We start from the raw sequence: 288,358 nt of genomic DNA, 5'->3' as shown, positions 1-288,358 counted from the left end.
TATACTGCAGGAAAAACGAAAATAAATATTATAGTGCAAATTTGCAAAAAAACAGCATATGCATCAAAATAAACTATTTCCAGCAGTGCAATATGAGTCCTAAGCATCCCAGAAACGACACAGAAAGTCATAGAGTCAAACATAACTTTTAAAAACACCAGTGTAGGCTCATGAGGCCCTGATGGTAAAAAACTACATTTCCGGAAAATGACATCACTTCCGGTTTTGGGCAGGACATGGCGGACATGCGATAGTTCACGCTGATGGACGTAGGAAGTGTTACAAACAGCTGATCGAATCAGCAAAGCGTGTTTCTGGAATATTATGTTTTTGTTGCTGCAAGTGCTTTTTATGCAGTTTTTGCAAAGCTATATGTGGAAGGAAACTGTGACTTAGGACAAGCTGGTGGCATAAGATGTAAGTACAACTCCTCCGGTTTCATATGCAAAAAAAATTATTGTGCTAGCTTATGTGGTTGCAATGCTACCAGGATTTAAAGATAGTTATGCAACACAGAGCGTGCCCGCTCCGACCGGCTTTAAAGGGTTAAGTAATGAATGCATGAACTGATTTTTTGGCGTCACTCTCAAATAGGATTTTTCTAATTAAAATGCAAGAAAGCCATTCTAATTATTTGTTTAATATGAGCACTGAAGGACACAACCTGGTCAAAAACAATGCAAACATTTCTCTTAGTGTTACTGGAGGCCACGGTAATCCCAGTCCGAGTGTGCATCTGGTTAGACATCATGTTTGTAAGAGTTTTATAGCTGAGTACAATAATCTTATCTTTATCTGAATTTGAAGCAGAAAATTAAAGATCATCCATGTCTTTATGTCTTTAAGACATTCCTACAGTTTAGTCTCATGGTTTCATTGACAGAGCTGGAGATCATCTGCATAGCAGGGAAAATGTACACGATACCTTTGAAAGATACTGTGCAGGTGGTAGCATTGTAACAGCCCAGCTGGCCGTCTCTGATGGAGCACTGCTGTTCAGGAGTGCAAGACGAGGCAGAACATCGCAGGTCATTTGGAGCGTGACATTCACATCTCTGGGAGCAACCATCTGTCCAGAAGGACTCGCCAGCCTGTGAACCACACCACACCAAATCATAGCCAAATTGATACAACAAATACAGTTCTTAAAATACCATTTTGAAGGATTTTGTTTTCATTAATTGTAGGTGATTTAGTGCAGTAATTGCTAGATCACTGCAAACTGCAACTATTAATGTACTAAATATTGTGACAGAGCAACTAGTCGTATCTGTTGATCTTTCTCCCACAGAAAGGACAGATGCTAAATGCCACAATTTCAAGAAATTGTTCTGTTCTGATGTAGCTGTATAATCTTCAACTGATTGTTTTAATGCATTCATTTATTTAGGAACAGTTCCCCCCCCCAAAAAAAAAATTCTGCAGTTTAAAGAGTTAGAGCATCATTCTGCTTGTATAGCTACATATTAATTATTTTCTTTTTAGTGGTGTAATATAAAACAGTCATAATAGCTATGCTGAATATATGATAGCAAATGAAGACCTTTTTTGTGATCCTAAGATTTCAGTTATATGAAACTATAAACTGTAGTTTTGCATTTTGCAACCCCTATTATTTGCAATTTCATAGAAACTACCACATTTCCAGGTATTCTTCATGCTTCCTGAAATTTTTCATTTGGTAACATTTTTTCCATGTTGCAGCCCTGATTCCTGGTTATTAGACCTAAACTACCACATGTTTCCAGGTAACGTCAATTTGCATTTTGTAGCCTTGTTTCTTGGTTATTGAACAGAAACCAACATTGATTCCAGGTAAGATATCAGATTTAAACATAATATTTACGGTGATACTGTTGTCAAACAAAAAAGAATGTTGGTGAATGAGGCAGGATTCATTCCAGCATTATGGCAATATGGTAATGGTATCCCAAAACATTAAAACTTAAAATCATATTAGTATCTTGTTACCCTATTATTATGAGGTTAGTATATATAAAAATGTGTTTAATTGTTAGTAAATGTGACTATACTATTACTAATTGGGGTTTTTTAAGCTCATGTACATACATTTGTATCCATATCATCACTTATAATTTATGGTCTGTTATTACATAGATTTAAATGTAATAGTACTCACTAGATCACTTGGTTATTACTCTGGAAATGAAGTGGCAATTATTTGCTATATATCTTGTTTTTATCTTCCTGTTTCTACCTTGTTACCTCAATATTACCACATTATTACTGAGCTGTAATAGACTCTGTTGTTTCTTTAATATATATTTCTGAATTTTAAGCTTTGTCACAGTCCAAAACACTTCACGAAGCTTTCTACATGTAAGAAGGGCAAGTCTGCTGATTCTGCTGATTTGAAGGGAATTACTTCAAAGAGTATTTACTATTGACTTTAATATGTCTTACATCATAGTAGAATCCGTCATACTGGCAGCCACAGCTTTCCACTGGGACACACCTGGTCCCACTCTTGATGAAGCCTTCATCACAGAAACATCCCTCAGAGCAGAACTGCTCACAGGTTTCATCAATGCTACTGGCACAGGTGTGGCCACAGTCAGTACCGCACAGCTCATAATGGCTGTTGGCTGGACAGTCCAGTGCTTAATAAGTGAGAAACGTGACAAATGGCACTAGTCAGACATACCACTTTTAATGTAATACAGTGTGGATACAGTGAGTATTGTAAAATTGTTGGACTTTTTATTTCTGAAGTGGTTAGCAAATTTCTTGTACATTTAGATATAAATAAAATATAATGACATGTTGACTCACTGCAGGTGGTGTTCTCTCTCCAGGGATAGATTCGAACATTAGCAGACTGACAGGCACTGACATATGATTCAATGGCACTGCACAAGAGATCGTGGCCTTGATTTCCTGACAAACATACATCAAACACGCAGTCGTTGAAATATGGCGCCGGGTCCACCTCCTCGTGGCAGAAACTGAAGGGCCCATCAGCTGCCTGTATCACCTCACACTGATCTCTAGCAGGCTGTTCATTGGCACACTGTGGACAGGAGGAGCCACAGCCATCATTGCACGTGTAGTTGCCTGGCACCTTCCAGGCTCTCCCAAACTCATCTGGAGATGTGACTATCGTTCCAGATGGTGTGTGAAAGTCATCATTTGAATTTCCATTGAAATTTCCACAAAGTCCACATATTTTTTCTCTGTTGATGACAACAGTTAGCAATAGTCCTTGTGTTAGTTTCATAAGGATAAATTATTAGTAAATAAATTATTTATATAGCTGGGATTATCCTGTTTTTTAAAGCATGTCAAACAATAATTACTGCAGCTTTGATGGGTGGGAATTGTACCTGTAATTTGGTGGTACGGAGATAAACACTGCACTATATCCATTATAGGTAACACTCAAGCCAAAATTAGTGCTGACAAGTATACGAGATCCTGTTGCATAGATAGACACATTACCTTCATTCAAGATAATAGGTAAATTTCTAGTTACTCCATTCACCTAGAAGAGATATGCAAAGAAAATCAGTGGGTAGTTTTTCTACTTTTTAACTGTTATTTTTTTCATTCACAGCAGTAAAAATATCCCTAAAATATATGTAGCTGCCATTTACTTCATACACCTGAAATTGTTCATAACAATCATCGAATGAGAACTATCACTAACTACTTACTTGTACCAAACCTCTTCTGTCCCTTGACATATGCACGTCGTAGCCCCAGACATTCACAAAAACTTCAGCTACTATTGAAAGTGGAAGCCCATTCAATGCCTCATTCTTAGCTTCCACGGAGAACTGATTGAGCTCATCAGTGGCATTACAGAGGGTCACCAGAACATAGCGGCAGGTTCCTTGGAAGTCATAGGCCTTACGATCAAAGGTGATGTAGTGAGGGTCTCCAGTAGCAGAGCAGGTGCCATGAGGGTTGGGATGGCAGCCAAACTCGCCCTCCACAACACGGCAGGACTCCTGGGGCCCACAGGAGTTGGGAGTACAGTGGACGTTCCCTGTAGTGCCGTTACAGGTACACAAGCTCTGACATTCTTCACCATCCCAGAACTGCTCACCACCTTGGTGATAGCGTCCTTGATGATAGCATCCACAAGATGTTGGTGGAACGCACTGGTCACCATTGAGGATAAAACCACTGTTACACTGACAGCCCTCCTGGCACACAGTATCACAGGTGAAGGGGAAAGAGAGGCTGGGGCAAGCAGAAGGACAAGAGGTTCCACAGAGTTCATAATGGCTGTTTGATGGGCAGGTTAGTGCTGGAGAAAAACAAACAGGTTAACATAAAAAAGCATTTTTAAACATTTGGAGATCATGGCTAGAATTACCGTATTTCCCGGACTACAAAGCGCACCTGAATATTAGCCGCACAAGCTAAAATCAGGGGAAAATCCTGTTTTGTACATACATTAGCTGCACCTGACTAAAAGCCGCAGGTGTTTCAATATTGACTTATCATATGTAAGAGAATATGCACAAAGCGAATTGTCAGGAAAGAGATGGCTGTTTGGAGACACACCCCTTTTATTAATATTTTGAAAAACAAGTTATGGGTACATATTTGCACATGTGCTGTGCTTCATAAATGAGTAACAAATGTAGTACATAACAGTAACCTACAGCACACCAGAAAAATAGATTCGGACTACCTTTTAGGCTCAGGTGCAGTGACACGGCTTTAACAAGAAGAAAAGTCAGTCATTCACCACCATCTTCCTGCGCACTAAAACCACCAAAGTCCTCTTCTCCAGTTTCGGAAACGAACAGGCTCAGGATGGCTTCGTCATCCACTCTCAGCTTCTTTCCTTCGTTGTCACTTTCAAAACCAAAGATAATCCTCATTGTCATTGTCAGTGTCGGAGTCGAACACCCTCTGAAGGGCCGTGGCGGTGTCCTCCTCTTCTTCATGCAGCAGTCCAGCCCTTCGAAATCCGTTGGTGATCGTGGATGTTTGCACACTTTTCCACGCTGTCAGAATCCACCGGTAGAGTTGAGCACAACTTGCTTTTCGCAAGTTTATCGCCGCTCATCATCCACGACTCCCGCTGAACGCGTAGCGCTACTTTGAAGTTTGTTTTTCGCGCTACTTGTACGGCACTATGTTGCCTGGCGGATGGACATGTGACCAACATACCACTCTTGAACCCCGATCCTTCCGCCAGGCAACGTAGTGCCGTACAACAGCGGAACAAACAAAACAAATCGTCTTACGATATCACAAAAATCATGGACAATCCATAGAAAAGCCGCACCTGACTAAAAGCCGCAGGGTTCAAAGCTTGTGCAAAAAGTAGCGGCTTATAGCCCGACAATTACGGTAATTCAAAAACAGTTGAATGCTTACCACAGCCAGTTGCATTTCTCCATTGTCCTAAGGCAACACCCTTCTGTTGACACATTAGTGCATAATCTCGTAGGACGCCACACAGGGTTGATGCTGGATTGTTAGAGCCCCCCATGATCTCCACACATACATCCACCTGCTGGCTCGGGTCAACCACAGACCAACAGGGTACAAATGGCCCATCTGGTGAGCTGAGAATGCCACAGTACTCAGTAGAATTGTAATTAGTTGTAGAATTTTGGTTCATGCTTTCCACGCAGTGAGCAGCCAGAGAGCCATCTCGCCAACTGTCTCCAAAGTCCTGAGAACTGTTGACCAGAACACCGTTGGGTGTATTGAAGTCATCATGTGGATGACCATTGTAATTACCACAGAGTCCACCCAGTGAACCATTGTAGACACCAGGAGCAGTGACACGGACAAAGTGAGGCCAGACTGTCTGCACAGTTACACCAAAGGAGGTGCGAATGATGACACTGTAAATGCTGCTGTGGAAGATCTGGATTCGGTTGGATGTAGTGCTGAAAGGTAGCCTGATCAGCTGACCGTTAACCTGCAGGATCATCCAGTTTTTTGCAGTTAACAAGACTTAAACAGTATTGTGTCCGTGTACACATAAATAAATATTAAAGGAAGAACATAATTTTAAGTAAGTGTTCCATTCACTTACCTTCACTTTACTGTTCCTTGCCATCTCAATAGATACGTGTATCCCCTCTGCTTCAAAATGCAGAATTCGTGCAAAACCTTGCTGGCCTCTTGGCACTTTTTCTGCTGTCACCATGAAGTGTGGGTGACTGGACAGTCCCATAACTTTGGCAAGTGTCAATCGACACGCCCCAGGATATTGGTATGTCAGTCCATCAAATGTCTGATATGACCCTGGGCCTCTGATCCAGCATGTTTCATAGCTATTTGGTCTGCATCCTCTTTCTCCATCCTCCACCCTGCATGATTCAAGTGGGCCACAACCATGAGAGTGGCAAGTCATGGAGCCATAACTGCAGCTACAACGTCTCCCACAGTCTCCGTCTAGTATTACAGTTTGTCCAGAGCGGTAGTAACGGCCCTCAAAGCTGCAGCCACACTCAGCATGAGGGACGCAGACCCCACCACTGAGGATGTAGCCTGAATCACAGATGCAGCTTTCCTGGGGAGGTAGAGGGCAGTTATGGGTAGAGTTGGGATTAACACAGGTAGGTGGACATCCTGTGCCTTCAGACTCAAAGTGGCTGTTGGCTGGACATGGGATTTCTAGGCATAAGAGAACAACATCGATATTTACATCGGTGGAATTTTAATACAATAATATTTTGAAATAATGCAAAAAAAAAAAAGTGATTAACATACCACAAAAGCCAGGTGTCCTCCAACTTGGTAGCCGAATACCACTTTGTTGACACTGACTTGCATACACACTTAGGGCTTGACAGAGAATAGGTCGGTACCCTCCTCCTACACACAGATCATACACACAACTGTCCACAAAGGACTGTGGAGGAAGTTGCTGATGGCAAGCCGTGAAAGGTCCAGAACTACTGCTGAGGATACCACAGTGGTCAGTGTTGCTGTACAATGCTGTCTCTTCTACAGTGCAAACAGCACAGTCCAGACCTCCGCACTGTGGCCCACAGCCAGGCTCATCATCCCCAGATGCTTGCCAGCTGTTAGCAAAAACCACATCAGAGCTCACAACCTCACCGTCACGAGTTTGAAAGTCATCTCTACGAATGCCATTGAAGTTTCCACAAAGACCGCATGTACCATTCTGGTAAGTGTAGGGCAAGCTGATCTGAACATGATGATTTGTGTCATAAGACACCGCTAAACCAAAGTCAGTGCTGACAAGCACAGAAAAACCTGACTCATAAACCTGCACGGTGCCATTGCTAAGGGAGAATGGAGTGAATGCAAAGTTCCCGTTAACCTGTAAAAAAACCAGCAAATATATCAAGTGAGAAAAGTATATCTGGTCATAAAGTGTAGAATTTATCCAGAATCAAAATGACCAACCTTAGCCTGACCACGACGTCCTTTGACAAGCTCAATTGTGTCATTGTAGACATGCACTTTCACCAGTCGTGTCCAAGAGACTCGAGTACTGCCTCTGTGCTCATTTTTGCCTTCTACTCTGTAGTAGGGCCGTCCACTATTACATTGCTCAGAGAGAACATACGTGCAAGTGCCTTGAAAGTGAAACACTGTGTTATCAAAGGTGTAGTAATGGGGATCACCGCTTATGGTGCAGGTTCCTCTTGGCACTGTCTGACAGGAGAACTGGAAGGAAGCTGGCTTGCAGATCTGTGAAAAGGAGCACGGCTCATTGCGGCACTGCAGGCCTGTTGAGGTACATGTGCACTTCTGTGCACAGGTCCTGTCACTCCAGAATGAAGCACCCAGCTGCACTAATTCACCTTAAAAAGAATAAAAGGAAATGTCCCTTATGCCTTGTGTTAAATGTCCAGACATTTACATTCATAAAGCTTTAGGAAAAAACTTTCAAACCTTACATTTTTTTCATGTACTGTCAAATAACAGCAGGAATTGCCTCAAGGCACTTTATATTGTAAACTAAAGACCCTCAAATAACAGAGAGACCACTGCAACAATCCAACAATGCCTAACAGCAGTCTGAGATGTGCTCTGTTGGGAGGATACGGCACTATGATTTCATTAAGATAAGATGAGGCCTGATTGTTCAAGACCTATATGAGGAAAATAATTTTACATTTGAATCTGGCTTTAACAGGGAGCAAAAGAAGGGAAGCTAGGATAGGAGAAATATGTTCTTTCTTTTTAGTCCCTGTCCGTACTGCAGCATTTTGGATCAACTCAATGCTTTTCAGTGAGTTTTTGGGAAAATCTGATAATACAGACCGTTCTCACTCCCGAGGCGTAACATCCCGACGTTTTGTCATGTCCCATGGCGTTCCTGAGGAACGCGAAAGGTGACCTTCCGCGTTCTTATGGTACGCGCCGGGTTATGGATGAAATCAAGTGGAATGACGGTCCTGCGGTAATAGAGGTTCCAGCCCTGTATTCCAGCCCTAAACCTAACCTTATTCCTAACCCTAACCATAACGTTATTCCTAATCTTAACCAGTACTTTAATGGCATGAAATAGTGTTTTCCCAAGCGATGTTGAGAAAAAGAGCAAACATTTGTAGATTGAGACCAAACGGTTCTCATATTCCCTCATTTTTCTGATCTCGTCATTTAGGAACGTGTTGGGTGTCCAAAAACATAATATGTTGACAATTTGTCACCTAGCATAAAATGTTACGCTTTGAGAGTGAGAACGTGTTGGATAATAACGAATCACAGTAGGCCAGACTTTAACCCTTTAAGACCTACCATAGAACCAAGTCCGCCAGAGCTTACTTTATATTTTTACATGCTGTAGTGCCATTTTTGGGAGCATTTCAAGTTGATATACATCAATACAACCATTATAGCCCAAATTTTAATAATATGTCTGCATTAAGTGCATAGTAATTACATAAATTGCAAAAAAGTGCAATAAACTACAAAAAATAAATCGTTTTTGTTTTTTTAACATATATTTCTAGTTAGAGAAATTTAAGAGGCTTATCCCTCAAAACTTTAAATACAAAAAAGTTGCACAAAATAGTTTCCCACCACAGGAAATTTATTTTGAGTGTCTTTATAGTTTTATTTTTGAAATACACCAATTTTTATATACTGCAGGAAAAACGAAAATAAATATTATAGTGCAAATTTGCAAAAAAACAGCATATGCATCAAAATAAACTATTTCCAGCAGTGCAATATGAGTCCTAAGCATCCCAGAAACGACACAGAAAGTCATAGAGTCAAACATAACTTTTAAAAACACCAGTGTAGGCTCATGAGGCCCTGATGGTAAAAAACTACATTTCCGGAAAATGACATCACTTCCGGTTTTGGGCAGGACATGGCGGACATGCGATAGTTCACGCTGATGGATGTAGGAAGTGTTACAAACAGCTGATCGAATCAGCAAAGCGTGTTTCTGGAATATTATGTTTTTGTTGCTGCAAGTGCTTTTTATGCAGTTTTTGCAAAGCTATATGTGGAAGGAAACTGTGACTTAGGACAAGCTGGTGGCATAAGATGTAAGTACAACTCCTCCGGTTTCATATGCAAAAAAAATTATTGTGCTAGCTTATGTGGTTGCAATGCTACCAGGATTTAAAGATAGTTATGCAACACAGAGCGTGCCCGCTCCGACCGGCTTTAAAGGGTTAAGTAATGAATGCATGAACTGATTTTTTGGCATCACTCTCAAATAGGATTTTTCTAATTAAAATGCAAGAAAGCCATTCTAATTATTTGTTTAATATGAGCACTGAAGGACACAACCTGGTCAAAAACAATGCAAACATTTCTCTTAGTGTTACTGGAGGCCACGGTAATCCCAGTCCGAGTGTGCATCTGGTTAGACATCATGTTTGTAAGAGTTTTATAGCTGAGTACAATAATCTTATCTTTATCTGAATTTGAAGCAGAAAATTAAAGATCATCCATGTCTTTATGTCTTTAAGACATTCCTACAGTTTAGTCTCATGGTTTCATTGACAGAGCTGGAGATCATCTGCATAGCAGGGAAAATGTACACGATACCTTTGAAAGATACTGTGCAGGTGGTAGCATTGTAACAGCCCAGCTGGCCGTCTCTGATGGAGCACTGCTGTTCAGGAGTGCAAGACGAGGCAGAACATCGCAGGTCATTTGGAGCGTGACATTCACATCTCTGGGAGCAACCGTCTGTCCAGAAGGACTCGCCAGCCTGTGAACCACACCACACCAAATCATAGCCAAATTGATACAACAAATACAGTTCTTAAAATACCATTTTGAAGGATTTTGTTTTCATTAATTGTAGGTGATTTAGTGCAGTAATTGCTAGATCACTGCAAACTGCAACTATTAATGTACTAAATATTGTGACAGAGCAACTACTCATATCTGTTGATCTTTCTCCCACAGAAAGGACAGATGCTAAATGCCACAATTTCAAGAAATTGTTCTGTTCTGATGTAGCTGTATAATCTTCAACTGATTGTTTTAATGCATTCATTTATTTAGGGACAGATTTTTCCCCCCCCAAAATTCTGCAGTTTAAAGAGTTAGAGCATCATTCTGCTTGTATAGCTACATATTAATTATTTTCTTTTTAGTGGTGTAATATAAAACAGTCATAATAGCTATGCTGAATATATGATAGCAAATGAAGACCTTTTTTTGTGATCCTAAGATTTCAGTTATATGAAACTATAAACTGTAGTTTTGCATTTTGCAACCCCTATTATTTGCTATTTCATAGAAACTACCACATTTCCAGGTATTCATCATGCTTCCTGAAATTTTTCATTTAGTTTGGATTTTATTCGGTTATTAACATGGAACTAACATTTTTTCCATGTTGCAGCCCTGATTCCTGGTTATTAGACCTAAACTACCACATGTTTCCAGGTAATGTCAGTTTGCATTTTGTAGCCTTGTTTCTTGATTATTGAACAGAAACCAACATTGATTCCAGGTAAGATATCAGATTTAAACATAATATTTACGGTGATACTGTTGTCAAACAAAAAAGAATGTTGGTGAATGAGGCAGGATTCATTCCAGCATTATGGCAATATGGTAATGGTATCCCAAAACATTAAAACTTAAAATCATATTAGTATCTTGTTACCCTATTATTATGAGGTTAGTATATATAAAAATGTGTTTAATTGTTAGTAAATGTGACTATACTATTACTAATTGGGTTTTTTAAGCTCATGTACATACATTTGTATCCATATTATCACTTATAATTTATGGTCTGTTATTACATAGATTTAAATGTAATAGTACTCACTAGATCACTTGGTTATTACTCTGGAAATGAAGTGGCAATTATTTGCTATATATCTTCTTTTTATCTTCCTGTTTCTACCTTGTTACCTCAATATTACGACATTATTACTGAGCTATAATAGACTCTGTTGTTTGTTTAATATATATTTCTGAATTTTAAGCTTTGTCACAGTCCAAAACACTTCACGAAGCTTTCTAAATGTAAGAAGGGCAAGTCTGCTGATTCTGCTGATTTGAAGGGAATTACTTCAAAGAGTATTTACTATTGACTTTAATATGTCTTACATCATAGTAGAATCCGTCATACTGGCAGCCACAGCTTTCCACTGGGACACACCTGGTCCCACTCTTGATGAAGCCTTCATCACAGAAACATCCCTCAGAGCAGAACTGCTCACAGGTTTCATCAATGTGACTGGAACAGGTGTGGCCACAGTCAGTACCGCACAGCTCATAATGGCTGTTGGCTGGACAGTCCAGTGCTTAATAAGTGAGAAACGTGACAAATGGCACTAGTCAGACATACCACTTTTAATGTAATACAGTGTGGATACAGTGAGTATTGTAAAATTGTTGGACTTTTTATTTCTGAAGTGGTTAGCAAATTTCTTGTACATTTAGATATAAATAAAATATAATGACATGTTGACTCACTGCAGGTGGTGTTCTCTCTCCAAGGATAGATTCGAACATTAGCAGACTGACAGGCACTGACATATGATTCAATGGCACTGCACAAGAGATCGTGGCCTTGATTTCCTGACAAACATACATCAAACACGCAGTCGTTGAAATATGGCGCCGGGTCCACCTCTTCGTGGCAGAAACTGAAGGGCCCATCAGCTGCCTGTATCACCTCACACTGATCTCTAGTAGGCTGTTCATTGGCACACTGTGGACAGGAGGAGCCACAGCCATCATTGCACGTGTAGTTGCCTGGCACCTTCCAGGCTCTCCCAAACTCATCTGGAGATGTGACTATCGTTCCAGATGGTGTGTGAAAGTCATCATTTGGATTTCCATTGAAATTTCCACAAAGTCCACATATTTTTTCTCTGTTGATGACAACAGTTAGCAATAGTCCTTGTGTTAGTTTCATAAGGATAAATTATTAGTAAATAAATTATTTATATAGCTGGGATTATCCTGTTTTTTAAAGCATGTCAAACAATAATTACTGCAGCGTTGATGGGTGGGAATTGTACCTGTAATTTGGTGGTACGGAGATAAACACTGCACTATATCCATTATAGGTAACACTCAAGCCAAAATTAGTGCTGACAAGTATACGAGATCCTGTTGCATAGATAGACACATTACCTTCATTCAAGACAATAGGTAAATTTCTAGTTACTCCATTCACCTAGAAGAGATATGCAAAGAAAATCAGTGGGTAGTTTTTCTACTTTTTAATTGTTATTGTTTTTCTTTCACAGCAGTAAAAATATCCCTAAAATATATGTAGCTGCCATTTACTTCATACACCTGAAATTGTTCATAACAATCATCGAATGAGAACTATCACTAACTACTTACTTGTACCAAACCTCTTCTGTCCCTTGACATATGCACGTCGTAGCCCCAGACATTCACAAAAACTTCAGCTAGTATTGAAAGTGGACGCCCATTCAATGCCTCATTCTTAGTTTCCACGGAAAACTGATTGAGCTCATCAGTGGCATTACAGAGGGTCACCAGAACATAGCGGCAGGTTCCTTGGAAGTCATAGGCCTTACGATCAAAGGTGATGTAGTGAGGGCCTCCAGTAGCAGAGCAGGTGCCATGAGGGTTGGGATGGCAGCCAAACTCGCCCTCCACCACACGGCAGGACTCCTGGGGCCCACAGGAGTTGGGAGTACAGTGGACGCTCCCTGTAGTGCCGTTACAGGTACACAAGCTCTGACATTCTTCACCATCCCAGAACTGCTCACCACCTTGGTGATAGCGTCCTTGATGATAGCATCCACAAGATGTTGGTGGAACGCACTGGTCACCATTGAGGATAAAACCATTGTTACACTGACAGCCCTCCTGGCACACAGTATCACAGGTGAAGGGGAAAGAGAGGCTGGGGCAAGCAGAAGGACAAGAGGTTCCACAGAGTTCATAATGGCTGTTTGATGGGCAGGTTAGTGCTGGAGAAAAACAAACAGGTTAACATAAAAAAGCATTTTTAAACATTTGGAGATCATGGCTAGAATTAATTCAAAAACAGTTGAATGCTTACCACAGCCAGTTGCATTTCTCCATTGTCCTAAGGCAACACCCTTCTGTTGACACATTAGTGCATAATCTCGTAGGACGCCACACAGAGTTGATGCTGGATTGTTACAGGCCCCCATGATCTCCACACATACATCCACCTGCTGGCTCGGGTCAACCACAGACCAACAGGGTACAAATGGCCCATCTGGTGAGCTGAGAATGCCACAGTACTCAGTAGAATTGTAATTAGTTGTAGAATTTTGGTTCATGCTTTGAACGCAGTCAGCAGCCAGAGAGCCATCTCGCCAACTGTCTCCAAAGTCCTGAGAACTGTTGACCAGGACACCGTTGGGTGTATTGAAGTCATCATGTGGATGACCATTGTAATTACCACAGAGTCCACCCAGTGAACCATTGTAGACACCAGGAGCAGTGACACGGACAAAGTGAGGCCAGACTGTCTGCACAGTTACACCAAAGGAGGTGCGAATGATGACACTGTAAATGCTGCTGTGGAAGATCTGGATTCGGTTGGATGTAGTGCTGAAAGGTAGCCTGATCAGCTGACCGTTAACCTGCAGGATCATCCAGTTTTTTGCAGTTAACAAGACTTAAACAGTATTGAGTCTGTGTACACATAAATAAATATTAAAGGAAGAACATAATTTTAAGTAAGTGTTCCATTCACTTACCTTCACTTTACTGTTCCTTGCCATCTCAATAGATACGTGTATCCCCTCTGCTTCAAAATGCAGAATTCGTGCAAAACCTTGCTGGCCTCTTGGCACTTTTTCTGCTGTCACCATGAAGTGTGGGTGACTGGACAGTCCCATAACTTTGGCAAGTGTCAATCGACACGCCCCAGGATATTGGTATGTCAGTCCATCAAATGTCTGATATGACCCTGGGCCTCTGATCCAGCATGTTTCATAGCTATTTGGTCTGCATCTTCCTTCTCCATTCTCCAGCCTGCATGATTCAAATGGGCCACAACCTTGAGAGTGGAAAGTTATGGAGCCATAACTGCAGCTACAACGTCTCCCACAGTTTTTGTCTAATATTACAGTTTGTCCAGAGCGGTAGTAACGGCCCTCTAAGCTGCAGCCACACTCAGCGTGAGGAACACAGACCCTTGGAAATCAAAACAACATGAGGTATCAGTGTGGGTGTACAAAAAATGAACGCATTAGAACAATGTTGGTATTAAACAAAACAGAATAAAACGATGGTCATTCACATGGTCAGATTGTTATGAAGACAATCGAACAGTGATATAAAGTTCTATAAAGCTCACACAGCTATGTTTATTTGGAAGAGCAACAACCACAATGTCATATGACGAAAAAGTAAAAAACAAAACAATGTAAGCCAGATGGTGTTTTGGTTATCACCTTTCTACAGGGTTGATGCCAACTTCCATAGACAGGTTCTGGGTCAGAGGATAGTCACAGGAGAAGTACAGGTGGATGCTCTTCTCACGACTTATAAGGCCATCATGAGGGTCCACATCCCCGCTGATAGTGTTCTCATAACTGAAATGGGTCCCGTTGCTCTTAAGAGTAAGAAGACAAAAGAGTTTAAGCATAGTTTAGGTTGCCATCAAAAATGCTCTACAATGAATGAAATGCTAGTACAGTGAAAGAATCAAAAAGATTCCTTCAATGTACTAATTGTACCCTCAGCATTGTCCCACAAAGCTGGTCATCACTGTTGAAGTGGAAAACCAGTCGACCATCCTCAAGAGTCCCGTTGCAGGTTTCATCTCGAAGATGGAGGGCATCAGAGTGGAAGCCGGCCTCAAACAGCTGACAGCGGGACAGAGATATGGTGCCAGAACTACTGACACAAGTGATGGACGAGTCTAAGAAGGAGAGAGAAACACAATCTGACCCATTATGGCATGATATTTTTTAAAGCTGAGTCATCAATACTGATTTGAAAGACATTTGTTGACTTGACTGCTTAATATAAAGGCTGACTAATGCAATAAATACACTACAGATACTGCTGAAGGTTTTAGTTAGCCCGCACCGAAGCTCTCATTGTTTGGCCGATGGTGGTGCTCATTACAGAAGCAGCCATAGACACCGTCCTTCTCACCACACCACTCGTGCTCTGTGCAGTCCAGCTTTTCACAGGGGTCTGACTCCTCTGCAGACACAGAGAAAGGATCATCAGTGATGAATGGCAATGATTTAAATTTTTATTAAATGTCTAATTTGAGCAGTGCAAACATACCACAATGCAAAGCAGAGCGCCAGTCAGGGATGTCTAGCCCTAGAACAGAGCAGGTTTTCTCATAGGCGGAGACAGCGGAACACAGCATGCCATTGGCTGGAGTGTAGAGGCAGAGGTCGTAGACACAGGAAGAGAAAAATGGCTGGGGGTCAGAGTGCAGGTGGCAGGTGCTGAATGGGCCGGTGGTGTTGGTGATGACACTGCAGAGTTGGGAATATTCTTCTCTAAAGGTACAGTCATTCAGTCCATCATCATCTTCATCAGTGGAGCCACATCTGGAAAAGACAAATCATACTGCCATCAGCTACTGCCTTGTTGAAGCATCAATAGTGATTTCCATTGCAACTCACCCTGGTTGGCTGGTGGGTGACTTCCAGCTGTGCCCAAAATAATTATCATTTTGTGCCAGTGTGCCATTGGGTAAGACTTTGTCATCTGAAGGATTATTGTTAGAGTTTCCACACATCCCTGTGACTCTGTCATGACGGTTTTGGCCCAGTCTGACCAGCAAAGTGCTCTGACCATCAAACTGGACTAGCAAGTCAGAGGCATCAACCACTATGTAGCTTCCCTGCCTTACCACCTGAGCTAAGATTCCCACTGTGGTGGGAAGAGAAGCATAATTTCCATTTACCTGAGAGGACAAGAGATGCAATAAGTGTGTGTTGTTACTTTTGTGCAGATTAGACAAAGTAGAATGCTGTTCATCTTAAAAGTGATAGATAGTTTACCGTTACTCTTTTATTGGGTCCGATCCTGATGTACACACTTTCTGGATGATTTGAGAGATATATGTCCACTGCAGACACAAATGACACACGGTTGTTTCCACGGTGATTGTTGGTGGCTATCACCTGAAACTGTGTTTCGTTAGTGCCATGGTTTGTGCTCTCAGTGATGATGTAGGAGCAAGTTCCCTGGAAATGAGCCAAAGCTCCATCAAAGGTGATGTAGTGTGGATCCCCCCACACAGTGCAGGTGGACATGGCATCATAACAGCCCAGCTGGCCGTCTCTGATGGAGCACTGCTGTTCAGGAGTGCAAGACGAGGCAGAACATCGTAGGTCATTTGGAGCGTGACATTCACATCTCTGTGAGCAACCGTCTGTCCAGAAGGACTCGCCAGCCTGTGAACCACACCACACCAAATCATAGCCAAATTGATACAACAAATACAGTTCTTAAAATACCATTTTGAAGGGTTTTGTTTTCATTAATTGTAGGTGATTTAGTGCAATAATTGCTAGATCACTGCAAACTGCAACTAATAATATAATAAATATTTTGACAACTAGTTTGACAACTTTTGAACTTTCTCCCACAGAGAGGACAGATGCTAAATGCCACAATTTCAAGAAATATGTGGAACAGAGCTGCATGAAAAAGGTTTTTAATCGTTCTGATGTAGCTGTATAATCTTCAACTGATTGTTTAATGCATTTATTTATTTAGCGACAGATTTTTATTTATTTATTTAAACTGCAGTTTAAAGAGTTAGAGCATCGTTCTGCTTGTATAGCTACATATTAATTATTTTCTTTTTAGTGGTGTAATATAAAACAGTCATAATAGCTATGCTGAATATATGATAGCAAATGAAGACCTTTTTTGTGATCCTAAGATTTCAGTTATATGAAACTATAAACTGTAGTTTTGCATTTTGCAACCCCTATTATTTGCTATTTCATAGAAACTACCACGTTTCCAGGTATTCATCATGCTTCCTGAAATTTTTCATTTGGTTTGGATTTTATTTGGTTATTAACATGGAACTAACATTTTTTCCATGTTGCAGCCCTGATTCCTGGTTATTAGACCTAAACTACCACATGTTTCCAGGAAACGTCAATTTGCATTTTGTAGCCTTGTTTCTTGGTTATTGAACAGAAACCAACATTGATTCCAGGTAAGATATCAGATTTTTTTTTTTCTTTTTCTTTTTTGTGTCCCGTTTGGATCTTTAGCCATCAGAATTGTTGTCTTAAGGCCAAGAAAGATGCCAAGCGGATTTATTTTACCAAGTGGATCATCATGGCCTTGCCATATTGGTCCATTTGATTGACCTTTATTATAATTATGAATTTATTTTATTTTCAGTTGCTACAAACGGGACAGACATGACTGGGGGATAGGACAGGGAGAAAGAATGAAAGAAAGAGAGGGAGAGAAAGAAAACCAAAGGGGAGAAGAGACGGTGAGAAGGGGGGGGAAGAAAGAAAAAACAAACAAACAAAAAAACAAAACACCTGGGTCACCTGTAGAGAGAAAAAAAACAGAAGAGAAAGCAAACAACAAAGAGCAACATAATAAAAAAATAGCACCATCACAATAAACTAGCTAGCAGTAGATATCAGTAGATACTAAATAATAAACGATATTGTGCAGCACGCAAGATAGACAGCGCACAATGTGCTTTGAGGCAGCAGCCAAGAAAGCTGTAGTCCGCGTCTGTGAATACCCGTGTGTACACCTGTGTGCATACCTGTGTGGATCAGCATGCTTGCATTCCAAAGGTTTCTCCATGTAGCGATCTGCTAGGGAGTGTGGGGAGCCACAGCCCCGTCCTCCAGGGTATGAAGCAGGTATGGAGGAGATCAAAACTCCAGACATCCAGAGGCCCCCAGAACACAAGAGACCAAGGAAGACCAACAGAGGGGCAGCCGCGCCACTGTCCCAGTAAGAGCTGAGGAGAGTCCCAGATGAGGGCTCACTCAGCAGCCGCAGAGCAGAAGCCAGGGGGAGTTGCAGTGACGCGCCCGTGAGCTCCGCCGGCAGCTAGCTGTGCCTGAGTGACCAAGCCCCAGGCCGAGAGGCCGGGGGCACCCCACCTCCGAAGTGGCCCGAGCGAGCCCCAGGCTCCAGGCCCCGATAAGCGGCCGCCAAGGAGTGAGCCAGTGTGTACCCAGACGCCCACCCCGAGACACAAAGAACCACCAACGCACCGACACCTGAGGGAGTCCGTCACTGGCAGGGGAAGTGGTGGTGGGTGGAGATAGGCCTCCAAACCTTGGAGGGCCTGAGATGTCCCCAGAGAGGTGGCGTCTGATACCCAACCTGACATATAGACACAGACATACAGGCACACACAGACACAAACATCCATTCCCACCCTCATGCTCTCATATACACTTACTCCACACTCAACCAACGTGGAGACAGACATAAAGAGACACTGTACACACGATCACACTCCCCAAGCGTACTCTACGAACCGGGTCTAGGTACCCTTGCCCCTGGAGGGGGGAACTGCACCCAGACCCAGGTGGTGTTACCCTTTTCCCTGCGGTGGGGAGAGGCAGATCGCCCCGACTCCGCAGCAGCAGGGAGGCCCCACACTCCAGACCGCAGTCGGACGGCCAACTCCTCCTAGCCCCCCCGCTCCAGCAGGCCGCAGAGAATGGGGGTGAGAGAAGACTCCAAACCTCCCTCCACCCGCTCATTGTAGTGTTGATGCATGTGTGTTCTAAGGTGCATTTAAAACCCAGGAGGGCATGGAGCTATCTGCCAGAGAGCAGCAGGTAAGCGCATAGTCCCTCCTGCTAGCCCTCAATGTCTACGTGTATTTAAAATTGAGAGGTGGGCAACGACGCCAGGGGTGAGGTGTACACCCTGATGGTCTTTTGGACTCCGTGTATCGTGCCCACCCCCAAGATCCTATATGTATGTGTAATGAGAGTGTGAGTAACGTGAATGTCTAAGTTGTGGGATAAAATTGAGGCAGAGGCAGCCAGAAGGGGACAGGGGGGGGGGGGGGGGGGGGTAGCCTCCTCTGCACCCTGGTGACATACCCCTACTCCAAGGCCCTGCATGTGTGGGTGGTTGTGGTGGAGCGGGAAGAGGGAGGCAGCTGGAGATGGGGAGGGAAGGAAGGGAGGGGCAGGTGACCCCTTCCTGGGGCCAGCTCCCCCGCTGAACCCAGTAGGCACTCCCATACTCCGCAACCCGCCATTGAAAGGGGGCCCAGGCCCATCCAGACCGGGGGCCAGCGCAGCAGCGCCACCCGGCCCCACAGAGCCCGGGACAGTCCACCCAACCCCACCACAGAGAAAACTGCACCCACCCCACCATCCACTCATCTTCCAGACTACATGAGACAATAGACGCCCAGGCTGAGATCTTCCTCCACCTCTCCTGTATCTCCCCCTCCTGCAGAGAGTTCGTGAGGAGAGGAAAGCTCCTGCAAGGTGTGACAATCTCCCCCACCAGTTGAAGAGCCCCCCAGGTGGCTCGACGCACCGGCGACACCCTGCGCCAGGGATGGGCCCCCATGCACCCACCCGCCCACAACCCCGGCAACACACAAACCTGGACCCAAGGCCCCGAGGCCCGGCCAGGGCCCCAGCCCAGGGACGGAGCGCCCCCAGAACCTCACGCCCATCCCGGACCCACCCAGGGGCAGACAGGCTACCAGGTCAGTAACCCACGTCCGTCAGCACAGACCCTCCCCTAGCCCCGCTGCACGCAGCCACGAGGAAACAGTCACACGAGAGCCAAAAGAGCCCCCAACCGGACATGACCGCTACCCCGGGTTGAGCCCCCCAAGGAAGATGCCTCCGGGGAACCCCCCGACGCCCTAAGCCTGTCCCTACCCCCACACCAATCACAACAGTGAAGGCGGGACCAAACTATGACCCCCGACCCCCACTAGGTGATGGAGCTGATCAAAGGAGCCCAGAGCAATTGATCTGATGTGGTGGCAGAGGCTGTGTCAAGACTAATGTAATCTAATAGATAATTTCTATATTGGTTAGAATTAAGATTGTTTTTATTTTTCCAGTTCATGAGGACTGTTTTCTTGGCTATGCATACGGCAGTGAAAACCAGATATCAGATTTAAACATAATATTTACGGTGATACTGTTGTCAAACAAAAAAGAATGTTGGTGGATGAGGCAGGATTCATTCCAGCATTATGGCAATATGGTAATGGTATCCCAAAACATTAAAACTTAAAATCATATTAGTATCTTGTTACCCTATTATTATGAGGTTAGTATATATAAAAATGTGTTTTATTGCTAGTGATTGTGACTATACTATTACTAATTGTTTTTTTAAGCTCATGTACATACATTTGTATCCATATTATCACTTATAATTTATGGTCTGTTATTACATAGATTTAAATGCAATAGTACTCACTAGATCACTTGGTTATTACTCTGGAAATGAAGTGGCAATTATTTGCTATATATCTAGTTTTTATCTTCCTGTTTCCACCTTGTTACCTCAATATTACCACATTATTACTGAGCTATAATAGACTCTGTTGTTTGTTTAATATATATTTCTGAATTTTAAGCTTTGTCACAGTCCAAAACACTTCACGAAGCTTTCTAAATGTAAGAAGGGAGAGTCTGCTGATTCTGCTGATTTGAAGGGAATTACTTCAAAGAATATTTACTATTGACTTTAATATGTCTTACATCATAGTAGAATCCATCATACTGGCAGCCACAGCTTTCCACTGGGACACACCTGGTCCCACTCTTGATGAAGCCTTCATCACAGAAACATCCCTCAGAGCAGAACTGCTCACAGGTTTCATCAATGCTACTGGCACAGGTGTGGCCACAGTCAGTACCGCACAGCTCATAATGGCTGTTGGCTGGACAGTCCAGTGCTTAATAAGTGAGAAATGTGACAAATGGCACTAGTCAGACATACCACTTTTAATGTAATACAGTGTGGATACAGTGAGTATTGTAAAATTATTGGACATTTTATTTCTGAAGTGGTTAGCAAATTTCTTGTACATTTAGATATAAATAAAATATAATGACATGTTGACTCACTGCAGGTGGTGTTCTCTCTCCAGGGATAGATTCGAACATTAGCAGACTGACAGGCACTGACATATGATTCAATGGCACTGCACAAGAGATCGTGGCCTTGATTTCCTGACAAACATACATCAAACACGCAGTCGTTGAAATATGGCGCCGGGTCCACCTCTTCGTGGCAGAAACTGAAGGGCCCATCAGCTGCCTGTATCACCTCACACTGATCTCTAGCAGGCTGTTCATTGGCACACTGTGGACAGGAGGAGCCACAGCCATCATTGCACGTGTAGTTGCCTGGCACCTTCCAGGCTCTCCCAAACTCATCTGGAGATGTGACTATCGTTCCAGATGGTGTGTGAAAGTCATCATTTGGATTTCTATTGAAATTTCCACAAAGTCCACATATTTTTTCTCTGTTGATGACAACAGTTAGCAATAGTCCTTGTGTTAGTTTCATAAGGATAAATTATTAGTAAATAAATTATTTATATAGCTGGGATTATCCTGTTTTTTAAAGCATGTCAAACAATAATTACTGCAGCTTTGATGGGTGGGAATTGTACCTGTAATTTGGTGGTACGGAGATAAACACTGCACGATATCTATTATAGGTAACACTCAAGCCAAAATTAGTGCTGACAAGTATACGAGATCCTGTTGCATAGATAGAAACGTTACCTTCATTCAAGACAATAGGTAAATTTCTAGTTACTCCATTCACCTAGAAGAGATATGCAAAGAAAATCAGTGGGTAGTTTTTCTACTTTTTAATTGTTATTGTTTTTCTTTCACAGCAGTAAAAATATCCCTAAAATATATGTAGCTGCCATTTACTTCATACACCTGAAATTGTTCATAACAATCATCGAATGAGAACTATCACTAACTACTTACTTGTACCAAACCTCTTCTGTCCCTTGACATATGCACGTCGTAGCCCCACACGTTCACAAAAACTTCAGCTACTATTGAAAGTGGACGCTCATTCAATGCCTCATTCTTAGCTTCCACGGAGAACTGATTGAGCTCATCAGTGGCATTACAGAGGGTCACCAGAACATAGCGGCAGGTTCCATGGAAGTCATAGGCCTTGCGATCAAAGGTGATATAGTGAGGGTCTCCAGAGGCAGAGCAGGTGCCATGAAGGTTGGGATGGCAGCCAAACTCGCCCTCCACCACACGGCAGGACTCCTGGGGCCCACAGGAGTTGGGAGTACAGTGGACGTTCCCTGTATTTCCGTTACAGGTACACAAGCTCTGACATTCTTCACCATCCCAGAACTGCTCACCACCTTGGTGATAGCGTCCTTGATGATAGCATCCACAAGATGTTGGTGGAACACACTGGTCACCATTGAGGATAAAACCACTGTTACACTGACAGCCCTCCTGGCACACAGTATCACAGGTGAAGGGGAAAGAGAGGCTGGGGCAAGCAGAAGGACAAGAGGTTCCACAGAGTTCATAATGGCTGTTTGATGAGCAGGTTAGTGCTGGAGAAAAACAAACAGGTTAACATAAAAAAGCATTTTTAAACATTTGGAGATCATGGCTAGAATTAATTCAAAAACAGTTGAATGCTTACCACAGCCAGTTGCATTTCTCCATTGTCCTAAGGCAACACCCTTCTGTTGACACATTAGTGCATAATCTCGTAGGACACCACACAGAGTTGATGCTGGATTGTTAGAGCCCCCCATGATCTCCACACATACATCCACCTGCTGGCTCGGGTCAACCACAGACCAACAGGGTACAAATGGCCCATCTGGTGAGCTGAGAATGCCACAGTACTCAGTAGAATTGTAATTAGTTGTAGAATTTTGGTTCATGCTTTCCACGCAGTGAGCAGCCAGAGAGCCATCTCGCCAACTGTCTCCAAAATCCTGAGAACTGTTGACCAGGACACTGTTGGGTGTATTGAAGTCATCATGTGGATGACCATTGTAATTACCACAGAGTCCACCCAGTGAACCATTGTAGACACCAGGAGCAGTGACACGGACAAAGTGAGGCCAGACTGTCTGCACAGTTACACCAAAGGAGGTGCGAATGATGACACTGTAAATGCTGCTGTGGAAGATCTGGATTCGGTTGGATGTAGTGCTGAAAGGTAGCCTGATCAGCTGACCGTTAACCTGCAGGATCATCCAGTTTTTTGCAGTTAACAAGACTTAAACAGTATTGAGTCCGTGTACACATAAATAAATATTAAAGGAAGAACATAATTTTAAGTAAGTGTTCCATTCACTTACCTTCACTTTACTGTTCCTTGCCATCTCAATAGATACGTGTATCCCCTCTGCTTCAAAATGCAGAATTCGTGCAAAACCTTGCTGGCCTCTTGGCACTTTTTCTGCTGTCACCATGAAGTGTGGGTGACTGGACAGTCCCATAACTTTGGCAAGTGTCAATCGACACGCCCCAGGATATTGGTATGTCAGTCCATCAAATGTCTGATATGACCCTGGGCCTCTGATCCAGCATGTTTCATAGCTATTTGGTCTGCATCCTCTTTCTCCATCCTGCACCCTGCATGATTCAAGTGGGCCACAACCATGAGAGTGGCAAGTCATGGAGCCATAACTGCAGCTACAACGTCTCCCACAGTTTTTGTCTAATATTACAGTTTGTCCAGAGCGGTAGTAACGGCCCTCAAAGCTGCAGCCACACTCAGCATGAGGGACGCAGACCCCACCACTGAGGATGTAGCCTGAATCACAGATGCAGCTTTCCTGGGGAGGTAGAGGGCAGTTATGGGTAGAGTTGGGATTAACACAGGTAGGTGGACATCCTGTGCCTTCAGACTCAAAGTGACTGTTGGCTGGACATGGGATTTCTAGGAATAAGACAACAACATCGATATTTACATCGGTGGAATTTTAATACAATGATATTTTGAAATAATGCAAAAAAAAAAAAAAAAGTGATTAACATACCACAAAAGCCAGGTGTCCTCCAACTTGGTAGCCGAATACCACTTTGTTGACACTGACTTGCATACACACTTAGGGCTTGACAGAGAATAGGTCGGTACCCTCCTCCTACACACAGATCATACACACAACTGTCCACAAAGGACTGTGGAGGAAGTTGCTGATGGCAAACCGTGAAAGGTCCAGAACTACTGCTGAGGATACCACAGTGGTCAGTGTTGCTGTACAATGCTGTCTCTTCTACAGTGCAAACAGCACAGTCCAGACCTCCGCACTGTGGCCCACAGCCAGGCTTATCATCTCCAAATGCTTGCCAGCTGTTAGCAAAAACCACATCAGAGCTCACAACCTCACCGTCACGAGTTTGAAAGTCATCTCTACGAATGCCATTGAAGTTTCCACAAAGACCGCATGTACCATTCTGGTAAGTGTAGGTCAAGCTGATCTGGACATAATGATTTGTGTCATAAGACACCACTAAACCAAAGTCAGTGCTGACAAACACAGAAAAACCTGACTCATAAACCTGCACGGTGCCATTGCTAAGGGAGAATGGAGTGGATGCAAAGTTCCCGTTAACCTGTAAAAAAACCAGCAAATATATCAAGTGAGAAAAGTATATCTGGTCATAAAGTGTAGAATTTATCCAGAATCAAAATGACCAACCTTAGCCTGACCACGGCGTCCTTTGACAAGCTCAATTGTGTCATTGTAGACATGCACTTTCACCAGTCGTGTCCAAGAGACTCGAGTACTGCCTCTGTGCTCATTTTTGCCTTCTACTCTGTAGTAGGGCCGTCCACTATTACATTGCTCAGAGAGAACATACGTGCAAGTGCCTTGAAAGTGAAACACTGTGTTATCAAAGGTGTAGTAATGGGGATCACCACTTATGGTGCAGGTTCCTCTTGGCACTGTCTGACAGGAGAACTGGAAGGAAGCTGGCTTGCAGATCTGTGAAAAGGAGCACGGCTCATTGTGGCACTGCAGGCCTGTTGAGGTACATGTGCACTTCTGTGCACAGGTCCTGTCACTCCAGAATGAAGCACCCAGCTGCACTAATTCACCTTAAAAAGAATAAAATGAAATGTCCCTTATGCCTTGTGTTAAATGTCCAGACATTTACATTCATAAAGCTTTAGGAAAAAACTTTCAAACCTTACATTTTTTTCATGTACTGTCAAATAACAGCAGGAATTGCCTCAAGGCACTTTATATTGTAAACTAAAGACCCTCAAATAACAGAGAGACCACTGCAACAATCCAACAATGCCTAACAGCAGTCTGAGATGTGCTCTGTTGGGAGGATACGGCACTATGATTTCATTAAGATAAGATGTGGCCTGATTGTTCAAGACCTATATGAGGAAAATAATTTTACATTTGAATCTGGCTTTAACAGGGAGCAAAAGAAGGGAAGCTAGTATAGGAGAAATATGTTCTTTCTTTTTAGTCCCTGTCCGTACTGCAGCATTTTGGATCAACTCAATGCTTTTCAGTGAGTTTTTGGGAAAATCTGATAATACAGACCCTTCTTACTCCCGAGGCGTAACATCCCAATGTTTTGTCACGTCCCACGGCGTTCCTGAGGAGCGCGAAAGGTTACCTTCCGTGTTCTTATGGTACGCGCCGGGTTATGGATGAAATCAAGTGGAATAACGGTCCTGCGGTAATAGACATTCCAGCCCTGTATTCCAGCCCTAAACCTAACCTTATCCCTAACCCTAACCATAACGTTATTCCTAATCTTAACCAGTACTTTAATGGCATGAAATAGTGTTTTCCCAAGCAAACATTTGTAGATTGAGACCAAACGGTTCTCATATTCCCTCATTTTTCCGATCTCGTCATTTAGGAACGTGTTGGGTGTCCGAAAACGTAATATGTTGACGATTTGTCACCTAGCATAAAATGTTACGCTTTAGGAGTGAGAACATGTTGGATAATAACGAATCACAGTGGGCCAGACTTTAAGTAATAAATGCATGAACAAATTTTTTAGCGTCACTCTGAAATAGGATTTTTCCCATTTTAGAAATACTGCATAAATGCAAGAAAGCCATTCTAATTATTTGTTTAATATGAGCACCGAAGGACATAACCTGGTCAAAAACAACTCAAACATTTCTCTTAGTGTTACTGGAGGCCACTGTAATCCCAGTCCGAGTGTGCATCTAGTTAGACATCATGTTTGTAAGAGTTTTATAGCTGAGTACAATAATCTTATCTTTATCTGAATTTGAAGCAGAAAATTGAAGATCATCCATGTCTTTATGTCTTTAAGACATTCCTACAGTTTAGTCTTATGGTTTCATTGACAGAGCTGGAGATCATCTGCATTAGTGATGCGCGAATCATGAACGAATCGTTCAATACTGGAGAATCACTTTACTGACTCATGAATCATAAGCCCAAATGACTCACTGACTCATCCCTGTTGCTGTCAGCAGCAATATATCTAGCTTATAATTAAAATTGTGGAGAAAAACACAACATCCAGTATCTTAACAAAAAAATTTCTGTTCTGAAGTGGAAGAAAAAACCCTGAGTAGAAGCTCACATCAAGACAATAGCTCCTCGGTTCACAGTAGTATCGCTCTGCTAACATGCTAACAGCACATTTGAGCTACTCACCCCCTTCCTTCCTGTGCTGAATCGTAGAGCGAACGAATCACTCAGGACTCACTAATCCCCTCCCTCCTGTGCTGAATCATAGGCTGTATCCCAATTCAGGGTCTGCAGCCTTAAAGTACGCATTTCAAGGCCGATTACGTCACAGCGGCGCACCAAAGGCTGTCCCAATTCAAAGGCTGCTCGAAATGCGGCCATGAAATGCATCCTTCATTTCCCTGAATTTTAAGGCTGTGGCAGTGTAGACTTTGTGGCCCAACATATCCCAGAATGCATAGCGCGGCGATGGGTATGGATAAATTTGCAGAAAAAAACGGCGAATGAGGGGCGGCCGAAGAGTACACTTTAAGTACTGAATATTATGTCACTTATTTATGTGCAACTGTTTAATAACGAAGAACATTAAACATTACTGTTGGCCACATGTCGGCAAAGTTATGTGACATTAGTGACATTTGTACTAACTTGGTTTTAAAGCCTTTACTTTAAAATATACGCCGTTCAATAGCTGAGCTTAATCTTACAGAGAATGATCAAAGCTCATGTAGAAACAAACAAATGAACAAAAGATTTTCTCCTTCATTTCTGTCAAACAAAGCTATGACACGTTTCCAGTGGTTAGTATCATGGTTGCTAGGCAACCTGGGCAGCGCAACGGAGGCTAGACCGTCCCATTACACAAGCCTCGCACTTCCGGCCTTAGCGGTCTTTGAGTACGCGGCCCTTGAGGATCGTTGAGGCTGCGTACTTTAAGGCTGCAGACCCTGAATTGGGATACAGCCATAGAGCGAGCTGTATGGCTCGCCCCCTCCCTCCTGTGCTGAATCGTAAGCGTAAGCGAATCACTCAGGACTCGCTCACCCCCTCCCTCCTGTGCTGAATCATAGAGGAACGAATCACTCACTGGCTGTATCCCAATTCAGGGTCTGCAGCCTTAAAGGCTGCATTTTAAGGCCGATTACGTCACAGTGGCTCACCGAAGGCTGTCCCAATTCAAAGGCTGCTTGAAATGCGGCCCTGAAATGCGTCCTTCATTTCCCTGAATTTTAAGGCAGTGGCAGTGTAGACTTTGTGGCCCAACAGACATGGTGTGATTTTCTCACCCAATAAAGGAATATTTAATATTTCAGTCTACTCTTCATTTTTATCAGAAACAGTTATCACAGCTTGTACATTTGCTTTTTACACATATATGTAAGCAATGAGCCAAATTTAGTAATGCCAACATACTGAAGGAACAACATTTGTCTCTTATATATAATACATCTATATATACACTGTCAAAGATACTTGAGTGTCTTTGAGTGAAGGTTTAAGATGATAGGACATATGAATAGCTGCAACTTGAATCTTTACTGAAGCTCAGTATTAGACACAGAGTTCACTCACATGTGCTGTACCAGTGTACCTGCAAATGTGATGTGACAATAGAAGTGATTTGATTTGAGAGTTCAAACTCACTGCTGTAATAACTAATAATGATTAATATAATAACTATAATATTGGCCATCTCATATTTACACTGACTTTAGCCTCATGAACAACATTAACTATTTGTTATTTACTAGCTAATCTTATATGACTGTTCAGTACAGATATGAAGCCCAACAATCATGTTTTACAGTCCTGTGGTCTCAGCCTCAGATACTTATTAAATCACACAAAGCTTGTGTAGAAACAAACAAACAAATAAACAAAATATGTTCTCCTTCATTTCTGTCAACCACACGTTTCACGCTATCATGGTTGCTAGGCAACCTGGGCAGCGCGACGGAGGCTAGACCGTCCCATTTCACAAGCCTCACACTTCCGGCCTTAGCGGTCTTTGAGTACACGGTCTTTGAGTACACGGCCCTTGAGGACCGTTGAGGCTGCGTACTTTAAGGCTGCAGACCCTGAATTGGGATACACCCACTCACTCACTCACCCTCTCCCTCATGGCTCACAGCTTCTTCTTCTTCTTGGTTGGCAACCAATGTTAAGGTGCATTACTGCCCCCAGGCTCACAGCTCAGTGGACATTTACATGAGAAAATATATATTTGACACATTTAAGGAAAATACTAATAAAATTTAAAAAAATAAAAAACCCACCCTTTCCTATTGGTCGAAAAATGTACCATGTCAACCAATCAAAAGATGATATGGCAACATGGCATTTAGTTGTTTAGGAAGGGGGGAAGTTTTAGGAGTGATGGCGGTGTTTTGAGATGTGAGAGATTTGCAAAGTTTAGCGCAAATCTTGTGTAGTGTAGTCAATAGTTTTCTTGTGTGTGTCAGAACAATGAAGCGACTGCTAAATGTTACAGCTGTTACAGGAGTGATACATCTCCTGTTGTCAGGCCTGCAGGTATCAGGCTTGTGATGTTCTCCTTTATCTCATAGTGGAGAGAAATTATTTTTTGGAGTGGCACAAATAATTTGTGTGGCATCAAATTTGATGCAGAACACCTGATAGTTCTGTAAATAATTTGAAATGTTTATTTTAAAAGAATGTCTTGTTTGCATAACTCAGTTACTTTTTTGAAGAAGCAACTATATAATTAATTGCCCAACATTGGTCATTATATCCTGTATTTTGCAGACAGAGTTACAGGACTCTCTCCCAGACCACAGACTCATACTCATAATATAAGTCAGAGCTTTATATTTAAAAAAAAGAAAAGAAAGAAAGAAAAAAAAAAGGAAAGTTGTGTTTTCAAAATTGGAGTTCAAGTTATTTTTTACTTCCAATAGTGTTAACATACTACACAGGTCATGAACAAGATTTTATTTTAATTTTCATTGTAAGTGGGCTAAAGCAGTCAATTAAAAGTAGTCTAACATAAATGTAAAAGCTGTAATTTGATTCTTTTAATTAACCATGTAACTTGGATAGATTAGATGCTGGTGTGACCACAGTGCACACATCTGCTGTTGCTCACAGTGGTCCAAGGGACTGCTCAGGGAGTTTGTGTGTTCACTCAGACACATGAAAAATTAGAGGGAACATTGGTGGTCACTACAGTGGACAGCTATTCAAAGGTTTTTTTCTTGTATTTGTGTCAGTGTTGATGGTATACTTGCACATAAACCACTACATTGGACACTGATGTGTCAGTCCATACCCTGCCATGTTTAAAAAACATGAAAAACGTATGTTTAAAAAAATGAAGTTCAAAATGCACATGCTAGTTCAAAAATCTTTTTTTTCATGCCTAAATATGAATAAAAATACTTAAGAAAAGTAAAAATCCCGATTGAGGTTGTCATAATTCATGCATGAAAGGGTCCAACTCTAATGTACTGAGAAACCGCATCCACTTCAGTTTTTGTCATCTGCTTTGCATGCAGTGCTTGTGTTGAAATATGAAACTTTTCAAACACCAGCGCAGGCGCCACCGAATCAGATCACATTATCAGTGGAAATCCTGAGTGAGAGAGATAGTTCCTTATGCAGTTTGGCACCAAAATGAAGAAGTTAACAACTGTGATAGGTAATCTGTGTTAAGCAATGTGTCCGTGTGAATCTTGCCTTAGGACAGTGGTTCCCAAACCTTTTTTGCTAGGCCCCCCTGTGTTTTACAAGAAAAATGTCTGCCCCCCCCCCCCCCCGCCATATTTTGCTCCATTGTTGTTTATTTCACACCTCAAACATTTAGTAAACAATTAAGCAAATACAAGTAAGCTGCAATAAATTACAGGTAGTAATAAAAAAAAAACCTACTAACTCTTTTACGCTACGTCCACACCTACACGGGTATTTTTGAAAACGCAGCTCTTTCTGTGCGTTTGGGCCTTTCGTTCACACGTAAACGGCGTTTCGAATCACCAAAAACTGAGATTTTTAAAACTCCTTTTTTGCATTTAAGTGTGGACGATGAATACAGAGTTTGTCACGCAACGTCAAAGGTATGTGCCTTTTTTCACGTCACGCTGTACTACTACTGTACTAATACTGTTACTGTTAATCTGACTATCTTCAGGTTTTACACGCTTACATATACACATGCAGTTACTGTCCCTCCATTTAGAAAGGCAGAGGCGTCATGGTGTAATTATTTTACGTGTAGCTGTTTTTTTCCTGTGTAATAATATTCAACATTGCTATCAATACATTTTTCAAAAAATGCCTCTCTGTGAAAAATGGGTTCAAAAACATAAACAACTGTGGAATACTGTTTGTTCGTAATTTGAACCGGGGGACAAATTGTGGCAGGATCAGCCTGATATTATTTTTATCCCGCTGTAACTTTACTGTATAAAGAGCTAACATCTCCAAAATGTCAGGAATAGTTAGTCATTACAACAAGTGTTTGTGAAATAAAAATCAAGAATGTGGGATACTGTTTGTCCGTGATTTGGAGAGCCCAGCGCGTGCTCCCGACGAAGGGAAAACCAGTTATGCAGGGGAGACCTACCTTGGCACTTGTGCAGGTGAAGCCAAAGGGAAGATATGCTTCACCATATTTTCTAGTCTTTGGCTTAGAATGAAGTTGGTTTGGAAACATATTCAGCGATGCTTCATCTCCTGCTTTGCGTTTGTGTTGGCGCCCCGTGCTAGCAGTGTCCAAGCGTTTTGGGTGTTTTTCCCCCTTTTCATACCGTGCCCCCCCCCCCAGTGTTGCCAACTCCTTAGTAAGGAAAATCGCTATTGGCTGTCCTAAAAGTCGCTAGAAGTCGCTAAATGACGTCATCGCCTAATCTGCATAATTGGTCATGCTAATCTAATTGTAACCTATGTTGTTGGAGAGAGAAATAACATCGTGGAAGAGACATAAAGTGAGTAAAAAAACGTCCTAAATGGATTTAGAGTTTATTTAGAACTACAAATGAAATTTCTTTTAGCAATTATTGTTTTTTTTAATGTCACAATTCCAACCCTGCTCCTTTACCCGGGCTTGGACCGGCAAAAGTGACACGAAATAGGCACTCTGGTGGAGTTACTTTGTGTGTGTGTTTATAAGTAGTTTTAAACCTTGTGATCCACAAAACAGCATAAGAGTAAAAGAGTAAAAGAAGAACTGACTGCGTTACAGCACCCGCTGCTTTTTGAGAGTAAAAGCGATAAGCGTTTTCACGTCTTTTTTTAGCAACTTTTTTTAGAAAAAAAGTCGCTAAGGGGTCTGAAAACTATATATATAAATATAGCGACAAAGTCGCTAAGTTGGCAACACTGCCCCCCCCCCCTGCAATGGCTCTACGCCCCCCCTAGGGGGCGGGTCCCACACTTTGGGTAGGTCTGCCTTAGGATAAGTCACTTTGTTGGGAATGGCTTCTCTCTCTAGCATTCTTTATTCTTTGCTTGCCATATGTTGCCATTGAAAATCTTTCAAAACCTCGGAATTCATGGGCTAAACATCCTTTAAGCAGGTAAAAAGAATGTTTTTTAGCCTCCAACTAATAATTTCAAAGCTGATTTCTCTTTGAAATTCCTTCATGAATTATTGATTGCAACAACATTAGGGAAAAACAGTCAGAGACTTTGATGTTAATAACCTCAACCTCATTGCACCTGAATGCATTGTGGTTAGAATTGTTGCCTTGCCTTTTACAGTTGCACATGACTGTAATGATATCTAACATAAAGGCTGCAGAAGCAGTTGCCTTCTGTATCCTGCGGTCTTACCATTAAAAGTGCAGCCTGTTGATCCATGGTCTGTCCGGAAGGCCCAGCGACCTGGTTCATTGACGTTGCTGCTAAGGCGAAAATTTGAGTTACTCCCTGATGCAGCACTGGTGAATGATCCAGGGAGGACATAATAGTGAGTGGAGCCAATTGTATCATAACCAGCCTACAAATGTGAGTCACAAGAATATGATTAATGCATTTAGAAATAATGAATGTTTTTTCATTAGTGACTATGCAGAGCATTGACTATAGTAGGTCTGACCTGAATTCTCAGTGTTGTTGAGGCTATTATACCGTAGTTCATCAGCACAAATGAATAGTGGCCTCCAGAGATCAGCACAGCTTGGACAGTAGTGCGCTGGAAAATATGAATTCAGTTTACTATATGTTCTGTTTGATCAGTGTTCTGCTGGATTTACACCTAATTTTGTTATGATACACTTTTCATGTATCACCGTATCAAATGTATTAATTCATAATTTGTGCTTCAATTTCAATGGTCTAGATTTCAGATAATTACTATTAACCACCTTAGTTTCTTAATATGAAATGCTTTAGGTAATCTTCAGGTATCACTTTTTTTATAAAAAAGCACAATATTGAAAAATAATCTTTGTATGAAATCTGTCACAGGAATTCATGTCTTTATGTCTGGAAGATGACACTAGATTACACTAACCTACTGTTCCTGAGTTAGTAGGCAACAGACTTTCACGTACACATCACACATAAGCACATAATTTAATTCCAAATTTTGGAAGCTGACTTACTGTTCCGCTTGTGGGATAATAGGCCACCTCAAACCAAGTTGCAACAAAGACCCAGTTGGCATTAAAGTTCAGTCCTGGAAAGTATTGATTGATGTCCCGTGTAGCTTGCTGGAGAACACTGCCACTGGTGTATTGTTTGTAGTAGATCTGACCATTTCCTCTGTTGTCTAAATCTGTCCAGAATGGAGCGATGATGTCTCTTAATCCATGCATTGGAATCAGTTGGGGTACATAGCTATACCATGGTGCGTCAAAGGTCAGGTGTCCATTGTGATTGACCTGAAAAAAAAGGGAAAATAAAAACATTCTTGCAAATACGTTGTGGGAACCTCTGACTTATAAATTCACTTAGTGGACCAGTAAATGTTAGGTGTCCATTATGATTGACCTAAAAAAAAATTGGAAAGAAAAGAATATTTCCTGTCACAACATCTAGATAAACAGATTCAGATTTTGTTTTGCAAACCAGGCTTTATATTGTAATTAGTGGCAGGAAGTTTAATTAGACAGCTAAATATTTTTATGGTACAAATGTAGTAAATGAATTGTTCCTGTTAATTTTACATACATAAATGCTGTTATATGTCCTCCCAAAATAGAAAAAAGGTCTTAGCAGGGTAATCTTTGGAGAACTTCCATCATCTATCGCAGAGCTTGCAGTTCCAGATGTTGGGTAAAGAGGTCCTAATAAGCAATTAGGTAGACCATGAAAAAGACAGAAAAGGCCTATATGGTTAATATTCTGAAAACATAAATATAAAACATTCATCGCTGGCTTTCAGTCTTTACTCCTATGTATGTGTAAATGTGATATAAATTGAGGATAAACTGATGAAAGTCAAATCTTTAGAGAAGGTTTTGAGAAGACACAAACTTACTGACAACCTGAGCAGTCACACCTATACATGAAAAAAACACAAATAAATAAAATGCAAAGCAGAAAATTATGTTTTCCAAGATTGCAAGATTTTATTTCTGATCCAAAAACTTTGAGTGATCACTTAGGCAAAAATAAACACACCATAAAATGGATTAAAGGAACATAAATACAATTACTAACCTGTCATTCCAAAAAGCAGCACAAAAAACATGATTGGACCTGCCATTCAGTCAAATCAGATCTCTTCATTTAAAAGGGAAAATTTATTTTTTGTTTAATTTATAACCTAAGTGCAGAGCTAAATTCAGATGAATCTGTTGAATCTTGATGTAATATTAGCTCATTTGAGACTGCAGGGGACACACAAGGCTTTATATAGTTGGGGATATTTACCTAAGAAATGTAATCTAATACTCTATCAAAGGATATTCAAGAAGAATGATATCAGATACCGTTACCATGGTTAATAGTCAAGCAGTAACTTTAGCAACCATAGAACAGATCCCGGACAAAGGGTTTACTGCTGACACAGTAAACCATTCTCAAAATACAAGTGATGGTAAATACTGTACTTACAGTCAGGAGGAAGGAGTGGAGGAAGACAAAATGTTTTTGCCTCATCAGTTTTGCTGCATTAAGTAAATTGAGAAGCTCTGGCTTTTTCTTGTCCATGCTGACTCTACATGACAGAAAAAAAAATGTATGGGTGTCTTCTGCACACTGAAACACTGAAATTCATCAAGTCAAGTAGTGGACTCCAGCTGTAGCTCAAATCAATTCAGTTAAATTAAATTATATTTATACAGTGCCAAATCAAAAGCACCAGCTGCCTCAAGGTGCTTTATATTGTAAGGTAGACCCTACAATAATACATACAGAAAAAAAACAAACAATCAAATGACCCCCCTATGAGCAAGCACTTTGGCGACAGCGGGAAGGAAAAACTCCCTTTTAACAAGAAGAAACGTCCAGCAGAACCAGGCTTAGAGAGGGACGGCCATCTGCTGCAACGGGTTAGGGAGAGAGAAGGAAGACAGGACAAAGGACATGCTGTGGAAGAGAGCCAAAGTTTAACAGCAAGTATGATTCAACACAGAGAGGTCTATTAATACATAGTGAGTAAGAAAGGTGACTGAAGAAGAATTACAGGCAGAATAACTAAGGGAGGATTCAGGGTCACCTGATCCAGCCCTAACTATATGATTTAGCAAAAGGAAAGTTTTAAGCCTAATCTTAAAAGTAGAGATAATGTCTGTCTCCTGAATCCAAATTGGAAGCTGGTTCCATAGAAGAGGGGCCTGAAAACTGAAGGCTCTGCCTCCGATTCTACTTTTAAATACTCTAGCAACAACAGGTAAGCCTGCAGTGCGAGAGCGAAGTGCACTAATGTGGTGATATGGCACTACATATGGAACGCCAGGACTGCCATAATGAATTAATTAAATACACCATTAAATAATTAATTAAATGTGGCAATAATTAATTAAAATTGGAATTAATTAATTAAATAAATAGTTATGACACATGTAATTAATTAATTATTGACACATTTAATTAATTATTTATGTATTTCACATTTTAATTAATTATTGACACATTTAATTAATTAATTATTGACACATTTAATTAATTAATGATTGACACATTTAATTAATTATTTATGTATTTCACATTTTAATTAATTATTGACACATTTAATTAATTATTGACACATTTAATTAATTATTTAATGATATATTTATTTATTTCATTTTGGCAGTCCTGGCGCCTGGCTCTCATCATGAAATAATTTTATCTGTCAGCCTCACCCATCAAACTCAGGGGGCGGGGTTAACGCTGATCGAGTCAAAACCATTGCTTTGGCCTGGTGGCCATTGTTTCTAGCACACAACAACCGGCATGTGGAAGCTAACAGAACTGAGCTTTGAAAAACCCTGTTTGTGTGTCACCAAATACCGTTTTAATATTTTTTTAGCCGAGAATGTAGTGGTTTAATCTTCATGTGCCTGGTCGGTTTGTCAAGATACAGCCTCTTTGCAAAAGTGTTTCGATGATTTCGGAGATGTCTGCCCAGTCTCACGGCAAAGTGTGGGATAGACCCGCTCGCCTCGCAAGCAATCCCACCGACAAAGCGCAGGCCCCGGTACACAGCTGTAGTAACCCCCGCTGACTTCTTTTACTGAGGTTATATTTATCGGTGTTTTATTTCCTGATGTTCTTATGTGTCCTACGTGTTTCAGTCGCCAATTCTGAATTATAACTAACATTAAAAACATGTTTAAGGAGGAGAGAGAGCAAATAAATCTGTTTAACATCTGATCTTTGGGTTTTTGTTCAGTAATCAGCGTGACCTGTGTATAAACGCATAAAAGAGATAACGTTGGTGTTTCTGTCATGTAGTAACTGCTGGCTTTAACTGTACAAAGGTTGTTCGACACTATGAAACACATACAGACTTCATGATGTTCGGCTAATATTTTTATTGTGAATATTAATCATGCTGACCTCGCTCTGTACACCACGCAGCGAGGTCAGCATGTCCACGATATCCACGATATCCTCAGCTCCATGAGTTAACACAAAGTTTCCCACCTGACTATCTAACTGCCAACTATTCCAGAGATGTGAAAATATACAGCATAAAGAAAAGTGTAAGAGACTCAGCAGCAGATTAGAATAACAGTTATAGATTTAATAAATCACCAAATGAATCCAAGAAACGAGCAAACCTGTTCCGACAATTTGAGTTTGTATTCCCTCAGCTGCAGACTCGCTGCTGTTTAAATGTTTGAAAAGGAAGATTAGATATAAAAAACATAGACTCAGTCTGCCTTCACATTTGATATGAGGCCAGCACGTATAGTGGCCTCAGCTATTACTGAAATACACGTGCTATATCATAAACTATGATATAAATAGGGAGGTCCTATTAACATGTTTAGTTTTAAAGGACACCTTCCTGCCTTTAGTCTCATTCATGAGCAGTATTAGTTTTCTTCTAACATCCAGAAGTCTGCACGATGTGTTTCATAGTTTGTAACAAGCCTTTGACAGGTAAACATAACATGACCGAAAAAGCAAAAAAAAAAAAAAAAAAAAAGAGAGAGAGAGAGTTGACATAAGAAGAGAAAATGCTCTCAATTATGGAGACAGGCAAATGGTTCATTTATGTTTGATGTGTGTTTATTCCTCCCTAAATATCGTCGGTGAAGTTCGCCATGCACGTCAGATTTTCCTGCGCATTTTTATACCTCTGCCAACAGAGAGAGAAAAAAAATCACATTCTAACAGACAGCTGGTGCTTAGAATACAGTTGAATAACTATTAAAAAACAGATGATATTTAGATGATAGTTCAGTCTAACACATGTGCCAGTGAACCATTAAACGTCTGTGAAACTATGCAGTTATGAAACGTAACTTTAACCTCAGCCAAACCGATTTGCTCAGTTGTAAATAAAACAGCGAAGTAAACGTGACCCGACAGACAGAACCTGAGTGAATGAAGTCCAGCGTTTAACCACTGAGAGCTAAAACTCAGCTGAGGTTTCAAAGCTGTGTGCCGGTGATTGGACATCAGCCGCTGATGAAGCTGTTCGCCTATAAAGTGCTCTGTAAGGAAACAAGCTCCAGCAGCTCTGCGCTCGGGGAAAACACTATATTTACTTATCTTGTGCAGAAAAATGCGCTGACATTGCTTTATATCGAGCACCGGCTGCCCAGTTAAACTGTGACTATCACCAGGTAACGTAGGCGTGTTTCTTGAATTAGCAGCAGGTGTTAAACAGCTGACAGATGAGGAGGAGAATGCATGCAGGTAAACTGAGGGTCTGTTGAGCTGATCGCTGGTTTCGTGAGAAAAATGTCAGCTCGTTATTTATGTTACAGAAGCACAGAGACACAAGACCAGGCGGAAAGAGACGATCGTTCGGTGAAAATGAGAATCTGCGAATGCAACATGTGGAACACGGAGAGTGGAATATGTAAACAAACCGGTTAACGTAACCCCCTCGGTGCACTCTGCATGCTAACTGTTAGCAGAGCTAGTGAAATCTCTGAAAACATCTGAGCACTTTTGCAAACATATTCTATGTTGACAACCTGACCAGACATACGGCGCGACATTCGCGGCTAAAACACTGTTAAAAGTGTAGCTGGTGACAGAAAAACGGGGTATTTTAAAACTACACCACCACCATTGCTGCCTGTGATTTGATCTGCATTCTGGGATACCTGGCTGCCCCAAGTCTACACAAGCAATCGATTATCTAGGATCGACCTGTTTTGACTTACTTTGCACAGCAACCAATCAAATGTTAGAGAAGCTGCATGGGCAGCGTTAACCCCGCCTCCTGAGTTTGATGGGTGAGGCTGACAGATAAAATTATTTCATGATGAGAGCCAGGCGCCAGGACTGCCAAAATGAAATAAATAAATATATCATTAAATAATTAATTAAATGTGTCAATAATTAATTAAAATGTGAAATACATAAATAATTAATTAAATGTGTCAATAATTAATTAATTACATGTGTCATAACTATTTATTTAATTAATTAATTCCAATTTTAATTAATTATTGCCACATTTAATTAATTATTTAATGGTGTATTTAATTAATTCATTATGGCAGTCCTGGCGTTCCATAACTACAAGCAGTGTTGGGTAAGTTACCTTAAATCCCCCCTAATATTGGTATGATCCGAGCTCAGGCACTAAGCGGGGCGGGGCAGCTGCTGCCTATGAGTGCGCTGTTGGAGAAATGGAGCTAGGCAGACAGAGGAGAACTGAAGTTCGACCAGGTACCAAAGCAAATCATTCGTACTGTACAAATAATGTAAATATGACGGTGTATCACGAAAGATTGATATCAAACTGATCACTTGACCCATATTACGTTACTTGCTCTTCAAGTGAATCAACAAATGGCGAAATGAAAAGCCGAACAACAACAATGCTGTTTCTTTAGAGAGTCTTAGCTTACATGTGTGTTTATTTCATATTTTCAGTTGTTGTTCAGTATATTTCTATGCAAAACAAGAGGAACTTCAATACATAGCAGTATATCCACAGTTGAAACCAGATATTTACATACACTTTATGGAAAACACAAGAACATCTTTTTACTGTACAACATCAATTTAGAGTAAACTTGTTTTGTTTTGGATAAATAAATATTGAAATATCTTTTGAATTAGTTAAATGTCAGAATAAAGAGAGAGCTGTCTGTTTTTTTATCACTTTCATCAAATTTAGGAGTACATATACACTAAGTTTATTGTTAATTAATAAGAAAACTCCAGACGATTCCATTCTGAGCTGAAGAAGCTTCTGATAGGTTAGTAGAGTCCATGTGAGCAAATTGGTGGCACAGCTGTGGATGCATATAAGGCAAAACACAGAGCCTGTTTCTTTGAAATGGGAAAATCAAGAGATGTCAACCAAAACACCAGAAAAAGAATTGTGGAGCTCCATAAGTGTGGCTCAATTTTGAATACAATTTGGTGCCATTTACAATTAAGAAATACAGATAGTTTATCTCTTTACTCTTAAAGTTAACAAATATGTTTTTTATATTTATCAATCTAAAAAAATAAACATTTAGTCTGATTTGATGTTACAATTAAAAAAGTGTTTGTGTTTTGATCTGAAGAGTTTGTAAATATCTGGTTTCAACTGTATATTTGATGATTGTCAGCACAAAGAGGGAGAGAGAGGAACAGAGAGGGAACAAGAGCAGGTGAGACACACATGTTAGTCAAATGGTTGTTTACCAAAAGTATCACCGTATCATAGGTTCTCATGTATCTCGTACCTAGTGTTTCTTTTTAGGTTTGCTATTTTTCAAATTCTACATTTATTAAGTTATGCAGGCTTGTTTGCACAACAAGGCTAAATAATTATATAAACTTTTTTCAATCTAAATAGTGGACTTTGGTAGAATTAAAAAAATAAGTGTAGTGCAGGTCTATGATGATTTTTAGTGCTACTATCATCTAGTTCTGATTCTGGTTCTGTCTTGGTTAAGTCCTCAGTAGTCCTGATTTTGAACTGTTGTAGTCCTGTTTTAATTCCGGATCGGTTCTGGGTCTGGTTGAATTGGGGTTTAGTACTCGTGTCTTGATACAGCCCTGACTTTGTTCTGCCTTGCTGCTTAATTAAAAAAGTAGTTTAAGGTGTCCTGCATATGTGATATATATTTTTCCCTATTTGAAGTCATTGTTTTTTGAACAAAACTCAAAACAGAGCCTATTAATCTTTCAGTCATTTGTAGCCAGGTGGACGATAGATGATAACAAATAAGACTGGTTTTTGAGTTTTACAGCTGGGGTGGACAATGCTAAGCATCAGGCTTTCAAATGAATTAAACGTCTGTCTTGGTCTTTGGTTGATTAATAGGCTGGTGTGAAAAATTGCTGCCACACCACCCCCTCGGCCTGTGCTTCGAGGTTTCTGATAGTTAGACTGACTCGGGGGTGTTGATTCATTTAAACTAAAATAATCATCCTGCAGCAACCAGTTTCTGTAAGGCAGAGTAAATCGATTTGTTGATCAATTATTAAGTCATGTACTAACAGAGACTTGGAGGAGAGAGACCTAGATGTGGATACTGTATTGTTCTTTCTTTGTGATTTTTTTGTCTTTTAAGTCTTTTTTTTTTGCTGGTTTTTAGTTTGTTTGTTTTTTGTCTGTTTGGGAGCTGACACAGTCTCTAAGGGGATGGGGTTTTGGGGGATAACAGGAGGAGAGAAGCTACAGTGAGACGTGTAAGACTGCAACTCCGCTTCCTGGTCCCAACTCTGGATAGTCATTTGGGGGGTTTAATACATTTGGCCAGATTTCTAGAAATGAGAGCTGCTCCATCCAAAGTGAGATGGATGCCATCTCTCCTAACAAGACCAGGTTTCCTCCAGAAAGTTTCCCAATTATATATAAAGCCCACATCGTTTTTGGACACCACTCAGACAGCCAACAATTTAAGGAGAACGTGCGGCTAAACATGTCACTCCTGGCCCGATTGGGGTAGTGCTTATAACTGCAGCTATTCTTTAATGTCAGATATTTGTCATTTTCCTTGAGAAAAGTTTTGTCTAAATAGCTGCAGAGGCAATTCTGTCGCACCCAGGATGTCAACACTTTTATTGCGGGTTATCGCTTGGGATAGCGTCAGAGAAAAGTTATGCTTGGACATGTCTTAAACTAGGCCGAATTTTTTTTTTTTTTTTTTTTTTTTACAGTGCGCTGAAAGGAAAACCTGTCAGGTGTCATCCCTCCAGGGGATGATATTTTGTGTTGAGAATTTTATTATCAGCTCTCTTTTAAGCAAGCCTGCAAGGCTGAAACTAAAAGCGCTATAAAATATCTTACTGAGAGCAAATGTAATGTGAGCTTCTCCAGATTACAATGGGCTTCGGGGAAATTCACCTATCTGGGCCACAGATAACATAGAATGGTGAGTCCCTTTGTCTAAAAGGATTGCAGCGGGTCAATCCATTCCAAAGTCATAAAGATTTGTGTTTTTTGTTTTTTGATATGACGTCATATTGGTCTCAGTGGATACTTAAATATGCTGCGTGAGAGGCTCCACTATCAGCAATGATACACGTGAGGGGACTGTGAAGGGCTGATGACATGTATGAGCTCAAATTGTGGTCATAAATATTTTGTACTTGTAAATCAGAATGCGTAGTTGTGAACAGAGTTTTGTAAACTTGTAAACCAAAATATCTGAAAATGTTATGTTTGTGCATCTATAGATAGGTGCATCTATACACAAACTTGGAACATGCCCTGTCCAGATGGCAAACATCCATGGGTTGATGGATCTAATGATAAAGAGGAGAAACATGTCTCACACTGAATTGCTTCAGATTCTCATGAGTGAACAACTTGATGTAAGGTAACTTGAAGCTTTGTTTTAGCAGATGAACAACTAATGCTGTTTCATATTTTTTTGTGAAGTTTTTTTTTTGTATTATTACTGTTATCTTTTGCATATGAAGGTTAGACTATGAAGATGATTGGAAATGACCAAAGGGTGGAGATTCAGACTCAGAGGAGAGGATAGTGAGGGCGAGGATAAAAATTAAAGAGTGAAATTGTTTTTTTTCCTTCTGACTGTAGTGAGAATGCACATTGTGAAAATTCCTTGAGCGTGTAATGATGTAGGGGAGCTAGAAAATAAATTCCCATATTTTTATGTTATTTTTGGGTAATCACAAAGGGTGGAACTGTAGTGGAAAATTTCTTTATTCTATGCATTGATCACATATTATAACACTATCACTTTAGCAATAATAATAGTAATATCACTTTGTCACTTGGGATACCGTCACATCTATGTCTTAAGTTTCCATACACAACAGTGGGGCCATTGTGAGCAGGCCAGAGACATCCAGGTGCCGTATGTGCAGGGGTGTTGGACTGATAGGTAGTGGGGTCCTGGTGTTTGTCTCTGGGAGGTAGGGAGGTGACGGCATGGCCGTAATTCTTTGAAGAGAAGGTTTTAAGGATGAGCTAAACTGAAGGTATAGACTCACGTGATGTGTTGTGGAATGTTTTTGTCTGTGTGTTAATATAAGAGATCAGGGCGGTGGCCATTGTTAGAGACCAATTTGGCGTTTCATCAGAATGTTTCTTTCCATATTGCAGTATGTAATTAAACCTACTTCAAAAAGACGCTCACCAGGTGTTTGCAGTTTATTTAAAAATTCCACAACAATAGCGATGACCCTTTTGCTGGCAACACTCCCATCACCATGACCTGCCCTGTCAAGGGTCTGGTTCAACAACTTCCATTTTCCATGTCTTAGTCATGTCCAAATTCAAAGCTGTCCAAATTCGAAGTTTCCTCCAAATGCAGCAACAAATGCATCCTAGTTTTCCCCAGATTTGAAGGACGGGTCAGGCACATCTTTTGTGGCCCAACATATCCCAGGATTTAGTGCGGGCCATACAGGAGAATTTTATTCTAATAACAATCGTGGTTTATGCAGGAGAGAAAAACACTTTTAAATTAAAGTATATGAAAATCTGGTGGTACAAAAGTTACATTTTTATAGCGGTTGTGTTGTTAGGCTTTGGGCATTTGTATAGACATGTTTTTTGTTTATTAAAAAAATCTTCGTAAAAATTGCCTGTTAATGAGCTTGTATGGTGGGTCCCGTTTTGTCATGTATTGCTGCTTACATACAGCTAATTTAGATGTTTTCGAATTAACCTTTTTGTGATATGCTTTAGGGAACAAAGGCCAAATGGCTCAATTTACTAAAACGAGAGGAGAAACATAGTTGTCATGTTTTTCTCTCATCTCTTATTTTTCGTGTGTGATAAGGACAATACTGGAGAAGATGGGCCTGCAGGGGAAAGTCACCCCTTTGCAGGCCAGAAAGAAATGGGATTACTTTAAAAAAAGTATGTACGTGTGTTATCAAGAAGATAATTCTTAAGAACACAAGTTAATAAATGTGCAATTTCTAAGAGTTGTTGCGTTGTTTATATTCACCTCATTTGTTCCAAAATGAGAAATGCATTAAGAAATTTATGTATTTGAATATATTTATGTTATAATATGTATTGCATTAGTTTAAAAGTTTTATGGTGGGGTGGGGTGGTCATTCAGGCACAGCTGGCTGCCGGCGGAGCTCACGGGCGCGTCACTGCAACTCCCCCTGGCTTCTGCTCCGCGGCTGCTGAGTGAGCCCTCATCTGGGACTCTCCTCAGCTCTTACTGGGACAGTGGCGCGGCTGCCCCTCTGTTAGTCTTCCTTGGTCTCTTGTGTTCTGGGGGCCTCTGGATGTCTGGAGTTTTGATCTCCTCCATACCTGCTTCATACCCTGGAGGACGGGGCTGTGGCTCCCCACACTCCCTAGCAGATCGTTACATGGAGAAACCTTTGGAATGCAAGCATGCTGATCCACACAGGTATGCACACAGGTGTACACACGGGTATTCACAGACGCGGACTACAGCTTTCTTGGCTGCTGCCTCAAAGCACATTGTGCGCTGTCTATCTTGCGTGCTGCACAATATCGTTTATTATTTAGTATCTACTGATATCTACTGCTAGCTAGTTTATTGTGATGGTGCCATTTTTTTTTTTATTATGTTGCTCTTTGTTGTTTGCTTTCTCTTCTGTTTTTTTTCTCCATACAGGTGACCCAGGTGTTTTTTTTTTTTTTTGTTGTTTGTTTTTTTTTCTTTCTTCCCCCCCTTCTCACCGTCTCTTCTCCCCTTTGGTTTTCTTTCTCTCCCTCTCTTTCTTTCATTCTTTCTCCCTGTCCTATCCCCCAGTCATGTCTGTCCCGTTTGTAGCAACTGAAAATAAAATAAATTCATAATTATAATAAAGGTCAATCAAATGGACCAATATGGCAAGGCCATGATGATCCACTTGGTAAAATAAATCCGCTTGGCATCTTTCTTGGCCTTAAGACAACAATTCTGATGGCTAAAGGTCCAAACGGGACACAAAAAAAATAAAAAATAAAAGTTTTATGGTATGAATAAATTGATTAAAACAAACAGTAATTGTCACTGAACAAAAATATTTACAAGTATTTTTAACATGTATGAACATAACGCTAACTTTGAACAATTTTAAATGGATGTTTATTTAATGAGAATAAAGAAACAATAACAATGAAACAAGAAAATATTTATAATACATCAACAAAAATCAGGCTTGGGATCCTCCTGATTTAAAAAAAAAAACGGTCCAGGACTTGGACACTCAGGTCAATCCTGCAGTACAATGGTCTGGTTTGGTTAAAGAAAAGGTGGAGAACAACAAACAGTTTTAGTAGAAAGGTATGATTTAATTTATTTTATGACATCAAAGCATTATTCTGACTATGAAGCTTAAGTAAACTATACTAATACACTGTGAAAGGACTTAATTTTTATACACTTCATCTGTGTAACTAAGCTTTTTTGTTAACTCAAAAATAACCCTGTTTTCAGCTTTGTGATATTTTTACATCTATGCAGAAATATCATCCATCTATGCACACGGAGAATGAAACACATGTATATGCAGACGGACTGACAACGAACACAGGAGAACACATTAAATATACAAAGAGGGAAATGGGGAAACTGCACACAGGAGGGAGACAAACCTAATTAACGTGACGAGACGGAGCACGCAAACAGAACACACTGATATCAGACACGGACCTTCAAAGTAAAACAGGAAATACACTGACTGAACTCAGAGACACTGACAGAGTACGGAAGGCACACACGGGCAGGGATAACTAGACACTAAATGGAAGGAGCACAGAGTAACATGAGGAGCACAGGGACCAAAACCTAAGAACAAGAAATACAAAACAAAAACACTAGTAAACATGAACCAAGAAGAAACCCCAGACTATATAAAAGGACCATGACAAAAGGTCCAAGTTTTTCTAGCTCCTCGAGAATTAAAAATGTACAAAATAACGGAGTGACATTTTTAGGTCCATTCTAAAGTTCTTGCGCTGTGGTGCTAGTGACTGTAAAAAATGCAGAAGTAAGGGCGGACTTGAACAAAGGCTAGAAGACTGTCCAAATTCACAGCTGCTCACTTCCGGGCCTTCCCAGCCTTCGAAGGACCCGACCCACATAGGGCGGGTCCTTCGAAGCATGCTACCCCTGAATTTGGACACAGCCATTGTGTCAGTTTCCCGCTTTTCCCTTGTCGATGTGTCTCCATGTCTCAAGTGTTCAGGGATTTCCAGGCATTCCAAGTTTAATATATTTACTTTTTAGTTTTGTTATCGGATATAATAAATCCATGCTTTTTTTTTCTTTTTTTTATCTAGTTTTGCCTCTTGTCTCGTCAGTTCGTGACACACCCATGTTTTGGACTGCATTTGAGGGCCTCATCAACATGACAGGTTTGGGTCCAGAGAGCATTATTTAAACACCAATGCTGATCATGTTCATGCCTGTATAACTACAGTCTACTAATCTTCTGATGGATGCTTTCAGAAAGATAATGTGTTTTCATAATGGGGGTTTCCAGTGGTTAAATCCAGTGGTACTTCCTTGTGCTCTCTGCTTTTGATTAGATTTCAGGCATTTGCTGTATTATATATCACATTATGGCACAGTACAGGAAGACAGTAAGCATTGGTTTTCAACTCATCGTCAGTGTAGCTCTGAAAGAAGCATCTTTATTCATTTAAAAAATAAAATGAATAGACATTGCATTTTAACCGTTAGGTGTTTGGCCAAATTTAGGCACTGATAAGGGATTTATAAAACTGATTGAATGGCATATTCATTATATTATATTATATGAATATTCATATAATATAATATAATAACTGAATCATCTGAGTTTATTGTTAATTTCAAGTCCTCTGTGAATCCACTCGGGATTACAGTAATAATGTGATTTATGTGAACAATAGTAGCAGTTGTGATAATTGCATTAAATATTATTGCTCTCTGTGTATCATAATGAATTGTCACAGATATCATAGTGTGATGGAAATTTTCCGTTCTTCTCAATGAAAGTGTTTAAGTGCTTGTGCATTTGCTTAGTTGTGACACTGCAATGGAAACGTCCACTGAACAGTCTAAAACTAGATGAACTTACTTCAGCCTCAAAAGTAGAACAAAACAACAACTCCTTTTGCAGGTGTTGATAACACCAAGGGCACAAAACAGCATTACCATTGTTCAGTTAGGTTTCATGTCGGCCAAGTGATGTGTGGTATCAGTTTGTGACTTCCTCCCTTTTCTTGGTAATGCATAAAGGAGAGCTCCACTTCTGTTTCAGACGTTGCATGACGGCACCTTGCTGTGTGTACTCTCTCTCATGTGCATGATAGAGTGTTGACTGCAGCTGACCGGGTCTGCGGACTTTGTTAAAGGTTCCACTTTTCCAGTAAACGTGGCTGACATTTTAATATGATATATTATTGCACACTATGTATTACAGATATGTAATTTCTTCTTACAGAGAAGCTACATTTTATCATGTCACTAATGATGCATTTCTTTAACTACCAGAAAAATGAGCACAGGTGTGGTTTATGATCAGTATGAACCAACATTTTACCAGAGGAGTCACTCACATGTTCACTGATTGTGAAACGTGACAGCAGAGATGGTACATTGCGTGCAAATAACTTGCTTTCCCTGTGAATCAATGCAAGTAAGCAGTGTTACAACTATAACAAAGCAAAACTTGCCAATTTGGGGTTTTTTTTCACAGCTGACATAGTGGCAGATCATTTCATATTTGGCCAGTCAGGTAGCCAGTGGTTAGATGGGAAACACACACTCAAAATCTCCTTCAGTTATGACGTTATCCAGGTACAGTGTTGGGAAGGTTACTTTTAAAATGTATTCCACTACAGATTACAGAATACATGCCCGAAAATGTATTTTGTAACGTATTCCATTACGTTACTCAATGAGAGTAACGTATTCTGAATACTTTGGATTACTTAATATGTTATCATGCTTTTTACAACTACATGAATGTACTATTACTATGTGACTTATTACTTTTACTGAAGGTTATTTACCATACCAATACCAACTAGATTTTAAATCTTAATATAAAATGAGTAACAGTAGGTTGGCATTAGGTAAGGCTGCACTTTTTGCAGCTATCTCCTATAGAAAACTATTCCGCACCTGTAAAACAGGTTCGCGGCTCCGAACCGTAAAGGCGTAAAACCGTAAAGGGACCTCTGGCTAATACTTCGGGGTTCGTGTCGGGCTCATAGCTGAAAACTAGCTTTACTTTGCCGTCATGATCAACTTTGCTAGCGAGAGACAGAGAGAGGCGTTGAAAGGCTGCTCCAACGGAACTTATTGTTTCGGAGGAAAACACGAACACAGTGTACAGTCGAGTCTTAATAGCTTGCTTACAACTTGGCTCGTCAGGCACTCTTTTTGGCTGCAGTGGTTATTATTATATTTACATGCTTCCATCTCCCATTTCTGCTCAGTGACAGCTCGTACTTTTCTACTCTTTTTCTCCCTTCCTGGTGCTCACAGACGCATAACGGGTATGGCAGTCCATTCTCCCTGCAGCACAGACTACACTGCCCATGAGGCTACATTATTTAAGGCAATGCCTGTAACACTCTGCCTATTGCCTTCATATTAAATCATTTTTGTGAATAATTTTATAAAATATTTCTTCACGTTATTATGCCGCAAGTAGAGGTGACATGGGCCGCAAGATTGAGACACAGACATTAGAGCCTCTTAATGCATGTTTTGTTTGGGTTTCCACCTGCATGGAAACTAAAAATAGAGAGGGCATAGCCTAACATATGAAACGGGAAAATACTGCCGTGTAATCCATTCATTTCAACAAAGTAACTGTATTCTGAATACCACTGTCAGGAGTAGTGTTATGGATGAGAGAAGGAGGACCCAAACGCTGGACTCACAGACAGGTAGGTGAAGGTGGATGTTTATTGCCGATGGAGTGAGCAAACAGTACAGAGGGAGGAAATGGCTGGCTGACTGAATGAACGAACAAAGGACCGACTGGCTGGCTGGCTGACTAACTGAACATACAGACGACATTAACATCAGATGTACATCAATGACACGACAGTGAACGAATAGAAACAGAGGGCTTAAATACACAGGTTGAATGTTGACAATGATTGGAAACAGGTGAGTAGTACAGGGCTGAACATAATCTGACTAATGACACGAGAGACAAGCTGACACGGGGAAAAAACAGGAAGTGAGAACATTAATGTGGCGAACTAAACTGAACATGAACAAACTGAAATCACTGGGTCGTTGACCCAGGAACCCTGACAGTACCCCCCCCCCCCCCCTTCAAAGGCCGGCACCCGATGGCCAAAAGAAAAAAACCCAGAACAGGGCGGGCGGAGGGGGCCCAGGACGGAGGGACGGAGTCCACACAGAGACAGTTCAGGCGGGCGGCCACGTGGCCCAAGGCCGAGATGAGACAGTTCAGGCGGACGGCCGCGAGGAAGGCGGCGGCGGCCACTGAGCAGGTCCGGCGGGCAGCCGCGAGGAAGGCGGCGGCGGCCGAGATGAGACGGGTCCAGTGAGTGACCACGCCGGCAATGACGTCCCGAACGTGGCTTGGGCGACGGCGTGGCGGCCGCAGGACCAGGCGAAGCAGAAGCTCAAGCTGGACCAGGCGAAGTGGAAGCTGAAGCTGGACCAGGCGAAGCGGAGGCTGAAGCTGGACCAGGCGAAGCGGAGGCTGAAGCTGGACCAGGCGAGGCAGAGGCCGAGTCCGAGGCCGGACCAGGCGAGGCAGAGTCCGAGGCCGGACCAGGCGAAGCAGAAGCTGAGGCCGAGGCCGGACCAGGCGAAGCAGAAGCCGAGGCCGGACCAGGCGAAGCTGAGGCCGCACCAGGCGAAGCTGAGGCCGGACCAGGCGAGGCAGCGGCTGAGTCTGATGCCGGACCAGGCGGCGCGGAAGCCTCTGGCTGGAGACAGGCAGGGCCAGTAGGCGCGGAAGCATCTGGCTGGAGACAGGCAGGGCCAGTAGGCGCGGAAGCCTCTGGCTGGAGACAGGCAGGGCCAGCAGGCGCGGAAACCCCTGGCTGAAGAGCGGCCGGGCCAGCTCGGCGCGGAAACCGCTGGCTGAAGAGCGGCCGGGCCAGCGGGTGCGAAAACCCCTGGCTGAGGAGCAGGACAGCTCACAGCTGGCTCTGGGTGCTGTGGCTGCAGGTCCGGGAACTGAACAGGATGGTGGACGGGCGACTGGGAGACAGGAGGCGACTGGACTACAGGCTGGACAGGAGCAGACTGGAGGGCAGGGGGAGACTGAACTACAGACTGGACTACGGACTGGACAGGAGCTGACTGGACTACAGACTGGACTACGGACTGGACAGGAGCTGACTGGACTACAGACTGGACTACAGACTGGACAGGAGCAGACTGGAGTGAAGGCTGAACAGCAGGTGAGGGAACTGACTGGAGTGGAAGCTGAACAGCAGGTGAGGGAACTGACTGGAGTGGAGATGCTAAGGGATGAACAGGGGTAGGTGAGGCTGACGACGGAGCTGAGGTGGGTGTGGCTAATGGCTGAGCTACAGATTGAGCTAGTGACGGAGATAAAATTACGGCTTGGGCTAGTAAGGCTGGTGCCTGGGCAGGGGACAGTTCAGCTAATCTGGGTCGTTGACCCAGGAACCCTGACAACCACCTTTTTAAACGGTAACTGTAACGGAATACAGTTACTCATATTTTGTATTTTAAATACGTAACGGCAGTACACGTATTCCGTTATTCCCCAACACTGTCCACGTATGGCTCTGCGACACTTTCTAGAATTTATCAACAGTACACAATTTATTTGGGCTGATTGGGACCTGATGAATGTAAAAAAATATATATATATTTTTTTTTTTACCTGATTTTGCTCCACATATGAGGACATTCGTGTCATGGTCTACGGTGGGTGGCTGGAGTTTCCATTAGGCTCCTGAACTGACCTGGGATCCGCCCCTGGGCAGGGCCAACTCCAGCTCCTGCACACCTGGAGCCTATTGCAGGCTATCAAGCCAGAGGGATTTAAACCACACATCGATGTTCACTCACTGCCAGTTCGTCATCAACCCATGTTGGTAACAGGTCTTGTGTTTCAAGTTCTCGCTGTAATTCATCTTACTAACTAAGACTCTTTTGTGCTACAGTCGCTGTACCCACCCTGGCTCACTCCACCTCCGGACTCGGAATACCTAGTGATCATTTTGGAAATCCCTCTGTGCCTCACCTGCCTGCCCTCCTGCCATCACACTCCATCTGGAGCCCCGGATCTCAGGTCAGCCTTTCCACGCCACTCAGCCTCCCCTGGATCTTCATCATCCCCCTCTCAAACACTCCAGGTCCCTAACTGCAAAGTAAGAATTGCTGCTCTTATACTGGCCACTTCTGAGCTGCCTTCACTACCTGCCTAACTTCTATATCCTCTCCCCTCAGTGTGACTGTTCCCCACTCAGCTCCGTTCCACTTCTCAGGCCTCGTTCCCTCGCCCTAGCCACGTTCCCCTGGGCACGCCACACCAAGGCTCCACGTCTCGTCATTTTCTGTCTTTGCCACGTTTCCCTTTTTTTTGTTCCCCTTGCACTTAACTGTAATAAACTATTAAATCATCTACCGTCTCCGTTCTGGGTTCCTGCACCTGGGTCCTATTCAGTACCGGCCATCCGTCGCCGTGACAATTCGTTTTAAATTTGGATAGAGCAGTGGCAGTATAATGCCCTTGTAAGTGGATAGCAGGCCCATGTAGACTAAAATTTAGTACTGTGGTCTAGACAACCCAAAATGTGATGTCCACATATGTGGACGAAGAATTAACCACACATTCACAGGCAACGGGCCCTTTCAGAACAGAAAAATAAAGTGTTAAATGCTGAAAGTCCTGATTTAACACATGGACGGCCTGAGGATAGAAGCTCCCGTTGAGCCTCTCTGTTTTCGCCCGCATGGTGCGGAACTTTCTGCCTGATTGCAGAAGTTGGAACAGTTTATTGCTGGGATGGGATGGGTCCTTCAATATCTGAGCTGCTCTGGACCAGCATCTCCTGGTGTAAATGTCCTGTAGGGAGGGGAGATCAGTCCTGCAGCAGCATTCTCCTGTATGGATCACTCTCTGAAGAGCTTTTTGGTCCTTAACATACCGGGATGTGACGTTCTGTGAGGATGCTCTCCACAGCACCTGTATAGAAAGTCCTGAGGATCACTGGAGAGACCCCGAACTTCCTCAGTTGTCAGAGATGATACAGGCGCTGCCTAGCCTTTTTGGACTGGACCTGAATGTGGGCAGACCATGTCAGGTTTGAGGAGATGTGGACACCGAGATACTTGAAGGACTGCACCCTCTCCACTGGAGCTCCATTAATGACAATGGGCTTGTATTCTCTGTGCTTACTCCTTCTGAAGTCCACCACCAGCTCCTTGGTCTTGCCGACGTTCAGCTGGAGGTGGTTAAAAAAAGGAACCACTCCCGTACCCTCTGCCTCAAGATGCTTAATTGACAAAACCAATTTTAATTTAATGCACGTATAAAACAAATGCACAGAAATCTATTATTTTTCTCCAGTAATTAAATAGATTCAACATCTTTCTTCAACAGAATTGCAGACTGCACAGATGGTACCTTCCCAAAGGAAAGAATACTATAACTTACTAGGGTGTATACTAGACTTAATATTTACTGAATACAATAATGGACTTCTATACATTTTACATCAGATGAAAACTTTGGTTGGAAGATTCAGATAATTATTTATTAAAGCTAGACATTTTAAATAAGAATAAGAAAGAAAAGTATTTCTTTGTGCCCCCCTTTCCCTGTTAATGCCCTACCTGGCCCCCTGGCAAAACTTTGCTAGACCTGCCCCTGCACACGTAGGGGCACACGTAGCTGCACACGTAGGGGCACACGTAGCTTCAACACTATTCAATAACTTTTGTCCAAATACTACTTGGTCACTTAAATACTACATGTTGTCTTCATATTACATACGGTTCAACAAAGTCTAGATCCTGGTTACCATAAAAATTGAATGGGTCTACAACAACTACCATATGGTTGCAGGAGGGCTGGGAAATAACCCTGAAGTGATAGGTTACGAGGCAGGGTACACCCTGGACAGCTCACCAGTCTATCACATAGAAACAAACAACCATTTACACTTACATTCACGGATAATTTAGAATCATCAATTAACCTAGCTCTAATAACTGCATGACTTTTTCTTTCACACTGGAAACCAGAATTTCGTACAGATCTTTAAAGCGTGAGGCAATTGTGTTAAATACACGCGAGATGCTTACATAAATCAGAGGGCTGGCCCCTTTTTTCTTTTTTTTTTCAGTGTGTTCCTCCTTCAATTAAATCTCAATCACAAAAATGTGGCGCTCCGAAAAACTCACATCGTTAATTCATCATTTTCACTCTGTACCACTGCTCCTTACCAGGCTGTGTGAAGCACAGTAAACAATTCAGTCGAGGCCTTAAGCCATAAACAGACATCACGCACAGACATTGTTTTCATAACCAAACTGCTCTAGACCTTGTCCCTTAAATCTACACAAATGCCCTCTGGGTGATATGAACTGCATTTAGCCAATAAACAATCAATGGCTTCTTGTTGTTGTAACAGATTCTGTATTTGGATGTTTGTGTGCAGCATTTGTTAGTAAAGCATTCTTCATTGCATCAGCGTGTGTGTGTATCACTCTTCATTGCACAAACGTGTGCATGTGTGTGTGTGTGTGTGGATCACTTCTCATTGCACAAGCGTGTGCATGTGTGTGTGGATCACTTCTCAGTGAATTGAATCAGCATTTCGATTTGTGTGCGGGTGTGTGTGTGTCATTTCTCACTCAATCAACGAGTGCATATGTGTTCATATGTGTGTTTCTCTTCATTCTGAGTCAGTGTATGTAGATGTGTGTGTTCGTGTGTGTTCGTGTGTGTTTGTGTTCATCACTTTCCTGTTCTGGTGTTCTGGGTAAACCACGGCCTGAAGCGGGCCCTGGGGTCCTGCCCTCCTCCTTTTCAGTCCCTTTGCGTTCATTGGTGCTGCTGCTCAAAGTTCTGTCCATACTGGTTCTGGCCCCAATTGAGGCAGTCCTTTTCTCCAGTGTCCTGCATCTTCTCCTTGTCCAGCTCCTCCTTAACTTGACCCTTTTGCTTCTGTAGCTCCTTCAGGGCTTGCTCCTGCTGTTGGAGCTTCTCGTTCCGTTTGGTGACCTCCTGCTCCAGCAAGCTCCGGCCTGATTTCAAGTCCAGTATCTGGGACTCCAAGCCTGACTGATGGGTTCGATTAGCAGCCAGCTCCTCCTGAGCCATGCTCAGTTTCTGCTCTGATGCCTTGAGCTCTGACTGAGGGCAGAAACCTCAGAGTCTTTTCCGTACACATCAGATTGAAGTTTATTGATGTTTTCCTTGCTTTGCTCCACGGCCTTCTGCAGCTCTGCTGTCCGGAGGTCAGCTCCTGGCCAAGCCCCGACACCTCTGCCTTCAGCTTATTTTCTTCTGGTGCTTTTGTCCATTCTGAGGTGCCTCCTGACCTCAGTTACTCCTCCTGTCTCTGGCACGCCCTTTTTGCTGCCCAATCATCCGTGTTGGTCCGTCACTGTCCTGCACAGTTTTAATACAGAGTTGTTAAGGTCAGCATTCTTTTGCTCGCCCTCACTTTTCATCCGGGCTTAATGGGCGTCTTGTCACAGCTCTGTTAGCTGAAGCTGTCTGGAAATCTCCCTCGTGTAGTGAAACGGGCCTTGGATTTAACGCTCTCCGTCTCCGCTGCATGAGATCGTTTTCCTGCAGCACTGTTGACATTTTCAGGTTGTTGTTGTGGGTCCAGCTGCTGTAGCATTTGGTCAGGGTCACATCAAAGATGGTAGAGGGGAGAGCAGGAGTCCAGGTCAGCCTCGGCTTTCAGAGCCGGCAAAGCAGCCTGTAATCAAGCATAAAGAGAAAAAACAAAACAAAAACAGACGAACAGGAAAATGATGTTGTTTTGGCTGTGTTATTCAGAGAGGGGAGAAACAACGGGACCAGGCCCTGTGTCAGCCTTCTCTCCCCCTTTTTTTGTTTTTTCTCACCATATAATCAACTCATAACCCACCAAGTTGACAGGACAACACAGGTACATGTTAAAATTCTTAAGATCATGTTTAAAAGCCCAAAAAAGGAATTTTCTTTCATTCACTAATCACTTGTATTAATCAATCAGCAGAAAACATGTCACAAAGTGGGGACAAAGTGAGAGGTCAAGCTGTAAAATTTTGAGCCAAAGCTTGGCCTGTCTGTCATCCCAATTCTGTTAATCTATCCTTTTGCCGCTGTACTCAGGTTTCCAGGTTGAGAGAAATCCACGTGTATTAACACACTAAAACATTCACTTAGTATTTCTTTTCTGAAAACATCCACTTACTATTTCTTTCCTGAAAACATCCATTCACTTCATCTGCCTAGATTTTACTCTCTCTCTCTCTCTCTGGGTGCATACTTCACACAGTCAGGCAGTTGCCTTTTATGGGCATGCAAAGTTCCTGTCATACACACACAGCTACTCACCCCCAGCAGCTGCAAAGCCGTCTTCACGTCCTCTCTCCACACTCTTAGCCACAATCCTCCGTCCTCAATATGAATGTATAAAACCAGTAATAATTATCCCTAAAAACACGCCCTCAAGAAAATTCACTGTATTTAGTCATTTATTCATACTCACTGCGACAAATGCAATTCATGTAAAGAAGATCCCCTGTATGTGAAATTTCAATTCGGCACGACCCTGAAATAAGCATGCCTTTTATCTAAGTAAAATGAAATTACTGCACCACATCTAGTGCTGAAATTCGTGCTTGATCACACCCTATATTATGATAAAACCAAAAGTAAATCAAATGTAACTGCTTTTTGACATGGTCCTGGGTCGGTGACCCAGCGCTTTAAGTTTATTACAGTTTTTCTCAAATGTTAAAACACAAAAGCCAATCCTGTAACCCAAATGACCAGTAGTCTAAACACATTTACTAAATGTAGCCACCATATTCCAGTACCATAAACACGTCACATGAAGACACAATTCACAAAACACAACCCTCTGTACTCATAAATCTAAACACATTTTTCCTTGCTAAAACACATGTTGCAAAACAACTCTGCTCATATCCTCAAATGAAAGCCCATGTGATGCAAAATGCTTGCCACAGTCACCAATCTTTGAACACAGGGAACACACCTGGCGTCATTCACTACACACAATGACTCAAAATTGAAGACACTTGTTGCTAATGCTGTACCCACATGTAAAAGCAAGTTCAGAGTGCACAGTATGCTGAAGGTTCCAAACAAACACAATGGATGAAGGCAGAGTCAGGGGAAGAGGAATCTGATGCAGAGGAGGGAGAAGAGCTGGCCCTGGAAGAAGAGGAGCAGGCCAATGAGGAAGAGGAGTTCAAATGAGAGGAGGAAGAGGAGCGACCAACGAGGAAGAGGAGAAGGCCAACATGGGAGAGGAGAAGGTCCAGGAGGGAGAGCAAGACAACCTCGCACCATCATTACGGACGAGATGCGAGCAACAGCTTAGCGACATGATGCCGCACAGTGATTGTGGTGTGTGTGTGGTGTGAATAACGTAAATAAAAAAACTTCACACCCTGTTCATGTTTTCAAGATTACTGTTGTGTGCAATAGATTCTGTTTTTGCATTGAGTTGTGTTACAGTAGTGTACGTACATGCAGGATTTTCTATAGATTTATACTACTCATATGAAACTCACAAATCTAAATGCCTAATCCTCTGCAGAGATCTACGACGATCCGTTACTGTATAGCTTCTAAAATATGCATTGGCAGTTATGAAACAAAGAACCTTCTCACAAATTGAGCATTGTGTTTTCAATTGTTTTGCTGTAGTGTGTAATGCTGTGTATAGTGTTTACAGTTTTGACAGCTTCGAGCTGCTCTCTTGGTGTGGGAGTTTGAGTTTTGCAGTGGGAAGGTGTGGTTGTGTTTATGTAGCTTTAGAGAAGGGTGTTGTGTTTGGACATTGGGGGACCTGGTGGTAACGTTTGTGAAATGTGTTTTAGCATTTGAGAAAAACTGTATTATCATTTTCCAATTTATTATCATTATTATTATTGTTTGAGTTCTACGTGTTATATTCGGTCTGCCTCTGAGTCTGCGTCTGTATCTGTCTGTCTATGGTGTCACCCCGTCTGTTTGTAAATCTGTTTGTTTAGTTCAATGTCTTGTCTGGTTCCATGTGTCTGAGTTTCCTGTTTTATTGTGAAGGTCTGTGTCGTATGTGAGTGTGCTCAGTTTACGTTTCCCAGCTGTGATTTCTCCCAGGTGTGTTCCCCTCCTGTCTCTCATCCCTTGATTACTGCCATCTGTGTATTTAAGCCCTGTGTTTCTCTGTGTCAGTGTCGCGTCGTACCCTCAACTTGCTGTGTGTTTGTAATGTCCTGTCCTCCAGCACCTCGGTTTAGAGTTTTGTTTTTGTAAGTTTTATTTCGTGAATCATTCCTCCAGCAATAAAGCTGCGTTTTCAGTTTATTCCCATCTCCAAGAGTCCTGCAATTTTGGGTCCTCCACTTCTGCTTGCCTGTGACACAGCCAAACATGACACTGATATTATTGAACTGAAACAAGAACCACTTAAAAATCTTATAAATTCTGCTTCACACCACAAAACTGAAACAAATCACCCCCGTATTTATTACTCAATCTTACCCTGCTGACTGAAGTGCCGGTCTAAATCATGCACGATTTGTCTCTTCTATATCAAAACCCAGCCAAACATCAAACATTCACCATAGTCATTCAAAACTTTATTTGTAATATTATAATCAGCAAAATCAGCATCTTAATTACAGGCATGTATCATTGTTTGCAAATCATAATTATAAAACTTAATAACACGCTAAACAGGAAGTGAAAGTCCTCTGTGTGCTTCACAGCAGCCACCTCATTTGCATGTTCACACACCGTCTAAAAATAGCTCGCAGCGCTGCAGCGCGCTGACGTCACACACAGCCTCGTTTCACACCCAACTCTATTATTTTATATTACAAAGACGTCTTATATTTACAATCACTCTCAGGCCTGACAGCTTTAGCGCCTACACAATTTTGACAAATTTAAGTTAACGGGTCCAACCGAAGAAAGTCCAACTTTTTTGTAATCAATTAACCAGTATCTGTCCAACAGTTTCTGGCCTCATCTCTAAAGTCCCTAACTCAATTTAAAAGTGTCCGACACCCAAGGTCCAACCTTTGCTGCCCAAAAAATCACAGATACCATTCCAAACGGTAAAGTGGTCCAACCACTAGTTATTCTGGAGTGCCCCAAGCTCCACAGTGACCAACTGACCATCCCTCAAAGAGGACAAGGCCTAGGCGTCCCCGGCCTTGGCAAGTGTTACCTCTGAGCACTGCGCTTCTTAGCGGTCCCACCGCCGTTCTATAATAATTTATAATACTTTGAAACAACAGTCAACACCCCAAAACAAGAGTATGACTGACGCAGGTCCAACCTTATGACCAATGGGGCCTTTAACCCACAAAATGACCAACTCAGGTCCAACCTTATGACCAATGGGGCCTCTAACCCACAAAATAACCAATTCCCTATCAAACTACTTGGGCCTCTAACCCAATTTCACTGTTTTCCTTTTCCTTGGGCCTCTAACCCAGTACTGTAACTTACAAACTTCCATTATCATTACTTCAACTTTCAATTCTCATGAGATTTTTTCATCAAAATCAAAACAGACATCTACCAGTAATTTCAGTGAGTAGACTTTAATTTTATCATGTCCAATTTTGCACACTTTGGAAATAATTCAACATCTTGCAGGAGCTTTCCTCTCCTCAGGAACTCTCTGCAGGAGGGGGAGATACAGGAGAGGTGGAGGAAGATCTCAGCCTGGGCGTCTATTGTCTCATGTAGTCTGGAAGATGAGTGGATGGTGGGGTGGGTGCAGTTTTCTCTGTGGTGGGGTTGGGTGGACTGTCCCGGGCTCTATGGGGCCGGGGGGCGCTGCTGCGCCTGGGCCCCCTTTCCCTGGCGGGTCGCGGAGTATGGGAGTGCCTACTGGGGTCAGCGGGGGAGCTGGCCCCAGGGAGGGGTCACCTGCCCCTCCCTTCTTTCCCTCCCCATCTCCAGCTGCCTCCCTCTTCCCGCTCCACCACAACCACCCACACATGCAGGGCCTTGGAGTAGGGGTATGTCACCAGGGTGCAGAGGAGGCTACCCCCCCCCCCCCCCCCCCCTGTCCCCTTCTGGCTGCCTCTGCCTCAATTTTATCCCACAACTTAGACATTCACATTACTCACACTCTCATTACACATACATATAGGATCTCGGGGGTGGGCACGATACACGGAGTCCAAATTACCATCAGGGTGTACACCTCACCCCTGGCGTCGTTGCCCACCTCTCAATTTTGAATACACGTAGACATTGAGGGCTATCAGGAGGGACCATGCGCTTACCTGCTGCTCCTTGGCAGGTAGCTCCATGCCCTCCTGGGTTTTAATTGCACCTTAGAACACACATGCATCAACACTACAATGAGCGGGTGGAGGGAGGTTTGGAGTCTTCTCTCACCCCCGTTCTCTGCGGCCTGCTGGAGCAGGGGGGCTAGGAGGAGTTGGCCGTCCGACTGCGGTCTGGAGTGTGGGGCCTCCCTGCTGCTGCAGAGTCGGGGCGATCTGCCTCTCCCCACCGCAGGGAAAAGGGTAACACCACCTGGGTCTGGGTGCAGTTCCCCCCTCCAGGGGCAAGGGTACCTAGACCCGGTTCGTAGAGTACGCTTGGGGAGTGTGATCGTGTGTACAGCGTCTCTTTATGTCTGTCTCCACGTTGGTTGAGTGTGGAGTAAGTGCATATGAGAGCATGAGGGTGGGAATGGATGTTTGTGTCTGTGTGTGCCTGTATGTCTGTGTCTATATGTCAGGTTGGGTATCAGACGCCACCTCTCTGGGGACATCTCAGGCCCTCCAAGGTTTGGAGGCCTATCTCCACCCACCACCACTTCCCCTGCCAGTGGCGGACTCCCTCAGGTGTCGGTGCGTTGGTGGTTCTTTGTGTCTGGGGGTGGGCGTCCGGGTACACACCGGCTCATTCCTTGGCGGCCGCTTATCGGGGCCTGGAGCCTGGGGCTCGCTCGGGCCACTTCGGAGGTGGGGTGCCCCCGGCCTCTCGGCCTGGGGCTCGGTCACTCAGGCACAGCTGGCTGCCGGCGGAGCTCACGGGCGCGTCACTGCAACTCCCCCTGGCTTCTGCTCCGCGGCTGCTGAGTGAGCCCTCATCTGGGACTCTCCTCAGCTCTTACTGGGACAGTGGCGCGGCTGCCCCTCTGTTGGTCTTCCTTGGTCTCTTGTGTTCTGGGGGCCTCTGGATGTCTGGAGTTTTGATCTCCTCCATACCTGCTTCATACCCTGGAGGACGGGGCTGTGGCTCCCCACACTCCCTAGCAGATCGTTACATGGAGAAACCTTTGGAATGCAAGCATGCTGATCCACACTGGTATGCACACAGGTGTACACACGGGTATTCACAGACGCGGACTACAGCTTTCTTGGCTGCTGCCTCAAAGCACATTGTGCGCTGTCTATCTTGCATGCTGCACAATATCATTTATTATTTAGTATCTACTGATATCTACTGCTAGCTAGTTTATTGTGATGGTGCTGTTTTTTTTATTATGTTGCTCTTTGTTGTTTGCTTTCTCTTCTGTTTTTTTTCTCCATACAGGTGACCCAGGTGTTTTGCTTTTTTTGTTTGTTTGTTTTTTTTTCTTTCTTCCCCCCTTCTCACCATCTCTTCTCCCCTTTGGTTTTCTTTCTCTCCCTCTCTTTCTTTCATTCTTTCTCCCTGTCCTATCCCCCAGTCATGTCTGTCCCGTTTGTAGCAACTGAAAACAAAATAAATTCATAATTATAATAAAGGTCAATCAAATGGACCAATATGGCAAGGCCATGATGATCCACTTGGTAAAATAAATCCGCTTGGCATCTTTCTTGGCCTTAAGACAACAATTCTGATGGCTAAAGGTCCAAACGGGACACAAAAAAAAAAAAAAAAAAAAAAAAAAAGGAAATGATTCAACAGGTAGTGCCTTACCTTTGTATAAGCCGGCTTATGCCCACTCACGTCAGACCACTGGCTTGTGCCTGTCCGTTCGACAACCTCGGACCGTCTAAACCTCCAACTTCCACCCCAATACCCCAGGACGAGCCCCCAAACTGTTACGGATTCAAATATTGGGGATGGATACAAGAGGAAAACCAAAATAACAACACTGGTCTGGCCGGGTTGAGTCAAACGATGATTTTAATGTACACGCGTGGGAGATGGACACCGTACGCAGACAGCATCAGATATCAAAATGGTGGAGCGTTGATCAAACTCTTATAGCCTCTAGTGGCCCCCGCCTAATCATAAAAGCCTAAACATTGACATTCTTTCTCTCACACGGCGCCTAAGCTACGACCTTGGCTCCCTGTTTATCTGTTCCTGCTGAGATGGGGCAGAAAACCTCTCCGGTATGCTCTGTTCTTTTCTAATCAGACAAATAAGGCGATGACTTTCTGCGAACAGTATTTCTTATAACTCAGCAGTATAATGCATCGTAAAACAATATCATTCATTCACAATAAATCAGCAGTCTAATGTAATGCAAATCAGTTTAACAAATGTAATAGTTATCACCTTCTTCTAATTCAGGAGAATAATGCAAACTAAAACTACATAATAATTCACAATCTTTAATTAGGGGTCTAACATGGCATAGGTAATATTATAATCCCACATGACTCAAAAGCAATGTAGTAACATTTTTATTTAAAAAAAAAAAAGAAACAGAAAAAGAAAAAGAAAGCAAGACCATCAATCAACTCAGACTGTATTTTGACACAGTTTACAAGGCATTAATATTTCAAACATACATTTATTCTTCATTATTTTTATATTTGCTAATGAATGGATGAATACCACAAAATAAATCATGATGTAACGATGTTAAAACAATCCTGAATGACCTGAAGGTAAAACTCATGAACTGGAAACAGAAGCATACAAATATGTTTTTGATCAGATGCTGCCCTCCAGTGTTGCAAAGAAAAACTGCAGAAATTACAAATAGGAGTGCTCAGAGCAAATAAGAAGTATTTTAATAGATGTCAAATATTCAGTAACATCCACTTTTCAAACCATCACTATTCCTCTGTGCATATAAAAAAGTCTTCTGATTCTATTTTCAGTGCTTTTATTTATCAAATCTATACTAAGTTATTATATGATTGCTGAGTTTGCTGTAATTTGTGCATCAACTTGATTTCTCTAGATCAGAATATTTGCAGTCAGCAAACAGATTATCAGGGTCACCAGAGATGTCAAGAGGCCTGGAGAGCTGCTTGCTTTCATTCTTCTTTCTGTTAGAAAACAACCAAAATCTACAGTGAATTGAAACTTGGCTCATGAATCCAATTGTCACAATCCACTGATTATACAGCTGTATCATCTACAAGACTGCCAATGTTGTACAAATGTTACCTGTGTTCAATACTAGCGGTCCCAATGAGATGCCTTCACTGTCATGGTAGGAAATATCCCTCACCACTCTTGCATGGTAACCTGGGTAGCAATGCTGTGGAAAGCAGAGTGATTTCAGCAGATGAAGGAATCCAATAAGTGGTATGAAAGATTTTTTCCCAGTGTTAATACAAATCGTTATAAATAGTACGTACAGCTGTGCAGTTATTGTGTCTCAAAAGACACAGGTGGACCTGGCAGTGCAGGTAGATAGATGAAAAGTTGGTAAAGGTGAACATCCTGAATGAGAAACGGGCTACGGTGGAGACGCCGTTCTGAAGCAGCTCTACTGTGCCATCTGCTGGATTAGGACACCTAGGTAACAGCATAATGTGAAAGTTGCAGTGTTAATGTGCAAACAACTTAGTTATGATAAGAAGATGATTAAGTTCACCCATCAGAAAAGAAAAGTTAAGGCAATGTCTTTACTGTGTGGTGATCAGATCCCAGCGCACGGGGTAGCTGGCATCATTAACAGGCGTTGCCCAGCAAGAGTCCAGGATAGTGGAGATCTGCCGCTCATCGATTCCCTGCGTCTGAACCTCAATGTATAACCTCTCATCTAATTCCATTTCTAAATTTCTGTTTCTGGTCAAAGGGAAGTGGAAGCCAGGGTCCCGGTAGGGTATCATCCTCAAATGATAATGGCCCAGACCAGATGGAAGTCTCTTGTTCACAATGCTACAGGAAAACATGATAAAACAAGATGTTTTCAGGATTTGGAATTCATAAAGCGGTCAGGTGTGTGTGCAGTTTGTAGCAAAATATATACATAAATATGTAACACAAATGAGGGAAATACACAATTAATGCATTAATAGAAAAGCACTCTAACTCTTAAGTAAATTTATTATAAACAGCAGTACAAAGATAGGGTGATACAGCCTAGAAGAAATTACATATAAAAGTGTTCAACCACCAATTAGAACATATTGCAGATAGTAATTGGAAATGATCAAAACAAATTAAGGTGACAGAGTGGGTGTACAAAAAAATGAGCACATTAGAATAATGTTTTTATTAAACAAAGACAGGGTAAAATTATGGTGATTCACATGGTCATTTAGTCATGAAGACAATCAAACACTGAGATTTCTATAAAGCTCAGCGAGCTATGTACCTTTGAAAAAGTAGCAACCACAATGTCATATAACCAAAAAGAAAAAAAAAAAAAATGTAAGCCAGATGGTGTTGTGGTTATCACCTCTCTACAGGGTTGATGCCAACATCCATAGACAGTGCCTGGGTCAGAGCATAGTCACAGGAGAAGTGCAGGTGGATGCTCTTCTCACGACTTATGAGGCCATCATGAGGGTCCACATCCCCGCTGATGGTGTTCTCATAACTGAAGTGGGTCCCGTTGCTCTTAAGAGTAAGAAGACAAAAGATTTTAAGCATATTTTCAAAAATTAAAAATGCTGCCCAGAAGATTCATTCAATGTACTAATTGTACCCTCAGCATTGTCCCACAAAGCTGGTCATCATTGTTGAAGTGGAAAACCAGTCGACCATCCTCAAGAGTCCCGTTGCAGGATTCATCTCGAAGATGGAGGGCATCAGAGTGGAAGCCGGCCTCAAACAGCTGACAGCGGGACAGAGATATGGTGCCAGAACTACTGACACAAGTGATGGACGAGTCTAAGAAGGAGAGAGAAACACAATCTGACCCATTATGGCATGATTTTTTTAAAGCTGAGTCATCAATACTGATTTGAAAGACATTTGTTGACTTGACTGCTTAATATAAAGGCTGACTAATGCAATAAATACACTACAGATACTGCTGAAGGTTTTAGTTAGCCCGCACCGAAGCTCTCATTGTTTGGCCGATGGTGGTGCTCATCACAGAAGCAGCCATAGACACCGTCCTTCTCACCACACCACTCGTGCTCTGTGCAGTCCAGCTTTTCACAGGGGTCTGACTCATCTGCAGACACAGAGAAAGGATCATCAGTGATGAATGGCAATGATTTAAATTTTTATTAAATGTCTAATTTGAGCAGTGCAAACATACCACAATGCAAAGCAGAGCGCCAGTCAGGGATGTCTAGCCCCAGAACAGAGCAGGTTTTCTCATAGGCGGAGACAGCGGAACACAGCATGCCATTGGCTGGAGTGTAGAGGCAGAGGTCGTAGACACAGGAAGAGAAAAATGGCTGGGAGTCAGAGTGCAGGTGGCAGGTGCTGAATGGGCCAGTGGTGTTGGTGATGACACTGCAGAGTTGGGAATATTCTTCTCTAAAGGTACAGTCATTCAGTCCATCATCATCTTCATCAGTGGAGCCACATCTGGAAAAGACAAATCATACTGCCATCAGCTACTGCCTTGTTGAAGCATCAATAGTGATTTCCATTGCAACTCACCCTGGTTGGCTGGTGGGTGACTTCCAGCTGTGTCCAAAATAATTATCATTTTGTGCCAGTGTGCCATTGGGTAAGACTTTGTCATCTGAAGGATCATTGTTAGAGTTTCCACACATCCCTGTGACTCTGTCATGACGGTTTTGGCCCAGTCTGACCAGTAAAGTGCTCTGACCATCAAACTGGACTAGCAAGTCAGAGGCATCAACCACTATGTAGCTTCCCTGCCTTACCACCTGAGCTAAGATTCCCACTGTGGTGGGAAGAGAAGCATCATTTCCATTTACCTGAGAGGACAAGAGATGCAATAAGTGTGTGTTGTTACTTTTGTGCAGATTAGACAAAGTAGAATGCTGTTCATCTTAAAAGTGATAGATAGTTTACCGTTACTCTTTTATTGGGTCCGATCCTGATGTACACACTTTCTGGATGATTTGAGAGATATATGTCCACTGCTGACACAAATGACACACGGTTGTTTCCACGGTGATTGTTGGTGGCTATCACCTGAAACTGTGTTTCATTGGTGCCATGGTTTGTGCTCTCAGTGATGATGTAGGAGCAAGTTCCCTGGAAATGAGCCAAAGCTCCATCAAAGGTGATGTAGTGTGGATCCCCCCACACAGTGCAGGTGGACATGGCATCGTAACAGCCCAGCTGGCCGTCTCTGATGGAGCACTGCTGTTCAGGAGTGCAAGACGAGGCAGAACATCGCAGGTCATTTGGAGCGTGACATTCACATCTCTGGGAGCAACCGTCTGTCCAGAAGGACTCGCCAGCCTGTGAACCACACCACACCAAATCATAGCCAAATTGATACAACAAATATAGTTCTTAAAATACCATTTTGAAGGTTTTTTTTCATTAATTGTAGGTGATTTAGTGCAGTAATTGCTAGATCACTGCAAACTGCAACTAATAATATAATAAATATTGCGACAGAGCAACTAGTCGTATCTTTTGATCTTTCTCCCACAGAGAGGACAGATGCTAAATGCTGCAACTTCAATAACTGTGTGGAAAAGAGCTGCATGGAAAAAAGTATTTAATTGTTCTGATGTAGCTGTATAATCTTCAACTGATTGTTTAATGCATTCATTTATTTAGGGACTGGTTTTTATTTTATTTTTTATTTTTAATCTTCAGTTTAAAGAGTTAGAGCATCATTCTGCCTGTATAGCTAAATATTAATTATTTTCTTGGTGTAATATAAAATAGTCATAATAGGTATGCTGAATATATGATACCCTATAAAGACATTGTGGTCCTAAGATTTCAGTTATATGAAACTATAAATTGTAGTTTTGCATTTTGCAACCCCTATTATTTGCTATTTCACAGAAACTACGACGTTTCCAGGTATTCATCATGCTTCCTGAAATTTTTTATATGGTTTGGATTTTTTTGGTCATTAACATGGAACTAACATGTTTTATATTTTGCAACCCTGATTTCTGGTTATTAGACCTAAACTACCACATGTTTCCAAGTAATCATTAATTTTCTTAAAGATTATTCATATGGAATTAAAAAGAAACAGACAGTTTTGCATTTTTTCAGCTTGATTCTTGGTTATTGAACAGAAACCAACATTGATTCCTGGTAAGATAGCAGATTTAAACATAATATTTACAGTGTTACTGTTGTCTACCAAAAAAGAATGTTGGTGAATGAGGCAGGATTCATTCCAGCATTATGGTAATATGGTAATGGTATCCTAATACATTAAAACCTAAAATCCTATTAGTATCTTATTACCCAATTATTATGAGGTTAGCATATATGAAATGTGTTTTATTGCTAGTGATTGTGACTATACTATTACTGTACTTTTGACTCATGTACACACATTTATATCCATATTATCACTTATAATTTATTATCTGTTATTAATTAGAGTTAAACGTAATAGTGCTCAGTAGATCACAAATATTTGTTATGTCTCTATTTTTATCTTCTTATCTCCACCTTGTTACCTCAATATTACCACATTATTACTGAGCTATAATAGACTCTGTTGTTTGTTTAATATATATTTCTGAATTTTAAGCTTTGTCACAGTCCAAACCACTTCACGAAACTTTCTAAATGTAAGAAGGGAAAGTCTGCTGATTCTGCTGATTTGAAGGGAATTACTTCAAAGAATATTTACTATTGACTTTAATATGTCTTACATCATAGTAGAATCCATCATACTGGCAGCCACAGCTTTCCACTGGGACACACCTGGTCCCACTCTTGATGAAGCCTTCATCACAGAAACATCCCTCAGAGCAGAACTGCTCACAGGTTTCATCAATGCTACTGGCACAGGTGTGGCCACAGTCAGTACCGCACAGCTCATAATGGCTGTTGGCTGGACAGTCCAGTGCTTAATAAGTGAGAAACGTGACAAATGGCACTAGTCAGACATACCACTTTTAATGTAATACAATCTGGATATAATGAGTGTTGTCAAATTAGTTAAGTGGTGAGCAAATTTCTTGTAAATTTAAATATAAATATAATAAAACAACATGTTGACTCACTGCAGGTGGTGTTCTCCCTCCACGGATAGATACGAACATTAGCAGACTGACAGGCACTGACATATGATTCAATGGCACTGCACAAGAGATCGTGGCCTTGATTTCCTGACAAACATACATCAAACACGCAGTCGTTGAAATATGGCGCCGGGTCCACCTCCTCGTGGCAGAAACTGAAGGGCCCATCAGCTGCCTGTATCACCTCACACTGATCTCTAGCAGGCTGTTCATTGGCACACTGTGGACAGGAGGAGCCACAGCCATCATTGCACGTGTAGTTGCCTGGAACCTTCCAGGCTCTCCCAAACTCATCTGGAGATGTGACTATCGTTCCAGATGGTGTGTGAAAGTCATCATTTGGATTTCCATTGAAATTTCCACAAAGTCCACATATTTTTTCTCTGTTGATGACAACAGTTAGCAATAGTCCTTGTGTTAGTTTCATAAGGATAAATTATTAGTAAATAACTGACTTATGTAGATTTGAGTATCCTGGTTTTTAAAGCATGTCAAACAATAAATACTGTAGCTTTGATGGGTGGGAATTGTACCTGTAATTTGGTGGTACGGAGATAAACACTGCACTATATCCATTATAGGTAACACTCAAGCCGAAATTAGTGCTGACAAGTATACGAGATCCTGTTGCATAGATAGACACATTACCTTCATTCAAGACAATAGGTAAATTTCTAGTTACTCCATTCACCTAGAAGAGATACGCAAAGAAAATCAGTGGGTAGTTTTTCTACTTTTTAATTGTTATTTTTTTCTTTCACATTTACATTTACTTCATACACCTGAAATTGTTCATAACAATCATCGAATGAGAACTATCACTAACTACTTACTTGTACCAAACCTCTTCTGTCCCTTGACATATGCACGTCGTAGCCCCAGACATTCACAAAAACTTCAGCTACTATTGAAAGTGGACGCCCATTCAATGCCTCATTCTTAGCTTCCACTGAAAACTGATTGAGCTCATCAGTGGCATTACAGAGGGTCACCAGAACATAGCGGCAGGTTCCTTGAAAGTCATAGGCCCTACGATCAAAGGTGATGTAGTTAGGGTCTCCAGAGGCAGAGCAGGTGCCATGAGGGTTGGGATGGCAGCCAAACTCGCCCTCCACCACACGGCAGGACTCCTGGGGCCCACAGGAGTTGGGAGTACAGTGGACGTTCCCTGTAGTGCCGTTACAGGTACACAAGCTCTGACATTCTTCACCATCCCAGAACTGCTCACCACCTTGGTGATAGCGTCCTTGGTGATAACATCCACAAGATGTTGGTGGAACGCACTGGTCACCATTGAGGATAAAACCATTGTTACACTGACAGCCCTCCTGGCACACAGTATCACAGGTGAAGGGGAAAGAGAGGCTGGGGCAAGCAGAAGGACAAGAGGTTCCACAGAGTTCATAATGGCTGTTTGATGGGCAGGTTAGTGCTGGAGAAAAACAAACAGCTTAACATATGAAAGCATTTTTAAACATTTGGAGATCGTGGCTAGAATTAATTCAAAAACAGTTGAATGCTTACCACAGCCAGTTGCATTTCTCCATTGTCCTAAGGCAACACCCTTCTGTTGACACATTAGTGCATAATCTCGTAGGACGCCACACAGAGTTGATGCTGGATTGTTAGAGCCCCCTATGATCTCCACACATACACCCACCTGCTGGCTCGGGTCAACCACAGACCAACAGGGTACAAATGGCCCATCTGGTGAGCTGAGAATGCCACAGTACTCAGTAGAATTGTAATTAGTTGTAGAATTTTGGTTCATGCTTTCCACACAGTGAGCAGCCAGAGAGCCAACTGTCTCCAAAATCCTGAGAACTGTTGATCAGGACACCGTTGGGTGTGCGGAAGTCATCATGTGGATGACCATTGTAATTACCACAGAGTCCACCCAGTGAACCGCTGTAGACACCAGGAGCAGTGACACGGACAAAGTGAGGCCAGACTGTCTGCACAGTTACACCAAAGGAGGTGCGAATGATGACACTGTAAATGCTGCTGTGGAAGATCTGGATTCGGTTGGATGTAGTGCTGAAAGGTAGCCTGATCAGCTGACCGTTAACCTGCAGGATCATCCAGTTTTTTTGCAGTTAACAAGACTTAAACAGTATTGAGTCCGTGTACACATAAATAAATATTAAAGGAAGAACATAATTTTAAGTAAGTGTTCCATTCACTTACCTTCACTTTACTGTTCCTTGCCATCTCAATAGATACGTGTATCCCCTCTGCTTCAAAATGCAGAATTCGTGTAAAACCTTGCTGGCCTCTTGGCACTTTTTCTGCTGTCACCATGAAGTGTGGGTGACTGGACAGTCCCATAACTTTGGCAAGTGTCAATCGACACGCCCCAGGATATTGGTATGTCAGTCCATCAAATGTCTGATATGACCCTGGGCCTCTGATCCAGCATGTTTCATAGCTATTTGGTCTGCATCCTCTTTCTCCATCCTCCACCCTGCATGATTCAAGTGGGCCACAACCATGAGATTGGCAAGTCATGGAGCCATAACTGCAGCTACAACGTCTCCCACAGTCTTCGTCTAGTATTACAGTTTGTCCAGAGCGGTAGTAACGGCCCTCAAAGCTGCAGCCACACTCAGCATGAGGGACGCAGACCCCACCACTGAGGATGTAGCCTGAATCACAGATGCAGCTTTCCTGGGGAGGTAGAGGGCAGTTATGGGTAGAATTGGGATTAACACAGGTAGGTGGACATCCTGTGCCTTCAGACTCAAAGTGACTGTTGGCTGGACATGGGATTTCTAGGAATAAGAGAACAACATCGATATTTACATCAGTGGAATTTTAATACAATGATATTTTGAAATAATGCAAAAAAAAAAAAAAAAGTGATTAACATACCACAAAAGCCAGGTGTCCTCCAACTTGGTAGCTGAATACCACTTTGTTGACACTGACTTGCATACACGGTTAAAGCTTGACAGAGAATAGGTTGGTACCCTCCTCCTACACACAGATCATACACACAACTGTCCACAAAGGACTGTGGAGGAAGTTGCTGATGGCAAGCAGTGAAAGGTCCAGAACTACTGCTGAGGATACCACAGTGGTCAGTGTTGCTGTACAATGCTGTCTCTTCTACAGAGCAAACAGCACAGTCCAGACCTCCGCACTGTGGCCCACAGCCAGGCTCATCATCCCCTGATGCTTGCCAGCTGTTAGCAAAAACCACATCAGAGCTCACAACCTCACCGTCACGAGTTTGAAAGTCATCTCTACGAATGCCATTGAAGTTTCCACAAAGACCGCATGTACCATTCTGGTAAGTGTAGGGCAAGCTGATCTGAACATGATGAATTGTGTCATAAGACACCACTAAACCAAAGTCAGTGCTGACAAACACAGAAAAACCTGACTCATAAACCTGCACGGTGCCATTGCTAAGGGAGAATGGAGTGGATGCAAAGTTCCCATTAACCTGTAAAAAACCAGCAAATATATCAAGTGAGAAAAGTATATCTGGTCATAAAGTGTAGAATTTATCCAGAATCAAAATGACCAACCTTAGCCTGACCACGGCGTCCTTTGACAAGCTCAATTGTGTCATTGTAGACATGCACTTTCACCAGTCGTGTCCAAGAGACTTGAGTACTGCCTCTGTGCTCATTTTTGCCTTCTACTCTGTAGTAGGGCCGTCCACTATTACATTGCTCAGAGAGAACATACGTGCAAGTGCCTTGAAAGTGAAACACTGTGTTATCAAAGGTGTAGTAATGGGGATCACCACTTATGGTGCAGGTTCCTCTTGGCACTGTCTGACAGGAGAACTGGAAGGAAGCTGGCTTGCAGATCTGTGAAAAGGAGCACGGCTCATTGCGGCACTGCAGGCCTGTTGAGGTACATGTGCACTTCTGTGCACAGGTCCTGTCACTCCAGAATGAAGCACCCAGCTGCACTAATTCACCTTAAAAAGAGTAAAAGGGAATGTCCCTTATTCCCAGTGTAAAATTTCCAGACATTTACATTCATAAAGCTTTAGGAAAAAACTTTCACACCTTAAATTTTTTCATATTGTGTCAAATAACAACAGTAATTGCCTCAAGGCACTTTATATGAGTAAAGTTCCCAAAATAACAGCAGGTAAATCCCAACTGTTTTACAGCCCCTACCAGCATTAAGATAAGATGGATCCTGATTATACATGAGGAGAAGGATTTTAAGTTTGATTCTGGATTTAACAGGGAGAATTATGTTCTGTCTTTTTACTCCCTATCCGTACTGCAGCATTTTGGATCAACTTAAAGCTTTTCAGTGAGTTTTGGGGACAACCTGATAATCACAGTAGTGCAGCCTTCAAGTAATAAATGCATGAACTAATTTTTTAGCATCACTCTGAAATAGGATGTTTATAATTTTAGAGATACTGCATAAATGCAAAAAAAAAAAAAGAAAAAAAAAAGCAATCCTGAATATGTGTTAAATATAAGCAGTGAAGGACATAACCTGGTCAAAAACAAAATTTCTGTTAGTGTTAAGGCCAAGGTAATCCCATCCAGAGTATGCATCTGGTTAGACATCATGTTTTTAAGATTTTCATGGCTGAGTGCAATCAACTTAGTTTGATCTGAATTTAGAAGCAGGAAGTTGAAGGTTACCCGTGTTTTTATGTCTTTAAGACGTTCCCACAGTTTCGTCGTTTGGCTTCATTGACAGAGCTGGAGATCATCTGCATAGCAGTTAAAATATACGCAATGCCTTTGAAAGATACTGCCTAGGAGAACCATGTATAATGTACACAGAACTGGTCCTAGCACAGAATCCTGTGGAACTCCATAATTAACCTTAGTGTGAAGACAACTCCCGGTTTACATGAGCCAACTGGAGTCTATTAGATAGACATGATTCAAACAAGAGCTTAATTGCTATGGCCTGCTCTAATCTCTGCAATAAAATACTGTTGTTATTAATCGCTCCGCTGAGGTCTAGCAGCACAAGTACAGATATGAGTCCACTGTCAGAGGCCATCTGCAACTTTCACTAAAGCTGTTTCCGTACTGTGATGAGCTGTAAATCCTCGATGAAATATATGACAATGCACTTTGATTAAGCAGACTAAACACATGCAATAACAATAATATGTGTAAAATGGGGATGGGCAATACAAGTGTAAATTATTATTCTGTGAAATAATTATTCAAAAACAGTTCCAGGAGCAGTGGTGTGTGATGTGCATGACAATTGTGTCTCTTCTGTATATAGGTCAGCTCTCATTGCACAACATCAACCTACTTAGATAAAGAACAGGTACTTAGCTTACTGGTGTAGTGCCAAGTCCATCTTTCTTGCTTCAACAACAAGTTGACCTTCACCTAACCCAGTGATTCCTGGCCACCAAAGTACAAATGGTGTAGGATTCATATTTACATATTTAAGGCTCCAGCTGTAATGTACTGAGAAACCTCATCCATTTCATTTTTCGTTGTCTGCTTTGCATGCATTGTTTATGCTGAAATATGGAACTTTTCAAACACCAGTGCAGACGCCACTAAATCAAATCCGTTATCAGTGGACATATCCTGAGCGAGGGAGATAGTTCCTTATGCAGTTAAGTACCAAAATGAAGAAGTTATAACTGTGATAAGTAATCTGTGTGTCCATGTGAATCTTGCCTTAGGATAAGTCACCTTGTTGGGAACAGCTTCTCTCTCTAGCATTTGTTATTCTTTGCATGCCATATGTTGCCATTCAAAATCTTTCAAAACCTCTGAATTCATGGGTTAAACATCCTTTAAGCAGGTAGGACGAATGTTTTTAAGCATCCAACTAACAATTTGAAATTCCTTCATTAGTTCTTGATTCCAACAACAGTCACTTTAACGTTAATAACCTCAACCTCATTGCTTTACTGTACTCTTAATGCACTGTGATTAGAATTCTTGCCTTGCCTTTCACAGATGCACATCACTATAATGTTATATAACACAAAGGCTGCAGAAGCAGTTGCCTCCTGTATCCTGCAGTCTTACCATTAAAAGTGCAGCCTGTTGATCCATGGTCTGTCCGGAAGGCCCAGCGACCTGGTTCATTGACGTTGCTGCCAAGGCGAAAATTTGAGTTACTCCCTGATGCAGCACTGGTGAATGATCCAGGGAGGACATAATAGTGAGTGGAGTCGATTGTATCATAACCAGCCTGCAAATGTGAGTCACAAAAATATGATTATTGCATTTAGAAATAATGAATGTTTTTTCATTAGTAAATATGCAGAGTATTGACTATAGTAGGTCTGACCTGAATTCTCAGTGTTGTTGAGGCTATTATACCGTAGTTCATCAGCACAAATGAATATTGGCCTCCAGAGATCAGCACAGCTTGGACAGTAGTGCGCTGGAAAATATGAATTCAGTTATTATATGTTCTGTTTGATCAGTGTTCTGCTGGATTTACACCTAATTTTGTTATGATACACTTTTCATGTATCACTTTATCAAATGTATTAGTTCATAAGACATTAAGTTGTGCTTCGGTTAGAATGATCTAGATTTCAGATAAATACTATTAACTACCTTAGTTTGTTAGTATGAAATGCTTTATGTAATCTTCTGGTATCACTTTAAAAAAAAAAAAAAAGCTCAATATTCAAAAATAATCTTTGTATGAAATATATCACATGAATTTATGTCTTTATGTCTGGAAGGTGACACTAGATTACACTAACCTACTGTTCCTGAATTAGTAAAGTAGGCAACAGACTTTCACGTACACATCACACATAAGCACATAATTTGATTCCAAATTTTGGAAGCTGACTTACTGTTCCACTTGTGGGATAATAGGCCACCTCAAACCAAGTTGCAACAAAGACCCAGTTGGCATTAAAGTTCAGTCCTGGAAAGTATTGATTGATGTCTTGTGTAGCTTGCTGGAGAACACTGCCACTGGTGTATTGTTTGTAGTAGATCTGACCATTTCCTCTGTTGTCTAAATCTGTCCAGAATGGAGCAATGATGTCTCTGATACGTTGTGGGAACCTCTGACTTGTAAAGTCCCTTAGTGGACCAGTAAATGTTAGGTGTCCATTATGATTGACCTGAAAAAAATAGAAAAGAAAAAGATTTCCTGTCACAACATCTAGATGAACAGATTTGGATTTTGTTTTGCAAACCACATTTTATATTGTAATTAGTGGCAGGAAGTTTAATTAGACAGCTAAATATTTTTATGGTACAAATGTAGTAAATGAATTGTTCCTGTTAATTTTACATACATAAATGCTGTTATATGTCCTCCCAAAATAGAAAAAAGGTCTTAGCAGGGTAATCGGTGGAGAACTTCCATCATCTACCGCAGAGCTTACAGTTCCAGATGTTGGGTAAAGAGGTCCTAATAAGCAATTAGGTAGATCATGACAAAAAGATAGAAAAGGCCTGTATGGTTAATATTCTGCAAACATAAATATAAAACATATTCATCACAGGCTTTCAGTCTTTACTCCTCTGTGAAATGTGAGGCTGATATAAATTGAGGATAAAGCATTAAAAGTCAAATCTTTAGAGTTTTGAAAAGATACTTACTGACAGCCTGAGCAGTCACTACACCTGTACATGAAACAAAACACGGATAAATAAAATTATGACAAGTTTTTTAAGATTGTAAGATTTTATTTCTGATCCAAAAAATTCAAGTCATCACTTAGGCAAAAATAAACACACCATAAAATGGATTAAAGGAACATAAATACAATTACTAACCTGTCATTCCCCAAAACAGCACAAAAAACACGATTTGACCCGCCATTTTGTCAAATCAGATCTCTTCATTAAAAAGGGAAAAAAAAAAATTTAATTTATAACCTAAGTGCAGAGCTAAATTCAGATGAATCTGTTGAATCTTGATGTAATATTAGTTGTGAGTCTCTCATGCTCATTTGAGACTGCAGGGGACACACAAGGCTTTATATAGTTGGGGATATTTACCTAGGAAATGTAATCAAATACTCCATCAAAGGATATTTAGAGAAGAATGATGTCAGTTACCGTCACCATGGTTAATAGTCAAGCAGTAACTTTAACAACGATAGATACAGATCTCAGACAAAGGGTTTACTGCTGACACAGTAAATCATTCTCAAACTATTAGTGATGATAAACACAGTGTTTACAGTCAGGAAGAGGGAGTGAAGGAAGAAAAAATGTTTTTTCCTCATTAAATTTGGTGCATGAAGAAAATCGAGAAGCTCTGGCATCTTCTTGTCCATGTTGACTATACAAAACAGAAACTCCAGCTGTAGTGTTTGTAACTGCAGCTATTCTGTAATGTCAGATATTTCTCATTTTACTTGAGGAAAATTTCATCCAAATAACAGCAGAGGCAAAAGCTGCTGCACCCAGGCAGTCAACACTTGCGGGTTACAAAAAATGAATGTTAACACTTATTAAATTCTTAGAATCAATTGTGGGTGGACTGATGTCTGATATCACCTCACATTTCTTCTTCTGCACCTCCTTATATAGAGATGACCCTTTTGCAGGCAAGACTCACACTGCCAATACCTGCCCTGTCAAGGATCTGGTTCATCAACCCAGCATTTTAAGTTATTCTGTATTTGGTTCTTTCTTTGGTTTATTGTTATGTTTAATAAGTTTATACAGTTTAGTCTTGAGTTTAGTTCTTTTTCATGTTTCTGAGGTCATTTGTATTTCTGGTTTATGTTTTCTTGTCTTTGTCTCCTATTTATGTGTCCTATGAGAGTCCATCATGTCCTCTGTGTATGTTTTCCGGTTTGTGTCTCTCGCCCTTTGTGTCGTAGTGGTCTGTCTGTGTTTCATTTCCCTCTCTGTCGCTCTCCATGTCTTAGTCATGTCTTTGTGTTTTGTCTCTATCTGTTCCCATGTTCCCCTCCTTATGTTTTTTGTCTCTGCAGTCTGGTGTGGACTCTCGTTCTCCTTTCCTCGTGTCAAGTTCCTACATCTTAGTCATGGTCTCAGTGTTACTTCCTGTTTTTGTTTTTTTACAGTCTCGTCCTGCGTTCAGTGTATTCAGTTTTACTTCCCCTGTGTCATCATGTCTAATTCATTCCTGCTGTGTTCCTAATATGTTTCCACTGACCGTGTCTTTCCTCATGTGTATATATTGTGTCAGCTTCCCCTTTTCCCTTGTTTATATGTCTCCATGCCTCAAGTGTTTGGGGATTTCCAGGTGTTCCAAGTTTAATGAATTTACTTTTCCCAGTTTAGGTTTTTGTGATTACTTTCTGTTTAGTTGGTTTTCTTGTTTGTTTAATATTTTTTAAAAATCTAGTTTTGCCTCTTCTCATCTGCATTTTGGATCCTCTGACATTGCAGATCGTGACATGCCCATGTTTTGGACTGCATTTGAGGGCCACATCCACATCAACATAACAGGTTTGGGTCCAGAGAGCATTGTTTAAACACCAGTGCTCATCATGCTCATTCCTGTATAACTACAGTCTACTAATCTTCTGACGGACGCTTTCAGAAGGATAATATGTTTTCATAATCGGGGTTTCCAGTGGTTTAATGTTTACATGACAGGGGTCAGAAACACAATGTACTTGGAGCAGAAAACATTTTTTATTGTCCAGGAAGGAGAATGAAAATACCCAGGATTGGTGGAAGCTGAACATTCGATCAAACTCCTAGTGTTATCAAGCCAAGCCTTTTTTTGTTTCTAGATAAAGTTTTCATGTCTTAAATGTGCCACTGGATCCTCAGACAAAAGAGCACAGGCGTCGTTTATGATCAGTATGAATCAACATTTTACCACTGACATGTTCACTGTGTCAGGGTTCCTGGGTCGATGACCCAGTGTTTTCAGTTTTGTCACATTTAGGTTATGTTGCCACATCAATGTTCTCATTTCCTGTTTTTTCCCCGTGTCAGCTTGTATCTTGTGTCATTAGTCAGATTATGTTCAGCCCTGTACTCACCTGTTTCCAATCATTGTCATCGTTCAACCTGTGTATGTAAGTTCCTCGGTTTCACCAGTTCTTTGTCGTGTCATTGATGTTGATTTTGATGTTCGTGTGATGTTGTCCTTCCCGTGTGTTCCCTCAGTTCAGTCAGCCATTCAGTGATCCAGCCAGTCAGTGTCCGTTCACCCTCTTTTCATCTGCTCCTTATAATAAACCTTCACCAGTCTTCACTTACCTCCTGCGTTTGGGTTCCTTCTTCCTCGCCTCCACACAACGCCTGACACACTGATTGTGAAACGTGACAGCAGAGATGGCACACTGTGTGTAAAATTCCAAAAGTGAAAATCCTTTCCTTATGAATTAATGCATGTGTAAAGTGTAGTAAATTTCTATGTCATTTGATACACAAAGAGGTGTTTAGGAGGGTTATAGAGTTAGTTATGTACCCATTTGGTGGTTACATGTTTTGATATTTACATGTTTGCACATTTGAATGTTCACACCTGCACTTTCAAACCAGTAATAAGTATGTGTTGAATCTACCTCATTGTTTTCCCTGCATTTATCCGAATATAGGATTTCCTGGCTTCTGAGTGGCCAGTGAAGTCTCATGAGGGCCAGATACAGGAAGTGTTTTTGTTGTTGAGGTGTGCGGTTTGGCCTGTCAGCTGTGGTTGGATGGGAAACACACTCAAATCAAAACACTTGTTGTTTTGATTTGCTACATAAATAAATTTGAATTGAATTACATTAAATTACAAACTCTAACTCCTGGAAAACTGAAATTGCCATTTTAAAGGCTTTTAACATTTAAAGTATTTTATAATACAAAGAATGGTGGATTTTCCCTTCTGTCGAACAAGATGACATTTTTAGTGTCTTTGTAAGCTTTGTAAGCGGCTGCATACTAACTTTTACTTGTCTTTTGATTTATTTTGTTTTTTTCTTTTATTTTGTTGTAAAGAACTTCAGGGTCTCTAGGATGGGAAACAAGTCTCCTTCAGTTACTGCACTCAAGCAGATGGATAACAATTTAAGGTAAAATAGCACAAAATCCTGATCCTGTTTCAAAACATAACCCATGAAACGTCCTGATGCACGCTCAATCATCCAGGTAAGTAAATGCCCAAAAGTTGATTCTGTTCATCTGGATGTAGCGTCTTCAGTGGGAGAAACGTTTTGTCACTCATCCAAGTATTCAAGATACCATAAGTAAAAAACAAAAATGTGGGCCTTGTGCAGGTTGCGCGGCTCCTTTTGGGTACATTCCTCCTTTCATTCTTTCATTTTCATTTACTGAGAAATGAAACTAATATCAATCACATATTAATCATAAACAATTTATCAGAATAAACAATAGCTTTGATAGGAATAACATGAAATGTCCTGGCAGCAATGATGACAATGGGATGTGGATAATAATTGTTTCTCTTATGTATTTAGGTCAGCAATTATTGCACAGCATTAGCCTACTTAGAGTAAGAACAGGTTTAAAGCTGTGTGCAGGCTCAACCTATTCATTACTCCACCATCATTCCTGGCTTCCAGTCAAAGTTCACCCAGTGCAGTATTTACACATCTACAGTTCCAGCACTCATATAATTAAGATAAGATAAGATAAGACAAGATAAGATAAGATAAGATACCTTTATTAGTCCCACAAGTGGGAAATTTAATGTTAAGGCTGCCGACCTATTGCATGCAATGGCGGCGCCATCTTACCCTCCGACCATACATACATTACACAAAAACATCACATGGGGAAGACAATTAGAAACTGAACGTGACATTGGTTGCTTCACTTGCAGTGCTTGTGTTGAAATCCTGAGAAAAGTTCATGTGCTAGCCAGCCACGTGATCTTATCAATGGAAATATCACGAGAGAGTGCGACAGATAACTGTTAAACATAATCACAATGTTGTAAATGAACAAACTAAGTAAAAGGAAATTTGTCAGGCAAACACACTGCCCAATATTCACATGGATCTGTGGATTCACATAAGTCATTGTGAATCTTGCCTTCAAATCACTGCCACTTTTCTGTTAAAGTATTATGAATGCCACAATCAAAACCTCTTCATGGGCAAAGCATCATTTAAGCAGGTGGGTCTAATGTTTTTACTCCTGTAACTGTAATCCAAGTTGATTTTCCCGGTATTTTCCTTTCCTTCATGAGTTCTTGATTCTAATAATTAACCATAGTAAGAATTTGTGGCCTGAATTTGTGGTGACAGCCCAATTTTTGTTGAGCAGGGAAGGAGGAAAAATGTCTTATAATAAATGCTATCAAGCCAAGCCTTAAATAGGTCATTATGTCTGTCAGGTTTATATTGTCGATTGTCATTTATGGTTAGAAATATCTACTCATATATGCTTAGAAGTATATAATCATTTGTAGATTGAAAGAATGTCTCATCCTAGGAGGTCTGTAACAACTCTGTGTAGCATGAAGAGGGGGGTGCGTTCACTCCTCTCCAGAGTGTTCTGGCATAGATCACACACCTCTTGGGATCATGAGCAAGGTTTTATCTTTTCTTGCTGATATATGGTATAGCAAACACATCTATATCTGTTTTACTCTAAATGCCTTTTGTTTAGATGAACTGCTGGACTTCCAGACCACACACACACTTACACAACGCACAGGCAAGGTACTCTTTGTGTGTATGTAGACGTCATATGTTAATGAACCTATGTATATTCATGTAACCTCAATAAAAGAGCAGTGTTACGGGGGAGCGGACGAGAGCGACTGGGGTCAAGTGAAGGAACGGCGTTTGTCCAGTTCTCTCCCGTGCACGAGAAACAAAAACAACTTTGCCTACTCGTCTTGCTTTGCTGTGTAGTTAAATTGTCTTGAACGTTCCAGCGAATAGGTTTAAGCTACAATGTCTTAAAGGTAACGCTTGCAACAAACAAGCACAGATGCGCTTAACAATCAATGAGCAACGATTAAAGCTATGTTATTTGGGTGATCATTCCTACTGTCAGTTTAGAATCATAAGCACAAATGTTTTAACAGATGAGTCACTGATTTGTGGAATTGTGACAGCAAAGATTGCATATTGTATACAAATAGCTTTACTCCAAAAATAAACATGGATAAAAATCCATAACAGTATTGCGGGTTGCAGCTGGCCGCCACCCGGCATTGTGTGCCGGGTGGCGGCCAGGAGCGGAGGCCCTGGCGGACTGACCCCCGGCTGCCAAGACTGGCAATAGGGACATGGAATGTCACCTCTCTGGTGGGGAAGGAGCCTGAGTTAGTGCGTGAGGTTGAGAGGTACCGGCTAGATATAGTTGGGCTCACCTCTACACATGGCTTGGGCTCTGGAACCAGTCTCCTGGAGAGGGGCTGGACTCTGTCTCAGTCTGGAGTTGCCCCTGGTGGGAGGCGGCGGGCTGGGGTGGGTATCCTAATATCCCCTCGGCTTGCTGCCGGTACGTTGGGGTTTTTCCCGGTGGACGAGAGGGTTTTTTCCCTGCGCCTTAGGGTCGGGGAACGGGTCCTGACTGTCATCTGCGCTTATGCGCCGAGTGGCAGTTCAGAGTACCCAGCCTTCTTAGAGTCCCTGGGGGGGGTGCTGGAGGGTGCTCCACCTGGAGACTCTGTTGTCCTGCTGGGAGACTTCAATGCTCACGTGGGTAACGACAGCGAGACCTGGAGGGGCGTGATTGGGAGGAACGGCCTCCCTGATCTGAACCCGAGCAGTGCTCTGTTATTGGACTTCTGTGCTAATCACAGTTTGGCCATAACGAACACCCTGCAAGGTGGTTGGTGCCTGCCGTGGTGGTAATCCCCGAACCAAATGGTGGACACCAGAGGTGAAGGGAGCCACCAGGCTGAAGAAGGAGTCCTATCGGGCTTGGTTAGCCTGTGGGACTCCGGAGGCAGCCGACAGGTATCGACAGGCCAAGCGGAATGCGGCTCGGGCAGTGGCTGAAGCAAAAACTCGGGTGTGGGAGGAGTTCGGAGAGGCCATGGAAAAAGACTTTCGGACTGCCTCGAAGAGATTCTGGCAAACCGTCAGACGCCTCAGGAGGGGAAAGCGGTGCTCCACCTGCACTGTGTATAGTGCTGGCGGAGCGCTGCTGACGTCGACTGAGAAAATTGTCAGGCGGTGGAAGGAATACTTCGAGGACCTCCTTAATCCCACTGACACGTCTTCCGAGGAGGAAGCAGAGTCTGGGGATGAGGGGAATGACCCGCCAATTTCTGGGGGCGAGGTCACTGAGGCAGTTAAACAACTCCTTGGTGGCAGAGCCCCTGGTGTTGATGAGGTCCCCCCCGAGTTCCTGAAGGCTCTGGACGTTGTAGGGCTGTCCTGGTTGACACGCCTCTGCAATGTTGCGTGGAGATCAGGGGCAGTACCTGTGGACTGGCAGACCGGGGTGGTGGTCCCCATCTTTAAGAAAGGGGACCGGAGGGTGTGTTCCAACTACAGGGGATCACACTCCTCAGCCTCCCTGGGAAAGTCTATGCCAGGGTGCTGGAAAGGAGAGTTCGTCCGTTAGTCGAACCTCGGATACAGGAGGAACAATGCGGTTTTCGTCCTGGTCGCGGGACACTGGACCAGCTCTTTATCCTCTCCAGGATACTTGAGGGTGCATGGGAGTTTGCCCAACCAGTCTACATGTGTTTTGTGGACTTGGAGAAGGCATTCGACCGTGTCCCTCGGGGTGTCCTGTGGGAGGTGTTGCGGGAATATGGGGTGTCTGGCCCATTGCTACGGGCCATTCGATCCCTGTACAACCGTTGCAAGAGCTTGGTTCGCATTGCCGGCAATAAGTCGGACTCGTTCCTGGTGGGTGATGGGCTCCGCCAGGGCTGCCCTTTGTCTCCGGTTCTGTTCATAATTTTTATGGACAGGATTTCTAGGCGCAGCCAAGTGGCGGAGGGCTTTCGCTTTGGTGGCCTCAGAATCACATCTCTGATTTTTGCAGATGATGTGGTTCTGTTGGCTTCATCGGGTGAGGGCCTCCAGCTCGCACTGGAACGGTTCGCAGCCGAGTGTGAAGCAGCGGGAATGAGGATCAGCACCTCCAAATCTGAGGCCATGGTTCTCAGCCGGAAAAGGGTGGAGTGCCCACTCCGGGTCGGGGATGAGTTCCTGCCCCAAGTGGAGGAGTTCAAGTATCTCGGGGTCTTGTTCGCGAGTGATGGGAGAAGGGAGCCGGAGATCGACAGACGGATTGGGGCTGCAGCTGCAGTAATGCGGACGCTGCACCGGTCCGTCGTGGTGAAGAGGGAGCTGAGTGTAAAAGCGAAGCTCTCAATTTACCGGTCGATCTACGTCCCTACCCTCACCTATGGCCACGAGCTGTGGGTAGTGACCGAAAGAACGAGATCGCGGATACAAGCGGCAGAAATGAGCTTCCTCCGAAGGGTGGCTGGCCTCTCCCTTAGAGATAGGGTGAGAAGTTCGGCCATCCGGGAGGGGCTCAGAGTAGAGCAGCTGCTGCTCCACATCGAAAGGAGCCAGCTGAGGTGGTTCGGGCATCTGACAAGGATGCCCCCTGGGCGCCTCCTGGGTGAGGTATTCCAGGCATGTCCCACCGGGAGGAGGCCCCGGCGCAGACCCAGGACACGCTGGAGAGATTATATCTCTCGGCTGGCCTGGGAACGCCTTGGTATTCCCCCGGATAAGCTGGAGGAGGTGGCTGGGGAGAGGGAGGTCTGGGCCTCTTTGCTTAGGCTGCTGCCCCCGCGACCTGGCCCCGGACAAAGCGGAGGGATGGGTTGCAGCTGGGTGCTAAAGATCAACTTGGCCTTCTACTTCAATAACAGAATGACTAAGTGAGATTTTATTCAGCAACACATTTTACTGTATGATCTTACTGGAGATAAAAAATAGACATTGTTCATAATCAGATTTTTATTACATATTATGAATGATTTGTGATACATTTAGGCGATTATTCATTAACTTTTATTTCAACTGATAAAACGAAGCAAAAATAGTAATCATGTTATGATATTAAATTGTAGCTCAAACAGTAGGTACCCAGTTTATTGTACTTCACTTTGTACTATCACTTTATTTTGTAAATCCAAAGTAGTGTTGGTTGCGTTTCTGAGAGACAAGTATATGTGCACTAATACTTTATTTAATCCTTGATTTGCCCTTGATTATACATTATTTTAATTATGATGTAGATTTAATTATAAAAATCTCACACAGAAACCAAGAACAAGTTAATCTTATCAACAAACAGTGAATGCAACAAGGTTAAAACTTTAATATCACACATATTTTATCCCATTTAGATTTAAAGCCAACTTACTGCAAACCTTACCACAACTAAAGAAACACTCCTCAAGAAAGACAAAGACAACACTCCGATGAAAAATACCATTTAGAAGTGACTGAATAATGAATGATTTTCAAAATATGGATCATTTTTGATCTCCAGAGTTTTGGCGGTTTCTAGACTGGAATTTTGGGAGCAAATCGTTTGACCAGCAGGGTTACCAGCATGCTGGCTAGGATCAAACTGGCCAGCAGGGCCAGCAGAGGTGTCACCTGGCTTTGGCCACTGTTTAATTGCATCACTGGGTCTGCAAGAGAAGAACCAAAGTTTACATTTACTTTATCCGTGAACTTTATGTGATCAATAAGAGTGCAAGGTGAAGAGACATGAGAGCTTCAATGTACCTCTGCTACCTGGCCTTGAAACAAGCGGTCCAAGTGAGATGGATGAAGTGTCATGGAAGGATATATCCCTCCGAACTCGCCTGTGGTAACCCGGGTAACAGCGCTGAGAGAAAAAAAATGTTTATAGGCTTCTGCAGATTTAACAGTTTTTAAATTTATTAGGTAAGAATGAAAACCAATAAGAATTTAAAACAGTGGTACGTACAGCTGTGCAATTGTTGTGTCTCAAAAGACACAGGTGCACATTGCAGTGAAGGTAAATGGATGAATAGTTGGTAAAAGTAAACATCCTGAAGGAGAATCGGGCCTCAGTAGAGATGCCGTTCTGAATCAGCTCTACCGTTCCATCGGCTTCATTGGGACACCTGGAAGACAGGCAGACGTTTAAATATCCCACATTATAAAGCAAAGCAGCAGAATTCATTATGAGGAAGAATTGGTGGAGAAAAACCGAGGAGAGGTCTGTCTGGGTCTGATTCTTTCAAGTTTTTAATAAAGTATACTAAGACAAGGTGACACTGCAAACGTGCTCTTACTCTGCAGTAATAAGATCCCAGCGGACGGGGTAATTTGGCATGTTGACTGGTGTGGCCCAGCAGGAGTCCAAAATAGTGGAGATCTGGCTTTGATCCACTCCTTCTGTTCTCACCGCCACATATAACCTCTGATCTATTTCCATTTGTATGTTTGTGTCACTCCTGAATGGGAAGCGGAAGCCAGGGTCCTGGAAGGGGATCATTCTCATGCTGTACTGTCCTTGACCGGTTGCAATCTTCTTCCTAATGATGCTACAAAAAACATAATAATACTACAAATGAGTTCATTATTAAATGATGAACATTATTAACATGCATGAACATCAAAAAGTGTAATGTTAATGTGCGGCAAAAATGACGTTCTCATTTTCATGTTTTTATTTTGTCTTATTGTCAGTATTGTGATCTTAAAGCACTATCTTTCAAAATAAGTTCCCAAAAGATGCCTGAAGTGCACATTTAATTACATAAAACACTGGAATATGTAAAAATCTAATCTAAGTATTGTATATAATGCATAGGAGATGTATTGTTACCTTTCTACAGGATTGATGCCCACGGCCATAGACAGGGCCTGATTCAGGGGGTATTCGCAGCAGAAACGCAGATTGATGCTCCTCTGGCGGCTGATAAGACTTCCATGAGGATCCACAAAACCCTGGACGATGTTCTCATACATGAAATGTGTTCCGTTGCTCTAAAATTAAAAAAACAAAACATTACAAATTGAATATGATGTCATTTATAATATAAATGACAAAACATGACATGTACAGTATAATAACAGTGACTATCCATAATATTTTGGTTTTATAACTGTACCCTGAGTGCTGTCCCACACAGATGGTTGTCATTGTCAAAGTGGAAAACCAGTCGACCATACTCAAGAGTCCCATTGCAGGATTCATCTCGGAGATGGAGGGCATCAGAGTGAAAGCCAGCCTCAAATAGCTGACAACGGGACACGGACATGGTGCCTGAACTACTGGCACAAGTGATGGTTGAGTCTGTTAATATAAGTTTAAAAAGAAGAATAAGAAAACAAATAACTAACAAATCCCATTTTTCTTGTACAAACTGCACTGCAGTACCATTGCCAATGACCCAAAAATAAAACAAGGTTTAAATAGGAGCTTCCTTCACCATAGCTTTCACTGTTGCCTCGGTCATGGTGTTCATCACAGAAGCAGCCATAGACACCGTCCTTCTTACCACACCACTCGTACTCTGTGCAGTCCAGCTGTTCACATGGGTCTGACTCCTCTGCAGAAGAAGAGTGACAGGAGTACAATAAAACAAAGCCAATCTTTCAAGAAAAACCTGTTAAGCTCTATCAAAAGACATCAAAAAGACATCACTTAATTATCCAGCACAAACTTACCACACAGTAAACCAGAGCGCCAGTCAGGGATGTCTAGCCCTAGAACAGAGCAGGTTTTCTCATAGGCTGAGACAGCAGAACACAGCATGCCATTGGCTGGAGTGTAGAGGCAGAGGTCATAGACACAGGAAGTGAAAAATGGCTCGGGGTCAGAGTGCAGGTGACAGGCTCTGAATGGTCCGGTGGTGTTGGTGATGACACTGCAGAGTTGGGAGTATTCTTCTCTAAAGGTGCAGTCATTCAGTCCATCACCACTTCTTTGATCAGTAGACCCACATCTGGAAAAGACATTATATGTTTAACACTTTGGGAAATTTTGTGTACTTTGGTAAAATGTCCTGTACATCTACACTCCCAATTCACACTCAACACAACGGTACATTTATTATTTTTACTGGGATGTAATATATATGCTGTTGTCCTTAAATGTCCATAAAATTTTCTCATTCAAAGCAAGACATTATGATATATGAGTTGATGAAGGTCAACAAGACTCTATTTTTGGAATATCCTAAAGAAGTTCCAAACAGCTCACCCTGGTTGGCTTCTTGTTGACTTCCAGCTCTGTCCAAAGTCATTGTCATTTTGTGCCAGTGTGCCATTGGGTGAGACTTTGTCATCCCCAGAGTCGCCATTGAAGTTTCCACACATACCTGTGACTCTGTTTTGACGGTTTTGGGCGATTCTTACCAACAAAGTACTCTGGCCATCAAACTGGACCGCCAGGTCAAGTGCATCGACAACTATGTAGCTGCCTTCCCTTACCACCTGAGCTAAAGTTCTTGCAGAGGTGGGAAGAGACACTTCTCCACTATTTACCTAGAAGAACAAGCGTTATGAGAGACATGCAAAGTACCTGCTGTGAAGGTGTTCATATGAGCGAAACATAGAAAGCTTAGTATTTACCGTTACTCTTTTATTGGGTCCGATCCTGATGTGCACACTTTCTGGATGATTTGAGAGGTATATATCCACTGCAGACACAAATGACACACGGTTGTTTCCACGGTGATTGTTGGTGGCTATCACCTGAAACTGGGTTTCATTGGTGCCATGGTTTGTGCTCTCAGCGATGATGTAGGAGCAAGTTCCCTGGAAATGAGCCACTGCTCCATCAAAGGTGATGTAGTGTGGATCCCCCCACACTGTGCAGGTGGACATGGCATCGTAACAGCCCAGCTGGCCGTCTCTGATGGAGCACTGTTGTGCAGGAGTGCAAGACGAGGCAGAACATCGCAGGTCATTTGGAGCGTGACATTCACATCTCTGTGAGCAACCGTCTGTCCAGAAGGACTCGCCAGCCTGTGTGAGAGAATGTAACAAAAAGAGGAAGAATAACCGCAGTTTATAGTAAAGCCTACCATGTATTTACTGTTGCCAAGCTGTCATTGTTAATAATCTGCTCAACTCATTTATGCAATTAAAACCTTTAAACTATATCCCTCTTTTATATAGCTCTATGGTTCTTTGTAGAACTTACATTATAGTAGAATCCATTATACTGGCAGCCACAGCGTTCCACTGGGACACAACTGGTTCCACTCCTGCGGTAGCCTTCGTCACAGAAACATCCCTCAGAGCAAGCCCGTTCACAGGTGGTATCATTACTGCTGGCACAGGTGTGGCCACAGTCAGTACCACACAGCTCATAATGGCTGTTGGCTGGACAGTCCAGTGCTAAAAAATCAAGAAAGCAAAAGATGGATGTCAGGTGGTTAAAAAAAACAGTCATGAAACTTAGACACCATATTTCAACACACTTACAAAAACAACAACAAAAAAGAAGCATTTTATTTTCTTGTGCTTGATACTATATCAGCAACACAATGGCAGGTTCACTCACCGCAGGTGGTATTTTGTCTCCAAGGGTAGATTCGAACATTAGCAGACTGACAGGCTCTAACATATGTTTCAAGAGCCCTGCAAAGGAGGTCATGACCTCGATTTCCTGCCACACACACGTCAAACACACAGTCGTTGAAATATGGTGCACGGTCCACCTTATCATGGCAGAAACTGAAGGGGCCATCAGCTGCCTGGATCACCTCACATTGATCTCTAGCGGGCTGTTCATTGGGACATCTCGGACATGATGAGCCGCATCCATCACTGCAGGTGTAGTTTCCTGGGACCTTCCAGGCTCTCCCAAACTCATCTGGAGATGCGACTGTTATTCCAGATGGGGTGTAGAAGTCATCATTTGAATTTCCATTGAAGTTTCCACAAAGTCCACATGTTTTTCCCCTTTTGATGAGAACAGTAAGATAAAACAGATTCATTGGTTTTACTGTGGGGAGGATTATCAATCTTATGGGACACCCCAAAAGACCATTCTGAGCCAAATAAAATCCTGTACATTCGAATTATGTTATAAAAGTGTGGTAGTGCACAACTATGAACACTTTTAAAGGTGTGAGTGTGTGAGTAATTGCAACACCAGCTGATTTTGAGCGAAGATGAATGGCAGATACCTGTAATTTGGAGGCACAGTGATAGAAACTGTACTCCATCCATCGTATATGACGCTTAAGCCAAAATCAGTGCGGACAATTGTTCGAGATCCACTGGCAAAGATAGATACTCGACTTCCATTCAAGAGAATTGGTACATTCTGTGTTATTCCATTTACCTGGGACATTGGAAGGACAATTTAGGAAAGCCAAAAATATTTAATTTTATTCATATGCCCTTTATCCGTAGTCATATGTCAGCACTAAACAAATGTAATAGCAGCACAATGACCAACAGCACATGGCAATTATTTACCAAGGGTCTCTCACATTTGGTTATTTTTTATTACTGTCCCTACAAGTGTAAGTGATAGCTCATTGTTAAAAATAAATTCAGTGAGGCTCTCTAGTGAAGAAATTGAAGTTTCCAGACTACTTTCTCTTTAACATTCCTTTACAGCAATTTTTTGTTGTCCATTTTCTAACAATACTTTGCAGTTAAGTGGAGGTCTCTCTCATGGTAGGTTCATCTGTAACTGTCTGTGGCTTTAAATTTTGCTTTTTATAATGTAAAATATGAGTAATTGTTCAGAAACAGTTCCGCTCACCTCTACCATACCCCTGTTGTATCTTGACATGTGCACATGATAGCCCCACACATTCACGAAAACTTCTGCTGTGACTGAAACTGGCAACCCATTCAATGCCTCATTCTTAGCTTCCACAGAAAACTGATTCAGCTCATCAGTGGCATTACAAAGGGTCACCAGAACATAGCGACATGTTCCTTGGAAGTCATAAGCCTTACGATCAAAGGTGAAATAGTGAGGGTCTCCAGAGGCAGAGCACGTGCCAGAAGGGTTGGGATGGCAGCCAAACCCGCCCTCCACCACACGGCAGGACTCCTGGGGCCCACAGGAGTTGGGAGTACAGTGGACGTTCCCTGTATTTCCGTTACAGGTACACAAGCTCTGACATTGTTCACCATCCCAGAACTGCTCACCACTTTCGCGATAGCGTCCTTGATGATAGCATCCACAAGATGTTGGTGGAACACACTGGTCACCATTGAGGATAAAACCACTGTTACACTGACAGCCCTCCTGGCACACACTATCACAGGTGAAGGGGAAAGAGAGGCTGGGGCAAGCAGAAGGACAAGAGGTTCCACAGAGTTCATAATGGCTGTTTGATGGGCAGGTTAGTGCTGGAGAAGAACAAACAGGTTAACATATGAAAGCATTTTTAAACATTTGGAGATCGTGGCTAGAATTAATTCAAAAACAGTTGAATGCTTACCACAGCCAGTTGCATTTCTCCATTGTCCTAAGGCAACACCCTTCTGTTGACACATTAGTGCATAATCTCGTAGAACGTCACACAGAGTTGATGCTGGATTGTTAGAGCCCCTCATGATCTCCACACATACATCCACCTGCTGCCTTGGGTCAACCACAGACCAACAGGGTACAAATGGCCCATCTGGTGATCTGAGAATGCCACAGTACTGACTAGAATTAAAATCGGTCCTAGGATCATGACCTCTGCTTTCCACACAGTGAGCAGCCAGAGAGCCAACTCGCCAGCTGTCTCCAAAGTCCTGAGAACTGTTGACCAGGACACCGTTGGGTGTGCGGAAGTCATCATGCGGACGACCATTGTAGTTACCACAGAGTCCACCCAGTGAACCGCTGTAGACACCAGGAGCAGTGACACGGACAAAGTGAGGCCAGACTGTCTGCACAGTTACACCAAAGGAGGTGCGAATGATGACACTGCGCAGGTTGCTGTAGAAAATTTGGATTCCATTGGACCCAGCACTGAAAGGCAGCCTGATCACCTGACCAGCCACCTAAAAGGCATTAAAATAGTCAGTCATAATAATTATAATAACACTTTTAAGTAAAGACCATTTTGTTAATGATGTTTCCATCTGTCATTTCCCAATAAGTCCTAAGCTTGGTACTTATTGTAGAATGTAGTAGATAATATTTTTTTTTACCAAACAACCAGTTTGGAGCTATTATATTAGATCATTTTTATTTGTAACAATTTCCAGATTGACTCTTAGAGCTAACTGGTCTTCCTTAATGCAGCTCCAAAACTCTGCAACAGCCTTTTCTGTCTATCTTACATCCTGACTGTTTTAATTTATTATGCTTTAAAGTGCCAATTGTTTCAAATGCTTCAATATACACCACTATAATCAACATCTGTTGTATTTACTATACTGTCGTACTATAAAAGTGTCATACTATAATGATCATATGGCAGCCTGTGATGTGATGGTCTGTTTAAATGAAGGAGTATATCAGTAGGACAAATTGATAGTTAGTTAAATAACATCATACTAAATTAAAAAGTAAAAGTGAATATAAAATGAATAATTTTGGTACACTATAAAGGAATTCATTCTTATAGGGGAAAAAAGCAACTCAAAGCTAAGTGACAGTATTTAAAGGTAACCTTTCCTATTTCAGATTTTCTGGTGTAATATTCTGCTTACAATGAAAACAACAATGTAGAATAATGTCCGCATAAGTACAGAGTGATCTCTACTTAATGATTCTCTATTATTAGTAGCTTATCTGCTTGTGTCAACTTTTTTTTGTGTCTTTCATTATGACACATTAATCTACAATGACTTTCAATTGTATTTCTGTCATTTACCTGAACTTTGCCGTTTATTTCCATCTCAATTGAGACCTGTGTCCCCTCTGCCTCAAACTTTAGCACATTGGAAAAGCCTTGCTGGTTTCTTGGCACTTTTTCTGCTGTCACCGTGAAGTTTGGGTGACTGGACAGTCCCATAACTTTGGCAAGTGTCAATTGACACGCCCCAGGATATTGGTATGTCAGTCCATCAAATGTCTGATATGACCCTGGGCCTCTGATCCAGCATGTTTCATAGCTATTTGGTCTGCATCCTCTTTCTCCATCCTCCACCCTGCATGATTCAAATGGCCCACAACCATGAGAGTGGCAAGTCATGGAGCCATAACTGCAGCTACAACGTCTCCCACAGTTTTCATCTAGTATTACAGTTTGTCCAGAGCGGTAGTAACGGCCCTCAAAGCTGCAGCCACACTCGGCATGAGGGACGCAGACCCCACCACTGAGGATGTAGCCTGAATCACAGATGCAGCTTTCTTGCACAGGGAGAGGACAGTTGTGGGTGGAGTTGGGATTGAGACAAGTAGCTGGACATCCTGTGCCTTCAGACTCAAAGTGGCTGTTGGCTGGGCATGGGATTTCTAGAAAGAAGAGGAAAAATTAGATTTTAGCATCTGTGGCATTTTAATAAAATTATATTTTGAAATAATTTTTAAAAAATGTGTTAATATACCACAAAAGCCGGTTCTCCTCCAGCTTTGCAGCCGAATATTATTTTGTTGACACTGACTTGCATACACACTTAAGGCTTGACAGAGAATAGGTTGGTACCCTCCTCCTACACACAGATCATACAGACAACTGTCCGCAAAGGACTGTGGAGGAAGTTGCTGATGGCAAGCAGCAAAAGGTCCAGAACTACTGCTGAGGATACCACAGTGGTCAGTGTTGCTGTACAATGCTGTCTGTTGTGCAGTGCAGCCAGCACAGGCCAGACCTCCACACTGTGCCTCACAACCAGGCTCATCATCCCCTGATGCTCTCCAGCTGTTAGCAAAAACCACATCAGAGCTCACAAGCTGGCCCTGGCGTGTGCGAAAGTCATCTTGAGGTTGATTGTTGAAGTTTCCACAAAGACCGCATGTTGTATTCTGATAAGTGTAGGTCAAGCTGATCTGGACATAATGATTTGTGTCATAAGACACCACTAAACCAAAGTCAGTGCTGACGACCACAGAAAAACCTGACTCATAAACCTGCACGGTGCCATTGCTAAGGGAGAATGGAGTGGATGCAAAGTTCCCATTAACCTGTAAAAACACCAGCATACAGAAAGAGTAAAACACACATGTCACAAACACATATCACCGTAAGTTTAAACTTGATTCTTATTCCATACCTTTGCCTGACCACGACGTCCTTTGACAAGCTCAATTGTGTCATTGTAGACATGCACTTTTACCAGTCGTGTCCAAGAGACTTGAGTACTGCCTCTGTGCTCATTTTTGCCTTCTACTCTGTAGTAGGGCAGTCCACTATTACATTGCTCAGACAGAACATAGGTGCAAGTGCCCTGAAAGTGGAACACTCGGTTATCAAAGGTGTAGTAATGGGGATCACCACTTATGGTGCAAGTGCGTCTCTGCACTGTCTGGCAAGAAAACTGGAAGGAAGTTTGCTGGCAGATCTGTGAAAAGGAGCACGGCTGGTTGCGGCACTGCAGGCCTGCTGAGGTGCATGTGCACTTCTGTGCACAGGTCCTGTCACTCCAGAAGGAATCACCAAGCTGCACTGGTAAACCTTTGAAACAATAGAAAAATGAATACTTTACATTTTTTTACTTCAACTTGAAGAGATTCTTACTACTCAAACAGTGTTCATTTTTAAATTTTAGGATTCATTTTTGTTTATTGTTTTCACAGAGTGAAGATCAAAAAATGAAGGGCTAGAGAGGGGGATTGTCATTTAATATAATAACATTCTTCTCATAGAATTCTCGTAGAATTTTGATCAGCTGGCTATGATGATTGTTCTCTAGCTCAGATCTTACTGTTGAAAGTACAGCCTCTTGATCCATGGTCTGTCCTGAAGGCCCAGCGACCGGGCACATGGACATTGCTGCTGAGACGGAAATTTGAGAACTGTCCTGTTGCGTTTCCTGAGAATGATCCAGGGATGGAAAAATGGTGAACAGAATTGACTGTGTCATATCCAGCCTGAAAATGACATGTCACACTGTTAAAAATAATTGCATGGTTATTTTGTATTTACATATCCCTGCATTTAACTTAAAGTAAGAGATGGCCACAAAAACTAAAAATATATGTTTTTACTATATTATATTTTAAATGGTACCAACCTGTATAGAATATGCTGTGTAGGCTATTTGCCCATAGTTCATCAACACAAATGAGTACTGGCCACCCGATATCAGGACAGCTTGGACTGTTGTTTGCTGAAAAAAAGCAACTTCTTGTTTTTAAAGTATATATATTCATAGGCATTATAACCCTATGCTTCATATTGATTGCATAATTTAGTAAGAGGTGACTTACTGTTCCACTCGTTGGAAAATAGGCAACCTGATACCAAGTTGCAACAAAGACCCAGTTTGCATTAAAATTGAGTCCTGGAAAGTATTGATTAATGTCTTGTGTAGCTTGCTGGAGAACACTGCCGCTGGTGTATTGGTTGTAGTAGATCTGACCATTTCCTCTGTTGTCTAAATCTGTCCAGAATGGAGCGATGATGTCTCTGGATCTATACATTGGAAACAGTTGCGGGGTGAAGCTAGACCATGATGCATCAAAGGTCAGATGCCCATTGTGGTTTACCTAGAAAATAAAAACATTCTTGTAAGTCAAAACCAGTATAAATTAGGTATCAACTGTAGGCACTTCAGACACAGGTGTTGATCACTTGTTATTAAAATGGTGGATCTGATATCACTGTGTTGGTCTTGTTCCTGCATCATCATAGTAATTATGGTCCAGGATCAATATTACAACTGACCAGTCACGTTGTTGTAATATTATGTCTTTGTAAGGAAATGTAAGGATGTGTATGTAATGTAAGGAAAAACATTTTAATAAATACATTGTCAGGGTTAAGTTTGCTGTTGGCCAAATTTATGTTACTTGCTGATTTGCTAGTGATAGTTTTTAATAGCATTAGCCAGATTCTTGACTAATGCGAACTCAATTTGCAGACATGCTCATGATCAGTTGCGATGTTGGCCCTGGACGAGCATTATTATGATGATATAGGAACAGCACCAACACAGGGATATCAAATTGTACCATTCAAACCTATACTATACCTGTAGCGTAGTATAAATAAATAGAGGAAACAATAATCACTCACTGACGGGGTAATGAGCCAGATTCACAAAGATGAACAAAATACTTTTGACTCATTAAAAACATTAAATCTCAAAATATAAGTTGATATTTAAGTACTCTATACCTAGTTTGCAACTATGAAGATAATGTTAGCTTTGTGCTTGCCATTCCTCATATTTTAGGGGTGCAACGATACACAAAATTCACGGTACGGTTCGATATTTTTTCGATCCAAAAAAAAATGTTCATGCCTTTTTAATTTGTCATTTATTAAAATTATAAATATATATTTTAACTTAAAAGTACAGTTTTTAAATTTAATGTTGCTGAAACAACAAAGTAATAAAAATTAATAAATCTATCTGATCGAGAAATCACTCATCTTTGGAAAAGAGTTTATTACAGAGAAATGGCTCTTTCCAAAATAAAAGCTATACTATACGCTTCTTCTGGGCTATATTCTCAGCAGCATATTAAACATATCAGGTCCCCATAAGGAGAATCATGTGCTAACAGCTGTCTAAATGACTTGGGTAAAGTTTGTAGCATGCGTGCTTGTTGTTTTTGTCTGCTTCCACTTGTCTTTGCACTAGGATGATGTCGGCGTAAATGTGCAGTCATATTCGTTGTGTTCCCACTAGTGCTGTCAGCGTTAATCTCGTTGAAATGACGTTAACGCCACAACACAGCAAATCTCTGTTAACGAGCTACCGCAGATCGCTCCGTGCGTGGGGCTGGACGGCCAACACGTTAACGAGCTAACTGCGCTAACGCACTAGTTCCCACCAATGTAACTGAGCATTGCGTGGCACATCCAACATACTGTTTTACTTTAGTCCATGACACGCTTACCTTCAGGGTCATACGTCACATGAAAACCAAAATAGTTCCAAACGCCAGATCTGAATGAGAGTGGGGGAGGTTCAATTTGCCATGTTGCAAGGAGAGCTTAACTTCTGTCTCGCCAGCTTGCACTGCGCTCAGTGAATCTGCGTTCGACTACTCCGCCTAGGCTGCACTATCGAGCGCAGATCCACTGAGCGCTCAACACAGACAGCATCGTCAGAAGGAAAGTTGATAAAATAAATTTAAAATTTTGTATTGTTCGATACATATGCCTACCGAACCGAAAGCACTGTATCGAACGGTTCAATATCGATACGAGTATTGTTGCACCCCTATCATATTTATACTAGTTTAGTTAGCTGGAGATAAAATACCATTGCTCGTTTTCTGACTCATCCATATTCCAGTATAAGAGATTGCTTACTGTTAAAATGCTTTAGTTCAATGCCCAGAACAAACATGAGCTAATTTGGCAAAAACTGGAATTTTACTTATTAGTGACACAGTGCAAATTGTTTGAGCTGATTTTGCCCATAGATTGCATGTAAAAGATAAATGGCCACACTGCAAAGCTTTAGCGGATAGTTCTGACCACTACTATCTATGTGTTATAAACCAGCTGATGATAAAGGGGTCTATCTGAGAAAGTAGATCCACCCTAAAATAAACATTACAGATCTGCATTAGGATCTGCTTGTGCCCAGGTGAAGTAAATTTCATCATTAGCTGGTGATCGCAAAGTTCTATGCAGAAGACCAATACCCTGTCAATTTTTTTGTGACCGCATGAACTCATCAATGTAAACACAATGGTTCACTTAACCAACTTTGAATGTCTCCTACAGACAGAATTCAAAGACGTGTACCAGAAATAATGTCTAATTTTTATCTAGAGAATACTAGGAGTTTTCTTTCTTTCTTTTGTTTAACCTTTATTACAACTTTTTGGGGCGGAAGTTTTATTTTTTTTGCCTGTCCCGTTTGGTTCTTTAGACATCAAAATTTTTGTCTGAAGGCCAACAAAGATACCCTACAGATTTACTTTACCAAGTGGATCATCACGGCCTTACCATAGTGGTCCATTTGATCCATCTTTGTTGTTGTTATTTATTTATTTTATTATATTTTTAGTTGTTAAAGATGGGACAGACATGGCTGGGGGATAGGAAAGGGAGGAAGGAAAAGAAAAAAGCTAGGCCTCCTTCCCAGAGAGGTGGAGTCTAAGTCCCGACCTGACATAGAGACACAGACGTACAGGCACACACAGACACAAACATGCATTCCCTCCCTCATGCACACGTACCAATACTCAGCACTCACCTAACGTGAAGACAAACACTAATGGACACTGTACACACAATCACAACCCCCAACCATACTCTATATCCCAGGTCCAGGTGCCCTCGCCCCACAGGGGGAAGCCGCACCATCTTGCACTGCAGTCATGTATAATTAACTGTATGCAACAACAAACTCTGACAGCACTTTAATAGTGTCTTTAATAGTGACTAAGAATCACTAACAATTTGGTAACCTATTGTGATTCATAAAGTAAGCTTTTGGTGGAAAGGAATGACACCCTGCATTAACTTGCTACCTGATGTGGGGATATGCAGAGGTGGCAGAAATACCAAACAGTGTTTGGTCTCCACACGTGGCAAAAGCTGAAAGATGTTCAAAGAGTGACCTGATGCACACATATGTATATATGCACACATTAACATGTGGGACTCTTACTAAATAGCTGCCTTTGTCAAACTATGTGAGTTGTCCCCTGGTGGTCACTAGAAAAAACATATATTTAAGGAACATATTGCGAGCATTGACTTCACTTTCAGACCCAAAAGCTACATCCAGCCATCTTTTTTTGCAGTCTACGATAAATCATCACTGCTGTACAGCTACATTTTCCTTGTAAGTAATTATTGGTCCTACATTCCACCACACAGAAGCATTCAACTATTTTTATGTATTTTGGTACTGGATGAAAATGACAAGTCGGCAAGTAATTTTGAAATTGAACATACATTATTACTTTCATAACAGCGAATTTTCTTTTCTTTTTCTTTTTCTTTTCATTTTCTTTTTTAAGCATGTACAATTCAGCTCTGTGGTTGTAACTGATTTGCAAACCGGAGAATGAACATTTTATACATCTGCATTTAAAATGCAGATGTATAAAACAAAGATGTTTGAGTTTTCCAAAACATATTTTACTTACATAAATCTGATTATATGACTGTCCAAAAAACAGGAAAGCACGCTGTAGGACAATAAGAGGAGAACTTCCATCGTCTGAACGAGCACTTGTTGTTCCAGATATCGGATAGAGGGTACCTTAAAAGAGTAAAAAGGGGATTTGCCCCATTATGCTGCAGTTTAAACACTGTATCCTACAGATACAGTGTCTTAATAAATACAACCCCAATTTCAAAAAAGTTACTGTCAAAAAGGTAACTAAAAACACATTGAAGTTATTTGCAAAACTCAGAAACTTCAATGTATTTGAAATTAAACACACAAACAGTTTGAACTTAGAACTGTACCATTAAAAAAATATATTGGTTCATTTCAAATTTGATAGCAGCAACAAATCTTATAAAAGCTGTGATTCTAAAAAGGAAAACATGAAGGAACACTTTGCAAATCGTTGTTTAGATTCCAATTCCATTACTTTATTTTGGAATTGGGGTTGTACAGCATGAAGAACCAGAATAAATCCTTTTGAAAGCATTTTGGCCTGTCATAGCAGGAAGAGTAAATCAGAACACAAAAACAGAACACTATAGAACTAAAAAACAACAGCCAACAAGGAGGTGGTGGCCTCAGACTGAATTCAGATCTGATTATTCTAAAAAGCCACCTGATGAGATAACTCTTATATTAAAATCATGTGCAGCTAAAATTTTGATGCCAGAGGAAAAAGTTTGGATTACTGTTAGTGTTTTCTGTTCACTTCTTTTTACATGCTTGTCTAGTGGCAGCTATATAATATAAATATAATGTAATATAGTTGATACTAATAATAAGTAAAGACACTATATGTGTCTAATACACAAGATTCCCTCTAAAGGTGCTTATTGTTGGAATCAACAATGCAATAAGCTCACTTAAGTTATAATTTAAAGAAGTATATTAACTCACCTGATGTCACAGGACCTGCTACAACAGACAGATAAATAAATACATAGATACATAAATACATATATACATTTGAAAGAATTACATTTAAGGCTACTCAATATTGTAAGTATGCACTCAGTAACTTAAGTTTTAATTAAAGAAGTATGTTGACTCACCTGGTGTCACACCTGTGATAAAAATATAAATGAATACAAACATACAAGTTCACATACATAAATCATGAGTTTAAAGCTACTTAATTAGGAAACAGTGATTATAGTAGTTGTCAAAGTAGTCTTTGTTGTTATCGACTGGTATAATCTCAAACTATTATCGATTAACTATTTATATTATTTGATAGTAGATAGATCTCCAAGAGAATGTTAATAAATTATAGAGAGGTGATCAAAGCTTTCACTTACTTGTTGTCTGAGGACTCACATGGCCTATCACAATAAGCACGTGTTTGAATACAAATCTGAGAATCCTCACATCGTTAATCAATACAACAACAATAAATCATTAGGCTGATTTTATTTAATACTCACCTATAATCACCAAAAGCAGCAAAAACAATAGGGTTTGACCCGCCATAACTCAAACTCAAACCTGCAGAATGAATATACATAAATAAAAAAGTGGGTATGCAACATGTATATGTACATAATTTGTTAAGTAGCCTATAGGGCAGAAGATGTTTTGAAGTTTAAATGTTGATGTGCACTGAAATACTCTCAGCTAATAATATAGGCATTACTGTGCGATATTAGTGAAATCTAAACATATCTTTATAAATTTCAGCATACACATAATATAATAGCACATAATAATAATATAAAACAATCCCAGAGAAGTCTGAAAATAATTTTAGTTTAACCTCCTAACACCCGAACTCTTCCATGGTGTGCATTTTTAATTTCTCTTTGATATTTGGGCATATTGGGGCCAGATGAATGTAAAAACAAAGAATTACCAGATTTATTTTTTTTTACCTTATTTTTGTTTTCAAGAAAAATAAGAGCCACATATGAGGATATTCGTTTAAAATTTTGATAGAACAGTAGCAGTATAATGTCCTCATAAGTGGATATCAGGCCCATGTAGAGCAAAATTGAGTATTTTGGTCTAAATAACCCAAAATGTGATGTCCACATATGTGGACGCCAGGTCCTAGAAGGTTAACCGAAATAACTTAATTACCTTGCCACGTCTTCTTTGGCTCATATACATCTCATGTGAAGCAACAGGACTCCCTGCAGCACTGCTTTTGTACTGCCAGCACTGGCAGAGTTCCAGTAAATGTTCTTTGTCTTACCTCTAATGTGCACGAGACACTCACAAAGAACATTGTTTCCTCATAGCAATGAATCATACTTTTAAACATTCATTATAATAATCTCGAGTTATTGTGCACATTAAAAAAGAAGAAAAGGAGATGTAATAATGTAATAAAGGCCTGAGTAAGGAATTGTGGGACAGTATTTGTTTCAGATAGGCTATTCTTAGACAATTCAAATCTATATCGTTTAATCTGTCAAGTAAAAAAAAAATAAATGCAAACAAAACAAAAAAAAGTTCTGTTTTTTCTTTTTGTTACTTTTTTTTATTGGTGTCAGTAACAAGTTGCGCTTCAAATCCCATCTGGAGGTCATGCAACACAGAGTACCTGTATAAAAAAGCCCAAAGCCGACTGTACTTCCTCAGGAGGCTGAGGTCTTTTAACATCTGCAGGAAGCTCCTGAGGATGTTTTACCAGTCGGTGGTTGCTGGAGTACTTTTCTATGCTGTGGTGTGCTGGGGGAGCAGCACAGCAAAGAAGGACTCATCCAGGCTGGAGAAACTGATCAGGAAGGCTAGCTCTGTGGTCGGCATGAAGCTGGACACTCTGGTGACAGTGGCAGAGAAAAGGACATTAAAGAAACTGATGGACATTATGGACAATGCCAGGCATCCTCTGCACACGGCCATTAACAACCAGAAGAGTCTGTTCAGTGACAGGTTGCTTCTCCCAAAGACAAGAACTAACAGACTTAAAAACTCCTTTGTCCCACACGCCATCAGACTGTTTAACTCCTCTCTGGAGGGGAGAGGGAGGGGAAACAGGAGGACAAAGGAGGGAACAACTAAGCTGTAGTGCCTCTTCACCTCACTGTGCAATACCTTTTGTGCAATACTTTTGTAAATAGTCAACAGTGCAATAGACCTCAATACTTGAAATGTGCAATTCACTTGTATTTTTATTTTTATTCCTATTTATTCTATTTATCCCCTTCGTATATTTTATTTATATTGTCTCTGTATTTATATATATGTGTGTGTGTATAACTCTGTAACTTCTGTCGGTGCTATGCTTTTTTGGAAATCGAATTTCCCAGAGGAACCCACCCGAGGGATTAATAAAGTTCTATCTTATCTTATCTCTTATCTTAAAACTATTGCAGAGACTGGTCTACATAGTTTTGGTTTTGTTTTCTTGGTTTTAAAATACCACATCTTCTATGGGAAATCTGATTTCAACACAATGTCCGAGAACAAAAAAAAAACAACAAAACAAAACAACATCAGTCATGCAGAACAGAAAAAAAACCAGAAAGGTGTGCCTAACCATAGCACATACGTCTATGTCAAAGTTGTTAACTAAAACTAAACTAAAACTAGATATGAGCAAACATTTAGTTAACTAAAATAAAAACAAACACTAGACTCCAAAATGTTTGCAAAATAACTGAAATAATACATGGAGCTGAAAACTAACTAAAACAAAAAAAAAAAATATAGAGGAAGTTGTATTATTTGTTACTTTTGTAAAAATTCTATCAAAAGGCTTTCATTGACATGTTTATCGAGACTCTGAATGTCACTACTATCAAAAGGTTCTGTATTTGCATTGTAACATTTTCCTAAATGTTGCCTATGACATATACCATACATACAGTAATCATTAAAAAGACTAAAACTGATGCCGACAGTAATAACACCTAAAATTAAACATTTTCATACAATAAACGAGTATGTAACCTGACTTAAAAAAAATTTCAAAACAGAATTAAAATAAAAACTAATTAGAATATACAAAATTAGAATACCTCTGACCTATGTACATGTAGTTCAGTATTTCCTTTTTCCTCTTTATGAAAGTGTATAACCGACCACTTTTATAACTAATCCCTTTACGGTTTTTTGTTTGTCTTTTTTTATTTTGTTTAAGTTACTGAGTTTATTTAGAATCCTAGAGTGGGTCATAACTCTTAATGCACAAAATTTTAATTACCTGATGCACTTACAGTTTTTTCTGACTGCTTAAGCACATTTTTTGTAACTATTGGCTAATTTTGCAAAACTCTTCACACAAATAAGAAAACCTGTCACCCAATAATCAAAACATTGTAGTTCTCTTGCAAAAGCAAACACAGCTAGATTAACTCCTCACACCTTCGTAAAAATGGTGTTTCCGTATCAAACAGTACACACAAGCCATCATCTACTAAGCACACAATGCGCCAACTGCACACTGATGGTATGAATACAAAACACATCTGGCTTTTGCTTTCTCTGTGCACAAGGTAGGCTATGTCAGTTTGAGCTCATACTTCTGTCATAGATCCATAAGCATAGAGGGATCCAAACTTCAAGTACTGGTGTTTATTCAAACACATCAAAACAAACACAAGTGTTTATTTCCAAGTATAGGATTATTTGCAATCGCCATAATGACTATATGGGTTACTTGGTCTGCAGTGAACATGCTTCCTCTGCCCCCAGCATCTGGTCATCTAGCAATTCTGTAAAGTAACAATTTCAGTATTTTTACATCAATGGTATTGGTGTGTTTCTCATTGGCATATGGCAGTGCTACAAATCTTTGTGCAAAGTGACTGTACTAACCGATTCTCATTTCAAGTCCTTATGGTACTTGCTACAGTGTAGCGGCTCGAGTTAGGCTGGACCCGTTGGCCAGCTTCCCTCAGGGTCATTCCACGGTTGATTACATGGTCCACTATTGTAGCTCTGATGTCATCAGCAATTCTATTTCTTACTCTTCCTACCCTTCCTCTCCCCCCTCCTCATCTTCCTCTCCCCCCTCCTCGTCTTCCTCTTGCTCCTCCTTGTCCTTGTCGTCCTCTTCATCCTACTTCTTCACCTCCACATCCTCTTCCTCGGCCTCCTCTACTTCTCACTCTTTCTGCTCCCTCCATTGTACTCCGCACACACAGCTTACCTGTATTATAGTGCTTAGGCTGATTGCAAAGTGAACTAATTATCTAAAAAAGTTTTCACATGTGAAAGTGTGCCAGACAGTTGGCAAATTAGTGTTAATGATAGCCATACATGTGTATACTTTTGCTAGGAGTGTGTTGGAAATTTGGTAATTGAGTGTTGTGCAGTGAATTGTGCCTGCAGTTTTGCAAAGTGTGTGTTACAAAATTGCAAACTGAGTGCAAAGCAGTTTTTGTGCTTTTAGTTTTGCAAACTCAGTGAGTGGTTTTGCTATAAGTCTGAATAGTTTTAGAGATTGTGCTACAGGAATCACAGTTAGGGTTTAAGCATTCAGAAAAAACTGTAAATAATCAGGCCCCATCTTATCTTAATGACCTTATAGCACCATATCACCCCATTAGAGCAATTCGCTCTCGCACTGCAGGCTTACTTGTTGTTCCTAGGGTATTTAAGAGTAGAATGAGAGGCAGAGCCTTCAATTTTCAGGGCCCTCTTCTATGGAACCAGCTTAGAAGACACCCTCTCTACCTTTAAAATTATGAACTTTCCTTTTTGCTAAAGCATATGGTTATGGTTAGATCAGAGGACCCTGAATCCTCCCTTAGCTACACTGCAATAGATGTAGGTTGCTGGGGGATTCTCATGAGTGTTTTTTCTTCAGTCCCCTTTTTCACTCACTAATGTGTTTATACACCTCTCTGTATTTAATTATTTGTTATTTTTCATTTCTGGCTGTCTTCTACAGCATTTCTTTACTCCTGTTTTCCTTCTCTCACCCCAACCGGTCGCAGCAGATAGCCGTCCCTCCCTGAGCCTGGTTCTGCTAAAAGCGAGTTTTTCCTTCCCACTCATAGGGAGTCCGTATGATTGTTGGGGTTTTCTGTTTTCTTTGTATTATTGTAGGGTCTTTACCTTACAATATAAAGCGCCTTGAGGCAACTGTTGTTGTGATTTGTTGCTATATAAATAAAACTGAATTGAATTGTTCCAGGAGCCCACTTCTCATCCGTGTGTCCCAATCCTCAACACTTGACGCAGACCTTGTTAATCTGGTCGACATCCAAGCTGGTATGGCTGGTATGGCTTCAGCTATCTTTCTCTTACTTCATATTTTGAGGTATGCCAACAAATCTGCAGCAACTGTGCGATGCTGTCACATAATCTCTGGGTAATGTTTCCAGCATCTTGAAGAATTAAGGTAGTTCTGAAGGCAAAAGGGGGTCCAACCTGGTAGTAGCAGGGTGTAACTCTGAAGCTCTCCTTTTATCTCCTTGAAGTACAGAAAGGGGAAACCCTGCATTATAAGATGAATATTAATTATAGTTTACTGAGGGCAGTGCTGTGTCTGCCTTGTAGAGGCAGGGCTCTGCTGTAATATCACCTTTTGTCAGCTTCACGTTGTGCCTGAATATCTTCTGCAGCCTTCTTCTGGCCCTCTACATAGCTATAAAGACTCAATGACTCTCCACCACCTCCTTCATTTCCTGACACTGAGCAGAGAACTCAGAGTCCTTTTCATAGCTTGTCTTTTAGAAAAAATATCTGGTAGAGGGAGCAGTCTGTTTCTCCTGATGTCGAACATGTCCTTATGTTAACAGTCATGCTGTTGGGACAAATGTTCCCTAAGACATTTTCATTAACTGGAAGAGACTGGACTCGAAAGCAGCACTGGTACCGTTCTGATGAGCAGTTTGACATTCAGTTTATTTCAATTACCTGGCATCCACGCTAAGGCAACTAGGTTTGGAAACACAGATTTTTCTCACAGTCGAAATGCAAATTTCAAAAGCAACAGATGGAATCTGTGTTGCATTCTGATGATTGTGCTGACATACATCACACCTGTCTGTTGGCTCACTGCAACACAACAATGTAAAGATTTTTATCCACATACCCACGCAAACATTACAAAGGCTGCTCAGCAGGTGACTGGCAGAAATGTAAAACAAACATGCATACTTACCCAACTTGTTTTGGCCCCATTCCCACTTTCATATTTTCATTTTCATTTTGTAAGAACCCATGTAGCAATGTGCAATGAGGGTTAGTGTATTCATGTATCTAATAGATACAAAATCACTTGAAAGAGAAACCTCCAAAGCAACTCACTCTGTGGGCAGTATTTACTTTTAAGGGAGTAACATTGTATTTTTATATATATTCATTTTCTTATTTGTTGTTCTTAGTGTTTTAGTGCAGTAAAAATCAGATAAGAGTAACATGAAAGTTATTTACCTTGATTACACACACACGGAGGATTGGGAGTGGATAAATACTATTGATGTGTAACAAACTGGACATGAATAACTTAAGCTCATTATATAATATTACACTGCAGTATATTTCTAACTAACTGCAGCTCATTCGCTTTCTCTTGACAATCTTTTCTTTAAAGATATAACTTATATTGGGGTCAACGTAAAAGAAAGACAGAGGTGAAATTTAAAGGGGGGTCGGAGCTGTCAAATCTGACATAGTATTTGAATGCAAACATGTGATATTTAGAATCCACATGTACCAGTATCTTTACCTGAATGCTACCAGTACAAACAAAGGCACTAGACTTTTAAGCATAGTTTTAAAGACAAAAGGTTTTTATGAATGTTTGACCTTATCTGAAGAGGTCAGCGGTCCGAGGTAACATCTTTAAAACTCCCATATATCATTCACTATATGTTGTCAGTACAGCTGCAGTAAGAAACGGTTTTTATTAGCTTTGTATAGCATTATTGTCACTGTGACCTTTAGATGAATCCCCACCAGCCCTTCAACATGGAGACAGCAGCAACTGACTGGTCAGCTGATCTTTGATGTCACCCATTTATTACTGGCCTCAACATTTGGGCAAAAATCTTGTAAGCACTCCCAAACTCCTACTTCAGTGGGGCCCTACAAGGGGATAATCCAAATGTGATTTTTCTTTTTTTTTAATAGAAATAATGGGATTTAAGAAAGAAATCTTTTTGTAAGTATCAGGGACATCCCAACATCACACTCTGCCTCTTGATGTCAGTTTTTATTATGACTTATCTAAGCTTCTAACATCTGATGTAGCTACTGATTGGAAACAGGTGCCTTCATATCGTAGATCCTTACCATTATAATGTCCTTTTGTTTTAAGCATTTTGTCACTGTTAACTTGTTTTCATCTTTATGTTTTTACTAATCCGTCATGAATTTCATCTTGAAAGGTGTTATATAAATTGAATCTTACTTTAGTTTACATCCCTTCTTCTCCAGTCAGCCTCTGTTGATTTAAATCTCAGCAGTGTGCTGTCTTTCTGTCAATTAAAAACTTTCGCTGGTGCAGCCCACCTCTCATTCTTACATCATCCTCATCTCCCATACACGTTTCCACCTTCTTTCACTCCACCACAGTGAGTGTTAGACTCCAGCAGACCTGTCTTACTCCGCTCTGCTTCATCAGAGTCTAGTTGCTAATAGTTTATTGCTCAAACTCTTTGCTTAATTAAATTATGTCCACTTGTTTCAGTGATCTCTCTACTTTTCTTTTACACTCTCCAGTCGCTCCTATTTACTGCAAACTATGTCAGAGGTGCACACACTGCTGCACACCTGCCCAAATTTCAGCCAGTTTGACTGTGGTTAGGGTTCTTTGTCACCATGTTGGATTTTTGGAGCCAGAAGTAACTAAATTCGGACAAGAGGGTGGAGTGCTAACATAAGGGATCTTAGCAAATCTCATTCATAAACTGTACATATGAAGCCCACAGATACATCCAGCAGAACACTCAGTGTGTGCTGCAGTCAAAATTAGATGTCCATCAAAATTCTTCAGAAGGCACAAACATCATAATTAAAGAGGAGCGGCCATGGCCCAATGAATTCAAGTCAACGTGAACTGTCAGAGTTGCCAGTCTTCAATTCAATTCTTCAATGTCAATCAAAGCAGTCGGTCCCTAACTGTCAAGCCTTAGAAGTATAAATAATTGAGGAAAAAAAAGTTCTTGTAAATGTAAATGTTCTTTTTTATGGTGTAAAGTTGGGCATTGTGACGTGGGTTTCAGTAAGAACTGATGTGCATTTGGCGCCACTGCAAGGGAACAGCCCAGGAACTGCAGTTTTTGGCCCTTGTTTGACTAAAATCCATGCATTTATGCATTTATGACCACTGAATTTTTTTTTAAATGCTTATTATGTTTAAGTAAGTTTTTTTTTTTTTTTACTTGTTACTTTTCCTGATGGTTTCAAATATAAATGTAGAAAGAAAAAAAACACTGACACGTCTTCCGAGGAGGAAGCAGAGTCTGGGGATGAGGAGAATGACCCGCCAATTTCCGGGGGCGAGGTCACTGAGGCAGTTAAACAACTCCTTGGTGGCAGAGCCCCTGGTGTTGATGAGGTCCCCCCCGAGTTCCTGAAGGCTCTGGACGTTGTAGGGCTGTCCTGGTTGACACGCCTCTGCAATGTTGCGTGGAGATCAGGGGCAGTACCTGTGGACTGGCAGACCGGGGTGGTGGTCCCCATCTTTAAGAAGGGGGGTGTGTTCCAACTACAGGGGGATCACACTCCTCAGCCTCCCTGGGAAAGTCTATGCCAGGGTGCTGGAAAGGAGAGTTCGTCCGTTAGTCGAACCTCGGATACAGGAGGAACAATGCGGTTTTTGTCCTGGTCGCGGAACACTGGACCAGCTCTTTATCCTCTCCAGGATACTTGAGGGTGTATGGGAGTTTGCCCAACCAGTCTACATGTGTTTTGTGGACTTGGAGAAGGCATTCGACCGTGTCCCTCGGGGTGTCCTGTGGGAGGTGTTGCAGGAGTATGGGGTGTCTGGCCCATTGCTACGGGCCATTCGATCCCTATACAACCGTTGCAAGAGCTTGGTTCGCATTGCCGGCAATAAGTCGGACTCGTTCCCGGTGGGTGATGGGCTCCGCCAGGGCTGCCCTTTGTCTCCGGTTCTGTTCATAATTTTTATGGACAGGATTTCTAGGCGCAGCCAAGTGGCGGAGGGCTTTCGCTTTGGTGGCCTCAGAATCTCATCTCTGATTTTTGCAGATGATGTGGTTCTGTTGGCTTCATCGGGTGAGGGCCTCCAGCTCGCACTGGAACGGTTCGCAGCCGAGTGTGAAGCAGCGGGAATGAGGATCAGCACCTCCAAATCTGAGGCCATGGTTCTCAGCCGGAAAAGGGTGGAGTGCCCACTCCGGGTCGGGGATGAGTTCCTGCCCCAAGTGGAGGAGTTCAAGTATCTCGGGGTCTTGTTCGCGAGTGATGGGAGAAGGGAGCCGGAGATCGACAGACGGATTGGGGCTGCAGCTGCAGTAATGCGGACGCTGCACCGGTCCGTCGTGGTGAAGAGGGAGCTGAGTGTAAAAGCGAGGCTCTCAATTTACCGGTCGATCTACGTCCCTACCCTCACCTATGGCCACGAGCTGTGGGTAGTGACCGAAAGAACGAGATCGCGGATACAAGCGGCAGAAATGAGCTTCCTCCGAAGGGTGGCTGGCCTCTCCCTTAGAGATAGGGTGGCATCTTCCTTAGAGATAGGGTGAGAAGTTCGGCCATCCGGGAGGGGCTCAGAGTAGAGCAGCTGCTGCTCCACATTGAAAGGAGCCAGCTGAGGTGGTTTGGGCATCTGACAAGGATGCTCCCTGGGCGCCTCCTGGGTGAGGTGTTCCAGGCATGTCCCACCGGGAGGAGGCCCCGGGGCAGACCCAGGACACGCTGGAGAGATTATATCTCTCGGCTGGCCTGGGAACGCCTTGGTATTCCCCCGGATAAGCTGGAGGAGGTGGCTGGGGAGAGGGAGGTCTGGGCCTCTTTGCTTAGGCTGCTGCCCCCGCGACCTGGCCCCGGACAAAGCGGATGAAGATGGATGGATGGATGGAAAAAAACAAAACAACTGGTGACAACTGAATGTTGCCTAATGGTGGCATCTGGAGGCCACAGCAGGAAGTGCCCACTAATGAAGACAGGTATGTTAGAAATGGAGCAGATGGCTGTTTGCCTGCTGTTAAAAGCTTGGGGCTATGAATTCAAGGCTTTTCTGACAAGTGGCAGATGACTTTCAGTATAGCTTAAATACACTGATTCTATAATAAAAAACAAAATAATCAGGAAATATGTCGAAGTGGGTGAGTTCCAGGCAAATCGAAAAGTCTTTAAATGCTTCTAGTGGCACCTGAACTCTCGAACAGTAGACTTAGGCCTACTCTGATTAAATTTATCTCATGGACTGCCCAGAAACTCATCTGCACTGTTCTTTCTTATCAGAATTTTAATTACAGGCTGTAAAAAGTTAAAGTTATTTTCTGGTTTGAATTTAAGTTAAATTAACCTATACAAGAGACAATCAGCTAACACAATGTTTACTTTCCTAACAAAAATGACACAAATTCAGCTTACTTTTACTCCATAGTTCTTCACCTGCAGCATCTTCCTTTATCTTTAATATAACTTAAAGGCTATGAAATTGTTGACGTGACTGACAGGAACTGTGAACACATGAGCTGATTTTGGTTATTCTACATGAGAGATTTCTGTGTTTAGATTTAGTTATAGTGCATGTTCCTACACAAAGAAATAAATGTAATTTGTGGTTATTAATGTCGCTCTACTGCAAAGCATCATCCTTGCACTTTATCACACAACCACAAGATGCCAGTATCACATTGTCTTGGATTAGGTTGATTTAAAAAAAAAAAAAAAAAACAACAAAACAAAACAAAAAAACATTTTATGAAAGTGTTGATTAGTTAATTTTTTTCCCTCGCAATAAGATGCAAGAAGATTTTCAGTCAGAGAAAGAAGTGGAGGGGACCAGGGGCTGGCAGATGCTGCAGACAGCGCATATTCTTAAACAGAAGGGTGTGTGTTTATGTGTGTGTGAAAGGGGGAGGGAGGGAGGATTGAAGGGGAGGGAGAAAGAGAGAGAGCAAAACTGGGTGTCAAAATCTTGAGCTCTGAGAAAGCCTCCCAGTCTGTGTGTTGTGAGGGGAAGCAGCAGCACAGTGAAGGTTTCCAGTTGGGAGAGAGTTTAAAGAAAGTGTCTGTTTAGGATATCGGAAAGTTCGCTTTGCCTGAATGAAACGCAGCAGTGGATGGCTCGTGAAGGTTATGCACAATGGAGAAGATTGGCTTTCAGTGCTTTGCTTGGATACTTTTGAAAGGAACCATATGTCTGGTGAGTGAAATGAATGGTAGCATTAAACACATTATACATTCAAAGTTGAGTTATGCTGCATTTTAAGAGGGTTTTGAAAATATTTCAAGTTCTACATATTTTAGATTTGATGCATTATCCTAATGACGACTTTCTTTGCAGACTTAAGTTTCTTAAAACATGCTGAGTGAGGTTTAACAATATTTGTGTGGTGTGTGAGTCTGACAATATTAAGAATACTTCTCAAAAACTCAACAGTTCTTTCAAATGAGATTCTATTTAATTGAAGCAATTCTGAGACAATATTTCCAAAGCGTTTGGGATTTTTTTTGTTGATTTGTTTTTAATCGTTCATGCTAGCACTTAGTTTACTTCCCGATGGGGTCAGTCTATAACTTTCTCCTGTGCTTATTTTTCTAGTTGGTTCTTGGACCACACCAGACACACAGCAACTTTACCTTCACCAAGAGAGCACCGCCTCATCCCAGCAGGGCTCACGAGGCTTCTTCACAGCAGAAGAACTCTGTGCTTCAGTCCAGGAGTCTAACTCAGCACACCAAGCTGCCCCGTAATCCCTTCATCCCTCTTTCAAAGCAGGGATTTGGGGAAATACTTGAAGGAAACTCACAGCCGCACTCCAAGCCATCATTAAAGATGAAGCTTCAGCCCATCATGAAAGTTCATGGAACATCTAAATGGTCCGAGACCTTCATCTGGGGGGACTTTTATTCAAATATAAAGACGGTCAAACTGAATTTGCTGATATTGGGGAAGATTGTGGATCATGGGAACGGGTCTCTTGGCGTCTACTTCCGCCACAACTCCACGGGGGTAGGCAACGTGTCCGTCAGCCTCATGCCACCGACGAAAGAGGTGGAGTTCGACTTGGAGCGCCAAAGCGTGATCCACCCCAAGGATTCAAAGACGTTCAACTGCAGAGTGGACTCCGAGAAAACCGAACGCAACAAGAAGGTGATGCTGTGCAACTACGACCCATCAAAGACATGTGATCAGGAGCACACCCAGAGCCACGTCACCTGGATGTGCTCCAGGCCTTTCCAGGTCATCTGCATCTACGTGTCTTTCTACAGCACAGACTACAGACTGGTTCAGAAAGTCTGCCCAGACTATAGCCTGCAAAGTCCAGCCTACCTGCCTGCATGTTAAAGGACACTGGAGAGTGATGTCTCAGCAAGCCTCTATAGAGAAATCCAGTTAGTGCAGCTATGAGCCAGTTTGATGGATCATTTTGAGGTTCTTCAAGAAATTCGGTTGAAAAGTGTTTTTAAGTTCACTTTAGTTTCTATGTTTTTAGTGCAAAAAATGTGCCTGCGTTAAGATTAAAGTGTTTTAGATCATGTAACAAAAAAAAGGTTAGGGTGCAACTAAAAGTGAGTGATTTACCTGGCAATTGCTTTCTTAATTATTCCTTTGAATATATGGTTTTATGAAACCACAGTATTGTGAAAATACTCACAAAAATCTTGATATTTGCTCTTTTTCTGAACTGTAGTTACCAACAAAAAGGCAGTGGTAGTACTCAGCAGATTAATCAGCTATTCCCTTCATGTTTCTTTGGTTAAAGCAGACAATGGTAAGTTTTTGGTTTAATAAAAGCCAAGATATAGTCATCCTCTAATGTTGTTGTAGCTGCAGGACCATAAATACTTGTGGTCCTGCAAATCAGTCCTTCAAAATTGTTTTCATGCCACTGTAATTTTTTTTTAAATAAAGAATTTAATTTCTTTTCGTGTAATAATTTGAATTTATTTATATTTTTATATGATTCTTGATATGAACTCACCCACTCAGAAGAGCTGCAGGCTATAAAAGATGAAGCGCACAGGTTTAAGCTTTGTATTATTCCAATACATCTTGCTTTCCATTGCTAACAAAGTATGCTTGTCGTTGCCCACACGTGCAGGTTCGCATTATCTTTGAACAGCTGGCAGGTTAAACAGGCATGTCAGACTGTCTTTGAATAAACCTCAGTCTTATAACCTTGTTAAACTGTGTCTGCAGTTTAAACCCAGAGTGGCTCAGAGTGAAACTAAGGTGCACGCGAGAGTGCAGGGGTATGGTTCAGGAAACGGTTCAGGAGGTGCAATTAAACACATCTGCTCGATCACTGCACTCAAGGCACTGGCAACTAACCTTTTCTGCCGGGCAGATGGATGTTTAATGACCCAGACACAGGCCGCTAACTCGATTAAGTAGGTGACAGAGGTTAAAGACACCCCTCACCATCCACCACTGTTTCCACCTGCTCCCGGAGTGGCTGGAAACAGCAGGGAGAACGCTTCTGTCAACAGCTGCAAGTGCAGTCAGCCATATTACGGAGTCTCAGCATCCTATGCAGCATACTGCTTTTTCTAAATTAGCAAGGACAGAGTGGTGGGAGGACCATCCACTACCAAAGACATATTAAAGTTCTATGCAGACATTTGATTTCAGCTTCTCTGCAGGGGCGGCACCAGGAAGTTTTCAGTAAAGTGAAAATAATATATGGATAAGAGTGATTTGAAATCGCAAACTAACCTAGATAATTCTCCTTGCTGACAATTACAGTGAACAACACTTTTTAAAAAATGGACTAAATGTTCTTTGTGCAATCTACTGTCCCCTGTTGGTTTAAGGTATTTCCTGTTGGTTTCTCTTGTCAGGCCTAGAGAATATCGTCATAGCAACAAAGACAGTACCCCCCCTTCAGTTTTTTGAGATTTTCAGATTGCTTTTTGAGATTGCTTATACAGTTCTCTTAAGTTCCTGCAAGGGTAATCCAGCACTTTGGAAAAAAAAAATTCTGTCATTCTGCCGCTTTGTTGCTGGGCTCAATATTATTGCGTTTGGTTTCAAGTAGATGGTTTACTCAGACTGCAAGGTCCTTAAATTCCGTGGCTGCAAAAAAAAAAAAAAAAAAAAAAAAGCCCAAAGCATCGCCCCTCAACCACTGTACTTGACAGTTTTTTTGAGGTGTTTGTGCTTATATGCTGTTATTTTCACCAAACGTGGCGCTGTGCATTATGGCCAATCTATACCACTGTTCAAAAGATTTTTTGCCAAAGTCTCGTGGTTTGGTTAGATGAGACTTGGCTGTGCTGCCATGTTCTTTTTAGAGAGAAAAGGTGTGCTCCTGCTAATTCTTTAAAACAAGCCACACTTTCTAATAGTAATGTCATGAAATTTGGGTGACACCTAACTCTTGGGTTTGTTTTTTAATTTCTATTTTTCCTTTCCACAGTTTCTCAGTGTTGCACTGCATTGAATGTTCACATTCAATACATTTGCTAAATTGCCAGCACCTGGTTGCCTCTTACCCTGTAAATTCTTATGGAAGCAAGAGGTATACTTAGTTTTAAATTTTAAAAAATGACACCATGTAATACATCACGTGTTGTGGTTCATCCAATCACAAGACCTATGGATCAGATTATTATTGTTACACAACATTGTTATGTAAAACCTTAATACTTCTTTTTACCTTGACTGTACATATCTTTTATACCGTCCATTGTTATGAACAATATCTATGATTTATTGTTCTCCTAAGCTGCTATACAGTGAGTAATAATAGACTGCAACAACATCTGCCAGAATTTGGGTATTGGAGACAGAATATAGTCTATATATAATAATTAATAGCTAACGATCTAAGACATTTAGGATACAGTCTGTGCTCACTTCAAAATATTTTTCTGTGGCAAAACTCCACAAATTCTCTTTCCTTTGGAGATTTATGTGCTTTTAAGCAAACATTTGACTACAACATACATAACTCAGAGAGAAATACCCAGACAAAGCTTGCACTGCATTCAATACAAAATAGTTGTGGTTTATTCTTTTGGGAACAAAAAATGGCAACAACTAAGTGTCACTTCTCATATTCAGCGATATCTACAGGAAAGAAACAACAATGGTTCCTTCTATCAATTACCATTTTTCACCAGGTTAAAATGATAACTTCAAAAATGTATTTCATATGGTTTTACCTTGGTGTGCATGTGTTTCACATTATGTCTATTCTGAACATTAAAACGTGTTCATTTCAATTTCATTTCCCTTCAGTCTTCATGCCTGCAAAGAATTTCTCTGTTGAAAATGCTTTTGTTTAAACACAGCTTCAAAAGCACTGGTGTCTGTACAAATTCCCATGAAGAAAAAAAAATAGAAATAACATTTTTGAGGGGAAAAAAAATACCTCTCATAAAATAACATCGACACGCCTTATCAGACTCTAATGTAACCATTTCTTAACCTCCCTTTGTTGTCTTCTAGTAGGTTTGTCTGTCTACACCTTGGACATCATTTTCTCTCAAGGGCTACAAAGAGATCCAGACACAAAACAAATTTCCCCAAGAATGACATCCAGTTGTGCGTTGCTATTTTCCGTATCCTTTTTAAACTGGTTTTCTCCACTAATTAAAAAACAAACAAAAAAAACAAAACAAAACAAATGAAAACAGATGCAGATGAAGTTTGAAGAGTTCTACATGGGAGATCATGTGTTGGTTTTTTTTGTCACTTGCTGATAAATCTTCTTAAAGGGTACTTGTTCTTGGTGGTCCAGCTGGGTCTCTAGTCCAAGAAGCTTGCGTCAATGTGTGCTTGCCTACAGTATTTCTACTTTACTGCTGGTAAGGGTTGACACGGGGGTGACCTGTGAATTTAGTGCAATGTTTTCCCCACTTTCTTTGGGAAAATTTGATGATTTTAGGCCCATATCTGCTCTTGCTGCTTCTTTTTTGTTTTTTTGACTAGCCCTTGGTTGTCTTTCTTGGGGTCTTCTAGTTTGAAAGGCCCATTTCATCTTCTTTAGTCCCTCACAGGCCCACGTGTCCTTTAGTTTTTGGGCTTCTCTCACAGCTCTACTCCAAACACTAAGAACAGAGCAAAAAAAGAAGCCATGTGATAAAATAGACACTTAAAAGACCTTATCTGCAATAGTCCTTCAAGCCTCCAAGTTTCAAAAACGGTTGGCTCTTGTTGGGTTCATGTGTCCAGTTCTTCCTCCTGAACAGATTCCAAAGTAGGAACTACCAAGGATTTTGGATTTATTCACGGAAAAGAGACCTCACTAAACCAGAGCCGAGGAGAAAGGAGAGGGTGCTGTGGGTTTTTCTTTTTCCTTTGTAAACAACAAAACATCCACTTAACAATCCCACTTCTCCCTCTCTTCCTCCTCCTTCCCTCCATCTTTAGAAGAGACTAAATACAGCAGGTTCTGGATGGGGCAGAAGGGGGAGATTTGGGGAGAGGCTGTAGGTAGTGTAGTAGGTAACAGCAAGGGGGAAAGGTTGTCCCTGTGTGTTTGAGGGTTGGGGGGGGATCTGTGTGTTTTTGTGAGTGCATGTATGTGCAAAGGTGTGAGTTTGTATGAGTGTGTGTGGATGCCTTCCTGTGGGACTGTTAGGACTGTTTGAGGCGTTTGCGTGGGGGTCCGAGGAAAGGGCACTGAGCAGAAGCCAGGGAGCGATACGCTTCAGCCACCAGGTGCGGATGAGACGCCACCATGGACTTCCAGCCTGCTGTCTCCATCACCTCTGCAGCATGGCTGGTGGATGAGATGAGAAAGGAAGAAAATAAAAAAAGATTACAAATCAAGTTTTCCTTAAGTAAACACATGCATAACAAATGTACAGACAGGCAACCTGGAAATCCTAAATAATGGCAGATTGTTTGGATCCAATTTTCCTGTGAATAGTACAGACTGCGTGAAACCATTTTACAGGTGTTATACTTCTGCCAAGGTCCGCTTGAGGCTGATTGACTGAAATTTCCCTGTCAGATGGTGAGCGTGTGGCTTTGCCAATTTTTAGTTATCATGCAGACTTTGTGGAAAATTTACACAACAATGCTCCAATTACTCCAATTACTGTGCCTTCAGACTTCAAAGAATGATAACAGGAATGACTGCTGGGCTGTGGTGACTCCAGCTGCTGGTTTACAATAGTGCTCAAAAGATACAAAATCTCCATTTCCAGTTAAAAGTTTATCCTTAAAGTAGGAGCCAGAATCAGGAGTTCAACTAAAGCTTAAGGGAGAGTTGGAAGCCTAAACCGGTGTAATCCCACATCATGACTGAGATTATAGTGACAATTTTTTTTTTCTAATATACTTTTTATTCATTATTACCTGAAAGTAGCGAGAGCACAAAGTCATCAGTGAAGTGTTCACAGAGGTCACAGATCAAGGGAAGCGATGGGCATTTTCCCAACAGACTGTTACACTTTCAGTTAAAGGTAAACATAGTGTAAACGTAATGGTAATTTTATGATTTTTAATGATTTCGTTCTCATCTTTTATGCCTTAAAAAAAAAAGAAAAAAAAAAAAGAGAGATGGGTGCACAAATTTTAATTTTGGATTTTTCTAATCCACACAGGGTGAAAATAACACATACAGCCTCAAATATATACATACCTTCTACTAATATTTGGTTAAATGTCCCTTAGCAAGTTGCACCTTTTGGTAACCATCAACAAACTTCTGGCATGATTCAGCCTGAATCGTCTTGGCAGAGTAGTTTCATGGCATAAACCCAGCTCTTAAGCTTAGCTCACAAATTTTCAACAGGGTTGAGGTCGGAGCTTTGGGAACACCATTACATAGGCTTGTGGAAACATCTGACCACACCTGTACATACAGACTATAGCCCTGACGGTCACAGAACTAGCCGTTTGCTTCCATACACTTCATTCTGTTGTCTCCTATTCAAAAGCAGACTCAGTTTTTCTTTTGTACCACAAACTGAAACTCTTTCATTCTCCCATTTTGCCCGATAAATAACAATTAAATGGACACATAGTAGCAGTTAAGCGGAATCACATGCTAATGCAGTTCCTCAATCATACAACATCCTCCCTTCATTTATGCTTCTATGGATACACAGCGAGTTTGAATCCTTCTGATGGAAAAATGTTTTGGGGACAAAGAAGTCCATATTGAAAAGATATAATTATATTATATTATGTTAGCAGAAATGTTGTTAAATCATGTTTTGTCGAGCCACATCGCCCGGCCCTACATTAACAAAAAAGAAAGAAAGATAATAGTAATATCTGAGCCCACCATCAGCACAGACGTGTGTTAATATCACACTTTCAGTCAACAGAGGAGGTGACAACAGACTAGTGAGCAGTCAGGTTGCCCCGATCCCTATGAAAGCCATGGCAGGGTTTAATAATATCAGGCAGACCACTCCACGGGGGCATATGTGAAATTAAAATCACTAACTGGCACAGAGCCATCAAGAGATGAGGCGAGCTCAGGTACTACCTGTAATGATTCCAAGATAAAGAAGAACGACAAGAACCATACTGACATGACAGAGACAGGATGTACAGTGGATGTGGAGGACCTGCGAGTGCGTGAAAAAGGTGTTGGAAACCCTATTGCATGTGACGATGAGCTCTTTTTTCTTCAACTTACTAGTTAATGAAGTCGACGGCCTGCGTTTTGAGCTGGTCGGCGCTGTGCAGGTCAGCGAGGATCAGGATCTCAGCAGCGTTTTCCACAGACAGGCTAGTGCACAGCGCGTCCTCACACATGACCTTCAGTCTCTCCAGAGCATACTGTAAAAGAGTGGATACAAGAAGATTGGCAGTTTCCTCTTCTCCATCAGTATCTATGTGGTCTCTGCTGTCACAGTTGACCATTCCAGTGTTCAAACACAAAGCTTCGTTTCGTCTTGTTGTCAGTGGGGTCTGATCTATAAAATATATTATGTTTTAAAGAGATAAATAGGAGAGTAGGATATAAACATTTCAATGCTCGACCTCTGAGGGAAACTGTCTCAAAGCCAGCTCCACATTTGGTGTCATGGAGGAGTGAGATCAGCGTTAAATCATCCAACTGTTCACTGAAATCATAAAGTCTTACTGGGAAAAGGTTTACTGGGTACACTTGTATCATGCCATGCATTAATGCAACTAATTATCTTTACCTCAAGGGATTTCTGAAAGCTCGCTCTGCAAAATATACTTAGGACTAATTACAGTCTATAAGCTCTGTAGTTGTATAAGGTTTTGTCTGCACTAGATTATCAAGAGAAGAAAGGAGGGAAAAAACATGTTAGATGAAACATTTCATGTGTAGTTGTTCATTATTCTCCAAAAACTGACAGAGAGCCCTCAGAAACAGTGCTGAGCTGTGTGGTAGCATCCAAACCTCATTACAGTAACTTCTGCACTGGTCATGTGACGCACACTCTGTAAAAAAGCCCTTTTGTTTTATAGCCACAGTCACTGCAGAAGCAGGTGGGGTGAATTGATGAATGCAGTTTTTCTGAGGGTCACAACCCCCCCGAATGATTTTTTTTTCTTAACAGAATTCGATCCAAGCTCTCTGTGGGCTTGATTCAAAAGGTCTCTCATACACATGCTCAGTGGGCTCAAATTCCTCCATTGTCCACTAATTGCACCGGTTGACAGTTCAATCCCCACATGTTAAGGTGCCCTTGGGAAAGACACTGAACACCAGGTTACTCCCCAATGGCAGGTAAATCAAATTTTTTCCGAGCCTTAAAAACCCCAGAAAATGGCTCGTTGTATTTGAGTTTTATCAATTCAGTCATTTGTAATTTTATTTTATCCCATTCATGTTCACAGAAAGCCAACAGCAACACTAGTCACGCACGAGCTCTGTGGCCTCAACGTGCAGGTGCCTCAAACTGTAGAAATCCTGAGTATGTGGCCATGTTACAAACAGGCAACAGGCTTTCCCACATCCACAGAGTGTCGGGTAGCAGCTTCCCACTCTTATATTACCTTATCAGCTGCTGCAAGCAAGTCATCTGCCATTTTGTCCAGGTTTGGAGCCTTGTCTGTGTAAATGAAGCACATCATCTCTTTGAAAACCTCGGGCTCCACATCGTTGATCTCCACACGATTCTGACAAGACACAAGGGATGGAGACTGAATGAAGCATCGATGACATGAGCTTTAACTGCACTTCAACAGCACATTTGTATCACACCAGAAAAATTTAAATCCAACCTGATTTTATTTATAAAGCACTTTTTAAAAACCAAGAGTTACAAAGCACGAAAGCACCACAGAACAATAAAACAATAATAAACGAGGGTAAGAACACACTTTCTCATTTTTTTTTATTCCTCGAGTTAAAAGCCAAGGAATAAAAATGAGTTTTAAGATGCGTTTTTGAAAACAGGCAAAGATGTACAGGGAAATAATTCCATAATTTGGGGATGATAGCTGATGAAGCTTGACCCCTGGTTTTCAGACAGGTTTCTGGGACTTTCAGCCGGTCCTCAGCGACCTCAAGGAACATGTAGTTCAGCAGGTCACGTGCAAAAATATATATAGTGGTGCTGATCCATTAAGAGGTTTTAAAAAGAAATAATAAAATCTTAAAATGAATCTTAAAAATGAACGTAGAGCCAGTGGAGGGAAACCAAGACAGAGGAAATGAACCTGTGGTATTTTGAACTAACTGTGATCACAGGAAGCGTTACTAAGGCCAACATAAAGCCCATTACAGTTCTCCAGACACACTGTGTTAAAGGATGCTCAAAAACATTTAGAAATAAAGCAGATTTGATCTCGTATAAAAGCCTCAAGTGGTAAAAAAACAAAACAAAAAACATTTAATGGCATCATTTATCTGCTTATCTAGTTTAAACTAGAGCTGGGAGATAGAACGATAACGATATGTATCGCGATATAACTTTTACTCGATAGAGAAATTAAGCTATCGCGATAGACCTCGCCGCTCTTGTCCTCTTAAAAAAAGAAAAAGAAAAAAAAGAACAGCCAATCCAAACTAAGTAGCGCAGAGCCGAACCAATCACAGCCGCAGCGTCACGTCGCGTGACTTGTTACGTACAGCACAAGTGCCAAGCCGCACGTGTGTTTGTTTGGGAAGCAGCCAGCGGGTAATGGAGGAAATGAGTGTGCCGACTAGTAGAGCTGGGCGATATATCGAGTTTTAAAAAAATATCGATATATTTTTATACGAGATATAAGATGTGACAATATCTTTTATATCGATATAGTCTATGTTACGTTATAATTATACTTGTGGAGCCGCAAGTTTGCCTCTCTTTCGTCCACTTTTGTCTTTACGCAACGTTACTCGGCCTCGCCCCTCCTTCACTGAATACAACTCCCCCTCCTCCCCCATCGCTTCACCTGCAGGAAGCGACAAGACAGACACGGCAAATCTCCGTTAATGAGTTACTGCGCATCGACCCGTGCGTGGGGCTGGACGCCGTCAACGTGTTAGCTAGCTAACCACGCTAACGAGCTAACCACGCTAACGCCATGCAGCCCAGAGGCGCTGCACAGCCTAAAATCCTTTCATTTTCTCAAAAGTTGACAGCGCGCCTTATGTATGAATTCTGGTTGTGCTTGATGGCTGCGAACCGATTTTATGTGGTACACAGCGCTCAGCAATCTGTCAAAAAATGTTTTAGTACGACTTTGGTAAGCTACGGAGCTGCACCGCTTGATGGACTGTCAGAGCATTACGGCTACCGAGGAGCCTCGCGGAGTGATACGTACTGTGCTTCAACGTAATATTACCCTACTGTGTATAAGGACCATAAATGGCACCTGTTAAGAGACGTGGTTACGAAGCGGATTTCAAACTCAATGCTGTCAGTCACAGAGTAGAAGTTGGGAACAGAGCAGCTGTGAAATCTGTCTTTGTTATTGTGCTCAGCGTCTTTTAGTTTACATTTTGACTGCACAATTGTGAGCTTTTTGTTATGCACAAAAACAACATTGTTTTCTTTTATTTATGGAGCATTATTATTTAATAAATGCTCATAATTTATTTTTGAGTAAATTTTATGTACATCTATGCTCTATGTTAATAAAAGTGCCTGTGTGACATCTGGGACACAGCTTTGACTAAGAACTCTCTTTTTGTTCTTACTTTATGGCTTTAAAAAAAAAAAAAATCGAGATATATATCTTATATCGCCATCTAGGTAAAAAATATCGAGATATGAATTTTGGGTCATATCGCCCAGCCCTAACGACTAGAAAAATCAACCGAGCGTGACTGAAGAGAAAACAGATGATGGTTCCAATGCCGGAGAGATTGTCGAACGGAAGAGCCAAAGAAGTTCCGTAGTGTGAAGGTATTTCGGCTATTTCAAGTCTGACAAAAAACAGAGTAGCGTGCACTGTAAATTGTGCCGAAAGCAAGTCTGGAAATACAATGAACTGGTGCATGCGTCACACTGTGCGCCACGTTATTGTTTCGGTGAAATGAATTTCTACAATACTGTTACTGTTAATTCTACTCTCTGCAGTGTTTAAATGCTTACATATACACACAGTTACTGTCCCTCCACACATACGACTCGGTTCTGCTTCTATGCCGCAGCTTTGTTTACTTTTTCCTACCGAGGCTTCTAGACTTCTGATTGGCCAACATTTCTGCACGGTTAGGAATCTAGCGCCACCTGCTGCTTTGGCATGTTCATAGCAGCGTTTTCCTTCATTTCTGCCTTTATGTGTGGACGGGATTATTTTTTAAAACGAAAACGGAAAATCTCCGTTTTCAAAAATACCCGTGTACGCGTGGACGTAGCCTCAGTCTCTGACTGGAAGCGCTAATTCGTCATTCGGCTTTTGTCAGACTAAAGTAACTGTTAAAACTGTTTGAAAAGCTCAGCTATACAACAAGGAGAGATTGAGAATTTCCTTTTAGTTCTCAGTTTATTTGATATTGACAAAAGTTAGTCAGTTTTGTCTGTTCTTCTGTAAAACAAACTAAGATTTATTTTTAGAATTAATATTTTGTTTCTAAGTGGAATTGACAATTTAGTCTGTTTCGTTTGTCCTATTTTGAAACTTAAACGCTTTAGCGGCTGCCTTTTGTGTAGTTTGCAATATTTGCCTTTATTTATCTGAAAAAGTCTCATGTTCCTTAAGTACATCTACCCTGTTGAACTTATTATGGGAAATAAATATTTAAATAAAAACAAGCTGCTGATTATTTCACATTTTACTTGTGAGCAACGGCACATTTAAATCTTACAAATATAGTTATTTGGCTTATATCGTGATAGATATCGTTATCGCCTGAAATGAAAAAAACATATCGTGATATGAAAAAATCTCATATCGCCCAGCTCTAGTTTAAACACAGTCACAGTCCACTATGCGTCTAACATGTAGCTGCTCAGAGGGGCACAGGTCCAGGAGAAGATCAGCACACTGGGTCAAAAACAATGACCTCATTCTTAATAAAAATTATTTATACTGCTGAGATGCAGAAATCAGTAATTAAGCAGCTTTACATGAGCAAGAGAACATTTTTTATTGAAATATTTGGAGTGCACTTGCATATTCATCAAGTAAGTGTGAGACTGTCATGCATATCAGCCTAGTGTGATCCATTATTTATACCTACATTAGCAGTCACTTAATAATACCCATAGGCATTTGTGGTTAAATTACTGAAAGGGTTCAGTTTGGCTGAATTCAGTATTATCTGTAATTTAATAAATTCATAAAGGCCATTTTATCCCAACCACTCCTGCAATCTCACTTCTTACACTCACCTGTGCAAAAATGGAAAAAAAAAAAAAAAAAAAAAGCTATTCTGTGCATCTGCAGCTTTGTCAGTGAAGGATGAATCCTGACCCCCAAGATCGGCAGGACAATTGCATTTCAGCTGTGCTATCATTCAGTTTCACCAAACGGCTCTGTGCTGCAGCCATTTGACAGCACGCAATCCTTCACTCGTTTTAACCTCACATCACGGCAGTGAAAATCTGAGGATTTAAAAAAAAAAAAAAAAAAAAAAAAGCTTTGGGACCTTGGGTTTACCTTTTTGCTCTCTTCCATCTCGTGCTCAAACATGGCGCTGAATACTGGGGAACGTGCTAGGAAACAGGAAGAGAACAACTTGCAGTCATGGCGCTAATTAGCAAAAACTTGAATAAATTTCAATATATAAACATGAAGAAGACGCTTGTACCTGCTAGGATGGCTTTATGTGCTTGAAACTCCTGGCCAGCCACACACAGGGAGCAGTCTGTGAAACGTGAGTTCTCCCACAGGCCGCCCAGCTCGTCTGCTAGCCGGCAGTCGGGTACCTTTACCATGTTCATGGTGTTCTGACCAGAAATGTTGACAGAGTCCTGCACCACACTCACCTCAAGGGGACAAATGTAATGAAATGCAATGCGTCAAAAATGCAAGGTCAGAAAGAAAAGGCAACAGCAAAATGTAGCCACGTACCTCACAGAAGAGCGTGAGCTTGTCATCAGGTAGAAGGCCGTTGGCCTCATCTAGGAGGAAATCTCTCCGGATGAACTTTTTAAAACCCCAATCCTTCCCCTGGACAAAACGATACGCCCTCTGGCTTTCTGCAGACAGAGCAGACACAGAGAAGCCACGATAAGGAAAGTCTAAGAAGAAACTATTTTACAAAAGCTCAATGCAGAAAAATTATTAACGCCTACAAAATCTGAAAATGTGTCTGTTTCACTGAATATTCTGTACTCACCCATGGCTTTGGTCTCCTCTCCCTTGGCGTTGAGGATAGAGAACTTGAACTTGGCACGCACCTCGGCTTTTGGACAGCTGACCAGCAGCAGGTAGAGGGACAGGTAATCTTTGCTCTCCTCATCCAGGCCCTTGGGATTCACCCGCAAACACCTGATGGGGACAGAAGATTCAACAAGAAGGTCAATGTAAAAATGTATTAACCCTTATTAGTATGTGTCATTCCTAACCAGTAGGACTGGGCTATATTATACCGTTCACGGTAATAGTGGTGTAATTTTGGGCAACGATAGGAAAATGAAATATCGCGATAGAATATGGGTAAAACGCGCATGCGCAGTGCCTTTGTTTACATACGCACATGGCGGCGACGCAGAATGAGAAGAGCAAAAGCGGATCGTTGAATGAAACAGATGAACCAGAATTGGTTTGTAAAAATGCTGCAACGACAGTGGTGTGGAACTGGTTTAGCTTTCGTTCGTCAGATACACAACAAAACACTATTTTTGGTAGAGCATGCTAGCGGGCCGTCGTTATTACAGTGTTGTTTGGAAAATACGGCACACTTAAAATTAATCCTTTGATTTTTCTGAAAATCGACAGTGCCCCTCATAATCCCGTGTGCCTTATGTATGAACTCTGGTTGTGTTTACTGACCTCGAAACAATTTTATGTGATACACGCTCAAAAATCTGTCAAATGTTTTAGAACGACTTTGCTACACCGCTTGATGGATTGTCGGAGCATTACGGCTGCTCCCTCGGCAGGCAGGAGCCTCGCAGAGTGATACGTACTGCGCTTCAACATAATATTACCGTATTGTGTGTGTGTATAAACTCTTTTTAAGTTTTGTGGATTTTATACATGGTTGTGCTCAGGATATGTCGGCCAATTTCCACTGGAAACGCCTTTTGGTTAAACTGTCAGCAATGAATTTGCAGTTGCACTGTTAAATTTTTATATAACTTTAATGCACATAAAAAACAGCTGCTTGTTTAAGTGAAAATACATTATTAGTGCAAAAACCCCCATCAAAGTTGTGGAGTTGTAAAGCATTTTGTCTAGTGTCAATTATATCGCCAGTTATATCGTTATCGCAAATTTTCAAATGTATATCGTGATAAATATTTTTGGTCATATCGCCCTGCTCTACTAACCAGACTATTATGCTGTGCAAGGAAAGTGCAGAAGTTGCACACCAGGAAAGTTTAATGATTTCTTTGTTTTGGTGTATAAGGCTCTTTTATTGAAGTTGTACTAGAGGTCATTCATTAAGGCTAAATCAGGCTAAACCTGTGTTATAAATCTACATTTATGTTACGTTTGTACAGATTAAGAGATTTTAAAAAGAAATCTGATTAAAGCTAGGATGCTACATAAGGAAATGTTAGCCACGCTTTTTTGGATTTCCATGAGAATCCACAGTGAGAGATTTCTGAGAGCTTAGAGCTTGGATGGCTCTAACTGAAATGATATTTGAGCAGTTTGCTTGACTGTTTGTAAACAGCTTGAAAGGCCTTCCATCAGACAGATTATTACATCTGTGTGTGTCAGTCTGAGCGGGATTATCCAAATGTTTGCAACAAAGCAGCCCTCATTCTGACGCACCATTTCAGCTTGTCATTGGCCCCAGAAGAGAAGGTGGAGCTCTTGATGACTTCCCCCATCTCCTCACGACAGAAGCTGAAGTTATTGATGGTCCACATGTAAGAGAACTTCACCACTTTGATCTGTTAAAAGGAAGAATACATTCAGAAAAGGCTTAGATTCATTAATCCGAGGTTCAATCAGACAGCGAGCCTGAAACAAGAGTCATTTCACCTGAGTGTAGCACCAGCTCTCGGCCACAGGCCCGCTGGACATTTCCGCAGGGGGAGGGGGACTCGGGACTCTTGACATTGCCAGTGTGACAGATGTTTGGGGCAAGAGGGTGAGGAAGAGGAATCTGTCACTTCCACTCGTCAGTGTTCAGCCCAGACGTCCATCTGCATCGGTGCGTGTCACATGGAAGCTGTTTGCCCCCTGCAGGCAGAGAATGTGATGAATTAGTCTGAACCATACAAATGTTTAAGTTTCACTCACACACTGTACAAAAAAAAAAAACCAAAAAAACATTTTACTGTGATGCCTCCATCAACCACTTGAGCTGCAGTTTATATCCAGACTGTAGAGACTAGTGCATGAATTCATGAGTTGTGGATAAAAAAAATAAAAAATAAAAAGGGAGGTTGCAGGGACCTTGAATTTCTGATCAAGCTATCCTTGAGTTTAAGTAAAAGTTTGCAAGTGACCTCGACCTTAGCCTGAACATTTGAGCCAAATTTGAAGTTATTCCCTGGAACAGTTTAAGCCATACAGTGTTCACAGAGACAGGACACTGGCGCTGGATCTTTCATTAATCTAGGTGAGACCGAATATCATTTCATTCGTGTGGCCCCTGCTGCACAATACTGAGGTTTGTTGGCTTGGAGTTAGATGAATTGTCCCTGACCCACTGGAGGACAGCAGGAGATCGATGGCACCATGCCTGTTCTAAGATCAATAACTGCTGCAGCTGCAATTAAGTCTCAAAAATGAACTGTAAATAAACAAGCCGTCTCCTAGGACTGTGCTAGGAATTTGGACCCACTGGCCACGCTCCCTAATTAACTTAAAGTCACACAGAAGCGCCATGCAGATCAGTACACACACACACACACACACACACAGAGAGAGAACAGACTTCATTCCTTACACACAAATAAGCCACAACATTAAAGTGTTTATATTGATTATCTTGTTTTAATCCAAGATTCTCATGAGAAGCCTTTCTGCCCTGACATTCACACACTCCCAAAGCTGCCCGGGAACAGCTTGAGGAAGTTTGGAAGACAACAAAGAGTCCAAAGCTTAACTCCAAACTCCCCATTTCTCCTAGTAAAAAGGTGGTGTCAACCATAAGGCACAGGGGCCTGACTGCTTCATGTCTCTATTGTAATCTAAACATCAATAAAAACCTACAAGTCAAATATCAATCCACAACTGAAAAGACAAAGAACAAGTGCAATATTTTCCCTCTTTAAGGAAAGTTTAATACAACCGTTCGCCTCTTTTGTAGGTGCCCTTTAAAAGATTTAAATAAATATCCGTTTATTTTTTTTTATTTTGTGGGAAATTAAGACAAACGGGGCTATAAAAAGCTTTGAAATTTGATCTAACAATCTAGTTTTGTTGATGTTATATGGTATATAACACAAAAAAATAGTTCCCCACATCTAAACACAGAATTGTATAGTGGGTTTTCACGGTGCGTCATCAAACTGGAAGTCGCCATATTGGAGATACTGGAGTTAAACAAAGCGCGCGCAATCAAACAGAGTCTAAACGTCGAACGAAAGGAAATGGTGAATTATTGCCGTGTTTATGGCTGTACCAATCGGTCAGACTGTGAAAAACATTTGCAGTTTTATAGACTGCCAAAAGTTATTACAAATCAGGGAGAACAATGCCGAAAGTTATTAGAGGAAAGGAGGCGGTTGCGGTTAGCGAAGCTAAACCAGGATCTACAAGGCAAAAATCTAGACAACATTCGAATTTGTTCTGCTCATTTCTTTTTCTATAGTTAAGCATACTTAATAAAATATACTCGAACTATGCTACTTTTTGGTAAGGGATGATATCATACAGTTAAGGTTTGGTTGATTAAAGATGTTACTGTCGCTGATGACTTGATACTGCATCTCCCTCACCCATCCACACACCATCTGGTTATAGGCCTCCAAATTTTATAAGATTTAAGGTCTTCTGCTGTGTATGGGCTTGGCGAGAAAACCAGATAGTTGACGATATCAGGATATGCAATAGACGGAAGACTCTCCAGGTCGTCATTGATCCAAATGAAGGAGTCAATTCGTTTGGATCTGCACCACCAATAAACCTCAACTTTTCCAAATATCGTGCCCTTTGCTGCGGACCAAGTCCTTCCCTGTATGCCTTTGCATCTATAACGCATTTGAGGAGCTTTTCTGTGGTTTCAGACAGTGTTTGCAGTGTTTACCTCCGAGTGCCTCTGGTTTATTGGTGTTGTGTTAACACAACACGAATCTCTGTTAATCTGTTTCCATCCCCCCCATTTCTTATTTCCATTTCAACAGTCCTTGAACCGTTCATCCGTCTCTACCGGTGTCTCACACGCGGAGCCTTTAATGTTTTTACGTCTTCATCCATAAATTCAATTTGGGACCAAAACTTGGTGTAACAAGTGGGAAGGTTGGGACCGCCAAGCTTTCTGATTCTGATAATTACACCGAATGCAGGTGAGATGCCAACAGTGAAAGTTCTTCAAGGCTCAAGGAATTAAATACTGGATTCAGGACTAACTTTAGTATTTGATTTGCAATGGATATTCATGACTATCCATGTTTCCTTAGCAACCTTGGTTAAAATCAGCTGAGCTCATTACTACAGCATAGAGCTGGGCGATATGAGATTTTTTCATATCACGATATGTTTTTTTCATTTCAGGCGATAACGATATCTATCACGATATAAGCCAAATAACTATATTTGTAAGATTTAAATGTGCCGTTGCTCACAAGTAAAATGTGAAATAATCAGCAGCTTGTTTTTATTTAAATATTTATTTCCCATAATAAGTTCAACAGGGTAGATGTACTTAAGGAACATGAGACTTTTTCAGATAAATAAAGGCAAATATTGCAAACTACACAAAAGGCAGCCGCTAAAGCGTTTAAGTTTCAAAATAGAACAAACGAAACAGACTAAATTGTCAATTCCACTTAGAAACAAAATATTAATTCTAAAAATAAATCTTAGTTTGTTTTACAGAAGAACAGACAAAACTGACTAACCTTTGTCAATATCAAATAAACTGAGAACTAAAAGGAAATTCTCAATCTCTCCTTGTTGTATAGCTGAGCTTTTCAAACAGTTTTAACAGTTACTTTAGTCTGACAAAAGCCGAATGACGAATTAGCGCTTCCAGTCAGAGACTGAGGCTACGTCCACACGTACACGGGTATTTTTGAAAACGGAGATTTTCCGTTTTCGTTTTAAAAAATAATCCCGTCCACACATAAAGGCAGAAATGAAGGAAAACGCTGCTAGGAACATGCCAAAGCAGCAGGTGGCGCTAGATTCCTAACCGTGCAGAAATGTTGGCCAATCAGAAGTCTAGAAGCCTCGGTGGGAAAAAGTAAACAAAGCTGGGGCATAGAAGCAGAACCGAGTCGTATGTGTGGAGGGACAGTAACTGTGTGTATATGTAAGCATTTAAACACTGCAGAGAGTAGAATTAACAGTAACAGTATTGTAGAAATTCATTTCACCGAAACAATAACGTGGCGCACAGTGTGACGCATGCACCAGTTTATTGTATTTCCAGACTTGCTTTCGGCACAATTTACAGTGCATGCTACTCTGTTTTTTGTCAGACTTGAAATAGCCGAAATACCTTCACACTACGGAACTTCTATGGCTCTTCCGTTCGACAATCTCTCCGGCATTGGAACCATCATCTGTTTTCTCTTCGGTCACGCTCGGTTGATTTTTCTAGTCGGCACACTCATTTCCTCCATTACGCGCTGGCTCCATTACCCGCTGCCTGCTTCCCAAACAAACACATGTGCGGCTTGGCACTTGTGCTGTACGTAACAAGTCACGCGACGTGACGCTGCGGCTGTGATTGGTTCGGCTCTGCGCTACTTAATTTGGATTGGCTGACCTTTTTTTTTTTTTTTTTTTTTTTTTTTTTAAGAGGACAAGAGCGGCGAGGTCTATCGCGATAGCTTAATTTCTCTATCGAGTAAAAGTTATATCGCGATACATATCGTTATCGTTCTATCGCCCAGCTCTACTACAGCAGCATACTTAAGGCTTTGTAATATGTAACTTTTCATTAACATAAATATCCAATCAGTCAATCACATGACAGCAACTCAATGTACTGAGGCATGCAGACAGTCAAGACAGCTGGCTGAAATTCAGTCTTCTCCTGGGGTATGATACTTCATATGTTTTTGACGGTGGCAACTGGCAAGATGGAGACACAGAAGAAAGTACAGAGAAAGAAAATTAAACTTAAAGTGATAGAGAGGCCAAATAGAAAAAACAGGCAGCGAATGAAAGATGGAACACCGTCCAAGGAACTATTCACCAAGATAAATTGCCATGAAAACAGGTTGGATGGAGACAAAAGAAAATCAAACTGAGGTGTGAGAGAGCAATCAAATATAGATTTGTGGACTGAGGTGAAGATGCACACTGTATGGAAACTTTACGTTCTGCACATTTCAAGAGCTGCAGGACCTCTTAATCAAGACACACAGATTTAGGGTAGTGCACTCATAACGAAACAGCTGAACTCATCAGCCTATCAGGTCTTAGAGTTTATTTTCTTTAAAAACAATTATTGCTCAACCCAAAAACTGACAATCCTCATTTCTTCAGTCTACAGCGAGTCTATAAAGCTATATGTGCATGTAATTAATTATTATTATTTTCTTTTTTGGTCAACGTGGCAACAGAGTTACTGCTAATTTAAACAGGACGTTATCTGCTGCTGTAGCTTTGCACTAAAGCCACACAGCAGTTGAAACAGAGAGTGCCTTTTGCTGTCAGGAAGGTTATAGAAGCACACTATATGACAGCATTTACTGCAGGAATTGTTCATCCAACACACCTAACAGTTAAGACATTTTTATAGATTTGTCACTGACAAGTAATAGAAGGAGTACGCTGCAACCCTATTTTAAAAAGGTTTGTTGCTTTATCTTATTTGAAATTGGCAAGTTTTCGTGTTGTTTTAGTGTACACTGCAAGTTGCATGCAGCAGCTGGTTTGCTGTATTTCAGATGAAGCTGTTTCATTAGGACTTGGTGTTAAAAAGCTCTTGATACTAACTTGCATCAGTCTCTTTGGTCTTTGTCAGTATCCTGTCAAATATTTTTTGTGGCGTGTTCCCATCTCTGAATGGAGGGCCTATGAACAGAGGATGACACGTGCTGTGCAGATTATAAAGTCCTTTGTGACAAATTTGTGATGTGTGAAAATACTGAATCATTTCCATTTATATAGTGTAACTTTAAAATGTCATTCACAGAGGTCAAAGGGTTTGTGATAAATTCATGCAGCTTAATTTACACCTGATAATCTAAACACTTATCACCAGTTAGGGGGAAGTACTAAAACTCATTCTGGCAGTCCACTGAGCCTGTGCAATTAATGTTAAAAGACAAATGCTACAACTGCTAACCTGGCTAATGTATGTTATTCCCTAATAACCATGTTAACATTTTTGACATATTTAAAAAAGTACAGCAGAGCTTTTAGATGTAAGGGCAGGGACAAAAACAATGTGTTAACGCCTACTGGAGGAATGCAGTTTCCTTTAGTTTGCTGTAGCTTATCGTTCACATCGCTTTGGCTCAAGCATGCTGTTGTGCTTGACTGCAGCTTAGAGTCCAGTTATCTTAACCATTTTCCTTCTGGTTGTTTAGTTATGGGCTCATACATTCAAAGTGTTCATACATTTCAAGTAAACTGTCAGAAAGGTTTTATTTTATGACGTTACACCCATCTATCTTAACCGCTTATCCAACTCAGGTAGCGTCTCATCAGCTGTTACTGGGCAAGAGGCAAGGTGCACCCTGAACAGCTTTCAAGGCTATCACAGGGCCCACACATAGAGATAGACAACCAGTCACACTCACGTTTACACCTAGTTTTAGAATAAATTGAAAGACCTAACATGTGTGTCTTTGTACTGTAGAAGGAGGCCATTGCACCTGGAGAAAACCCATGCAGGTAAAGTGGGAACAGGCAAAATCCATACAGACAAGCTACAGCTAGCAAGCGGGTTCAAACCAGGAGCTCTCTTGCTGTGAGGAGACCGTGCTAAGCACTCCACCACCATATTGTCCATTTATAATGGTAACATAAGGGGCATAAGCAAATTAAAAAGTATTATTCATTTGCTTAGGTCTTTTCTTTAAAAAAATGTAAGCAGAAAAAGAGCAGTATTGTGTAAGACAACTATAATCATATTGGCAATATACAGTCCAATCATTTTAGCAAAAGGTAGGGCAAGGCTCTTACAATAATAACACCTGGAATCAAAACACAGCAGATTGCAAAAGTACATTCAAAGCCTGGGAGATGTTACAGGAAATAAAACTCCATTAACCTGCCAATTTGTCAAGCCTTTTCAATTTTCAAACACAAAAAAGGCCAAACTTCACAGAGCTGCTGACATCATCCAACGTGACAGCTTTGGCTACAAAAACCCACCGAGTAACTACACAACATAAAAAGAAAATAATAGGAAAACAAATCTTGGCAAAGGGTGACATAGACTATAAAGTGGATCTGAGTTCAACACAAAACTCCACGATTACTTTGCGAACACAAAAAACGATCCTGGTATATATTGAGAGGACAGCTGAGACTGCGGTAAATTTGCTCAGCTCAGATGGGGTCCAGTATGTTTGGTTTGCGCCTGACCAGAATTATCACAATCAAAGCAAACCCCCAACACTGGGAGCTCTGGATGTGGGATTGTGAGGATGTGTGACTGCATGAGAGCTAAGGTGTTTATAGACGGCACAATGAATGACTCCTAGTCTGCAGAAGCCTGTCAGAAGAGGAACTACCCAAAGCGTAGTGCCAAAAATCACAAGTGGGGTGGGGGGCAAAAACTAAGACAAAAAGTATGTTGTCTAACTTGAATCCAAAAGAGCACCTTCAGGATATTTTAGAGACAAAGGAAGAGAAATGCAACGAGTCAAGCAGAAACAAGCTCTCCGTATATCTGTGCAGCGCTATGCAAAGGAGGACTGAGTCCATCACCAACAAATGAAGGTGGATATGCGATAAAAATAAATAAATGATTAAAATCATGGTAAGAAAAGTGTAACTGTTGCTGCATTTTCAATGGCAAGTAAAAACTATTAGTAATATTTTTCCTATTCAAATAAGACCAAATGCAGTTAATGCAAATGATCCTGCTGTATACTGGACATGTTTTATTTGTAGGTGATAAAAATAATAAATAAAAACCTGTGGAGATGTGGAATACACACTGTGGCAGTTATGTGTTTCCTGACATTTTACTCACCTGACTTTAAAAAAAAGAAGACGAAAAAAAGGACAAATCAATCTCTACTCTAAATTAAAGACTGGAGGTTTGGAGGCATTTCAGACAGCAATTTTCAACGGGGGGGATGAAAAAAAAAATTGCAGGCCTTGTCGAAGTGTCAGTGAACACAATGTCTGTTTCCAAAGCTTTGGTCTTTGAGGACTGCAGTAAGCCACAGAAAACCTTAAAACTATAATTGGTACAGGGACCGGGGATCGATTGCAGGGCGCGTGTTCGGCCTCTGTGGGAGCGATTTCATATTCTGCCCTCGGTCACGGTGCTCCTCCTTTCCTAAAAACTCAATCTCGGAGAGGTATGAACTATTGATTTTGCTACAGCGATCAGCTTGCCTCGTTCTCATCCTCAACTTTGCGCAGACCCGCAATTACACTGAAGGGGATTTGACAGGGCGAAAAAGCATTAGCAGCCAGGTTTCGGCTCCTGTCTGTACTTCCCGAGCAAAACCCCGCTCGCTTCACCACGTACATGAGGGTTAAAGGGAGGACAGGCCTCAATGCATTGCTAAGATCACTGGTCACCTGGTTCATATTGTTACCAACAGATACACTTATTGTCTTAACCTCCAAAGACACATGGGAGTATCAGAGTAGCATTACTGTTTTCAATTTGCTTAATTTTGTATCAAACATTGGTTTAGTTTTGGGGGGGGGTTTGAAGCTCAAAAACTAAATGATCCTTTGGAGACATTTATCTAACCACACAGTACTCAACTGAAATGAAATAAGTTAACATAGACCTGCATTTAGGGTCAGTGTGCTCATAATAATACATAATCCCCTACATCTTAATGAGCTAATAAACCCAGAGTGCATCCCTTTAGCGCAAATCCTGACATGTCAACCATGTCTATTATGTAAGAAGGGAAAATTAAGTAGCACAGATGCCATTCATTAACACAACAGTCAGTGGTCTGACTGAGTGGTCTGAATTTTTTAAATAAAAATCACCCAAATATTAATTAAAATGTTCTTTTGATTGCAGTAATTTAAACCCATCACTGAGCCCTTCCTAGGGATGAAGCCAATGCTTGTGACTCAAAAATCACAATCATATGCATTAAGTTGAAAACCTATTTGAGATTTCAGCTGCAGCAGTCACTCTGCAACCTATGCGTTTTTAACAAAATAGCAATGAAAGCTCACAGGCAGTGGATTTTTCTTAGTGGGTGATCCCACTGAAGGTGAACTCAGCTCAACTGAGTTAAGTATAGGGGGGGTGAAAAAAAAAAAAGATGAGCTCAGGGAAAAAACAGATTAAAGGCCACTTCAAGTCTGCTGCACGGCAGGTTTTTGATTTGGCAAAAGAAATGCATTGCTGGAATCAGTGCAACTGCTGCAAGACAGCCCTGCACTGCAAGTAATACTCAGCATCACCTAAATATAGAGCTGCAAGTCTATGTTCTGATAAATTATTTGATTGGCGGGGGGAACGGCTTCTTAAAAACAAAGTTTCTCAAAGCCACAGTTTACAACTCAGTTTACCTGCCAGAAATACAGCACAGCTGCATCAGAGATGTAGACGTCCTCCTTTAGATTTGAGATAAACACATAAATAACACGACTGGTTTAAGACTTTGTTTGTTTACACTGACCTGACTCACTCATTACTTTGTGCCTAAACCGAGAAGGCAATCAGTGTTCACAGTGAACTTTGACTCACAATTTCCACCCAAACAATAATCCCTGACAGCTGGTCACCTCACCACTTTGTGAGCAGCATGGTTTATACACTTTACAGGAATACAAGTCATAACCACATGAGCACTTCCACGGATAAACCTTTCGAGTTAAAACATCCTGCACTGACTGAGCAGTGAGTGAATGACTCCAATAAACAGTATGACGGAGGCCCAGTTGTGAATTCCAAATCTAATTGAATGCAACACCACAAAGTTTAAACATGGTATTTTTCTGAGTATTTCTTTGAAGTTGAAGAGCCTGTACTTTAATTTAGTTCATGCCGGGAAGTTAAACTCACTTAATGTAGGCGGTGACAGTAGCAGGTAGTTAACCTGCTAACAATGTGCACTAATCGACACCGGTATTTCGTTTTGAAATGGCACCGCATTTTAATTACGAATGCAGACCATTGTGGTCATAAAAAAGAAACGTGACAGTCTCTGGCATAGCTATTAATACATAAATCCTGCCGGTAATCCAGACAATGCACCAATAGCACCACAGCTTAAGCGGGGAGAGCTAGTTGGCTAGTTAGCCCTTTGCCTTTAGCAGCTAACCTAAGCCAAACAAAAAGGTCGGGGAAATAACTGCGCAAACTACAGCTAAAAATGCTACACGACTACCTTTGTCGTGTTTCTTTAAGTCCTTAATCCCTATCTCACGGCTTTCTTTTTATTTTCCGCTAGACTCACCTTAATGTTGGATTTAATTACAACGCTAGTTGGCCGGAGTCTTGTGTTGTTGTTAGCTAGCTGGCTGTTGAGCTGGACCACTATAGCAGTGTCTCACAAATAGCACACCCTGCTGTCTGGGAGTAATTTCACAAACCACTGCTATATATCCATCTATAAATGTGGTCTGAAGTTCATAAACACTTATCATCATGTCACGGTGATTTTCAGCTTATTTATTTTCAGCCTAATTATTTGTTTGAACTATTCTTTTCTGGGGTGTAATGACTGTACAACAACAAAAGTATTCTGGGTGCACAAGTTTAATTCCATTTTCAAATTCAAATTCAAATTTTATCTGAATTAACACACACAGCCATACACAGTACAACATGTGGTGAAATGCTTATTGCTGTGCAATACCCGACCATTAAATGACAGTAAGATTTACAGATTACTACAAAATTTACAGGTTTTAACTTGGAAATTTACAGTAAAAATGTGCAAATAACAGTTCATGAAATAAATTATGAATAAAAAAGAAAAAAGAAAGAAGAACTTATTAATTATAAGAAGTGTGCAAAAAACCAGAGTGCGTGTGGTGATGTGATGCGTGTGGCAGAGTCCAGTCCTACACCTGGTTCAGGGTCCGAATAGCCTGGGGGAAGAAGCTCGTCCTCATTCTTTCTATTTTGGCCTTAAGGGAGCAGAAGCGCTTCCCAGGCCTCAACAGTGAGAAGAGTCCATTGTTGGGATGGTAGAGGTCCATCATAATCTTCCTGGCTTTAGTCTTTCACCGCTTGGTGTAAATGGACAGCAGGTCAGGAAGTTCTGATCGAATGATGCGTTCAGCCGAGTGCACCACTCTTTGCAGATCTTGTCTGTCCTGCTTGGTGCTGTTCCCAAACCAGGTGCAGATGTTTCCCATCAGGAAGCTCTCAATGGTGCAGGAGTAGAAGTTCTTAAGCACCCTCAGTGGCAGATGGAAGTCTCTAAGTCTTTTGAGTTTTCTCTAATCGACACAGGGTCAACATTGTACATACAGGCTGGAGCTGGGCGATATATCGAGTTTTAAAAAAATATCGATATATTTTTATACGAGATATAAGATGTGACAATATCTTTTATATCGATATAGTCTATGTTACGTTAAAGCTATACTTGTGGAGCCGCAAGTTTGCCTCTCTTTCGTCCACTTTTGTCTTTACGCAACGTTACTCGGCCTCGCCCCTCCTTCACTGAATACAACTCCCCCTCCTCCCCCATCGCTTCACCTGCAGGAAGCGACAAGACGGACACGGCAAATCTCCGTTAATGAGTTACTGCGCATCGACCCGTGCGTGGGGCTGGACGCCGTCAACGTGTTAGCTAGCTAACCACGCTAACGAGCTAACCACGCTAACGCCATGCAGCCCAGAGGCGCTGCACAGCCTAAAATCCTTTCATTTTCTCAAAAGTTGACAGCGCGCCTTATGTATGAATTCTGGTTGTGCTTGATGGCTGCGAACCGATTTTATGTGGTACACAGCGCTCAGCAATCTGTCAAAAAATGTTTTAGTACGACTTTGGTAAGCTACGGAGCTGCACCGCTTGATGGACTGTCAGAGCATTACGGCTACCGAGGAGCCTCGCGGAGTGATACGTACTGTGCTTCAACGTAATATTACCCTACTGTGTATAAGGACCATAAATGGCACCTGTTAAGAGACGTGGTTACGAAGAGGATTTCAAACTCAATGCTGTCAGTCACAGAGTAGAAGTTGGGAACAGAGCAGCTGTGAAATCTGTCTTTGTTATTGTGCTCAGCGTCTTTTAGTTTACATTTTGACTGCACAATTGTGAGCTTTTTGTTATGCACAAAAACAACATTGTTTTCTTTTATTTATGGAGCATTATTATTTAATAAATGCTCATAATTTATTTTTGAGTAAATTTTATGTACATCTGCTCTATGTTAATAAAAGTGCCTGTGTGACATCTGGGACACAGCTTTGACTAAGAACTCTCTTTTTGTTCTTACTTTATGGCTTTAAAAAAAAAATCGAGATATATATCTTATATCGCCATCTAGGTAAAAAATATCGAGATATGAATTTTGGGTCATATCGCCCAGCCCTAATACAGGCTCAAATATAAACATACACTCACTTAAATCTTTTATGTGTTGCTTAAGGTTTTACAGTGTCCAACACTCAGAGCAATAGGAAAGTACAAGTAGCTCACTGAAGATTTAATATGAACTGTAGATTTACACAAGCTAGCAAGGTATTTTGGAGCCATTTCTAAACAATGGCACTATCCAAGATAATCAGTTCAAACTTTATTAAAGTACAACTTATTTTGATGTCTCATTTTGCCAAGGTCTGGAAGAAGACCCTCGGATAAGAGAGAAAATTGGTTAGGATGTTCAAGAACAACAGCTCTGGCCAAGAATGCACATCTATTCCAAATCTGACACCTTCAAGCTCAATTTAGAATTAGATTTGCTATATGGACAAGCCAAATACATTCTAGGGAAGAGTATTATGGTCAAATGAGAAAAAGATGAGCTATTTGGCCACAACAACAGAGGGATGTTTCAAGAAGTAAAGGTTGGGCTTTCAAACCTAAGAACACTGTATCAGCTGTCAAGCATGCTGGTGGTAGCATCATGCTCTGGGACTGCTCCCAGTGGTGCTGGTACATTGCACACCTTAAATCAACAGTTAGATGTTTGAAACATAGACACAACTGAGTGTTTCAATAGGGAAATGATCCCAAACACATGTTACGTTGATTTTGGAATCAATAAAGCAGGCTAACACTAAGCTTCTAGAATGGCTGTCTCAAAACTCCAATGTCAACCCTATTGAGAATTCCATCAATTCCTCCAAAAAGAGTGATTAAATATCCAGCTAGAATTGTGACACAGGCATCTGTGACACAAGCAAGTTGTGTCTCAACCATAACCCTTTGGTTATGGTTGAGACACAACCTGCTAAGGGGCATTTAACCAAATATTAGTGGGAGAGTATATATATTTCCAATGGTCACCAATGTGTTGCAAGAAAGACCAATAACCATGGGAAATTTTGAATCACCAGTTAAAATAACTCCAGTAACTGCATGTCTTTGGACTGTGGGAGCAAGCGAGAACATGCAGACTCCACACAGAAAAACCCCCCCGACCAGATGATGGATTCAAACCCAGGACCTTCTTGCTGTGAAGCAACAGTGCTAAACCCCATACGACCATGCTGCCCACTTGTATCCACTTAGTCTTTAAACATGTATGCTGTACAATCATTCCACCCTGGAAAAACAAGTTTAAAAAACCCATTAAAAGCCCCAAATCACCATGACATTCACATGTACATAATGTATCCAAACAAAACTAATTGAGCCCATTTTAAAAAGAATAGTAAATAGCCCTGTAATCTCAAGCAGAGATAAATAGACATCAGCTGTTCAATGTAAAAATGAATTAAGAAGCATCACATGTTATTAGCGCCTGTTTGAGTGTGTATATATAACAAAAGCTTAAGCTTTTATGGAAAACATTATTAGCAGCAGAGGAAGTCTACCACTACAGCATGTTTCTTGCTTATTATGTCCTCCTTTTTAAACCAGTCATTTGTGATGAAATATATCGATTGCCTCATTTAGTGAGCAAGGCTGAATCACTCTGGACCAGGCGGTGCTGTCCTCACATTCTCTCCATTTTTCAAGTACTCTCATAAAAACACAATTTTTAGGCCATCTAGTCTTTCTGAGCCTTATAAAAGCAGTGTATATCTGCATAACTTTCTTAATAAGCAGCACAAAGCACAGCATGATGGGCTGAAATCCTAATTTATCAAGGAAAAACAAATAATTCAAATGCCCCTCACGATCCACAAACATAAGATATTTCTGTCTGAGTATTTCCTTAATAATACATGTGTGAAGCACAGATATGTGAAACTTAATTTCAGCTTCCTTTATTATTATTATAAGTTTAGACACTGCTTTGTTTCATATTGTAGAGAATACAGTTGGCACGCATATTTGCACCCATGAAAACATACCTAACAGCAACAAAGTACAGTTGTCCAGAGACTCGCAGTAAAATAAAGATACATGCATATAATTTACACATTTACAGAAGCTTTTATGCTCCAATGAATAAAGGCATTGTTTGAACGCAGTGTACAGAAAAACAAGTAGCAGTCCAGGAGATGAAAGATTCACCTCCGCTTTGCAGGGATAACAACATTTCCACTGGTTGCGATGGGGATTAGAAGCCTTCGCTGGTCCATGCGAAGATATTTTTCAATAAGCACTTCCACTGGCACCTTGTCATTCACATAACCCTGCCTGCAAGTTACAAACACATACTGGTTAAGTTCCATGTTAGAAAATTTATGTGAAATGTCAGAAAATAGATCATGAATGAGGTGTGCTACCTATAGGCAGCATTTAAGATATTCTACAGGCTTATGCTCTTATTACAGTCAGATATAGCCTTCAAACTACAAAGAGCTCAACATTGCCATCTAGAGGTCAGAATAATCCAAGCGTTGCAGAGTGGGTTTTTTCCTCCCCCTTACTGTAGAGTCAGTGCCTTACCTGTACAGGCGGGCACTTCTGGCTTAAAATACATATTATTTTGGGGCCTTTTGCCTTTATTAGATAGTGGAGAGTGGACAGGAAAGACAGGCCTACACTCAGTATAGGTTTCTTGATTTGCTTTGTTTTTTGGTTCATTTTATTCATTTATTGATAACACACACCAGACAAACTAAACAGCTAGCTAGTTGACATGTACACTGAGATATGCAGAACAAGGTATTTAAATAAATCTGTACATGTTTGCTCCATAAAGTTATATAGCAGTGTTGTACTGAGCCTCCTCAAACCCTCCTAAGAATACATAATGCAGTTTTGTGTATAATGTAGTTCGCTACATTTTTAAGTGGTATTTAAGTTTTGCTTTTTCCTCCTTAATTAAACAAAGGGGCTTTATGACATTAAAAACATCTGATTGCAAAAAGTCTTGAATTCTGCCCTCATACCTTTTCAGCAGAAGTTCAACGTCCTCGACCTCTATGGTTTTTCTCTTTGCATGGGCAGCATACGTCTCCAGGTCCTCAGCTAGCCGGTCAAAGAATTTATCCATTCTGTTAAAATTACAACAAATCTGTTATATTAAAGCAACACACAGTTCTAACAAAGACAAAGAGACACTGCATGTGATTAATGGCGAAACACAGTGTGTTACTTACATTTCATTTAGGACAGGGTGGACGTCTGCAGAGACTTTTGTTTTGGCAAATTGCTTAAAGACGCCCATAAGGTAGCTCTTAGGAAGGATAGTTTCCTTTTTAGAGATCCTCGTCTTCCTCACTCTCCTCTGCTTAGGTTTAGCTGCAGGTAAAGGTTCTCTTGTACCGCTGGTACTGGTGGAGATCAGAAGAGAGTGTCAGTGAATTGCCGAATAAAAACTTGATTCTGTACCTGTGCTACAATAGCAGTTTTTCTATTTAAAGTAGAGAAGCTTTTAGGGAGTTAAAAGAGCACTGTGTCAGCTGAAAGGTCCATATCCCCAGCTGAGTAGGTACTTCTTTCTCCCTAAAAACAGTCCTGACTGAAACCCACAGGACACACAAACACACACACTTAAGTGTAATAGGACATGCAGCTTACCTGGCCTGATTGTTCTTTAGAACAGAAGGTGATGCTAAAGGATCAGGACGATTAAAATTAATTTTCTGTCTGACAAACGCTGGAGTCTTGCAGGGGAAGTCTGAAGCTATCAGAAAACAGATTTCTTAGTCATTCTGAATGCTTAAATAGATATTTTACCAGTGCATGTTAAAAGAGAAAATAACCTTCATCCTCTTCATCATCATAATCTTCTTCTTCTTCTTCTTCTTCCATTTCTTCTTCTGGTTCAGCAGCATCCTCAGCTGGAGCTTCATCAGGCACAGTTTCACTCCTACCATCTTCAATGTCATACGTTCCCTCTGACAGAGGAAATGAGTTCTCTTTGTCAGCCTCAGGCTCATTCGTTGTCCCAGTGGCCTCTGCCTGTCCTTGGGTTGAGGATTCGGCCACATCAGGGTCTCCGGTGTGAGTCTGACCACTCTCATGGCTTCCCATCTCAAAGCTGGTGCGCAAATCCAGAGTGCCATGTCCTTTGAATTTGGCATCAGGCCATCCTACAAACAAAACCACAAACAATATTTAATCTCAATCATACAGATTTTTAAATGCTAAATGATTGATTAATTGATTTTTTTTTAACCTGCAAACGTAGCATTAGGGAAATCCTCTGCTGCCTCTGTAACCGGCACAATGAGACCGCCCTCAGAGCGATAAGCCCTCCGGCTGATGTGTTCTGAGTCATGTTTCAGCTGAGCTGATGCCTCCTCTTCATTTTCACCGCTGAAGATCTCAAAGTCATTTTCGTTCTCAGACTTGGTCACGTGCTCATTTCTCTCAGATTGACCACTAACATCCTCTTCAGGCAGGGCTGCTACAACTTCATCAGTGTGATATTCAGTGCCACCATCCTCTTCATCCTTTTCGGTTTGAGAGTCTAGTACAACGTCCTCTTCCTCAGACTGAGTAGATGCTTCAGCTCCCTCTTCGGACTGGGAACCAGTTTGAGATTCTTCTACGCCTCTCTTGTCTTCTTCCTCTTCTTCAGTCTGATCCTCAGCCACATTCTCGTCTTCAGACTGAGAACCTGCGTCATCACCCTTTTCGATCTGCGAGTCGGCTGTACCTCCATCAGTGTTAGAGTCAACTACATCTTCCTCATCTTCCTCCTCCTCCTCTTCAGTTTTAGAATCTGCTTCAGCTTCCTCTTCAGCCTGTGACCCTGCTTCAACACCCTGTTCAAGCTCGGAATTGAGAGCAACTTCTGCTCTTTCCTCAACGTCTTCAAACTGAGCTGCATCCTCGCTTACACCGGTCCGAGATTGAACTACATCTTCATCTCCGTCAGATTTTGCCAAGACATCTTCAGGTTTACTGTAAACTGTTCTCCTTGCTTCCTTCTTTTCAGATTCATCTTCAGTTGGAAACACACACAGTTGGTCAGTTTCCAGCTTGCTCTGCTCCACTTCCATTTGCTCCTCTGGCTCCATCTCCCTCATGTCCTTCTGCAGCTGAGACGCCACGACTGTAGGTTTGTCCTGAGTAGCAATGATAGAAAAGTTGGAGGTCATGGCATCAGCCTGGGCGTAGAGAGCCGTGTTACAGTTCACGATATCGGCTGTGATATCTGGTTCGCTGAGTTTGCTTAGACCTAAGGTGAAGCCCTCAGAGTGAGTAGATTCACCAAGCCCCTGCTCCACAGGTCCAAAGCTGCTCATACCTGGATGACAGGGAGGAGGAAAATGTAAGGTGGAGGTAAAGAGCAGGTGCAAATAACCTACAATTCTTTTCATGCTGTACTTCTGTTCTCACATCACTGGGCTGAAGTGTTAAATTTATACTCAGTCGTAGGTTTGCACTGAACCTCTGCAGAATTTAACTAAAACTTTCACCAGCAGGGGGCAGCACCTTACTTGTAGGTAGGTTGAATAGTTGTTGTATGTGTGCCGGCAACTTAACCAAAGGTTACATGGCCTTGTTACACAATCTTGTGATAAAAACTGGCATTAAACAAAATTACAATCCAATCTAGTTCCACTTTTTTTTTTAAACCTCCCTTCAGCACGATTCTTTTTGAGACATGGTCCCAAGCAGCTGTTTCTTTGCAGTCTGGTAACAGCTTTACTTACTGAAACATTTTCACATGCACTCATCTACAAAATGTATGAGAGGTGAAGAAGACGGTGGAGATACGCGTCAGGGGTGGTTTGTGGCAGAAGACCAAAATGTCTGAATAAAGGACCAGAGGCCAAGCTGGGGCCGAAGATGTTAAGAAGTCTGAAGGACAAGATTAGAAATGAGTATAACTCAGGTTTAGTCAAAGTCTGGACTCAAAGTTACAGAGGCAAAGCTGAGGGGGTTTGGACATGTGCAGAGGAGGGATAAAGGGATTGAGGATAAAGATGGATGCAAATCACTGACAAATTCACTGTGGTGACCCCTAAAGTGAGAAACCGAAAGAAGGTGATATTTAAAGTGACTCAATAGCAGGTCAAAATACAGTGACAGTTCTCAAGGTGAAAAATCCTGATAGTGAGATTATTTAGCAATGAATGAATCAATTATCAAATTAACCAGTTGGTAACAACAGTGTGTGAGATTATATTACATTTCTGGTTAAGTTTCTGTGTTTTACACCATATGGTTGTATGGCTGCTGTGCCTCAGAAAGAAATCTTTGAAAAACCTGTGTCCCATTAGAAGAATGTAATAAAGTATTTTGAGCGCAGTGTTCACCTCCCATCCGTCGTTTATCTACAGCAGCACCAAATTCTTCCTCTGAGATTTTCCGACGATTTGAAACTTTTCTCTGCAGACCTCTTTTCTCAGTCTTAGCGTCAACAAACGGAGTTTTTAAATTCAAGGAAGCAGAGCTGAAAAACAGATTGGACATAAACTAAAAAACATAAAAAACAAACATGGTGTGCATTCACACGCTGATCATTAATTCTAAACCTAGTCATGGGTTTGATCCCTGATTAGAATTAATATTTTGCATTCTTTGTACACTTTACCTCAACACAGACAGTGATGAATTGTCATCTATTGATAGTTCAGTTTCCTCTTCAGCTTCTGGAAGCACAAACATCCAGCATACACAGTAAGTGTTCACATTGCTGCAGAAGCACAAAAAAAAAAAAAACCCACAACCTCATTTTTAATCTGTGTACCTCCTCAATGCTCGTTTCAATCTTACCATCTCCATCTTTAAGTCGTTTTTCAAAAGCCGTTGTGTTAAAACTCCTGCGCGGTCTCTTTCGGCTCAGTCCCTTTGCAGTGCTGGCTGCTGGGCCAACTGTTACATCAGGCAGGTCCAGCCCTGACAGCTCCATACTGAAAGTCAATTCAGCTCAAAAGTTTATTTTCCATCACAACCAGGACTAATTCAGTAATACCATCAATCACCCTGTAACCCACAGCTCACCTGTGATGCGTTTTGGAGATGGTCGAATTGGCTGAAGGTGGCTCCGGCTCTTCAGATGTTTCTGTCTCATGAACCACGGGGGATTTCACCGGCTCTGAAAACCAAAACATAAGCAAAAGCAAAACCAACCGAAACCAACCAGGAATTAAAAGAAGGCTAGTTCACGCACCTGTCCGCAGGATGTTTATGAGTATGTGTCTGGGAGTGTCTCCGTCATTAATCAGTACTGAAGATGTGGCAGGCATGTTTGCCTTTTTTAACACAACTGAGGCAGTCCTCCTTTTAGTGGCGGGGAGGGATTTTCTGGTTATGCTCTAGAAAAAAGGGACAAAGTTAATAAGTTTAACATGCCCACGAATAACAACTACGCTGCTCACCTCTATTTTACCTCATGGAGCTTATGTCTCATGCTCCGCCTAAGGATCTCCTGCGGGGTTTGGGGACCAGCATCTTTCTTGCTGAGCCTGCTACTCCGCCGGGTCCCGCTGCTACTCGGCTCCTGTGAATTACTGGAGACAAGTCATCTTACGATTAATAATACTGAATACAAAGCCGCTGAGACTAACGTGCGACAACCACAAGTTTGTCGTTAGCGATAGCTTAGCTAGCATTAATGCTGAAAACGCCAGTGAATAAGACTTTCGTGGTTCTCTCCCAGAAAATGAACCGTACCTGCGTGTGACAGGGGTCCTGGGTGGCTCGGTGGTGAGAATATGTTTCAGCAGGACCCGAGCGGACAAATCCTCCGTGGGATCCATTTAGCCACCGAGGAGCAAAGTCAGCTGGTTAGCTGAACTCAGCTAGCAGACAATTGCGGGCAGTTAAACGTCAAAAATGTCAAACAAATGACTTTTTCCACAACGACGCTGTCCAAACAAGCGGTGCTGAGCTGAAATTAGTGTCGTTTATCTCAGCTTTCACCCGAACATCATTTGTGCTCTGATCCTTGCCTTGTGTTTTCTGTTTCAACGGACTCAATTCTCATACGGTCCCGCGTTATTTTTAAGTGAAATCTCGCGAGAAGAGAGATTTGGCTTTGAACCTCGAGATCGCAATGAAATAAATAAATAAAATTAAAAATGAAATTTTAATATTGTTTTCAGAAAAAGCAATAATATAAATGAATAATTTACAAAATCAGAGCTATGGAATTTTTTTCAATACTGAAATTTTATTTTATTGTATTTTAGTTTAGTTTAGTTGTCATCCATACTTCAAAATTGTGGGTGATTATCCATTATTATTATTATTATTATTATTATTATCATCTTAATGCAAACTTTTGTGAAAATATCTCAAAACAAAACATAGAAAATAACTTGAAATTTCTGAAAATGAAGTCGAAAATTTGAGCTAATGACTCGACATTTTGAGATAATAATCTAAGGCAAGTGAGGTGTTTTGAATTTCTGTCAGGTGTGCACTAAATTTTGACCAGTGGAGTGCAGTGCGATAAACTGGAAAATAAACGTGAGAGCAACACAGTTCTCAAGAGAATTTATAATATCATAATTCCCTGCAAAACAACATGTTAGTTACCACAAGGGGTGAAAATTATAAAAATGTTTCATTTTGAGAAACTTATCCTACCCTTTATCATAAGATTGGACACCACTACCACCACCAATTTCAAATTTGGATTCATTTGGCATACCTCAGGCTTTTCTCCCCATTTCCATTCCTGAAGAACATCCTACCTGCACACCATGCCAAGATTTCAACTAATAGCTCTTTGGGAATCACTATGTTGGTGCAAAAATACAATTTTATGTCTCTCAGACTCTGTTATCCTTGGCATTTTTCATAGATTTAGTTAAGGAAATTGGGGCAAAAGCTTTGAGCTTTTCAAGAATTGCTCTAGAACACATTAAAAATTACAAGGAAGTCTGACTAGTTGGAAGCAAAATATAAAAAAAGCAACAAACAAAACAAAAACAACACACACAAACAAGGGATGGCTCAACACTGGATTTTAAAAATTCAAACTTACTTTAGACATTAAAATGTAAAATCTGTGTCAATAGAATAAGAATTTCTTCTTTTAGGTTCAAATCTAAGACCAGGTGCAGATGATGGTTAAACCATTTAGAATTTGAGATATATGCATTAAATATAAGGCTATTTAAATAATATAAACAAACATCAGGTGGCACTTGTTCTCATTGTCTCAAATTCTAATATAGTTTCTTTGTAAACCACTAAAAGAGCACATTCTTGTTTCTCACATTTTCTGATGTGTTGTAATCTTTCCCCTCAGCTCTTGCCTGTAATAAGCATGCAAGGGAGGCGTTAAAGATTTAAATAGTCTTTAATAATTTATGGCAGCAAACTGATAATTATATTCAACAATCAGTAAAACAGGTGGTTGTCTGTTTTATTCATAGTCATTTATAGGTGAATGATCCCTTTGCCCAGCACACTGGAAATAAACTTTCATTTGCTGTCATAGGTTGTTTGATTTTTTTTTAAAAATAGTGCAAAGGCTCCTCGTACGGATGGCTTAGAAGTCTGGCCTGTCCTCCTTCAGTTTGGAGTAATCCATGTTTACTGCAAGAAGCTGGACACACACACACATAAAAACAAATATGCATTATCATATGACTGCTGAGATATGGACTTTGACGCAAGATAACAGAAAATTATGGCCTGTCCTTTGTAGAAACATGCCTGCTCTATAACTTGACGTAAAGGATTAAGAAAAACGGCTCGTACTTTGTACTGCTGATTGGGCTTCATTTGGTTCCAGGGTTCAGGGTTGTTCTTGTGATCCCATCTGAAGACAAGAGGAAAAGCCGTGATCGAAACAACACATCCCCGAGTAACCGAGGAAAGTGAAAACGCCCGCTTTTCTATAAGTTTAAATCGTCTCAGATACTTACGACACGTCTGGGTTTTTCAGAGCCGCCCTGGTCAGGGCCAACACACTCATGGTTGCCCCTCCACTTATGAAGATGAACAGGGGGATCAGCTTTGGAGAAAGGGCATCAATTAGTCAATAAAGCTATTGCTTTATCAATGCCAGTGGAGCAAAACCAGAAGAGAACAATATACAGAGTTTTAAAAATGTTGGGCACATTTTCCTTCTTGAGTTTAGGATGGAGGAGGAGAAGTTGCTATAAATCTGTGTAAATCTGTTGCTCTCTGACTGGAAGTGGTAGTCCTAGATTAGGTTACCAGATGTCAGAAACTAAAACTGCAGACATAAAAGATGGGAACAGACAAGACGGACTCTGCTTTCCTCTGCAGCTGCAGATCTTGCAGGATTTCCAGTGTGGAGCCTTAAAGAGTATGTTTCTATGTTTGATCTATAAAACGTTGATAGATCTTTGTTATCTGCGTCCTTTTGGATCTTATTCAGCATTTCATCTGTTACAAACCATGTGTAGGAGTCCAGTTTTTCCTACTGTGCATTGCCAAGACATAATGTGTCTTATTAAGTTTTAAGATAAGGGCAAATAGTTGTTGTCCCTGCTTATATCACCACACTTTGACCCCGTGGCCAGTTGCATGTGTCTAACAGCTATTAATACAACCAGGGCCACTTTCTCACCTTGCTGCTGTGGGTAAAAATGTGCAGTTGTCCTCAAAAAGCCTTGCTAAGGCAGTGCTACTTTTATAGTAACAGTCTATGATGTATAAAATGCACAGAATTTCCATGTTGGTATTGTTATCTCATGACATAAGAGGATTGTTTAAACAATGAAGAGTTTTCACCAGCAGGGAGCAACAGGCTGCTCAGTCACAGAGCAGGAGGGGGACAAAGCATTTCCATCCAGAGGTCTATTAATATGGAGGCTGCCACAAACCAAACCCTTTCACACCGTCGTCCTTGGAGAAATAAACCCTCACATGCATTTATCTGGCCTTCACTCAAGCTAATATGGAAACTACTCCACCGCTATACGTGCTGCCACCACAAACCCTTTCGCATGGCTACAGACGCACGGTGGCGTGAAACAAGCGACCCCCCCCCCCCCCCCCGCGCGCGCGCACACACAGATTTGAACCTTTAGATTATCATCATTATAACATTTCAGTAACAACAGTATCAGTGTATCACGCTCAGTAGGAGCAGGTGATGCGGTTGTCTGATTCTGCGGATGCCAGAGCGCAAAAACGAACTCTGTCAGGAGGTTGCGGGTGAAAAACCCAAGAAAAGCTTTCACGGGATTACACGAATACAGTGATTAAAACAATAAGAATGTAGTGACGTGAAAATGTTCTACCAATGTTTCTAACCGAAACCTGTGAGTCTGTCGAGGAATTTGAGATTTCCGCACTCAGAGCTGTATATGAAATTATTTTTGCTTTTATAAATAGTAAAATACTCTACGAATGCGTACTTTAGGGTGTCAGTGTGTGGATAAGTCACAAAAACTGTTTTCCTGAGCCTTTACAGCTGATCCCACATCAGGTAATTAAGGAGAGATCTTGGGGGGGGAAACGGGAGCGCGCGCAGCTTCAAGCTTCTGATAGGCACGTTTCAATGTCACCGTCTCCTTGGTTACAGGCTGGTAATAACGACCGTAAAAATAAAACGAGTGGCTGAGACTTACAGCTGGGTGGCTCTTAATCTGCTTGGCGACGACCCCAAAGAATGAAGACATGGTGGACAGTCCTCCCGCTGACCGGCTCCGTTAACGTGAATATCTGCGGGCTGAAGGCGCGCCTCTCCGGAGGATCTCCTGCAGTTTCCTGCAGGCCTGAACGTACAATTGAACTTTGTTGTGGGAAGGCGAGGCCTCGAACTCGCGACATTCACCTCGATGCACTACTTGCCAGCGTACTATCGCAGTGAGCTAAACTGGCAGAGGCGTACAATTGAACTGCACCCCACCTCCACGCGCTACTGTCAGCCAATCCCACAATGCAACGACAGCAGCTGTGCGAACCCCCTACCTGGGCTCATATCTCTGAGCGCTACGGGGGGTTTGCTCAAGTGGATTTTAAACCCTCCACTTCCATTTTTATTTATTTTGAGCAGCTAAAGTTGGACCGTTCAGACCAATCTATAGGCTCAAACCAGCACGCGCGAATATATATATATATATACATATATATATATATACATATATACATATATATATATATACATATATATATATATACATATATATATATATATATATATATATATACATATATATACATATATATATATATATATACATATATATACATATATATACATATATATATACATATATATATATATACACATATATATATATATATATATATATATATATATATACATATATATACATATATATATACATATATATATATATACACATATATATATATATATATATATATATATATATATATATATATATATATATATATATATATATATATATATATATATATATATATATATATATATATATATATATATATATATATATATATATATATATATACTACAATAGCCCGACGGGCAGGGAAGAGACAGATTTTGGTAGCCCGACTGAAAAAATCGCTAGCTCCAGGACGTCGGGCTAGCGATATTGCAGGCCCTGTATCTGATTGAGGAATCACTCATCTTTGGAAAACAGAGTTTATTACAGAGAAATGTCTCTTTCCAAAATAAAAGCTATACTATCCGCTTCTTCTGGGCTATATTCTCAGCAGCATAAGGAGAATCATGTGCTAACAGCTGTCTAACACTAGGAAGGCCCAGAGCCCAGCCATTTGGCTTTTCTACCTTTAAAACCCGGAGAGCAGCCAAATGGCTGGTAGGCTTTTAGCTAAGCTTTAGCTTCAGGCAAGTGGAAGCTAAATTGGCTAGTCATTCATATGTAAATTGGGTTGTTACCTGGGAATTCTGGAGGGAGGGGAGTGGGGGTGTGTGGATGAGGGGGTGGGGGAGCTGCTAAAAGCGGTGAGCTTCCTTTTGTTTCATCTTGATGCATTCTCAATCATCCAGGGAAACAAATCTCCAAAAGTCACCAACTTGGAGTGTTTCAGTTTGCCATCTTAGGGAGAAATCAACACACATGGGTGTATGTCCTTTGTTGCTGAGATTTATTGATAAAAACAGTACAAAAAATCAACCATTTGTACACATTTTTACAAATAATTATAAAAAGTGAGTGAGTACATTTCAACATTTTCAGCAATCACTCACAATCCTGGCACTGCCATGGTATCTGTAGTCTGCATTTACCTTGGCTTGGCTTCCTGATCAATTGTCCACTACCAAAAGGAAGCCAAGCCCTGCCACCCTTTACAACAAAACAAGGTGTGATCACATTGATGCCACAATGGACGACTGATCAATGCTCCACTACCAAAAGGAAGCCAAGCCCTGCCACCCTTTACAACAAAACAAGGTGTGATCACATTGATGCCACAATGGACGACTGATCAATGCTCCACTACCAAAAGGAAGCCAAGCCCTGCCACCCTTTACAACAAAACAAGGTGTGATCACAGGGCTTGGCTTCCTTTTGGTAGTGGACAATTGATCAGGAAGCCAAGCCAAGGTAAATGCAGACTACAGATACCATGGCAGTGCCAGGATTGTGAGTGATTGCTGAAAATGTTGAAATGTACTCACTCACTTTTTATAATTATTTGTAAAAATGTGTACAAATGGTTGATTTTTTGTACTGTTTTTATCAATAAATCTCAGCAACAAAGGACATACACCCATGTGTGTTGATTTCTCCCTAAGATGGCAAACTGAAACACTCCAAGTTGGTGACTTTTGGAGATTTGTTTCCCTGGATGATTGAGAATGCATCAAGATGAAACAAAAGGAAGCTCACCGCTTTTAGCAGCTCCCCCACCCCCTCATCCACACACCCCCACTCCCCTCCCTCCAGAATTCCCAGGTAACAACCCAATTTACATATGAATGACTAGCCAATTTAGCTTCCACTTGCCTGAAGCTAAAGCTTAGCTAAAAGCCTACCAGCCATTTGGCTGGTGGCGGGTTTTAAAGGTAGAAAGGTAGAAGCCTGGGCCTTCCTAGTGCTAAATGACTCGGCTAAAGTTAGTAGCATGCTTGTTGTTTTTGTCTTTGCACTAGGATGATGTCGGCGTAAATGTGCAGTCATATTCGTTGTGTTCCCACTAGTGCTTTCAGGTTAATCTCGTTGAAATAACCTTAACGCCACAACACGGCAAATCTCCGTTAACGAGCTACCGCCGATCGCCCCGTGCATGGGGCTAGACGGCCAACACCTTAACACTGCGCTAACACACTAGTTCCCACTAGTAATTGAGCATTGCATGGCACATCCAACATGCTGTTTTACTTTAGTCCATGACTCGCTTACCTTCAGGGTCATACGTCACATGAAAACCAAAATAATTCCAAACGCCAGATCTGAATGAGAGTGGGGGAGGTCAATGTTGCAAGGAGAGCTTAACTTCTGTCTTGCTAGCTTGCCCTGCGCTCTTCCTTCTGACTATGCTGTCTGTGTTGAGCGCTCAGTGGATCTGCGCTCGACAGTGCAGCCTAGGCGGAGTAGTCGAACGCAGATTCACTGAGCGCTCAACACAGACAGCATCGTCAGAAGGAAAGTTGATAAAATAAATTACAAATGTTGTATTGTTCGATACATATGCGTACCGAACCGAAAGCACTGTATCGAGCGGTTCAATATCGATACGAATATCGTTGCACCCCTAATATATATATATATATATATATATATATATATATATATATATATATATATATATATATATATATATATATATATAAAACACCCAGCACGCCCCTGCGGGCGGTTTATCCTTCAAGCTCGGGTCCTCTACCAGAGGCCTGGGAGCTTGAGGGTCCTGCGCAGTATCTTAGCTGTTCCCAGGACTGCGCTCTTCTGGACAGAGATCTCCGATGTTATTCCCGGGATCTGCTGGAGCCACTCGCCTAGCTTGGGAGTCACCGCACCTAGTGCTCCGATTACCACGGGGACCACCGTTACCTTCACCCTCCACATCCTCTCGAGCTCTTCTCTGAGCCCTTGGTATTTCTCCAGCTTCTCGTGTTCCTTCTTCCTGATATTGCTGTCATTCGGAACCGCTACATCGATCACTACGGCCGTCTTCTTCTGTTTGTCTACCACCACTATGTCCGGTTGGTTAGCCACCACCATTTTGTCCGTCTGTATCTGGAAGTCCCACAGGATCTTAGCTCGGTCATTCTCCACCACCCTTGGGGGCATCTCCCATTTTGACCTCGGGACTTCTAGGTTATACTCGGCACAGATGTTCCTGTACACTATGCCGGCCACTTGGTTATGGCGTTCCATGTATGCCTTGCCTGCTAGCATCTTGCACCCTGCTGTTATGTGCTGGATTGTCTCTGGGGCATCTTTACACAGCCTGCACCTGGGGTCTTGCCTGGTGTGATAGACCCCAGCCTCTATGGATCTTGTACTCAGAGCTTGTTCTTGTGCTGCCATGATTAGTGCCTCTGTGCTGTCTTTCAGTCCAGCTTTGTCCAGCCACTGGTAGGATTTCTGGATATCAGCCACCTCCTCTATCTGCCGGTGGTACATACCGTGCAGGGGCCTGTCCTTCCATGATGGTTCCTCGTCTCCCTCCTCTTTCTTGGGTTTCTGCTGCCTGAGGTATTCACTGAGCACTCGGTCAGTTGGGGCCATCTTCCCAATGTATTCTTGGATGTTCCTTGTCTCATCCTGGACTGTGGTGCTGACACTCACCAGTCCCCGGCCCCCTTCCTTCCGCTTAGCGTACAGCCTCAGGGTGCTGGACTTGGGGTGAAACCCTCCATGCATGGTCAGGAGCTTTCTTGTCTTTATGTCAGTGGCTTCTATCTCCTCCTTTGGCCAGCCTATTACCCCAGCAGGGTACCTGATCACGGGCAGGGCGTATGTGTTGATGGCCCGGATCTTGTTCTTACCATTCAGCTGACTCCTCAGGACTTGCCTGACCCTCTGCAGGTACTTGGTGGTTGCAGCCTTTCTAGCGGCCTCTTCATGGTTCCCATTTGCCTGCGGGATCCCCAGGTACTTGTAACTGTCCTCTATGTCTGCAATGTTGCCTTCTGGTAGTTCAATCCCCTCAGTTCTGACTACCTTCCCTCTCTTTGTTACCATCCGACTACACTTCTCCAGTCCGAACGACATTCCAATGTCATTGCTGTATAGCCTGGTAGTGTGGATCAGTGAATCGATGTCTCGTTCACTCTTGGCATACAGCTTGATGTCATCCATGTACAGGAGGTGGCTGACAACTGCTCCGTTCCATAGTCGGTATCCGTAGCCAGTCTTGTTAATGATCTCACTGAGGGGGTTCAGGCCTATGCAGAACAGCAGTGGGGACAGAGCATCTCCTTGGTAGATCCCGCACTTGATGGTAACTTGTGCTATGGGCTTGGAGTTGGCCTCTAGTGTTGTACGCCACATCCCCATTGAGTTCCTGATGAAGGCTCTTAGGGTCCCATTGATCTTGTACAATTCTAGGCATTCCAGTATCCAGCTGTGGGGCATTGAGTCATAGGCCTTCTTGTAATCAATCCAGGCAGTGCACAGGTTGGTCAGTCTGGTCTTGCAGTCTCGGCTGATTGTTCTGTCTACCAGTAGCTGGTGTTTTGCACCTCTGGTATTCTTGCCAATTCCTTTCTGTGTCCCGCTCATGTATTGACCCATGTGCCTGTTCATCTTAGCCGATATGATGCCTGACAGGAGCTTCCATGTAGTACTGAGGCAGGTTATTGGTCGGTAGTTGGAGGGGACCGGTCCCTTCTTGGGGTCCTTGGGGATCAGGACCGTCCGGCCTTCAGTTAGCCATTCCGGGTGTCTCTCGTTAACTAGCAGCTGGTTCATTTGTGCTGCCAGACGCTCGTGGAGTGCAGTCAGCTTCTTCAGCCAGTAGGCGTGAACCATGTCGGGCCCTGGTGCTGTCCAACTCTTCATACTGGAGACCCTTTCTTGGATATCTGCCACTGTGATGGTTACTGGACCCTGTTCAGGGAGGTCGCTGTGGTATATATAGATATATATAGATATATATATATCTATATATCTATATATATATAGATATCTATATATATATAGATATATAGATATATAGATATATATAGATATAGATATATATATATATATATATAGATATAGATATATATATATAGATATATATATATATAGAGAGAGAGAGAGAGAGAGAGAGCGAGAGCGAGAGAGGAAATGACTAACTAAGAGAAGTATCTGTCATGGTTGGCTGTGTGGCAGGCAAGCAGAAGTGGTGGACCCAAAATAGCAGGACTCTTGGAGATGGGAATAAACTGAAAACGCAGCTTTATTGCTGGAGGAATGATTCACGAAATAAAACTTACAAAGACAAAACTCTAAACCGAGGTGCTGGAGGACAGGACATTACAAACACACAGCAAGTTGAGGGTACGACGCGACACTGACACAGAGAAACACAGGGCTTAAATACACAGATGGCAGTAATCAAGGGATGAGAGACAGGAGGGGAACACACCTGGGAGAAATCACAGCTGACGAGACAGGGGAAACGTAAACTGAGCACACTCACATACGACACAGACCTTCACAATAAAACAGGAAACTCAGACACATGGAACCAGACAAGACATTGAACTAAACAGACAGATTCACAAACAGACGGGGTGACACCATAGATAGACAGATACAGACGCAGACTCAGAGGCAGACCGAATATAACACGTAGAACTCAAACAATAATAATAATAATCATGATAATAAATTGGAAAATGATAATAATAAACTTAAAGCGCTGGGTCACCGACCCAGGACCATGACAGTATCAGCACGTGATGCTGTTTTATCTAGCTGCGATGGGATTTGGAAGTGTTTACAGTTTGTCTGAGGTTATCTGGTTCAGGTTAGATTTACAGTTACATTAAACATCCTTAAAAAGTTTAAATAAAAAGGTCACAAACTGCTCAGAATGGTTTCACTTTCAGTTCTGTGACAGATGCCGAGCAAAGCTCATGAAAAGATCGGTTTACAAAGTGTATATTATCAGTGACTTCTTCAGGCACACCTGTTCAATTGTTTACTAACCAAATATGTAATGAGGAAATTACATGACAGCAACTCGGTGCATGTAGACATTCAGATACAGTGCTCAGCATAAATGAGTACACTCCCTTCAAAAAGCACAAATTAAATCAGTAGCTCAATGAACAAAAGAACAATTTCCAAAATTTTCACACGACTGAGTTTTATTGAACACTTATTTAACTCCATAACATGAAATTAAGGTTAATAATATAACTTAGATCACAAAATCTTCAGTTTTACTAAAATTGGATGAAGCAAAAATGAATACACCCCGCAACACAAACTACTACATCTAGTATTTTGTATGACCACCATGATTTTCAAGGACAGCATCAAGTCACGGAATGAACAAGTTGCGACATATTGCAACATTATCTTTTTCCATTCTTCAAGAATAACCTCTTTTAGAGCCTGGATGCTGGATGGAGAGTGATGCTCAATTTGCCGCTTCAGAATTCCCCACAGGTGTTCGATTGGGTTCAGATCAGGAGAAATACTTGGCCATTCAATCATCTTCACCCTGTCCTTCCTCAGAAATGCAGCAGTAGCTTTAGATGTGTGTTTTGGATCATTGTCGTGTTGGAAAAGTGGATGACGACCAAGTGCACGGAGTGATGGCAGCATCTTCTTCTTCAGAATAGAGCAGTACATTGTTGAGTTCATGATACCATCAATGAAATGCAGCTCCCCAACACCAGCAGCACTCATGCAGGCCCACATAAGGACACTGCCACCACCATGTTTCACTGTAGGCACCATGCATTTGTCTTTGAAATCCTCACGTTTATGACACCATACAGTTTTGAAACCATTAGTTCCAAAAACAGTGATCTTTGTCTCATCACTCCAGAGTATAGAGTCCCAGTAGTCTTCATCTTTTTCAGCATGGGCCCTAGCAAATTCTAGGCGTGCTTTTTTGTGCATGGGCTTTAGGAGAGACTTCCTTCATGGACGATACCTATGCATGCCATTCCTCTGCAGTGTATGCCGTATGGTGTCACGGGAAACGGTCACTCCAGTTTGGCTTTCTACTGCTTTAGCTAACTGCAGTGAACTTGCATGGTGATTTCTTCAACCCTTCCTTCTCATCAGGAGACGCTCCCATTGAGATGTTAACTTTTGTGGACGGCCTGGATGTCTAAGATGGTTGCGCTTCAATCTTTGTTACATTTTGTGATCACTTTTGCTACAGTATTTTGACTGATATGTAAACCTTTGCTGATCTTGTAGCCCTCACCTTTTTTGTGTAAAGAAATTATTTCCTTTCTCAGATTTTGTGACATTTCTCTTCCATGTGGAGCCATTGCTGGCAGTATGAAATGGGAAGGGCTTTTCCTTGTTAAGTAATGCCCTTTTATGGTCACCTGTCTGCTGGACACCTCGTAAATGAATCATTAGACTCACCTTTGGTTGAATGCCTGGTAATTCGAATTTTGTAGTCTTAAGTGTGGCTTTTCTCCTTAGACTATAATTGGGGTGTACTCATTTTTGCAACATGGGCTTGAATGAGTCTGCACACACACACACAAAAAAAAAAAAAAAAAAAAAAAAAAAAAAAAGGATTTTCCTAACAAATTAACAAATCTTGTTTGCAATCAATGGCCCACATTTGTGGGAGTATTTTTGTATTATAGTATCTCATAGAAAATGTTGATTCTGAAAGGAAACTAAAGGTTTTCTGACAAATGTAAAGGGGTGCACTCATTTATGCTGAGCACTGTATCTTGAGACAATGAACCAAACTGCTGAAACTTTAATGTTTGTGCCACCAATAATCAGCTTTCTGGGAAAAAACAAAACAAAACAAAACTGAGAAGCATTGTGGTGAGTCAAAGGTAAGGACTGAAGAAATCAATGTGACTCAAGACAAGAGGAAATTACACATCTTAGTCAGGCAGTTGTCAATTCCCCTGCCCCAGAAAATAGTGAAGATTACATTATATGGTGACATAATGACACACTGTACCATTATAAGATTTTCTAGTGTTTTCTTTTACCCAATTTAGAAACAAATATTCCAGTATGACTAGATGAATGCACAAGGTTTGAAAGTAGCTTCTTAATTGTAGGAGAAATGAAAACTTGGCAGTATACGCACGGGACTTCACACCAATAGGTCTGCTCTTTAACACCATGGCTGCATAGATTGTGTGGTGAATTCAAAACAAAGCACTAAGAGCTAAAATGAATGTAATAAACACAGAAGACATGCTAGCATCATGTATTTATGTAGACAAAACACAGAACCTGAGATAACATTCCCAGTATCCACAACCGGGGAAAGAAAAAAATCTTTGATTATTTGGAATAAGAATATTTCAGTCCATCAGCATTTCATCAAGATGCTAAAACTAGGAGATGTTAGTCAAAAGATCAAAATAGTCAACTTTCAGTTCACATGCAAACAGAACTATCAGAGGCTAAATTATGGAGGAAACCTCTCCTCTGTAACACCCTCTGCTGGAAGTGCATAAAAATCCACCCGATACATGTGACATTTGCCTGACAGAACAAAACTAAAAATGACAAGGGTCTTTTTTTTTTTTTTTTTCCCTTTTTAGCTTATGTAGCAGGTATTTGGGGAAAAAGGGTAAAAAACAGACATCACTACACATACATATACAACCAAGTACAAAAGTGAGTATAAAAATAAGAATTGCGACTCAAAAGTAGTAGTTCAACTTGTGCAAACATGTCTGCGAGAAAATAAAACTATATGATCGTTAACTTGTCAGCTTGGCAGAACAAAATGATCAGGGAAACTGAGGACGACAAGTCTATACCACTAAAACTGGTTAGGTAGTCAACTAGGCAGTGAAACCTCAAAACTAAAACGTACCATCAGGCACAGATCTAGAACGTCAATAAACAACATGCAACCCTTTTTTGCAAGTAAACAAGACATTTTAAAAAAGTACTACTCGTAAAGCAAGAATGCATGTGATGAAGCCATTAGGTGCTGACGCTACCTGAACTTCTACATCTACAAAATTCCCTTTACAACAACCAAAATGTCATTTCATGTTGTCCTTTAAATCAGGTAAAAACAAAGTACCCACTGATTTGTCACGCTTCGTACACTAGTGACTGGTGCAAGGAAATAAGTGAACAGCAGATAAATATCTTTGATAAGATGAAAAAAATAATTAAACAGATGCAGTTTAAAAATAAGGAACAGTATCAACAAAGTTACTGTTGTGGCGTCTTTGAGGAAATAACTGCAGGAAGTGAGCAGTCAGTCAAACAAATCAAGTGAAAGTTTACAGAAAAATAAGTGAGCAGTGCTGCTGTAAGACAGCACAGTGTCTCAATTATTTTTGGCTAAGACAAATGTAAATATCTTTGGGTAATAACAGAACTAAATTTGTTTAGTTTAGAAGTGTTGCAATTAAGGAAACTCAGAGCACTCTCCTTTGCATTGTGACTCATTTTCTCAATAACCTTCAACATCAAGCCCTTTTCAGACATCCAGTGGTTTCCTTTAATCTCGCTGCATCTGAAAGTCTCAGATTTGCTAACATTTATCCATCACTTTCAACATGACGAGTGAATACCTGATTACAATGGCTCGCATGCATTTATTTATTTTTTGCTGATCAGCTCACTACAGAGCATCCTAGATAACAACAAGCAGCACATAAACAGCACTTTATCCGTTACTAGTTTGTATAAACACTCAATTATTCCTCCCATAAGCATTTTTTGCTATGCCTAATTCAAAAGCAGCTCTCTGCAGCAGTGTTGTGTTGTAGGGGAAGCTCCAGCAGCACAAACAGATGACCCATTTGTGGTTGTGCAAGATTTAAGCCTTTAAAACTATGATTGCTCTCAACTAGAGTTGATGCTGGAAATATAAATTCAAGTCTTTTGCAGGGGTGCACAAGTCTCAATGAAGCTCTAGTGAACATTAGTGATGCCATCGCATGGCTGAAAAGGGCAACAATGTTATTTGTTTGTACCTGTGTGGCAAAAGAATGAGCTACGATTTAAAAAAGAAAAGAAAAAGAAATCTAGACATCTGTCCCAGACCACTCTGTTCATTTCCAAATAAACGACCTGGAGCCGTTTTTATAAAGCTAGCCCCTCTCCAGAACTTTCTCCCATCACAGTGGTGGCTGCAGGAGGATCTGGACGAACAGCCCAGGTGTTAGAGGAGACCATCTGACAGGAGCTTGTTCCCTGGTTCAAGCAGTTGCTTGCTGGAGAGCCAAAGCTTCTGAAAAACATGTCCATGGAGGGGAGCAGGGGCTTAGGGAGGCTGACTGGGCAAAAGGCTGAACCCCCATAGGGGGTGAAGTTTACCTTGTTGGGGTCGGGGCAGGAGGAGATGAGGGCCATCGTGGGTTTCTGTGGAGAGCTAAAGAAGAAAAGGAGAAGAAAAACTTATGTCCATAAAAGTGATGCAAAAAGTTTGGTTACATTCAGTGCACACAGTCAGATTTCTTACATTTAGTTCAACAGCATTTCTTTATCATGTGGAAAAATTGAGACATAATGTTGACTCTGCACTTCTTTTTTTTAAATGTTAAGATATCTCTGGGATTAAATGTGGTTAAACTTCTTTTCACTGACAGAAAGGGAAGTTTCACTGGTCCAGCAAACTTAAGATCAGAGTGACTTGTATGCAGCTCACAATGTAAAATGAGTTTGACATCCCTGATCTTTGTAGTCGCTGCTTGTGCTTACATGTCAACATGCACGAGGCTTTACTCAAGCCAAAATTTTCCCCTAGAAGTCACGGACCCACTAGAAAAGAAAAACTAAAATACCAGGCAACAGAGTTTTGTAATTGTTGATTCCTTTTAATGAGTAACGACTAGTAATTTCACACTGTAAGATTCAGACCAAGTTAAAAACAAGGAGGACTTCGAATGCTTTAGTGCTGACAACATGAAGTGTTGCAACATCATCAACTTGTCTGTTTGGCAGAACAAAACTCCCAAGCTGAACAAACAAACTGCTTTGAGGGGGGACTGTTCTTACATCTACAGTTAATGCCACTAACTCACTCTAACAGAGTACAAGGTAAACTCTGACTCAACTAAAAACTATGACGTCATGCAGGAAATCACATTCAACTTTGGGTAAAGACACTGAATTAGTTTGTTTTTCTAGTGTTTATTTTTTAAATGTGACCACCAGGGGGCATCTACATGCTGACCGTGTTAAATGACAGGGAGTATACAGTATTTGTCTAATTATATTTCATTATCCAGAGGTGATTCATCTGTCTCCCTCTAGCATGCAAACAAAGCAAAATGAATAAAAACCTACCTGATCTCCTCCCACACTCTCACCCTTTCACAGCCCTCTGGAGGTTTTCTCTGGAAGCAGCAGCTTTTGTTGGGCCTGGGAGATGAGGCGTTCAGGAGAGGAGAAAGGTCAGCCTCATTCTGGGAGGGGAATGGAGACAGAAGCCCACTGTCTGTTGAGCCTGAAAATAGGAGAGAAAACATTTGTGAGAATGATATATACACACACACACACATATATATATATATATATATATATATATATATATATATATATATATATATATATATATATATATATATATATATATATATATATATATATATATATATATATATATATATATATATATATATATATATATATATATATATATATATATATATATACACACACACATATATATATATACACACACACATATATATATATACACACACACATATATATATACACACACACACATATATATATACACACACACACATATATATACACACACACACATATATATACACACACACACACACACACACACACACACACACACACACACACACACATACACACACACACACATACACACACACATATATATATTAGAGCTGGGCGATATGAGATTTTTTCATATCACGATATGTTTTTTTCATTTCAGGCGATAACGATATCTATCACGATATAAGCCAAATAACTATATTTGTAAGATTTAAATGTGCCGTTGCTCACAAGTAAAATGTGAAATAATCAGCAGCTTGTTTTTATTTAAATATTTATTTCCCATAATAAGTTCAACAGGGTAGATGTACTTAAGGAACATGAGACTTTTTCAGATAAATAAAGGCAAATATTGCAAACTACACAAAAGGCAGCCGCTAAAGCGTTTAAGTTTCAAAATAGAACAAACGAAACAGACTAAATTGTCAATTCCACTTAGAAACAAAATATTAATTCTAAAAATAAATCTTAGTTTGTTTTACAGAATAACAGACAAAACTGACTAACTTTTGTCAATATCAAATAAACTGAGAACTAAAAGGAAATTCTCAATCTCTCCTTGTTGTATAGCTGAGCTTTTCAAACAGTTGTAACAGTTACTTTAGTCTGACAAAAGCCGAATGACGAATTAGCGCTTCCAGTCAGAGACTGAGGCTACGTCCACACGTACACGGGTATTTTTGAAAACGGAGATTTTCCGTTTTAAAAAATAATCCCGTCCACACATAAAGGCAGAAATGAAGAAAAACGCTGCTAGGAACATGCCAAAGCAGCAGGTGGAGCTAGATTCCTAACCGTGCAGAAATGTTGGCCAATCAGAAGTCTAGAAGCCTCGGTGGGAAAAAGTAAACAAAGCTGGGGCATAGAAGCAGAACAGAGTCGTATGTGTGGAGGGACAGTAACTGTGTGTATATGTAAGCATTTAAACACTGCAGAGAGTAGAATTAACAGTATTGTAGAAATTCATTTCACCGAAACAATAACTTGGCGCAGTGTGACGCATGCACCAGTTTATTGTATTTCCAGACTTGCTTTCGGCACAATTTACAGTGCACGCTACTCTGTTTTTTGTCAGACTTGAAATAGCCGAAATACCTTCACACTACGGAACTTCTTTGGCTCTTCCGTTCGACAATCTCTCCGGCATTGGAACCATCATCTGTGTTCTCTTCGGTCACGCTCGGTTGATTTTTCTAGTCGGCACACTCATTTCCTCCATTACGCGCTGGCTCCATTACCCGCTGGCTGCTTCCCAAACAAACACACGTGCGGCTTGGCACTTGTGCTGTACGTAACAAGTCACGCGACGTGACGCTGCGGCTGTGATTGGTTCGGCTCTGCGCTACTTAGTTTGGATTGGCTGACCTTTTTTTTTTTTTTAAGAGGACAAGAGCAGCGGCGACATACATACCATACATTTATTTTGAATGTTCTGAGGGGCAGGAACAGTTTACTCACTTCTTATCAACCTCACCCCCTTAACAATGTCTTGTCATTTTCTCTCAAACTGTCTTCAGCTTGGTTTCTGGCTATGACTGATCAACATTATGAAGTTTTCAGCTAGAGCATTATGAAGTTTTCAGCTAGAGCCCATCCTTTCCAAGCCTAGATACACTGTGTTATGTCTGAAGTCCTTTCTGGACTCAAAGGCTCGTGCAGACAATGTGATGATCATCAAGTAATAATTTTCTGGCACGCAGTACATTACAAACACAGGATTTTGGGGGGGATGGGACAGACTCCCTAACAATCACTTAGGCATTTATTGATAGGGTTTCACTTCACCCATGTTCCCCAAATTGAGATTCAATTTGAAGAATAAACAAAGGACTGAAAAGAAATTAAAACCTTAATAGCAGTTTGCATTCTTTTGACATTTAGAAATCTATTTATAAATTTCCTGATGCACAACTAAAGGAAGTCAAATTTCAAGGTCTCAGCTAGAGATGCCACCTAATTCATATGTTCCTTGCCAAGTCCATGATCAATGTCAGAAAGAACCTATAAAGAAATTATAAGTGAGAGGGAAACTTACTATAAACTAAGACAACTACAACTCTTTAGTCCATCAAGCCAACACCAAAAAAACCAATAACTTCCATGGTGAATATAAAGAACACATGTCATGCCATATTTGCATTTTGCAGACATATTTTTGGCAGAGCTGAATTGCGTTACTGAAACCGCCACAAAGTTATACATCAGTGCTGCAATTTTATGTCTACATGCGTCTGCTAGAAATACACTTACCAGACACTTTTTAAAAACACACAGTTTAACTGCTCATCAATGCAGTTATCTAATCAGCAAATCTCAAGGCAGCAGCTCAGTGCATTTAGGCAAGATGACCTGCTGACGTTCAAACAGCAGAATGAGAAACAAAGTTGAGTTTAAGTGACTTTAATGTGGCAGGGTTGTTCTAGCTGGATGGGTTGGTCTGAGTAATTTGAAAACTGTTGATTTATTGAAATTTCCTACAGAACCATCTGTAGAGTTTACAAAGAATGGTCTGAAAATGAGAAAACAACCAGTGATTAGAGCTTCTCTGGGGTAAAACACCTCAATATCAGGAGAATGGTCAAGACTGGTTTGAGGACATAGCAAGGCAAAAGTAACTCAAGCAACCAAAGTATGCAGAAGAACATTTCTGAATGCACAACATGTTAGAGTGGAGCTACAACAGCAGAAGGCCACACCGGGTGCCACTCCTGGCAGCTAAGAACAGTAAAACTGAGGCTACACCTCACACAGCCTCACCAGAAATGGACAATAAATGGTTTTGTTTTTGTTTTTTTAAAACCCAACAAAACCTTGCCAGGTCTGAAGAGTCTCGATTCAGATGGCAGGGTGTGGATCCATTGCATGTATGATGTAACAACATGCCGGTTGGTGTAGGGGGAATATTTCTGTGCCACACTTTGGACCCCTTGGTATCAACTGAGCATTGTTTAAATACAACAGACTACCCAAGTACTGCTCATGACCATTTTCAGCTCTTAAATACCAGTGTACCATCCCCTGATGTGTTTAACACGTCACGTCAATGTGGACCGAAATGTGAGGAATGTTTCCAGCACCTCACTGAATTTATGCCATGAACAATTAAGGTAATTAATACCCAATACCTACCTAATACCTAATAAAGTGGTCAGCAAATCAATACTTTCACGTTTGTTCTCACCATTATAAAAATTTAAATTCTTATCTAAAATGTCTGACAAACTAACCTTGGTGCAGGTCTGGAGGAGCATCTGAGTTGGGCTGAGAGGTGCAGATGTCGTTGGGAGAGGAGGAGGGTGAGGAGGAGGTGGAGGATGACGATGGCGGGGGCGTGGTGGGGGGGTCGCTCTGAGATCCACTGCTGCAACTCTGCAGAGGCACCGGAGCCCGATGACCATCTGGAACCTCGAGCAGCTGTCGAGACAGGAAACTGCACGTTTTAGAACGTTTAATTAAACAAAAATCGGCCAACGCAGAAGTTTTACTTCAGCAGAAAACTACATGTGCCACCTCTGAAACCCGCCTTTCTTTGCAAATAAAACAATGCCTAAACATCTTCACATGTCCATGTTGTGTAAACAAGCATGTGTGGGCTCTGTAGGTGATAATTACCCTCTGTAATGGATGTAGTGACTGGCTGATGAACATGCCTTCCAGCTCCTGGTTGAGGCCCTCCACGCTGCAGCGCAGGGGAGGGACCAGTGTAGACAGGGGAGCAGGGGGGATGGGAATAGGCTGAGTCTGAGCACATAAACAAGTGAACACAATTTTATTGCACTACTCCTAAGAGCCAAACACCAGGACTCTTTTTTTTTTTTTTTTTTTTTTTTAAAAGAGTTCCCTTCAGCTTCTTTTATTTCCATATTTTCCAAAAACATCAGGCTAAATGTACTTTTTTTTTTTAATTGTTACCATTAAAAATACAACAACAAAAAAGCAACAAAGAAAACGGAAACTTTCTTATTTTTTGAGAGCACACAGGCATTCAAAAAGTCATTTGCTTCAGACATCTCAAAAATCCAGCAAGCTCAATGCTGATAATCAAACTAACAAGTGTTTTCATAAACTGCATGGGGCTGTCTCATCACCACTTTGGTTTATTTGAGAAAAAAAAAAAAAAAAAAAAAAATCACCACAGCCCAGTGGAGTGTGGGACCACACACCAGCTGTGCTGAAAAAGCAGAACCGTGCATTACAATCTGAAAAGCAGAAGCTAGCATGATGTAGTGATCTTCCTGTTTCCTCAGTGTTTTATTTCATTCACTTCCTGCAGAGACCTGCATAGCTTAGTAATGCGCTCTTGTGAATGTAAATCAGTGACAGGTGTCCATATACGGTACAGAAGAAAAAACAAATACACCTAAATTTACTTCTAGAGACATCTGCACTAAAACCTCAAGTAACTCATTCAGTGTGCTTGTGTCTGCTGATGCTAAGGTACCTGAGCAGCTCCAAGGCTACGGCCCCCCTGAGGATAGCCCCGCTGACGGTCTTTGTCATGTGCCCCCGAGACTGCAGGTTTGCTGCACTGCTGCAGTTGTTGTTTTAGTTTAGTGATCTGAAACAAACACATGTTAATCAACCTCTACGTGCAAACACACAAAGGAAGTCCTTTAATCTCACATGTCGAACGCTTAGTATCAACAAACAAGGATTTTATTATGTTTTTTATGTTGGCTCAATGTTCAGTGAGATCATGAGAAGTGAGGCTTCGTTAAAAAGTATAAAAAGGGGAACGTTGCAGATTACCTCAGTCTCCTGTTGCTCAACAATGTCAATAAAAGTCAAGACTTTTTCAAGAACTTGCCCTTTTTAATTTAAAAAAAAAAAAAAAAAAAAAAAAAAAAAAAGGTCAAGTTTAGCAAATCCAGGCATTACAAATGCATGTTGCGCAATCAAAAGTTGAACTGACCTCTCGCAGATGCTCAGCACTGCCCCATGATGCTGATCGCTTGTGGCTGCTGCTTCCTCGCCGGCTGTGGGATCTATCGGACCATGAGTCTGGGGTCTGCGGTGGGAAGAAAGCAGCCATGAGAACTGATGTTCTTCATATGCAATCACATGTCTTTAATATGCATTTTATTAAGTATTTTTAGGGTTTGGTCTAAAGCTGTCATATGATCATATATGCAAAATGAAGGGAAAGCTATAGAGCCTTGTGTACAGTTTCTTTATGTACTTAAAGCAATAATGACTCAATCATTAATTACAGATTGAGGCCATTTTCAAAATTTGCATTTCTTATAATACTTCGTGGTTTCTTTGCCTTCAGTGCAAGCCAGACACAATTAGAGACCATTACATATGCCATTTGTTTCCAGATGCACGTCACAAGTGTGATAAAACATCTCATGAGAAAATATTTCACACAGTATTCACAGCACAAGATAATAAATTCCAGCAACCCAGAACTGTAAAAGCAGGCAGCGCAGACATCACACAGCTTCTGCTTCTTCAGTGGTAATTCGCTGTTATTTTTCCATCATTGCACAAATCATTAGCTGCATTTAAATGGCATAGTGCAAGAGGGCGGACCAACTACGATCTGTGATACTGTGTACTTAGCTGGATGATAAGTTGCACCTCAAGCTGCAGACCTGCTTTCATGTTTTAACAGTGTACTGACACCAGGGGGCAGTGTCAGAATTATACGGAATAACTTGTTTGGGGGGGGGCTACTCTTCTGGGTTCTGCTGTTACTTAGCTTAGCCCCTGCCGCGGAGTAGATTGAACTCGTAACACAGGAAGAAATGTTTTGTATTGAAGTGAAAACTGTCCAATGCAGCCACAGTTGGCTTTTTTGGTCACTGGTTAGTTGTTGTTTTTTTTTTTTTTACTCCTTCCCATCTGATAAACTTCACCGTCTGTCCCTTTCTGTCTAAGCTCACTTCTTAGGCAATTTACAGCACCTTTCCTGACAGTCTACAGGAGATTGCTTTTTTGTAGGACTGCAAGAGCGCATCTGCATCAAGTGCATACCCATAATCCTTCTCTCTGTGTAGCAAATGACCTAAAACGCAGCAGATTCTGCTTTAAGCAGCAGCCATGGTTGCACAATGGAGGTGCGCAGCTTTGCCATCCCAAGTCCACATATGGTCTGCTGTCACCTGAAGGCACCATCAAAAACATGTGGCTAGCAACGTGGAGCTCTCTTTCATGATTTTACTTCTCACATCTCCTCAGTAGAGCCAAAGCACCACACAAGCCAACAGCAATTGCATAAATCATGCTGTAATATTTCACGTTAAACAGGTCACGTTTAACATGAAATATTACAGCAACACTTCACATATTTTAATCATTGGTTTCACACTTAGTACAGATCAACGTCTCATGCTTAAAAGGCCAACATGCAGCCACATCGCACCATCCACACCCACAGACTTGTCAAACTTGCAGACGAGCTAAAGAGCAGGAGAAACTGAAAAACAAAGACGGAGGGAGGGAGGGAGGATGTGGGCAACCAAAGTGCAGTGGCGAGTGCCTGCACGGAGCAGAGAGGATGGGTGCAGCCAAAAAGGCCTCGTCAGCTGACTTCGGGGACTGTTGTCGCGGCTGTAGTTCTCACTCTGTAATCGCTGTGCAAGCACCGGACACCCCCCTACCCCCACCCTCCCTCAACCTCAGAGCAACTTATTTCGCTGCAAAAAGTGCAAGCTAATCTTGTGATGTGACCTAACCTCTATCCCCCCACCCCCCCCCAAAAAACCCAAAAACAAAACTGAGAAACATAAAAAAAAAAGCAAAAAAAAAAAAAGCTCTAAATTGAGGAAGCATCATTGATAAATGCCATTCCATTCATTTTTCTGACACTCATAATTCCCACACTTGAAAGCATTATTCCCTGTGGCGCTGACCTGGGTGGATTTGTCCTGGCGGGGTACACAGCTCGGGCCTTCTGGTTCTTTGGGCCAGTGTCCTTGCAGGTATGGCCCGATGATGGCGTCCAGGGACATCGTCCGCCTCATGCCTGGGCTCAGCTGGTGGGATCTGGCCTTTCTAGCTGTCAGTTTCGCAGAGATATTTTCTTATTATTTATAAAAAGCTTAAAAATAATCCACACTAATCGGTTTTTCCTCAGGAAACTTGCAGCATTGTAGTGGCAGACACTTATTTTAAACGCATTGCATCATTTTCACCTTCACATCAGAAAGCCACACATGTAATGCTACTTTTCACACACACTGGCCTTTAAATCTATTTTAAAGGTTTTAACGTACTGACAGTAAGCATCAAGAGACTTCATGTCACAGCCATCTACACATGATACAAAAAAGACAGTAGGGTCTCTTAAAAATGGACAAAAATGCTCTTTAAGACGCTAAAAATACTTAAATAGTTTTATATTTGGGGCTACCAATATCTGGATATTACCCTATAAACACCAAATAGTCAGTTTGATTGACAAGAAGAAATTATAAAATATATTTTATCATTTTTTAAATTTCGAAAATATAACTACAGATTTTGAATACTTTAATATAGAAGTAGCAAAGTTTCCCTTAACACACACACACACACACACACACACACACACACACACACACACACACACACACACACACTTTATAGCTCGTGTTACTAATTAAGACAGTTTATATTATGCTTGGATCCGGCTACCAACTTGCCCTCTTTTACTGAGAATTTGCTATCACAAGTTTGAACATCTTATCTAAAGTCTGCAAATGCCCTACTGGGCAACTAGCAGATAAAGCTGCTCTGCAACTGCGCAGGACTGCAGAAACTCGCACCCAGCTTTCTACACCTATCGTGACACTACGTGAGGTCTTAAACTTGAAAGGATAAGGTGGAAAAAGGTGTTGAGCTCATACCTGGCTTCCCATCTATCCTGTTGGGTCTCGGTTTGCTGGCCAGCTGATATGGGACAGTTGCCTTCAGCGGCTGTGGACCCAAAGCAGCACCCCTCGTGTGTCCAGCTCCACTTCGACCGGACATCTTTACAGTGTCAAATCTGGGTCCACTTAACTCTAAATGACTGTTATTAGCTGTGGCTGTCCTGCCTGGTAGAGATGTGGGGGCGCTCTGGTGATGGTGGTGGCTGGCTAAAGTTAACCAGCAGCGGCTCTTTCTCCTCTGGTGCTGGTGATGACTACTCGAAGAAAAACCGTTAGAAAACTCAAGGCGAGTCATTCAGAGGCCATGTCCGAGCACATACCACTATAACTCGACCAGTAAAACGTCAATACGAGCTTGTGTTCTCGTCTTCGCCGCTGAGCATACTTTTTTTGGTCTCCTTGCTGCTGGCTGTGTGGCGAGTTAGCAGCCTAGCAAGCAAAGTTTCTTTGTGAGGATGTTGAGATATTTCACCCCGTTGTCGAAGGAGGAAGCAGCTCCAGTTTCAAAAAGTCACTTTTACGTCAACTCCCACGGCTTCCGAGCAAACTTTAAAGTGTGTTTCATTACAACTTGTCGGGCTGGAGCGTGTTTGTTTTCTCTCTCCTTTTTAAAGGTGGCCGTGAAGGATGCGAGGCTGAGCACAGCTCCCTAGCCCTCTGCGTTCTTGTTTCAACGCAAACTCCAAACAGTTCCAGCACCACGCTGGTGTGGATTTAATTACGTGTGTGGGCGGACCCTGCTCCCAGATCTCACTTTTTGATTGGTCGGGAAGCCTCAGATTTCAATTCTATTTGTCAGTGCGCCATCAATCCCTCATATTTAGGCCCATAAAGTTTGGTGTCCCCGCCCCCAAATTCATATCTGAGGTTAGCTTATTTTTTAATGTTAAATTCGTGTTTTAAAAACAAATTTAAACCTTTTTAAAGGAGAAAACCGACTATTGTAGCTATACCTTGACACATGAATCAGCATACTTTAAAGCTGCTGCAGTAGTTTACATGTATTAAAGGGCCATGCTAGTGGCTTTTCTGGCCTAGCAAGTAAACATTACTTGTGTAGAAAGATCTACAGAGCACTCTCTTAATTAAGAGCAACATTCGTTTGTTATTACACCTGCTGTTGTAAAAATAAGGCCATTGATTCAAATGGCATAAAAGCTGAAAAGAAAATGTGTTGAAGTACTTAGAGTCATTGCAGCACTACTATATCTACAGCTCCCAAAAAATAAAAGTAGCTCATTAATGAAAGAAAATAATTGGCTCCAAGTGAAGTAGAAGTATAAAATAACACAAAATGGAAATAATAATGTAAAGTACGCCTATGGGAGGGCCACTGAAATGTACATAGTTGCTTCTCACTCCTCCAAATTATGTAAATTTTTATTGTAGTTTTCATTATACCGTGAATAATGTCACTGCAGAGCAGCTCCACCTTCAGATGCAAAGAGAAATCAAGCGCAAACATGTAGTCATTTACACTGTAAATATAAAAAAGTAATATATATTAAAACTACTAAAGACAAAGCTGTAAGTGCTATTGGGTGGTAAGCACTGAGACAGTCAGTGGCTGATTAGTTTGGGTACAGGAACGACTGTTGCAGACTTCACACAGGTTGGGATGAGCGCTTGTGATGGCTGATCTGCACATGCTTGTTTGCACCTTCCCAGGAATCCAGTCAGGATCAGAGGCCTTCCTTGTGTTCACTGACCTGTGCCCCAGCCTCACTTGATGTTGCTGTAAGGTGACTGCCTGGGCTCTGGAGTCTGGGGAGACTGAGAGGCTGACACTGAGTGCTGTGTGAGGCCTCAAAGCCCCTGTAGCAAGTGGATGAGGTGATCTTCCACCTTCCTCTTTTATCCCGCTCTCCAGCTCAGCTCTAGCAGGATTGTACAGAGCTCTGCAACCTGATCTAACAGTCAGAGCTGCGGTCTCTGAAGACAGTCCTGAGCTTCCCTGTCATCCAGGTTTTCTGGCAGCGGTATTATTAGCACAGTACTTGATACAGAACCGACTCCGTGTGTTCAGCTGATGTTCAAATATGTCCCAAACAGTGTGTTCAAAACAGTCCGGTATTTATGAGAGGGCTTTCTGAAGTCAGGCTTGATAGTCTTCAATAGTCTTCAGTTGTGGCTTTGTTTTTGCTTTTTGTTTTTTTTGTTTTTTTTGTTTGTTTTTTTTTGGGGGGGGGGGGGGGGGTCTCCTGAGAGGGGTGCAAGCAGGAGTGAAGAAAGACGTGGTCTGACTGGTCTTACTGGTCTTACTGGGGGAGGGGTATGGCTTTATATGAATGCTTGATATTTGAATTACACACTTAGTTCCTCCTACGCTGGGCGGCGCATCGGGCAGCTAGTGATATTTGAATAAACATGATCAAATGTATTTTCTGCCCTAATCAGGCAGTACACATGTAAATGAATCCAAGAAGTACTGAGCTGAGGGTTGTCTGATGCCATCAGGGTGAAGCTGCAGTCTGTTTCGCAGGAATTCCTGCTAAACCCTGGGATCAGGTGGAATGCAGACAGCAGCGACAATCACCACCGTTCGCTCTACTGGAAGAAAAAATGGCCGGTATTTAGCTGAGAGAAACTGTAGGGCCTGTCTAAGATCATGCTGTTATTTGATCGGTCATTATGCACATACATTAGAGTCATTGTTTCTGTTCCCTGAAGCTCTGATTTTCATGTTATTTTGACATATTTGTGTTCTCCTCCACTGGTTTGCTTCATTGCAGTACAACAATAAAATAATATTGCTGTAACATCCTTGATTTCCTTAATTTATCATATGTAAAAATCATAAACCTCATGCGAATTTGCTAGTTTCTTTCTTACAGCAGCACTTCTCTGGGGTCTACGCTGCATTAGCCTTTACCAATAATGTTATTTGACCAAAAAAGCAAGACTTGGCTAATTAAAGAAAACTTTCAAGAGATTGTTTTTAAATACACACAATGTAAAAAAAAAGAAATGCACCAACACCAATGGATGAATAAACGTAGGAGAAATATAAACAAATTCCAACAGTGTGACATGGTTCGCAGAGCTCTCTCTGGTATAAAGTCCATGTTATCTGCACTAAATGAGCTAGAACATGCAAACTCCCCCCGGAGCGGTCATCTAAATATTTCATCATCAACTTCATACATTTGTTTATTTGTAGACTAATTTCCCCTTCATGCAATCCTGAGGCCCAGCTGGGTGTGTGTGCACCATCTGGGTGGACTGTGAAGTGGTTATGGGTGGTGTGGGTGCGTATGTGTGTGCATATATGAGACAGTGTGCATTGTGGAAGATAAATATCCTGACTGTGTAAAAAGGGAGTGCCGATGGTGGGACAGAAGAAGAGGACTGAGATAACAAAATGCCACTTTTAGAAGCCAGAGCAGTGTAAGACTCACCATCCGGCGCCCTCTGCAAAAGCTAACTGTCCTGAAACATGCGTGTCTTACACGGGACCCTGTCCCCGTGCTTAGATAACACATTTGCTTGCCGGGACACCAGAATGGGACTAAGAGGGCTTTATCACAGAAAGATGAAGCGTTAAACCATGTGTTTACAGCATGCTCATCTGTCTAGTATAAATTCCAGCAATTAATGTCACTCTCACAAAACCACCAAAGACAAAGACAAATAACTAAACACAGCGTAGCACCACCCCACAGGCATCCATTCATTTACAGCCTGGGAGTTAATTGGACAGTATGTCGACCTGGAATGCGTCTTCCACGTAATGCTTTTCCAACATTTACCAAAGGACTTCCAGCTCCTGTTTGCTCAGCTCTGTGTATTTGTCTGTGTTAATGAATAAATGAGCCTAACCTTTGACCTCATGTGAGCTATCTCAAACTAATTTAAAGAGAGGCGATGCCATGCTTCACAAAGTCAGGTCTCAAGGGGAAGACATGAGAACAAAGCGTGACCCAGGCCAAAGGGGGACGAGGGTGATGACAGGGAGGCTTCTTGGACCTTTAGTAAAATAATCAGCTGTGATATCAGCTTATGTGGAGGGAGTGTGAAAATGAAAGTACACCAATTTTTCCAATTTTAAATCAAAACAAGCCCAGATCATCACCCCTCCGCCACTGTGTTTAACAGTTGGCATAAGGTGTTTGTACTGATATGCTGTGTTTGGTTTTCACTAAACGTGCCAGTGTGCATTATGGTCAAACATCTCCACTTTGGTCTCATCTGTTAAAAGGAAATTGTTCTAGAAGACTTGTGGTTTGTTCAACTCTGCAAACCAGGAAAAAATGACTATTCTCTGTCCTTTATAGAAAAAAGAAGCTTTCTCCCGGAAATCCTTCCAAACAAGCCATATTTGTTCAATCTTTTTCTAATTTAACTGTAAAGAACTTTAACATTTATCATGCAAACTGAGGACAGTAGAGTGTATGTAGCTCTGTGGTTTTTTCCAGTTTCTCTGACCAAGAGGTGAATTTGTCGGCACGTCCACAGCCTGAATGCTCATGACCAGCAAACTGCAGTAGAGGTGCTCACACTGCTGATGAGTTAGTGAAGTGCAATTAATTAGCAGCCACCTACCCTCTTAATTCCTGTGGAAAGCAGGTAACTCATGAGGGTGTATTCAGTTTTTCACATTGATTTTGCATTTCAGTTGTTTACCTGTGTGTGACAGCTGGTATTGAAGGAAAACAGAGGAGGTGCCTTAATTAGAAGTTTTGTGCATATATTCAAGCAACTACAGGGGGTTACAGATGTGTTTTGTGAGTCGGGATCAGGTGTGCAGGTGGAGGAACACTAACCTGTGCACCTTTGGAAGTGAAGGTGCCAAGGGCGTAGATTGATTTACCAGAGCAGCAGTGATCCACTAGCTGTTCCAGGCATGGGGTATTGTTTTGATTTGTTGGGTTTTTTTTGAGTGGTCCATCCTGGCAAGTGAGCCTGTATGGACAATGGTTGCTTCCTTTGGGATGGACCGGGCATTTTTTTTTTTGTTCTTTTTGTCTTTTTTGTTTGTCTGTCCATTTCTTGAATATATGCTTGCTTCCTTGTTACAAATCCTATTGATTTTATTCAGCCTGGTCTCTGTTTTTCATGGGCTACAGTAAAACTAATTAGGTGTGGAACTCATTAATGGTGTCTGATCACTTAGTGTGCTTTTGATTGGTTGCAGTGAAATGGTCATTGGTCTGTTGTTGAGATTGGGGAGCGACTGACTGTGAAAAAAAGATTTGTTTTCCTTAATTTTCATTGAAAAAAGTTTTTTGTTATTGCTAGTAACCTGCTGTGGGTTTAACATGAGGTTGTATATACCCAATTTTAAGACCTGCTAAGGACCAGATTCTTTTTTATGATATGTACGTTCTTTTTCCCCATTTGTGTCTGAGTATTAAAACAACCCATTATGCCAAAATCAACATGTCACTGGATAGGTGTAGTCTAAGTGCAGTCAGATCATGGACAATATGTGCAGGAAAGTCTAGGTAACACGATATCATGATGTCCAAATTTTATCAGAGATCAGATTTGTCAACCTTATGGTGCTACAAAATATTTGGGAGAACTCAGAAGCTAAAAGAACAATTCATGCAAAAGTACTTAGTAATTATATAAATCAGGGGATAATGTACAACAGTGTGGTAGATAATCCCAGCACCTTGATTAATGTCTGTACAAAATGCTATGACAGTCCATCTAATAGATTATAGATTCTTCACTCGCCATTTAAAACTCTGACCTGCTGGTGGCGCAACAGAAAGCATCCCTGAGGATTAGCTGTAGTGCTTAGAGGAACTATTCTCATAGGATAGGAACTGAGCGATTTCAGCCTGGATCGAAGCGGTAGATATGCTGATGGTATATCCATTAAATACATAAGCACATTTAATGTTTCAAAAAAAGGCAGTTTTATTGCAGTTTTAAACGTTTCCCAACTCTCAAAAACGCCGCATTAAAAAGCAATTTACACATGTGTGACTGACACAGGTGAGTATGTCGTGGACGTAACTGTAACAGAAAAGGAAAGCTCACAGAAAGAAAGAAAAATGGCATACGCATGTTGCACATTCACTATTTCTCTCCTGTTCAAACTATTCTATCAAGCTAGGTTTGTAGAAAAAGACAAGGACAACACTCATTCTGCATAGTCACAATAAACTCTGCATTTGTATGCAACAGATTTCTGTTTTTTTTTAATGTTCACACTGTGGCATCTCCACAATCCTCTGTAGCCTGTGTGTCTAACCTAGCGTATGATTGAATAAGGTCTAAACTGTCATTGATTTTAATATCATAAAGTAGCTTCTGTTATTTATTTTTTTAAATAATCTTCATCATAAACCATCTGACTCGCCACATTAAAAGCTTCTGTTCTAAAATCTTTTCATGCTCCTGTAACAGTATATAATAGGGCTGTTTCTCCATAAGGATATAGCAGCTCACCCATCTTGTGAGTGTTATTCAACAGGCAGAGTAAGATAGGCTGACAGATCGATAAGACACAGACAAAAGGACAGCGACACACAGAACGACCCTACAGCGAGCTTCGATGAAGGTGACCGGTTCAGATGGGTGACTGTAAGTGAAGGAGGGTCAGACTTAAACCAGCTGCTTTACAGTGCAGGAGGCTTAATGATGTCACGACAATGAAAGGCAATGACGCTGTAGGAGGCCATGAGGCAGTGCGGCAGCTTGCTCCTGTATCTTGGCTGCACAGGCCCAGAGAGCGTGCAGGCTGCTCTTCCACAACAGGTGTAAGCTGAGAGAGTGCTGGGTTTTAAAAGTAAAGGGACTCAAGTCTGTCAAGCATCTGTCCGCCCACCGAGAACAGTCGTTTTATTTTCACGCCGGAGCGTCTTAATGTTTCTTGGCAGTGTTTCTTTGGTGCCCCCTAGCTGGGAGAGAGGGCAGGACTGTTCTCTGTGCTGATGTTGACCAGGCACTCGCTGGACTTCAGGCTAGTCAGAGATTTGCAGCTTGGGAAGGACGCCAAGGACCCACACAGGCCCATCATGGAGGGGGTGTAGTCCTTTTCTGGGAGGGTGGGACAAACATATAACGGGAGGGTCAGTTTAACTGTACACACATGTTTCATCGCTTGTGTGTCTGAGTTGTCACCTGTGCACCAGGCCCTCCCATTCTGTTTCCCATGAGTCCTCTGAGAGTCAGAATCCAGGCTGACCTCCACTGACAGCAGCTCTGTGCTTGGAAAACTCCTCCTGAAAGAGAAAACAAGGCAAATATTTATATATGGCTCAAACCAGGTTCAAATTTTGAATTAAAAAATTAAAATGTTTTCTATACAGGTTTACATGGACATAACTACGCCATTTGATTTTTGCTTGTGATTTACACAAACTGCTAAGTGCTGTCTGATCTTTGATTGAACAATATTATACACCCACCAGCCACTTCATTAGGTGCACTGCTAATCAACACAATTATTTTATAAACCAGTCAAATGGCAGCAAGTGAGTGCAATTAAGCATGTACACATGATGAAAACAATGTGCTGAAGTTCAAACTGAGAATAAGAATGAGAAAGAAAGGTGATTTAAATTACTTTGAACGTCTCCAAAGGTCGATTCTGTTCATCTGGACGTAGCGTTTTCAGTGGGAGAAACGTTTCGTCACTCATAAAGTGACTTCTTCAGTCTCAGCTGACTGCAGGTTTCCCCAATCTTATAAAGAGTACATTTTCATAATGACTGAAACCAGCCCACTAAGGGAACAATGGGCTGGGAGGTCAAACTTTGAACGTGGCACACCTGATGCCAGAGTATTTCATAAACTGCTGATCTGCTGGGATTTTCCCACACAACTGATGATATATACCACAATATAGTGCATTTTCTGTAAATTTAGTGAATAGTTTATATAATCTGTCCACCAAGAGTACTATTTATTTTTCACATTTAAATCAAATAATTAAAAATGAAATAAATATGGGCTGTACGCAGTATTATCCAATAGCGATACTAACTAGATGACCTCAGAGTCACGCAAGAGCTTCCCTGAGGCCACCGGGTATCACTGCTGTTCCTGTATGGAAACCAGCATGTCTGCAAACATCTACTGCAGAGTGTCCAGTCTCGGAGGAAGCGCACCGTTAAGCGCATACAGGAATGTTGTTCGGCTCGTCCACGTATCTGTTGTTGCAGCTACAGAAGTAGCTGCCTGTTTAGGAATGAGCTCCTCGATTTGTTTTGGTTAGTCCTTCTGTGTTGCCATGGTGACTATTGCAAACCGTCAATTAAAACAAATAAACGATAGCCTATAACATGGAACGATAGACGTTTGAATATCGTCCTCTGATGTATTTCCTCATCTGTAGAGTTTAGGAGAATGGTCTGAAAAAGTGAACAACGTGTCTAACCTTGAAGCAGATGGACTTTTTGATTCCATGCTGTGAAGAACTGAAGCAGTTCTGAAGACAAAAGGGAGTCCCAGCCAGTATTAGCAAGGTGTAACTTAAAAATGCGACTGGCTGGTGTATATTATTGTTATTACAGAGTTTGTGCATATTGTCAAATTGCAACAACGAGACAAAGTAACCATGCTGCCTGTAGCAAACCTGCGAAACAGCTTCAAGTCCTCTTGGCTGTCGAACGGCTCGAACGTTGGCCACTGGTTGACGAGTGGGATTGAGAGGTTTTTCGCCAAGTGGTTGGAGTCACACGGAATCAAGCTTGTCCTGAGACATGTGAGGGTAAAACATAAGTCCCAACAATAGAACCACTGAAAAGCAAACACAGTCCACGGTACTCTGCAGTGAAGAGTGTTCATCAGTTAAGCTGGCATTGTGTTAAAGCTATTTGCTTAAACATGCTAGCCATCTGTGTGTTTCACTCACAGTTGCTCCTGAAGCTCCAAGACAATGGCCTCTAGTTCCCTTTTCTCCTGTTGGCTCTGGGTCTGCAGCTCCTCCAGCCGGGCCTTTAGCCTCTTGTTCTCCATCTCTGTGTTCTTCAGCTGTGACTCACGCAGACGCACAAGCTCCTCCAGGTAACCCTGACAACACACATTCAGACTGAGCCAAAATTTAAAAAACACATTCACCCTCGGATACTCATATTAGACATCAACCATCTGTGAACGGTCATAGTAATGTAGAAACGATTCCGCAGTATAATCTTTGTTATTAACTGACAGATTAATAGAGTCATGAAACGATGAACGTATTTATCTGCATTTATTAACCTTAGATTTAGATCAAGCAACAGCGACAGAAACACATCATGTTTGTCCGCCCACCTTTTGTGCATTGACAATCTTGAACCTCTGCTCCATCTTGCGACACTTTGTGCTCCAGCTCTCCTCGTCTGTGACCAGGGGGATGTAAGGATGTTCAGGGACGCTGTCGTCACTCGCGCTGCTGTCAACACTCTGCCGATCATCGTCATCGCTCAGGTAATCATAGCTGTGACACGAGCAGCCAGTATCAGTATCTTATTGACTTTGAATGGGCTGTGCAATGGTGTTTCTGTAACTTTCAAAGTGTTTCTGAAATACATGAAGGTTGGTGTACCTTTGTGTAAATTTCAAGTATGGAGTATAGTCAATCACTGCAGGAGATTTCCCATCCAGGGCCTCCCCTTTTAAACAGAAGCTGAGGGAGACAAACCAATCAGAAATTAGAAACTTTATACATGCATAAGGATTTTAAAAGTATCAGTCTGATATCTAAAAGTCAGGACGCCCCACCTAAAGTCTATAGCTCCAAGACCTATTAGCATCCCTGTTAGCACTGTAGCTTCTTCTCTTAACATGATGGCTCCCTCTGCATAGAACCTCCTAAAGCACAAAGACAAGTGCAGTTAGGTGGGAACATGTTTGTACGAGGATCAAGTGATTTTTATTATATAGAGAGGTGCTAACTTGGTTGTCCTGCTGTCCCTCAGAGCAGTGGCGATGTATTCAGATAGCCTCTTCTCCATCAGAGCTACTCTCATCCAGGCTCGGACCTGAAAGGAACACCAAAGCTAAAGAAATTAGTCTGGAGAGTCACAAAAATGACTTCTAAATTAGTCCCAATAAATCTACATATTCTTATTTATTTGTAATTTTTTTGTCATCGTATGATGGTCTTGCCTTGGCTCGTGAGGTGCTGATGTTTTCCATGCTCTCAATGCTGCTAATGCAGCTGTTGGGGACTTTAGCACAAGCCAGGCGGATGTAGTCCCAGTAACTCCTCTGACCATCGAACCAGCTACTAGAGCCTGACACAACAAGCATGTGAAGTGCGTTAGTTTTAGTAAGCACTGAAAAACACGTTGTTACACTACACATATATTACTGCGAATAATAAAACAACATGGTTCTGCTTGCCGAAGCTGCTAAACAGGACAGAAAAGTTTCAGTAAACACTGTAAGAGCCTTGATTCAACAGGACGTTAAGTCCCAGTATGTTATCTCCTCAGTTTAGTACCTTTGAAACGGTGGCTGAGGATGTGTTCAAGGATGGCGGCGAAATTGACAAACTCTTCTGATGAATCATCGATGGGCTCGGCCGTGTATTTCTCCAGCAGGGTCTTAACTGAAAACCTGTGTGTGGTGGAGAGGAGCGAGGAGAGCACTTATTCGAGCACTTATTCAAGCATAGAGGGAAAAGATTAGTCAGGAAAAACGCTGATGGGTTACCGCTGTCTTCGTTTCAGTTTACAGTAGGCAGAACATGTCGTACATCAAACTATTGCTAAACATTTGTGAATCACACTTGATAAACCACACAAGTCTGTTTAAGGATGCAGTCGCGAAAGAACACAGTGTTCTGCCACTGTGATACATTTAGTTAGCTCTTAGGTTTAACCCTAAAAAACAGACTGAACATTTTTAATGAGTACAATTAGAATGACTATTCATTTTCTTACATGATTTCTAATATCATAAAAACACAAATTACAGGAATATGCACAGATTTAAAGAATGTACATGAGCAGATTATGTACAGTATTGCGCTCTACGTTTATTTTTCTGTGTTCAAAAATTTGTGATGGCTGTTCCAGATGACACGGGATGGATCCTTGGATCAGTGTAGAGAAAACAGGAGATGATAAGACTGTGGAATCGCTCTATCTTCTGCCAAATTGCTTGCTTAATTTGGCAGAATATAGAGTAAATAGTAAGCACTGAAAAATCACACAATTCTCCCCAGACTACAGAGCTCTGTGCTGTTTTTATAGGAAGCTGAACTCTTGTCTCTGTATGATAACAATTTAATGTGTAAGAAAGTTACTTTCTATATTTGAAGAAAAATGGTTAAATATATATGTTGTTATGTGAATTTTTGGATCCGGTGTCATAAATGTGATGTACTTGTGTGATCAGTGAATGGTAAAATGGCAACAATGGGAACATTTTAAGACTCTGATCTCGGTGTCAGACTGACCTTACTGAACAAAATACTCCACGTTGTCCTATTCTGTCAACACGTAATCTTTCAGATATACCACAAGCTAATGTACAAGTTAGGTTTTGTACACAAGGGTCTAAATGTATTCTGTGACCATGGCAGATAAGAGAGATAACTTGTCTCCATAAATATCCTAGGTTTCCTTGTTCAAAACTCATGCTGTAATCTGTACTGTACAATTAACAAAGGTCAATGAAACTCATAAAAGCAAAATATCTGGGTGGTGTTAGCTTGTTAGGGCAGGGCATAAAGTAATTATGTATGATACAGCTTAATAATAGTTTATTTTTACAGCACTTATCAAAACTAGAGTTACAGAGTACTTCCCAGAAACACAGAATAACAGAACAAACAAGGAGGAGATTATACAAAACAATGAACATATCAGCGGACACTGTACTGGTCCGTAGTGGTGAAAAGAGAGCTGAGCGTAAAAAAGCAGCTCTCGATTTACTGGTCGACCTATGTCCCCACCCTCACCTGGTCATGACCTCTGGGTAGTGACCGAAAGAATGAGATCACAGATAAAAGTTGTGGAAATGAGCTTTCACTGAAGGGTGGTTGCCCTCTTCCTTAGAGATAGGGTGAGAAGTTTAGCCATCTGGGACGGGTAAAGCTGCTACTCCTCCACATCAAAAGGAGCCAGTGTAGGTGTAGGCATCTGACAAGGATGCTTCCTGGGTGCCTCCAAGGTGAGGTGTTCTGGGCATGTCCCACCAGGAGGAGACCCTGGGGTAGATATGCTAGAGAGATTACATCTCTTGGCTGGCCTGGGAACGCCTTGGTGTTCTACTAGACAAGCTAGAGGAGGTGGCCGGGAAGAGGGAGGTCCAGGCTTCTCTGCTTAGTTTGCTGGCCCTGCAACCCGGCCCCGGATAAGTGGAAGAAAATGGATAGATCGATGGATGGAATTTACATATCAATTAAAACACAAGACTTAACATCAAAATAAAATAAGGTGAATCTTAAAAGAAGACACTAATGAGGTGAGCTGAATTTTCTCAGGCAGGTCATTCCACAATCGAGGAGCCCCAACAGCAAACATTCAAACGCTCAATCGACTTGTGTCTTTACATGTGAGGTGGGAACTGTTAATGGGTTTCAGACCAAGGATCTCAGCTGAGCACTGGTTGGTAGAAGAACTGCAGTTTGACTGTATATTTTGATGCTGGGCAATGAAGGACTTTAAATGTAATAAGTAAAATCTTAAAATCAATTCCTAGAGAAATGCACAGCCAGTGTAGAGTCATCAACACTGGGGTAAGATGTGTTCAGTTTTCAAGGTTCTGGTAACAATCTGGCAGCTGATTTTGCATAGTCTGAAGTCTATTTCATGCTTTCTGATTGATATCTGTTAAAAGACCAGTACAGTAGTCTAACAAAGAGGAAATAAAAGCATAAAAAGCAAAATAGTCAGAGTGTCACTAAAACTCAATATTGATCGAATTCCCGCAATATTCCTTAGGTTATAGTATCAGGACTGCGTCATCAATCAATCAACCATTACTAATCTGATTTCCCATAATTATAATCAGGGTTAGAGCACAGAGTTCAACTATTTGAAATTGTACAAGCGTATCTCCATCCCATTTGAGTGTGGATGTAATTATGTGATCTCTGACAATGTACCTTCCATTTCCTGCAGAGTCTCATTTCTACACTTCAGTCTGATGTCATCCTTTTACTGTGAGGAATATGTTCATCGAGCACTTTCAGGAAACTCCAACAACTTCCTTTGTACTAGATAATTTCAGCTGATGACATAAGTCTCCCGTAATACATTCCTGACTTCCAGGATCTTCCTGTGAAAACCCTTTAACTTTTGTATGTGTTGAAGATTTGAACAAATAAAATTAGTTCAGAGAGACATAACTCAATAATGATAATAATCATAAATCATTTGGCAAGATTTTATCCATAATTTCATAAATATCCTACTTTTAAATTTTGGCTGTAAATATTGATAACTGTGGTGATGTATGGGGAAAACTTTTAGCTGAGTCACTGGTCACTTATGCGCGTCATCTAGTCTCCATGGCATGCAACTACTTTAATCCACTTTACCCTATTATCCTGTTTTAATTTTGATTCTTGTACATTGAGCTTGTTTCTTATTTCATTACACTGTAAAAACAAAGACTTTGGAGAAAATAGAGGGTTATTAAAACTCAAGGGAACAAGATATTACAGATATTAGCAAGCTGCTTTTTGTTGCTAATGCTAATTAGCATTAACAATATTAATAACATCAACTAGCATTAGCATAACAGTAGCTGTGTCCCAACTCCTAGGCCACAGCCTTCGAACAACCCGGCCATCATGGTCTACGTGGGCCGGGTCCTTCGAAGTCTGGAAGTGCGAGGCTGTGAAATGGGACGGTCTAGCCTTCAGATTTGCGTCACCAGCTGTCTCGGTGGAGTTGAATAAACTCAGCTGTCTGCTCCTTGCTCCCTCAAATATAACAGAACATTGGAGTAAATTCTCAACCATCTCACGTTTCTGTTTAATCAGTTTTCTGTTTGACGTTTATTCAGCTGCATGAAAAGTATAACTTTAATCTCAGCCAAAACGATTTACTAAGGAACAAATAAAACACTGAAAAAAGCCAAACAATAGTATTTTTACATTATCTAAGTGACTTATATGTTTAACCTGAGTAGCGAAAGACCACGCAGGGTCTGAAAATGTGGCGGGAGTTCGGTGTTCTCGACGGCTCTAGTGGGTAACAGACATCTGTGAAAACGTCAGAGCCCTTTTGCAAATATGTGATGTCTTGATAAACCGAGCAGATATTTGAAGTTTACACAGCTACATTCTTGCCTGAAAATATCTTAAAAGTTTATTTTGTGACCCAGAAAGAGTAATATTAAAACTAAGCCGCCATTGTTGGAAACTGGAATTGGCTGGGCTGCGCTATGAATTCTGGGATAGGTTGGGCCACGAAGGATACACCTGACCCATCCTTCATATCCAGGAAAATGAAGGACGGATTTCGGGGCCTCATTTGGAGCGGCCCTTGAATTGGGACAGCCCTCATCGCCTGGCTGTGACGTAATCGGCCTTCAATACACAGACGATCCAGCAACGCACACGAGAAAACACAGGGCTTAAATACACACAGGGCAATCAGGGAATGGGAGACAGGAGGGAGACACGGCTGGGATTAATTAGACATAACAAGACAAGGGGAAGCAAAACTAGAAACACTGACAAGAGACATGGACCTTCACAATAAAACAGGAAAGACACCGATAAATCTCTAAACAGGCAAACCTAACAGACTAGGAGACAGAACATAGGAACTTGAAACATGGAACAGGAGAGCACAGAGGACACACAACACTAGGGATAATCACAAACAACCCAAAATAAACAAAACCACAGAATATTAATAAATTTAAACATAAACAAGGAGTCCACAGACTCCGGACCATGACACAAACAGCATAAGTTTGTGATATCAGGAAATGAGTATTTCACATCGCTGTGGACGTATTTCCAGCATCAAAGGTCTGTTTAAGGTCATGCCAAAGCATCTGAAATTTAAGTCTGGATTATTTTAGACCACTCCAAAAACCTCCTTTTTTTCTTCTTGTTTTGTTTTGTTTTGTTTTTGAGTCATTCAGACATTCTCTTTCAGGATTTTCTGGTAGAGAGCAGAATTCATGGTTCCATCAATTACAGCAAGCCTGAAGCAGCAAAGCAGCCCCAGACCATCACGCTACCACCACCATGCTTGGCTCTTGTTACGATGTACTCTTTTCATGAAAGGCTATGTTAGTTTCACAGCAGATGTAACAGGACCCAAACCTTCCAAAAAGTTAAACTTTTATCTCACAGATAGGGCTGCCACAAACGATTATTTTGATAGTCGACTAATCACCGATTATTTATGCGATTAGTCGACTAATCAGATCATCATCCACTGGACGTAAAACTACAGCTTATTGCACCAGCAGCATCTGCTCTTATATAACTATCATTAGCTTACAGCTTTAAGTGTTTAAGGTGCTAACTAAAAATAAAGACAAGATGATAGTTTATTAAATTTTAATGAAATTTGCAGATTGTTTCGGTGAAGTTTAATGAACTCCTTGCTATCTAAAATATAACAGGACAACGGAGTATATTCTCCAGCATCTCACACTTTTGATAATCAGCTGTCTGCTTGACGTTTATTCAGCTGTGTAAAAACTATAACTTTAATCTCAGACAAACCGATTTACTCAGGAACAAATAAAATACAAAAAAAAAAAAGCCAAACAACAACATTTTTAATTTATCTAAGTGACTCATATATATTTAACCTGAGTAGCGAAAGACGGCGGTGGGTTAGAAAACAATTTGCCGGGAGTCCGGTGTTCTCACCGCGCTAGTGACCTAGCCCCCGGCTAGCTATCGAGCTGGTGGGTAACAGATGTCTCCGAAAACGTCGGAGCGCTTTTGAAAATATGTGGTGTCCTGATAAACTGAGCCGATATTTGAGGTTTACACAGCTACATTCTCGCCTGAAAATACGTTAAACGTTTATTTTCTGACCCAGAAAGAATAATAAGAGTAATATTAAAACTAACTAGCTGCCGCCATTGTTGGAAACTAAGCTGGGCCGCGCTATGATTTCTGGGACACAGCTGCTTCTTCTTCGGGGTTTAACGGCAGCTGGCATCCTTGTACATGCAGTGCTGCCATCTTCTGTTTCAGTCCGTTATTACACTCTTAAATCCTGCTACTTATTCCTGTGTCTTTTGGGATCTTACAAAGCTTCAAACGACGCGTCGACTATTAAATCAGTCGTCGACGATTTTGATAGTCGACGTAATCGTGACTAGTCGACAAATCGTGGCAGCCCTACTCACAGAATGTTTCCACAAAAGTCTTGGGGATCATCAAGATGTTTTGTGAGACGAGCCTTAGTTTTGGTTTCTCCTTGAACTCTCCCATGGATGCCATGTTTGCCCTGTCGCTCTTTTATTGTTGAATCATAAACTCTGACCTAAACTGGAGCAAGTGAGACCTGAAGTTCTTTAGCTGTTGTTCTGGGTTCTTTTGTGACCTGACATCGACTTTGTTTCTGATCTGTTCATGAGTTTCTTTAGATTGTGGCAAGATTGCTTGTGGAGGTCTTTTGGCCTGCTTCCATTTGTCAGACTGGTTTATGTTTATATTTAGGTTATTTCTTGATTCACCATGTCATGCAGTAATCAGACCTTGCAATGGTGAGCGAAACTGAACTCAGCTTTCCAAAAAATGTGGATAATCACAGTAAATGCATGATTTAACCAGGTTCACAATTACACTTTCACATAGGGCTAAGCTATGTCCTGAAAATTGACAGCATTTTTTTACCTTAATAAAAGGAAATCATCATTCAGAATTTCACTTTGTATTTTTTAAGTTATCTTTGTCTAATATTAAAAAAAAAAAGAAAAGAAATCAGGAAGTAGTGAAATATTTTTCCCAGCACTGTGCATTTGTGGGTGTATATTTTCAGCAATATACACCCACAAATGATATAAAAGCTCACAGGCAAAGAATTTTCAGTTTATTTTAAGCACCATTATTTCTTCAGCAGTGACCACTAAATGTTTTCCTGGACACTAAATAATTCAGCAGGACTATTTTCTACAAGAACACCTGTCAAATACTATTTGTCCAGTGACGGTAAGATATGCAGTGAGCCGTGAGAAGGAAATTAACCATCTCCTGCAAACAGAGAGAAAATATTATGGCTAAATACTGGTCATGTTTTGCAGAGTCACCATCTTTATGTTTTACTGGCCACGTTCACATCTATAAACAATGCTTATCTTATCACAAGCCACTGAGGCAAGTGATTTCACTCCCCATTGTTCCAAAGGCAACAATGCCTCATTCAGCTGCATCAACTGGATAATAAATGGCTGACTATCCTCAAAACGAGCACAATCCCTGCATTTCCTGTGTATTACAAACAGCAGGGCGGGGACCTGACCTAGATTCACCTGTCATTGGCTCACAGAGGTCCTGCTTACTTACTTTTTTTTTTTTAAACCTTTTTTTACTGACTTTAATGCTCTCAATTTACATATAAGAAGCTACAATATGCAGTGGAGCTGAAGTGAGCTAACACTCCTATGTCCACCTTGGCAACTGACCCCTTTTAGATTATATAAAATATTTTATGCATTGGGAAAATCCAAATTTAAGTCACAGCAGCTTTAAATGTGCTGTGGGCTGTGGATGTCTATCTACGTTGAAGCTGATGCATGACTGAGCTGAATGATAGCACAACTACTGCTGGATGAAGTGGAAGCATGCCTGCTGACTTACAGGCTAAATGCTCTGTCCTTTTACATAACCATAATCGTTAGAGATCATTATGTGCCTGCACCGTCAGGTCAGTGTTTGAGCCTACTGAAGAACAAATCTCTATCCAAAATCACAAAATCCAAGCAGGACTTTATGTAAAGATCTTATACTGCCATCCTGCCTTAAGTCCCTAGGGTGCCAGCTAGTCCTTGCTCCAGGAAGGGTGTCGTCATAGCGACCACACCATCAGCACTGGGATAAAAATTGCACTGACAAAGATAAAAGTCACACAGAGAGGCCACTGTCTGATGCAGCACTGAGGGCATTAAAAATGTCCATCACCATATACAACATAAGGCGTGTTGGATAATGCACTCACCTGCAGACCGTGAGGAGGTTTTTCCTCTCCACCGCGAGGTTCCTAGTCGATGCTTTTTTCGAGACATCTCCCATGGCCATCGCTGCCTGCTCCATCCAGGAGTAGGCAGCCCTGGAAGCAAACGACCCCTCCCTGTGGGCCACCGGCCCTCCTCATTCACTTGTGGATGCCGGAGAGGATGCTGGCGGCCCGCGTCAAAGCCGCTGACAGACAGCGGCGGCACTTTGTGAGACGACGGAGGAAACTGCTCGACACATTAGACACACCAGAGCGCGCGGAGCGTGGGCTTTGTTTTTATGTTTACTTCTGTGACCTGCTCACGGGACTGAATTGTGTCTGCTCGAGCCCCCTCTTTCTGTCTCCGCCCACTTTTCTGACTTCATCATGCCGTCATTGGATCGTTTCGTGTCGTGCGGACCGAATTACGTCACCGGCTCCAGCGACACGCAGTTTCTTTGAGAGCTTAATATAATATATAAAGACCAGGGATTATTTATTTGTTTGTTTGGTTTTGTGCTCACAAATTTATATTTTACAAAAAAACCCCTAAAATAGACATTTAATATTTAATATTTATATTTGCAATATATGTATTGTTCAAAATCCTCATCATTTTATCTCTTTAAGATAGCAAATGCTCTATCTCAATTTTGGAAATTTCATTTGCTATAGTGATTGAAATGCACATTTTTATTATAATTATTTGTTAAGACTGTGTATGGAAAGTAATACAATCATTAAATTTATCAATTTTTATTTTGAACATATGACACATTTTATACACGTTGAAAGTTTATTTCGTTTTTTCTGTATGTTTAATTTATGCATCAATAATAAATGATAATTTTCTATATTATTATAAATAGATATAGAATAAGAGATGTGCTTGGACCTTTTATTTAATGCATTGTTTAAAGATTGTGTTGGATGTATTTGAGACTGAAATTTCTTTCTTTTCTTGTTTAATAACTGTTCCTGGTAAAAGCTTGGTAGCACAATAAACCTGATATCATCACCACCACTGCGGTCACCGTGCTGGCTCACTTCCTCCTCTCGTAATTTCCAATCAACATCCTCCCGTCATTTCCCTGCTCTTGCTATTAGAGGAAAGTGCTCGTGTTTTCAGCTGATTTAGTGTCAGCACAGCAGTGGTGCAGACACGTTGGCCCCAAACCTTTTCTGCTCGAATGAAACGACAGCTGGTAGCAACCACAGGTTGGTTGGTGGGTGGGGGTTGGGAGCTTTTGGTCCTGGACTAAGACACAGATCTGTGTCTGCTCCACATGTCTGACAACACAAAATGTGTGAAAAGTTCATTTAAAATTCATTAGTTATGAATAAAATCATAAGCATAGCCTAAATGAATGATCCAGCATGTATATAATGATTCTAAAAATGCCGTTCTACATCATGAGAAAATTTTCTCTTACTCTGAATATATTTTTGATTATACAACTTGTGCAGAATAAATCTATGTGACTTTATAACTTTTACTGAAGTAAAAAGTCTAAATCCATAAAATTGTATGGCTGAGGAATAAAAATCTTGGACATGCCACTGACTGGGATTATATATATTTATGACACAATAGAGCTTTATAATATTGGAAATAATGTACTTGAAGGCTATGGCAGACTATGTTTCACTGTAAACAATAAGCACATTTCTTATGTCTTAAATGAGTCGGATGTTCTTTTCATGCTGTCCACTCCCCTCAGTGTCCCAAAATCACCTTTTCAGCAGAGACTTTATTCTAGTATCCTCCATAATCGCTTTATTATCATATCAGATATTTCAACCACAGCTTGTCTTTTGTCTTCTCTCCCTCCCCTCACCCCCAATTGCTCGTGGCAGATAGCTTCCTCTCCCTCAGCATTTTTGTGCTGGAAGTTTCTTCCTGTTAAAAGGGAGCTTTTCCTTCCCTCTGTTGCCAAGTGCTTGGTGAAACGGAGTTATCTCATTGTAGGGGGTCTTAACCCTACAATGTAAAGCATCTTGAGGCAACATTTGTGATTTGGCATTATGTAAATGAACTAGACCATGTTTCAATTATTTATTTCTTGAATTCAATTAAATATTTCTTGTTTTTCTCTGTGTTTGGTCATTTTTTTCTTTATGCAGCTATTCCTTAGCTTCCAGTTATGTTTCACTGCCACTGCCAGATAATTAAAATCCATAAGTCACTTCCATTACTGCTGTACAGTTTATTTAAAATACTCCCCAAAACATTTCTTAAAATACAAGTGTTAAATTTACACATCATAAACACAGAACATGATTCTCTTTTAATGGGCATCTAAAATATGTACAGGTATGGTTTTCTGTCTGTTTCTCTGCGAATGCCGGTGGATTGTGGCTTAGAGGTTTGTCACTCCTGCTCCAGGTCTCCAAATGGCTCAGGTGCCTCTGTCTGTGAGTCAAAGATTGAGGGGAGTGTGTGAAATTCTGGACAGTGTTGTGAGGGCGTTCAGGGCAGAGGTTACACGAAAGAAGGAGTTGGAGTTTTGACTGCATGGGGCGAGAGGTTCACGCATCAGCCTTCAGGGTCCTGTCAGACTGATAAATAGGTCTGCAAACCTGGACAGCGACAAACATGAAAATAAGTCCAGACATGCTGTCTAGGTGCCTTTAAATCTAATCTCATTGTGACATTTGGATTGTAAAAAGCGTTCACACCCTCATTAATGTGTGGCTGATATGTGGAGGTGTACATTTAGGCAGGGAAGGGCTGTAGGAAGTGCAGTTTGAACAAGGAGGTCAGTGTGAAAAATGCAACACAGGAAAGACGAGAAGAGGGAGAAAAAATTCTCCCTATTTATACATCCAGGTCTGTCCTTTGACTTCTCTGAATTCTTTAGTTTAGGATTTCTCCGTTCACATCAGCTTGAAAAATCCACAACACATCCACACACAAAAACATCTGTCTTTATGACATGAGAATTTAGATTTAGAGTTCTTAAATTGTGGTCCAGTCACTAATGGTAGCCTATGAAAGGATGCTCGACTGTACCGTGACAGCTTATGTCATACTATGATGTTGCAACCCTGAAATCGAGACCAGTATTGTATTATTATCATTATTTTTATCACACAACCATGACACTTACCACTATAAATATAACAAGCAAACTCTGATTATTCATATTACAAGCAAGAATTGGATTGGATGCATGCATTTCTTTCTACTGTATGTGGCTCTGAGCCATTAAAAACTTCCCAGCTTTAGTCCCCAGATTTGCTTTTCTATAGTAACTAAAGTCTTTCAGCACCCTTTCACCAAATTAAGATGCCTTTGGATTCCCCTATTTCTCAAAATCCTCATCTAAACACACATAACAAAACATAAAGCAGTGCTCCTAATTGAGAAAACATGTAGCTTGCCGTGATATTTCAAAGTAGCAGCAATCACAAGATGGTCTCCAGCTCTTTGGGAGATAAGGAGCTGATTAGATCTTCTTCTCTGTGGCTTTTGCGGTCATCATCTCCTTTGTTGGCTTTGGCTTCTCTGGTAAAACCTCCTGACTCAGCACCTTCTGGTTTCCACACACCCAGCTCCTGCTGGGGGCCTGAGGCCTCGCTGTCAGTCGAAGTGTAAATACGTAGGTTGGTATGATGGTGGGGGGGAGTTGTGGAAACTTGACGTGGCAGTGGGGGTCTGACCCCAGAACCAGAGGCTCCACCTGAGCCAACCACCCCTCCAGCAAAGGACAGAGCTCTGGGATTGGCAGCAGACAGGCACACGCTGTGGGTGGTGGTATGTGACATCATGCCGCCGTAGTAACAGCTGCCTCCGCCGCTGCTGGTGATCCTCGCTTTCTGCTTGAGGTCTAGCACCAGGCTACGTCTTAACCAAGCCTTCTTTACCTCGGTTTGCACCTGGGAACAAGATTTATTTAATTTTAGTTCCTTTATTTTGTTTACCAGATAAAAAAATATATATAAATATGAGTCGATTCTGTATTGTAGCTTTATTACCTCACCATTGCAGAAACAGTAGATAAACGCCACAAAAAACCCCTGCAAAGATATGAGATTTTATTCAAAAGAATCAGCTTTCATTATCATTGCAGTTGAGCTTACAGCATATAATTGCATGCAGTGCTTGTTTTTATAAATGTGTCCTGACCTGGGAAGAGTTGAAGAACATCTCGTAATGCATCTGCACCTGCCACAGCAGCCCAGTGACCTCAGTGTAGGGAAGAGCCATGAACACCATGTAGTGAACTCCAAACAAAGGCATGAGGACTAATGTGGACTTGAGTAGCTTCCTGCAGAACAAATAGTTTATTTCATTGATGTTTCTTGTCAAACAGATGGGAGCTTAAAGTCCAGAGATTAAAAACATCCACTATTTTCCTTGGAGGGTTACCTGTACTGCTGTCGGGGGTCCAGTTTGCCCGTGTTGGTTTCCCACAGTTTAGAGGCCAGTACACGAATGATGTTAATGAACAAGAGAAAATTCACCTGCAGGGAAAGAAACCGAAATCCAGATTTAAAACAATATACTCAGAATATCAGTCTTTAATGCTCTTCTGATTTAAATCCCCTTTTCTTACAACAATCGCAGCCAGAATAGGGACTTGATAGATCCATTTCAAGTTTCCGGCACTGAGATCCCAGCATCTGGAAAGAGCAATGAATCTATTACAGGGAGCATTTGTTGTAGGAGTGTAACGTAAACATAAGATAAATGGATCACATGACTCACTGAGTGTCTGCCAGTGAAGCTCGTGCGCTGACCCAAATGGACACAAACACAGCTGGAACACCTATGACGAGCACATGGGACTATTAGAAAAACTGGCATTAGTCCAAAGTGTCACCTGCCCCAGTGTCACTTACCCCAGCCAGTGATGGTGAGGGCCCACAGGTAGTTCTTGTCAGACAGGAAGGCCATGAAGATGAGACTATGGAGGTACAACCCCTCCACCAGGATCCAGTAATGATTTGTTGCCAGGAAGTACAGGAAGAGAGTAACAGCTGCTTTACAGCCAGCCTAATGGCAAAAACAGAAAATATCAGCAAAACTTGTGATAATACATTCACTGATCACTTTGTTAGGTATACCTGTTCACCTGCTTGTTAATGCGAAAATCTAATCAGACAATCTCACGAGAGAACTCAGTGCACGATGTAGACATGGTCAAGGCGACCTGCTGAAGTTCAAATTGAGCAGCTGAATGTGGCATGGTTGTTGGTCCCAGACAGGCTGGTTTGAGTTTTTCAGAAACTGCTGATCTACTGGGAATTTCCCACACTACCATCTCTGAGTTTCTACTGAGGGTCAGTTCTCTGGGAACTAAAGTATGCAGAACAGCATCTCTTAAGGCACATGTTGAACCTTGGGCTACGGCACCAGAAAAGATCACCGCACTTCTGTCAGCTAAGAACATGAAACTGAGGCTGAAACGTTGTGTGGTCTGATTAGTCTCGGTTTCTGCTGCTACAAAAGTAGGGCAGGTGGTGGTAGGGTCAGAATTTGGCACAAATCACCAGATCTCAGTCCATTACAGCAGGTGTGGGCAGTGGATTCCTGTTGTGGATGAAGAAATGAGAAATGTGCTGTAACTGTCATGTAATGAGTGTGTGGCGAACAGGGAGTGGACCCAGATGCAGGACTGATCAGATGGATTTAAACTCAAAATGTCAACTTTATTAAGGTGGAGGAAACAAAAGATAAACAATGACTAGGCAGAGTAGAAACTGATAAAAGTGACTGATTGAGATCACACATAAAGTGAAGGAGAACGTGATGAAGAACAGAGGAAGATGCAGACAAATAATACACACGAGTGTGATTAAGGGATGTGGAAACGCATGGGAACAGAATCATAACTAACAAGACAAGGACGTCATAACTCAACATAACACATATGAGACAGAGGACTATCAAAATAAAACAGGAAGTAACACGCACACACACACACACACACGCACACGCACACACACACACACACACACACACACACACACACACACACACTGAGACTCAGACTAAGGCATGTGAACTTGACACTGGGACTCGGGATAAACTCAAAAGGAGACATGACAGGCTGGGGAGACAAATGGAGAGCACACAGAGACAGGATTACAAAGTTATTAAATAGACAAGACAAAAACTGTAGACAGCCATGAAGACAAAACACAGAGAGACCAGACGAACACGGTGACATAACCGGAAAGAAAGAGTAAGAGTAAGAAAACAGAGATGAGAGATGAGACTAGGACAGACTGGACAGGAAAGAGGCATTCACATGATAAAAACAAGAAACTGGAAGTATAAATACTAAAAACTCAGAGGCACTAGGAAAACTGAACTCAAAAGTAACTAATGCAGAAAACTAATGAAAATCTCTTCATTCCAAAAGAAAGAATCCCAAGACCAAAACAAACTCAAAACACTCTGTCAGAGACCCAGCATCCTTAGGCAAGATACTAAGCCCACGGTGCTCTCTGATGCATCCATCGGAGTATGAATGTTAGATAAGTGTAGAAAAAAAGTTCTTATATGAGCGAGGTGTTTTGAGTGCTTATGTGCAAATATGGTTTGTTTAGCTTTGCAAACAGGCCATGCCATTGTGAACTACCGCTACTGTGCTGACTGCCATACAGCCGATAGTCTTGATCACAATGAAGTATTTAAAAAATGAACAAAACTGAATAACTGGTGATAAGAAATAATGCGACGTTACAATTTACCATATGGGGCTTCTGTCCTGTAAAGTTGGGCTCAGCTTCACTGCCATCAGATATGGAGTAAAGCACAGCGTCCTTCACAAAGATGCTGACCGCTCGACAGATGAAGGAGGTGAAGAGGTGAACGTGGATGTAATTGCGTGTGCAGTGGAGACGCCTGAAAGAGAGGAAGACGTCTTTGGATGCAACAGACTGAAGTCCGGAGATGCTGTTCGGTTACAGGTTTATGGATCAAAGCTCGTAAGCTGTTTTCTTCTTACTTGAAGTAGCAGAGAATGAAGACTGCCACCAGCAGGGATGCGAGAGAAATGGAGTAGCCGATGGTGTACATGAGATGGAGTCGCTCAAACACCTTCTGAAACACAGCAAAACATCTTTTCATATCTGGAAACAGAAGTGACTGAACAGATTTGAACACATTGGTAATTTTGTATCTTCAGCACAATTAGCACACTGGAGGGAAAAGGTCTTTTGAAGACAGGCCTAGAGTATTTTGTAAGAATATGGCCGGTTTACACATATTCTGTCATGTAAAGATGCAAATGCACACTTACACATTACCACAAGAATCTTTAGTGAACCATCAAAGCTATAAACATAGAGATTTGACACAAAGACTAGCATAGGGGGAGTGTGGCTATCCCTTATAGAGAAAATTTCGAATCTAAAAATACTAGCAAAAACTTGATGTAAAAAAGAAACGATGTATCGTAACATAAAACCTTGTAAAAGATCATTTGTAACCTGGGCGTAATAAAGTTGCAATACTGAAAGAGCTAAAAAAACAAAACAAAACAAAAAAAGAATATGGCCGTTGTTGTACTGTCTTCTAAAGAAGTTCTGTCTCTTTTCTGCTGTTAGATAAACGTGCACAAACAGATTAATTCAACCCAGCACTGGATCAAATGCACACACCTCCTCGTGGCTTCTGTGATTGAAGGTCAGGTATCTGGTGCATTCGCTGTAGTTTGCCCAAGTGCGGTTGATGCTTGCCACCTGCTCCCAGTTGCCTGACACATCACACTGACGGTAGGCTCGCCCTGTCCATGGGAGGGCAGGACATAATGATTAATTTTTTGAATAAGGAAATCTTTGATTTTATACTTTTCAGTTGCATTTTTCTCAAAACTACTGCTTCCTGGTTATTGAGGTTGAAGGATGCTTTTTATACTGTGTAGATGATCAGATGCTAGTATCTCTGGAGCTCTGCTACCTCTGTGGTTGAAGTCATAGATGTACTCCGGGCACTGAACTGAGACCAGCTGACCTGCTGTGCTCTGTGGCCAGCAGATGATCCCATCCCACTCTGGGGTGCAGTCGCCATCTTCAACAATGGTGTGAAAAAAGTGTTAGCAAGCTGATAGATCTGTGTATAGTTCACACATTGTGCCACCTAACGCTGTACTTTTATTCGTAGACTGCTCTTGAGTAGCTTTGCATGATTCAAAACTTAAAATAATCCTCAGTGATCTAAACTTCAGTTCATATTTTATCTGAAACAGGCCCCTCCTTGACTCACAAGGATAACTTATACATGAGCTGCCCTCATTATCTAAAACCTCTCCATGTTTAATATCAGAGGTGAAAATCGCAGAACAACCCACAACATCAGTGTATTGCAATTTGTATCTTTTTGCAATATACTGCAATATATTATATTCCAATTCATCACCTTTTTTTTAAACTGTTAATTATTTCCTCAAAGTTAGTCACCTCAAGGTGCTTTATATTGTAAGGTAAAGCCAGAGAAAACCCCAACAATCACATGACTTCTACAAGCAAGCACTTGGCGACAGTGGGAAGGAAAGCTCCCTTTTATGTGAAACAATTCAATACAGCTCTGCAGTATTGCCACACAACAGATTACAATACTATGCTGTGTCGATTTTTCACCCCACCCCTATTTAATACCACTGTAAGGGTATATATGTGATACACAGTTAAGGGGAGTATAACTGGTGCATTTGAAATAAACATAAACAGAAAAAATACATATAAACACAAAAGTATACCCATATACCTATTAATCTTTTTTACATGACCATAATGTTACATCATTAAGTTACCGAAATACTAAATAGGATTTTAATGCTGCTACCAGACAAAGTTTAGCTAATTTAAACTTCTTTAAATCACATTTGGCTGCTTTTACCTGTAATAATACATCATATAAGACCATTATTGTCTTTTTATGGCACTTTTAGCACTCCATATATAGATTTCCTTCAATATTGGAGGTAAAATTGTAAATGAGCTGATGCATAAACATACTTGCTTCCAATGCTTCCTCAAGATTGGTAAATCAATAAAAATGTAACACTTAAAGCTTGAGTCACATTTCCTGAGAAGATTTGTAATATTTAATAATACCGCATTGAATCAGCTTATCAAGCATCAGCTTCTCCATCGCATTTCCAAATTAAAAATGCCTCGCTGTGTAATAAAAGAGATATTGGAAAGCAGGATATTGGACTGGGTGTTGCATCTGATCCTAAATAAACAAGTGATGCAATAAACAGTTGATCTAATTGTGTGTTTGGACGTGCACTCACTGACCGCCTGTTAAAAAAAGGCTCTTATTTGACAGGACCTTCTTTGAAATATTAAAAGTCAGACATACTTCCAGTGTTGACTGCTTTTTATTTCTAACTGGAGGCTCACAAAGTCATAGAAAGTATTCAAAACCGGAGGGAAAGCAGTTCCATAAAGAGGCACTCTGTATAGTGTTTAAAAAGAAGTCCCCAAACCTTTAATGAGGGGCATTTGTGCCTTGATGCTCCTTTCACATCTGGCATGAGCACCAATCAGAAGGTAGATCTGCTCATCCCGTGTGATGACATCATCAGAGTCAATCTGTAAGAAAAGGAACAAAAAAGCATCACATGAATTATGAAGACACGCCCACCAAGTTCTCAGTAATACTACGTATAGATACATTATTGCATATATGTCATTTCAATGGTAAACAATAGAAAACAAGATTAATACATAATGATCAGCATAAATCATGTCATTTATTTATACTGAAGGGCCATATAACCCATCTATGCATCGTTCTGAGATGATCCTCATGAAACTCTCTCTGAAGTGATTCATCAACCACAACCTCTCCCAAAGATCTGATGTGCTGCCTCCAGGTGTTGTGAAATAGTTGTGTGAGAGTGCGGTATGTGATGATGGCCCGCCAGGCCCTTTATTCACAGCAGCTGGGCTGCCGCTGGCCACACGGGGATCTCATCCTCGGGGGCCATGCTTGTGTGAACCGGTCAGCACAAGCAGCTGCTTGTGCTGACCGGGAACACAAAGCTTTGTGTTCCCGGGTGCATTTCACGACTGAGCATCAAAACTAGCAGAGCATGAGAACGGTTTGGCAGAGGGGAGCAGCGGAGCAGACAGAAGATTTGCAAAGGAAGAGAAACAAACAAAGCAAACTGCCACCTCTTCAAATTATCGAAAGTCCTTTTTTTCTCCTTTAAAATTCAGTTTTTTTAATTGATGCTTTAAGGGCCTTGTAGTGAATCAAATGGCCTGGAAGTCATATAGACGGACAGACTGTATTAATCCCGTAATTACAGCAGCACAGGGATCAGCAAGAAGTACAAACTAATAATATGAAACATTGAAAAACAAAATAAAGAAGAAAAGAAATCTAGTATAGAAATTAAAAAACAAAAAAACCATATAAGTAATTTCTACTGTCATTCAGTGGACTTTGGCTTGAATAAAAGAGGTGAGTACTGACTCTCACATGCTAAAGAAAACGATTTAGTTGATTTATAAATTACCATGTAGGTAAATGAATACAACGTTACAGTGAAATAAACTGCAGCTGGCTAAATGTTTGTTTCTAGTAACGCTGGACGCTGAGCAGCGATCATTCGCTGTAGAGGTTTGATTAATGTTTACTGTCAAGCAACCCTTTGAGTAAATATAGAAAATCGGAGGTATATTTATTCAGATAAATAATCATTTAAACATTGTGCTTATGTAACAAGATTAATTACTTAAAGTTAGCATTTTGGGCATAAATATTTTTTGAGTGTATAAAGATGCAAAACATATGTCTGCTTTATAATAAAGGTGAGAAATCCTGTTATCAACATTGCTAATAGATAATAATTGGTAAACAGAAGTAATACTAATACTAATGGTAAATAATTGAAATCTTTAACAACGTGTAACTCTGAGGATTTGGTACTTTGACTTGTTTTTCAAATTTTATTTCAGTGATTTTAGGAAATGATAGATCTGAAAAAAAAGAAAAATTGATTTATAAAACTTTATTAGATGTTACTTTTGCAATATAATGACTAAGCAGAACAATGTAAAGTGGAGGAAAAACGGTCTATCATATCATGTATGGACCAACTTTGAAACACAGACTATAAAGTTATGAATACCATTGTTGGTAATAGCTGTAGTTGTGCAAATGAATTTCAAAGGTTCAGCTACACAAGTCAATCAACCCTCAGACCTGTAAATGCAACAACATCCGGCTTCTTCTAGAAATATCTTTCCACAATTTCACTGCACTTTCATTTCTTGCCTTTTTGCTCCTGATCGAGCGCACAGGTGAGCCGGTAGCACTGACACGCTGTGAATCGCTCTATTTTCAAGATTATGTTTAATTTTTTGCATTGGAGAACTCAAGACTAGCTGCTTATGTGTCCTCATCAGTGCTTGGTTCTGAACCACATAACTGAAATTAAGAAAAAGCAACATTAAGAAGCTAAGGCACCAGGTGGCAACACAGACTATAGGGGGCTTTTAAAATGTGTTAATCTTATAAGCAACACATTTTTAAAACTGGGAATGGGAAGAAACTTGATAAATAAATAATTAAAATGTTTAAAATACATATTATATGTTTAAATATTCATTTACTTTTTATGTCACAGGGAGCCACTGGAGATTGATAAAAGGGCCGCGTGTGGCTCTGGGAGCTGTAGGTTTGAGACCCCTGGTTTAGCATATCCAGGCATCCTGTGTAGTTCAAACCCTTCACTGTTGAGTGGATTGGATCTAACAGAGAAGTTATCTGGGCCTCTTAATACAGAAGGGAAGCTTTTTTGTTTTTCTCCCGACACAAACTGTTTAAACTGCCTTAGCCTCCCACCTCCATGATCCTGTTATCCTGTCCGAGATCAACACTCAGGATGGACACGGGGGAGATCCAGAGATGAAGAAGGGCACTTACGGTCACTGTTAGCATGCTTCAGTCAGCGAAAGGTTAAAAGGGTCAAAGCTGATTATGGTTTGTGAGGTAAAGCAGACCACAGGTGACTTCTGATAAAGGAGAGGGATGGTTCTTGTGCTGCTGTGATGTGAAGTTTTTTTTCTCTGCCTCGAGAAGAACTATATTAATATATCCACTTTTTATATGAAAAGAAGTATTTTTCTACTCAATTAAATTTCTTATGAGCTTTTTTATAATTTGTCTCAGTTGTCTCATGGTTTGATGCGAGATTCACTCAAAATAGAGGAATGGAGGTGGGTTAGAATACTTTTTATTTTCCTCAGCAGGACTGCTGGAAAACTTATTCCTTATCACCCCATCAGTTAACTAAGAAGACACTGTCATCTCAGTCTTGCTGCTGAATGTCTGGCATGTTTCCTGAAGCATTGAATAAATCTAATTCAAAGCATCAAAGCGGATCACAGATACATGAAATTTTCTAACTTTGGCCCAAACTGCAGCAGTGCGGATGTGTCATGTCTGACTCAGGGTCATAATAGAGTGTAAGATATGCTGCTGCTGTGTGAAAAGTTTAAATTTAGGACACAAGACGCAAGTGAGACTAAGAATTTATCTACTGCTCCAATCCGTTTAAGATCATTATTAGCCCTTTTAAGTAAAGTTTGCTTTGAAAAAGCTTACATTAGTAGAAATCATCAAGAAAATTCAATATCTGGGTTTAAATTGCACTTATTTGACCTCATTTATGTTAACAGTAAAGCAGCAGAGAAATAGCAGCAAACCAGGAGTAAAATATTTTCCCCTGACAAACCCCATCAGTGAATAACTGTTCAATAATTAAACAATTTAAATATTATGAATGTAGTCAACTTACCAGCGCTGAGGCTGTTATTACACCGTGGAAAAAGTAAAAAACAATAATTCCTTGTGCAGACAACATGATGTCTCTCCAGCTGAAACAGAACAGCACACCTTTCACTCTCAGATCATTTTATCCTCTTCAGGTTGTGCTGAAGGAACTTTGTCCTAAAGTTAATGTTCTTCTCTCGTGTCCCATCTGTGCTCCTTTATTAGTCAACAGGAACTGTGTTTTGGAGTCTCTTGAGGTCCAGAGTTTTCTGCATGAAGCTCAGTTGACATTACTAATGAGTTTTGAGGGGCTGTCTGTGGTTGGATGATCTCTCTTTGGGGAAGAGAGGAGCACTGAGGAGGAAACCTCCTCCTTCGCTGCTCTTAGGACTGTTGGGATGAGATGGGTTGGCCTTGATATGCTGTGGCTTCCATTCACTTAACTCTTTGCTCTCCTCTGCTGTCATTATCTCTCTGTGCTTGACATTTGGCTTGTTTGTCTGCCTTAACCTGGTCTTTTCTATTCCCACTAATAGGACTCTTAGTTTTTACTAGTAACATAATTTAATACTTGGTTTACAGCACGAGTATCCCGCACTGGGAGACTTTAGAAAGCAGTGATACAAACCAGACTCATAGAACTACTTACCACACCAGTTAAAGTAATATATATTACATAATATATATTCTGATATGCATGAATGACAAATGCACAAATTATATGACAAACATTGTTTTGACAGGCATTTTTGAAGAACTTATATTTGTATGCATGGTGATAGTCTGCTGTACTCAGTGGTCCTCAGCCACAATCAGAAAACCCAGAGACACTTTAGATTGCCATGGTTTTACTCTATCATATGTTTTCCTGGTTCCATACATTTAAAAAGTAATAAAGCAACAGATAAATAAATAAATAAATAAATAAATAAATAAATAAATAAATAAATAAATAAATAGGAAAGTGAAGATGAGTCTGCATTAGATAAACAATACCTCTGACTTATCAATAAAGGTGTCTCTGTCATCTTTTATTTTCTACTTTTTCTACTTTTTTTTTTTACTGGTTTGAAGTTGTTCTAGTGAGGTAGTACCATCTTGTTTTGGGGGTGCTACTGGTTTGTGACCTGCTGATGATGTCAGATGTTCACTTTGTGATGTCAGACTTTATCATATGTGCTGCACTTGAGTTGTTTATGTGATGAGAAGCTTGCCCACATTTTCCAACTGTCTGGACTAGTGAATGATGAAGTTTGTTCAGTTTGTTTCTTATTTTTATTTCTTATTTATTCTCATCCCAAACCAGTCGCTGCAGGTGCCTGCTCCTCCCTGAGCCTAGTTCTACCAGAGGTTTCTTCCTGTTGCCAACTTCTTGCTTAAAGTGCGTCATGTTATTCTAGGATCTTAACTCCACAATATAAAGTACTTTGAGACAACATTTGTGATTCGGGATTATATAAATAAAACTGAATGGAAATGAATATTTTCTGTGTTTGTTGTGCGTGTTTTGTAATCCTTTCTTTTTGTTTTCCTGACTATTGTTGGTTGTTCGGGTTTTCTTTGTATTATTGTAGGATCTTTACCTTAAAACATAAAGCGCCTTGAGACGACTGTTGTTGTTATTTGGCGTTTAATAAATAAAAATCTTTTTTTTAATTCATTTTACAACTACTAAAGACAAAATTGGTAAGTGAGAATGTAGTTATTAATTCATTAAATGTTCTATTAACATTTCCGTAACTCCTGTGGTCAGTTATTTAAAAATATATGTATAGTAATGCACACTATTACGAATTTACTGTATCACAGATGGCATGATTTAAAATAATTTAACAGCCTTTATTTTGACAGGTCCGATTCCGACGTCATCTCAACCCGGAAGTACCGGTCTGACAACAAGGGCAGAAGCAGCTGCGTGCTCTCCTGACTTGTCAGCTCGTAAGTTGGAAAACTTCAGACAGTTTTTATTATTTACTGTGGTTACAGCAAAGTTTGGAGCTCTCTCCCTCAGACGGAGACTTTCAGCTCACTCATTAAACGTAGTCTTTGCTCCACATTTCCCACGTGTGGGACTAATAAAGGTTATCTTATCTTATCTTACATGTGCAGCAGGAGCGTTCATGTAGTTGTGTGTCTGTGTGTGTGAAGGGCATGGCGGCTCCGGTGCTGCTGCTGTTGAGAGCTCTCCGCCCCCCTGTGTCCGCGGCTTCCAGCAGGTTCCCGTCTCTGGAGCCAGTTCTCCCGCCGTCTTCATGTGTGGTGTCCTCAGGGTGGAGGACTCCTCCTGCCCGGACACTGCAGCTGTGCCCCGCTTTGTGTGCCGGACATAACAAGTGGTCAAAGGTGAAGCACGTCAAGGGACCAAAAGATGAGGCGAGGGGGAGGATGTTTATGAAGTTTGGTATGATGATAAGAATAGCTGTCAAAGGTACGTGAGAATGGGTTTTGTTTTGTTTAATCGGAGCTTCACTGCTTTACGGTTTCTGATTGGATAAAATTTCACTTCTGGTTGTCATCCTCAGAAGGTGGATCTAACCCAGAGCTGAATCTAAATTTGGCCCACATACTGGAGCAGTGCAGGAGCAAGAACATGCCCAAAGCATCCATAGATGCTGCAGTCAAGAGTGCGGTACGTTGATAACCTTACTGGCACAGATACAGAAAGCATCTGTGGTGCCACTTCAAACAGATCCTCCCCAGTGTGAGCACAGAGCATGTTTGCAGGTTACCTGCATCCAATAGTTTTTATGCATTGTTTAGCCGGGTAGCAGTCTTAGGTGAGGGTCATTAAAAATCTATAAATATATCAATAAAATGTGACACAGTTAAGAACAAGTCAATGGAGAACACACAGTCCCCGTTTTATCCACTCTTTTAGATTTAATTTTTAAGATTTTCTTGCTTGTTTTTAATTGTTTGAATTGTCCTGCCCCCTTATTTATCTAAGCTTTTAACCATCCACACTCCATTACAGCACTAAGGTCTTCTAATCAGATGATTCTGGATGCTCTTATCACAGGGCTAAAAAATAACGGGCATCTGGCATTTTCAGCTTTAGGCTCTTCCCTGTGGAACCACCTACCCCAGAATATCATTAGAGACCTTTGAGTTCTTACTCAGAACTCACCTGTTTTCCCTGGTTTTTAATTTGATTCCAGTAACAGTTGTTTTAAATGTGTTGTACTATTAATTCGCAGTTTGCCCATCACAGAAATCTTAAAGCCTGCTGTAAATACAAGAGTCAGTGAAAATCTAATGTGGTGGTGTACAAAAATATCAAAAAGTGTAATTGTCCAAATACTTAAGAACATAACTGTATGTGTTATTTTTTGTGATACTGTGCTGCAGTCATCTTCTCGTCTTGTGTCCTGTCTCTGCAGGAAAAGGCCAAGCCAGCATCTCAGCACATGTTTGAGGCTCGGGGACCCGGCGGGTGTCTGCTGCTTGTCGAAGTCCTAACCGACAACAACTCACGCACCCACCAGGAAATCAAACGCCTGCTTAACAAGAATGGGTCAGGCCCGGCTTCCTGTAGTCTCACCTTTCTGTAACTGTGTCAGGTTTACGAGCGTTTTCACACCATCGCCGATGGTTTTAGTGTTAACCTGCTCGACATGTACTTAAGGTTAACAGATGCATCAATTTTCTCTCACACAAAACAAATCCCAGCTGTATGCAAAATCAGTGTTAACAAATCTTAAGAGATTACCTGAGAATACCTTGATAAAATATTCAAAACATGCCAGAGGAGCAGTGTTTTAATTTTTAAAGATTAGGAAAAAAAAAACAAAGAACATGGACAGAGAATATCAGATTGTTATAGGAAATTTCAGGTTTCTACACACACTATACAAAAGATTTGTTGTGAAGTAGCCAGTAGATGTCCCTCTAGTTGCAGGAAACAGCAGTGATGAAAGCTTAATAGTATGTTGTAATGTATGTCTTTATTAAAGATTGTATTGCTGGTATAAGTGATGAAAAAACAGCAGGGAGATGTATTTAAGCTTGCTTGTTTACTACTAACATGTTCTTATTGTTTTTATTCTTTTATTGAAGAAGTAAACGTATCTGTTTGTAAGCCTTCGGAATAAAATTTTTTTTTTTAATTCTGCTTCCATCCTCAGGGGGATGCTGTCAGACGGAGCCCGGCATAACTTCCAGAGGAGGGGAGTGGTGGTCGTGCCAGGTCAGAACATCACCACGGAGAGAGCACTGGAGCTGGCCATCGAGGCTGGAGCCGAAGACGTCCAAGAGACGGAGGATGAGGAGGAGAAGCCCCTGCTGCAGGTCGGACATCAACCTCCAGGAAAATGATTTCAGTTTTGATATGTGCCTTTAAATAACTGATTGGAATGATTTAATTCTTCGAGATACCGACAAACAGATGTTTTTTTTCAGTTTTCCATACAGTACAGTAGAACACACAACCTTCAGATCTGTCCTCAGGTTAAATACAGTTCAGTTTGTGCATTCAATACAAAATGAAAAAAGAAATACTCAAGGTCTCTGAAATGTAGAAATCTAAAAAAAATAAATAAATAATTACAATATTATAATAATAGGTACAAATTTTATTTAACAGCTTGATCTACCTCTTTGTCTTTAGTTTCTCTGTGATGTGGCTGACCTGAATAAGGTGAGGGCCTTGTTAAAGGAGCTAGGAATGGAGGTTTTGTCCTCTGGGCTGGAGTTTGTTCCCCGCACACACGCACCCCTGGACGAGGATCACCTCGATGCTGCTTCAATTCTAATAGAAGCCCTCAATGACTGTCCAGATGTAGTCAAAGTGTGGGACAACATCCAGGCTCACAGCTGAGGACAGTCTCTGGACACTAGGTGGACACTAACTGTGGAATATTGGAGACAAAGGATTTGCCAGCTGACACCTCATGGGTGCCGATACTGCATGTTATCAGTAAGAACAGAGTCTTGAAATTAAAATTGAGAGTCTGAAAGTGTGACTGTATTAGCCTTATGGATGTGGTCTGTATGTGGGGGGGAAGCCATCCTGAAATACACTGTGCTGTGGGAAGTGAACTGCATCTCCATACTGACGAAAGAATTCATCATGTAGGTTTGTAAAAGTTATTAAAAGAGGTGTTTTAATGAGTCCTTTTTGATTGAACATGACCTCAAAGTTAACCTTTGGACTCATAGAAGGAACAAGTGTTTGTGGATTAGCACGGATCAGTTTAAAATAAAACTTCAGCCCTCATCCAGACATGAGAGACAGCTTTGAGTAATGCTTTTGTCTAAAATCTGTTTTCTATAATAGTCACAGTAGAAACATGCACAATAGACATGCTGAAAAAAGTGAAAAAATGCAAACAACAGGACATAACATGTTTTTATCCTCTGGGCCTCCAGGTCAGAAGGTCACACTTTAACTGGCCCACAAAAAAATCTAATTGATTGGCTTCCTATAGTCCCTGCTTCATCCATAATACCTCGTCATTAAGAGAAATGTGTTTGTAAAGCATCTTTCAAGGCCAACGTCAGAACGTGCCTGGCAACAAATGAAAAAAAATTAAATACAGTATATTAGATACATGAACAACACAAAGTCTTACATATAAATACTCAAATGCCTGTCTGAGTAGGAATGTCTAGCCTTTTTTAAAAGCCTCTTCTGAATCAGTAAAACAAAGAGATAAGTGCAACTCATGCCACCCCACCCCAAAGGCCTGGTTTCCACTCATTTTAAAATGAGACACCACCAGCAGTCTGTTCCAAAGTCCTAAGGGTTGAAAGAGTGGGTCAGTAAAAGTTTTAACATGTGCCGGGGTGCATTGCCATTTAAATTTTAAAACTGACTCGAAAGTCAACAGGGAGTCAGTGAAGATATATTAAAGTTAGGGGATATGAGATCTCTTTCTGGAAATATTAAAAGACACGCAGCTGCATTTAGGACAGATCACAACCAATTATTAGTCCAAATCTGCAAAATAACTAGTAACTAAAGATTTAAAATAAATTTAGACTCAGCTCAGCTCTAGGTATCACTGCGAAAAACAAAGGCTGTGGTAAACAAACCAGCAGGGCTGGTGATGGTAGCGTCTCTTTCCTTTAAAGTGTCCAAAACAGGCAGTTAGATAAAGAGCGTTCAGCCGTATGATACAGAATTGAAAGAGTATGTTTATTTTTTTAAGAGTTAACGTGTGAGGATGTAAAAACGCATTGTTTCCTTAGCAGGTACTAAAATAACAACAAATATTGATATTACATTATTTGTTAGTTTTTTGTTGCTTTTGTACAAGACCAAAGTGGAACATGTGGGGAAAACTAAACACAGCACAAACACCTCATGCCAACTGTTAAACATGGTGGTGGAGAGGTGGTGATTTGGGCTTGTTTTGTGGCTACAGGTCACTGAGTTGACCATGAACACCTCTGTATACCAAAGAATTCTACAGTCAAATGTAAGGCTATCTACTTGACAGCTAAAGCAGGGGGGCAGTAGGTAGAGTGGTGGCCCCATGATCAGAAGGTCGGGGGTTCGACTCCACTGAACGGCTACTCTGAGGTACCCCTGAGCAAGGTACCGTCCCTACACACTGCTCCCCGGGCGCTGCACTGGTGGCTGCCCACTGCTTCACTGGGTGAATGGGTTAAATGCAGAGGAACTATTTCCCTATGAGGACTAACACGCACACTTTAAAATGATCCAAAGCATATCAGCAAATCTACAACAGAATGGTTGAAAAATAAAAGAATGAAGGTGCTGCAATGGTCCAGTCAAAGCCCAGACCTCAGTCTGAGTGAAATGTTGTGGAGGAACTTTAAGAGAGCTGTGCAAAACAAATAGTTGCAAAACTCAATGAACTGAAGCAATGCTGTAAAGAAGAGTTGGAGAAAAGTTTCTCAAGAATGATGTGACAGACTGATAAAGTCAAAAAAGAAAATGAATAACTAGTATTTCTGCTAAAGTTGGTTCTGCAAGCTATTGTATCTGTTTGCATCATAAGGGACCTCAAAGGCCAGAAACCCCATCACTGGCCAAAACAGACCCTCATCTGACCAATGAACTTTCCTGATGTACTTTTTTCTTGGCCCTGGGCCATCGGGTCATCGATTAGGTTGACCTCTGAAAACATTTGGCAGTTTTTCAGTTAGGGCATGTAAAGTATAGGCGTGATACATCGCTTGTCTACTGTTAAATATTTTCCTTTGTCATCAAAAATGTTTTAAAAGAGGAAAATATGATATAACGTTTTTAAGAACCAAATAAAAGAAATACAGATGTTAAAGGTTACAGCTGAAGGACAATGTCATAATGGGTCATTTCTCCCTTGTATTAACTGTAGTGTCAACATTTTAATCAATAAGCTTGCACTTCAGCAGTTTGCATGGAACATATGGAGTGGACACCATTTCCAACTTTGTTTTGAATTTTTCAACTTGACATCATGCAGCCTGAACTATACTCAAAATATAATCTAATTTTAATTTAAACCAAATTAGAAAGCTGAAATGATAATTTGATGTCAACAGGGAGATCTAGTGTAATGGCTCTGAGCCCATTTGTTCTGTTATCAATGCTCGTCATCGATTTTCCGGTCGGTTCTTCTCAGCTATAGCGTGGCATTGATTGGTTTCCAGTGTCGGGGAAAGTTGCACAGTCGCATGCGAGCAGCAGGACAGTCCTCCGCTGCGTGCCAGAGTGAAGGCTTCAATACTGACATCTGCAGCCACAACAGAAACACAGAGTACTTTTGTTTTACTCAAATATGAAAGAGGAGACTGAATGTTTTCGAAGACACTTGTCCAAAAAGTGTTTGAAATGATGGATATTTTGGATGCGTATATATGGTAAAGGAACATCTTACTTTGAAGTTTCAAATCAGGTATGTCCTGTTCACTTTTAGTGATGTTTGACTGAAGATTTGATTGACTATTGAAAGATTGTTCAGCTATGTAAATCCTGCCTTTGCCATGCAGGGATTAAAGTATTGATTCCTTGCACTATGTGAGGGCATAGTATTTTGGGAGGGGCACAGCTAGACTTGCATTCTGGGAAATTTAGAGTACAGAGGAGTTTGTATTAGGAAACAGAGCTGTATCAAGAAGTTTTCAATAAGTGTCTTTATATAAACAAAAGCATAATAAAGTAAATTACATCAGGCTTACAATAATGGTAAACTTAATACACTAACTATTGTAATATTATGAAAAAGTCAAAATTCTTTATAGAAAATGATCAAAAATTTTTTTTTTGAAACCAGCTTGGATGTGATCTCTTTAGTCTAAATATAAAGGAGTGTTTCTCTAATCATACACAGGACAGCAAAGCTCAATGTCTGACTCAGACCTCATGAAGGGTGGGGGACCGGCCATCAGGAGCCCCGAATGCCGTTCATCTCCGACTCCTCGAATGGAGTTCCACGGCTCCTTCAAAGTGGGGGAGCGCTCGCCCAATGTCACAGAGAAGGTCACACAGGTATGGCAGCTGAGAACCTCACATGGGCTCTGCAGGTCCCATTTATGAGATCCAAATGACTGAAATGTATTGCCATTAATGATCACATTCACTGCTGACCTGGTTCAGTCCATCACTGGATGTGAAAGTAATCATGTTTTTAAATACTGAGAACAAGATGGGCTCTAGAAAGTTTCCACGCTGGAAGACTTCTGTTAATTAACCTTTTAAAATCAGTTGGTGATCAGGTGACTGGTTGTATTCATCATTGGGTGTGAAGTAGAACCTAAAACTGAGCCACAGTTAAATTAACACCTACTGTTAACACTGCTGGACCCCTAAAGCTCAGTGACCTGCATCACTGCTCTGTGGGATCATGTGAGATGGATTCAAAACAAATGGAAGGGGCATGTGAACTTCCATGGGGGTACCCGGTAATCCCTGTCTCTCTGACTGTCAATAATCTAATTTATCTGTCTTTTTCATAGAGTTATTTGCAAAGTTGGTGAGATTAAATAATACGATATTGAGGGTATAGGCAGAACTCAATGACAGTGAAAGCACATGACCAACTCATCATTATTGGCTTCCAGCAAACCAACATCCTGCGTTCAGTCAGTTCTTAGACTGTTGATAACAGGATGTTGTTATTTTATCTATCTTTAAGGTTTTGTGAAATTTTGGATATGGTTCCCTTATCTGGATCTAACTTTTCTGCAAGTCTTGTGTCTGCTGAAAGACACTAATGACAGGATGGTCAAGGATTTGTTGGACCTACAAGGTTGCAAAACTAAAGCACGCAGCCTCCAACGAGAACCTGGTCAAAACAGTACGTGCTCTAACAAGGTCTATTGGTTAGTTTATGAGAGAGATTTAATAGAAACACTAATATTTGTTTTGTAGAAATCTAGGTTTACTGTTTTCCTTTGCATGCAAAAGATTAGGTGTTCTTTTCATCAAAGAAAGAAGGGATTTGGGTACATGATGGATATTTATTCACCTTCTGGGAGAAGAAGTATATTCCTCAAAATCAATTAAAACAGCACTCGTTAAATATTTTGATTTCCCTGTGAAATAGGTAAAGAGCATACTGATGAATTCTTTATATGCTTAGGTTCTCTCTTTGGAGTCTGATGTGCTGCCTGAATACAAACTCCAGGTACCAGAAACGACATGGTGGATCTTGCTTCACTACAGCCCCTTTAAGGCATTTTGGGACTGGATTATTCTCCTTCTGGTCCTCTACACAGCTGTTATTACTCCTTACTCAGCTGCCTTCCTGTTGGCTGAAAATGGGGATTTACGCCAAAGGAGTTGTGGCTACACATGTAACCCTCTAAATGTGGCAGATCTTACGGTGGACGTGCTGTTTATTGTGGATATAATCATCAACCTTCGGACGACCTATGTGGACCAAAATGACGAGGTAGTCACGCAGCCGAGCCAGATAGCAAAGCATTACATCAAAGGCTGGTTCCCTATTGATTTGTTTGCAGCAATCCCGTTTGACCTTCTCATTTTCAGATCAAGCTCGGACGAGGTAAGAATTCTGATTCTTTGTAAAGCTTCAAAGGTTTTTATCCTTAAGTGTCTAAACTTTAAAAGTTGTTCCCTATTGAGTTTCAAAAGTTATTGAAGCTGTTTGACCTTTTATCTGCCCATCCCTGTCTTACATGTTCCCTCTTGTTCATGGATACCAAAGATGGCAACCTTAACAAGCCTCCTGAAAACAGCTCGGCTATTGCGATTGGTCCGTGTGGCAAGAAAGCTTGACCGATATTCTGAATATGGTGCTGCTGTCCTCTTCTTGCTCATGTGCACCTTTGTACTCATCGCCCACTGGCTAGCGTGCATGTGGTATGCCATTGGCTTTGTGGAGAGGCCGTACACTGAGACTGGTTGGCTGGACAACCTGGCTGAGCAACTTGGAAAGGCGTACAATGAAACAGACTCCAGCTCTGGTCCTTCAGTCAAAGACAAGTACGTCACAGCTCTGTACTTCACCCTGAGCAGTTTGACGAGTGTGGGGTTCGGTAATGTGTCTCCAAACACGAACTCAGAGAAGATGTTCTCCATCTGTGTCATGGTCATTGGATGTAAGTTGAATAACCAATGGTCATTGTATTTAAGTCTTTAGTTGGGTACTGGTACAACTTTATCATTATTACATCTGAAATGACCCAATCCTGTTTGTCTTCTTGTCCTCTTTCTCTTCTGTATCAGCTCTCATGTACGCCAGCATATTTGGCAATGTATCTGCCATAATCCAGCGGCTGTACACTGGTACAACCCGGTACCACACCCAGATGCTGAGAGTCAAAGAGTTTATCCGCTTCCATCAGATTCCAGGTAGTCTGCGCCAACGACTAGAGGAGTATTTCCAGCATGCATGGACATACACAAACGGAATAGACATGAATGCTGTAAGTAAACAAAATGGTAATGCTCCTTTGATGTTCTTTATCTCTCTTATTGTTACGTATCTTCTGACCGTATTTCTTTGTTCAGGTGTTAAAGGGATTTCCAGAGTCTCTGCAGGCAGACATCTGTTTGCACTTGCACCGCTCTCTGCTACAGAACTGCAAGGCTTTCCAAGGAGGCAGCCAAGCATGTCTCCGTGTCTTATCTGTGAGATTCAAGACAGTCCATGCACCTCCTGGAGATACTCTGATTCACTATGGAGACATCCTCGACTCTCTCTTTTTCATCTCACATGGTTCCATCCAGGTCACCAGAGAGGATGTAGTGGTGGCCATATTAGGTAAAGCTATATAACCATACATTATTTTACTCCTTAAGTCCTCTCAAAAATGACCTTCTCAAATCAAATAAATCTTTGTCCTCTTACAGAGAAGAATGACATCTTTGGTGAGCATATCCACCTTTATGATGAGCCAGGGAAATCAGGTTCAGACCTACACACCATCACCTACTGTGAACTGCACCGCATCCTTAGGGATGACCTTCTTGAGGTCCTGGATATGTACCCAAGCTTTGCAGACAACTTCTGGAGGAACCTGGAGATAACCTTTGACCTGAGAGATGTACATTGACAGTTTATTGTAACACACTTCACCTAATGCTAAAAACAGATATTTTATACTGTCACTTTGGTGAGATAATAAATATTTTTTTCTGTCGTCTTTAGGCTGATCAAGAGCCACCAGTAATAATAGATGATGATTCTGGTGATGACTGTGAATACCACCACAAACCAAGATGCAAAATACACTCACTGGACTGCAGAAATAGGCCAGGTGAGATATGAAATGCATAGAAAGTCGTGCAAACAAAGCAAACAATGTGAAAAGCCATTTCAAATCCTGACTTAAATGGATGGACATTGAATCATACTGAGATTATCCATGGAATCCAAAGATGCTTTAGACATGCCTGTAAAACAGGCCTTACAGATTTGAAAAGTTTTACACCACCACCACCACCACCTGTGTTTCAACTTGACTTGTAATTGAGCCAACTCTGGCTGCCTGACACCCCAAACTGTGGGTGTCATGCGTGGGAAAACTGTAACTGAAGGACAGAAATGCTTTTCTTTGAACAGATGGAATTGATCACGAAGACTCGTATCCCCTTCAGGCCTGCCATCAGTCATTTTCTCATGCCTGCTGGGAGGACAGTTGTAGCTGTGGATCGTCATGTTCGCAGGCAAGTGAGGACTTTGAAAAACCTCTTGCCCATGGTGCCAAAACAGAGCATTACTCTGCAGAAGCTGACAGGCAGGATTACTCTTCATCTGCACTACAACTGCACCCCCAAAGTGGCACCTCAGTGGGGAAGGATGCAGTGTTTGACCGGGGTCCTCAAGGTAGATGGCAGTCTTGATTTTGTCATGCAATTGCAAGATATAAATTTAACTGCAGTCTTGATTGTTACCCTGTTTGAAAGGTTTTGGTTCTTTTAAACGTGTCACTTTGAAGCACTGTCTTGATATTTTCCTCAGCCTCATCTCTGAATGTGCCAGGGATGTATCAATACTGGTCAGACAGACAATCACAGCAGTTTTCCAGTCAAGCCTGGCGATCACCTTCTGTCCGCAACTCATGCCACCCACCACCATTCACAGAAGAAAGGCCCAGTGAACTTGAGACACGCCTTGAAATTTTGCATTCACAGCTCAACAGGTGCATTTGCTACCGTTCACCTTTTGATCTTTGCTACTTCTGAGAAAAAGATACGAGGAGTGACTTTGGCTCAAAATGTCACTCCTCAAATGTTGCATTGCCTAAATTCCCTCAGTCAATGAATTTTCTGTCTTATCTTAAAATGGGTGATGAGTTAACATTTACATCACCCAAGAATCTTGAAAATTTGCACAAATTCATTTTGCATGTATACATCAGCAATGTGACGAGCCTTGCTGTAAGTAATAGAACCAATGGCTTAGCGAAGGAATCCTGACGTAACCCTGAGCATTACATTTCTACACCTGAACAATTAACATATCTGTAGAGAGTTTCTTTAACAAGCAAAAAATTCAAAAACTATCTATACTATATTCATTTCCATATGAGCATCACTCCAAGCCATACTTTTTTTTAGTTCCATCTAAGACTTTGAGCACTTTTTGAATTTTTCTTTGTTGAAATCTGACTTTATGCAAAAAGTTAAATTAAATTCCAGTTTTCATGTCTTGTGTTCAGCACAGAACTCAATTGAAATCAACAGCAGAGAGGAAAATATTCATGGCTCTCCAACGACTTTGTATTATGTAGAAGTCCCTCCTTACTCTTTGTTTGTTACCCCCAAAAATCAAACAACTGGTTAATGAGTATACATTTTCCCCTTGTGACAGGTGGTTACCAGATGGTTGTGGACTCGTCTGTAAGCCCATATGACTAGGCCATTAGCAATCGATTTCCCAGCAACTGCTACCAGCCTCCAGCAACCAATTGCCAACCAGTGGAGGATTACATATTTTCTCTCACAACTGGTGGTTACTAAATGGTTGCAGACCAGTTTCTAGTCCTAGGTGTCATTGAAATCTTAATCACTTGATTCTACTGTATTGATCACTGCATGTGCAAAATGGTGAAAAGTTAATGTCACATGTTTAGTGGTTACATGTTTCCAAAGCCTCAGTACTAGCTTGCTATATGTAGTTAACTTTTCTACAGCTAACTGAAAATAAGGTGCTAAAATCTTCCTGAAACATAGCCAGCATAGCATAGCAACATAGCATTTTGGACAGATAACATCATTTTGTTAGTTTTTCTGTTACATATTGCACAGGCAATAATTTTTCCCTGCAGTGAGGGTAGTTTTCATAGTACGATAAGTTACATTACATTACGTTGGAGTCAAAATTTATCATATTTGCACAAACATTTTGAGCCCTAAGTTATCAGTTTATGCTAGCAAGCTCTAGTAAATTGCAGTTTTGAGACTATATGTTAAATTAATGCTAAGTAAAATATAGAGAAAATAATCAAATTGAACTCACCAAAACAAGAATCAGACAGCATGGATCTGTTAAGTTATTAATTACATTAACTATCTACACAGCTAGCCATATTACATGTTCTAAAAGGCATCAGCACTACAAACACATTCAACGGGGGCGGATTGTAACTTTGGTATATTCATATTTTAAGAATATCCAGTAGGCTATTGCAGCCTGCATTGGCAACCACCTGTCAGTCTATGGCATGCCTCTAATTATGCAAACTTTCATTTGGAATAAAGTTTAAAACCAACACGTCAACAAGCAAAATCAGCAGGACGTAAACATGACATTATTTCTGGTGTAAATTTAAGCATGTAATATTTGGGTCTGGACATGCAATTTATTATCACTTTGCTTCATTCTTCTCATACTTCCACCATCTTTTAATTAGTACCTCTTATTTCCTCAGACTGGAGACTCGCATGACAACTGACATCAGTGTTATTCTGCAGCTTCTCCAGAGACAGATGGCCCCTGTACCTCCAGCTTACAGCACTGTATCATCTAGTACTCTCCACGCTGATTCCCCTGGCCTGTATGGGGCTGGAACTCCAGTGCTGCATAACATGTATCCCATTTCCCCCATACAAATGGACAGCTTGGCACCGACACAGGTATGGTATCAAACCAAAAAAAACCACGACAATTCATCAGTTAGGCCAAATATCTGAAAAACACTGTTATATATCTGAAACGCATTTCATTTTCTTTCATCTCAACATTTTGTGCTTATTTACTAAGACCTCGGCTGAGACAGACCTTAAGCAGACCAGCAAATCCCAGGACTCACTGTCCAGTGGGATCCACGTGACTGCGGCATCTGATGACACCATGTTCATGGCTATCACCCCTGAAACTGACACACATACTGGGCTAACTCCTCAGCTACCCCAGCCATCAGTCAAATCCTCCCTCATGGACAGTTCCAGGCTGTGTGGTAACCTCCGCTACCCCTCACTACCAGAGAGCCTGGACATACAATCACGATTGGCAGAGATCCAGAAACACCTCTCGGATCCTGTCCTTCCCATCGTCTGACAGTCAGTGTCACCTACTTCTTAAAGACATTTAGAAGGAGCTCTGTGACCAGTCCATCCGTTTGTCATTGAAGAATTATTTATAATTACACTTTTTACTTTACTATTACTTTGGACATTGGACAGTGTTGAACACAGACAGTGCTTGCAAACAAGGATTTTACACACTGCCCAGCCAAAAAACAGCAGTCACCATGTGGATTTACCTAACCAAATACGAAAGACCCCCCCACTGGATTCGGGGTCTAGGTTCACCAATGTTATGTGCCCAAAAAACGAGGTCAGCTGACTACCTGAATATACAGAATGATTTTTTTTCTCTGATGATGGCACGGGAATATACCAATCTGACAATGCCAGGATTCACCAGGTTTAAAATGAGCGGTTCAGGGAACATGGAGGATAGATTGGCTACCACAGAGGCAAGACCTTAACCCCAGTGGGAATCTTTGTGTGTGCTGGAGAAGACTTTAGCAGTCTGACTCCCCCATCACCCATCATCAATACAATTTTTTGGTGAAAGATTAATGCAATTCTGGATGGAAATGAATAATAATTATCACTTCTTAAAACCATGGGGAAAGTGTGCCATCATCAAAGCTAAAGCCAGCCCAATGAAATATTAGCATGTGACTTGTTCTTTGGCTGGGCGGTGTACTTCCTTCACACTTGCCTAAAGAAATAAACTTGAAAACACTTAATACTTTTGAATGAACAACTAACAGAAAGGTTGTTATATTTTATATAGATAACTGCTAATCCAGAAATGTCACCTCAGCAACCTTAGTGAGTGGCGTCCCTGTTCATGTATGGATAATGATCTTTTTAAATTCTAAAGAATTTCCCTGCAGACCCATTTACTCTAGCCTGACCCAATACTGACACTTTGAGTCCACTATGTTTAGTGTAAATATTTAGAGAATTATGTTGGCCAAGATTAATCAGGTTAGGCTTGGTTTTATACACCTGTAGCAATCAGACTGAAAAAATATCCAAATTCAAAGATTAAGAGGTGTGGCTGATAATTTAGTTCACATAAAGTATCTTTAATATAATGCACTGCATTGCATAAATCCGCAAAGTTGTGTTAAGTAATTTTAATTTTATGTCAGCAACAATAGAAAATAATGAAGAGGGAATAGAGATAAGCTGAATTAAACAGCAGTTACTGACATAGCTAGCATCTTTGATCTTGTACCAGTAACTTCCCTGTAAGAAAGACTAGGTGTTGATTTTCTTGGTATTATTGTAGGGTCTTGGATGGCACCAGCGGTGATTACTGGAAGTGTTCCTGAGCCCTGTTTTTACCTGTTTTTAATGCAGTGTCTTTTAGAGATATATTGTACTGTAGATGATGTGATTTGAAAGTGGGAATTTTACATAGAGGACACTGTTCCGAAATGTATACCATTTTTGCAGATTACTGAAACTCTGCCTCTCCATTTTCCTCTTGTTACCTGTTGCCGAAAGCAAACAGGATGACACACAGTAGTAAACATGGCCTTGTCCCAGCTGTTTCCAGATGTGTTGCTAGCACTTAATTGAAAATTAACTAATATTTTTCACTAACTAGTAAAATTTGTTGTAGCAGATAGCGATCCAGTCAGGCTGGGTGGAAGCCCACTGGACATTATTGATCTGTCCCTCGGCTGTGTAGGCCAGTATGGGGTCATCCGCTACACAGAGGACGAGGAGATGAGATTTCAATCAATTTATCTTATTTAGTCTGGGAGAAAATAATGTGAGTAGACACAACATATTCCTGTTCTGAGTCTGGTAATATCTGCAACCAGGCTTTCCTTTTTTGGCAGGAGGAAAGATGGAAAAAAAAATCTGCCCCAGATAACAGTATGGCTTTACTTGATTCTTTCCAACAAGAAATTAGTCAATGAGGTGGAAACCTTCACTAATCTTTTTCTTCTTCCCAAAGTATCACACACTCTGCAAAGTCATTATCTCAAATCCAACCTCTGATTCAGAAGATGTTTTCGCATAAAATACAAAATCTGAGACTTTTGCTGCTCAGCTCGTTCTTAAAGGGCTCCGTCTTGTGTTGAATCTCAGTTACTGCAGTGACATTCACATTTCAGATCAGGGGCGGGCAATTAATTTTTTCAAGGGGCCAAGGGGAAACTAGGGCCATTGTGGAGGGGCGCGCCTCTGAACTACTGGTCAAAGTAAATGAAAATGTGAAATGGGCCAACACAGTATCACTATTTAATCAATATGTCTGTGTAGGTTCTCACCCATCTGGGTCATGAAAAGCTTGAAAAGAACACAACTGGATATCTTTAAGTTTTCTGAAGACAAAGGATAGTGGACTGTTTGAAAGAAGAAAAGAAAATCCAGCAGTGATACTGACTGAAGTGCTCTGCAAGTCAAAGTCCAACAAACTCTGATTCAGTGCTCTTGCCCTGATGAAGTTAACTATTTTAGCAACATTGTTAATTTTTAGCACTCACACAACACCTGAGTTGTAATACAATGCAAAAGTACCAATTTCAGAATTCATTTTAGTCACTTTATCTTGCTTTCATTTCAAAAGTCAGACAATTTCCCGTCAGATCTGAACAGTGCAGTAACTCTAGTCCCTTTCACTGAGTGCATTGTTGCCAGCTCCTCTGTAATCTCGAACTCTTGTGTTAGACCCCTACAAAGGTGAGTAACTGGGCTGTGTTGCTGATATAAAAAAATGCATTTACAGTGAAGCTGCATAATAAATAACACAAGTTTAACAATTAAATTTTTATAAAAGAAGAACCCCCTTCAAAATAAAAAGCAACACAGTTGTATTGTGATTTTCCACAAAAAAATTGCAAAAAACTGTAAAGCATTATCTGATGGGGAGTTTATCAAAGAGCGTTTGGTGGCTAAAGTAGGACAGACTGCATGTTTTATAATTATTTACATCTAAATCTTAATTTCCCATTGACCTTAGGAGGGCCAATCAAATGTACCAGAGGCCTAGGTTTCCTTTAAATAACGATATTATGCAGTGCTCTAAAAACTACAATCAAGTGTTTTGCTACAGCTGCCTACCTGCAGTACAGATGTGACAGGAGGAATGTGGCGCCCAGGCGATTCCGTTCACACAGGCCCTGTGGTTGTTGAGTCTGGCTACCGGAGTACAGGGTACACGCACGTCTAAAATCACCACCTGAGGATACACAGCGACGCTTTACATTTTTAGAGCTTCTCTTAAATTGACTTTTCAATACAAAATAAAAGGAAAAAATGGTTAGATTGACATTTCCACTGTGCAGTTTCATGATCTGAGCAGGAGCCCTTTAAATGGAGCAGCACTAACCTCCAAGCTGTCCATCGCCATGGTAGCTAAGTAGTTGGGATCTTGCTTGTTCCAGCAGAGTCGGAGCAATGGGTGATGCTGTGGGTCGTCGTAGATGATTGTGCTGTGTTTGAGGTGTCGGAGGTCAAACATGCGGACCGAGCCATTCGCACCCACAGAGGCAAACGTATCCCTGCCCCCGCCTGCTCGGCTAAACGAGATGTCATACACCTGCGATACAAGCAGACAGTGGCCCACATGAGTCTGTCACTCCAACATGTTTGTTTTAAAGGACAGCGCTTCAATAAAGTTTGATGGATCATCTAATAACTTTTACCTCCTTGTCATGAGCTATGAGCTGTGTCTTGACGTGACCTGTCACCAAGTTGACCCTCCCCAGCACCTGCCCAGTCTCCAGCCCCCAGATTGTACAGGTGGTGTCTATACTGGAAGTACCTGCACAGAAAAAAACAACAACATACATTCACAACATTTTTTATTTTCAGTTTCAAACATTGTAATTTGGGTTTATCGATTAAATGCCCTGAGGTTTTTACCTAACAAGTTTGGGTCCACCTCGTTCCAGTCAAAGGATGTGAGCTGTGCACAGAAATCTGAATTCTTGTTGTTGTTGAGCAGACACTCCAGACGGGTCTCTCTATCACTCACCTGCCAATCGACAAAACATCATTGTCTAAATTTAACTTCATGTTCTAATACCATAGACAGTATAAAAGATGAACTTAGCTTCCAGGTCTGAAAGTCTAGCCAAAGCGAAAGGGCTTAAACTTGCATTGCTTTTTTATGGCCAGCAGGGGGCGATACCTGTGGGTGTGCAAACAAACTTCTGGTTGTATTCAGATCTGTCATTTTGGATGTGTGACAATGTATGGTCAAGTGAATAAGGGTCACAACAAGTCACACATCTCTAGAGACTGGTCTAGAACTAACTTGCAACCACTGGTTGTGAGTAAAAATATCTATTTCCCAACCAGTTGGCAAGTGGTTGTTGGCAGTCAATGGAAAATCAATCCCTAGGAAAAATGTGTATTCCCAACTGGTTGATAAAAACCTCCTTGCAGTTGCTTTTGTCACAGCAGACTGCCATGGTAATTTGCATGTAAGATGCTGACTTCTCTGCGAACTCCCAGTAGTCTCAAGAGCTTGATAAAATAACAACTGGACTTCTTCTTAAGCACTTAAGACTAGGTGTAGGTTCTCAAGTCATCCTATAACCTGGATGACTGAAAACCTACACACTCTCCCAGCTGTAGTGGAAAGTGCGACCCAAATCAGAAACCTACAAAGTAACAACTATGCCTTTTGAACCACGTTGGCCCCAGCAGCCCATGAGTTTATGGTCTCAAACACTCATTTCAGGTCATGCTGGAATTTCTTAGTAATGATTACTGAATAGATTATAAGAAACATAATGCCTCTGTAGTAGTGATGTGTCGGTCGCGAACGAAATGGCTCTTAGAGCCGGATCTTTGACGTGAATGACGCGAACCGACTCCTTATCGCGAGCCGTGGGTTGTTTTTTTTTCTTTCTCTCACCCTCTCTCTCGCACTTTTTTTCCGCTTCACTCCGCATGCAGCCTTGTGCTTTGCGCTGGGCAAAGGGGGGGAGGGGCGGTAGTTACACTCAGTAGCACAGGAACAGAGCAGGAGAGAGAGACAGAGAAAGAGAGCCGGGACAACAACGTCACATTAGAAAGGTATAGTAATCATCCACAACTATTTTCAGTTGCAGATGATAAAGGATTCAGAAAGTTTATTCATGCAGGTCCATATGACAGAGAATATGCATGTTCTTTTTGTTTTCATATTATAATTTATATTTAATTGTGTTGTGGTTTGCAGTGTTTTGTGTTGTTTCACTTTAAATTTGTTTAAAAGGAAAAAGCTGAAAATTTAAATATTGAAATGTGAATAATTGGTTTTTGTATTATATGATTTATTTATTACATTTTATGTGGAGTGAATAAATAAAAGTATATTTACTGTGGCCCCTAGAGACAAAGCATGTACAAACTTCAAAACACGTAAAAACTCCAAAACACGTAAAAACTCCAAAACACGTACAAAACACAACAGAAGTGCTCCAGGATGCTAGGGCGCAGTGTTGAGCTTTTGTTACCTAGTGGCTACACAAGCCAGGAAGTACCAACGACCGTATTTGATGTGTGGTAGTAACAGGTAAATGAACATTTTTTTTAAATCATTTGAATATATATGAGTGCTTGTGTATAAATACAAAAACAATACACATATGCTTTCAATTGTGTAATTTAAGTGATCTAAGGAGCTCTGTTTTGGAAGTTAAGTTAACGCTAGAAATGTGTTTTGGAATTTGTACGTGCTTTGTCTCTAGGGGCAACCGTAGGCTTTGTCTCTCGGAGCCACCGCATATATTTATATATAAACATATATAAATAAAACCACTTTTTTTTTTTACATTAGTAATTCCTTTTGTGCATAATTTTATATTTTATATTATTGTTAATAATAAATTAATTAAACAAAACAACCCGAAGAGCCGGTTTGGAGCCGAAAGAGCCGGTTCTCTAAAAAGAGCTGGAAATCCCATCACTAGTTCATAATACGGCAGCAATGGCGGCAACCGGAGGACAAAAATAGTATAATGATGAGCGTCTTTGCTTTGGTTTTTTACGGTGTTTAAGTGCCACTTTTGTTCATCTTAAAAAAAATTTTATTCTTAACTTACTTTGTGTTTTATAATATTTATTTGACGTTAGAGTGGTAAGTTTACGAGAGGCAATGGAAGGTAGCACTGCAGACCTGAGCAGCTGCAAATAAAATCCAAATAAAAGAAATTCCTTAACACAGCAGTTCCTTGAATGAACCTGAGGGAGCTATCTCCCATTTGTTGTTGTGATACCTACTCTACTAAAAGATCCAGATGTTTCTACGCCTCCACGAACACATTAGTAATTTTCACCAGAACACAACAATTTATTTTATCATTTGAAAGTGAACTTGGAGGACCCTTAACAGTATGCGTAGGATTATTTGTCAGCACTGACAGCATTGCTATTTTTTCCAGCTAACACCCGAAACATTTGTTTGCCCAGTCCTCATGCATGCTTCTGTGAGAGTTTACAAAACAATGTGTGCAAATTCGGATTATATTTGCATCACTTCCAAATACATTTGACATTCAGTATTTACTCAGCTCCTGGCTGGAATTTATCATAGATCTGTGGTAGACCTATAGTTTTGATTAAAACCTTTGGTCGGCATCTGTTATAGAATATGGCTTTTTAAAAAATTGTTATTAGCCATGTCATTAGATTAGTTGCAATGAAAGAGAACATACAGTTCTCCGACCTTTCACTACACAACATAAAGTAGTATATTAAATACACATTTGTACTACTAGAAAAACTCAGTGTGATTTGGACAAGGGAGCTGTGAGAAAAAAGGTATTCTTACAATTTAACATCTCCCACCCCATCCAGGAGACTCTGACAGCACTGAGCAGCTCCTTCAGTGGCAGGCTGCGGCACCCACGATGTGGGACAGAGGTCTTTCCTTCCTACTGCTGTCAGACTCCACAACAAGGACTTCTCAGCTGACCAAACACACACATCCACATATGTGCAATAGCAATAACACTAAGTCCGATTCCCTTTTTCTGACAACATTGTATTTTATTCTGTTGTATTGTGTACATGATCTTATTCTTATTATCCTATCCTATTCCAGTGATTGTTTCTTAATTTTTGCTACTGTAACTTTGCACGGTCAACTTTCTGTTGTAACAAAATTAATTTCCCACGGGTGGGACTAATAAAGGTTATCTTATCTTATCTTATCAGGGTAAAGGTTGTGTTGGAGTCACTGGCTGTCAGAGGGTGAAAAGTGGGGTATGCTCTTGATAGGTCACCAGTCACTCACAGTCTAAATGTACTCACTAGTTAAAAACACTTAATTGTATATTGTTTTTCATATCCTTTAAGACAACCAGTTATGGCATTGCTCAGCTGTTCTGGTATGTATTCAAAGATCCTGAAAATCTGTTTTTGAATCAAAAGAACGACGTGGTGAATATATATGAAATAAACAAAAAACACCATAAATCACTGTATCATGAATTGCTACCAGGAAGGTGTAATATGTTAGCATGCTATACTAAACGAACATGGTGAACTTTGGTGCCAAAGAGGCCAACAAATTCACAAAACCGCAAGCAATTCTTCACTCTATTGTTGGTATTGTTGTTGAATCATTATGCCAGCCCAACTATGTCTTTTGTCTTTCTGTCTATATCTCCTGGGTGATGTACCTTTGCTTTTTTTCCAAGATGATTTGCAAAACCTCCACTAACGCCACATCATTAATTTGATGGATGCTTGGCCGCATTTATATGCAGCAGTTCCAAAACATTTGATGCATTTGTCCAGGCAGCACATAGCACTAGAACGTCACTGCAAATACTTCTCTGACCTCTATCTCGCTGATCTTTCATCTTTTCTCTCAACTGCTCGGCTCAGCAATGTTGCTAGATATATATCCTCAATACAAGCGTGTGTCCAACAGCTCAGCTGCATCTGAATTTGTGTGGGAAAAGTTTGACTTTTCCTGGTGTGATGGTGTTAAATCTAACGTGTATGCTTGGGCTTTTTGTTCAGTGCTGTGCTTTGTTTTTGGTTTTCCTGCCACTGTTGCAGTCCTCTGGGAGGTGTTTAAAATATGCAGGAGAAGTACATCGTTATCACCTAATGACTTTTTCGTACTTAACCTCTCCACCATGGATGCTATCTTCTTGGTTTTCATTCCACCTGGAATAATGAATCATTTTATTTGGATGTATTGGGACTTTGAAGCAGTTTGGAACAGTGTTTATGCCTTAAATTCATCTGGAAGACCGCTCCTGATGGCTTGTACCTGTCTCGACTGTTACCTGGCTGTGGTTCATCCAGTCGTTTACCATAAGAGGAAAGGTCTGGCTCCCAGGGTTGTGATGGCTGGCATTGTTTGGACTCTCACGATCGCATCTGGGATTGCATACTTTCTTGTCTACAAGTTGTACTACAGCATGTTTCCAGTTGTGGTATTTTTAATTGCCTTTGTAATAATTGTTATCTGTGATAGTTTCATCATCCATACACTGAAAAAGTCTGGCCCTGGCAGAAACAACATCCACCCCCAGAAGCAAAGAGCCATTCAAACTGTCATCTTCAGCCTAGTCATGGTAGTCATCTCTTACCTTCCTCCAATACTTCTCTTTTTAATCGGTGGACCTCTGATGCCCAGTGACAAGATGTTCATATGTACTATTGGTATTCCTATTACAGTTACCTCCACTTTGGGATCTGTTGTTATGCCCCTACTCTACCTTTATAATGCTGGAAAATTGGATTTTTTTAAAGGTTGGATGCTGCAAGTTGTAATTTAAGCATCAGTATTTATTTCCACCCAAACAGTCAAAACTACTAGCTGTATTTCTGTGTATCTGTCGCCTGTTGTCGAATGTTTATAAGATTCTCTAACTTCATATTTACAGGTCTTCCCTTTTATATAATTCTGTATGTGTGTTACACGTTGGATCTAATATTTTATTTGGGCCAATAGGAAAAAAAGTTGGAATAACAAAACCATGGGAAAACAAACCTATACATTTAATAATGTACAGTTAAGACTTGTGTTTGGGACCTGTGTGCTTTATCAGATGTTAATAATAAAATGAGAATGGCTGTATTATGTATTTAAGCTGTGTTCCTCCACAGTAGAGAATAGGTGGGCAATAATGACTCTAATTAAGCAATTCAGGAGGTTTTTCTCCCATTAGACCAACAAGATAGAATAACAAGGCATGTTCTTCTGTTATTATGCAGAGGGAAGGTGTTTTGAAATTAAATTTTGCTGATTTTTTATTTGCAAACAGCAGTTTTTAAATCAAGTGTGTCTGTCTATGCTGCTGTGTTTTAATAGTCTTAAAGTTTAATAACTTTAAGACTATTAAAAACTTAATAGTTTTAAAGTCACTTATTATTAAATAGCTGAAAAAGTAAGAACATGTGCAAGAAGGGTGTAGCTGTTGCAGTAAACAGTGTGTTAAGGCAGGAATGATTTCCTGTGTCGTTCAGTGGTGCTTTTCGGTACTCTCAGTCTCTCACTGAACGTGCTCCTGTGACTGACCAACATGTCATGGAGTGGGTGGGAGGTGTTATCCAACATTGTCTTTATTTTGGACAACATCCGCCTCTCCGACACCACCTTGAGGGAGTCCAGCTCCATCCCCACAACATTACTGGCCTTACGGATTCGTTTATCGAGTCTGTTGGCATCTGCGACCCTCAGCCTGCTCCCCCAGCATGCAACAGCATAGAGGATCGCACTGGCCACAACAGACTCATAGAAAATCCCGAGCACTTTCTGGCAGATGTTGAAAGATCTCAGTCGCCTCAAAAAATAGAGACGACTCTGGCCCTTCCTGTAAAGTGCTGTGGTGTTTTTAGCCCAGTCCAGTTTATTGTCAATGTGTACTCCAAGGTATTTATAGTCCTCCACAATGTCAACACTGACCCCCTGGATTGAAACAGGGGTCAAGTGTTTCCTGGTCTTCCTGAAGTCCACGATCAGTTCCTTGGTCTTTGCCACGTTGAGCTGCAGATGATTCTGCTCACACCACGTGACAAAGGAGTCGACCACAGCCCGGTACTCTGTCTCATCATCCCTGCTGATGCATCCAACCACCGCAGAGTCATCAGAAAACTTCTGAAGATGGCAGGTCTCTGTGCAGTGGCTGAAGTCTGTGGTGTAGAGGGTGAAGAGGAAGGGGGAGAGGACAGTCCCCTGTGGTGCCCCTGTGTTGCTAATCACCTTGTCAGACACACACTGTGGGAGATGTACATATTGTGGTCTTCCTGTCAGGTAATCAACAATCCAGGACACCAGAGAAGCATCCACCTGCATCGCTGCTAACTTATCACCCAGGAGGGTCGGCCTGATGGTGTTGAAAGCACTGGAAAAGTCAAAAAACATGACCCTCACAGTGCTCGCCGGCTGGTCCAGATGGGTGTAGACACGAATGAGCAGGTAGATGATGGCGTCCTCCGAGACGAGGCTGATAAGCAAATTGAAGGGGATCCAGATGTGGTCTTACTATGGGTCGCAGCTGGTCCAGGATGAGCCTTTCTAGGGTCTTCATGATGTGGGAGGTGAGTGCCACGGGCCTGTAATCCTGGGGGCCACTGGGACGTGGCGTCTTTGGTACAGGGACGAGGCATGATGTCTTCCACATCACTGGTACCCTCTGCAGACTCAGACTCAGCATAAACAGTTTATGAAAGACTCCTCACAGGTCTTGAGGACAAGGGGACTCACTCCGTCTGGTCCAGCAGACTTGCCTGAGTGAAGTCTCCTCATTTGCATCTCAACCTGGCATTGAGTGAAGGTGATGGGTGGGGGAGGGGTGTCAGGACTCTCACAGGAGGCAACATGTGAAGAGAGAGGCTGGCACAGTGGTGTGGCTCTGGATTCCAGGCTGACTACAGGTGAGGTTGTGGGGGTGTGAGCAGACACTGTGGTGTCGAATCTATTGAAAAACAGATTCAACTCGTTGGCTCTATTCTCACCTCCCTCTGCTCCCCTGCCGTTGGTTGGCCTGAATCCAGTGATGGTCTTCATGCCCCTCCACACCTCTCTCATGCTGTTCTGCTGGAGTTTCCACTCCAGCTTCCTCCTGTAATTGTCCTTAGCCTCTCTGATCTTGTCCTTTAGTAACACCTGGATCTTCCTCACCTCCTCTTTATTGCCCTCTCTGAAAGCCCTCTTCTTGTCATTGAGGAGGGCTTTGATGTCCTTAGTCATGCACGGCTTGTTATTTGGGTAACAATGAACAGTCTGAGCTGGAACAATGGAGTCGGTGCAGAAAGTTATGTAGTCTGTGATACACTCAGTAAGCCCATTGATGTTATATTATATGTATATATATGTTATATGTTATATAATAATATAATAATAATCTATCCACATATGAAGTGTGAATTTCGGCTCACTTCTTAATATATTACCTACAGGAAAAACATCTCAGCTCTTGCTCCAGCACTGATCCGCTGGGCACATTGTGTCTCTCTCTGTGGTCTTTAAAGCTCATGACCTCAGTTGTCACACTTTTTTTTAATATGATTTGCAAAATTTCCACTGTCAGGAAATCAGGACACATGTTTAGACAGCAGTTTAAAGATGAGTTTGAAACGTCCAGGCAGCCCATTACAGTAAGACCTCAGCACAAACACCTTCATAAAACCTCAAAACAAGGTACAGTTCTCATTTGTTTGCGTTTTTGTTTAATAATGATTATTTTTATGTACATTTTCCGTTGTTTGCCGACCAAAGATGCCGAGTCTCAGCATCTTTTGCACATTTGTTTGATTATATAAAGACTTCACATCACATTTTTGTTTTTTATAATCCAAGTTGCTTGCTTACAGCCTTTTTATGCTCTTGAGACTATGCTGGGAGACACAGCAAACCTTCTGCAGGGAGGGGTTGGACTACCTGAGCAACCTCTGTAGGGTCCATGTATCTCCTCACACTACCAGTAGTGACACCGACACTAACACTCAGCTAGTTATCTGAAGTCAATAGAACGAGAAGTTTAACTTTAAGCTTATACTCTGATTTAAAAGTTTTCCTTTATTGTATTTATTTATTTGAACTATAGTAAATAATTGTTGTACTGTATATTTCAGGTCTTTTAGCCACTGTTCAATAATGCTGCTTGGACTTCATCTTCGATACAAGCCTCCCTCCAACAGCTCTGCCCTGGCTGGAGTTGAAAGGTCTAACTTATCCTGTGATGGCACTGAACCGGCCTTTTATGCTTGGGATGTTGTCTCAGCACTGTGCTTTGTTTTTGGTTTTCCTTCCACTGTTGCCATCCTCTGGGAGATGTTTAAAATACACAGGAGAAAAAATCCATTCTCACCAAATGAGTTGTTCATACTTAACCTCTCGATCATGGATGTTATCTTCTTTGTCTTCCTTCCACCTGGAATACTAAATAACTTCATTTGGCTGGGGTGGGACTTCATGTCAGTTTGGTGCGGTGTTTATGCCTTGAATATGTGTGGGAGACCGCTCCTGATGGCTTGTACCTGTCTCGACTGTTACCTGGCTGTGGTTCATCCAGTTGCTTATCACAAGAGGAAAGGTCTGGCTCCCAGGGTTGTGATGGCTGGCATTGTTTGGACTCTCACACTCGCCTCTGGGATTGCATACTCGCTTTCTTCAAATTTATTTAACAGCATGCTTCCTGTTGTGACATATCTAATTGCTGTTATCATAATTGTTATCTGTGATGGTTTTATTTTCTATACATTAATAAAGTCTGACTTTGGCAGAAACAGCATCAATCCCCAGAAAAAAAGGGCCATTCAAACTATCATCTTCAGCCTGACCATGGTCATCATCTCTTACCTCCCTCCAGTAGTTCTTATTTCAGTTGAGGGGTACCTGATCACCAAGCTGTCGATTCGTCAATGTATCTTAGACTATCTAGTTACCCTTTCATCCTCTTGGGGATCTGCTGTCATGCCTCTGCTTTACCTGTATAATATTGGGAAATTCGATTTTTTAAGGCTTGGACGGTGCAAGTTCTAATTGAAGCCACTTTTAATCGTTTTTGCACATTTCTCTTGTCAAATCAGTCCTGTAGAAGAAAACAAAAATTTTTCAAACAGTCAAAACTAAAAACAGCTCAGTTTACAGATAAGCCCTATTCAGACTGTTTTTTTTTTTTGTCATGTGCACATTTAGATCATAGAAAGTGCCCAAGCCACCTCTATTGGGTGGGTTTCTGTTATTCTGTGAGTCTATATGTACTTTTTTCTCTTCTATGTGGTTAAAAAATGAAATAAAACAACAATGGAAACCAAATGAAGAAAGCTTTCATCTTCTTATACAACCCATTTTTGGAAAAGTTGATGTACTGTGTAAAATGTAAATAAGAACGATTTGCAAATCTTATGAAGCCACACTTAATTCACATTAGAACACAGAAACCAGATCAACTGTTTAAACTGAGAAAATGAAGTATTTTTAGGACAGGAGGCCATTTTTAGCATCAACTCATGTAACACAGGGCACATGAAAGATTTGCTTTTAAACCTTTTGATTAATTGAAAGCACTAAAAGCAAGACAGACACTCTTCGTGTGAGCACAGAAGAGTTTTCCACTTTGTGTCAATCCATTTTAAACGAGCTTTGTCTCAGAGACGACAGCTGGGTTTCTGGATCGTGTTCACATGTGGCTTTTGCTTTGCATGACAGAGCTTTAACCTCCACTTGCTGATAACACAGTGAACCGTATTCACAGCCAGTGATTTCTGGAAGTGTTGCTGAGCCCATGCTGTGATTTCAATGACAGAATCAAGCCTGTTTTTAATGCAGCTGCCAGGGTCAAAGATCTAATATAGAGTTTTGGCTTTGTCCTTTGCGCACAGAGATTTCTCCAGATTCTCAGATTCTTTTGATGATATTACCTCATGTGACTAATAAGAAATTAAAGTTTCACACTTTTACATCCAGTAACATTATTCCAAATTTGTTCCACAATGTGTAGAGATAGTTTTAAGTAGACTAGCAAACCACTACTCATCTTTGCTTTAAGAAGCTCTGCCTCGCTGAGATGCTCTTTTTTAAACCCAGTCATGTTACCAACCTGTTACCAGTTAACCAAATAATTTCAAAAATGTTTCTCCAGCTTTTTTAAAAAGATATTCTAACAATGTATTTTCTCAGTTAAAGATCTGAAATGTTTCATATGTTCCATTGTGGATACAATTGAGTTTAATGAGATTTGTAAATGATCGCATTCTGATCTTAAACAACATTTTACATAGTGACATTTTGGGAACCTGAACTTTTAATTGAATGTTGTTTCCATTAATACACGGCACATATACTCTATTCATTGTTAATTAGAATAATAATAATAATAATAATAATAACCCAAGACTTTAGAACAAAGTCGTAGGTGGTAAAACGGCAGAGAATCTGGTGACATAAAACCTTTATTAGCTTTTAGATACAGATACTATCAGAGAAAAACAAACTCTAGAATCTCAGACTGAGATTTTAATCTGATAAATTGAATGAAAAAGTCCAATAAAGAGGTATGAAAAAAGGTCCTGCTCCCATTTACAAGCCCATAGACTGGAAAACTTTGGGAAATCAAGAACTTATTTTCCATGATTGATTTACATGGGCTTCATCGGGTGAATGATCACGTTACAAATGTAAATGTTGAAGGCAGGCAGGTCATCTTTCATGACACTCATCTTCACACAGGCGTGCAGGTATAAGCAAACATCGTTTTCATAACTCAGTGCAGAAGTCGTAGGAAACAATAACATGTTAAGTAATGTGAAAATTGTATATATTTGCATTATTCAAATATACGAGCGAAACCAAAGGTGCATTTCTCCAGTTCACAACAAAGTACATCCATATGTTTATATATAATCATACATAGATATTTATTTTAAAAAATGGAATATAGTTGTAACAATGTGAAAAGTAATAATTTAAAATTAACAAGAGGCATCAAAAGCTATATGTGATATATGTGTTTTACATCTGTGAGCAGTGGAGAGGAGTAACTTTTCTCGTTCTTTGAAACAGTCTGGATGATACATGCATTGAGTGCACTAAGATGGAACAACTCAAGTTATTTTTAATGTCTGTGCAATCAACTGCAAATGCATAAAATTATATTTCATATTATATATTATCTGCTGAATTACTATTCTGCTTCATTCTTCTGCCATTTTTGCAGCAACTTCTATTTTTAATCCATTATTTTCTGCTTTAATAATTTTAAAATGATTAAAAATAAAATCTGTTCTGCTTTTATCATGCCAGACCTGTACTACACCTTTATATATGCAAATCCTTCCTAGCAGCAAATATTATTCAACCTCCCCAGATTGCCCAAATACAGCAAAGGCATGATTGCACTTCCTGCTGTCGGGATGATCAAGACAGGTATTGTTAAGACGCACTCGTATTCGTTGTCATCTCTGACAATGAGATGCCCAAAGACGTACAGCAGCACTGGGGGGAAATATGAGGTGATGGTCATGACCATGCTGTTGGTGATGATCTGGAGAGCCTTCTTCTTCCTGGGGTGGAGGTGTCCCCCGCTGCGATAGGACTTCTTCAGGGTCCAGAGGATGGAAGCATCACAGATTACAATTATGGGGAGCGCAATGAGGTACACAAACGTGGCCCATGCACTGTGGTTTAGCTCTTGATCAACTATGGACATGGACCCTTGAACCATCGTAGCAGTCCACGCAGCAGCAGCCATAAGGACCCGGGGAGTCAGACTCTTCTTTGTGCTGTAGGCGATGGGATGGAACACAGCCATGTAGCAGTCCAGACAGATGCATGCTGTTAGAAGAGGTCGTCCAGCCAGGTTTAGAGCATAGAGAAAACTGATGAAGCTCTGGAAAGACATGATGTGCCAGAGGAGGAAGTTAGTCAGGCCAAGTGGGACAAAAAATAGGAAGACCAGGTCCATGACTGTGAGGTTGATCATGAAAACATCATTAGGGGTGATCGAGGTTCCAGCTCTGTGTCTCTGAAACAGCTCCCAGAGAACAGCAGCACATGCAGGAAATCCAACCAGAGAGAAGAGAGCGCTGAAAAACACCCAGACTATAATACCTGGTGTTACGTCTACACAGTGTCCCCACTTGCTCTCCAAAGGCTCGCTGGAGTTGAAGGTTAGATTCTGAGAGAGCATTTTGAAGCAGTAAGAGGTTCTCACTGATCGTCTGCGCCTGAAATGAAACAGAAATGAATGAGATTCTCCCGAGGAAACAAAAATCTGAAGACGCTTGCTTTTCCAGTTTCAAAGTCATCTTACCTTCACGATGCGTTCTTATTATTGGGAATGATTTTGTGTAGATGCACATAATTTGTTTCTCCTATGAAAATGCTTATTTGAATATGCAAGTGACAGCGAGGATCATTTTTCAAGCTTGGCATGGACTGATTTATTATTTTTTTAAGTGACTAATCATCTGATCTTAGATCCTGCAGATTTAACAGTTATTAGAGGAACGAGTTTTCTATTTATTAACCAGCAACAAGAGTAAATGCTCTGGTTACCTTTAAAAAAAAAAAAAGCTTTCTTTCACATGGTATAGTTAAAGGTCAGAAGTCAGGGGTGTGACCTACCTAGGAGACTACTTTAAATAACTATTCTTCATTATTCGTCCATGGATACAGTGACTTTTGCCGTTGTGTGCCAGTGTCACAGCTCATGTCGGTCAAACTTAATCAACTTTTCTCGAGTGATCAAAGTTAGAAAAGATGTAGCAGATTAAAACATAATTCTGTGAACGAGTCAAAGCTGATGCACAATAAAAGCATTAAAAGCATTTTCACAAAGAACAAATGTACAACATAAGCAGGCAATCTAACAAGAAATAATATATTATTTTTAAAAAGCAGTGAGGTTTTTATATGTTTACATCTCTCTTTAAAAGACTGTACTTTCTCCATGTTTAATGATTCCTGTTGGTAGAAGACCTGCAGAAAGTGGTTGGACCATGAAGCCGTTTAACTTTCTACCTCAATGATACATTTTAGGTAGAGCTTCCTGATTATACTTATAAGGTTAAATTATTTTTATGTATTTAACAACGAGAATAAAACTACTGCCATTAAACCCTTTTACCTTTGAGCCAAAACAATGCTTCTAGGGTTTATATATTACTTGACCGTCTTCCCAGTTTCTTTGTGCTGAGAAATGATTAACTTCTTGGATTATGTTCACAGGTAATATAGTACTGTATTAATATAACACTACAGAGTAGAAGCAAAGTTACAAGAGGGTAAATTATAGACTGAATTATAACAACAACTAAAGGTTGTTGATCTTCAAACTTCTTGAGCAAACAAAACTATGAATGTCAAGTCCAAAAAAATATAGTAAGATCTGGGATTAGGACACACCTGATCCAAACTCTCGGTGTGTGAAAAAAGGAAAATTTTAAGCCTAATCTTAAAAGTAGAGAAGGTGTCTGTCTCCTGAATCCAAAATAGGAGCTGGAGAATAAACTAGAGAAAACGGGTGATCCGATCTATTACTATGGAGCAGAAAGATTGGGAACAAAACAGCTGAGAAGGAAGGTTAGGGTTAGGATAAGGAAACACTGATGCTACTCGAGTCCAGAAGACACGAGAAATTGAACATACTATGAAGAAAAGATGGTAGCTGAGAAAACAATGGAAGAAATCTTAAGTGGAGAAGAGCGCAGCCATTGTCCTCCTCTATGCAGATCTTAAGGGTTCCCTAGTCAGAGTCAGAGGACTTGCGACTAGGGAACCCTCAGAACATAATGCAAGAGGAAGGAGAAGGCAAGAAGCTCCATCTACAGTGCCCACTCGGGTTTGCCTTTTCACAAAAGAAAAGAGCAGTGAGGTACCTTCTGACATACCACCGATAACATCTGATGGATGATAGTCCCCCGTGGTGCAGCAAGGTTAAGAGGGCTGTAAGCTTCAGCTCCAACAAAGAATCGATCCCTCTCCAGGTCAAAGGTCAAACCCTACTTAGCACACTGTGATGCACGAGAACCAAAAACTAGCTTACAGTCAGTATCACCAGTGTGCCAAATGAGCTTTCACCAATTTCCGAGATTGCTCTAAGAATCTAGGAAAAGTTAGTATCAAGAAACTTTTAAATAAATCAAATAAAAATGGAAGAATTACATATGTATAGACCAGACAGTCAGGGTAGACTTTAGTGTGTAACAGCCTTGTTTTTTCTTTGCCACAACATATGCAAAGTTTCCTGGAGGCCATAAAGTGTGAACAAAATGCTTCCATTTCCTCAACATAACCAGGAAAAAGGAAAGTCACTAAAGAAACATTTAATATAAATGTTTTTGCATTTTGCCAGGTGATGGTCATTAGCTCATAAGTAACTGCACTATATCTCATGCATAAACATCTTAACTTACCATCCTGTTTTAGTTTTGGTCGTAAGCTCACCAGTAAAAGTCCAAAATGCAGACCTCAGGTCCAGTATGCCACGTTTGCTTTAGACAGCTCAAATTTACATTAATTATTCAGTTTTTAATGCTCTGATTTGTCAAAATTAAACCCTGTCCCCGTGGGACTCAAAAGCAGCTCCACTCCCCACCACCAGGTGGCAGGAACAGCTCGTGTGAATAACATTCAGTATTTCTAGATCTGATAGACAAATTTAATGCATTCAATGTTTCAACAAAAGGGTTTGAATGACATTTTTCACCCTTATTAACTCTCGATCCCCTGACATGTTGGTTCAGATTACACAGCTCAATGTGGGTCCATAAATAAACTGGATACGGAGGAGACTCGTTTTTCACTCTAAATGTTTTATTGTTTCGCCTTACGCAAACATTTACATATAAAAAAATGACCATTTCTTCTTGAAATAACTTTGCTCTGCTCCTTGCCCACAGCAGAGCATCAATGTATTCAAATTAGCTACCACTGATTTACTGACCAACAGAAAGATAAATCTGCTTAAATGCAAATACAAAAGATATATTTCTCTCCAAATGTATATTGATACAGATATTTAATTTTACAAAACCTTCAGCACACTCTGGTTAGTTAGCTGTTCCTTCCTTTCTGGTTAACCTGTCAATGAAACGTGCAGGTTCTTGCTTCAGCTGCACTGGACACTTATCAACAGGCTTTGAGTTGATGTTTAACACAACTATAAAAAACAGGCAGAGGCCTAAATTTTCTTTTGTTCCTTTTCTTCCTGTTAAAAGGGAGTTTTTCCTCCCCACTGTCACCAAATACTTGCTCATAGGGGTTTGTCTGATTTTTAGGGTTTTCTCTGTATTGTTGTTGAGTCTTTACCAAAGTTTGAGGCAACTGCTGTTGCCATTTGGTGCTGTAGGTTTAGCTTTTTCCAATCAGAAAAGCAACTATGACTAAAAGCTTTGTGTTTCGACATTCACCTCGTCATCTGAGAGATTCTGCAGTCGGAGTCATCCAGATACAGTTCATTATTTATGAGTGCCATCATTGTGGTTTAACGGCAACCAGATAAATAATACATTCATAAACAAGGAAGGAACATCTGTGAGCGGTGCTATCACATCTTACGGCTTGGTAAAAAACAAACAAACAAAAACATATTCTCCTGCTTTTATAGGATTTTTGTTTTAATATCTAAAATAAACACAAACTCTTTCCAAATCTTCCAGAAAGTCCATTAATTTTCTTCTGGTTATGGAATTCTGGTAGTGGTCGGGCCTGCAGCCTATCCTGACTGTTGTAGCGGGGTACACCCTGGACCTGTCACCAGTCTTATCACAGGCAGTGGATCTGAACGAGTTCAATCCACGGGTTACAATCCCATCTCCACAGCAGCTGGGGTAGACTCCAGCCCTCCTTAAAAATCTGAACTGTATACAAATGTATACATCAGTGTTTAGGTTAACAAAAATACAACAGGACCAACGCTCCTAATAAACCTTAATCAGATCTTTCAGTGGAGATATGAGGTTTCCACATGACCGCAATGACACCTATGAAGGTTTTCATTCCAAAACACCACACTGTATATCCACAAAAAAATAAAAAACCTCACTCAAAACTTTAATTCTAAATCAGGTTAGTGTAATATGATAGCTAAGGGGTTTAAAACAAATCCAGTATATACATTTTTGTGTGTGTAAGAAACTGTAGTTTAAAAATCAGGCGTAATATTTAATAGAGATCTTATTCTGGAACAAAACTCTTCACAACCCGTATGAGAACGTCAAAATAAAAGACAAAAAACAAGAACCGCAAAGACTTTCAGAGTAAAACTGACATGAATGAGGGGGCAGTGCTCATTTCAGAACAAAGTCTCACTGATGTCCTGCTCCAGCCATTATGTGGACAGTTTATACACGTGAAAAGAGCCTCAAACTCAGTAGTAGTTGTAAGGTGGATGCGGTTTGGTTTAGTATGCTAGGCAGAGAAGGAAGGAAAAAAAAAAAAAAGAGAGAGAGACCTCGCCTGCTTGTTTCAAGACCGCTCCAGGATTACAAGCCTCAGTGAACCACAACAACTCCTTTCCTTTCAAAAGTCGCCGCTCTGAGTTCGGAGAGCGATGACTTTCGGACGAAGATACGAGGGTCAGACAATGACTCCATTGACTCAGTTTGACACCCCACCCCCGCCTCCTCAACCCAACACCAGTTAACATGAAGAAAAAAAAAAATCTTGCTTATTATTAACTGGGATGTCAGTGAGCTCTCAGTGAGTGGAATTTGAGCCATGCATTGATTATTCAAAAGCAACGCCTCCACAGAATCCACTCCAGGGTCTAGTGGATTGCTTGTACGCACGCACGCACGCACGCACACACACACACACACACATACAGGCTATGTCTATATGTTATGCAGATTCTTCACTTCTTGTGGGATATTTACTGATAGCTTTCTTGCACAGTGAAAAGCCACTAAAATCTCTAAAGCTTACTGCGCTTGGCGGGTGCACACAGAGTTGTCTGACATGTACACAGTGTGTTCTTTTTATGACTTCAAAGTCAGTAGTTCTCCATATTTCTCAGAAAAACTAAAATCCCTGAACAGTTAACCACTTATTCCCATTTTTTTAGACATTTCTGCAGCTTAAAAATGTCTCCTCGTACCTCAATAGCTGATGACTCGTACCACAAAGTAGCTACAGCCACGGTCACCAACAACCACATACATCAGTGCGGCACAATGCCTCTGTCTTCTCCATACAGGATGCCTTTCTTTCAGGGAGCATGTCTACAGGCCAGATGGGCTGCAGGGCCTTCTCTGTCCAAAACAAAATGGCTTTGAGAGTGCTGGAGACCCCCGTCAGGTCTGCGAGAAACTGACCAGAATACTAAGCATCATCTTCAACGCACATCACGGCTCACTTTGTCAAAAGTGTTATACATCTTTCTTCACTGTTCAGCTGCACTCAGTAGCATATCCACAGGGAACTGAAGGAAATGCACAAAAATAAAAAAGCTTCACATATAGTGGAAAATCTACAGATATTAAACAACTTAAAAGAAGATGACCATAAAAACAATCATGATAACCTTCTTGAACTCTTTTGTTTATGGTGTTATTTACAAAAGAAGAAAAAACTTCTTTTTGGCAGTTAACAGTCACAGATTGTTTAGAGGAAGACATGAATACAAATGGTGCCACAGGCACCACTTGAATGCTACACTGTGTTGAGTCCATGCGTGTTACAACTGGGTACTAATAACGTGGCATTTAGGGACAACCTCGATCAGTTCGGATGCCGCTGCTTCTCCAGACAGAGTGAGAAGATTCCAGTTGCACGTTCGCAGCTCCCCTTATTTTTGCTATGTAAATGTTCATCTTCCCACTCTCCAGTTTCCCTCAGTGAGACTCCGTCTGTGTCTCCTTTATAGTCTCACCATCCCTATCCTCAAGTATGCCCACTCCAAGTGTCTGCTAATCCTAAGTATTCTGGATTTTCTGCAGTCGGTGTCACAAAACCGTTCATATGTCTGGTTACTCCTCCGTTGCTTTCCAGTCCTGCTGGGCCGTCCCCCGCCACAGCCCCGGGAATCACCTTGGGCCCGAGGTCCAGATAGTATGGGTTGTCAAAGGCCGGAGAGGTGGAGTTCACTGGGATCAAATACTCTGGGTTTTCCACACTGTGACCTGAACTTAAGCCGTTAGGAAGCCGGCGGTCTATTCTGGATTTTCGAGGCAGTGTGCTGGGCCGCTCAGGGAACCCTGGCCTGAGATCCTGAATTTCTTGGTTGACGTACTCTGAGAAGGTGAATAGAAGAAGAAAAGTCAGAACATAATCAGAGTTACGGACATTTCCTTCTTTATGAAGACCACGACTCACCTGGCAGGGGATGATTTTGAATGGCGTGACTCTGCCGGGGTAGTGAGTGGTGAAGATAAGGATGGGGAAAACCATTCCACCCATCAGTTTCTAGGTCATCCTTGCTCCCGTTGGGGAAAGTGGGGTCTTTGCTGTAGCGTCCGGGGCTGGCTGGTGCCAAGGAGTGGCTGTCTGTAGGTGCATCCAGGAAGACAGAGTCAGACTGACCTCCAGCTGAGGTGCTGCGAGCCAGCATTGGATACTGAGGCCACACACTGTTAGAGGCGCTCGCTCCCATTGTTAAGGTTGGGTACTGGGCGTGGCTGATTCCAGTCAGGGAGGAGTGAAGGTTCCGAGGCCCAGCAGTGTTGGAAGGGTCCATATCTAAGCTATGATCTCTGCTCTGCTGGAAAGAAAAACAACCACCCTTTAAGATATTGGGAATGTACGACATGACAGCATGTTAACAGAAAAAGTCGCACTCTCACACAGTATCAGGTACTTACTGCTCATATAATATATATAAATCTTCAAATATATGTTCATATCGGTTTCATCATTTATTAAACAGACAATTCATGAGTTATTTCAAACACACAGACATTAAAGCAGGACTCTTAATTCTTATGTCACACATGCTGAATGATGGACACTCTCTTAAAAACTTCTCATCTGTCACTCCAGAATAAATTAGGAAAATTATCTTAGACTGATCTGATCTGGGGGTGGGGATTCCCCACCCTCTGATCTGTGTGTCCCTGCCTCTGCTAAATTATTTTTAATAGCGAGTTACAGTTTCTAATTTTAATAGCTAGAAACCGTAGCTATAAAGGGCGTCTTTGTATAATGTTACAAGCAACAGAGAAGCAGCCACAATGCTGCATGAATATAGGACACCTACCCTTAAAGTCGTTCGCTACATTAATCACAATTTGGAACCTGCGGTACACGTTGCTGCAGAGCACATAATCGAGCAGAGTCAATTTCAGATATTTATTAACTCGATTAACTCGAAAGTCTGCAACTGACACACTGCAGATGGAGCTTTGCCAGAAAGCAGAAAAAGTCATCAACGTGCATAGTTTTCTCATTCTGACATGCAGAAAATTTACTGTAACACGTTATAGCGCTGGTGAAATTTGAGATTTAATAGAAATACGGAAATTTAATGCCACAGCTTGCCAAATAGTGCTCAGTGGAAGGGGATCTATCAAGTAAAACTTGAGATGTAAGGGCCAACATGTACAACTGTCATCACATAACAGGTAAATTCTGTCTGTCTGTGATTAAAGCCAGCAAATGGACCAATCAAAAAGAACATATATCTATCTATGTATGATAGATATAGATACATATAGTTATATAAAATAGACAAAGACAAAATTACCCACCCCCCTCCCACCCCACTGACCCTGTATGACTGGTGTCTGGATAGTCCATTGGCCTGGGGCTCGTCCCCTTTCCTTGTATTTGGCACCAGGTACTCCTCAGGATCCAGGATCATTTCCCCAATATTTTCATCTTCCCTCAGAAGCATCCTGTAAAACTCACTGTCCACTGGGCTGCACTTGCTCATCTCTTCATCATTCTGAAAGACGATGAAAGAACAACATAGGATAAAAAACCCAAAACATTCTAGGAATGTACATCTTTATTTATTTGGATGGAATTAAAAGTGTCACTCTTTAAAAGGTAACCACATCTAAAAAGTAGCAGTTTTAGATAAATAATTTTATAGTATGGACACAATAACTATCAGTCCCGCTCTCTCTCACACACGCACACACACACACGCACACACACACACACACACACACACACACACACACACACACACACACACACACACACACACACACACACACACACACACACACACACACACACACACACACAGTAAAACATTAACAGCATGAGTAAAACATTTACATACCTGAATAACTACATAGCGAGTAGGATCTCTAGCCATGGCACTAAAATCATTGACCAGGCCTTTGAATCTCGGCCTGCTCTCAGGATCAATCATCCAACCTGCCAACCAAACAATGGTTAACTGAACACTTCAACAACATTAAATCCTTTGACAGACGGGGAAATAAACTACAACGTGTATAAAAGTCAGATTCATTTGCAGTTTTTAACCAGGAAATACATTAAATGCTTAAATCTTGGCAACATCACAACATAGACAAAATGCAAAAATCACTGCTGCAGTGAGAGGTACTGACATTTGACCATGATCATGTAGACATCAATGGTGCAGATAAGGGGTTGGGGAAGCCGCTCGCCCCCCTCTAAAACCTCTGGGATATCTCTTGCTGGAATCGTGTCGTAGGGCTTAGAGCCAAACGTCATCAGCTCCCAGACAGTTACCCCTGCAATTAAATAACAACAACGCAACATTTACTCTAAAATACAAATCACCTATAAGGATTTAAACCAAGTTATCTGTGAATGAAGTTAGTTTTAAAACCATTATGCATTCAAGAAAAACTATGGAAACACTGAACTCTAAATGTTTTAAGAAATATATTTATGGTTAAAATTTAAGTTAAACACTTTGGATTGCTGTTAAGCTTAGTCTATGGGTGAGACCAACACTCAATCATACAAGAACCTCTCTTGGCCAGTCTCAACTGTATTTATGCAAATAAGATACTGTGACATCATGCATCATACCCTTTGATGAGAATTTCAGGGTAGATCTAACTGTTGTGATTGACACCTTGTTAGCCAGTGAGTGTACTTTTCACACCACCGACAAGCCACAATAAAGCACGACGAAGATCAATTCAGTTTTATTTATATAGAGCCAAATCATAACAGCAGTTATGTCAAGGCGTGTTTTTATTTTTATTTAATGTAGCATGTAGCAAAATGCTACTCTACAAATTTCCCACTCCTTTATGCTAATGTATTTAGCTCAATTTAAAATGGAAGTTAGGCTATTTAGCACTACTTAGCATTAGACTGTAATAACTACCTGTATGTAAATGTGAGACGAGTTTATTGTTAATGCTAGTGTTATTAGATTCTTTTTTTTCGTGTTTCATATAGGGAAAAAATGCTACCTTACAACACACATGGCTAAGCTAACTAGTTTGATACAAAACAGAAATTAGGACGGATAACTCTAGGCTGTGCTAACTAGCTGTTTAAAAACTTTGAAGACAGTAAGATTTTTTATTTACAAGAAAACAGCATTATGTTGTATTGCTAGTGATACCTGAACAGCTCTATCTTTGCTAAGAACCAAAAAAGTCCTGTTTTTCCTCTCTTTTCCTGGAATGCGCCAACTCAAGAGTGATGTCATTCTCAAAGTTCCTGCATTCGAGTACTGAGGTATCTGGATCATGGCCAGTGTTGCCAACTCCTCAGTAAGGAAAATCGCTATTGGCTGTCCTAAAAGTCGCTAGAAGTCGCTAAATGACGTCATCGCCTAATTTGCATAATTGGTCATGCTAATCTAATTGTAACCTATGTTGTTGGAGAGAGAAATAACATCGTGGAAGAGACATAAAGTGAGTAAAAAACGTCCTAAATGCATTTAGAGTTTATTTAGAACTACAAATTACATTTCTTTTAGCAATTATTGTTTTTTTTTATGTCACAATTCCAACCCTGCTCCTTTACCCGGGCTTGGACTGGCAAAAGTGACCCGAAATAGGCACTCTGGTGGAGTTACTTTGTGTGTGTGTTTATAAGTAGTTTTAAACCTTGTGATCCACAAAACAGCATAAGAGTAAAAGAGTAAAAGAACTGACTGCGTTACAGCACCCGCTGCTTGTTGAGAGTAAAAGCGATACGCGCTTTCACGTCTTTTTTTAGCGACTTTGTCGCTAAATATAGCGACAAAGTCGCTAAGTTGGCAACACTGATCATGGCGGAAGATTTTATGGCAGAGATGCTACTTTACACACTTATGCTAAGATGACTAGCTTGATGTAAAACAATAGTTAGGCTATCCCAAAAAGTTGATTCTGTGGGAGAAACATTTCATCTTTGATCCAACTAGTTAGCACTAACTTGTTAGCACAGCCTAGACTATCGAATGCAACCTGAAATGGGTAACAAAGAACATAAAACAGAAGGAAACTGTTTACATTTTCCTATAGACTTCTACAGGACCAGAAGTCTTTTTGTGACCAGCTATTGCCATCTGATAGCCTTCAGACAGACTGCAGGTTTAAGGGACTTTGCACTGGATTAATTTTTCCAACCCAGAATCTGGGTCCATGAGAAATAGTACTGTTGTGGATACACAACAGACCCACGTGGCCCCTTGACAAAATTAATTGTCTAGCCTTTTTCGCTTTATACTGTCTGTGGGCAAAATCCTTAGCTGGCCAACAAGGAATAGAATCTTTGGAGAAGACCTAGCTTAGTAACGGCAAAAACTTTATGTCTGAACAGGCATTCATGCCAATTGCATTTTTTTATGTCCCTCTATCAGCTAATTTGGATCCTTTTAAGCCATTACAAAACCACAGATTGTTAAACAAAAGCCATCTACATGAACCAGTGCTAAGACTGGCCAATGGAGATGCTTCTTACAACTCTCAGCATACGCAAGTCCCACCCATATAATTCAGCTCAAACAGCAAACATCATTTCTGGATTCACATTTTAATCAAAATCCTACTTTACTTGCTTGCAAATCTATTTTGGTTCACATTTAAACTTCAATGTATTTGATAAGATTTTTCTGATGATTTATTCATAAGAAAAGGATCAATTTAAAATTCCTAGCCCTGGTTGATGCCTACCGTAGCTCCATACATCACTCTGGTGAGTAAACTTCCTGTGCAGGATAGACTCCAAGGCCATCCATTTGATTGGCACCTGGAAACACAGATTTCCAGAGCATTTTTAAACAAACAAAATCCTTAACGCCCGCAGAGAACATGCTCTGCAAGTCACAGCTTCCATCTCACCTTCCCTCCATCGGCGTGATACTCCGTCTCGTCTATATCGAGCAGACGGGCCAGACCAAAGTCGGTGATCTTCACGTGATTCGGGTTCTTCACCAGGACATTGCGGGCTGCCAAATCTCTGTGGACCAAACGAACCTCCTCCAGGTAACTCATCCCCTACACCAACACACACATACACCAACACACAGATCCATCACCCTACATGTGTCCACAAATAAACAAACTGGAACCACATCAAATATGAAAAGACAAGTAAGATAAGAGAGAAATGAACAAAATATACTTCCGCTTATATCACTGCAAGCGGTCACACAAGTACAAGCATGAAAACAGAAATGCAACACCTTGTTTCCTGTTTTTGTACCTTGGCAATCTGGACACACCAGTTGAGTAGGAACTGCGAACCAATGCGGTCCTTGTTCTCTCTGACGTAGTCGAGGAGGCAGCCGTACGGCATCAGCTGAGTGACCAGCTGCACAGTAGAGGTGAGACAAATCCCCAGGAGACGACACACGTACGGGCTGGCAACGCCCGCCATCACATATGCCTCCTGGAAGCAGAGAGAGCAGATGTAATGAGCGTGTGAACTTCATTTCCGTCCACTGTAACTCCTCAAGGTTTTCTGCCTGGCTTATACTCACATCGAGGATTTCTTTGTTGGCTTTTGGTGAGGTGTTCTCACGCAAAACCTTAATCGCCACTGGGATTTTCACATTTTCCCCATCAGGAGCCCAAATTCCCTGAAACAGTAATCAAAATCATCTCGAACAAAGCTCACCACCCTCTGAACAAACAGCACATAACGTGGTTATGGATGTGCGTGATGACCATACCTTGTAAACAGTGCCAAAGGCCCCCGAACCCAGCACCCTGAGTTTTTTCAGCTCGGTCTCTTTCAATATACGCATCTGAGCTTGATTGGGTGAAGCACCACTCGGCGTCAAAGGCTCCACCAGCTGCATGTGAAGGAGGAAAATAGCAGATAAAGACTCCACGCTAGAGCAAAACACACATTTTAATTTGGCACGTCGTCCCTCACCTCGTGCTCCTGCAGGATCCTCCTCATTGTCTCCTTCCTCTTTAGCTTCTTCTGTCTCCTCAAGTAAAAGACCAGCAGAGCCAGCAGGATAATGAAGAGCACCACCCCACCTACTGCAGCCGCGATGGACGTGCCAGGTCTACACAGACACAGAAAGTTTAACGCTGCGCCCATCCATAAAAATCGAAGTTCAATTTGTAACAGCTCCCAGAAAAGCTAACGGAAATAAGTTGTTTAGTGCGCTCACCCTGTCCTGGTATCAATGGGGCAGCCTCGTTCATCCTTCACAGTGCAGCTGGAAGAGAAAAGCACCGTCTGTGAAGTCAGTCTCACTGCGTGCTTGTGTATGTGTGTGTGAGTTGGGGCTTAAATGTGGCGTCACTCACGGTGGCGTGCAGTTGGTCTTGCATGGCAGACAGTGTCCCGTGGCATTGCTGTATTTCCACACAGTATGCAGATCGCCCTTGACGCCACTGGGACACCGATCCACGCAATACTCGCCGTCCTGGAAATTCCGACACTCCGTGCAATGTTGAGCACCCTGAGACGCAAACAGAGCGATATTTAACAATGTTTATTTTTTTTATTTAGCATAAAAAAATAACAGAGTTTCTACAGCCCAGTGTGATGTCGACATCCTACTTACAGCACCACAGCAGCTAAAAGGATTCAATTTAAGCTAAAATTAGACCACTTTAAGAACTTTTGTAATTAGAAATAGCTTAAAGTATAATTTATTTTAAAGCAAGCAAGGTGCAAGCAACATTATCCCTGTGTAAAAAGGCTTCAGTAATCTCAGCTCTACAATGCACCATCAAAAACAAGCTATGCAATGAGAATATGCATCCTGCAGTGATGCCACATGCATCTTGAGAAAAGTGAAAAAGGAAAACAGAACCTCATAAACTTGTATTTATTCATACAAACGATACATCTCCAGGTTAAATAAACTGTCATATACAAGTACTTTTGAGCTCCAAATGGAGGTTTAAGGAGTTAGAAATCCTATCTAGCCGTATTACACTTTGGTCTATGTTTCTTACCGGCCCGTGGCAGGACTCTGAGCCATTGAGGGGTCGACACTGTGGATCACAGGCAACACACTTAGATCCATCTATGTATTCACGTACGGGCCTGCAAAGCAAGCACAAGATGCACGTAAGGTAACATCCCAGGATTAAATTAAATGCATTTATCTGAAGCATCTGACACCATCCTGAGAAGACACAACTTCAGAAACAGACGCCAGCTGCAAGTAACCCGATGAGCTCAACGACATTTCTTCTTCTTCTATAGACAATCGTGAAGTATCGTATGAATTTTTGCCAACTTTCTGCAAACATCACATCATGCTGGACTGTAAATTTCCAGTCCAGGATACAATTTCCATCACAGATTCAAAATAATTAAATTTTTACACTTTTGTTCTGCTTTACATTGAAGAAACAACATTAAACATGTTAATTTAACACCTAGATAGAAATTGTATGTATGAATTCCCGAATATTCCATGTATTACTGCTTTTATTTTATAAAAGCATTTATATGTTATAGAGCAATATATAGGGCACGCCACTCACTCCATACTACGGTGACCTCAGAGGTATTTACGGCTATGATGTCTTTAATCAGTTAGATTTGTTAATCTTTTTATTTAGAAACTCTATGAAACTAAACACATAACATTTCTACTTTCCTTGTTAGGTTATGGTCGCGATGACTAAAGCCATAGTGTGGTGATAACTTTTTAAATCCGATCCAATTCAAGGCAAAATAGGCAAGAGAGCAGGGTATGATTTTGCATTTGGTTGCGTTGTAAATAACAAAATCACTAGCTTAATTTGGAGTGTATAATAATAATAATAACCTCTGTTGTTTGAGTCTTACTAAAAGAGACTGTAATTAGATGTTTGAGCATTTTACTTTAAGCCTGCTTTTTCCAGGCACTTAGCAGATGTAAATTCCTAACTAAGCAAATGTACCATCTAATGGTTGTACTGGGTTCATTTTGTGCGCATGTATACAGCCCAGTGTGTTTTCTCATTTGCTCTGCCATCTTGCATTTGCTTTTGTATGTGCATGTATGCACGTCATATCAAACTCAAACACACCGTTATCGCAGATAATAGATCCTAAATTGCTTCAAGGCACACGTTAAATTAAACGTTTTTAATCTGAAAACTAAACATCATTAGTTTTTCTGATATATTTACTGGGGAACTAGTTCTGGGAATTATTACAAATAAAACAAATAGTACACTGAACAATTACAGAACATTATCAGTTGTTTTCGCATTGATTTAGTTTTGCCACACCTCTACAAACGCACGCAAACCTTCTTACCCCTGATAGAGATCACACTGCTCTACACACTCGGTGCCACGTTGGAAAGTTTGGCAGGACACGCACTGGCTGGGCCCCGGACCCCAACAGCCCGCCTTACAAAGGGGGTGACAAACATTCCCCTCTTTCTCTGAAAACATAGAGACAATGCAGCATGATTCACCCTGTAGTTTTTTTACTGCATTAGACCACAAAAAAAAAAAAAAAAAAAAAAAGCTTAAGACAGCTGCACGACTAAAAGGTCTGTGGCTTTACTTACCACAGACTGCAGGGTCCTGGTTGTGGCTGACGATGCGGTGCGGACCCTGGGTGGGATGGAGGAGATTCTGCCATGGCAGTGAGTTGGTGTAGCACAGCTGTGTGTTGTTGTAAATCAAGACCAAACCTCCACTGACGCTGCGCAGCGACCGCAACCCGAGAGACTCGATTTGCAGATTCTGGATGGCCAGTGAAAACACACCCCTGAATGGATGGAGAGGGAGAAGATGAAGAGTGGTAAACAAAGCTTTAAATAAAGAAGAGTGTAAGAAGCAAACAGCAAAAGAGACACAGCTGTAACCCGGTATCTTTCTGTGAAAACAAGCTTCGTACAAATAGCGTTTGGGCTCTTCGGAGCAGAGTAAGGATCTTGGTCATTTTGGAGGGACTCAAAGCAGAGCATCATATCAATGTGGCTCCAGCACTGTCACTACAACTGCCCTACAGTGTAAAACCTGAGAAATCCAAGTGCAAAATTCTCCCACATGGAGAATGTATAAGGAATTATTCAGTTGTTCACTGATGAGTACAAGTCTGGAAAAAATACAAAGTTTATTGAGAAATTTATGATGCCACACCGTGCCCACATATTCTGATCCTGCCCTTCCATTCAGAGGTTTTGGATATAAAAGTGGATGCTACATTTCTGTCCCGGGATCCACAAAACATTCCTTAAAACATCTGTAGACTTCTAGACTGCTGGTAAAAAAGGGAAAAAAAATGCTGGCTTCAGAAGACACCACCAAACATCGACCTTTTCCTAGAACAATCAATGGATAAGATGGCTTTGACTCTTCAAACTAAGAGTCAAGGAGATTAACAGTGGGGGGGAAATGGGTTTGTTATAACAAGATTCAGAACAGCTTATAATCCAAGTGTAAAAGCTCTGATAGAAATATTTTCCTGCAGTGTATTCGATGGCTTTGGATGATGTTATTAATCTGTTTAAGTCCCTGACATCATGTTCCATGTTTGTAAAACTGTGTAAAATGGAAAAAAAAAGACTTCCAAGTGGGAGGAAAAAAGTACTCAAGCATGACTTGTCCTGTCCTGTCGCCAAACTGCTGAGTGACAAAGTCCACATGAAGTCGCACTTGTCGTGGATGAAGGGATCAAACGGAGGCCATGGAGACCGAGGTCAGTGTGAAACCAAAAGTGAATGCGGAGCTAACATTTTCAGACATTCGTTTCAATCGAAAATAATAAAACAGTTGTCGGTTGGAATTTTTTTAGCTTTAGCTAAAAGCTGCATTAAAACAGACTCTTTCTCAGCATCAACCATGTGTTATACAGCCTGTCTTGCTCATACTCCCTCCACAAAAATGTGATTGGTCGCTTCCACCTGGAGAACATTGATCGTAACGTTGTACACGTCACCAGCACGGTGATCAGATGGTGCTAACTGTGACCTAGTTTAAGACACTGGCCAGCAGGGCAGCAGTGCTAGCTAATAATTAGCATTTATTACCCTGAAAATGAACAGACTGCCTCAACTGAAGCAGAAACAGTCGAAAAAAACTGAACACAAACAAAGACACAGTGTTGGGTGGACACATTGGCATGTAGTGACGCACCGCATGGAAAGAAAATTAAACGTGCTGCATCTATATAACGATCTTAATACTACAGGAGAGCTGTTCAAGGCACATATAGACGATCCGGATGGTGAAGTGGAGTTTATTGATTCTTTAAATTACTTAAACTTACTATTATTCTTCATTTAGTTGACTTTTTTATCCACGTTTCCATTGTGCTCACTTGCATGAGAAGAAAAATGCGCTTAGCAGGCACACCTAATGTTTGTTTCCAGCTCGTTGGTAAGTTTATTGATAATAAAGCTGATAATAAAATCACCACAGAAGGGAAAACAAAACAAAACACTGCAGTAAAGTGGATTGAGTATGGTTACACAACAGGCATATTGTGCAAACAGGATGACAAGGGAAATAGTGGAGAGCATGCAGAGCAACAGACAAGCAGTTTTAAGAAGTCTTACTTGTAGAGCATCGTGCCTCTGATCACCTTCAGGTTCTCAAACACACTGAGGTTGGTCCACTGTTCTGGCCAGGCATCAATGTAGAGATAACCTGCAAGTTTAAAGATCACACAGAGGTGATGAAAACATTCCAACTGAGGAGACTTCGGTGTGAGAAACAGATAAAATGTTACTTAATAAAAAGCTCACATAGGGTTTAACAAACACTGTGGTACCTGTGATCTCCTCCAGAGTCCTGAAGGCACTCAGCTGCTCCAAAGTCAGGCCTGAGGTGTTCTTCGCAGGATCCCTGGACAGCGTAAGATTTAAGTAAGACTTAAAAGCCACTTTGATTATTGGGAACAATTTCATTTTCTCTTGGCTTGTCCTCAATATTAATATCTCCTCCAGGTTAAGCTTGGATTTTGTGAGAAATGCCTTCGCCAGTCCACACAAGTCATGGAGACGATGTGTCTGGGTGATCTTGAGTCAGAGATACAGATTCAATCCACAGGAGGAAATAGGAGGAATATGCTGAATGCAAGCCTGTTTGTGCAGGTTCAGATCACACTAACACACTAACATTGACAACCCTCAACAATACATCAGAAACCACACACGCGTTCACTTAAATCAGCTGTCGGGGAATTTTATCAACATGTAGTATCTCAACCTCAGCAAGTTACAAGTCATGTAAGCAAACCTACAAGCTTTGTATTAACTGTTGGTATTTCGCTACATTATTTGAAATGCTCTTTTGAAATTGGAGCAGTTTTGTCCTCTGTTGACACAACGTCAAAAACACTTGAGTTTAAAGCCGGTCTGGTTCCCTGTGCAGGGATAGGCTCGGGCGGCAAAAGGATTGTGTACAAGTTGTTGCTGCAAAATTAAATATTTGAAGTGCTGAATGGGAGGGATGTGGCGCTGTGGCGGAATAAAGTCTCTGGTGTCAAGCTGCTTGTTGTCTTTACTGAATTTTACACGTTTCTAAAAATGTAAAAGTCTCTCACCATGAGAAGCTCTCAGAGCGGAAGGCCAGGCTACCGAAAATCTTCGTGCACTTGTTGAACTCCTCCACATTGGAAGGCGTTACTACGGCGATGCTGCTGCTGCTGTCGGTGACACCATTGTTGTCTGTACTCGGGCCGAAACACACTATGATACCAACCAGGAAGGGGAAAAAAAACAAAACAACAACAGACGTTAAACCAAACCAGAGCTTTTCTGGAAGCAGTATTTCTAATTAGACTAAAGTTTAACAACAACAATGACTAATAATCACCCAGCAACATGAACTAGGACGTGATCATTGCTGAATGAAACAGATTTGCACTGCATTAAAGGAACAAAGCCTTAAGCCACCCCTCATTTACTTATGTTTTGCTATGAAAACTGGAAATAGCAGCGGTGATTTATTGACAATGTGAAGTTTTTTGAGCAGTACTGTATACAATAACATTCAACCAGCTCTGAACACTTAGTTTTTCTGCTCTTGGCTTGGTATGATGTCAGTGAGAGTGGATACTGTCGTCACCTGCACACAGACCGGACCGACCTGCTGTTCAAATCTTTAAATCTGTTTACGATGGGCAGTGAATCAGAAAAACAGGAGCCATAACAACTTGTTTTCAGACAGTGGGTGAGCTGAACGGTTGCACCAAGGTCCATTATAAAATAACTAAAAATTATTGCGAGCATTGAATCATGCAAAGCTGCTCCAGGAGAATCCAAGAATAAAAATATGAAGATGAAAATGAGCACCATAGATCCTGGAGGCTTGGTATGAGGAGCAGAGACAGGAGAATTATGCTAGCAAGGTTATAAAGGTGACAGAGAAACTAACAAGCTAAACTAACGACATGAACAGACAGGCGGACCAGATTACTGAACCTCATTCCGATTTGTCGAGTTAACTCAAATCTAGAACCATCTTCCGCTTCCAAGTGGATGTTTTTATTCACACTAATTAGCAGGTAAATCTAATAAAGCTGCCACTGTGTGCGTGTGTTTGTAAACAGAATGATATTTCCCAGGAGAAAACAGAATGACTACCTCACCTTTGGGACAGTCTCCTTCACACTTATCACATTTCTGCGTCTCCGTCCCGTCAGGTTGGGTGACGACAACTTCCTGGTTGTTTGGGGGGCAAGATAAAGTACAGGCCACTTCCAACGCCAGATAGTTATCTACAGGGCAGGAGACAAAGTGTCCAAGATGGGAGGCAGGGATTTAAAAAAATAAATAAATCAGCGAGCGTGTGACAGCTTTCTTGGTTAAGCAGATTTTTTTTTTTAAGGCAAACTCTTACAAGGACACGTCTTGACACAGGTCGCTCCAAAGTTAAACTTCCCATGTGGGTTGGATTGGGACTGAAACGTGACGGGGTCATAGGTGGTGGGCAGTGGACAGTTCTCTTTACATACACCGCTGTCGTTGAAGTGACGACAAGCCTGCAGAGAGGAAGGAGGAAACATGTTTCTCCAGTAAGGAAAAGGAAAAAAGGAGATTACACTGTAGATAAGAAAACAAAAACAACAGGACTGTTTACCAGACAGTCTGAGTCTTTGGGTCCAGTGCATCCAGCTGCACACTGCAGGTGACAGCAGTCGTTGGGTAGAGGACCTTTACACCGCTGGCAGCCAGACGCACATTTAGCTCGGGTCACTTTAAACACACACACACACACGCACACACACACACACACACACACACACACACACACACACCCTTTCAGCAAAACTTCATCTGTTCTGCTTTTGTCTACATAAAACTACATGACATGACTGTGTGTGTGATTTTAACTCACGAGTTTGGCAATCCTGAGGAGTCTCTCCCCAGCATCTTTTCCCACATGCAGGCGAACAACTTGGACCTGCACCAGAAGAAAGCCAGGAATAAAAACCAGGGAAAGCTGAGCCACAATTTTACAAGAAAGACAAAGATTCAAGAGCATGCAGACATGCTGGCTGATCCGTGGTTATGTAAGGCACCAGTACGGTTCATGAGAGCCGTTTGCTGGAAGGTCAAACTCTATAAAAGAAATCTATGTAAAGTATCCAAAACCAACATAAACGATTTTTGCCCACATTAGGATTTATAAACCCACTTCCAAAATTGCTGGGACACAGCGCTAGAATGTAAAATAAAATCAGAATGCAATGATCTCACAAACCCACATTTTATCCCCAGTGGGACAAAGAAAACACATCAAATGTTTAAACTGAGGCATTTTACTATTTGATGAAAAAATATTTTGAAGCTGGTGGCAACAACATGTCTCGAAAAATTGGGACAGAGCAACAAAAAGCTGGAAAAGCAAGCAAAAAAAAAAAAAAAAAAAAACAGCTGGAGGAACATTTTGCAACTAATGAGGTTAACTGGCAACAGATCACTAACATGACTGGGTATAAAAAGAGAGGAGAGGAGTTTCTCAGGAATAAAGACCGGCCGAGGTTCACTAATCTGCAAAAAACTGTGTCTTCAAAATGTGGAAAGATTTTGGAATAATGCTCCTCAACGTAATGATGGCGCCTTTACACATCTGGAAAGGCACCATCAGTAGGGCTGCTCGATTATGGCAAAAATGATAATCACGATTATTTTCACTGAAATTGAGATCGCGATTATTTGACGATATTTATTTAACCCTTTAAGACCTACTATAGAACCAAGTCCGCCAGAGCTTATATTATTTTTTTTACATGTTGTAGTGCCGTTTGTGGGAGCATTTCAATTTGCTATGCAACTGTTATAGCCCATATTTTAATAATATGTATGCATTAAGTCCATAGTAACTACATTAATTGCAAAAAAGTGCAATAAACTACAAAAAAATTGAAAATCGTTTTTGTTTTTTACATGTATTTCTACTTGGAGAAATTTAAGAGGTTTATCCCTCAAAACTTTAAATACAAAAAAGTTGCAAAAAAAAGTTTACAACAACAGGAAATTTATTTTGAGTGTCTTCATAGTTTTATTTTGGAGATACACCAATTTTTATATACTGCAGGAAAAACGAAAAAACAATCCTATGATGCAAATTTGCAAAGAAAACAGCATGTGCATCAAAATAAACTATTTCCAGCAGTGCAATTTGAGTTCTAAGCATCCCAGCAACTATTCAGAAAGGTCAAACATGACCAGTATAGGCTTTTAAGGCCTACAAGTAAAAAACTACAATTTCCGCGAAAATGACGTCACTTCCGGTTTCGGCCGGGAAATTGCGGACATGCGACAGTTCCCGCTGACGTCTGTTTCACTGTGGGAAGTGTTACGAACAGCTGATAGGAACGGCAAAGCGTGTTTCTGGAATATTGTGTTTTTGTTCCTGCAAGAGCTTTTTATGCAGTTTTTGCAAAGCTTTATGTGGAAGGAAACTGTGACCGAGGACAAGCTGATGGCATCAGATGTAAGTACAACTCCTCCGGTTTCATATGCAAAACAAATTATTGCGCTAGCTTACACAGTTCCGGTTCTACAGGGATTTAAAAATAGTTACACAACACGGAGCGTGCTGCTCTGACCGGCTTTAAAGGGTTAACAATGACTTTAAAAAATAATATAAAATAGTGTGCAACACCACTGAAGTTTTTTTTACCTCTCTTTTCAACCAGCGGCAGTCACTCTCCTCTCCAAATAACTTCTGTTTAGCTTTCCGGGCTTCCCTCGGGTCCTCTTAATCAGCGGTCTCCAACCTTTTTTGCGCCCGACAATATTTTCACGGACCGGCCTTTAAGGTGTCGCGGATAAATGAGGGAGGGGCTAATAATCGGCTCAGTCATTTTTAATGATCGTTGAAAGCCCAGATCGTAATCGTGATTAAAATTCGATTAATTGAGCAGCCCTAACCATCAGTGCTGAAAGCTATACACGGGTTTTAGATCAACATATGCTCCCAACCAGGAAACATCTGACATGTAAAATGACTTTATGACATCGACAAATCGCTGCATGATGTTTCTCTTTGTTCACTATTAGAGTCAGTCAGCTGCTCACAGTTAGGAGGCCGAGGCTGCAGTCGGTGTTCCTTGGCACGGCCATTCTGCTCATCCAAGATGTCCGTCAAATTGATGTTCTGGGGGTCTGGGAAGCACAGCTGGGGGTTCCCCCAAATATACACTGCACCCAGCAGGATCTCTGCAGGACAGATAATACATAAAAGTGACTCCACAACTTATAGAAGACAACAAATGCTGAGAGAAACGGGCCTCTGTTCTGACCAATCTTCCAGTGAAACACTTCAGTGTTTTAAAGCTGGCGGCTGAGGATAAGAAAATGAGTCTGAGCTCCAAACTTGTCACATCAAATTACGCCGGATTTGAGGAAAATGTCTGACCTGTGAGGCTACGTAGCCGGAGCGTCCTCAGCCCCTGACCGGCGTGAGTGTTATCCAGCACAGCCAGCGCGTAGCTGGAGTTGTACAACTGGCTGCCTCTTATGATCCGAAGGCTGTCTAAGGGCAACAGGCTCACAGAAACATGAGCAACAAGTACATAACCCTGTACCTCCACAATCCCCTGGTGAAGAAGAGATGAAGAGAGACAAAGGTGAGGAACACTGGAGCTAACCAAGCTTATTAACTGTATTAACATTTTCTTTGCGTTTCCATTCAAACTATACCTGCAGGAAGGAGAGGTCAGGGTTTCCATGGAGGTGTGTAATCTCCAAGTTTCCATGAACAACCTGGCAACCGGTGTAAAGCAGCCTCAGAGTCTCATAGTGGTTTTCCAGGCTGGAGGGCAGGGCCAGCTTCATGTCTGTACCCCGACAGACTGCAAGGCAAAGAAACAAAGTGGCAATTTATATGACCTGTCAAGAACTACAACCTACAGTATATAGAAACAAAAAACCACTTTTCTTCAATGCAACATTTAGTTTCTTTAATGAATGAAGCCATTCAACTTTTCATTCGGCAGAATTCTTGCATTTTATGGGTTAAAATATCATCCCTACAAAAAACTAAATGACATACAGTAGTCTGCAAAAGCTGTGAGCCAACCTTCATTTATTTTTATTTCACTTGGAAAATTGGAAGATGGGCAAACACATGCAGTGCAGTATAATAAGGAAAAACAGAGGTTGTACAATTCTAACAAGCTCGAAAGTCAATGCAAGTCAATACAGCCTGAACTCTCTAGGTCAAGCTTTCTTGTCATTTCTTTAAGTAGTCTACAGGAATAGTTCTCCTGGCTTCTTGAGGGACATGCAAAGCTCTTTTATGGATGTTGGCTTCTTTTGTTCTGTTCTCTCTCAAGACGATCACACACTGCTTTAATAATGTTGAGGTTTTTTTGGACATCTCAATGTAAACGTTTACAACAGTCCTTTCTCTTTTGGTTCCTTTTTTCATGTGTACAGACACCTACGTGGTAATGAATGTAAGGCTTGGACTCCACATAACTTGACTCCATCTATTCACAAGCAGCCTAAATAGAAATACGAGCCGCACGCACAGCCTCCGTCTGCGTCTTAGTATACATATATGATATATTTTCCCCTGGCAGCAGATTCCCTTCAGTGGGTCACACACAGAATTGAATTCGGGGGTCATACAGCATTATAATTCACAGGGGCATTTGCAGACACATAGCTCTCGTGCCTTAACAAGCAGTCACACGGTGAACAGTCCCTCCTCTCTCGAAGTTATAAATGACTTCCCTTGGCTCCTTTCCAGCAGCCCCTCAACAGTCAACCCACTTTTCTTCATTGAAGCCCCCCAACCTCACTACTGAGCCATCTCTCTCCCTGCCATTTTGGAAAGCACAGAAGCAGGCACACCACAGGAAGAACGGGAAGTCCTGGCAGCCGGGACAAGGCCGATTTTCATGACACAGTGAGGTTACCAGCAGACTTCGGGAGATACGTCTTATCATGTGTGTGCGTCTGCCACGTGTAAAGTTTCCTGGAGATGGCGGAGCGCACAGACCCATATTACCCCTCCTGCAACTCAGCTAAAGAAGTACTGAAGCATTAATAAAGACAGCGAGCTACTGCAGTAAATGTGTCTATGATTAACCGTGCGGCTGCCAAAAATACACACCCAGCCTCTGCCACTTGTGTCAAATAACAAATCAAATGACTAATCGCCGACTCCTTCAATTATGTCATCATGGAAAATAGTTTTGGAAGTCAAGCCAAGAGTGGAGATGTACTCTCATCCTCTGGCATTTTAATCATTTTCAATAAGACAGAACTTCTAAAACACAAACAGCTTTCCCAGAGTGTGACAAAAAACAAAAAGCTGGATGTCTCCGGCTTTGGGGATTAGGGAAATGTGCTGTAACAGAGAGCTCAACAGAGCACATTATCCGTTTCTGAAAAGTGTGCGTAAAGCCCGTCCTCAGTTTCCTCTCCCTTTATTCCCTCATTGTTTGCTCTCCAAAAGTCTCTCAGCAACGCCTGTGTGTGCGTGGACTTGTGAGGAGCTCCCGGCCTAAAATACTTTCCCTTTTATCGCTCACGTTACTCAGCCTGCCCGCGGTCAAGACGCTAACTTTACTTTCCCCATTCGAAGTTCACTTCCTGCCTCTTCAAAGGTTTATCTAACGGGTTATCAAAGAAATTGTCCTCACATCCTCTCTGATCACTCGTGTCTTTTAAATTCTCTCAGAGTCTGAGCTGTTGCTCAACTGCAATCATCCTCTGGGGAAGTGCAATTTAATAGAAAGGTGTGTGGTTGCATAGCTAGAAGATGACACACACAGTTTTGGATTTTCCCAGTAAAAGGGGGATGTTGTGGTGACTGGCACCGAGTTTTGATCAAAGCTACATCGGTGACCTGTGACCTTCCAGTTCACAAGGTGATTGCGCGCCGTGTCACGTGTACACGCATTAATGCTGCCTGCTGCACAGCATGTAATGCCAATTTGCCACTGGAAACTTCCACTGCTCAGGTGTTTTGCTAGAGAGCAACAACAGCGAGGGAGGTATTTTTCCTACATTCCCGTCTGTTTCTCTGAGTTCTGACCCTACTCACGCTCTCTCCAGTCTAAATTAATTACGGTCACAAATTACAGAGGCTAAAAGGATCCCGATTATCTGAGACCATGCCTGTTCTCCCACTGCCCACTTGTTCACGCGCTCACTCAGTAGTGAAGCGCTGCAGACAGCTGTTGATGCATTTTGGACATCATTTAAATGAAGCCCTGCGATGTAATTACCCGCCGGATATTTCTAATTAGTTCTGTTGTTAAAACAGCTGCAGCTGCACTACAGTTGAAGCCATGGAAACCTCAGCAGTGCTATATCTGGATAAGTACACAGTGTAACTGACATATCCCTCTGTAACATTTAAGTCAAATCTGTGCACACAGATTTATTTGAAACCCAGTTTGTCTGAACTACACCCTGTTACGTAAGCATGATGGAAACCATAGATTCAACTGTGCTATTATGTTATAATCTTCAATACATTCACCTGAATAATGCCACCCCTCAAAGTTACAATCAGCATGGATACACAGATATATACACATACACAGCAGGAGCAATTCAATGCATTTAGGCATGTAGTTCAAACTGAGCATCACAATGGGAAAGAAAGATGATTTAAATGAGCCTGGTTGTTGGTTTGAGTACTTCAGAAACTGCTGATCTACTATCAGTAGGATTTACACAGAGTGGTTCAAAATCGAGACTATATCTAGTGGAGGAAGTGTTTTATCAGAGCCAGAAGTCAAACTGTTTTGTTTTTTTTATAGGAAAGCAACAGTAACTGAAATAACCACTCGTTACAACCAAGGTACGCAGAAGAGCGTCTCTGAATGCATAAAACATCCAACCTGAAGCAGAAGACCGCACTGCGTGCCCTTTTTGTCAGCTAAGAACTGGCAACTGAGGCTACAGCTCTCACAGCCACACCAGAACTTGACAAGAGTGGAGACAGGCTTGTACCACCAGTTCAGGCGGTGTGGGGATATTAGGGCTGGGCCATATCATACCGTTCACGGTAATACCGGTGTATGTTGGGCAACGATAAGAAAATGAAATATCGCGATGGAATATGGGTAAAAAGCACATGCGCAGTGCCTTTGTTTACATACGCACATGGCAGCGACGCAGAATGAGAAGAGCGAAAGTGGATCGTTGAATGAAACGGATGAACCAGAATTGGTTTGTAAAAATGCTACAACTTCAGTGGTGTGGGACTGGTTTAGCTTTCGTCCGTCAGATACACAACAAAGCACTATTTTTGGTAGAGCGTGCTAGCGGGCCGTCGTTATTACAGTGTTTTTTGGAAAATAAATCCTTTGATTTTTCTGAAAATCGACAGTGCCCCTTATAATCCCGTGTGCCTTATGTATGAACTCTGGTTGTGTTTACTGACCTCGAAACAGTTTTATGTACACGGCGCTCGCAAATCTGTCAAATGTTTCAGTACGACTTTGCTAAGCTACGGACCCGCACCGCTTGATGGATTGTCAGAGCATTACAGCCATCGTAGTCAGGAGCCTCGCGGAGTGATATGTACTGTGCTTCAACATAATATTACAGTATTGTGTGTGTGTAACCTCTTTTTAAGTTTTGTGGATATTATACATGGTTATGCTGAGGATATGTCGGCCAGTTTCCACTGGAAATGCCTTTTGGTTAAACTGTCAGCAAGGAATTTGCATTTGCACTGCAAATTTTTTATATAACTTTAATGCACTTAAAAAAGCTGCTTGTGTAAGTGAAAATACATTGACGGGGGTTTTTTTTTGACAGTTGAGGAGTTGTAAAGTATTTTGTCTCGTGTCAATTATATCGTCAGTTATATCGTTATCGCAAATTTTCAAATGTATATTGTGATAAATATTTTTGGTCATGTCGCCCTGCTCTAGGGGACATTTTCTTTGGGTCACCATGTGAGCATCGCTTACACTCCATAGCCTGTCTGAGTGTTGATGCCATCCCTTTATGACCACATCTTCTGACGGCTGCTTGCAGCAGGATAAAACACCATGTCACAAAGCTCAAATCATCTCAAACTGGTTTCTTGACCATGACCAATTAGATCGCTGTACTTAAATGGCCTCCAGAGCCACTAGATCCCAAAACATTCAGGACATGGTGGTGAAAGAGGTTCACATCATTAGATAGCCGTGTAGCCAAAATATCTACAGCAGCTGCGTGATGCTATCATGTCGATATGGAACAAAATCTCTGAGGAACATTTCCGGCACCTTGTTGAATCTATGCCACAAAGAATTACAGCAGTGCTGAAAGCAAAAGGAAGTCCAGCTGGTAATAGCAAGATGTAATGAAGTGTCCAGTGTTTATACATTTATAATAGGAGAGGAGCTCAGCAACTATTCTCAAAAGGGTAAGATAAATCACATTCGCTCCATATCTGCTCACAGCTCAGTCATTAGCCATGATTACAAGGACACTAATAACTGGAATAAAAGTCTGAATGATATAAAAATGCTTCATGTGAACACAATGACCTGATAACGCTCCTTTGGACCAAAATTTCCTTTCAATTGACACAGGTGGGTTATACCGACCTCAATCGAATCAGTGTGTATGGACAGGTACCTTATCCTTACTGCGAATGCCTGCTATATGTCAACACAACGACAACACAGCGTGGGTCCATTTGAAAAAGATAAATGACGCAAAAGGCAAACACACGAGACAGGAGAGAAACTGATGACTTCCTCTGTTCAAACCGTCGATGCATGTAAATACACAACATGATCGGACTGAAATTGCGCACAGGTAAACATGAATACTGACAGGAAAATGGAAAACAACGCTCTACATGCCAGTGACTCTACCTTTGCTTGTTTAAATCCATCCAACTACTTTTAGGTTTGTTAACATGTCCTAATTTGTGTAACAGCAGTTTAGCATAGCAGATTAATCTCAAAGCATGCTTAAGGTGTCTGTATACGTCAAACAAGCCTCGCATTTAGGGGACAACCTGTTAAAGATAGAGTTGCTGTCAGGTTAACATGTGAAACGTGGTGGAAATAACAACTTTGTCTTTTACACGTTGTTTACTTCATGGTTAACCGCCACTAGCAGTTTCAGCACAGCAGCTTGTTTACCAGTTCTGACTTTAGAAAACTAGTATTACCACCTTGAGCTCTGTGGTATGCCAAACATTAGTTAAGTCCACCTCCATCGAGACTTAACACAAATGTAGTGATGAAAGGAAGGAAGCCAGCAGATGGGCAAGTCTGGACAGTATGATGTCACTGTGCACAGTAGTTTTGGAGTTACAACCAAAACAAAAGAAAGAAAAAAAGATGTTTTGTTGGATCGCAGTGACCTTTGACTGCCATATTCTAATCAGTGCATCCTTGAATCCAAGTGAACTTTGCGCCCAGTTTATAGAAACTTCCTCAAACGGTTATCGGCTTCTTGGGAATGCCGGAGAGTGACGTGCGTACGGATGGGCAGTTAGAAAACACAGCGAACCCCGGCCAAGGCTGTCGTTAGCACATAAAAAGATAACACTGCTGAGCTGGTGAATCAGCTGGTGAAGATTGATTGAACAGAAAGTTGATCGTCCAGTCCCTGTAACAACACACGCATTCACAGGAATGCCACGTACTGTGGCATTCCTGTGAATGCAGTTAGTACTGCAGGACTTTTAAGTGCATGTGGCCAAGCAATCCAAACACTTTTTATATAGTCAGAGGAGGTTTTATAACTTGAAGTGCAAGATATTTAAAATGTCAGCACTTGTTGTTTCAGCTCTAAGGAAAGTGAGAGAACACGAAGTACTGCCGGTGTGTAAGAAATCACTCCTGATTTGATCTGAATCAGGCTTCCTGAGAGGCTGCGGTGTGTGTTTGTACAAACGGGCTGCTTGAGACTGAAAACTGAAAGCCAGCTTGAAGCCACACCTGTGTGTGGCTGCATGCCAGTTAGCACAGGGAGTGTGTGGAGGTGCGTGTGTGTTTACCAGTGTGTGTGCGTGTGTGTGTAGCAACAGGAACGCGATGCTGCCGCCGCTGTTGCAGGAACAGGGCTGAATCACAGCGGAAAAGCCTGCTCCTCGTGCTCTCGTCTAATGGATTAGATCCTCCAAAGTTCCGCAAACAGAGCGATCTGATCCAGCGGGACTTTCGCTCAGATTTTTCACACGGCAGCCCTGATTGCACCGCAGCCCTAATCCTTAGCAACGCGTCTTGCATAAACTCCACATTTCTCCCAGCCTCCCCACAGCGCATTCTTTCTACCGCTTCACTCTGCGGTCGAGAAAGAAAAAAAACAGGTATTGCTCAACAGACAAGCAGAACAGGCTCTGTGCTGCGCTGGAGCCACGAACTCCTCGTACACTCACGCCGCCACAGACTAAAACCACCAAAACACGAACGCACCGCCACATCTCAGAGTGTCCCGACCTCTTTCTACACATTAACCACATAAAGGAAGGAGTCTGGATTAGAGCGCTGGAATAAGGAGGAGGGAAAATTAGGACATCTTCCATTCAAAACTGGCCTAAATAAATATCAAGAAGTCGATTTCTGCTATTATTTTCAAATAAAAGGCTAAAAGATAAGTGCTGTTAATGAAGGAGTTCCACAGAAGGATAACTGATCGATAAATTGAATGGGATACATTTCATTATTAACATAGTGTACACAGTGCTGTGTACAAATCAGTTACTCTTTGTTAGAATTCCAGAAGGGTTTTATGACAAATTAAAGGAAAAGTCACTGACAGTTTCTCCCAGGTCTCTGGAAATCTGCTGGAGCGTTCAAGCATCATTATTCCTGATGTTGGTCCAACACGTCTGTCCTAAATCTTCTACAGGTTCAAGTGTAACAAAATCCAGCTGGAGCTGCTTTCAGCTGCTCCTTTATTTACAAGCAGTCACCACAGATGGTAGCTCTACATGCCGGATCTGACTTTTTTTAAATGCCCAATGTCCTTCCTGACATATCCCCAAAGGGATCAGTGTCCCCTCCCAGGATCAAACTGGGATATTTTGTTCATTAGTCAGGTAAATCACATCACTATAGAGCCACCAGTGGAACCCCGTAAAATCCAGCATTTAAAAAAAAAAATACTTAAATTACTTTCAAAACATTTAGATATTCAGAAGTGTCTAGATCACGTTCCCACGTCACTCCCTTAGAGGAGAATTTGAAAGATTTGCAAATAAACACTTAGAAAAAAAATTAATCGCAAATTATTTCGAACCAGAATGATTTCACAGCCAGAGGATGAACCCAATATCAAAATTTAGGTACTTTAATTCGTTTTGACCGGCCACCCATCACCAAGAAATGCAATTTGTCTCTAGATGGACGCACTCTAAAATGAACTAGGCTGCAGAGCTTAAATGAATGTGTCTACTTGCTGAAGTCATGAGGGCTTGAAAATGCAGGCAAACTTCAACCCATCCCTATGTACTTCAAGGGCTTATAACTCGGGTTTCATAGCTTGAAGATAACATTGTGCATAGGTTCATTAATCATCCTAAAGTTGCTTCACAAAAACATTCAGCTGGTCCCGAGAGGCTCGTGTGGAAGTGACATTTAAAGCACGCGCGTGCTGCAAATGGTCAATAGTAAGCATGCGGTGCACCTCTGTGGCAGCATTTGAATTAGTCTTTCCTCCCAATGCACATTCGGGTTTTGCCTTTGATCTGTCGCCCACCTGCACACACCACTCCAAAATATAATTACTTCTCCATTAAGGATGAATGTGCTAGCTTCACAGTTAGCAATTTTGTGCTAGTTTTCATTTGAATGATCTCTCTCATCAACTCCTTATTTTATGATGCTCAGAAATTACCCTGAAAAACATGTTATGGTTTTTGTTTATATTGTACTGAAAATACAAGACGGTTCTTTGTTTCTAAGTTTGGAATCGAGGGTTTGAATCGGGCATTTTTACCCATACCTCCTTAATTCCAACGTCCTGCAGACATGGGATACGTTACATGCTTTACCTAGAGGGCACTTTTACAAACAACACATCAAACTAAAGGTCGTTTAATAGGCAGAATTTTTTTAATATTTATAATATTTATCAGATTGAATGAATGGGCAGTAAAAAGAGCAAACTCCTTTCTTTTAAATCAGTTATTTTCAAATGAATGGCCTTGTTGGAAGGGCTTTTTGGCCCTTGTGATGCATAATTATTTCACCGCGCTCGCGAGATGCCACTGCATTTTAGTTATGGATGCTTTGAAAGTTTACACTACATTAAAAATAACTGCAACCTCTTTAGTTTTATAGAGAGCTGGCCAGCACCCTATGCCAAGCCTGATTTGGCCTGTGAGCCGCAAGTTGAGTATCACTATTACAGACCTCTTATGAATTACAGGGAAGTTAATAAATAGTGAAAATAACACGTTTGTTTTTTAATTATTTCCCCATGATTTCATTCTGCTAACACAAACAAGGTAGCTGAGGCAATCGTTTAAATACTGAGAGTTTAGAAGATGTCAGCAGTATTTCTGAGTGTCACACTGATGTAAGATGTGCAGATTCACAGATCTAACACTTTATTTCCTCAGAGGTTTTTCCCACTAAAAGCCGGGTGAAGAGAAGATAAACAGAAGAAGAGGCTGAAAGTCTCCCCGGAGGACGGCAACAATGGCTCTCCGGTGGTCCCACTCTCCTCTCTGGGTGAGTTAGATCACTAACACGCGGTCTAGACTGGTGAGTCACAGCAGGCTGAGTTAGCTGATCACTGAGGCCAGTTCAGTAAGACTTAATCGCCACACAGTGAGCTTCACTGGAGTGTGACAAGGGCACGAACTCTATGGATAGAAAGGCCACTGAACACAGACACACACACAGGCACGGGGACGGGGAGGTGAAAGAGTGTGTGCGTGATATAACACTTTTACAATACTTCATAACTGAAAGTAAGACAGCTGAGATTCACTCTGGAGCCAGTCGGAGCGCTCGCCCTGAACTGATGCTTCACAGATTGAGTAAAGTGCACCAACCAGTTCCCACCAACAATGCAGTCATAGATGAAAATCACTTCACCTGTGACTAAAGGCTTTGTGTGTGTGTGTGTGTGTGTGTGTGTGTGTGTGTGTGTGTGTGTGTGTGTGTGTGTGTGTGAGAGAGAGAGAGCAGCTAATAAAACAGACAGTTGTTTGTACTTACATTAGTCATTTTTGTTCTGAGGCTGACATGAATGAAAAACCCCAAAGGGGGCTCTTTCTTTATTTTGTGCACATCAATGAAAGCCAACAGCTGCATGTCAATAAAGTGAGCACTGCAGAATAAATTGTTATTGAGTTCAGATTCATTTTTGCCATTAGCATGTGCCAATAAAACTGCTTTTAAAAGCAGCTGGCTGGGGGTTATTGATCTCCCCAAATACACCTAAAATCGATCTATAAAGGGTCATATGCACCCATTAATCTGCACTATCAATCATTTTCTCAGTTAACAAACTAAATAGCCCAAGTACAGACTGACCATCAGATCAAGCATTAAATATATATATTATTTAATATTATAAATTATTATTATCCCCCCAAAACCTATAATAAAATGAAAAACAAGCAAAAATATGATTTGCAGCTCGTTTGCACCTTCCAGTTAGCTCTTGTTTTACTGGCATGTACTCAAGCTCCAAGTGTGACAAGTGGCCCCTCTATCGCACAATGTCTCCCTTTTAGAGCCAGGAGTGAATAATTGACATCGTCATGATCCTTGGCCCACAATGCACTGCCTGTTTAGTGTCTTGTTTTTGTTTGTGTTTACAGCAAAGCCACGAACCGTCCGCCTGCAGTGCACAAGTCAGTTGTGTCGCAAAGCTGTAAAGCAGGTTCTCATATTTCTTACCTGAGTCTCTGCTCTGTGTTTATTTGAGCAAGTCAACGTGTTACAAGATTGGAGATATTTGTTTATTTAGTTTTTGAATCTTTTTTTAAATTATTATTATTTTGGTCCAAACTGTAAATCTAAAGCGAGGCTGTTTTGTGACAGGTGTGATTTTTCCTCATAAGCAGCCCTTCATAAATCCCAGGGGAGCAGAGAGGACCCGGCTGAGGAGTCACGGAGGAATGTAGTCCTCCGGACCAGAAAAAAACCTCCAGCATTTCCTAAAATTACAGCCAGCACACTCCAGTGCCATCTCCCCGAAGCTCCGTGGGTCTATTTTGCCGACGGCGGAGGCATTATTGACAGGGGGAAAGCGCTGAAAGTTACCCACCTTCTCTGCCTGAAGCGCCCGTCACTCCGAGCAGTACGGCCCCGACAAACAGCAAACTTCTCGCCGCCTCCATCTGCGCAGACCCGGCGCTTCTAGTCCATCTGGGGGAAACAGAGATTAAGTTTTTGCATCTCATTTAGAGCTAACTGTCGTTTCTGGCACCGTGTGGAGTTGTTGTTCGTGTCCGAATCTCAGTTACTTCCTCCCATGAATTCCCTGCCTGTTGGTAGTAAGCGCGTAACAGGAGCGCAGGCGCGCTCCCGTGGCGTAAAGGCCTGAACGGGGAGTGGCAGGTTCAGTCAACCCGCCCTCACTCCGGTCTGACTTATTTAACCTATAACACGTTTCATTCTAATTATGCCTAAAAATGACCTTCAAACTTTAATTGCGCTTATTTCTCCCCAGAGGGCTCAAGTGGATCAAACTGTAAAATATGGAGGAACAATTAAAGCAATTTAACCATTTACCCCGCTCATGCATAATCTGTGAATATGCTACCACCTTTTTTTAAAATGTCAGTATCCCTTACTATCGCTTGCAAGTAAAGGGGAAAGTCAAATTGGTTATATGCAGGGGCGTTTCCGGGATTTTTTACAGTAGGGTGCCACAGAGGGGTGGGGGTCCGCATATAGGGTGTATCCAAAAAAGAATAACAAAAAAAAAATCTTCTGATTTCAAAGTGTTTTAATTCCACAGTCCTTCACTGGAAACAGTCAAAACCTGTACTGTTAGAAGAAGCGGATTTGTGAGTTTTGCACGGTTGTCGGTGGGTAGCAAAACAACAGAAGTGACTCCAGACATGCCCGCAAAAGTATGGGACGAGTTTGACTTTCGTATGAACATGTGCCGTGCATCCAGAAGAGGACGCATTAAACACTTGTGAACATTGTAAGTTTTGTTATGTTAAACTTTATTTTCAGTAATGTATTTAAAAAAAAAATACCACAAACATCTGTGTCCATTGCTTAAAAAAATACCTAGCCTTTTGGAATCGGATGATTTCTTTAGATGCACCCTATGTTTATGAGAAGCAAAATCTGGGCTCTCAAAAAGTATTCTTGACCCTCAAATATGAAGCGTTAATTTTGAATAAAATGCACTTGAAATATGTAAACTCAAAGGTTTATTTATTCAAATAATTAACCATTAAGGAAAGTATGCTTGGTATAAGCTGACCACATACCAATCAAATAAGTTTCATTCACCAGATTGCATTAAATGTTTTACATTGTACATTTACATGTAATCAAATTACTCAAAGTTAGCATTTTGGGGGTAAATCTTTTTTGAATAGAGCATTGACTTTGAAAAGTCTGGCTGTGATTTTCAGTCCCTGAACCCTATTACGACTGTATAACGTGAAAAGTGGTGCTTTACAAGAGTTTAAACATAATTTTCTGTTGGTCGATTATTTTGGAAAGTTAAAAACATTAATTTGATTATGTAAACGTAGTAATAATTGTTAAGTAACTTAGTAATGCAACGGCTGTGTAACCATCATACATTTAAAGCGCCTCCAGTAAACATGCAGATTATGTAGAATGCATTTTCAGATTCATACACATTATAAAATTAAAAATTAGATCATAATTATTTACTAATTGATGTAAATATCACTGTTGCACCTCAGGATGATTTTAATTACGGATATATTTCTGGGAAGCTTGTTATGATAAGCAGGTTGTGGATGGAGGCAGGACTCTGAGGCAGGCAGATTTAAAACAGAAAATTACCTTTATTAAAGGTAAAGAAAAGTCCAAAACACATTCCAGAAGTCCACGAGGAGAACATAAATAACAGAGGAATAACAGGAGAAACTAAATCCGACTGGAAACAGGCTGGAAACACAAGGGGATAACAAACAGACAATTTAACAATGAACAAAGGAAATACAGGACTATAAATACTCACACACTGAGTGCTAATCAAGGGAAGTGAACACTACTGGAAGAAATCTAGGAACAAGTAAACAGAATCTATGAAACTAAGAAAATAGCAATTACAGACTAGACACACATTTACACAGCAAATTAACATAAATGAACACCAGAGAAAATAAACTAAGGCACAAGGAATGAGATATAAAAAAATAAATTAATAAAAGAAACTAGATCTCAAAGAAACAGTGACTAACTCCAGATTATACTATAATTACAAGAAAATAAAGAAACTCCTGAACTGAAAACATAAACTGACAACTTAAAATACTGGGTCCAAAACCCAGGACCATGGCAGATCTATAATAATGCAATTTATCTAAAAAAAAAAAAAAAAAGTAAGTAACTTAAGGTTTAAAATGAATGGTATGGTGTAGATATTATAATATTTAACATTTACATATAAGTGCATTAGAACTTTATCTGAGTAAAGTACTAAGTTACACAGTTTAAAAAAAAAAACATTAAAAAGCAGACAATGTCCTGGTAATTTTCTGTAATGTAAACGGTAAAATTCAGTGGATGTAATGTAACTCGTTTTAAAATGCTACATTGTACTGTATAGATTCCTACAGGTCCATGCTCTCTTCCAATGCTGGGCATTATACAGTTGTCATGGAGTCTTAGACGCATGTGGTTTTTGTGTCTTATTGTGTCTTCTTATTGGTTGTTCTGACACTTACTTTTTAAAAATGTATTTTAGTCTTTTCTGTTGTACATCCCATTTTTCTATTTTTCTATGATGAGCACTTAAATAAAGTCACTTTTGTTACACCACATCTATGATGTAATACTGATCCCCAAACATCCATGAAACCCTACAATGTGATACATTTCAGATTAAAAGGGGACATCCGGATATTTGAAAAATGTTAAAGTTAAATTGCCTTAAAAAAAAAAAAAGAATTACATAAAATGTGCATTACCATATATGGATAGACCCACATCAAGAGTTTATTTAGAAACATTACCTAACAATTATCCCACTAACACGATATTTCACCAAATCAACATGTAGTATTAAATGCCTGTTTAAAAGAACAACACATTTTACAATAACTGTGTCAAAACACATAATTGCCAAATTCAAACAAATTTAATTTGAATTTCACTGAGTTTTGTAGATGTTGAAAAACTCCCTGTCTGATTTATTAAATGTGAAAAGGCAACGATTACACTCTTAGCTGCATTATTTCATTATAAATCACACTGACTGATATCAATGTGTTTATTTTTGCAAACTGGCAAATTTTTAGATTTAAGTCTTGCTTTGTATATCAATATGTTTGACTATTAAAACTTTATTAATATTTAAGGAATGAATCAAATCAACATTTTAGATCAGGGAAAAAAAAGGTGAATTCTTTGCGTGATACAAGCTTGGAGTGTCTTCATATTTCTTCTGCTTTTCTCATGCTCTTCATTCACGGTCACAAATCAGGAGTTGAAGGAGGAAGAATAAACTCTATTCATCCCAATCTATCGTCTCTCCCCACCCACAGAAGCCCGGGTCAGAGTCCAGCCTCCTGCACAGAGCTATCAGAAAACAACAATAAGCTACACACTGAGACACACAGACCACAAGTTGCGGTCCGTTCGCGAAGCTGAGTGTTGCTAGTGAGGCTGAAATATTTAGTTCCCACAGAAAAAAAAAGTCAGTTCAGTATTCTGGTTGGAAGATTTTCCCAGCAGTGAACTTTAAGTCTTAAACTTTAAGTGTTTGTTGGCTCTGTATGCGACTCCTCGTTTTAGCTGCATTTGAAAGCAAGCTGTGCTACAATAAAACCTGATGCAGTGGTCAGCAATTTTCATCGCACTCGATGGTGGAAATCCCTTCAGAAAACATGGCTGTAATTCTAAGGGACACATAAAACATGCGTTAAAAAAAGAGGTCTGCACGGGTTAAAAGGTGAGGAGGCCAGGAAGTGGGTGAGAGATAATGTGTTCAAGTGAGAGAGTCCAAGGACAACTGCAGTAAAACCCAGGGAAAATATACAGAAAAGAAGTCATTACCAAAGAACATCATAAATTCACTCATAGTTCAGTTCCCCTGACCGGCCAGGTATTTAGATTTGGCATGAGAGAAGAAATAAGAAATACAGTGTGGGACTCTTCAAGGACAAGAAAACCATATTGTTTCCCACTGCTGCTCATAAATCCAAATACAAGTCTAAAGGAATCTGTCTTGATTATATCAGAGACACAATGAAGGTATCTGTGCATATATCACTGGCACAAATAGTACAAGGTCAGCAAGCCCTTTAGACTGCAGTGTAATAGGGGAGGGACGAACCACAGACTATACATGTCACTTCTCTGCTCACTTTTCCTGCTCTGTTGATACCTCTAGCTGTGAACATTTCATGTATTTTAACACAGGTTTAGCGTAACATTTCACTCCTTCAAAACCTCCACCTAAATACAAGAAAAAAATAAGGATTACTTAAACTTTTATAAGTATACGTGGGAGGAAATGGAAATACATCAGTGCTTTGTAAGAGACACTCACAGGCCTGTGAAGTGGATAAACAGCTCAGTGCATTTAGGCATGTAGACAGCTCGTGTCAGAGGTCAGAGGAGAACAACTAGATTACAACTAGGCAACAGTAACTAAAATAATCTCTAGTTACAGGATCTCTGGAAGCACATTGTCTACAGCAGCAGAAGACCAGGACAGGAAACTGAAGGCAAGCAAACCAAAACTGAACAACAGAGGCATAAAAAGAGCTGCTGGGTCTGATGAGTCTAAATTTCTATTTTGACAATCAGATGGTAGGGTCAGAATGTGGTGCAAACAACATGAAACCATGATTTCACCATGTGTTGTATCAACAGTTCAGGTTGCTGGTGGTGTTAAGAGATATATTTGGGCTCCTCCTTACTAATTCAGCTTACCTCCTTGTTGTTTCCACCCATACCCATCCCTTTATGACCACAGTGTGTGATCGTCTGGTGGCTGCTTCCAGCAGGACAACATGCCTAAGGTGTCAAAGTTCAGTCATCTCAAACTGGTCTCTGGAACATCACAATGAGTTCACTGTTCTCAAATGGCCTCTACAATCACCAGATTCCAATCCAATAGACTTTTTGGATGTGGATGAATGTGAGATGCTCATCACTGATGTGGCAAATCTGCAGCAACTGTTTGCCATTAAAACTGCTACTTACTTTCGAGTTCCCTTAAACATATTTTTACTGTAAAATATAACATCATATGCTTTCCAGAGACTTTACATCACATCTTTTCTGAACTATAAAAGGATATCAGATTTGTTGTAATGTCCCCTCTGTCCCTGCACTTCACAGTCACTGAAACACTGCTCTGTTCAACATTTAAAAAAAAAACCCTGAAGGCGAGTGCAGAGCAGAGGTTATTTATCGGTGCAAAGACTTAGGTCAGGTTGTGGGCCCGTGCTAGCTAAACCACACCACAGTTCACAGGAACACATCCACTAAAAGTCCAAACACTATCATAACACTTCATGATTTTAACCAACGAGACTTTGGGCTCAGCAAAGAATCAAATACTATATTATGTAATTAACATTTACAGTAGTTCTCAGTTATTTTTCCTACCTTCATGGACATAAACATTTGCAACATTCAGCTGTATTCACTAAGGACAAAGCTTGTAACGTGATCCACCAGAGTGCGTTTACCTGATAGCACTTGTAGTACTTTGAATGTTTTCTGCTTGTGCATTTTTACCATTCATGCATCCACTTTAGAAACATTTACACCAGCACAACGCAGAGAAATCCCAAAAATGGTGTCTTTACAATCCTCTGCCGCTGAAACGTTTTCAGTCTACAGATGGAGAGATGGTTTCTGTAAGACAGCTATGAAGCGGCAGCTCTTGGACAACAGCTGCTGAATGGCGTTTGCCACATCGCAGAGCAGCGAGACGCTAGAGAGCAAATACCATTGGCATATTTTACTGCATTCCTCGATGCACACATACCACATACTCTGTTTGTTAGCATTTTGAATACTATTCTTTTTTTCATATTTAATTGACATGGGGTAAAGTTGAATTTGTGCAATATAAAGACAGGATAAATCCTAGGTGCAGATAAAAAACAACCCCTGCTTAATTTCTTCTCAACAAAGAACAATTTTATTTATTCCATTACTGAAGATTTTTTTAATTTTTTTTGGTCAAACAGATGTGAGGTGGAGGAAAGTACACTTGGTTAGAGAGGTGACCGTGCACAGGGCAGCAGGCAGGGGGCAGCAGACGAATGAGAGAAGGGATGCGGTTACTGGCAAGAAAGAAACAGAACAATGGAATGAAATCACAGAAAAACTGGAGTGTTTTCTACCAGTTCTTCAGGAAATATTTAAGCTATTCAAACAGATTTTAATTCCAGTGAAAACACAATTTTCTCATCTGTGGACAAAGGGACTTTGGTAGAAAAGCAAAGATTTTGTGTTAAAAGTGCTCAAGGGGCTGACAGATCTTGCATTACTGAGAATATAAACCATTTTGCTGCAATGATAAACACTATGCATTATATATAGATTGTTCTATTCATAACTGTTCAGTGTCTCTGTCGTGATTTCAGGAATCTTTTTCCCACCCAAACCTCTCTGTGCATTTTGTCCTCTTGTCTTCCCCCACCCCCATCGCAGGCTGTCAGCGAAGCTAAATATACCCGTCTTCTCACACGCATTCATGCAGCAATCCTTCAACATATATGCGCTCACACATCAGCGTGATCTAGCTCGCTCACACTCTGTGATCCAGTTTATGATGCTAAAAAACGACAACAACAATAACAAAAAAAACCACAATACAATGTCCTGTCAAGGCAACATGTACACACATACTGGTCATTGTTCACATTCTCACACAGCAGTACAAAGGCATGGGCGCAGTTTCACACACAAGCACAGTAAGTGCACGCACACCCCCGTGTAAAGTGCACGCATGGAAGGGACGCTCTGAAGGACGAAGATGTACATGGAATGAATTCGAAGCTTAACATGCTCAGTGATACCCAAGTTATAACGCAGTGTGTAAGGCCGATTTGTGGATGGAGGAGGTTTAAAATACTGCAGAAAGAAATGCAACCAAGTCAAAATTAATGGGTGTACAACAACTCATTCACTCACACACACTCGCACATTAACTAAGCCCTGAATAAGACACTTTATGCTGGAAAAAATGAGAACAAAAAACAGAAAAAGCAAAAACATACAGCTTCCTGTTGCATTGCTCATTTTTCCTAACTCAATCATTCCTCACACTAAAAGGCAATCCAGGTGAATAAAACTAAAAACACTTACGATACTTAAAAAAAAAAAAAAAAAAAAAAAAAAATCACCAAAATGTAAAAGAAAAAAAGAAAAATCAAGCAACCAAAGTGAGCAAAACTGCCAATAAACTGAAGCACAAATTGGTCAACATCAGAATTTTTAAAAAAGACGTAAAGGCAGGTGATTAAAACAAAAATAAAAGTCTGAGTGACAATGAAGGACACGGCAACAAACAAAAGCACAGTGGAAACAAGAGAGGCACAAAAATAAAGGTGTGAGGGGGGAGGGAGAAAGACACAGTCAGCTAGAATGGCCTCCAACATCCCCCCCCCCCTCCCCCGCTTCTCTCACTCTGGAACAATCAGCTGCCGGCCCCCCTTCACCGGGGGGGCACCTCGCTTGTGTCTGCCAGTCCACTTTTGGCACACACGGAACCCAACACATGTTGCTCCGCCACGCCGAGAGGCCCGACCAATGATAGGGTGCCATCTATTGTCAGCGCATCGAACTGCTGTTTGGATGTCCAAAGACGCTGGTGAGTGTCAAAATTATGGGATTGGGAACTCGCACAACTACGCAAAAACCCGAGGAGCGTTTTGAGTGAAGAGTTGGGTCTGCTCTGGGTCGAAATAAATACTTTTTTCCTTCATCCTGTCGTGCGCTTACGAATGACGGTGAAAGAAAGGTAGCACGCATCATCATTACAAGGCAAAGTGGAGTGAGCGTCACATTGTGTGGTTGGTTTTTTTTGTTTTGTTTTTTTTAAATGAGAATTTACCCCAAATAAATACAAGAAAATAAAAAAATGTAAACAAAGTCTGCGTTGATGAACGTTGTGGAGATATCATGCATGTCATCTGGGAGGCTGAGCTACTTCAGTGTTCGGGTGTCCCGCTGCCCTGACTGGAAAGGTGCGAAGGTGTAGGCAAGGTGAAGAGGCGAAGAGCTCCTCCTACTCGACTTTTACACCCAACTTCTCTGTGTTTAGTAAGTAGAGGCTGTCGTCTATGAGGAAACTGGAGGAAGAACAAAGTATCGATTATTCACCATAAGGTAGTTGCATCTCAGTCCCCTAACATTTCTCTCAGTATTAGTGCCAAAACACTTATTTTCTCTGTAATTCCATCTCTCGCATATTTTTTACAAACCTGTAGAAAAGGAAATGCACTGGGATGGTGCTGAGGTGCCAAACAGCGTGGGCGTCTAAGACCCAAAGCAGTGGGGGAAAGTCCAGAAGCTCCAGCAGGGCCAGACCGTGGAGCAGCACCACCACCAGGCCACACTTCCACCAGTACGGCAGGGTCCGCCGGTTCTGCCAGCACCAACAGAGCCACCACAAGAGGTTTACCATGCCTTTAAAGCCCAAAAAAGATGAGCAGAGAGCATTAAATCACAGATATCTGAAAGAGCTGATGCCTGAAGGACAGCAAGGAATGAATTCCTCACATATCAACCATATACAGGCTTATAGGTTACTTGTGGAAATGGACTCTACCGATTGTGGCGTTTGCAGCCATGTTGTAGCCGTAGTCAAAACTGACAAAGGTCAAGTAGGACACGTGTGAGGTAAAGACCAAAATGAGCAGGACTCCAACCATGCTGGACACACCGGGTCGCTTTAGGCCCAACGTTCTGGCAAAGAGAGGAAGGAAGGCAAGTAACGTGAGCATATTCAGAGAAGTAAGACAAAGAGTTATAACGACCACACTTGACAAATATTCTCTCTCGTTTTTAATCCAACTTTATCCTAGAAGATATTTGAACCAGGATTAATGATTACCATCTAGAATGTGGTTTCGGATGCTAGTTGGGTGTGGAAGGTTTGCTTACCTGACGCAGCACAGGTAGATTGAGTAAAGAATGACTGCTGTTGCGCAGAAATAGTCCATTTTCTATAAGAAAAACATACAAAATCTTAACTTAAGATCAACCAGTGCTTGTTTACAGAAACTACACCGCGCACAGCTCGAAGGTTGATCAGTAATGGCATTAGGATGTTGCTCATTTGCTAAGCTCATTAACCAATCAAAGAGCAGAATGCTCATCTCAACAGGTGGTCTGGCAAGTGGAAATGTACATTAGCAGTTTTCCTCTCTCGGTGTACATTAAAGTAAAGCTTTTATTTATTATTATTAAAACTAGATCATGTGACTGCATGTAAAACTGTAAAACACTGTTTAAACAGTGTTTCTGGCAGAAAACAAGCTGACGGAACACAAGTAAATGGAACAAAACGGGATTCAAAGGTGGGAGATCCCCAGTAGGACACACACAAATCAACTCTTTTTTCTTTTCTTTTTAAGGTAATAAGTTACTAGAGGTTTAAAAGCCCTTACCTCAGTGAGATAGGTGTCCCGCGTGTGAAACACTGTGGACCAGAACCAGGCATTGAGAGATACCTGAAAACACCCCACAAAGATTTAAATATTAAAGTCTGAATAACTCATTGTTTGGATAATTTCTGCATCAGACATAGAAGTTTTTGATAGAATGCATTTTTTGTTTATCATTTTAAAAAACACAGCCTATTAAACGCAACCTATTGGCCAGGTAATCTAGAAGCGCTTTCTATTAAGTTAGTAACTATTTCTTGAGGTATAACGCTGGGCAGTTAATAAATAACGGGTCAAGCAGATGGGCTACAGTAGCACAAGACCACACCGGCTGCCACTCCTGTCAGCTGAAAACAGGAAACTGAGGCTACGATTTATAGAAGAAGATTTAATATAAGATTGAAAACTTTTGTCCTTTCTGATGAGTCTCCACTTCTGCTTCAACATTCAGATGGTAGGGTCACAATTTGGCATAAACATGTCCATGTCCATCCCTTTATGGCTACAGTGTACCATCATCTCATAGCTGCTTCCAGCAAGATAGTGCAACATATCTCAAAGTTCAAATCCTCTCAAATGGCCTTCACAGTTACTACATTTCAATCCAGTAGAGCACCTTTGTGATGTACTGTGATGGGAGACTCAGATCAGGGATTCCAGCCACAAAATAAAATCAGTCTATCCAATCAGTGTACAGACACAGCCAGCATATAGACAACTTTGTCCTTTAGGTGATCAAGCATAACAAAGATAACTGACTTTTTGCCCTTTTGAAGTACAATAAACACAAACACACACTTTTTTAATGTTCTCCATCACATCCGGATACAGAAATCAACTCACCAGGGAGAAGGCGTTGATGGTGTGGTACATGGGGCTCTGTCGTGGCACCGTGCTCCGATAGCGCAGTAGCATGAGAAGGCAAGCCAGGCCATTCAGCAGAGAGGCCAACGCGGATGCCGGCTCCTCAAAACACAAGAAGCGTGCAAACGGCCACTGTAGGGGAAAAAAATAATTCGTCCATAATTTCAGATTTGACTGAAATCAATGAAATCTCACAGAATACATAAAAGTGGACAGCATATCCTTTATTGATCAACCTTGGGTAGGTAGTAACAAACCTTGCCGTGGAACTGTGGGACCCTGTACCCCTCAGCCTGGTAAAGGCCGACTGTGGTCCACATGCACTGATAGCGGCAGTCATCACGGCATGTCCAACCTGAACAAAAAGAGGAGCAGAGTGCAAGCACGTCAGAGCTGCAAATTTTGGTATTGATCGGATACAACTAAATACAGGGCCAGCATTGTTGACACCAATAACGATATCTGAATCATTATTAATTTGCAAACTCTGAACATAGTTTAATGACCATTAAATCGCTGTAATTTTTTTTTAAATTTCTACAAAAATTAGTTAACACAATTCAAATAAACTCAACTTTACTTGTAGCACCCAGTCACGACAACAGTTGAATTAAGGTGCTTTATATTGCAAGGTAAACGCCCTACAATAATACAGAGAAAACCCCAACAATCAACCTTATGAGCACTTTGGTGACATTGGGAAGGAAAAACTCCCTTTTAACAGGAAGAAACCTCCAGCAGACACAACAAAAGACATCTTTCAGATTTTCATGTAATTTGAAACCAGGTGTTTTGGAAACCTGGAATGCAAATGTGCCTGTCTCTACAGCACAGGTCAGAGTCTGTTGTTTAAATGTGCTATAGGCTATAAGTCAAATAGACGTGCCAGACAACACAACAAGATTCACACGTTTTTTGTTTGGTTTATTTATAGCCCATACTTGAGGTGTATTTTGTCAATAAAATAAGCATGGAAGCGGTTTCAATTCTTGTATAGCAGTGAATAAACTTAAATACACAAGCAACTACAAAAGGCATTCCCTGGATATTTTATACAACTTTAAGCATAGAGGTAAAAGAAAACAATTAATTAAATATTTAAAGGGGTTGCCTTTTGGCTAACTAGTTGTGTAGACACAGCACAGAAAAGATAATAATGGCAGAAGGGTGGGGTGACAATAGAGCTGTTGGGAGAGCTTGACCAGCCTGAAAATCTGGTTTTTAGTGTTGAAGGCCATGAAACAAGGTCACAGTTTTCTTTTTAAAGGCATGTGAAGACTAAAAGTCACACATGTAGGCATCAGTACAAAGCACCTGCATGCACGAGTGAATATAATGAATGTAAACAGCAAATTAATGGGGGTCAGTTAGCAAATGTTGCTATACAGATATATGCATGTACAAGTTGCCACAATATTGATAAGCACTGATGGAAAAATCTATTGCTAGCAAGGTAAGTTAGCTTAACTTACCTGCCGACAAGAGCAACTCACCTGTCAGCGCCATGTACTGCGGCTGGGCAGACAGGAAGCCGTTTAGCCGAGCTCCGGTGCAGTTTGCGCGGATACACTGCTTCACACAGTCTCGGTAAACCGGCTCCTTGTCGCCTTGAGAGGATTGCACAGTGGTCACCGACATCAGGAGCAAGAGGACGGTGACCACAGCGGGGAGTGTGACAGATGTGCCGCGGAGTGAAACCACAGAGGCCATGGCGGTTCTTCTGGGCCCGTCAGGATTCACGAAGGCACGACCGGACGACAGCGGCGTGAAGCCTACAGCGCGCATCACCACGGGGCCATCCCCAGTTTGTGCGGACAAACCAGGCCTGAAATGTGTTACAGTACCGCTGATGGACCGGGAAATGCCCACTCTTCCTCTGCTCCCCTGAGCTCAGCCAAGTTTCAAACTCGAACAGCGTTTCCTGTCGACATTTCAAAATTAAAACAACTTTCCCGGAAGCGTATTTACTCAAGTTGTAGTAGCCTATATCATACAGGTCTCAGCTAGTATAACTTACCAAAATTCTTCTCATAAACATAATTTCTACGTCGTAATACGGCTTATTTGATAAATTCTGGCTACTATCTTAAGATTGGTTGCTTTTATTTTGAAGGAGGTAAGTTTTGTCGCAAAAACCTTTACATCCTGATTCAGTCCGCAACGTCACCAGGTCACGTGACCCATTGATCTTTTGATTTTTAAATAATAATATTAATGTAATATAATAATAATGTAAAGTATAATATATAAAATTGTTATGATAATAATAATATGCAATGCCTCAATAAAATTTATTTTATTGCATATAATACTAACCATTTGTTACCATTTGTTTTTCAATTTTTAGTTTTATAATTTCTCTAATTCATTTTTTCTTCCTGTCCTTTGTACTGCTGCTGTAACAAATGAATTTCTCCAATGATGGATTAAATAACGTTTATGTATAATAGTTTATTATTATTATTATTATTATTATTATTATTATTATTATTATTATTATTATTATTATTATTATTATCATAACAACAATAATAGTAATATCAGAAACTGCACCAGATTTGTCTGGGATTCATTCATGACAGGAATTCATTAATATATTTAGATTTTATTTTTTGCAAAAGTTTTTTTCCTTTCCTGGAAACGAAAATGGGAATTACATTTTTCAGTCTAAATGAGGTATTACACTGCAGGCAGGCCAGTTTAGCATCCAGACTCTTTCCCTTCAGAGGTGTGTTGTTGGAATCATTGCAGAGTGTTTTGCTGACAGTAAAAAGAAATCATCTTAATGGTTTTATATAGCTTTCCAAAACATATGTATCATTCAGCTTTAATGGTCCCTTCACAGATATATAGCTTGTCTGTTGCACGTGCACTGATCCAGATGTGCGCCAATAACAAACCAGTTTGGTGAGATCCACTTTTTCCACTTTTCACTGACTCTGTCGTAAAGAGCTCATGGCTGAGAAGATGATGCCATTTCTCAACAATGTTTAAATACTTCCATTTCTTTTTTTTCATGATTGAGTTTTATTTTGCAGTGCAGTGTCAAACTGTGCTCACTGACAGTGACAGCAGATTTTCTTTTTCACAACCGATTGCCATGGTTTTCACTAGGAAATCACGTCTGCTGCTTGCCACAGCATTTTGTTTTGTTTTTTGGTCTTATCTCCAAACATTTTGAATCTTCTGATAATATAAATAACTGTAGATGGTGTCTTCATGCATGCTCAATCAACCAGATTAGTGAATCCCAAAAGGTTGATTCTGTTCATCTGAACGCAGCGTCGTCAGTGGGAGAAACGTTTCGTAACTCATCCAAGTGACTTCTTCAGTCTCAGCTGAGACTGCAACTGACGGAAGAAGTCACTTGGATGAGTTACGAAACGTTTCTCCCACTGACGACGCTGCGTTCAGATGAACAGAATCAACCTTTTGGGAACTGTAGATAGTCTTCTTCTACCATCATTTTTCCCTTTAGGTGTCTCCATGGATCATCTGCCGCCATCTCACCCTAAAGCTAGCATCCTCTTAAGACACCCCAACCCTCTGTATGTCTTTTTATTGGAACCTTCTCAATAGATCTCCCTTTTTTCCTCCTGGCTGGCAGCGTCATATTCACTATCCTTTATCCAATATATGACACACAATATGTCTGCCTTTATTCTCTCTATCATATCAGCCAGCTCTCTCCCTTTCTCCTAATTCCTACATTTAAAGTCCCTACTCACCATCTCCACACTCCTGCCTCTCCTTCTCCCCCTGCTGCCTCCTAACACCTTCACTCTGTTGTCTTCCTTTGTCTTTGGCCATCAGTGGCTCCATTTCCACTGGCACCCCACTGGCCAACAGCACCAGAGGTGGTTGTTAATAACCTGGACCCCAACCGATCCGGCGTCTAAATCTTGTTCTTTTTGATCTGGTTGGGGGTGGGGGTTCAAAATTCCCAAATTCTTTGCAATTCTGTCTCAAGAAAAACGATTCAAAATTCTGGAACTTTCTGTATAATATTTTAAATTTAATATGTGAGTTTAAATCATTTGAAAATCTGATTTTGTCGCTATTTTATCCAACAACTTTTGGTTTTACTACTCACAGGGTGTCACATTTATTGGAATCAAGGATTGAAGTAGATTCAAAGGTAGACTACAGTTCTTCTGCTTACTATGTTGGTTTGTACCTTTACCCTGAAAGTGTGGCACCCACCCCTGATTTGGGATCATAGATTTATATTGAGAAATGGGATGATGGATAAAGTTCCCACTGATAATGCTTCACCATATGCATAATACAGTCAGTCGGTGCTCCACAGTCACCCCGCAGTCCTTTCACCCGCGCTCCCACTTAAACCAAGAGACACAGTGTGGTACGAAAGATAGTGGATTTTATTTGTACTTCTTTATTTGTTACAGTGGAGACACAGACACAGTCACAGCAGCAGGAGTGGAAACAGCAGTGAGGGTGAGGTGGGGGGAAAGAAAAATCAAAAACAAAGCTGTTTTGCTTTTGTTTAGCTTTTTTATGCCCAACCACCGTCTTTCACCATCTCTTTCTCTATTTACAAGACTTTTAAAATCGTGCTTTCCTCTTATTACTGTAACCTTTCCTTTCGTACCTGTGTTTAAAGAGTGACAAAATAAAAGAGAGGGGTAGGCAAACTATTATAGCGCAGTACTCCCACTCTTTTACTGTGCACTCCTGGCCAGTACAAACAGAAGGAGGGATCCATTAAACACTCTGTGCCCGGTTGAGACTAACAGACCGCCAGGGCCAGACTGCTCGCCTGTTTCAAGCAAGTGACTGTGCATGCACCACAGCACCCAAGAGACATTTTGACCAACCACACTGAACTGCATATGCATATATATGTAGGTATGATGCATGCACTGTTGGCCTCAACGCAGGAGGACAGAATGAGTCATGGGCGAGGAGGGGAGGGAAAAGATGGAGGAAGAAGAGGCAGGGACAGAGATAGAGAGAGCGTTTCGGTGTCACAAGATTATTTTTTATTGAAAATAATCCCATGTTCCCCTGTTGGTACTCACACACAAGCACCCCCACAGCCTCCCGTCCTCTCACTGAACATCTCGATAGAGGAGACAAGTCTTTTCGTAAGAAGAAAGAGCCGACCCGGGCGCGAGTGTGTGCGAGGAGGATGAGGAGATTGGTGGAGAGGAGGAAGAATTAAGGGTCTGGACAAGTGTGGGTTTCAACAGAGGTAAGAGATGTCGAGGATTTATTCCTCCTTCTCCTCTCCGTGTGTGATGACGTAGCAGATGTTCTTGTAGTCAACGTTGCCAGCCACATCAGGGGGGAAGGCAGCCCAGAGGTTCTTCATCTGCAGATGAAGAGGAAATGAAGAAATGCGTTACAGCCTGGAAAAAAACAAGGGCCAAATCGCGCTGCAAGTCCGATGAGCTCACCTCCTCAGCGGTGAACCTGTCGCACTGGGTGGTCAAGAGCTCCTCGAGGCTGGAGAGGGAAAACGCAGGAAATTTAAGATTAAGATGAAAGATTACAGCAGGAAGAGATGGAAGATAAACGCAAATAAGCTTACAATTCCTTCTTGATGCTGCCAGTGCCCTCGGGGTCCAGGACCTTGAAAGCGCTCACGATGACGTCCTCAGGATCAGCACCTATGAAAACAAAGACATAGAAAAAAATAATAATTCAGAATTATGTTAATCACATAACATTAAGTGTTTAGATAAATAACAACCATCACCTTACAGCACCAAGTATTTCATGAAATAGGATACAAAGGACAACTGATATGTGCCAACACACCCTTCAGCTTCTCGCCGAACATTGTCAGGAACACGGTGAAGTTGATGGGGCCGCTGGCCTCCTTCACCATGGCCTCCAGCTCCTCATTCTTCACATTCAGCTGACCCATGCTGGCCAGCACGTCCCTGAGGTCGTCCTTGCTGATGATGCCATCTCTGTTCTGGTCGATGATTGTGAAAGCCTGGCACAGACCGGGAGATTAGTCAGAGATTAGATCAGAGTTCAGCCAAACTTCAGCTAAAATAACACTTAATTAAAACCAGTGAAAACTGAGATTCTCACATTTCTCACAAGTCCTTGTTATCCAGCTTGTTTTTCATGATTATTTGTGCGAGGCACTCTGCCAATGTAAATGTGTAACTGTGGAGCAGTTAGCTCCTTCTCCTTCCACATAGGAGGGCGTATCACCCAATGAAACCAAAGATGGCATTGCAAACCTTTTGGGACTTGGCAGCTGGTCAGCCACTTGTCTTTCTAAGGTGTTAAAATGGCTTGGGAATGTGAGACAAGCCCTTTGCGACATTTAAGGAGAAGGTATTGATTGCAGCTGTCATCCTTTTGCCTTGTGACTAAATCTTATGACCATGTTACCAATGTTCTCTCTGCTTCTGAGGCCTCTTAAGGTCCTGCCAAGCTACTGTTGACATTGTATTGTCTTTCATTTAGATCTGTTACTGAAGAAAACCCCTACAAATGAATCCTGATTTCTATAATCTACTGATAACGACACTATTTACCTTGTTGATCACAGTGCTAAAACCCCCCAAATTCCTTCAGTTTCAACCCTGAGCTCCCCTTCCCCTGTGCACCAGCTGTTGGGCCACATTCCAGTGGAGTCACGGAGCAAGTGTCTCCGAGGAGAATTCCTAAGCTAGCATAGAGCAGAGGTAACTGCTGTCAACAGGAGAGCTGAAATTTACTGTCCTGCCGTGCTGATGAAGGCATTTTTTGCTGTTGTGCCGCTAAAGTGACGAGATCTATATCTTCTGACAGCTCTCTCACGTTACATTCAAGGTCACATGATAGAGTGCTCGGTTACATCACCACCTTAGAAGGTACTGATAGAAAGCTTGAGGTGTGATGAGGAAAAGGTTACCTCCTTGTACTCCTGGATCTGGCTCTGCTCGAACATGGAGAACACGTTGGAGGATCCACCCTCACCCTGCTGCTGCCTCCTCTTGGCTTTCTTGGGTGCCTGTGATATGATGTGAGGTGTAAGAAAAGCCATACATACATGACATGAACTAAAGAAGCAGATCCTGGTTAACTCTCAAAATCATCATATGAAGAAAAATAAATCAATCAAATTTCTTCCTGATAAATTAAGCTTGGATTGGCAGTTTTGCCAGTTGAATCTATCTTTGGGGTAATGACTGAATTTTTCCCCCTCTTAAAAAAAATTATAAACTTTGAAACAATCACCCAATTTAGAATCTATGTAATGTGTTGAGGACTACAATAATAAGGAATAGGTCCTCCCGAACTTTAGCTCAAGTCAGCAGATAACACTGACACTGGCACTCCTTCAAGTTCACTTCCTGGGATGTTGGTAGTCCAGATAGCAAATATCTTAATGATACGCCCATCTCATCATTTTAATGTAGACAACATCCTAAAGACTTTTTTTAAACCCTATGAAGTGGCCACACTCACCATCTCTCAAGTTTGTGAGGTTGTTGTTGGTCAAGAAGAGAAGCCTACACCAAGCCGATGTGACTGACATGTAGGTATTGAATGCCTGGGGTCTTATATACTAGCCCATAGGGGGCTAACTTTAGCCACACCATCAGGTTTGGCAGGAAAATAGAGCTGGGGTATAGTAAGAAAAAGAGGGAGGAGCGAGGAGGTGGCTGGGGGGATCGGTTTACTGATGATCCAAAATAGGCCGCAGAAGTCTTGGAATCAGGTGAATTCAATGCCAACAGTGACTTTGGTGTCATGTGCGGACTAATATGGACAGACGGGACACGGTAAAGGACAACTGAAACGTCCCCATTTTACTTACTGAGTCTTTGTCGTGGCTATTTCTGTCAACTTTATATATCTATTGTGAGACTTCAAAGCCCAGTGCGTGATGGCAAAGTGTCGCTGCTTTACTGCTTTAATACAGACACAGATGGGACAGTTACCCCGCAATCAGCACGGCCCGCTGCCTTCTATTAATTAATACTCCAGTGCTGCTCAATATCTCAGCTAACATTTCCTGAAGTCATCACCTGTCTAAATGATAGGTTTGATCTGAGGTTTGTGGCCATGGCCAGATCATTAGTGGCCATCAGGGTGTATAAACAGTTGTGAAACCTGAAAACAGTTGGCTGACGGACATTGGTCCAGGTCCAGCAATGACACACGACCACTGGGTCTCTGGAAAAAGTGACCGTGCATCAGTGAGAAATCCAAACAGTCCTTTTAATACTGCCTCAAGTAGCTGGAAATGCTCAGTGGAAAGAATAACATTGAAAGTGTGACTGGGAGCGGAACAAAATAGATCACAGAGGCCACCTTTACAGGGACTAAAGACAAAACAGGTGCTCACACCCAGGATAGTGAATCATTTTCTGTTTTACTGATTCAAGTGTAAGAAAGAAAAAAAAGAAACAGGCAAAATGATGATTGGACTAAATGACCAGCTTTACCGCCACGGGTGCACTAATTTGGGTTCCTCCTCGAGGTTCCCAGTATAGTTGCTTTAGGATAGGAGGACAGTGACCCACCCACTAAACCCCATATATGAGTATCATTGGCTGGCCATCAATCACACAACTGTACAGCTTAGGTATGTATGTATTGGTATCCCACGCTGGCGTGAAGCGATCCAGAGTCTTAGCTGGCTCGTGGACGTAGCGTTTCACGTGGCAAAATATGACCTAAATTATCTGCAATGTTTTGTAATGATGGAAAACGAAGCGCCCGATTGGCAAGGAGGAGGCAAAAAATGTGTTGTATGTGAAGCCGATAAGCAGCCAGCTCAGCTGTAGGCTCGAAGGTTGAAAAAAGAAGCGATGCAGACACAGAAGGAGAAAGACCGAGCAAAGACCACGAAGACAAGACAGCTGTACAGACTGAAATAGCCCTGCTGCCCTCCTGCCATTCTGTTTCTCAGCCATTTCGACCCCCTTCTAAAATTTAGCGGACTTCACCCTTCTTGGCCTGTGTTGCCCCCCAGCCAACTGTCAGTCCTTTTTTACCCTGTCACTGGTAAAATTGTTTAAATCTGTGAGGCAAAATGGACTCATTAGGTCATCAATAATAATAGAGCCCAAAGGGAAATGTTTCCTCGATCGGACAATTCCTGATTTAAAATGGAAATGTGGCCAACTTTCAGCTACAGATTAACTCAGGCCTTTTTAATGGCTGGCAGATTTATTTCTTATAAACACGCCAGGTATTATCAGCTCTGAAGTAATGAAGCTGTTATTAATAAGCAAATTTTATATCACCGTTTCACAGTTTCTTTCATTCTCTGTCCTCGGTGAAATTTGTTCGGGCATGTTAAGACAGACGTGTCAAACATAAGGCCTGCCAAAGACTCAAATCCAGCCCACTGGAAAGCTTTGTTCGAAGGAAAAACTCTGTTTTTACAATGTGTTCACAGTAAAAAAAAATCAACAAAAGAAATTTACATTTTCTGTGAATTAACAGAAAATTTCAGTCTAGTTTTGAGCTACCAGGATCCTTTCTGTAATTGAACACATTTATTTCTTACAGTTTAATCCCAAAGAGTCGTGCGGACACATTTCTTTCATTTGCCACAGCAGCATTTCTTTAGTAAATGTGTAGTTAAACATTAAAGGACAGAAAGAACAGTTTTACTGATCCAGCCTCCTTAAAATCAAAATGTGGTGTATGTGGCCCACAGTGTAACACAGGCTTGACATCCATGTCTTAAGAGGAAGGTTTTCACCTGAACTGGTTAGCCATAGTATGTCCAGTATAGAGACAGTAGACTAGCTGGAGCAGATGGAGGTCATATTTCAGGTGTGTGACTTTATAAAAATGCCAACTTAGGAAATAACATCATTGCAGTGACAAACAAAGGTTAATAAAACAGATGATCATAGATCATTTATTGACTAATCTATGAAAAAGTAAAAAAGAAACAGCATGTTTCTGGAAGAAAACAAATATAACTATGTCAACTATATATTACCGACACATTTCTAATCCAGTGCACGTATGCATGATAAAGCTTCTCTATAAGTTAAGGGTTAGAAACAAAGCCAACTTTTATCATTCAAAATCTATCAAGTTTTCTTCCTGAACATTCGCACCGCCGTGTCCTTTCTTTGACCACATGACAATCAGTTCCTTTACTTCCTTTCCATAATCTTCATGCAGCTGGTTAAAGTCGTACTCCCCAATCGTCTGAAATGGATCAAACATAGGCACCGCGTTGGCATTCTTCTTCGATCGCAGTTTGGGTGATTTCTTACTGGCCGTCTTGGATGAAATGGTAAGAGCTTGTAGGTTTGGACAGGAATTCGGGCTGGGTGCTGTTCCCAGCGCAGATGAGGTGCAGGTGTTTGAGGTCACAAAGATGGCAGCAGGCTGGATGGCGCTGAAATTTGGCATGACAAAAGGTTTGCTTGGTTTACTGGAGAGTGCACCAACTGCATCTGAAGAAAAAAAACAGTGAAATATAGAAATTAAGGAGCTGAATGCACATGAAGAGAAAGACAAAATCTGCTCATGCTGCATGTGTACGGCAGAGCTCCATCCACTTGCTCAATGACGCTTTAATCTAACCTTTAACTCTACAATCAGTGGGTGATCTATTCCGGCTGTGGGCTCTGGAATACTGAGAATCTCTTACTGATCACTACATGCTCAGAAAATGTACACAAATAAAGAACTGTGTCGTACATGCTAAGCAAACAGGTGCTAATCCAAGTTTTTTCTGTCAGTTTTTCTACATGATAAAAGAAATGCTGCTTTAGGCTCAAACTGTAAGAAATAAATATGTAAAATTAGCTCTGACTGTGTTGTAATTATAAAATGGAAATTTGGGGGAAATAACAGAATGTCTTTTTTTTCTTTTTACTGTGAACCTGCTGTAAAAACCATTAATGTCTATAGCATACAATAAAAAAACCAAAAAAACAACAACCAAGAAATCCATGTTGTTTCATTGTTTATCTGTTTCTTTATTGACAGTAGTGTTACAGGAATGACCATGGGGGAGGTATTTATCACTTGGAAAAGCTGTAAACTTTAAAAAAAAAAAAAAAATACAGTTAAAAGTTTAACATTTAAAGTTGTCCTTCACATTTTCCAAAGCTCTATAGTGGGCCAGGTAGGAGTCTTTGGCTGGCCGATTCTGGCCCCTGAGCCTTATGTTTGTTTAACACCCCTGAACTAAAGCTTTAGTTTTTTGTTTTTGTAAAACCTCTTTAATTGATCTTTGTGTCTAGTTTTAGTTTAGTTTTTATTAGTTTCAGTTTTAGTTTTAGTCTTTTTTTGATTATAGCTGTAAGAAGGGCGCGTGTCAGAGGTGGTGGTTGACTCAAAGTGTGTCACAGAATTCTATCACACAGAAACTCTGGATATTTCCTCTATATTTTCATTTTTATTCACAAAATCATTTCAGTTACTTATACTTCTTTTCAAAAATCTAGTTTTTATTTTAGTCCTGTACCTCTCTCTGTCTCTCACACACACACACACACACACACACACACACACACACACACACACACACTGATAAATGTATTTTGCCCGAGGATTCTTCAGTGTACAGACTAAAGGAGCTGGAGATCGAACCATCAACCTCCCAGTTGGACGCCCGCTCTAGCACCAAACATAAATCTAGTACGCTTTCTGTTTTACGAGAGCTTTATGCTCACACCTCATGGTCAGGACATCAGGTCCATAAACGGATTCAATGACTGATATTAACTTAATTACCACTTAAGTCAATTACTACTTAACAGGTGAAACTAACCGTCATTTTAGCCAGTTTTTAAGCAAAACGCCCCCAAATCTGTGAGAGCATTTCAACTTTGTTTTAATGAGACGTGTCTGTATATGACATGAGATCGATTTTGTGGTGGCTATGAGAAATTTATGACCGATCTTTAGAACAAAAGCAGAACGATCAATAACAAATATTAACAATAAAAACTTGGTTGAAATGAACTGTGCTCTCATTACTACTCTGTTAATAGATAAAACATCAGTAGTGATCATAATGATGCGACTGATGCTGCGAGATCATAATATGTGCGTGTACGTGTGTGTGTGCGCGTGCGTGCGTGCGTGCGTACAGTATGTACCACAGTGTACCAGGTGTCTGATGTAGACAGTGATGCAACGCCTCTCGCAGCTGCCCTCCAGAACAAAGGCTGCTCTCTTTAGCCCCCCCTCTCCCCAGCAAAGATAAACCCGCTCCATCTTTCTGCCCTCACCTCTGTACTTCGACTCCATGTCCACTACAAGCAGGGCCAGGTAGCTGTGGCTGGCTGACAGCAGGGCTTTGATCCAGCTCTCCTGACTGGCCTGGTTCTCCGCGGCAAACTTGTACGTCCGCAGCCCCGGCTCGCTCCACACCAGCGAGAAGGCGAAGTTCTCCTCGGACTCGCACAGCTGGACGGTGCAGCCCTCCAGAACAATCACTCCGACCAGATCCCGGTCGGTCTGCCGGTCTTTGTAGAAGAGGAGGTTCCCCTTCAGCACGAACCAGCGCTTCTGATAGGAAGTCTTGATCTCACCCTGTGTGTGTGTGTGTGACAGTTGTGTTTTACTGACTGCTGTACAAACGCCTTGTGTACTCAATTTCTTACATAACTGATTTGAGGAAACAGGCAACCCAGTGGGAGGTGAAATGTCACAGAGATTTTGAAAGCTGAACTTAAAAACAGTTTTAAAAAAATCCCCTCTGAGTTTATTTACTTTAGATAACCTCACTACCCTTTCTGTTTGTTTTTCAAAACAATACATTAATCAGGTTCCCTGTAAACCTGAGCCAGGGCGTCTTACCTTCTTGTACAGGTACCCTTCCTTATCCACAGGTGAGTTGCAAGATTCAAAATAGGTGAGGACTTTTTCATCAATCTTCATTTCAACATCTCAGTGTGCCCGGAGCAAAATCTGCCACGCACACACCACAGATCGAAAGAAAGAAAAAGAAAGACTTTATGTACTTCCTCATGTTATTGCTGTGACTATTTATAATTATGGAGAAGTTATGTTAACAATATTTTAATGACCCATTGTCGCCCAGCGGCCAAATAAGCGCCCTTTTTCCGCGTTTTAAACAAGGAAATGCATTCATATCTCGGCGTTCATATTCAACAATAAGAATGACTGCTTTCTTTTCTACAACAGAAACTTAAATACAGTCGTGTTTCGCTCGTATTCAGCCGAAAACACGGCGATCGCCATGAATAAGACGAGTTTTTTTTTTTAAGTAAGGCGTTTACGCGCGCCTGTAGTAACACAAACTTACTCAACACCAGTCTCCGTTGGCAATACGCCTAAAAGTTGAGAAACGGAGAGGCCGATGAGTTTCTCATATCCACATGGTTCTTGTTTACTCACCTCTGTGAAATGGGAAAATGAAGCCGTTCCTCTGTGAGCGTCTGAGTCAATCAATCGCTTCCTGGTAAGGTGAGCGCAGCTACACGTAAACACTTTAAATAAATGGGCTGGTCCCCGGGTTTTATCACTTAGGCTAGAAACCCTGTCAGTTTACCCAAATCAGTTGTAAATGTGTCATACTTGTAAAATCGGATCCTTTGATGCAGCTAAAAGCAATTCAAATGCTGAAGTTTGGCACTGCTGTTGTGTAATTCAGCGGTTTCGTCTTGCAGAGGGGCCCTCTTACAAAACCTGCATTGCTTCACGCTGTTTTTATTTAAAAGTACTTTAAAATTTCATACGAATGAGGATCAAAAATCGACCTTCTTGATTAATGAAAATGGTCTTCTTGATTGGTGAAAACCTGATAACATAAATGCACACAATGAACGATAAACAAAATTATAGTGTTGTGCAAAAGTCTCGAGCCACCCCTGATCCACAGTCAAAGCTCTTTTGTGGATGTTGGATGTTACATTCTCTGTGAAGGTGACCCCACACTGCTCCAGTAACAATGAGGTCCAGGCTCCGGGGAGGCCAATCCACTGTGTTTTTTCCATCCAGGTGCTTCTACTGTGTTGGCAGTGTGCTTGGATCATTGTCATGCTTAAAAGTGAAGCTGTTATCAAGCTGATATTTCCCACGTGGAATTTTATGGTGGATCAAATCTGATGGTAGTTTTCTGCTTCCATAATTCCATCATATGATTGTTGGGGGTTTCTCCATATTATTGTAGGGCCTTTACCTTACATTATAATGCAGCTTGAGGTAGCTGTTGTTGTGATTTGTGGAAATGCAGCTCCAGACATGACAGAGCCGCCACCGTGTTTCAGTGACTGTAAAGACTCACTGTTGTGTCTCCCTCCTGACCTTTAGCATTTTAATTCATCACTCCATAAATCCTCTTATGTAAGGAAAGCATTTTCAGATATTGTTTATCTTCTGTGGATAGTTTTGTAAGTCTGCTACTTCCTAATTTCTCCTCCACTTGTCCAGTTTAAGGACACACTGCACACCACACTGTTATGTCAGGGTTTTGGCTAATAGCTCTTTGGGAATGAGCCGGCTGGTACAAAAATGCAATTTTATGCCTGTTAAACTTTTATCTTTGGTAATATTTTATGCCGTTAAAATATGACGTTTTTAGGCCACTAATAACTACAGACACAATTAAAAACGGATTTTTTGCTAAGTTGTCTGTTATGTGTGGTTCACCCCTTGAATTATGCACATTTTTACGCTTTATAGGTCAGTGTTAAGTGGCTTAACAAACAAAGGAAAACATTTCCTGTGAAAATGTCCAAATACAAAGACTGGACTGGAGTGAAAAAGCAGCGAATGTCCAAATAGAAACCTCCAGAAAGCCTGGAGAACTCTTACTCAAGACCATTTAAAAAATGACAAAAAGTCTGACTGCTTGGAAGCAAAACATAAAGAAACGAGAGGTGGTTCAAGACTTTTTTGCAGTACTGTTAACATAATGCATATTCTCTCGTGGCATTTGAATCTCACTTGTGCCAGCACCTGTGGTTTCTCAAACGCTTCTGAGTGAATCGCCGCTTCAGAAAACAATGTTGATGTGCAGATTGCTTTAGGTTATGTGGTCACTGTTGTTTTTAGCAGAAAAACCCTGCTGACACATGCTGTGCAAAAACTCAAGTGGGTGCAAATGTGATAATTACTTACACAATACACTTGTGGCTGCTGACCAGTCTGCTGAAGAACAGTTTGCTTAAAATGTCACTCACTGAGCCATCGGTAATGGTAATAAATTAGTTTATTGCCTTTGCTTCACAAACCAAGTTTAACTTGCAATACATATGTCCAACCATCAGAAAGCCTTTAATCAGTCTGGAAAGTCGGGTAGCTTTAATGACAATCATGCAATTCAGATTTTTAAAAGGTTTCTCTGACATTTACCGAAATGACGACACAT

At 41.1% G+C, this 288,358-nt stretch overlaps 14 protein-coding genes across 20 annotated transcripts in view; 3 read left to right on the top strand and 11 right to left on the bottom strand.

The window, feature by feature from the left end:
• The window catches only part of LOC308391145 (IgGFc-binding protein-like), a gene marked incomplete at both ends in the record, with an annotated part of 133,291 nt that extends 39,719 nt beyond the window's left edge, over positions 1-93,572 (bottom strand). The window contains 55 exon segments of the mRNA XM_080873613.1: positions 926-1,091; positions 2,425-2,621; positions 2,794-3,194; positions 3,345-3,502; positions 3,675-4,273; positions 5,359-5,911; positions 6,029-6,612; positions 6,709-7,285; positions 7,372-7,772; positions 9,982-10,147; positions 11,509-11,705; positions 11,878-12,278; positions 12,429-12,586; positions 12,760-13,358; positions 13,451-14,003; positions 14,121-14,559; positions 14,820-14,980; positions 15,105-15,289; positions 15,460-15,579; positions 15,667-15,941; positions 16,017-16,300; positions 16,398-16,793; positions 21,093-21,289; positions 21,462-21,699; positions 21,843-21,862; positions 22,128-22,170; positions 22,344-22,942; positions 23,035-23,587; positions 23,705-24,288; positions 64,164-64,283; positions 64,371-64,645; positions 64,721-65,004; positions 65,102-65,497; positions 66,892-67,088; positions 67,246-67,646; positions 67,797-67,954; positions 68,097-68,695; positions 68,788-69,062; positions 69,064-69,332; positions 69,451-70,034; positions 85,504-85,623; positions 85,742-86,019; positions 86,277-86,560; positions 86,648-87,043; positions 87,222-87,418; positions 87,585-87,985; positions 88,213-88,370; positions 88,800-89,398; positions 89,491-90,043; positions 90,862-91,445; positions 91,538-92,114; positions 92,204-92,604; positions 92,855-93,020; positions 93,164-93,259; positions 93,360-93,572. Coding sequence (XP_080729739.1) covers positions 926-1,091; positions 2,425-2,621; positions 2,794-3,194; positions 3,345-3,502; positions 3,675-4,273; positions 5,359-5,911; positions 6,029-6,612; positions 6,709-7,285; positions 7,372-7,772; positions 9,982-10,147; positions 11,509-11,705; positions 11,878-12,278; positions 12,429-12,586; positions 12,760-13,358; positions 13,451-14,003; positions 14,121-14,559; positions 14,820-14,980; positions 15,105-15,289; positions 15,460-15,579; positions 15,667-15,941; positions 16,017-16,300; positions 16,398-16,793; positions 21,093-21,289; positions 21,462-21,699; positions 21,843-21,862; positions 22,128-22,170; positions 22,344-22,942; positions 23,035-23,587; positions 23,705-24,288; positions 64,164-64,283; positions 64,371-64,645; positions 64,721-65,004; positions 65,102-65,497; positions 66,892-67,088; positions 67,246-67,646; positions 67,797-67,954; positions 68,097-68,695; positions 68,788-69,062; positions 69,064-69,332; positions 69,451-70,034; positions 85,504-85,623; positions 85,742-86,019; positions 86,277-86,560; positions 86,648-87,043; positions 87,222-87,418; positions 87,585-87,985; positions 88,213-88,370; positions 88,800-89,398; positions 89,491-90,043; positions 90,862-91,445; positions 91,538-92,114; positions 92,204-92,604; positions 92,855-93,020; positions 93,164-93,259; positions 93,360-93,572 — 18,385 coding nt within the window.
• A 15,718-nt stretch (positions 93,573-109,290) lies between these two features.
• LOC308391006 (neurexophilin-1-like) lies at positions 109,291-111,159 on the top strand. Its single transcript, XM_080873419.1, has 2 exons — positions 109,291-109,478; positions 109,878-111,159. The coding sequence occupies exons 1-2, from the start codon at positions 109,419-109,421 to the stop codon at positions 110,622-110,624; spliced, it is 807 nt and encodes a 268-aa protein (XP_080729545.1). The 5' UTR covers positions 109,291-109,418; the 3' UTR covers positions 110,625-111,159.
• A 2,998-nt stretch (positions 111,160-114,157) lies between these two features.
• LOC308390292 (speckle-type POZ protein) lies at positions 114,158-134,563 on the bottom strand. The gene is made up of 10 exons (XM_080872093.1): positions 134,465-134,563; positions 124,761-124,961; positions 124,548-124,669; positions 122,941-123,092; positions 122,673-122,800; positions 122,410-122,587; positions 122,259-122,314; positions 118,221-118,343; positions 116,884-117,026; positions 114,158-115,008 (listed from the first exon to the last, which is right to left on the bottom strand). Exons 2-10 carry the CDS (start codon positions 124,836-124,838, stop codon positions 114,864-114,866), a joined length of 1,125 nt encoding a protein of 374 aa, XP_080728219.1. The 5' UTR covers positions 124,839-124,961; positions 134,465-134,563; the 3' UTR covers positions 114,158-114,863.
• A 3,743-nt stretch (positions 134,564-138,306) lies between these two features.
• Positions 138,307-144,478, bottom strand: cenpt (centromere protein T). Its single transcript, XM_080873177.1, has 13 exons — positions 144,161-144,478; positions 143,877-143,997; positions 143,658-143,802; positions 143,489-143,582; positions 143,261-143,397; positions 143,079-143,136; positions 142,801-142,937; positions 140,709-141,785; positions 140,293-140,622; positions 140,108-140,213; positions 139,687-139,860; positions 139,477-139,581; positions 138,307-138,778 (listed from the first exon to the last, which is right to left on the bottom strand). The coding sequence occupies exons 1-13, from the start codon at positions 144,244-144,246 to the stop codon at positions 138,649-138,651; spliced, it is 2,700 nt and encodes an 899-aa protein (XP_080729303.1). The 5' UTR covers positions 144,247-144,478; the 3' UTR covers positions 138,307-138,648.
• A 1,286-nt stretch (positions 144,479-145,764) lies between these two features.
• On the bottom strand, positions 145,765-148,343 carry ndufa4b (NDUFA4 mitochondrial complex associated b). The gene is made up of 4 exons (XM_080873636.1): positions 148,045-148,343; positions 146,368-146,456; positions 146,201-146,261; positions 145,765-146,045 (listed from the first exon to the last, which is right to left on the bottom strand). Exons 1-4 carry the CDS (start codon positions 148,093-148,095, stop codon positions 145,989-145,991), a joined length of 258 nt encoding a protein of 85 aa, XP_080729762.1. The 5' UTR covers positions 148,096-148,343; the 3' UTR covers positions 145,765-145,988.
• Positions 148,344-156,709: 8,366 nt separating this feature from the next.
• On the bottom strand, positions 156,710-168,818 carry fam117ab (family with sequence similarity 117 member Ab). Its single transcript, XM_080873951.1, has 8 exons — positions 168,102-168,818; positions 167,127-167,272; positions 165,182-165,277; positions 164,711-164,827; positions 163,882-164,010; positions 163,497-163,683; positions 159,796-159,955; positions 156,710-158,878 (listed from the first exon to the last, which is right to left on the bottom strand). The coding sequence occupies exons 1-8, from the start codon at positions 168,418-168,420 to the stop codon at positions 158,590-158,592; spliced, it is 1,443 nt and encodes a 480-aa protein (XP_080730077.1). The 5' UTR covers positions 168,421-168,818; the 3' UTR covers positions 156,710-158,589.
• Positions 168,819-173,915: 5,097 nt separating this feature from the next.
• Positions 173,916-186,553, bottom strand: rundc3ab (RUN domain containing 3Ab). 2 transcript variants are annotated; one of them, XM_080873848.1, is made up of 11 exons: positions 186,164-186,551; positions 178,513-178,628; positions 178,176-178,303; positions 177,963-178,048; positions 177,789-177,878; positions 177,613-177,693; positions 177,339-177,504; positions 176,938-177,095; positions 176,659-176,778; positions 175,203-175,303; positions 173,918-175,118 (listed from the first exon to the last, which is right to left on the bottom strand). In XM_080873848.1, exons 1-11 carry the CDS (start codon positions 186,256-186,258, stop codon positions 174,976-174,978), a joined length of 1,284 nt encoding a protein of 427 aa, XP_080729974.1. In that variant the 5' UTR covers positions 186,259-186,551; the 3' UTR covers positions 173,918-174,975. The 2 variants fall into 2 exon arrangements, with proteins under 2 accessions (XP_080729973.1, XP_080729974.1); XM_080873847.1 differs by having other exon boundaries at positions 173,916-175,303; positions 186,164-186,553.
• A 1,744-nt stretch (positions 186,554-188,297) lies between these two features.
• pth3r (parathyroid hormone 3 receptor) lies at positions 188,298-199,278 on the bottom strand. Of its 2 annotated transcripts, none has more exons than XM_080873722.1 (13): positions 198,931-199,278; positions 195,607-195,712; positions 194,073-194,183; positions 193,775-193,899; positions 193,120-193,211; positions 192,863-193,016; positions 191,006-191,159; positions 190,872-190,932; positions 190,720-190,786; positions 190,533-190,627; positions 190,290-190,431; positions 190,139-190,180; positions 188,298-190,039 (listed from the first exon to the last, which is right to left on the bottom strand). In XM_080873722.1, exons 1-13 carry the CDS (start codon positions 198,994-198,996, stop codon positions 189,569-189,571), a joined length of 1,686 nt encoding a protein of 561 aa, XP_080729848.1. In that variant the 5' UTR covers positions 198,997-199,278; the 3' UTR covers positions 188,298-189,568. The 2 variants fall into 2 exon arrangements, with proteins under 2 accessions (XP_080729848.1, XP_080729847.1); XM_080873721.1 differs by having other exon boundaries at positions 188,299-190,039; positions 193,120-193,214.
• Positions 199,279-200,761: 1,483 nt separating this feature from the next.
• On the top strand, positions 200,762-203,863 carry taco1 (translational activator of mitochondrially encoded cytochrome c oxidase I). Of its 3 annotated transcripts, none has more exons than XM_080873174.1 (6): positions 200,762-200,843; positions 201,054-201,333; positions 201,428-201,534; positions 202,286-202,419; positions 203,030-203,192; positions 203,512-203,863. In XM_080873174.1, the coding sequence occupies exons 2-6, from the start codon at positions 201,057-201,059 to the stop codon at positions 203,719-203,721; spliced, it is 891 nt and encodes a 296-aa protein (XP_080729300.1). In that variant the 5' UTR covers positions 200,762-200,843; positions 201,054-201,056; the 3' UTR covers positions 203,722-203,863. The 3 variants fall into 3 exon arrangements, with proteins under 3 accessions (XP_080729300.1, XP_080729301.1, XP_080729302.1); XM_080873175.1 differs by having other exon boundaries at positions 200,791-200,843; positions 201,015-201,333; XM_080873176.1 differs by having other exon boundaries at positions 200,825-200,843; positions 201,018-201,333.
• Positions 203,864-204,256: 393 nt separating this feature from the next.
• kcnh6b (potassium voltage-gated channel, subfamily H (eag-related), member 6b) lies at positions 204,257-218,061 on the top strand. Its single transcript, XM_080873173.1, has 11 exons — positions 204,257-207,342; positions 208,436-208,861; positions 209,024-209,417; positions 209,545-209,744; positions 209,830-210,082; positions 210,172-210,365; positions 210,470-210,578; positions 210,884-211,147; positions 211,283-211,463; positions 213,195-213,399; positions 213,527-218,061. Exons 1-11 carry the CDS (start codon positions 207,199-207,201, stop codon positions 213,821-213,823), a joined length of 2,667 nt encoding a protein of 888 aa, XP_080729299.1. The 5' UTR covers positions 204,257-207,198; the 3' UTR covers positions 213,824-218,061.
• Positions 218,062-235,166: 17,105 nt separating this feature from the next.
• Positions 235,167-262,921, bottom strand: erbb2 (erb-b2 receptor tyrosine kinase 2). 2 transcript variants are annotated; one of them, XM_080873949.1, is made up of 27 exons: positions 262,671-262,921; positions 252,165-252,316; positions 251,881-252,061; positions 251,541-251,681; positions 249,352-249,417; positions 249,094-249,209; positions 248,854-248,995; positions 248,603-248,731; positions 247,556-247,700; positions 246,782-246,855; positions 246,567-246,657; positions 244,572-244,774; positions 244,313-244,442; positions 243,013-243,103; positions 242,356-242,510; positions 242,217-242,264; positions 241,970-242,108; positions 241,764-241,886; positions 241,572-241,670; positions 241,295-241,480; positions 240,931-241,086; positions 240,763-240,838; positions 238,225-238,371; positions 237,930-238,027; positions 237,408-237,584; positions 236,018-236,402; positions 235,167-235,935 (listed from the first exon to the last, which is right to left on the bottom strand). In XM_080873949.1, the coding sequence occupies exons 1-27, from the start codon at positions 262,804-262,806 to the stop codon at positions 235,586-235,588; spliced, it is 3,936 nt and encodes a 1,311-aa protein (XP_080730075.1). In that variant the 5' UTR covers positions 262,807-262,921; the 3' UTR covers positions 235,167-235,585. The 2 variants fall into 2 exon arrangements, with proteins under 2 accessions (XP_080730075.1, XP_080730076.1); XM_080873950.1 differs by having other exon boundaries at positions 236,018-236,399.
• A 5,745-nt stretch (positions 262,922-268,666) lies between these two features.
• On the bottom strand, positions 268,667-274,984 carry pgap3 (post-GPI attachment to proteins phospholipase 3). The gene is made up of 8 exons (XM_080873172.1): positions 274,557-274,984; positions 273,321-273,418; positions 273,043-273,195; positions 272,203-272,265; positions 271,697-271,758; positions 271,362-271,498; positions 271,015-271,219; positions 268,667-270,882 (listed from the first exon to the last, which is right to left on the bottom strand). The coding sequence occupies exons 1-8, from the start codon at positions 274,846-274,848 to the stop codon at positions 270,819-270,821; spliced, it is 1,074 nt and encodes a 357-aa protein (XP_080729298.1). The 5' UTR covers positions 274,849-274,984; the 3' UTR covers positions 268,667-270,818.
• A 2,443-nt stretch (positions 274,985-277,427) lies between these two features.
• Positions 277,428-280,656, bottom strand: LOC308390539 (myosin regulatory light chain 2, skeletal muscle). The gene is made up of 6 exons (XM_080872651.1): positions 280,501-280,656; positions 279,944-280,042; positions 278,848-279,028; positions 278,618-278,696; positions 278,484-278,532; positions 277,428-278,398 (listed from the first exon to the last, which is right to left on the bottom strand). Exons 1-6 carry the CDS (start codon positions 280,501-280,503, stop codon positions 278,297-278,299), a joined length of 513 nt encoding a protein of 170 aa, XP_080728777.1. The 5' UTR covers positions 280,504-280,656; the 3' UTR covers positions 277,428-278,296.
• A 2,230-nt stretch (positions 280,657-282,886) lies between these two features.
• On the bottom strand, positions 282,887-286,473 carry LOC308391023 (sesquipedalian-1-like). 2 transcript variants are annotated; one of them, XM_080873442.1, is made up of 4 exons: positions 286,384-286,473; positions 285,823-285,933; positions 285,252-285,555; positions 282,887-283,463 (listed from the first exon to the last, which is right to left on the bottom strand). In XM_080873442.1, the coding sequence occupies exons 2-4, from the start codon at positions 285,901-285,903 to the stop codon at positions 283,078-283,080; spliced, it is 771 nt and encodes a 256-aa protein (XP_080729568.1). In that variant the 5' UTR covers positions 285,904-285,933; positions 286,384-286,473; the 3' UTR covers positions 282,887-283,077. The 2 variants fall into 2 exon arrangements, with proteins under 2 accessions (XP_080729568.1, XP_080729567.1); XM_080873441.1 differs by having other exon boundaries at positions 286,292-286,423.
• Between the last annotated feature and the right edge of the window lie 1,885 nt (positions 286,474-288,358).

The sequence above is a fragment of the Rhamphochromis sp. 'chilingali' genome (genome assembly GCF_963969265.1).
Source record: "Rhamphochromis sp. 'chilingali' genome assembly, chromosome: 22".
NCBI lineage: Eukaryota > Metazoa > Chordata > Actinopteri > Cichliformes > Cichlidae > Rhamphochromis > Rhamphochromis sp. 'chilingali'.
Note: the sequence above shows the minus strand (reverse complement) of the source record. Positions and strands in the feature narration are given on the sequence as shown.

Excerpts from the sequence above, each read along its gene's own strand:
- LOC308391006 (XM_080873419.1), top strand. The coding sequence starts at position 109,419 with ATGGAGAAGATTGGCTTTCAGTGCTTTGCTTGGATACTTTTGAAAGGA. Across the intron at positions 109,479-109,877 it reads TGAAAGGAACCATATGTCTG|TTGGTTCTTGGACCACACCA; the intron begins GTGAGTGAAATG and ends TTATTTTTCTAG.
- LOC308390292 (XM_080872093.1), bottom strand. The coding sequence starts at position 124,838 with ATGTCAAGAGTCCCGAGTCCCCCTCCCCCTGCGGAAATGTCCAGCGGG. Across the intron at positions 123,093-124,547 it reads GCCAATGACAAGCTGAAATG|GTGTTTGCGGGTGAATCCCA; the intron begins GTGCGTCAGAAT and ends TGTCCCCATCAG. Across the intron at positions 122,588-122,672 it reads AGCTCACGCTCTTCTGTGAG|GTGAGTGTGGTGCAGGACTC; the intron begins GTACGTGGCTAC and ends TGTCCCCTTGAG.
- cenpt (XM_080873177.1), bottom strand. The coding sequence starts at position 144,246 with ATGGATCCCACGGAGGATTTGTCCGCTCGGGTCCTGCTGAAACATATT. Across the intron at positions 142,938-143,078 it reads TCATCACTGTCTGTGTTGAG|CTCTGCTTCCTTGAATTTAA; the intron begins GTAAAGTGTACA and ends TCTGTTTTTCAG. Across the intron at positions 141,786-142,800 it reads AGATAAACGACGGATGGGAG|GTATGAGCAGCTTTGGACCT; the intron begins GTGAACACTGCG and ends CCTGTCATCCAG.
- ndufa4b (XM_080873636.1), bottom strand. The coding sequence starts at position 148,095 with ATGTCTTCATTCTTTGGGGTCGTCGCCAAGCAGATTAAGAGCCACCCA. Across the intron at positions 146,457-148,044 it reads AGATTAAGAGCCACCCAGCT|CTGATCCCCCTGTTCATCTT; the intron begins GTAAGTCTCAGC and ends CTTTCTCCAAAG. Across the intron at positions 146,262-146,367 it reads CTGAAAAACCCAGACGTGTC|ATGGGATCACAAGAACAACC; the intron begins GTAAGTATCTGA and ends TCTTGTCTTCAG.
- fam117ab (XM_080873951.1), bottom strand. The coding sequence starts at position 168,420 with ATGACTCGCCTTGAGTTTTCTAACGGTTTTTCTTCGAGTAGTCATCAC. Across the intron at positions 167,273-168,101 it reads CAGGATAGATGGGAAGCCAG|CTAGAAAGGCCAGATCCCAC; the intron begins GTATGAGCTCAA and ends CGAAACTGACAG. Across the intron at positions 158,879-159,795 it reads AGAGTGTGGGAGGAGATCAG|CTCTCCACAGAAACCCACGA; the intron begins GTAGGTTTTTAT and ends TTTCTTCTTTAG.
- rundc3ab (XM_080873847.1), bottom strand. The coding sequence starts at position 186,258 with ATGGAGCAGGCAGCGATGGCCATGGGAGATGTCTCGAAAAAAGCATCG. Across the intron at positions 178,304-178,512 it reads CCTCAGCCACCGTTTCAAAG|GCTCTAGTAGCTGGTTCGAT; the intron begins GTACTAAACTGA and ends TTGTTGTGTCAG. Across the intron at positions 177,505-177,612 it reads TACTTGAAATTTACACAAAG|CTATGATTACCTGAGCGATG; the intron begins GTACACCAACCT and ends CTCGTGTCACAG.
- pth3r (XM_080873721.1), bottom strand. The coding sequence starts at position 198,996 with ATGTTGTCTGCACAAGGAATTATTGTTTTTTACTTTTTCCACGGTGTA. Across the intron at positions 193,900-194,072 it reads CTATGACTTCAACCACAGAG|GGCGAGCCTACCGTCAGTGT; the intron begins GTAGCAGAGCTC and ends TCCCATGGACAG. Across the intron at positions 190,181-190,289 it reads TGTTCTTCAACTCTTCCCAG|GGGTTTTTTGTGGCGTTTAT; the intron begins GTCAGGACACAT and ends ATATCTTTGCAG.
- taco1 (XM_080873174.1), top strand. The coding sequence starts at position 201,057 with ATGGCGGCTCCGGTGCTGCTGCTGTTGAGAGCTCTCCGCCCCCCTGTG. Across the intron at positions 201,334-201,427 it reads GATAAGAATAGCTGTCAAAG|AAGGTGGATCTAACCCAGAG; the intron begins GTACGTGAGAAT and ends TGTCATCCTCAG. Across the intron at positions 202,420-203,029 it reads CGCCTGCTTAACAAGAATGG|GGGGATGCTGTCAGACGGAG; the intron begins GTCAGGCCCGGC and ends TTCCATCCTCAG.
- kcnh6b (XM_080873173.1), top strand. The coding sequence starts at position 207,199 with ATGTCTGACTCAGACCTCATGAAGGGTGGGGGACCGGCCATCAGGAGC. Across the intron at positions 207,343-208,435 it reads TCACAGAGAAGGTCACACAG|GTTCTCTCTTTGGAGTCTGA; the intron begins GTATGGCAGCTG and ends TTATATGCTTAG. Across the intron at positions 208,862-209,023 it reads TCAGATCAAGCTCGGACGAG|ATGGCAACCTTAACAAGCCT; the intron begins GTAAGAATTCTG and ends TGGATACCAAAG.
- erbb2 (XM_080873949.1), bottom strand. The coding sequence starts at position 262,806 with ATGAGATGCAAAAACTTAATCTCTGTTTCCCCCAGATGGACTAGAAGC. Across the intron at positions 248,996-249,093 it reads CCAAAGACTCAGACTGTCTG|GCTTGTCGTCACTTCAACGA; the intron begins GTAAACAGTCCT and ends TCCTCTCTGCAG. Across the intron at positions 246,658-246,781 it reads GACTCTGGAGGAGATCACAG|GTTATCTCTACATTGATGCC; the intron begins GTACCACAGTGT and ends TTAAACTTGCAG.
- pgap3 (XM_080873172.1), bottom strand. The coding sequence starts at position 274,848 with ATGCGCGCTGTAGGCTTCACGCCGCTGTCGTCCGGTCGTGCCTTCGTG. Across the intron at positions 273,419-274,556 it reads GCAGTACATGGCGCTGACAG|GTTGGACATGCCGTGATGAC; the intron begins GTGAGTTGCTCT and ends CTTTTTGTTCAG. Across the intron at positions 271,220-271,361 it reads GGCTGCAAACGCCACAATCG|GCATGGTAAACCTCTTGTGG; the intron begins GTAGAGTCCATT and ends TGGGCTTTAAAG.
- LOC308390539 (XM_080872651.1), bottom strand. Across the intron at positions 279,029-279,943 it reads AGATCCAGGAGTACAAGGAG|GCTTTCACAATCATCGACCA; the intron begins GTAACCTTTTCC and ends GGTCTGTGCCAG. Across the intron at positions 278,697-278,847 it reads GTTCGGCGAGAAGCTGAAGG|GTGCTGATCCTGAGGACGTC; the intron begins GTGTGTTGGCAC and ends TTGTTTTCATAG.
- LOC308391023 (XM_080873442.1), bottom strand. The coding sequence starts at position 285,903 with ATGAAGATTGATGAAAAAGTCCTCACCTATTTTGAATCTTGCAACTCA. Across the intron at positions 285,556-285,822 it reads AAGGGTACCTGTACAAGAAG|GGTGAGATCAAGACTTCCTA; the intron begins GTAAGACGCCCT and ends ACACACACACAG. Across the intron at positions 283,464-285,251 it reads CATGGAGTCGAAGTACAGAG|ATGCAGTTGGTGCACTCTCC; the intron begins GTGAGGGCAGAA and ends TTTTTTCTTCAG.